Here is a 219,588-nt window from a genome sequence, read left to right as displayed (position 1 = left end):
TCATTCAGTTCATTATAATTTTCAGACTGGAACAATTAGAACAATTAGAAAGGACATTTCTCAAGGTGTCTCCGACTTCGGGAATATGAAATACTCGTCAGCTATAATAAGGGAGATCAAAGAAACTCAGGATAGTATCAAAATATTCTGATAATCTCCAGTATGAGATTCGCTTTGCTACTCGCTATGCATAATATGCCCGGCGACGTCGATATCTCTGTACAAGATGTACCCCGGTCACGGCGAAGGAATGTCGCTAGTTTAGCTAGTTTGAGAAGTGTACAAATGTTAGGTATCTTCGTCTAAGACGGATGAGAATAGAACTATGCTACAATTACACACTAAATGTTTGGGGATTTATGCTTCTGTAATAGAGATTCCTCAGGATTCCGGCGTGTCTGTTGGGAACACGTTGCACCGTCGTCGTGCTGGTGCGCTCTGGAGAACTATGAGAATTTCTCATTTGCCCAATGGAGGCTGCCTCGCAAGCAATCACACACAATTGCAAAGTCCAATGCGCCTCTGACCACTTTAACTCGCAGCAAGCAAATTTCGCGCGAATTCGTTGCTCATTTTTAATTTGCAAACTGAATCGACACTGCGCCCATTTTTTGATTTAGTTACTGTAACGCCTCCGATTTCTCTGGGATTGTGTTATCATCTGACGCATTACGAACGAAACACGACCATATTAAAATGTGAAATGAAAATGGATGAAAACAACGTTCGACGCTCTGATTGTAAGCTAATGTTTATTAACGAACATACTCCGGAGTCAAAGCGATAGTAGGAAGAACGTTCGAGAAAGAATTGTTGCGAGCATCCCAGAGAAATGAATGATATTATACAGTGTTTGAAACAGAAAATGGGAATATAACAGTTGTGAAAAATAACAGAGAGTTTAGAACCAGATTACGTATCAGTCAGACCTAATTATGCTCATTCCGCTGGAGCCTTTTGTGCGAAACCCGCGAGTACAGTTGACCGAAGTTGCGTCGGCGTATGCAGATTTCAGCAATGTCTAAAGTTTTCAAAACAATCTCGGCGACACACGGCAACTATTTTCGCGGCTCGCAGCCCAATTTGCCGCGAACCCAGAGGGGCCATTACCAGCCACTCGAACTAGGAATAGCGATCAAAGTTTAATTGCACCCTTATCGAGCAGTTATACCTGCTAACAAACTGCAACTTGCACGGCACCAATTGCCGTGACGAACTATTTACTTCGTTGCCGCGCAAATGTTCCGGAGTACTAACGATTTACTCTCGCTGTAATGATTGTATATTGCTCCGTTATGTCGCATTTGAAATCGTACATTCTCCGCCGCAACTGGAGCTCGTGACAAAGGGTAAGAAAGATTGTGTTCGCACAACGAATAAAAATGTTTCGATGGGATGCTGATCATTTATTGGTCCTGCACATCGAATTATACAGATCGAATTTACAATTAATCGAATTGATCGAATTACGAATGTACAACATTTGGGACAAATGTATCGAGACAGTTATTATAATTATTCACCATTCTCCCTTTCGAATCTATTTATCCATGATTAAATCTTGAGTAAATTAACAGATTCAATCCGTTTTTGTGGAATACATACGCGCACTTATCAAACAATCAATCGAAATAATGAAATCAAAGGCAGAACGAGGGAGTCATTTGTTTGAATACATTCGCTCGGCACTACATACGTTAGTAGATTGTTCAGCGAACAAAACGAATAGATCGTGTGGCTTTGATATTGTGTAGATTCCATCGAAATTCCGTGTATACCATATAGATGTTGTAAATAGTGTCATTCTTACCATACAGTATAGTTGGAGAGATAAGACATCGTTTGATCTTAATACAACTGTAAAGATTGTGCCGATCACATTTATTTATTTATTTATGCTCGTGGTGATAGATTCGCGAGTCCTGAGCAATAATTTTTCACGTGTAATAGAAATCGTCGTCGATCATTGGTGTAAAAACTAAATCTCGATCGTATATTTATATGCTATATTCATAGTGTACAGCGGAGATAAGTAATAAAACAATCGTGTTTAACCTCCTGAACATTTTCGCGCGATGTTCTCGTCTCGATCGCGGTTCGACGTGTACATATGTATATGTGTGTGTGTGTATGCATATGAATGAACACATCCGAACAAAATTGAAATTAACAGCGTAAAGTTAGAGAACTTCTGAGTACATAGTACTCAAAATATCGTACACAGTGTCACATAAGGAATTTAGTAATCGCACGTTATTTCGTACTTATAGGTTTGTTCGCTTTGGAAACGCCTAGTTCCGGAACAAACGGAAAATGTAAAAATATATATGACAACGTGCATCAAGCTTCTCCTCAAATTGCATGAAGACGACGGGTAAAGCTCTGGTCTCAATTATTTCGTTTCTCATGGACCCCATCGTTTCATTTGACTCGTTTCTGTTGTCTTTGGCGGTATATATCGTTCGCGGGTGGTGGTGGCAGGTCCTCCTCTTCGCTATCGTCACCACCTAAGCGCGTTCTTCTACGTTTTGATCCGATGCTGACTCCGTCATTGCTCTCGTCAACGATCCAGTGCACTGATTTCGCGAGGTCGAACAATTTTGTGTCGCATCCGTTATCCGCTATCGGTAATGGAGCTGGAAATCGAGCGCAACAATCTTTGTCACAATAACTATTGAATTGCTTAATAATCGAACAGAGTTTGGATTAAATAAATATGTAGAGGACACAAGAATTATACCATGGTCTGGTAACTGAATTCTGTTGAAGACATCCATGAGCAAATCCACCGCTACAAATGGTCCCCTGAAACAACCAGGTGGTGGGAGCATGGTACAAAGTTGTGCTGCTGCTGGCGGCAGCGGAAAAGAACCACCTAAACAACCGAAAAATTTAATATTATAGATCACTTGTGAGTATGAGATGGTCACTTTAGTAGGAATACTTGCCGGGAACTGGATGTTCTCCAGGCAATGGGTTCACTTTTGGTTTATAAGGTATCATTTGTGACAAATCAGGTCTAGGTAAAGATGCTATAGCTTCCTCCGGATCTGGAATTCGCGGTAACACACCAGCGGTACTCCTGGTAACGCTGGATACTTCCATGTAGCCTATAGATCTCAACTCCATTGGAGTACAAGGATACAAATCCAAAAACTTGTATCTGTCTACTAATTGTGCAGTTTCCTTGCCTTCAAATTCTTTAATCTACAATTGAAAATAAATTAAAATTGTCAGTAAAAATTCGTGAAATAAAAATTGAATATTTTATTATCAGATAGACTTTTTATACTTTTTCTAAAACCGCACTGCGCCTCTTTTCGACTTTAACAATACTAGCCAAATCTCCAATGTTTGACTCGAATTCCAAGAAGCGATTCCATATGTCACTGAAAGAAAGTTTTATGCTGTTAGTTATAAAATGAAATTATAATTTATTATTTGTAAGTATTGACTACGTACACTGATTTCTCTGGTTCTAAACTACCGGAAGATAAAACCCTCTCAAACAGAACTCTCGTGTTATTATCCTCTGTAATATGAAACAAAAAGTTGTAGAGAAATATACGAAAGAAAAATTTTATTCACAAGCAAGTTCGTGTATCTTACCATTTAAATGCGATAAGTAGTCGATGTAACAAAGTATATAATCAGGATTGTCTGCAAATTTCTTTAAACCCAACTCAAATATCCGAAATGCAATATTTTTGTCTTTAGTGCAGTAATATTCCATTAAAGCGGCAGCAACGTATACATGGTGTTTGCATCTTGGATCTTCTCTGGCTCTTTTAAAAACTGTTCTAGCTGATTTTATACCCTCTGCACGTCTCGCAAATTTCATGTATTGCACATATGCCTGTAAAACATGTATTAATAATATTGTTACATTAAAAGACATGTAAGTGTTGAAATTAAAGAAAAAAAAATTAATACTAACTAGTGTGGGATCGATATCGGGTATGTCGAGGAACTTTTGATATATTTGATGAACTTTTTCGTATTTCACTCTTCCTTCCTCAAAATCTGCGTGTGCGAAATATAACAACATATTCTTTGATAACAGCGTGCTAGTTGCCCTTTCAAACATTGTAGCGGCTTCGTCGCTTAAATTTTTTGCAGCGTTTACATCTCCCTTCTCCGTTAGTATCTTTGAACTTAATTCTAAGAAATGTGCTGCTTGATGCCAGACTGCTGGATGATGACCCAAGCACAGTAAACACTGTTCGATGGCAAACATTACTCTTCTAGCAACCAATGAAGTGTCTTCTGTTCTCAAGGGATTACTGCGCTCCCACGCAATATATTTTTTCCATAATTCAACCTGCGTAGTGTAATGCGAATTGCATACTGATGAAACGTTCCTTCTACAACAAGATTAGAGAAGTATACCTGTTTAACTTCTTCCGGATGCCCAGTTGGAGGCACACTAGGAGCGCTTCGATTTAATCCTCTAGTCACAGCTTCCAATTCCTTGGCGACTCGTCTCGCGTTCATGTAATCTCTGGAACGCTCAATTGCCATTTTCTCTGCAATTATTGGGTTAATATTTTGTTCAAACGCCATATAATCTTTCCATAATTGTTCCATATTTATCATAGGATTCACAACACCGCGTTGATATACCTATAATTTGTAAACGTTAAGAAAAACAGTTGCATTACATTGACATCACATGTTTCTACGGATTAATTACCTTGCGAACTGCGCTAATCTTTTGATTTTCAGCGTACGAGCCAACTGCCTCTACGCTTTTCAAGAACATTACATAGTCGTTCCAAATACTATAAGAATGGATATCCATCCCAATTTTGTCCAATGCAAAATCGTATGCTTGTGCCATTTTCTCCCTATGAATGTATTATTGTTTAATCAATCGTCATAATGAATGATGAAGTCCTTATAAATATAAACACTTACTTATACGTCGCAAGACTGGCTTTTGTTTCTTTGACATAAGAAAGGTAAAGTTTCCACAACTCAATATTTAAGATTTTCATGAGGCACCTTTGGAAAAGCTGTTAGAGAAAAGAAGTATTTTAGAGGCAACATCAGAAGACAACATACCACCAACATGAAGTTCACTTGAATGTGATCACAAGAAACGTATCTACCACCTTACTTACCCAACAGGCAAGTCTTTTATTTTTATTACACATATACATTTAACCATTATTACTAAAATCAATAAGAATCACATCGAAAAGATCAGGAAGCAGAAATTCAATAATTTATTGATGCAAAATTCATAATACAATCACTACAACAATGTTTGTATATAAATGGGAGAAATAATAATGCACCAATGCATCAAGATAGAATTGGTTTATTACATAAACATATAGTTTATCCGGTAATAATTCAGAAAGAAATTTTTCTTCAGACACGAGATTGTAAAAGTAACATAAAACAGACCCCTTAAAATAAAAAAGTCTCTTTATTTTTTGCAATCGGGGTGATAATATAATAAACATTTGACCTATGTGGGATCGAGAAATGAATGATCCCGAAACATGACAAAAAAATTTAGACAATTCGAAGCAACATAAGGTGACATAAATATTTAACTTACTAATCGTGACTTTGTAATATAATAATTACAAAAAAATATTTAAAAACATATATCACCTTATGCTACCTCTGTGTATGTTTCACAATAGTTGAGAATATAATCTTAATATATATCTCAAATATTGTTTAAGGGGAAGGTAAGTTATGTAATTTCTCAAACTCATTTGGGAACTAAAAAGTACACTACCATGACTTTCTCTATATCATTTGTGAAAACACAATTGCAATTGCACTACTTTACTATTTGTGAATATTTGTTTTTGATTATTTTATTTTGTAGCATAACCAATGGAAGTTGTACACTTTAGTTGTACTGTAAATTTTATGCCATAACGAGTAACACGATCCAAGCACAGTGAAAAGTGTGTTTGCAGGAAGGAATATAAGGCTGTTAGATTCAGGAAGCTGCCTTCATAAGTTGAAGTATGCGAACATTATACCATCTCTACCATTTGGTATGTCAAGTTTAATGCATTTGCTACATGCATTTCTAATAATATAGTATTCAACAAAGAAAACAACCTCCCAAATGTATCAACAGATCAATCATTAATCAATGAAATATTTGCTTATGGTGAAATATTGTTTTTATTCACCTCATATAATATGCAAAGTGCTCAGAATCACATTGTATGATAATATTCGATCACAATGGATTAATAAATCTGTTATCTGTAATCCTACCGCACTAAGAAAATCAAATTAAAACTTTTTAAATATACCACTGTTAAGTAAGAAATTTGCCTATTTCATAAGATGGGTGTTACTTGAAATCTATAAATTATTCTTCATTATTCATAAAACATGCATTTAAATATAAGTTTATATTATAGGGAAACCTTCACTCAACAGTCTTGTTTCAATTTTAATACTGAAAATCGTTTGTGTGTAACTTCAACTGAGCAATTTAAATAGTACACATAACTAGAAATTTAACAATATAAAATAAGTTCGTTAAATTTTGAAACTCGGACAATTAATATTAACATACCTTTTCCACCTTCTCAAAGTTGCGCATTTTCATCTGAAACATTCACAAAAAATTATAAAATATAATTTCATCTTGGTAGGTAAACATTGATCTAAATGGATCGTTCGATAGTGATTCTATTATTTTATCATCTGCGTTACATGTACATGATAGTTGTAATGGAAAAAAATGTATAAGCATTACCTCTTGTTCTATATAAATTTTCCAGTAACGACCAGCTGAAGGAAATACTGTAACGAGCTTCTCAAACACTGGCCTTACTTCTGTGATAGGTCTGTTTTGTGCTTCCCGAATGAGGATGCTCCATGCTTCCAGGTCATAAGGCGATTCATCTACTGTCTTTTGAGCACGTTGCAATTTCTCGTTTCCCCAGTCCTACACGAAAAGATCGAACGAAACAATTAATTATGCACAACTCCGAATAAAACGCAAAATACATTGCCACAGGAAATTGAGGTTATGTTACGCCCACTATGAATTATCCACATATTATAGAATACACTTACGAATTCCGTTTTATCGTCGGTCATTTTCTAATACTTTCGACGTCGTTGGTGCTCTGTAATAAGAAAAAAAAACTTCCACGTATAAACGACAAAGACAAGTGAAAATTCTCCAACAGCCAACTCACAACTCACAATTGCCTTTTATCTCGAGAAAACAGCACAATCCAAAACTTCGATTGCGTTCGATCTATCGTTCATATAGATAGGCCAACGAGTTCTAATTTACGACTGCTTACACTACGACTTACGACAAAGAGGAAATGAGAGTGATCACGATATTCACGATCACGTCCGGGATTTCGGAGTCGCCAGTATAGTGTTGCCCCCTACCACAAACGAGATAGGAACAGACCAATCAGTGACTAGATCTACTTTGGACCCAGACCCAAGTATTATTTTATAAACATAATAACTGCATAATAACAAACATGTGTATATCCAAATTTTTGGCCATTTTTCCAATAATATATACCCTAAGAAATAAATTTGGTAAATTTCTCAGGGAAGCATCTTTACAATTTTAAATTATATAGAATCCATCATTTTGACGGATCCCGTAAAACTCTTTCAAAATTGGACCCATGCAGCAGCTTGAGTTTTTCTGAGACGTTAGTTTACTAGCTAATGTGTAAATAATTTGTTTTCCATTGTTATTGGTCCAATTACAAAGGAAAAAATAAAGATCACGAGTTTTAAATTTTTCATCTGTGCCTATGTAATGAAAATTTAAAACATGTATAATGTATTTTGTAAATCTAAGTAAGTTATATACATGTACAAAGTTTCATTGAAATCGGTTGACGCATAAAAAAGCTATGGGCATTGTAAGATGTAAAAATCTTTGAATTTATATAGGATTAATATATTGTAGGATTAAGTTTATGCGTTTACCATGTTGGGAGTCCGAAACTTGGTCGTACTTTAGTAATTGCTCATCGAAGAGGCAATAATACGATTCCCATTTATATGTATACCTGCATACCCTATTTCGCATCTCTCCTTGCGCCGCACAGTGGGGAACAGTGACTTACCTCGCTCCAAAAAGAAATAACTTTCGATAGAAATGAGGTAGAGCGATGAATTTTTTTAAAATTAAAGCTGAAACTTTGCAGAATATGGGAAAAATAGGGAAATTACGGTACGAACGGTTTTTAACCTTGAGAAACTTTCACAATTTCCAGAAAATGTGGTTTCTGCGTTACCACGGCAGAAAAAAAATTTTTTAATTTTTGCTATATATCATTTCCCGTAGATTTTTCCACGCTGATTTCAAATCTGGTCTCAAAATTTGTCTACGACCTCTGGTTTTTTCAAGAAATCGATTTTTGTGACAAGAAATTAATGAAATCATGTTTTCGTTGAAATGATTTTATGACACACTAATTTGAACGTATGTACATCGTATTCTCATATATACAACACAATATAAATAATAATAATAAAGTATTTGAACGTTTTAAGTTACGAAACACATGAAGCACCTCACATCTCGTCATCACTTGACATATCGCTGACATTACTACTGGCACTTTCTGCAGGCTCTGTGTAGCTGTAATGTATAATAATATGAATTAGATATGTATTGTTCATAATTATACTCTTATTTATAGAAGAAGGTGAGTACTTAATCTTTTTAACTTACATATTTTCATCGACGAAGTTTCTAACTTCTGGTGCAACTTGATTTCTTCGATAGAATTGTAATCGATCTTTTATTAAGATCAGTGATATTTTAGGATCGGTTAACTGTACTGCTCGATTAAAAACGTCTAACAATCTGTTTTTTCGATTATTTATGCCATGACTCGTATAAAGCTTATGCCATGACTCGTTCGCATCCTCTGAATAGTACGCTATTGGCAATACAAACTGCTGTGCTATTTCGCAACCATGTTTTAATAATTTATGTAACGTTGGGCTCATTCGAGCCCATGGAAATAGTGTATAGTGGAGACAATACGTCTGCCAACAGAACTGTTCAAGCTCTCTTATTTTTAAAGGCTTCTTACACTTAAACACTGATAATATTGTCGCAATATTTTTTACAAATTGAACATCAATTTCCAGAGCTTCTGCAAATATTGTTGGTTTTTCGAAGCATCTTCTAGCGACATTGCCAGTGTTTGTTGTGCCATGCCCTTGTAACACTTGGTCTACTCGAACACCAAGTTTGGCATATATATTATTCTTTACAATAATTTTTCTTTCTTCAAATTGCTCTGAAATCGATAAAAAAGTTTATTTTCATATCATTTCTATTTTCTGCATCAATATTCTTTTTCTTTGTATTCTATAAAAATGCAAACTTACCTCTGACGCTCCTTTGCATATCCCACGTCTTTAGATTTAGTCTGTAGGAAATATGCAGCAGATGTTCGAAGGCTTTTATTTCATCATGCAAGAGCCCCAAACCAAACTGTAGCGCAGATTCTCTCGGCTCGAAATTATCGCTGAAATCGCTAAACTGATGTGTGGTACGTAAACATATTGGACATCTACTGCTTGTGGTATTTCCTACAATGGTGTTTATGCATTTTCCGTTGAATAATGTTTGCGAAACTTTGTAAAATATTTCCACTTTCTTCCCATTTTCCATTTCAAATTTGTGTTTGTTAAGAAATTTAATTTGCCGATTTAAACGATTATATTCTCGAAGAATATTCGAATCACTTTCTTTTTCTAGAGCAATTCTTAATGGTCGGCAGAAGCGGGTGCTCTGGGGTGTCGGATTAATCCATTTACACGTCTCGGATGGGCTCTTCAATTGTATGATAATCATACTGCTTACAAAAAGTGTCTGATGTGTGTTTGGATTTTCATTTTCTTCATTTTCATAATGTTGATGTGGATTGGCATGGCCAGATGAACTATCAAATCCTATAGTGGTAATTAGCTGTAGATTACTCAAATTCTCTTCATCCCACTGTAATGCCACTGAATTACATAAACGTTCAGCTGTCTTGTTTAACATGTCCTGTAGTGGTACAAGCACTTCTTTTTCCGATTTTTGATAATTTTTTGGCTCGCATTCAATCATAGCTGATTTTATCATTGGATACGATGGATAAACATAGGAGCCTCTCGATCTCGAATCTTTCACCAACCCGTAATATCTACTTTTGCTATAATCGTATTCTAAATAAAAAGCTAATGCTGATTCCTTCGTGTGACATGATGGAAAATCTTCCTCTGTAATACTTCTTTCCGAATTTACAACAGTATTATTCCTGCTCACCCGCGCAGCTGATTGTATTATGGATATGTTATACGTACCATCTGTCAATAGTTCATGAGCCCGCCTTAGTACCGTACTTCTTGAGGCTCCTTCTATCGACACACGCTTTCTACCGGTGCTTCTGTTAATTACGCTTCTCTTAGATGGGCGACCACGACCGCGACCGCGACCGCGACCACGAACACTACCTCGTTTATTATCATTCACAAAAGAATTTTCACTATCCATATTTAATGAACCTTGTAACAAAGACTTGAACACTCACTCAGATGCAGACGTCTTTTGCACCGCGGACTTTTTCTTCCTGCCTATTTATCGTGATTTTCGGAAAGGCGTAACTTTTCCAAAGATACGATCGAGGGCGGAGCATTATTTTGGCGGGGGTGGGAAATCCCGGTAGTTTATGGTGGTCGCTAGCAAGTTGTAAAAAAGGGACTTTTCGGGCCCGCACGTGTAGCGCGATCGAACAGGCCCTAGCGGTACCTGGCGGTACCCAGTTAATACCTTTATGACATGGTTATTAAATTTTTTTACGCCCGTAAAAGTAATTTCTCGAATAATTTGCCATCCTGCAGACACCGGGTAAGTTTTACTACCCTAGACTAGGTTTGGGGCTTTTGCACGACGAAATAAAAGCCTTCGTACATCTGCAATGTCGCTAGCAGATGCTCCGAAAAACCAGCAATATTTGCAGAACCTCTGGAAATTTATTTTCAATTTATAAAAAATATTGCAACAATATTATTAGTGCTTAAATGTACCTTTATTATTTCTTTTTGAAGCGAGGTAAGTCACTTTTCCCCACTGTGCGCCGCGCACGAAGAGGGGTATGAAGGTAAATGCTAATCGTTTTATTGCCCCTTCGCTGGGTGTAATTACTAAGGTACGACCAAGTTTCGGACTCCCATTTATTCGATTGTAAACGCATAAACTAAATGCCTAAATTGTTATTTTAAAGTAGAGTTCTAGACTTCTACGGCAACGATGAAGTCTAAGAGTGGGCGAAGTACCTAAGCGGGGAAAGAGCGCGTGTAGCTCATGAGCTACATATTGGAACATTGGAACCAGGGACGTATATGAAAATACCGGTATATTTGCATATATTTACCTGTAATAATTTCGGTTTTTCCAATATATAGGATACCGATATATGTACATATTTGGTAACACATTATATATTTAAGAATATCCTTATAAACCGCATTTGAAATAATAATAAACAAATGAATACAAAGATTCTATGGTTAATTAGAGACTTTTATTATTAGTATAAATGGTATAAAGTCGAATACAATTAACAAAATCATGTTCCGGATGACGGAGCAGATACATTTCTATTAAACATAATTTCTTTCACATTTTTTTTATTATATTAATTTATAGAAAACTCAAGAGCAACGTCAGTAGTGTAGGTATCAGAAGATATTTCCTTGATAATGAATATGCTTGAATATTATACAGTCGCCACACTCCTATTACATCCGGGTTTTGTACTTAAAAATAAATACTATCACCTACTGAGAAAAATGACCTCTTTACTTCTTTTTTTTTATACATTTGAAAGGCACGATAACGACTAGGTAGAAGTAAATGATACGCCAAAAATATTTCGGTCTTATGAAGAAAGATTCCTCTCGTGCTACTTATTCAACAAAATAATAGTTAACTTTGATAGTAATCGACAAATTAAGGTTTGTACGATGTGCAAGTATATAAATGCAATAAATTGTTTCAATCACTGTGAAACATTTCGTTAAGTTTGATTTAACCATCATATATTACAGAATAGTTGTCTTGTTGCGTTGTACATATCTCTAAATTACAGTAATACCCCAAACTTGTATACAAATATTCTTTTTGTTATGTAATTCCACGATTCCTAACTATTGAGAGCTACGATACAAGTGCACAGTAGGAACTCTTTTTGTTTCTTAATCGTTGTCAAAGCTTTTCAAACCATAAAAGAAAAGTTTCCCAGGGAAAATGATGTTTATGTTATCTCATTCAAAGCGAATTGAACTATATTGTGAAAATATGGAATTGCATTGAGTTGAACATTTTCCTAGTATACTATTGTATTAAAAAGGTTAAATCGATTTATGCATAAAATCATTTTACGATTGTCAAAGTTTTTACAAACATAAAAACATATTTTACTTAGCTACATTATATCATAATTACATTTACTTTATATATTCTCAGCAGGAAAATGTTGTATATTCACACACATTTTGTATCATTTTCCCACTCTCCCCTCGTCTTAGGCTGCGCTCACAGTGGCACCGATATCGGCAGATTCGGCCGACGTCCGACGCATCTGTCTCTTTTTTCGAGCGCGCGAAAAAGAGACAACGTCGGACGTCGACCGAATCGGCCGATATCGGAGCCACTGTGAGCGCAGCCTTAAGCGTGAAATAACTGCAAACCATACAAAATACTAAATACGTACACAGACTATTACCAAATCGTGTACAAGTTTTGAGGTATTATTGCGTAAAGTACTAATGGTGTTGTGAATTTCTCTTTTTCATCTCTTCTTTATTTTCTTAAGCAAAATATATATATCAATCAAGACATTTTTTATATGTATTCCTTATATGTGTGTATGTGTCGACAAAACTGGAGACTCTGTTATTTGAAATCGAATCTCGTAAAATGTCTTCCTGTACCTTTCAAGCATTTTTAAACGTGCTGTTGTTATTCTTAAGATTACTTTTGTGGACTTGTTTTTACATAAGGCGACAGAATTCATCTCCCTGTGGATCGCCCTGGAACAGAAAAAAGAATCACATCTCTGTAGAATAGATTAAATACGTATGACATATCGATTAACCCAGGAAGCGTAACGCAACTACATACAATTATTACGCCATGTTCATTAGTTACAACATTTTTATAGCACGGATTAATGAATGTTAATCGTTCATGTTGGGGACTGATGAAGAAAATTAAATCATGCGTGTTCATTTGTGCATGCATATAAACATGTAAATATATACACACACTATAATGTGTTCACGCATGTACATGATTCTTACACTCTTAACTTTATAGAATAAAATATTATTCAATATGGTTGATAAATATAATTTAGAGTGCCCAAATCTATCTTCAATCTGACTGGTTAGCAATGTACCGTAGAAATACCTCTGATATCACGTTACATATGGTACCAATGATGATGTTTCGATACCGACAGATTTATTTATTAATTTATATACCTAAAAGACAATGTGGTTAACTAATGAAATGTTCACATTTTACGATCACATTATCTTGAAACACTCATGATGTTTTAGTGAAGCGTGAGCATGAAAATAAAATGCTGTGAGGAAGAAAAAAAAACAAAGCCAAATAATTTCTTGTACTTGTAGAGCGAAGTATATTAACCATCATCGCCTATTTTAACGACTGATAAGTTGAAAACAACTTACATAAATCGACCCATCAGTACCGTTCGGTCGCTCAGTTAATATGGGTAGAGATATCTTCTCTATGGAATAAGAAGATGGCGTTGATAACACACACCCCGAATTTATCATATACTTATTTTTCATATATGTACCAATAAAGCTAATAAGAAATAAACCACGGAACTTTCGAAAAGAAATTGTGTACTTCAAATTTGTTACTAATACTCCAAAAATATTAAAATATTTTATAGCCACATTGTCTTCGTTAATTAAGCTTATAACAAAACCGAGGAGGACGCTACAAACTTTTGAGTTAGCTTTCACTCTACACTTTCGCGATCAATTATGAAGTTTATAAAACAAAAACTATTGATTCTAAGGAAATGTAGCATTTTAATATCTCAACTGTGTGATTAAAATACATAAAAATTAAATTATTTATGTACCTCTTGATGGTGAAGTTCCTCAGACGATCTGAAACCTAAATTTTCTCTATGCCGAGACACGGATGTAGACAGTTGCTGCCTTTTGCATTCTGATGTGGCCATTTCCTATGTACAAATTAAGACATTTTTAGCATCTATTATGACATCGATAGTCACATATTAATTGTAACGATTATGACTTACTTCGCCTTCGTTATTGAGAAGTTTAGTTGTCATAGTATCTGCTGTGAACCACTTCTGACTTTTCATAACAATATTTGACGGTGGTTCGTGGGAAGCGCCAATATCTGAAGACCATACCATGACAGTTGCCCCTGCTTCTATTTTGGCAGTACGGTGGAATTTAAACATTGTTTCCAAGGAACCAGCTTTGCGGATAATTTGCCATCCACTGAGACCTATTTCCTAGAGAAGAAAGAAATAATTTATAAAATTAATATTATTGTGTTCATAAGATGGAACCAGTAACCACATTTCCATCTTATTATATTCACAAAAATATTTACAATTTACGAATGAGAGATCATGTTTTTGTTTGAAATGCAAAAGGTAACCATCATTCTGCTTTATGCAGAACAACTATAAATGGCACGTTTTATGTTCATCTTACTTTGTTGCCTTTATTGGTAAGTTTCACGAATCGTCCTTGAGGATCAGCTTCTGTGATTTCTACATCCCCTCTAGCTGATCCACTTATACTGTAATCAGTGCTACTGCGTTCTTCGCTTTCTTCTAACAATGTACGTTTTCGTTTGCCTCCTCTTAGTGGTGTGTGTCTTGAAGGAGTGCTTCTACCACTTGGTGCTGCTGAGCTTGACTGCATAGGATGAATATTCAATCTGTGAAATTAAACGAAATCTATTAATTATGCAAGCCTGGAATTTAAAATATTAATAATTACATATACATTATTGGTATAGTATTTATACATTTATGTTAAATTACCTTGCTTCCTCAGACTCCAAAAGTTTACGATATGCGGCAATTTCCAAATCAAGAGCTACTTTAATATCCATAAGATCTTGATATTCTTGCAGTTGTTGAGCCATCTCATTACGCATACGTGATAATTCTGCCTCCAGGGATGCCAAACCTTCCGCATGGCGTGTCCTCTCATTTTCGCGCAGATTTTCTAGATCTCTGCATAAAATATTATATAACGATTACAAATTGATACAATGAATTAAGATGAAGTTATAATATGTATTATATAAGTATTACCTGATTCGTGCATTAAGAGCATTATTAGTTGCCTCAAGTTCATTAATCTTTTGATTAAGTCCCTCGATCTTCGTTCTTGTCTGTCTCAACTCCTCAACAGCTAAACTGGCAGCTCCACTGTTGCGCTGAGCATGAGCTGCCAAATTTTTTATTTTATTTTCATATAGTAATTCGATTTCTTCTCTATTAACTCGCATCTGTCCTTCATATTGATCTCGCAATTCTTGTAAAGAGTTTTGGAATTTAGCTTCATATTGTTCAGCAAGTCGACCATCTATTTCCGAGATTTCAATCTGAAATATTCCATAAATTAGATGAATCATAAATTAAACAAATTTATAATATTCAAAGGATAAGTGAAATCAATATTTTATATAAGTAATCATTAAAGAGAGGATTTAAGATACAAACCTGTCGTTTTGTTCTTGTTTCTGTCAATTCTTGTTGGTAAATTTGATCTTTAAAACTGATGTCTTCTTTCAAACTCTGAATATTATTTTCCAGAACTATACGTTGTAATGTTTCTTCGCTAAGATGTTTACGGGCATCCTCTAATAGTGTTTTCAATTTTTCTACTTCATCTTCCAATTCTTTCTCTCTTTCAGCTAACTTTTTACGGTCTGCTTGAGAATGAGTATACTGTGATTGCAAATCATTGTAACGAGTTTCGTATAATATTAAATTTCTTTCTGCAACTTGCAGATCTACAAGTTTTTTATCCAGTCTGAAAAAAAATGATTAAAAGTTTACAAGAGTTATTAACTAACTTAAATAAAAGATTTGATATCACAATATAATTTAGTATGTCTTAATAAATTCAAGGTTTGGCCTTTTAACTCAAATTAATTTGGTAAAATATCTAAACAAAAAAAAATGTTATTACACGTGCATGCACATACATTATATATGTATGTCGTATACAATGTGTTCGTTCTTTCAATTTCTAAGTTCTTCATTAATATCAATCATTCATGCATAGCGCAGCAATTTTAAACAACGTGAAATTTAAACCGTACGCAAAAGGAATGAATACTGTAACAAAATTTCGATCATTCACGAGATTCCGGCAGTCACGAAGAAGAGGTAAGCTCGCGTGTTTCTATTTCAGGCAACGACCCACATCGAGAATTTTTTCCGCCGTACTGTCTCGGTTCGACTTAATATTCCGTTACCCTAAACCTTGCAGCCTATCAGTATTATCTGCTTGTATCATTTAAACAAAACAAAACAAAAGATTCACACAATGTTACTGTTATACGAAACATTTACGTAACAATAATGATGCGTGTAAGAAACGGTAAAACAAATGCCCAACATGCAGGTTTACTCAATATTGACATTTACGAGAGAGGAGCAGTTTATTAATTGAACATAAATTTCAAGTACATATGTCGAAACGTTTTCTCAAAAAAAAAAAGAAATGTCGCGTTTGCATTTCATACAAGGACATACGGGGTCTGTCGTCATCGCTATTCCTTTTATGAGAATCGTCTTTTTTTTCACAAGTGCTACAGATGCAAGGTTGGCATCGCACGCTCGCTTCGCGCGATGGTATCTCCAAGATAACTAAATCATTATTCCGAAGTAATTTTGAATCTTATCGTGAGTCCAAAGGAGAACTGAGAAAAAAGAATTAAAAGCGAGAAAAACGAAAATACAAAAACTATGAAATTCTTTAGCTTTTTTTACGGTAGATACAGAAATTTTAACGGAGCGTCGGCTACATGCTAACAAAAAAGTGAATAAGGCAGGGGGTATTCGTTGACAGAACCCCTAGCAGCGTCACCCAAGATGGCCGCCCGCTTTTAACCCGGATTTAGCTGTTATTCGAATAAATATTTATTTTAACAGCTTGTTATGTTATAATTGTCGATACAACAATGCAAAATTTAGATTGAATCGAATATATTGTATTGAACACATACGTCTCGTATGCTAAAAATCGTATGGTCTTATTTTTGTGTCGCGCGCCGCTTCATTGATCATAGGAAATAATATTTCCCGTTTGTTCCAGGATTCTACTCGTATTTTTATCGATTGCTCAACGCTCTCTGAAAGGAGGTCAATGTTTTCAGTCGAGGTTATACACGCAGTTGAAGATGACATCACCGCCGCATAGTATGCGTGACGCAATCGGTTGTGGCAACGTCACATTTCAAGTTAGGCACACCCAAATATTCAAAAAATGAATGGTTACACCCTTGTATGGAAACGTTCCTATCTTATGTACGTTTTCGTTTGAACCAAATAACACGATGCAAGTGCAGTAATTTTTTTATCAACAATACTTTTACCTTGTCAATATGACAGAGAGCTTTCATAAAACTGAACCCACGCTATAAATATAGTACGGTATATATATATACCTGGAAAATTCTTATCATTTCGCATTTACGACTTGAACATACTGTGGGTGCAATATCAATTCCGTTCGTCTCGATAACGCGACGTATGCCGCAATTCTTTGAATGAATGTTACATTGGTACGCTTGTGTGATAATGCATTTTACGAATAGCATATCTTACAAATGTAATCAATTGCTTTATACGTTATGTTTCAAATGTTTTAAAATCTATTGTATTTACATTAAATTTAAAGTAATTGGAGAGATTTCTAGTTAATACTTAATAGTTAATAATAAATAAACTTCCATTTAAAAAATAATTTTTAATGATAAATTTTAGAAAATTTGGGCAACTAAAATAAATACAAAGATACAATTTGTTAACACTCGTTATTTATAAAACCACACTAATGCTGGTACAAGATAAACAATGGCATGCATCTAATGAAATATTCATGCAGACATTTGTGATACTAATGTAACCGTTCTTTATATAGAAACAGGAAATCATAGAAGTATGTATAACATGTAAATATTTTGATGCTGTAACCAACAGAATGTAAGCAAACTTAGCTGCACAAGCACAAAATGCAATTTTAATTAAGATATATCGCGTGCTATGATAATTATTATACTATTTTCATAATATAAACTGTACAATGTATACAAAAAGTCACAGATAGCATTTGAAATACATAGATACAAGATAAGATATCTAGAAATGTGAAAGAATCATTTATCACGTAAAAATGACCTTGTTATCTTTTTTATTGTTGTGTCTTTCTATGAAGCCTAAGCCCATTCTGTTATTACTTTCCTTATCTTATAATCTATTGACATACGTTTCAGAAATCTATAGAAAAATGTACTATAATACAAAGTGTGTACAAAGCATGGATTACTATACACACTGTATCAAATTCGTGACAACTTATCCTATATGAACCGTTCGAACTAAAATATTTAATCAAACACAGAGTCTTGTGTAACAGACTCGAGAAACTGAAATAGTGTATCGACTAATACATTTGTGTTAGATGTTAATTCAACAAAATCACGAAATAAGAGGGAACTTACTTAGTTTTCAGTTCGTTGTTGCTATCCCACAATCGTTTGGTGTCAATCTCAAGTTTCGCTCGTTCTTTTGCGGTGTCATCCAACAATTTCCTTGCTTCGGACAATTCATGCTCATACATCACCTTTATGTTGGATACTTCGCGGGTGATAGTTTCCTTGGTGGTCTCAACCTCCCGCGACAATCTGGAATTTTCCGATTCCAAATGTCGCACTTTGTCGATATAACAAGCCAACCGGTCATTTAGATTCTGTAAATCCTGCTTCTCTTGAAGACGAGAGTAACGCGTTGGGCTCAAAGGACTACCCGGCCTCTGACCGATCGGCGTTGACGTGAATTGTGGCGACTGCACGCCGCTGCCCGAGCTCGTCATCGTGCTCTTCTTTGCTGCTTTCGTTGACATTTTCTCACGATATTCGATCCCCTTTATTGCACTATCACTGATCCTCACACTATCGAGTCATCAACTTGGTGCACGATAACACCGTGTCCGTGAAAGACGCTCAGAGCGATTTAAAAAAAGTACCGAAGCCCAATCTTCTTGCCTCAGTCAACGGAAGAACTGTTTAGCGATGACGCCAACGTTAACGAAGCAACCTCCTTACATCCTTATATCGCGTTAGTAAACGCAAGAGAGCGCTCTGATTGGTCGCGCTTGACTACATACTCGTGCCACCGACCAATTGCTCGTCATTTTCTTCGAACAGCGTACCAATGAGAAATAGTTTGCCTGTTGTAAAGCGCGTCAATCATAAAGATTGCTTTCACCAGAAATTCTACCGCGAAGAAACAACATAGGATCTGCAGTTAAAAATAGAAATTTCATAGGAAGCCATTTTATATATCTGTGTTTTGAAAACGAATGACTAAATAAATAATATGTTCACTTTGTTGTAAACGCAAGGACCGATCTAGGGGGCCGCGAGCAGGTCAATTGCTCAGAGCGGTAAATTTGATAAAATAACGAGAATATAATTGGGCAAGAACACATTTTTCAGCACATAAACATACTAGAAATATGCGTAAATACAAGATTTCCTCTCTGGTAGTAGATATATATAGCAGTTTTCAATTTTCAGTTTTCAAACATTCTTTTATAATATATTACGTGCTGACACGTACATCTTTTGTAATCGAAATTCTACATGTAATACATTTTTTCAATTAAAAACGGTTAAAGTAGGTATAACTTGATTCGCAAGTGTTATGAAACAATCAAATAAGTAAGCATTATATATATCATCTCTGTATATATATATACAGTAATTGCAGTAATGATAGCGTGAATTACGACAATATACAGGTTGTTATCATCTGTTCTACAATATATTTCATCCTTTACATAGTTCACAACTGTCTAAAAGAGTAAATAATGAAAGTATACGATTAAAAAAACTATTACACATAATCAATTGTTTATTTCTACTGCTCACTATTTCAAAATTGTGTAAATATTCGTTGTAAAATGCTAATACTTATGTATTTATACATATCCATGCGGTGTGTACATATGTACATTTAAAGTTCCGAAATGATCACTAGAGGGCAGTAGAATAAATTTTTAAAATGTCTGTGGCAACTGTGGACGTTAGTAAGTTTTTACGAAGTAATATTTAATTTATGTGAGGACGATTTAATACTGTTATCGAGATTAAACATAAGAGATGCCAAAGCATAAAAACATAAATATGTGCGATCTTATAGATTTAAACAGTCCTGACAGAAGGGACTTTATAAGTTGTAGACTTGCGTCGCCTTTGATACCTATTCCTACAGATACGAAAAACGGTAATTGTAATAATTGTGTCAATAATGGAAGTTCTCAAGTGACTGGAAAACGTGAGAGTTTAGAGAACAATCCTTTTGATATGGTTCTACATAAAACTACAGAGTACATCCAGAAAAAGGATGACCCATTCGAGGTAGTTCTGGAGAAGGCACTTAAACCAAAACATAAAAAAAAAACTTCATCTAAGACATGTTCTGTTGATTTTACCGATGACTATCACCTCAAACGAAAGAAGAATTCTCAGAAATTAAAAATGAACAAGACATTGGATGAAGCTTTGATCGACAAAGAACTAAGTCGAATGAATGTACGTGCTCATAAAATATCTAATGAAGGTACAGAGTTTGACATTCAAACAGATGGTTTAAAGTCCATAGATGCTCCTCTCAATTTATCATTATTAAAAAATAAAGTTGTTATACCTACTTTGAAAATTGAAAATGCTGATTTGTCTATTTTAAATCAATCATTAATGGATGATGTATTGTTCGAAGAAGAAATTGATACCTGTAGTGACAATCGGAGTAAAATTTCAACAATTGATTACATTCCATCATCTGTTGCCTTATTAAAACTGCCAGACCGTCAACGATCTTTTTCACAAGGTGACGTGTTACCAAAAAGGCCACAATATTTAAATCAGGCATCGGTAACAGAAAACAAAAGTGGCTTATCATCTCCACTTGATGTTTTAAATGAAGGCTTTCTGAAAAGCAGCAGCACTGGGAGTTCTCAATTTTCAAGTTTAACAAGTATTTCTTCCATAGCTACAATAAATTCTACTTGTTCTGTAATGAATCCATCTTTAATGTTATCAAATGGTACCCTGAATAGAACATTCTTGGAAAGCTGTTCATCTGAAAAATCGGATGATACGAATGGAATAAATTCTATGGTATCAGCTTTAAAGGGTTTAGCAAAACCAGTAGCAAATAATTTAAACAGAACAAGATCTTCTATGTCTGATTTAACAGACCGACTCGATAAACTTAAAGCAAGAACTTCAGAACTCTATGTTCCTGAAAATACTGCAAATAAAAACAATGAAATCAGCTCCAGCTTCTGTAATGATGTTAATGAATGCGTGACTGTGGTGGAGAAAAAAGAGTTATGTGATACAAATAACAGGTTAATAGATGTTGATTCATTCTCACCAGAATCAAATTATAGTATGGACCAATGTAAGAGTTCTATTTCAGACATATCGTCGGATTCGGTATTTCTTGTAAGTTTCCGCCACTGCTCGTCAAAAATGAAATAAATAATATTTACCTAAAATTTGCAGGATGGGAACAAACTCAATCTATCGATACTCCATGAAGCAAAACTTCTTGCTAGAACTTTTGAAGAGATGGCTTTAAAAACGAGTTCAGCATGTAAGTTTATATTATTATAGTTAATAAGAGATGAAAATAATGATACAAAAATCTATAATATTTATTTTATTATTTAGCAAGCACCGATGACTTGATTACCAGCAATCCATTATGGTTATCTGAGTTACTTCCAGCTTTTGATGATGAAGTTGATAATTTAATTGAATTGCCTGCATCTCCTAATATAAAAAATGTAACTTCAAACCATGGGAAAGTTATCCCTTATAAAGATAGTGCTTTACAAGGAAGCGCGAATAAAACGCCAAAAGAAAATATGAAAGATTTAGAGAAGGAACTGATTGATCCAATGCCTACTGAAAATCGCGTCTCAGCGGCGACACTTTTATTGGATCTTAAAAAATTGATTAAGACAGAAAATAATAAGGAGGCAAATCAATTACTGGAGAATTTAGAAAAAGCTTTGTGTGTCAACTGGGAAAGTAATACCGAGTTATTAAATACTTATCTTAATCTAACTAACAATTTAGCGAAAAGCCCACACAAATCAAATAACAATTTAGAAATAAAAAATGTAGTAGAAACTAATATGGAATGTAGTCAAGAAAATAATGTTACCGGCGATTTGTCAGCGAATGTTAAAGAATCAGCTTTTGGTAAAAATTTAAATAGTAACGATTCAGACATTGATAAATCCTCTGCTAATAGTCAAAAATGCTTAAAAGAAATTAGTAGTGAATTAAAGAAGTCAAACGACGAATTATCTATCAGTAACGAAAATAAAGAAGAAGAAAGTAATAATTCTTTAAATGAAAACGTCGTAAAGGAACTTCTTACAAATATAGGAAATTTACTAACTAGGCAACCTCAAGAACATTCTACAATTAATTTTCTTAAAAATTTTGGGAAGGTTCTACATTTGGTTTCTAGTAACGGTAATATAAGTGAAAATATAAAAACTGTTAATAATGATGTAGAAATTGAGAAAATATCGAAACCATCTAAATTAAATTGTGAAAATAAAACGCATTCTTCAGTTTTATCAAAATCTGCCAATAGATTGAGTTTAGATATGGAATCGAAAGTAAGTATTTTATTATAAGGAAACAGTTATAAATATAATTCAATTAAATCGTTTGTTTAATTTCATAGAAACAGCCAGCCATCCAATCTGTAACGAGAAGGAGTATCTCAATATCTCAAACTCCACCAATTAAGACTATACCAAGCCCATTATTGTCAAAAAGGAAAAGTGCAAGTCAATTCAAACAACTTACAAAACGGTTTCCTAGTGATCCTGGTTTTGTTGGTCCAATAAAGAATCAAAAAATTACTACAAATGATTATAAACATAATTCGTTGCGAGGTAATATTAATAAATCAATGTATTAAACGTAACTAAGACATTGTATGGAAATAATCAATTACTGGTGTTTATCTTTAGACAGAGAAACAAAGTCGGTTACGACTACGAATTTTGACAAAGAAAAGCCTACGGTGGTTGAAGCGGTTAAAAATAAGTTAAAAAAGAAAATCGGTGGAGACGTTATAAACAAAAAAGGTCCACTGAAAGCTGTCCTTCCTATAGGAAACATGCAAAAGAGAGGTATATCGATGTGATAATAACCTTTGAAACAATAATGATTTTTTAAAAAGAATGGTGTTAATTTTGTTGAAACATTTTTTTATTTTATAGATTCTATTAATAAAAAAATAAATCCGTCCACTGATACCACAACGCCACCCAAGACTCATAAGATAATTAGTAGTACACCTAATTCCATGGTTAATCAAAGCTCAGTAACAAAACCTACGCGGCCTTTAAAGCCCGTAGCTTCGTCAACACCGGATCCTCAAAATTCAAAAACAAAGAAAATACCATCGCAAACAAATAACGATGTAAATAAGCGGAAATTGAGGTGTGATATTTCGCCCATAACTACACGTGCCAATGCTAATAACAGTAATGGTGTAAGCTATAGTCCAAGAAGGTACGTCTATATATACAGGGTGTTTCGTAACTGGTGGTACAAGCGAAAAGGGGGTGATACTATGTACATGGAAAAATAAGTCGAAAGTATATAATAAAATTTTTTCATGTGAGGCTTTGTTTTCGAGTAAATCGACTTTGAATTTTCGCCGGGTACGCGTGCCATCATGTCTCGTTATAACGGTTCGCATTGTACTGTTTAGCGGTAAAAGTAAGACAGTAAGATGACAGGTAAAATAAACATTTCCGTTACACTAGAAGTGTTTATCAACATGAACTTTAATCGAGACAATGATCTACAGTGAGATCTGTTATAACGAGACGTGATCAAGTGCCCGCGTACACGGCGAAAATTCAAAATCGATTTTCTCGAAAACAAAACCCCACATGTAAAAATTCTATTCTATATTTTCGACTTATTTTTTCATGTGGTATCACCCCCTTTTCGCTTGTACCACCAGTTACGAAACACCCTGTATATAATTTATTTACATTTATATTTTTCCACAAGAGTTGCAATCAGGGTCTTAAACCGATACCTACAATACCGATATCATACCGGTATATTTACATATATTTACCGGTAATAATTTCGGTTTTTCCAATGTACATATAGGATACATTAACTGCTTCACGATCATAAACGAGGTATTCCGCGACTCGCATATCTTATTAATATAATTAATGTTGATAATTGTTAATTGTTAATAATTGTTAATGTTTAAAAATCACTTAATTTGTGGGAGGTACATCTGGAAGGTCTTTGGCTTAATGTTTTATGATGGCCATGGCAGATGTGTACGTTGTCGGTGGATAGTTTACCTGAATTCAGGGTCGCGATTGTTCCTTCGCAAGGAGGGTTTTACGGCGGAACGTATTTATATTGTATATACTTAAGTAATTTAGGTACCGTGCTTCTTGACAAAGCACTCAGGGTTAAGCGCAGTTCCTTTTTATTTGGGGCATCCTTTACATTGGAAAAACCGTAAAAATAACGGTATTTATTTCGGTTTTAGTAGTATTGTATATCGGTTCAGGTAGAATATCGGTTATACCAGAACTGGTATTTTAACGATTTCGGTTTTCATCCATTTCGGTAATATTTCGGTTTCGGTACAGCCAGTGTTGGGCAAATTTTATTTTAAATAATAAATAAACGTGTGATTTTAATTGCAAATAATAATTAAACTTTTTATTTGAATAAAAGTAATTTAAATAATTCCAAAAGTGATCTATTTATTATTCCTTATTTGCAAATAAAAGATTATTTATTATTTGGATTTAGGTAGAAATCAAATAAATAGTTTTTGGTCTTCTCTTATTTCTTGTATTTTGTATATGTATACAATGAACACATGCGCGTTTTTTGTCTGCTATAGCAACCTTTTTAGGTATATCGCCAGTGGTCGGGCCCGTCCGGAGGACCTAGCTGCCTATAAAAAAACACAATTCAATTTATTATTTGTCAATACAAATGATAATTGAAATTGTATTTGTAAATAACAATTAACTTTATTATTTAAGATAATTCATTTAGACTTGCTCAAACAATAGATAATGATTTTTGCTTTTTATTTGAATATCCGAATAACAAATAACTTGTTATTTAAATTTTTATTCTCTTGGCATAACACCGGTATGAAAATTTTAGTTAAAATGATGATTTATTTGTTTAAGGTTTGGCAAGATACCATCGCCAAAAAGGACAACTCCCAAGCGCTGTTCAGTAGATTCTAGCATTCCAAGATCTCAGACGCCGCCAGTCAATAAAAAATTAAATTCGTCATTCGACGTTAATCATTACGAGCGATTGACCGAGTCGCCGCAAGGTTCATTATGTAAAGTGTCAAGCTCGCAAAAGAATTCGCCGGTATCTTTAAAGAGGAATGGCAATAATACGCAACAAAGTCCTCTGAGAGTGAATAATAAAGTCATACATAAAGTGAAACCAGTAAATTTGGTATATACTATGTCTTATTATGAGCAAGCAATTCAGGAATATGCATATATAATTAACGATAATTTATTTCTCAACAGATCTCAAAACTTCGACGCCACAGCGTTGGTAATAATACAACAGAAAAAGAAAATAGCTATATCTAATTTATGAAAAATATTATTTCTTTTTATCAACGATGATTATGTAATTAAACATTTGGCGTGAGTACTTTTTACTTTTATAATTTTTGTACCTATGTATTTTACAATAAAATGTTCGTTTCATCTATAAAGTGACTGTATTACTTTTAGTAGGGTATTGTAAATTGAATTGTATCCCTTCTTTTGCATTATGTTATAGAATAAATATATACATTTTAGTACTACTGAAAAATATAAACCTACGCATTTAAAAAAGGACCATTGTTAAAACAATCGATTCAAAAGAAAAGATATTTAAACGCGCCACGTGCCGCACGTAATTTAAGATTTGCTTACGATCTGTTGCGTCAGATCCGTCTATCTGAAAACAGGCTTGAAAGGGAGCTACTCGGCCGGGAACGAGGACAGCAGCGCTCGAGAATGGCGATACGTCACGGTCGTTTCTGAAAACACAGACGCAGTGGCGTATCACGCGTAAATCATTGACAAACCTTCTTCGCGCTTTTCCTTTTCATTTCGATCAGCAAACGAAATACATTTGATTTCGCAGTTCACAGTACTGTTACATCCTCGTGAAATTCTTGAATTCCATAGTACAACGAATATCATTTAAAGTCCGTAAAAGATATCAAATTTAAAACAGAGGAAATGTACGAAATCTTCCGATAGAAACGGGGAATCAATACTCCGCGCAGAAGAGTTTTTATCTCATATAGTTCAAGCGAACGTTAAAATACTCCGGGAAGAGAATTCTACGGGAAACGTTCTCTAGGAACGGAATGAAATTATTCGAAGGGTAAAACGATTAAGTTCGGTGAAAGCGATGCGCAGAAGCCGGCTCCTTGGAGGGGTGCTAGTAAAGGTATCGCCGTGCCTGGACGGACCCGTCCCCGCAAAAAGTGCGCTCCGCGTGCTCCGTACTCCAGCGGCGGTCCGTCCACACTCGCGTATAGCCGCACCCGGCTTGGCGCTCTCCGGTTTTCACGAAATAATTCGCAGCGGCGGCCGCGAAGAAGGCTGCTCGTTGGTGTAAACGATTCTTTCTGAATCACCGGAGGTGACAGTATCAGTGAGGTGAAGTGCGCTACGATTTGCACGGAGTTCGATCTTTTTGGGCGTTCTGTAGGAAGGAGAGCTGGCGCGGCGCGCACGAGAGGCCGCCTCTAGAAAAAGAGCGCGTCTCGCGCGTTGAGTTACATTGGAATACCCGATGTTGGGGAAAGTGTACCAGCAACGTAACGATATTCGAAAGGGAATCGGATTCGTGCTGCAAGCGATAATGATCGAATAAAGGTGCGTCAAAGTTTTACAAGTCGCGGATCACCGAGAAATTTTGGCCGGTCGAACCGGGAACAAGAAAGAGAGAGAGAGAGGGAGGGAGGGACGTAGTAAGAGAGAGAGGAGGCTGGCGCGCGGCGAGGCCACCTCGGGAAAAGACTGCGTCTTGCGGGTACGGTGGTGTGCTGCGGTGCCTATTGTGCGATACAATCGTTGAAGCTTATCGACATTCGTGGAATCATTGTATATATCTTCGGCACGTACAGCAAAACGATAGATCGACAAAGGATTTATCGAGCAGGTTTGTGCACAGTGTCAACGCGTTACCCGCGGACCTATACGGGGAAACGCAACCGGCGGCGATAATATCCCGCGTGGTACGTATACGCACGCAGTGTACACACGCAACCAAGACACGTAAGTGTGGCATGTACATTCGCAAAGGATTGTGGACTCGTGGAATCGTCGTTTGGTCGCGTGTATCGAAGTGGCCTGTCGCGAAGCGCGCTTAACAGAGAGATCCAACACCGTGGAAAACGTGTCTGTCGAACGCACCGCGAGGGAGAGAGAAAGATAGAGAAGGAGGTGGAGAAAGAGAGAGACAGTGAGAGAGGGGGAGAGAGATCGGTGCAGAAGGAGAGGTATCCGTCGTTCGACGATTGGCGCGTGGCGTAGACATTCGACGGTCACTTGGCACGTATGTAGTGCAATTATTCCCCGGTTTTCCCGTTTCGTCCCCGTGAAGCAGGCATTATTTATGGGTGCATGGATCGGAGCATTTTCACGAGCGAAACAAAAGACGTGCAACGGAACCAGTACGCCACCAGTACGAACACGGTTCCCTTTGTTCGGCACGGCGGCGATACCTCGATAACGATTTGTTCGAATTTTAAATCGTGTCTCACGATTACCGGAAGGAAGTTACGTCGTACGCGGCTAGTAAAGTATACCGACAACGAAAGTGCGTGCAAAGGGTGTGAAATGCGTCGCGCTGCAGTTCGATGTTCGATCCAGCAGCGGCGGACGACCTGACTTTGTCAGATTGCCTCTCGACGTCGTCGCCGCTGCCACTGGCCACTGCCGCCGCCGTCGTCGTTGTCATCGTTCTGCACCTCTCGGCTTCAGTCCAACAATGGATCAGCGCAGCTGCGGTACGCGATTCGAAATCCTCTCCCGGTAGCGGAACAAACGGATAGAAAGTGATCATTCATTTCGCTTGCGATTCGGAACCGCATCGGAATCGTTTTGCATTCGGTGATTAAACGTTAAACGTCGAGCAGACATTTCGCGCGTTCTATATGCGCCATAGATTTCGCACATTATTGACTTGGTCGATCCGTGCAATCGATAATATTGCATCACGTTAACGAGTTTCTCCGGTTGTGTTGCCGCTTCGCCGTCAACTGGCGAATACGCGTTCATTGAATTAAGAACGAAACGAATCGTACGTGCATACAGATATGCATGTATACGTTTTATTATAAGACATCGCTCGAAGTTGTTTATGTACAAGCGCGATTCTGCGCTTGATACGCGGAACGGTCCCCGAGTGTTGTTGTGACTTTTTATTCTCTGCACCATTTCAAATGCAGTCAAACGCTTCTGATACTTGAGTGATCGTACGATAGATTAAAACAAGTACATTTGGTTTCTTAATAAGATAAATGCAAGATAAATCTCAGTTGAAACAAAATTCGAACGAAGCGCAACGAAGTGATACACTCGAAGCGGATACGCGCAGGAAAATATAGAAATTTCGGTCGGTCGTTATGACATCGCGCGCGAATCATACGAACACCATAAAAACGCGTAGGAAGTACTGTGAAAATCATTTCGACGTAACTATCGAACGTTGTACAAACATATACCTGAGAATATCCCATTATATCGCGGAACGATCTATCAGCGTATAACAATGCAGCAACACCGGGTAGAAACGCAAATACTCCACGAGGAGCAGATCCTGGAGGCAATAGATCAGTTGCGTCGCCGTAAAGCGCGACCCGACGCCGACAGAATCTGCAATTATTTATTACGGAAATTCTCGGTGGATGCACGGGATACGATAGCCGATCTTCATAGATTGATCGAAGCGGAGAAGGTGATTCAGGTCGACTACAAAGGCAACACCAGTTACCGAAATGCCTCGAAATGGTCGCGATTGCAACTTTACAAAAATCGACCGGAGGGTTTCGTGAAGGAGAAGTTGAACTCCGGGATGGTGGCAGGCGCCGTGGCCGAGCTCGTTGTAGAAGAGCCGGATTACCTCGATCAAGGTGTACCAGCATATAGGTTGGTCGAGCAACTGCTCGATGGTGTCTCGAATCCTACCTCGAGGCGCATGGTTGAGGATTTCCTTGGGAAAGAAGTAGCTAGCGGAAATTTGACGCGTCTCTCGAACGGCAATTACTCGCTGGTGGCGACGTCTGACATGACAACTACCGCCGAACCAACACATCGAGAATCTTTTACCCTCGAGAATGGGAACGCGCGACGCAAGGAATTACACACGGTTTCATCGACGACGGGCGGTCTGTATGATTTCGACGAGACAGAAAACTTGACGATTACGGACTCTAGGTCGAACACGCCAAGATCGTCGCGTCAAGCTAGCCCAAAGCCTGATCCACAAGTCAGAAAGGAAGAATGCTTTGAAATAATCGTTGGCAGAAACGAAAACACCGAATCGTCAGTGGAACATGATTCTTTGAAAGAACAGGAATCGCAGGAACCCTCGCAAACGTCTGTTGAAGATGGAAAAGAGGAATCGAAAACCACAGATAGTCAGTCACATAACCTCAAACGATCGTCGAAGGCTGAGCGTAAACAGCGCCTACTCGTTCGAACAGATGATCCTATGGAAATAGAGATCAAGTTTGAGGATTATCGGAAAGACATTAAAGAAGACACGAATTCACAGAAGGAGAAAAGAGACGAGACTGGACACCTTAGCGAGGAACGGGAAGACGACGATGCGGGAAGAAGTTCTACTAATCCGTCGCCTACACCATCGAGTGTTAATGTTGGTGGATTTCGCAGTGCTCGCAGAAAGGTATGCCTTATTTAGTTTGATAATGAAAAGTGTAATCGATATCAATTACTGTATTATATAAGTGGATATACGATATTGAAACAACTGAAAATGTGTATTGCAGAGAGCAAAAAAAGTGTTTGATCCTTCCGACAATAATCTTGTGAAGCGGAAACGTGGAAGACAGCCTGGTTCTCAAAATAAGTCTACTTTGTCTCAAGAATCTCAAGAGACTGCTAAACCCACTGTCAAGGACGGACCTTGTAGGCAGTGTAGTCTTTGTGCCAAAGAAAAGCAAGAAAGCTTGGTTGCTTGTCGAGATTGCACGGTCAGAGGTATTTATCTTGTTTAGATATTATTAGAAACTGTTTACATTTATCGCATCGTATTGAATTCAAATTTGCTTTTTATAGCACATCCGAGTTGTATTTATAGTCCCGAAGAAATGCTTCAAAAGGTGGGCAGTAACTGGCAGTGCGAACGCTGTAAAAGTTGTACAATATGTTGTGAAACTTCTGATGCAGTAAGTTAATATTAAGGGTTATAATATTATTATTATTTTTTTAAATATATCTTAATTCGTTTTCTTCCTTCAGGGTCCGCTCGCAACATGCTTTACCTGTGACGAAGCTTATCATTATTATTGTCACACTCCACGGATAATAATACCAAAATCAAATTCAAAATGGCAATGTAACGATTGCGTCCAGAAGCAGTATAAACCAAGTGCAAACCAGAATATTAGTCTGGTTACTAGCAGACCTGATACACCATCAAATCCACCTGTTTTACCTCCAGTTTTAAGTCCTCAAGTTTCACCTGCCAGAGGGTCTTCCGATCAAATGGAGGATGATGGTCCAAGAGATGGAATTGATCCAAACATACCAGATGCTTCAGATTGGACATCCGAACAAGTGTATCAGTATTTTGCAAGACTTTTCCCAAAGGAAGCTGAAGTGTTCAGACAACAGGTAGTTTTCTCATTTATATTTCTTCTTTATTAACTTATATATTTCAAACATTTTTATTAACTGTTATTTTTTATTCATCTGTTTCAGGATATCGATGGTCACTCTCTATTGTTGATGAAACGATCCGATGTTTTAAGTGGGCTAGATCTACTTCTAGGCCCAGCGTTGAAAATATATAGACATGTATTGAAACTGCAAGTGAGAAGAGACGATCCAAAACTTTATTGGCTGTAAATACTTTAAAAACTTAAATAGTTAGGATGACATCTAAAAAGATAGGTTGATAACTTATCGTGTACTGTACAGATAAATTCTTTTTACATTTAAGGATTGCGAATATTTTTTCGATTCGAGATACTTTTTCATATTGTACATATCGCAGTTATCTTGAATTAAAAAAATAATTCTTTATTATAAAAAAAAATAAGATAATTAAAAAGTGAACGATGTTGTTTGTTTTCTGTCCAAATACTTTTGTATTGGACAGTTTGTATAGCTTACCGTTTATATATTAGTCCCCAGTGGCGCACCAAGGGGGGGAGCCAAGTCCCCCACCAAGAAAAAAATGTTCAGCTTCCAAAATTAAAATCACAGAATAGCCCTGGGTACCGATGATAGATATTTTGGCTTAAAAAAAGGTCATCACGCAAAACCTAGGGCTGGGTTCAACTCGCCCCCCCCCCCCCAAGATTACATCCTGGGTGCGCCACTGTTAGTCCCCGTATTATAATAGCAGAATGTATTCTTTTTGTTTATCGATTGTAATCAGTATTTCTCTAAATGGTGCTGATTTTTTTCGCCTGTTACATGTTAACATTCACCTTTTGTTCCACAATGAAAACTTACAAATGGTTCTGTTTAAATAAAACAATTCAAGTACGAGGAAAATAATAAATAAATGTTTGTACACCTTTGTATTATTTTTTTATTTTTTACAATGTATAGCAAGATAACAAATATTTATTAATAGTACAGTAAATTTGTCAATATCCAATATAAGGAACATGATACTTTGGTTTGAAATACGCTTTCTTATATATATACACATTAAACATATTAGTATTTACAATATACGCCATACTAGGTAATACACTAAACTCTGCCTTTAATTAAAAATACTATTGCTATTACTTTCATAATACATATAAGAATTATATTTTGGATATTACTAATCGAATCCTTTTAAACAAATAAAGATACATAACATTCTAATTTTATCAATACTGAATAGAAAGACTAATTTTTTTAACATTTAATATGGTAAAACTGATTCAATTTTAATTCCCGTAATATTATACGGTGTCCCACTGTATCGAGAACGGCAGAATATCTCGGAAAAAAAATTAGCAAAAAAAAATTTTTTTTTAATTAGCACACCTTTGGATTCGTCTCACTACCCGCTATTATTTTCTAAAGAAAAAAATATACTATTCCATTTTAAAAAATCAAGGTGACCTTGAAATGTCCTCCACCAATCCACCCACAACAAAACAATTAGTACCACGTAACTTAGTCCGTCATACCAAATAACTTTTGTAGGAACACTTTTTTGATAACGACACTGTCTTCCGAGATATTCTGCCGTTCTCGATACAGTGGGACACCCTGTATAATATATTCATTAACTCAACTTTAATTACAATAACACATTTGTCAAAAATAATTTAGTTAGGTGTTTTATAACGGTAACTTACGTATTCCCGCAATACTGTATTCATAATACTTACGTTTTATATAAATACAGTATATTCCGAAATTAACTAATACTTAACTCAAAGGATGTAAAAAATATATAATGGTAATATCAAAGTAATTTGAGTTTTAAAGTTTCGATAATTTTTGATAGTTGTGTAAATACTTGATCACACCTTCATTATTTTAAATCACATTAAATTCTGAGGAATTGCACATTTAATAATTCATAAAATACTAGTATGAAGAGATAGACATTACTACTTTTGTTGAAGGTATATATAAGTAATGTCTGCCATTGGTTATATAATTACACATCAATTTACACTTTGGGAGAAAATATTGAGTTTACACATTTCAGTATAATATGATTAAAGTATGTTATGGAAAAGTCTTAAACTGTATCTCAATGTTCACAATATATCTGTTATTTATGCATTATGTGATATACTGTGTCACACTTTAAGATTCCACTGAAGTAAAATAGAGCACAGAATATTCAGAACTATTTTCAACCGCACATTGTACTATGTTGTTCCATATTTGGAATACTTTACTTTTTTTGTGTGTAACATAGAAACAAAATGGAATTTTCAAGACAATAACTCATATATATATATATATTTACAAACAATATTCTAAATCGTATATATTATCAATAATTTATTTGGATAAAAATTAGAATTTTCATTGTACCATAATAATAAATGCAACGAATGAGAAACAGCAAACAACAAAATAACAGTGCTAAGGTAATCTGTTCGATGTATAAAGTCGAATATGCTTCTCAATACTAAAGTCTGTAATCAAAATTAAATTTATAGAACATCTTTTAAACAAGTAGACAAAATGAATAAGCTTTCTGTGGATATGAAAAGATATACATTTAAATATTTTGCTATATGTACATTAAAGTTAGAATACTCTTCTCTACTATGAATAAATTATACTTAGAAAAATAATATGCAGTTATAAATACATAAGCTTTTCATTTTTATTAAATGGTTAACAAAGTACATATTGCAGTCTTGCATCTGTGCATTTTCTTTATCATTCGATGACGGCTTTTGTTACTACTTTCATAGGGAAAAAAAGTTAATAGTAAGAATCGTTATTTGGTTTTATAAAAAACAGTATTAATTTGTATAAAATAATTCCAGTATATATATATATATATATATTTATATATATGTTACCGTAAGTTTCTTCCAGAAAATATTTTGTATTCTATTTTATAATTTATTTTGATTTTTTTTCTTGTATATTTCAAAACTTCAATGAACTTTTTAAGGCTCTTTAAGTACACATTTTCAAAGCTTATCTTTAAACTATAAACAGAGTTATTTTGAAACAGAAAGCACAATTACTCTTTTAATAACTCGTAATATTCGTAAAGCACTACTATACATTAATGTAAACATAGTTTATTCAAAATTGTATTGATATACTTAAATTTAAATAGTTTTGAAAACCATTTAAAAGTTAGTGTGGTAGAACAATTAACTAAATTTTAATTCTGGTACATCAACAATCTCCGAGTATTTAGGAGGAGGTTGTTTATGCAATGGTACTTCTGACAAGTACAGTGTCACAGCAGGAGAAATGTCAGACTTTTCGATAAGCATCTCTTTATAAGAATCTTTGGATTTTTCTGAGTATAAACATAGCCAAAGTGCAAACAAAGCTGCAGCTGCAATAGCAGAAGCTAAAAGCCACTGTGGTAGACCAATATGTTGCGAGACACACTGAAGCCAATCAGATCCAGGAATTGAAGCTGACTGCTCATTTTCACCGGAGTAGTCTGACGGTACACCATAATCTATAGTCTACATTTTTATCAAATTGAAAAATTCAAATGATTTAGTATCGTACGATCTGTATAATGGAAATCTTATAATGTCTAATCAAGACTAGGGCTGTAACTTTCTGGCTGTCTTGCCTTTCTTTTCATTTAGTCCGCGATATCCGATTTCACCGAATAAAAAAACTAATGAAACTTTGTTTGCAAAGTATTATTTTTTAAGTACATTCGTGATATGATCCCAAAATTTATTAATAGAATGCAGTTTTTTAAATTTAATTTAATTACGAAAAGTCCAAACGGAAAGTTCAGTGTCAGTCACCGGTGACTGAAAGTTAATATTTTTATTTATCAAAAATCGTGACATGGTATGAAACTCATAAGTTACAACTTCATACATTTCGAAGACTTTGAAATTTCGAGTACTTGGAAGACTTCGAAGCTTCGGAACTTCGAAACTTTGAAGTTCCCTTCGTTCCTTCGAATCCTTCGAAGCTTCGGAAAAGTTACAGCCCTAGTCAAGACTACAGAAGATAGTAACACACACAACTTTCCATGAAGATACAGTAAGGCTAACAATTCTAACAATGTGTTTATGTACACACAATTTCTAGAGTTTTCAGTGTTTAAATTAGAGTCTAATATTTTGGGCATGTACTGAAGGGACATGTGTAGAGTATAGACTGTTCAATTACTCAATATGAAACTTACCCCAGCATCCAAAGGAACAGTTTTAATATATGTCTGCGGCAATCTAAACCCATTTAAATCCCACCATCCTGGGAAAAGTTCCTTACGTAGACCAGGATCGCTTAGAATGTCATTTTCAGGCATGTCAGGCAACATTAAAAGTGTATTAGAATCTGCACCTTCGTCTACATAGATCGCATCAGTAAAAATTGTTAACAGATCTGAAACGCGCTGCCTGCCCATAAAATCACAGCCAGTAATGCAAGCATATCGACCTTGCGGCAATGAATATGCTTCTGTGCATGCTACAAAAAATAAATAAATATTACTATTGCTCGGACGTATCGAAGTTAACATTTGTCAGAAAAGATTTAAATATTCTTTCTTGTAAAAATGAAATCTGTAATGTAAGTATAACTAGTATATGATATATACACTGCAGATCTTTATGCGTTTAAGGCTTTTGAAAATTTTCAAAAACAGCTAGAATATAAAATTCAATCGAATTTTGTACAATTTTTATTTGTTTTACAATTAGATCTGCAATGGCTGTCCTCATTAAAAATAGAATTTTATATAATTCCACTCTCTTAAAATTTGTCTACAAAAATTGGAAAATGCATAAACATTCGCAGTCATATACGGTATAACTTATATCCACGAATGAGTACAATCTTTCCAGAGTAGTTTGTACGAATAATGAGTTACATATCGTACAATATTACAGCGGATAATCTAATAACTTTTATATAATAGAAATTGAGCTCAAAGCAGTTCTTTAAGAGCTGTAATAAATAATAATATACGTTTACATACAGGCTTCGCAGGCATCTCTGGTACTGTTTAAATTGTTCGGTTCAAATCCATAATGTAAGTCGACCAGATTATAGAATCTACATCCCCGTTGACAACATGATTTAACATATTTACTCTGAAATTGAAATGTCACATTCCGGTTAACAGTTATGCGCAATATATAGAATTTCAGAATAAAACTGATATGCAAAGAAAGAGACGTACATTTGTAAAAGACAGTGGTGCTTTTTCACACAAATTAATGCACGGATCCTCTCGATTTACAGTGTTGGAAAATGTATCGCTTCGTACGACATTTATAATAAACAACAGCAATAATGCAATAGTTTCCTTTCTTTCTTTCATTTCAGAACGTCACTTTCTTCAAAGGTAGTGTTCGATGTCTCGGCCAAAATAATTCGTTACACGGAGAAACTTCACTTGCGAGAGGTTGATAGCTCGCCGAATAATCGAGTAAATATCGATTTAATTATGGTGGGAACGCTTCGCATTGGTCGGATGGTTTGTTGCCTATCGGAACAGACCAATAGCTTTTTTGAATTTCTAACATGTATCGTCTGCCAAATTTTATATTTTTACTGTTTCTGTTACACTAAACATGAAAAAGGCTATACAATAAGCCTTACATTTGATGCGTGGATTCGTTAATATAATTGTTAAACTGTGTTATGAAGAAAAATCTCATTCCTATTACCAACTGTTATCATATCTCTTATATTACTGATGATACGAACTAGATCGATTTGAATAAAAATGATTTGTCAATTTGTATAATGTCTGTCATCTTTCATTAGAGGTTTTCATTCAACTAAAATAAAGCTATACCAGAACTATAAATAACATGATATATATATGTATGAAAATAATATATATGTTTTTTTAAATTGTTTTCAGTATAATTTTCTCATTTTAAAAAGAAATCCGACAGATCTCTAATCAATTTCAATATTATAGTTTAATAATGTAAGGGTTGTACATATACATGTTATTCTTGAAAATATCAAGAGTAAAAAATGTTTATTTCAGCTTCGTTTTCCGATTATTTACAATTAAAATCTCCTTGATCCGCCAATAGTAGCACGCATGTCGGATGAAAAGGATTGCAGACGATTGCAGACAATGACATGCTAGTTCAAAAGATGTACAAAACTAACACATATATATATATAAATATGTACTGTTATTGGTCGACTTGAAGTGTTATTATACTAATATACCTTTTGATTTTCTCTTATATCATTACCACTTAAATTTTTTTTCTCCTGTTATCGACATTATTCGACATTACTTCAAATAAAAATCATATTACACAATATGTCATCAGAGAAATTATTTTTACTATATATATATTTATGTTATGGATGACGCAACTTCTGACAAACCTTTTCAGGAACACGTGTCACCGTACATTATATATACACACACATGTGTAGGTGTTGGCCAGTGTTGGTTGGCCGCAGTTGGCGGACTATCATTCTGGAACGTGAACTGTTGCTAATTGTAATTTTTGTACTGTTAACTAGTTATAGTCAGGTAAGTCTAATTCATTATTTCTGTATTGTATTTTCTATTGTTCAAATATATGTATATTTGATGAATTACAACATGAAGTAAACAAATATAAATAATAATGTATACTCTATATGATACACTTGGAAAAGATAAATTATTCTCCATATTCATCTTCATATTTTTTAAATTCCTGATCACTAGACTGCGGATCTTTATGCAAAATAAAAATTATCTTTATCGATTGCAAGGAATAGAAACCAAACAGTATGTTATTTCTTCGAATTGCATCTATTTACTCAATTTTGCTATAAATGCATAAAGATCCGTAGTCTACTGATCACGTTATACAGATTATCTTTTTTTGATATCAGTCTGATGAAAGAAGATTGATAATTTGATTTTAATTATTAAGAATAAACTCATATCGAATCATTTAAGATATTCACCATAACATTGTAACATTTTTAATAGAATGTCAACGAAAGAGGGTTTTGCAACAACAGCTCTTCATGCTGGACAAGATCCATTGCAATGGAGTCATTGTTCAGTAGTACCTCCTCTTGTAATGTCTACAACCTTTCGTCAGGATGGACCCGCACAACATAGGGTAAGTTTTTTGATATAGAAACGAAATATGTATCATAGTATTGATTTTACAATAATCTGATATAACAATATTAAATAATAATTATTATATAATGTGTTCAAGGGTTACGAATATGGCAGAAGTGGAAACCCTACAAGAAATGTTTTAGAAACTTGTTTAGCTGCTTTAGAGAATGGAAAGCATGGATTTGCATTTGCATCTGGTTTAGGTGCTACAACAGTATTATGTTCATTATTAAAATCAGGAGACCATCTTCTGTCTGGAGATGACATTTATGGTGGAACCAACCGTCTTTTCCGAAGATGTTTAACTACACATGATGTTGAACTATCATTTGTTGATACAACTGATATAAATCAGATTATAGCTGCTATTAAACCAAATACAAAAGTATTTAAAATTTTCAATCTAACATAGTATGTATTCATTGAGATTTTCTTAATATTTATCTATATATTATTTTTTAGATGCTTTGGCTAGAGACACCTACAAATCCTTTGCTTAGAGTTGTTGATATCAAGGCTATATGTGAAATAATGAAAACCAAGTATCCTGAGATTATTGTAGTGGTAGACAATACTTTTCTAACATGCTACTTCCAGGTGAGCAATATTTTCATTCAGTATTGTGATTTCTTTATGTAGACTGTACCATATTTATTCTCATTGTAGAAACCTTTAGAACTGGGTGCAGATATTGTATTATATTCTGTAACAAAATACATTAATGGACATGCAGATGTCGTTATGGGTGCAGCAATAACTAGAAGAGATGATATTGCCGAAAGAGTTAAATTTTTACAAAATGGTAATTTTACGCTATTACTAATATACATTGAACTGTTATTCTTTATTCGAAATTAATCTTTACCGTTGCATTGTTATATTAGCTTTAGGTATTGTGCCATCACCTTTTGATTGTTATATGGTTAATCGCAGCCTAAAAACATTAGAACTCAGAATGCAACAACATATGAAGAATGGATTAGCAGTTGCAAAATTTTTGGAATCGCATCCTTGTGTAGAGAAAGTATTTCACCCATGTATGTATCCACATTACTATTTCTAAAGAAGCTTATCATATTTCCATTGCAAAATATATAACATTGTTGAGCTTGCCCCATATAATTGAATCACTTCATTATATTACATTAATTTTTAGATTTTACATTTAATTTTAGATCTTCCATCGCATCCACAACATGACCTTAGCCTTAAACAAACGACTGGCCACAGTGGAATGGTTTCATTCTATCTTAAAGGAAATTCTAGGAAATTTTTACAATCATTGAAAATATTTACATTAGCAGAATCTCTTGGTGGTTTTGAATCCCTTGCTGAATTGCCGTGAGTTACATATAATTACATTTATATATAAATCACATTTATGTAAAGGTTTCATTTGAAAATTTTTTTGAATTAGATCTGTCATGACGCATGCCTCAATTTCTAAAGAAGAAAGAGCACGGTTGGGTATTACGGATCAATTAATTCGTTTATCTGTTGGCCTTGAAACAGAACGTGACCTGTTAGCTGATCTTGATCAAGCTCTTCAAGCTTGTCAGTAAATTTATCTAAGTAACAAGACTTTTGCGAGAGCAATCGCAGAAGTTCTCACTATGTAAAATCAAATTTTATATTATATTTCGCTTTTTACTACAATAAATTTCAATACTTCAGAGTTACAAAATTTTAACCAAGATCATTCGTTATCTATATGTTAATATTCCTAAAAGATTGTATTGATTATACAGGGTGAGTATGAAATTATAAAATAGGAAATGAGAATAATATAATAGATAGAAATGAAACATGAATCATATAACACAATGTAGTTCCGTTATATGTACGTAGACATTTATTTTCCCAATGCTGTATCCAATGTATTTTCATACGATTTGTGGTATTTATACAAAATTTCATGTACCTGTATATAAAATAGGGAATGAATTGTGAACAATAATTTATTAAAAATGTTTAACTAAATTTTATAAATCCGCTTCATAGCATTGACGTTAAACAAATAATTTAATATTTTAGTATTTATCAATTACATCAATTCAATCTTTTTGTTTTATACTGTATAATGAAAGAGATTTGAACACAGATATGTAAATGTTCATAAATTAAAATGGAAATCCTACATTATGCAATACTTGAATTTTCATCTTTACATAGTATTCGATGTCTAACGTAATTTTTTTACAAACTTGTTAATTTGTACCGTTGTGTGTTCTCAATTAAAGCTTTTAGTATTATAAAATGTAGAATATAGAATGCAAAACATTCAGTTATCTTACTTTCACAACGAATAAAAAACAAAACAATTTTTTTTCTAATTCTTTGTGTGAAATAATGTGCTTATAGAAGGGCTTATTTTAATCGAATATAAATCCTTGTTAACTTTAGATTTGTATTAATAAAAAATTAATTCTTAACTGTGTCGTAATTTTCCTTTGTTTAGTCCATCATATTTTTGTGCTCGACTATATAGTAATACTCCTGCTATTACCAAACATGTTCCCAAAGCCGATAATCCAGTTACCGGATTGTTAAATAATAAAACAGAAACCCAAATCAAAGAAGCTCTTTTTGCTGTATTGGCCACACTACAAAAGACAACATATGTAATTTATTACTTCTACATTTTGATTTCTACTCGCATACTATAAACTTAGCCAACGTACCTGTGTGTTACAGGACTAACATAATCCATTAATGCGTATGCAGTAATACTTTGAAAATGGAAGAACACTCCATTAAGAAGATAGGCTGTGAATAATTTAAAACTTAAGGAATGCTCGAGCGTTGGTAAGTCTAGTAGTAAAATTGACACTGGTACTTGCACCACAATTGATGCTAAACTGGTATAAAATTGTAACTCTGCAGGACTGCAATTTCGAATAGTAAGTCAAGTTTCTATAGAACACTACTATGGTTATAGATGTGAGTAATAAATATGATACTCACGTGTACCTAAAATTGTTGCCACTGATTAACATTTTCGAGTAAACATTTTGCAAACATTCTGTTACATTTGTGGCCATAACAGCAATAAATCCTCTGACATCGAAACTGATTTCATTCACTGAACATAGAGCTAGACCACCCATTACAGGAATTAAAGATAAATTTACATATAACCCTGTATGTTCTCCTGTAAATAATGTTAAAATCATTAATAGCTTATAGTTATGTACTTACATATTATGTACAAGATATTTGTGACAAAACAAGACATTAAAACAGAAAATTTGTAGATCGATTCTTACCTAATAAATATCTGCTAATAAGGACGGTAAAAATTGGCGCACTACTTTTAATAGTTTCCGTGAAACTCACTGCTACATAATTTAGTGATACTAATCCTAGTACTACTGTTGCAAATCTTGTACATCCTACCAAGATCATATGTTTATAAAAACCTGCTGGTTTTGTTAATCTAGACCTTGTTCTATACATTCCACATGGGAAATACATTTGTATAAAACCGCATATTGTTGTCATTAACATTTGACAGGCACCTGGAAAATAAATAAATATGAAATTTTTCCATATTCTGTTAAAGAAACGCACACATCGAATAAAATCATTGAAATGTAACATTGGCAGTAAAGATGAATTCTAGAATTAAAATACCGAGCATATTAAATATTCATTCTTTCATTTATTTACCCAAAATTGTGGGGTTCCCTTCCATGTAAGACAATATATATTTGTTTAAGAATAAAGTACACCCACTGAAGAAGAACCATAATGCAACAAATATCAGAGCTCTGGAATTAAACAAACCGCCTTTGGTTTTATTCGTATGTACAATTATTTCTTCCGATTTTTTATTGTTTTCTTTCAGTTGTATTGTTTGGTTATCATGTATTAATGGTTGCTCGGTATCGTGGGGTGTTAGCGTATAATTTATACGAACGGAATGATTTTCCATTACACCATAGACAAAGGGTGCATTACACCTTACTTTCAAATCAAATATTACTTATTACTACACGTAAATACACGTAAATATGTATATACGTGGACGATGACGAATGCTATCTCGCCGGTGTTATCACATTTTCAGTTCTTCGTCTAATTACTCCGAAGATTCGCTATATTTAGGTTATGTTTTAGGAGGTTTTTAGATTCACGGTAGAAGTTATAGCGTTGGTATGACAAATAGTACGAATGACTTTGTAACAATCTACTGATAATACTGATATACGGTCTTCTACTTGATTAATCATAGTAGTTTCACTGTTATCACATTTTTACAAGCTCGTTTGGAGTCTGGAGTTCGGTTACATTACATGTATACGCATATCACACATGTATTCGCGTGTTTGACAAACTTTCGTAAATGTGTTCACATATATATTTATATATATGTATTTCGTATGTGTCGTATGTATATATGCATATACTGTATCGTTGTGCAAATATTAATCGTTGACGAAAAGAAGAATTAATTATTGGTTTCCAATCGAAATTGAATTTATAAATTCAATACTCATTATTTCCTGATAAAGTAAATTTTAATTAATAATTGAATATCCACCTTAAATTTAAATCCAAATTAAAAATTTAGCAATTCATAATCGAGTATTGAAATTGTAATTATTATTTGATATAATGTGATTGATATAAACGAAATTAATGCATGGTATTCATGGATGATATCCTTCATTCAATTTTTCTCATATATATCTCATAGTTTTATTAATATAAATTGTATACATCAACAATCAACTCTTGTTAATTTGTAAAAAAAAGTATATTTGTAAGTAGGATAATAACGATATTATAACGATATCTACATGTGCAATCAATCATCAATATTACTTTATTGTGCTACAATTCAATGGATGGTGTATTTGCATGTATAGTAGCTTTGTTAATCTCGTTGCGGTAACATTTCTCAGAGAAATCTTTGTGCGATAAAATTGCTACATTTCTTCCACCTATCGCACTCATTTCCATTGCACTAGCTGCCCATTCGATAGCATTCACATGATAAAGTGCATTGTGCAATTTAAATTTTGCGTCGTGGACATATGTCGAGTATTCAGGATAAGCCTTCCATGAAATTTCCTTTGTTTCATCAATCTGAAAAGAAAATGATTAAAATATATCTATATTCATTATTTACTTTTGTGTCCGATTTTTATAAGTATCGTACATTTGAAAACATTTCATTCAGTACTCCTGATTTTAAAGGTGCATTACTAAAGATTTTCCAAACTTTACTATCCTTTATTGGACCCTCTACAGAATTTAATCTTCCCACAGAATTAACTATCGTCTTATTAGGCTCACAACTAAGAATAGTATCTATTTCTTCTGCTGAACCAAAATAATATGGTTTCAAGTCAGCTTTAACAAAGGTAGCTATAGTTCTATGATATTTTTCTGCACCGTGAAAATTGTTATTTGGAAATCCTTCGAAAGTAATGGGATATTGTTGATCACTGGTAAGTGGAGTTGCAACAATTACAATGTCGTATATAGATTTCATTATAATTGTACTATCTGCAATCAAAATTATTATGTAGTAAGTGACGATTAAGATGTTATGAAATAATTAATGATATACTATACCTTTGTTATGATAATGCACTTCGTATGATTGCCTACCATTTTCTTGGGGGGCATTGATGATTTTTACAACATAAGAAGGTATAATGTTTATATTCTTATTTCTATATATTAAATGTTCAGGCACCTAATTAAGAAAAGGAATATACCAACTACATATTAATTATTCTTAAAAGTACAAATAATAATGAAATAGTAAGCACTAAATGGATCATAAACAAAGCTGCCTTTATGATTCCATTTGGTCTCTATATTGTTACTTAAAAGTATAACATCTCAATTAATAAGAAAAACCTTTTTGTTGCCTCCTTTTATGGACCACAAATTGAAACCAGCTCCAGCTATAGATACAGAACCAACAAAACTATGAACACTGGTATCTTGCCCATAATTTACGACTAGTGTTGACTTGACAAGCTCATCTATCATTTGTTCTGAATAACCCAGATTTAAAAGATGATGTTTTATCGATGTTTGTAATAATTTTGGAAACCCATTATTCATGGCTGATAACAAACCGGTAACATTTTCAAATGATTCTCCAGAATTCTGCACATCGTATATCTTTGCAAAATCATTTAATATAGACTGCACAAATCTGTTAGAAAGAAAATCAAAACTATTATTGTAACATTGATTAGTACACCTTTGAAAATGTTTTCAGTAACATATACCATACCTGTTAAGACTAAATGGCTGAATACCATATCTATAAAGCAGTTTAGCGAAAGATATTACTTCCCAATTGCTTTCTTCGAAGACAAATTCATTACCATTCCAAATGCCAACTTTATTATCATCAGTTGAGATTCTATGTTCTAAACCTAAAGAGATAATTCGATTATAAAGACAAGGAAAAATGTTATATAAAATTATATGTAATATAATGTACCAAGCAATTTAACAAATTCTTGCATGTATTTATTTTGAGGATGTATGATTGCACCACCAGCTTCGAACTCATTCTCATCAATTTGTACTGTAGCTAAACGTCCACCAATTGTCTTTGCTTCATACAAATCAATGCTAAGATTACTTTCAAATAGTTCTGTAAGGAAATGGGAACTCGATGCTCCTCCTATACCTCCGCCAATAATTGCTAAAACAGAGTTAGTAGATATAATATCACATATAGAATATTTTACAATGATTGAATTATATTATCGAAATTGCTTTATTTTAATTGAAAGGTAAGGATTTTTGCTTACCTATATTAGGTTTACAATTTTCGAAAGAAAGTACACTTTCCAACAGTAATATAAATGAAAAAATAATTCGAAGTTCCATATTTCTCAATTATCTTATATGAATGGTTTTTCGGAAACTGCTTAACATGTTCCCCACAGTCCTGATAAATCTACTGTTTCTTCTTATCTTTTATTATTCAGCATGTGTCTGCTATGAGATTATTATTTTAAGTATACGATTAAAATAATATCCTAATACATTCGTATTTTAATTTGTACAATGATGGAAAATACTTATTGTAACCAGAGAGGAAATCTGATTACAATAAGTTACAACTAAATTTCCTCTCTGTTATAACTCTATATATTATATATGAGTTAATATAATTTAAATGAGAATATATTCTCATTATATTTCTTTATATTCTCAAAAATATATTTTTATGCGTAAGAGAAGTCATTTATGTATTGCAGAATATATGCAGAGCTATATTTTATTTCTGTAAATTATTTTAGTAAATGTATTTAGGCATCTACACATGTTAAAAAACACACGAATTAAAATACAAATATGTTATTAAACTGGTTAAAACATAAAGTGGCCCCTACACAATCAATAATATTGTCAATATTCGCGTCAATATCGAAGCACGCATCAATATGCTTCAATATTCTCACCAATACTCATTCTGGCAAAAATATTCGTGGTGCATGGTTGGGGCTGTTTCAGTGCTGTTTTCAACACCATTCAACAGAAGTTTGTTCTGTGCGAACAAAAAAGATCAAAGAAAAAGAGAAATAGACGCTGGTTCAAAGAGTGCATGGTATCGTGTAATTCAAAGAATAATATTAACTTAAAATCTATCGACCTAGGAAGGAAGCCATCGTCGCATATTCGCAGCCTCCCAAGTTTCCCGGTACGGAATTTGCGAAATTTGGTGTCCGTCGACGTAACGGTCATTTCGGAGCACCTTGGACACCACATACGGACCTTTATATTATACCACTTTATACTGAGACATCAGTTTCGTGCATTACACTGGCATATACCGGTGCACCGGGCTGCACCGGGCCTATTGTCAAAATTTCGAACCATGATTTGTAATTCTAGGAATATCTTTCGGTACAAAATTGTCAGGGCTACCTCAGTCTAATAACGCTGTCATAGAAAATTTGTTTTGTTTCACCCAATTGTAGATTCACGGAGCGGAGAAATTCGCCGTCGTCCTCACGTTGCGCCGTCACGTACTCACAAGCAACTGATATTGAAGGAAATATTGACAATAAACCTCCTATAGACGTTCAAACGGTTCAGAAAAGTGGACAGAAAATATAATTTTCTATCAATATCCGTCAATGTTGATAGGACGCTTCAATACGCTCCTAAATAGACGATCAATATTTATATCAATATATGGTCCGCCGTTAATATTGACAATATTATTGATCGTGTAGGGGCCATAGTTTGACGGAAATATCTACACCAGTGCCAAAGAGTAGGGATACAACTTGTAACTTGTATCCCTAATCCCTATCAACCACTGATACATATATCAGTGCTATCAACTATTTATATATATTTTTATTCTGTTTTTATATAGAAGAGGTCGAGGGACTATCAATGGTTATCGACAGTTCTCATCAGTTCTCATACTATCGAAAACTATCGACGATTTACTTTTATATCGATAGTTACCGGTAGCGAAATTTGAGGGTTATGGTATTCGTACAGTTGTAATCCTTTTGCTGTCGTTTTACTCCACAAATATTGTCTGTAAAATCCTGTGAAACTAATAAAAAATCAAACTTGGAAAATGTTTTTCATCCTGGACTAACCAACAATATCAAAATTCATTATATAAATAGATATATTTCATTTGTCTCAATTGAGACAAAACCGTGGACAAAACTGGACAAAACTTAGGAAGGAACTCTTGAAACCGTGCCTTCTCTTTCCCATTGGTTGCATGGTTGCACCGTAGAAATGCGCCTGAATTCTGAATCAGCCTGAATGCGCCCTAATATCGGCCATGCCAAGCCGGTCAAGCACGTGTAAGAATCAAAGCAAAGAGGATTCCTCTAATCCTCTTTGAGAGAATCAAAGAATCTAAGAATCGCTTATTAGTTATTGTTTAATTATTACCACGTGTCAATTACTGTATTGCTGATTCTGTGTGGTTCACAGTAAAAACGAAATATGGATGAACCGCCTTTGAGGAAGGTTTGAAAATATTTTTATGTTATACAACAAATTTAATTTAAACAAAACGTGATTCAGTTCACCAATGTAGCTCTATTTGATTATTTAGGTGAAATGGATTAACAAACAGCGGGTATTAGTTTTCGCTACTAGAGGAATCAGTTACAGACATCGTCATCTTATGGATGATTTGAAAACTCTCATGCCTCATCACAGACCTGAATCAAAAATGGAACGCACTAAAAATTTACAAGTTGTAAATGAAATATGTGAAATGAAAAATTGTAATAAAACAATATTATTCGAAGGCAGAAGAAAAAGGGATCTCTATATGTGGTTTTCTAATATCTCTGATGGACCAAGCGCTAAATTTCTTGTAGAGAATAGTATGTATAATATTCTTAAGAACATACTGTAAAATTTCATAAACTGCAAAATTATATAAGCTTTATTAAAAATAATATATTTTTATTACAGTCTATACAATGGGAGAGTTAAAAATGACTGGAAATTGTTTAAAGGGTTCTCGTCCCTTGTTATCATTTGATGAAAATTTTGCCAGTAAACCACATTATAATCTTTTAAAAGAATTATTTATTCAAATATTTGGTGTGCCAAACCATCACCCTAAGAGTCAACCATTTTATGACCATGTTTATACATTTACTGTGCTAGACAATAGAATATGGTTTAGAAATTTTCAAATTTTAACTGAAGACGGTGGTTTAGCTGAAATTGGTCCAAGATTCGTACTAAATCCAATCAAAATATATAATGGAAGCTTTGGAGGAGAAGCACTTTGGGAAAATCCTACTTACATTTCACCAACAAAGGTATATGCTGCAGCAATTATTTCTATACCAATATTATAAGTATATTTACTGTAATAAATTCATTACCATTTCTATTTTACAGTTTCGCCAATCTATAAATAAAAAAGCTGCTGGAAAATATATGAACAAGGTGGAACAGAAGTTGGTTCAAGAAATTAGTAAGCCAAAAGAATCGTATTCTCTGAACCCAATTGATGAGATATTTAAAGGCGATCCATTAGTAAAAGCCAAAGAGCTAGAAGAACAGGAAGCAAAAGCAATGGAAACCACTGTACCTACAAAAATTAATAAAACCAGAAAAATTAAACTCAAGAAAAAAGTTACGAAACAAATTGGAGATAAAGTAAAGAAAACCAGTTTGAAGAGCAAAACAAGTTTCAAGAAGAAAACGAGGTTCAAGAAGAAAACAAAAAATTAATGAAATAATTATACAGTAGAGCTACGAGTTACGTACTAATTGGTTCTAGAGTGGGCGATATAAGTTGGGGGAACATAGGATAGACACCTATGTATGTGTGTGTATACATGTATACATGTATTTATTAGATTATGAAATACATTTCATTTCAAATGTATAAAAATGATACAAGAGATCATATTTAACTGGGAAACAATGTAAACTGGGAGGACGTAACTCGGGGCCCCAATGTATTTATAATATTTTGTATTATGCTGATGAATATTGATAAAGTTTTTATTAAGTACGTCATAAACAGTATATTTTTATTTTTTTACCATTATTACAATATGTAAATTAGATTAAGAAAAGCACATTGTGTTATGAGCAATTTAAAAATTGCGTACAATATTTATAGATTATAAACGGCAGCTCAAGTCATACAAATTTAGAATAACATTCTTCGTTATACAATCTTTATATTGTGATACAGTATACTTTTTACAAAAAATATAATAATGTTCCATTCCTTTTCTTATATCTACATATAGGAAAAGTTTCACAGTAACAATATCTGATTTATATACATATATCATTTTGGTCTTAAGAAAACAATAATACATTTAAACAAAAACGTTCAAATCACCTATGTCCTATATTATGTTATAGTTATCTATAAATCGTGAATATCAATCATTTCAAACATTTATTAATTATCCTGGCATGCATTTGTACTTGATTTGAAAAGCACACTTGATGAAACAATATATTTTATACAATGTACTGCACGAATCTACATGTATTATGAATTATATAATACCATGACACAATGATGGAGTATATCGTCGGAAGATTTACAAACAATGAAACAATGTTTGATGATTTTAGAACTAAAATTTTAAGCACCTTTTCCAAATTTTTAGTATATTTTAAGACGTAAACAAATAACGCATAACTATACTTTACACATGCAACAGAAAACTGCATTGTAATATAAACTATATATAAAATTCTGTTACTATTGTAGCATTACATATTACGAATAAAAATACTGATAAAAATTCTAAATGGAAAAATGTCTTTTTCTTGGTCAATAGACTAAAGTACTTACTTTCTTAATATTGTATTACAAAAATATATGTAAAATATACATTTAAAGACAAGAAAAAATATATGATTAAAATTTGTTCTTTGTACATAGATTTTATATTGTGACGGCAACGAGTAGGGTTTTCATAAGACCTATTAGCTTCTTAAGCAATAGTTAAATATACAAATAAGCAATATCATAACCGCATTTTCACTAATGTATAGATTAGGAATGTTGTGTAATAATTAATTATAGAAAAGTAATAACTAATTATAGAAAAGAGTGGATATAAAATATTCTGACGAATTAATATCTTTCTGATGGAAAATCCTTCTAAAAAAATATTAAATCATGCAGTCGTATTACAATTCAATAAAGTAGTAGTGTCATAACACCTACACTTTTGTAGATACTTAAAAAATGAATCTTAATGGATTACGAATGTACATATGATAAAATGACATGTAAAATTTGTGCTTTCCAATAGCTAAAATGTTTTGTAACGATAGCTGGCAGTATAATTTTCGGATACAATCGCTAAAAGTGCATTATATATATAATTATGAAAAAGCAGCTAAGCGTATGCTTATTATGGCTTTATGTATAATTTAAAATTGCATAAAAATGATTATAATCGTAAAATGTAGAAATATTATTAAAAAGCTGTTATAAAATATTTTCAAAAATGTGTGAAAGCGTCGGAGGAATATGCTGAGTGTTTAATGTCGATACTTATGTATTCATTGGTGTTAATTCTTGAGATTGTTGTCCGTTTGCATTATTATTAGAACCAAATTGTGCTAGCGCTGATTGACGCCATTTTCCATTATCACCATTCAAATTTTTGTCTTCGCAAATGCAGAGAAACAGCGTATCTATCACCGTCTATCGGAAGATATAAAATTGTAAATATCGAGTACGCATAATAAATTTGTACGAAGTATTCATGCACCATACCTCATAAAGAGAAATAATGCTGTGAGCAATGAAGAATGAAAAAACGCAAATAACAAAGATGGGTGCAGCATAAAAATGCAATCTGGGATCTTGTTTCATAAATATTAATCCAATACTTCCAGTTGCAGCTGTGACAAAACATTTGCCCAGGAATAGGATAAAATCGCCTACTCCATTTATTACCGCTATTTGCAATGCATTACTAACGAGCGCTGTAAATGCCTAAAACAAAAAAAAAACAAACGAGTGAAATATACGACATTTTCAATTAATAATATATGCAATAATTTACACGAATAAAATATGTGGATGAAATTATAACATACAATTTTAGCAGCATTACAAAAGTGTGTCCCCTCTATAGCAACAACGGTATACGCATTATGGTTCATGTATCGAATAAACTTCTCTAGACAATAGAAGCAGCAAATGCAACACTTTAAACCGCACTGAGCGCATGGAGAAGTTTCTTTGCTTGCCTTAAATCTATAAGAAAATTTAAATTATAAATTGCACTACAAGAGCATAATTTTTCAAAAAACAGGTTTTACAATAAATATACTTAGTGTGCAGGTATGTCAAAATTAAACGAGGTAATTTGAAAAGTGTTATTAGGAATGAGCCACAAGCTACAGAGCCTAAATGGTAATAAATTAAATTTCCCATAGCAGAGCATACTGGAAATGTACTAGCATCTTTCCCTCTAAAATAACAAATACAGATCATACATATACGTACAATTATATCTTGCAATGTACACGACTTAAATATTATTACCTAAAATACCAATGAGCAACAGCTCCTGATATTACCATGTCTTGACAAGAAATAATGAATTCAGAGGTCCATATTAATCCTATGATATACACCCACCACATATACTTCACCCAAGTCGGATCAACGTACTCGACCAGAGTAAAAGCTGAAATATTTTTGAAATAGTAATGATTCTGATATTTAAGGGATTTAATAATATATTACTTTTAAAGGAACCCAATGAGAAGTCAATTTTCTTTTCTTCGATAACGGCGCTCTTCTCTCCAACTGAACTCAAATTTAAGGGATCAAATATGTGGTTTTTATACATTTGGACAGATTTTGTTCCAGGATAATCTGTAATTATTGCGTATGTTAGGCATATCATCTTAAAATTTTTTCGAACGATTAAACGACTTACTTGCAGTTGCGAGACAAAGGATTACAGTTACCCAAAATGCGAAAAATAATATTAGAGCACTAAATGTAAGCAGAGGTTGGAAAAATAAACCTGGCAGTTCTGCCAAGCATTTTGCGCTTTCTCTGAATAATGCTGTCATGAATCCAATACGTTTGCGTAATATACTCAATAGAAGTAACAGAATGACCTGAAATACAGAAACATAATTATATTTCAGTAAATAATGAAAGTAAACTTATTGTATTGTACTTTTTTTAGCTGATTAAAAATTACACACCGTTATTATTGTTGCAACAATAGAGAAAACTAGGAATGCTCTTTCATTTCTAACCGATTCCTCGAGCAGTTGATTTTGATCAGTTTTATCTAAAGTTCTTTTAATTTCTATATATGTCCACCATAATAAAACTGTACCGGCTGTAATAATTCAATAAGCGGATTATAAACAAAGCAATGTTTAATAACACTTTAAAATTTAACATAAAATAAAGTGTTTACAATAAAATCATAATTCCACATTATTAATGCAACATCCAGTTTTCTAATCAACTCCATGAATCACATTCTATACAGGGACAAATGTTTTTATTTTGTACTTCACTAACTTGTTAATTGCAAACTTTATTATTTCAAATGAAATAGTTTCTTGAAAAATTACGGGACAGACAATATAATTTCTCCTTTCAATTTTTCCTGAATAAGTAGTAAAATTTTTTATACAACATGTAAACTAAACATAAACCATCTATCTGCTTATTATATATTTTACTCATGTAACTTACCTATGGTTGCAATACTGACAAGAACAATTACAATCCATGTTACAATAGATGCCAATAAATGGAAGATGGCAATCATGAAAAGAGACAAAACTGAAACAGATTTGTATATAATATTTGACTGTGTTATATATGGTATGAAACCGAATTTTAAGTTATGAGATGGTCATAGAACATACCAAAAGCCAAGAACGATAAAGCTAGAATCTCTCTCCATGTTTTATACAAATCTCCCAATATCTGTTCTATAATATCCCACGAATTAATTAGACCATACAAATTCGCAACTATAGTTTCTCCTGCTTCCTTAATTACTTTTGGAATACAACGATTAAGAACAGGTATACTGTTATATACTGGAAGTCCAGGGCAAGACCCTGTTTTATTCTCTTTGTTTCCATTACTACAGGCACTAAAATCGTTTCCTGGTTTATCGTGACAAAGTTGTGATCCTGTTTCCTCATAAAATTTACATATATCATTCATCGTTGTCATTTGTCTATCCGGACACTTTTTCACACAAATCTTTAAAGACTGCGAGACATTGGATATGTCTAAAAAGAACAGGTATCTAAAATAATAATATTAGTAGATAGCATTAAGTTTATATACAATTAATAATTCAGCATGTACAATATGAGAATTGAATGCTAATACAAACGGTTTGTCGCTAGTATCTTGTCCAGAAAGCTCCATGCTACCGAACTTTGGATTATTTTTCATACCGCAAGTGTTTCCGAAACTGTCGTACCCATTTATGAGTCTCAAAGGACTGCCATATACAAGAGCGAATGCTGCTATTAATATCTATGTAAACAGAACAACAAATTATTAAAAACATTGAAATTTTATTCAACAGATCCAACTGTTTAGGTAGAATAATGAATATAGTGAAAACTTAAACAACACGCTTCTAATGATATGTATTTGAAGAAAGAAAACTTATCTAAACGGATTCTTGAAAATCTTTAACACTACCACCACCGGTCACATGATTAAATAAATAATTAAGTAAATGATTAAATAAATACATTCAATAACAGAGATATTATAATATGAACCGCACAAAGTTCAAATAAATTTAATCTTGTTATTTTTATAAGGCATCATGTATCGGCTACTCTAGAGTTCGCTAGGTTTAGTGTTAACGATCAGACTTGTTGAGATCATCAAATTAATGTACTAAAATTTACATACCATAAAAAACCAAAATGCTATAAAGCAACAAAGCCAGAAAATATCCGTGCATTCTCGTACACGTGTTGGATCAGGTCGTTGTTCCTCATCGTCGTCACCTGAACAACAAGACATTTTTTCCAAACTTTGACCAAAATCAGAATAAGTCACTTGAGTAAAACAACTAATGAAATCCTTCGATTTCGGAGTTACTCCCTCCGTCGAATCGCTATGAAGTTGTCTACAATTATATGCACGTACATACGGTACTGTACACAACATAAGAAATGATGTGTGCAAATCCTTTTTTATTTCTATTTACCGTTTTTACTTTCATATCTTCAAGCTATGTAGATTTTTACATGAGATTTGTTAAGAGTAGTATCGATCGTATAATTTTTCCATATTTATTATAGAAACTAGTATTCGAGAAGCATTGTTCGGGTATATAGTTTCATGTATACACCCCTGCGATTCGTACGGCGTAGAGTCGTTTCCAAGGTAACAACAATATACGTCACATGGATTACTACAATGAAGGTTGTAGCAACAGATTATTTCTTCATTCATCTATGTGAAATGTCGAAGTTTACTGTAAAATATTCGACAGTATAGTAGTCAAACATTTTTCCCTTTAATTACCATTTAAATGTGAGTAATCCGACTTCTCTGCGTCATTTGTTTGAATAAATCCTTTTAATGCAAGTATAATTTCAAATTTCGAATTGCACTACTTAGAATTAGAAATATAACCTATAATTGTTAAGTGAGGTTTTGAGTATATTAAAACCGAACAATCGTTTCACCAATATTACACACGTATGTAAGATATTCAGTTAATAAGTTTGGTATTGTTGTACACACTATGTTTACGATTTTCAATATTTTTTATTTTTCTAGCAACAAGCATTACTCATTCTTTGCACATTTTGTAATTATCGTTTGTATCTATAGTTTCTTGAGTTTTGAGCCTAGAAATAGAATATAAACAATTCGTACCAGATGTATTACTTATTCTTTGCATATTTTGTAATTATCTTTTGTATCTATAGTTCCTTGAGTTTCGAGCCTATAAGAAATAGAATAAACAATTCGTGCCAGATGTTTGGCATTGTTTTTTAATTTTATAATTAATGGCAACTTGTTTTAGTCATGGAGGAAGATGGTGGTAAAAGAATGAGAGGCAGGACTCGTGGTAGAGCACGTGGTCGAGCACGAGGTCGTGCCAGAGGTAGATCTAAAAAACAAGTAAAGGTGAGTTTTTTCATTACTCATGAAAATTAGAAGGCTGTCGTCACTTAACAGCACATGAACAACACCAGACCGATGTCACCATGTTTAATATATGTAGTTCAAATGTTAATGCATCCACCTGTCAGTAATAGCGCAGGAAAAATGTTCTGCATTTATTATGGGAAGCAGAAATAAAATAACAATTGATTTCACCCCTTAATAACTTCGTTACATTAAAAACAACATTACAGTATTCATAAATTTTTCAAATCTTTTACCGTTCTATATTTCACCCAACCAATTTCTTCATAAACGCATAAAGATCCATAGTCTAATAATGGCGTTGGTCTGGTGTTGTTCATATATGGATTTATTAAGCGAGAGACAGCTTTTATGCTACTCTATAATTCAATACATATATAGGGTGAGGCATTTACATATATGATTAACATGAAATTGTGCCACTCTTGAAATCAAGCAAGTTTGGTCTGACACATTTTTTTCTACCACCAGTAGCAGCCGATTTATTCAGATGACCTGTTTTAAATGAATCACCCTGTATATATATATAATGCATAGAGATAATTACATAACTATGTATAGAGACAACTATTACTTTAATTACCTGAATCAGGTTATTGAAAGCGATGAGGAAGATACTACCCAACAAGTTGAAGAGACTCCAGCAGAAGCAGCTGGTACAGAATTGGAAGAACATGAAGCTCCTCCAGTGCAACAACCTCCCTTGGAGCAACAGTTCGATTTGGAGGCTGATATATCTCAACTGGAGGCTCCAACTTTCACAACTATTAACAGAGGACCCCCTGAGCCAATGCTCCGTTTAAGATGGGACCATAGAGTTAATCTCATTGGAGAGAAAGTTTTAAATCCTATGATACACTGTTGCGACAAGTGTTTGAAACCAATCCTCATTTATGGACGCATGGTGAGCAATGCTTTTGTATTAACAACTTTATCTACCCAAAGCTTATTAATAGGCATTTCAATAACTGTACTAAAAAGAAGCTTAAAACTCCTCTTTTACATAATAATCCCAAATGAAATAATTAGATCCCGCTACTGAGAGTGACTTGTTGGTTCACGATTGAAATTGCTGTTCCTATTATAGAAATATCCATTAAAACAATCCTTAGCTGTGGGCCCATAGATTTAAAAAGATTATGAAATAATTTTCAGTTAAGTAAAGTCTTTCAATAACGTAAACAAAACTGTTTATTGTGTGTACATCTTATTTAACGTTAAAAAATCCTGAAAATTAATGTTTCAGATACCTTGTAAACACGTGTTCTGCTTGTCTTGTGCTAAAAGGGAAGACAAAGTTTGTCCACGTTGTATGGAAAAAGTTTCCAGAGTGGAACAAACTGGTTTGGGCACTGTATTCATGTGCACGCATGGAGGAACTAGATATGGAAACGCAGGATGCAGAAGAACATATCTTAGTCAAAGAGATCTACAGGTAATTTCAAAGAACTTATTTCAAGTTTTATAAAGTAATTGAATTTTAAGATTGTATTGATGATATGGTTTGTACAGGCTCATATAAATCATCGTCATATCTCAGCTCCGCCGCAACAAGTTCAAGGGATGCAGGTCGATCCTCCTCAATATGTGCATACTAAGTCAGAAATAGAGTTAACAAAAGTTGCATCGGTTTCTATGCAGAATACTCGTATAAAGTCAGTGCAATCACATATGGTTCAGCCAATAATGGGAAACGATCCTAGAGTAAATTCTATGGTCAGTCAGACACCAGTGGAGCATCGGCAACAGCATAGGCCACAATCATTAATATCGATGCAGAATTATTCTCAAAGTTCTGCGCCGCCACCACCGAATAATGCTCCGTTGAGAACAAATTTAATAACTGTACCTATTCAAGATACATCCATAACGTCACACGACATACATTCGCAACAAAGTCATCATTATTATCCTCCTCCGCCACAAGTGAATTATGGAGGATATAACGTGCCACCTCCAGTTTCACAGACGCAACAGTACTATTCACAGCCACAGCATCCTGCTCAAGTATCTTATGTTCCACCACCTTCATCACAGCAACAACAATATGTATCGTCAACGCCAACTTCGATAAGGCCATCTCCAACAGGATATATACAAGATCCGTCATACGGACCACCACCGCCTCAGCAGCAAGCACCACCTCCTCAAAGTCAATGGTCACAGCATCAGCAACAGTTTTATAGGTAAAAGAAATGCCTATAGACAGACTCGTATTTTATATACGTTGTGATAAATCTGTCGTGGATAATATACAGCAATTACAAGTGGTAGGAAGTACCATTTCTGTATAGATGCTATTTACTGTTAGGAAAAATTAACTATAAAATATTTTATACTTTTCAAGAATTATATACGCAGCATTAAATGGCTAAACTTATACATAATACTATAGCAATAAAGTTGTTTTAATTCTACGAATAGATTTATTTACTATATCCCGTTCTAGGTGTATTTTTTTTTTAGATTTTTTGAGAAAGGATTTGCAAGAAAAAGAAAGAGTTTACTTCATATGAAAATGTTTTATACTTATTATTTATGTACAATTAACAGATTATAAGTTATAAGTTTATAAATTAAACTATTAATAGAATATCAATAGTTCAAATACCGTTTTTCTACTATATACTGCATATGTGGTGTTAATATTTATAACTTTGTTCCACATGCGGTATAGGAAAATATGAGGTAAATATTTTTCTCAGTAGAATTTAATATTGTACAGACAGTAACGATTTCAACGTATGTACAAAGTTCATTATACATAACATGTACATATTAAATGTGTAATTATTACATTACTTGCTTAAAATGTACTTGGTGAAATCAACAAATATTCATTTATCCACACACGTGATTTTGGCCTTTCGCTTTTTCTCTCAGCCCTAGTCATACTTATAATAATAAATATTAATTGACTAAAAACCTTATAACGAAAGTACTTAAAAATTTGTATATAAGTTTTATTTTAAGTGGAAGGCCAAAATATTGCGCAACATACATTCTCAAAAGATATTTTCGTGTCATACATAAAAATAGTTTTTTTTTTAATCTTACTCCATATGCCTATAATCACTGTATCTCTATTATAGTGTCTTGTTCCCTTCACATTTTACATCACTCCTCATTTGTATTTACAAACCCGTTAATATATCAAATAGTATCCACATTGCTATACATTTATACCAACTACTTTCCATTCACCTTTATATATAGTTTTTAAACAATTATGTGGAAACCGAAGCATTGAAGTTTATTAACTGTTTTCTCAAAATATTAATAAATGGCAAAGATTTTCTAATATGCATTTATGATACAACAGTCGACTGTTGTAAGTAAAATGAATATTACTCGCGATGATGTTATAAAAATGAATGTCATAATAAGTAAATGAATTGTACTTAAAATACTTGTAATTAAAAAGCAACTGTTCAATGACTATTTTTGTGCTACGTTTAAAAATTCGAAGGAATGGATTAATCAAACTTCAAACCTAATAATATGTGTGTACGTATACATAAGTAATATATATTCAAAGACTGAATAAAGATGATTTTAAATCATTTTGCCAGAAATACACTTCAATTTGTTTTGAGGCACATACTTAGGCATAAATATAAATAGAATCATTTTTAAAAGAAGAGGAAAAGAAATTAATTGTATAAAATAAAATTCGCATAACTTCAGAAAAAATCGATGACAGTAGAAAAGTAATTGTGAATATGCATATATTTTAAAATGACTTGTATCTTCTCATTTTGTTAAAATAAGAACGATTATGCAATATGATTTTGAAATATGATGCATGTATTTTCGACTTATAATCATTCAATTTTAACGTGTTTTTGTATATGTGTCGTGTAGTAACGTTTTCACGGTGTATTGAATATTGAATGGCAAAACCGGTGGTATAAAACATTTTCTTAAATAACAAATCAAGAAAGAAATAATCTTTCTTTAAATTCATATCTGTTTCTAATGAACATATTGCGTAGTACTGTACTGGAAGTCAATTATTGTTATTAGTCATGCTTTCTTTTTATCTTCCAATTGTCAACGAACAGTATTAGAGTTGCAATAAAGCTGCGATTGTACAGCAATTTATTAGAAGCATTTAAATCATTTAACACGCACGGATCATACCGAATTACATAAATAGAGTTTACAGTTCTTAGCAACAAAGAACACGATTTTATTGGAAAATAGAATCACAAGATAGAAAGATTGATTTTGTTATATTTATCAGTTTGTAAGAATCTTCTAAAGATTACACTGTTGTAACCATTATTGATATGGCGCTATAATCAATTTGTTCAAGAAAATATTTAAACAAAATTTGGCGTATTGCTTAAACAAACATGATGAAAAACCAGTATGTAGAAAAAATATGTCAAATATATTCCTATGTTAACGGAAATATACAATGAACTTTTATAGATGTAACAAATGCATCGAAATGATTTTTTATAATTACTAAACAAATATGTAATTGCATTATTGAAGCTTCTGTTTTGATAACACCAAAGAACAAATCAACTCGATGTTTATATTTTTAAGGACTGATTCTCAAGGATGGATACATGAACTAATAGAAATCTATGAATACCAAGGCACCACTTGAGTGTTATATTTTGTTCCTTGGCTTTATCAAGAGACAAGCATCGTTCGATTGCTTTATTGGTATAACTTGAAAATTCCAATGTGCAATCGAATTTCGTGCAATATAAAAAATGTTATTATAAATACTTCCTTATGTCCAACGTTTGTCTCATTGAATAGAGCCATATTCTCAATAAGGTTCAGAGAATGTTTCTTTAGACGTTTCTTATCATATTTATGCATACACAATTATTGAAATCAGTCTATTTGATGTAATCACGTGTTAGTAGAAGTGTGATTATGTATGTTTACACTAACTTGCGGAATGAGAGGGGATGCGAGTGGTTTAGGTGTACTAGATTCGGGAATTGGAATTGAAACTGCGGGAGGAACTGGAGAGTGTTTCTTAGCTCGATCTTGTTGCCATGGCTTTGTATGATCCTTACTTAACCTTTCACTTAAGGCTTTCAATGCTATTTGCCTGAAATGATCAACAGAACGGAGATTGTAAAAACAATGTAAGCAAAGAAAATTCCATAATTTAGCTGCTTGCTATAAAGTTATTGTAGGTATAAAAAACACATAACAAACCTTCTCCTATCGCCGTCATGTGGATCAATACCTGGAAGATTTATAACCAACCCAGGAGGTGCATTGGACATATCGAATCTTCTAACTACTTTTCTACATAATCCAATGCGTACAAAGAATCCATGTATTGTATTACTTACAAGTGCTATCGGTGGTTGTAAAACATTAGGGAAAAAGCTGTAAGTAAGTTGATTGGTATAGAAGTAGTTCAAAATTCAATCTTATCTGTACCATATAAACATATAATTTACCTTGCGAATGCAAAATTATCTGCCATATCGCCACGTGTACCATTATTATGTTTTTGATAAAATCTAAGGTATATCCATGATACTAATAACCCACTGAGAAACATAGTTGGATTAGTGCTTTCTAATAATCCAAAGAGCCACAATAACACTCCCAAAATCCATACCATCAACGGTATGTTTCTGTTCGTAATTTTTCCTATTGGTGTTTTAACTAAAATATGGTCTGGCATTATTTGTTTTACAGCTACCGCAACACCTAGAATAAAATGTAAATAACAATGCTATATGCGTTACTGAATAATTATAGTAATCTAAGCGTAACGAAGCATACATAGGTCTACGAATAGCGTATATGTCAATAGGATGGAAAGAGTATGTATATCCAATGATAACAGAGAACTTTCAACAAAGATTGTCACTTATGTAGGCCATACCTGCGATATATCCAGTTAATCCATGAATGTGTATGCCGAACAGTAACTCTGGATCGCTGGTACACATATACAAAAATAAATAAAATAAGGCTGACAGCACAGCAACGCCAATATTAACTATCGCGAAGAAAGTCATCATTTCCATCGCGCCCCATAGCGGTTCGATTAATTTGCCGCAGAGTCCCACAGTGACAATGTCCACGCATACTTCCCAAAAATGTATCTCAAGGAAACAAAATGTAAACGTCGTCCAGATCCAAAAGGCTGGAGTCAGCAAGTAACCTGGTGTCACACTCAGAATACGTATTGCTTCCGACGAGAAAGAAAGACAATAGGAAAACAAGACTACGATGCATATGAATTTGACACTGGTACTGGTATTTCCTAAAAGGGCAGCGAATTGTTGCCTCAGATAGGGAATATTTCTACCCAGGCCCTTTATCGCTGCCATTTCTACCGAGCAGCCCCCTTAACCTCTTTGGAGAACCACTTGCGTTGCGACTTGACGTTTGCTACAGGTTTATCAGGTCCGCGTTTACGCTTTCCACTTTCCACCATAGGTTCGCCAATATGGTGTGAATTACAACCATTCGCGATTCAAAAGTGTACATAGAAATCGCGCTTATTTTCAAACGTGTCAAGCGTGAATACACAAGTCTAACTATCCGAAATACTTCGAAAAAGGTATTTGTCATCGTTATTCCGCAATCACGTTATCGTGATTACTATATAGGCTGCGGATTTTATGCATTTATGATAAAAATGAGTATATAGGTGTAATCTAAAACATTAGACGAATTGAATGCTATTGTTATATTATTTTCAATCTATTAAACATTTTAAGAAAGAAATTACATTTTTATTTCAGTTCAGTTTGTTAATTGCTATTCAGGTAGAATGTTTTTATTTTGCATAAAGATCCGCAGTCTAGAGATACATACTTTAATTAATAAAATTAAATCTATTCGTTATTTCAAACTAATCAGCAGTTATCGCGTACTCGTGCAAATATTCGGAGTTACCTTCTCGCATCTGTTGGTAACCGTGTTTTGTTTTTCGTCGATCAGTTATTAATTTTTGACATTTTTTAATTGTTTGGCGAACTCCTACAAATCGGAAACGGCATTAATTGATATCTTCCTTGAAGTGAAATTATCGAGACGGTTACGTATTGAATTATTTTTGGTTGTGCGAAATTTTGCATTCGGCATAATTATGCGTTGATCACGAATTTCCGGGACGCGTTTAAGGCGGCAAATATAGCGAACCTCAATTACAAACAACCATTGATCATCATAAGCATCGTGCTTATTAATTCGAATTAAAATCTCAGCGGTATGCATTGTTGAATACTGTAAGAAGAAGTCTTTTAGATTGATAAATGCCTGGAGTTTGTCCGCGCTGTAATCGCGAGGTTTACTTCGCGGAAGAAAAACTAGCCCTTGGAAAAGTTTGGCACACGTTCTGTTTCTCTTGCCGTTAGTATTGTCCTTTTCAAACATTTATACAACTGATTAATATTTTGTAAACGTTCTCCCTTATTTATTCATATTTACGGATGATAAAATGTTGAAACTCTCTAGGTAACTGTCGAAAGCTGCTCAACAGCTGTAACGTTGTGACGCATCTTGGTGAATTATTTTGCAAGAATTGTTACGGTCGTCAATCTCATTCCGCCAATGATCATAAAACTCTATCGGAAATTCGTTTGTCCGCAAACTCGACTCAAAATTTATTGAGGTGTTCCTGTGGAGGTGAAAGTTCCCTCGGTAACACGTTGCGAAGTAGAAAACGACATTACCAATCAGACGCGTGCAGACTCCGTGGCGGCGGCAGCGAAGTTGGTGAGACATATGTTTCCTTCGATGAAGAGAAAAAGCATTTCTTGGAAAACGAATGCACCAATCTGAGTATTACCAATTCGATGTCAACGCTTTGCGATCCTCCACCTAGTCCTACTGCTGTAACTACATGGTACAATCGGCAGCATTCAAAATTTCGCAGGTTCATTTATTATTCTTACATTTCTATACTTTACGAAACTGCTGTCACTGAATCTTTGTACGACTTCGTCCCTTGTTCCACACTGCGCGATATCTCTATCCTTCGTCGTAATTCTGGAGTAGCAATTTGTATTTTGACTCCAAACGTACTCTAGTTAAGTTTCGAATCGAATCACTCTAAATAGCACTTACCCCATGCTCATTATTGAAATTCATCTGTGCTAATTCATTCAAGCAGCACGTCTCTGGAGTCCGAGAAGAATAACATAACGAAAGATTGTCGATTCGAAGCTCAGCAAGATATAGATCTATCTGAGCTAAATCCGCTGCTTAGTAATAATGAAATCGACATTGCGGAGGCTCAGCTAAGGTATGTAACGCTTTTTGAATCGTTTCGCCTTTAATGTCCGGTAGTCTCTAATCGAATCACGTTCGCGAAAACATCGGAATGTAAGCGCAGAAATGATTTTGGATGTGTTCATATTCAATGCTTCATAAGCAGGTCATATTCTTTACTCTTTTAAAACATTTGTATCGGGGATGCACAGACTTGTTAAGACCAAGGAGCACATAGAATCACCGTGACATAATAATACTTAATAATACTAATGACTAGAAAATGTTTTGCATTGATTGTGGGAGAAGCAGGAATAACATAAAAATTGATTTCATCCCTTAACGATTTTGTTACATTAAAAGCAACATTACAACGTTCTTGAATTTTTAAAATCTGTAACTATTTTATATTTCACCCAAGCAATTTCTACTAATGACTATCATAATTTATATAATTTTAAAAACTTTTAAAAAAAATTTTTAAAACGCGACGTGTTAACCCTTTGGGGACGAACTCTCCTTTAAAATTTTAAATGGCAAAAGCGTAGCATACATATGTGCATACATTCTCCGTTCAGTTTTTCTAGCAAATTATTTTAAATGTTTCAAATAACTTGGTCCTCAAAGGGTTGAAGTTGGGGTTGCCAGCAAATCAACGGAGGGCCGCGGTCTGTGCATCCCTGGTTCGTATCATACTTTTGCATTAGAACTTCCAGTATGGCCGACAGTTCAACAACATAAAGTTTTCTAAGCGTAGATATTTCCAGCACAGACAAAACTCGAGTGCCATCTGCCAGCTGGAATAATAAAATTAACAAATCCGCCCCCGCTCGCGAATTTAGCGCCAATAACAGCATTATTCCGTCAAGACGAAAATTTGCGTATCCGCCGGTACCGCCGCCTCGCATTCCGCTGGCTTCCCGACGACGAGTCTCGTTCTGCGACGTCGTCTTCGGGGATACACGCGGAAATAGCCAGAATTGCATGACGAACATGCAGGATGTTCGCCATGAGTTCCGTTGCAATAATGATAGTAACGAAGAGTATCGTAGCTCTTACGACATTTGGCGAGCGGACGATCCGGCCGGTAAAAACGACGGCGGGTACGAAAATGTTAATGTAAGTCAAACCGAAACCGAGGGGACTGGCAGAATGCATTTTGAAAAAAGCGCCTCGGAGTGTTGCAACGACGCCGAGGAGACGTTAAACAAATGCAATGACATCGAGAAGAATTCTGGACCGAATTGTACAATGAACGAAAAGGACGACGAGTCCTCGAGAGAAGACTCGATGACCTACCAAAATTGTCCTAGTTCGTCGAACGGGCTCGATGATAGCGATCGTATGAGAGGAGGTTGCGGGGGATCATGCACACCGTGTGGACCTCGACCTAAAGTCTCATGTGGCGTAGTCAAAGTCATAGAGACTGCTTGCCACTGTGGGAAAAGTAACGATTTCACGGCTAATTCCACCCCTGACAGAAAATATTCAAAATATTTTATCTATTTCTAATAGTTTAATGAATAGATGTTTGAAAGAAAAGCACATATCGGTGTTAAATGAATTTGATGAATAATTATTGCATTGAATACGTTTTGCCAGGGATGTGGATCAGAGCTATAAATTATATCCTCACTCCCCTATTAAAATAAGGCATGATTGTTATTCTTTAGGAGAACCGGAACCATGTCGTACCGTCACTTCCTGTTCGAGTTGTTCATCGCCGTGTAACGAACGACGGAGTTGCTGTCCACCAGCGAACGAACGACCGATCTGCAAGAAAACGATCATGAGATGTCGTCCAGTGTGTACGGAGACTCAGGGTTGCGGGGGTGGTGGATGTTGCGGAAGCGGATGTCGTGGTGGTTGTGGAAAACCCGGCCAGACCTGTATGCCGGCGAGACCTTGCACGACTCCTTGCCGACCATGTTCACCGTGTTCTCCACCACGACCTTGTCCCCCGCAATCATCTTGTTCTTGTAGAAAATGCTCACCTTGTTGCTCCAGTATTGGCGGTGCTGCGAATTGCTGCGGCCGGTAAGAGACTGATGGCATTTTCATCAATTGCTGGAAATAGGAATCAAGTAGAAATCCACAGTTTATTTATGAGACACCCGGGTAGCCTCGTATTTGTAAGATGCGAGACGCTAAATGCTAGCTGAATGGCTAGAGGAAGATTACCTGGTTAATCGAGTGTCTCGTGCGTTATTGTTACTGATAAGGCTTTTTGTTTATGCAGATCGAAAAGTCCCGCATGTCGAGTAAGTCGAAGAAGATGCAGTACCGACAGAGGAGAGTGTAATGAGGGCGGATGCTGCCGACCGAAAGTCATTTGCGAGTGTTTGGGGGGAGGACTTGATTGCCAGCGCTGTGGGCGAAAAGTGTACCAAGCTGAGATGCAGGTAATGTGAAGTAATTAAACAATCATTATACAGCGTTCTACTAATTAACGTTCATGTATATCGCAGCATTTAGCGATTTAGAATGTCGCTTGCAAGGCACATTTACAGAATATTTGTATCTTGATGTTTATTCAAGATGGTGTCTGGCATACCCTACCACAATATATGCTTCAGCTGCTATTGCTGTAGAAAGCCGTTGGAGCCATTAACTTATCAGGAAAATTGCGGAGAAATTTACTGTAAACGTTAGTTTGCATATCCCTGCTTTCGTTACTCTTTCAACTTAGAACATTCTTGTTTACGGCATATCGATGATTATCATTAAGTAAGGCGATACTGCGAATTCGTCTGTCAATTCTATTTCCGTTTCTTTTGGATATTTAGAGTGTTATGTCCGAAATTTTGGACCACAAGGATACGGGTATGGCGTGGGACCAGGAACGTTGCAAACTCCAATGTGAAGCAATTGAGGTCATCGTTAATTAATGAACAAAACGAAAAAATCATTGAAATATTTTGCAGTTACTTGTGATCTTTTTTCATTGAAAGTTTTCGTTTCCATTTATAAGTGACATTTTTGCTGAACAGTTTATACACACGTTTTTTCGTGATTTCGTATAGTAAAGAATACTTTTCTAAATGGTATACCTTCAATGTATGATCTACAGTATAGTGTACAATAGTATCGTACTCTAAAGCACAATTCATTAACGCATAATGAATTTCTCACCGAAGAATATGGAAAAAGTTCTTCTCTTTTGCTACCGTGGTTTCATATCAATAATTTGAAGTGAATAGGAACAAGTATTAATAACTTGAGAGCAATTGGCCCGTTTATGAATCGCCGTAATTTTATTAAAACCGCAGCGCATTTACTAGAAGTTAAAATTTTCAATTAAGTCTGTTCCATCCATTTAATTTAAAAGTTTCATTTTCTTACTGTCATCATAGTTCCCTAAAATCCACTCACTAGAAACACTCGCGCCCTTTCTTTCCGCTCTACTTTCCCGTTACAATTTCTTACTCGAAAGGCGTGCAGATTGTGAACTCGGCGAAATAAGAAGCAGAAAAAGACTATTAAAAATAAGAAGAAATTATGAAATTTCTTGCGCAAAGAAAGTCCACGCACGATTCCAAAAAGCAGAAAATGAAGAAGCTTACGACCTCGAGAGTTTGTAGTTTGTACTAAGTAAGTGAATGTGATATGGCGGATAGTACTTCCGGTGGAGCGAGTTCAAACAATAACGGTGAAATGGGAGGCTGGGATATAATAAAATCGCGAAAAAATTCAAGACGGAGAGAAAATCGTTTCTGAAAGGAAATAAAAACAATAAATGACGGTGGGTCGAATCAGAGGATTAATTTATTGGAGAAGTACGTTTAAAAAGTAACGAGGATCCGATTGGACCCAGCCAGTTGTCCTCTCCTGGGGTTAAATCAAGACTCCTGTATTTTCTCATCGTCTTAGTTGGTCAGTAGAAAAATCTGGATCACGCAAATCGACAGAACATTAGCGCTCGTTCAATACCCGAAGGGAGATGTATATGTCGAGGATTCGCGAAGGGATATTCGCAGGGAATAAAGACACACGCGGTTACGATCGTGCTTCGCGAAATGGTGGGTGGAGGATGAAATAAGACGAGCGGGTTGTTTTATTGGTAAAAATGAAGATGGGGAGAATGGAAGAACAGTCCGGGATCCCGTGAAATACAGAAAACGGAAGGAGAAGGAGACCGTGGGGGGCGAGAGGGCGGGGTGGTAAAAGATGGAGGAAGAAAGAGTGAGTGGTTGGTTTATTGAGTCTTTCCTCTTAGTGGATTGCGGAACGCGGAACGTACACGGCGCACCGGCGGGTAGAGGGACGTTTATATAGCTTTCAAGCGCAGAAGCTTAATCTAATTTCAAATATAAATCTGTTTTCTCCCCTTTTCTCTCTTTCTCCCGTCCGTTCTCTTTCCGCCTTCGTTTTCCACCCTCGACCCCCATCCATATAGCGGCGTGCTCGCCGGCTTACATTATCCGCCCGGCTACGAATAATCTCTCCTTCGGTCTGCCTATTAACGTTACGAGACACGCCGATTTCCTTCAGTTTTACGAATCGTCGTCGCCAAATGCATTGCATGCTCCGCTTCGGAAATGGGCAAGCGCGAACACTGTGCTTCAAAATTGTATGTACCCCGCCGTAAGTACTTATTGCCTGGCGACACTTCCGTTTAATCTGTTGTTCTTTATGCAAAATAAGAATTGTCTGTATCAATTAAAAGAAAGAAATTTTTCTCTTACTATAATTTGTAATAATATTACATTCATCTGATGTTTCTTCTATTTTGTGTTTCGCCTACTCAGTTTGCTATAAAATCCGCAGTCTACGGATATTATGTTGGCGTAAGAATAATTGCGGTTTTTGTTCTGGAATTTTAAAGGAATTGATAAATGAAACGGTGTAGGGTAGTGTTTATTGGACGGAAATCCTAACGGGGTACAGAAAGTACTTCGAGTCCGGGATCAGGACGCAAAATGGCGGCGGCGGCGGCGGCGTATCAGACGGAAATACGTTCGAAAAGGTAGGGCGACATTGGGAATTGAAAAATAGTGCCTTGGGCCGCTGTCGTTCACAGTGATGGCTCCGTGACAGCCAATGTAACGCACGAATTAACGAAATAATTGATTTTCATACCGTTCGGAGTAAGCGGCGCGCACAAAAGACCGAGCGAACCGATCGCCGAACCGAGGAGATATTTTCTCGATTTCCTGACCGCAGGTGCATCCACGTTACTGCACCGTGTATCAAAAAATCCCGGCGCTCGCCTTGGGCGAATTTCGCATTACGTCACGAAATCGCCAATCTTTCTATTTGCTTCATTCATACCTGGAGCCCGGCTTGTGACAGAGTATACTTCGATTTTTACTTTTATTAACCATTTCGAAATACATATGTCTATGGAGAAACTTTCAAAATTTCTCGTCGAACTTCAAGAAATTTGCTCGTCTACAATATTTTTGATATCCAACGAATTTTCTTGAAATATTTGACATCCATCTTTAAAAATAATAATTTGAATCAACGAGAAATTCTTTCTGTTCGTTCAAGCTTAGAGTTTTGTACTTCGTGCAAGAATTGATGATTATTTAGACGCGTCCAACGGATTATGGGAGTACTATGGGAGTATCATGAAGGCGATGAATGAGGGTAGTAGTGTCCCATGACGGTTACGTTACGTGAAATTTTCGTACGTTAAAATTAATATCTCCCATTTGTCAATTGCCGATACGTTTTCGTCGTACAATGAAAACTGACTAAAAAGGGGGCCGTACACAAATGTTAGACCCCAAAACGTTCCCTAAACATTGTCACAACACGGCTAGGTAACAGGGGCGTTCATCGAGATCATATTAAAGGAGATTCTACTTGTAGCATGTTATAAATTGGTTAGTGTTGTGCAGCGAGCAGGCAGGTAGTTTTGATCAATGGAAACACAAGTTCGACGTTTATTAACAACAGCGTGGTATAAAAGCGTGTCTCGAGTTGCCTGTGAATTATTTATGTGCCTTTAGAATAAGTTGTAAAACATTAAATTTATCGGTGTTCCTTTATCGCGAATAAACTCAAATTCGTTGGTGTAAATTGACATTTGTCGTTTAAAATATGCTTTGATGCAAGAACAACAAAAGCGGTTGAAATCAAATTAAGAAAGACAACAACACGAACAACATTTACAGTGAAAATCGGATATGCTGTCTAATTTACATGCAATTAATTTATTGTAATGTGAAATTGAAAAAAAATAGTCTGGCGGAAAATTGTAAGTGTCCAGGATGGTACGGCGACTTTTGAAGTTACATCGGGAAGTAGTTTACAGAAAACTTTTGTTCAATCCAAAATGATAAGGGACAAAGGGTTCGTCATGCTTATAGTTCTATTTAAAAAAATATTATCTGAAAGGCGTCAGAGAATAAAGCAGTCTGTTGACGCGAAAGATGAATAATTGCGTGCAGACCTTGTAGGGTAACAGTGATTTTATCCAGCGTGTCTAATTGGTGGACATGTGGACGCGACCGTGGAGAATCCCCCGCACGCGTTTCAAATGGAGCCCAGTTTATTCAGTATTCCAACTTAGAAAGGGTTCGGGCCCGTGCTCCCATCAAACTATTTAAAGTCTCGGTATTAATCGGCCATAAACCTTTTGACCGTCCGCTGAAACGTCCATTACGTCTCGCAATAGCTCCACGTAAATATCCCCAGTCACGACTTTTCTGTAAAACGCTAAGATATTGCTATCGAAAATTATTGAATGCGTTTCTCCTCACTCCGCCACATATTGTAAGCATTGTGAATAAGTAAATTCAATCTTGCAATTTTGATAAAGCGACGCATCAGTACCTTTCGTGTTGAACAATTTTCGGACGTTCTACGTTGTACAGTACGTATATTTCATCAGGGGCTCCTCGAAATGCTTGAAAAATCGCGAAAAATACTCACCTGGCTATATTTCTACACAGGTAGACGCAAACATCGAAGTGTTTGCAGAGCGAAAGACGGGGAAAAAAGGAAAGGGGTGACTACCCCTTTCGGTGATCCGCGGATGGTAACTGGGCGTAACCCCCGAAATCATCTTACAAGTGTGCGCGCACGAATCGCACGAAGGGTCGGTAGGATAAAACGTGGCTGATTTATTTATCGAATCATAAATTACCAGGGTTACAATACGGCGCGCAGCATGCAAAAGCGGTGTGTGCGCGCGCGCGCGGGCGCTCGTCGATTCTCCTTTCTCTCCTCCACGGTGCCGGCGAATCGAAAACGCGGCGAAGGACCGAGGGCGTACACGTAACGCGTGTTTGCGTTGCGTGCTCGACCGGAAACACGATTTATACGATGCAAATTAAATGTGTACGGTACACACGGGGCCAACAACGTTCTCCACAAGCGAAAACCCCCGTTCGGGAATCCATCGTTATTATGAACGTTTTCATTACCGATTCGTCGTTCGTTCCGACCGTTTCTTAGCCGAGGTGAAAAGTAGGGGAGATCGGGGCAAGCTCATACATTTTTCCAATTTTCGTTCGAATGAATCACGTAGGAAACAGTATGCTGAAATGAAACAAGAGAACAAAACGTAATCACCTGGTTAATCGGTTTGGTCTGCGAACGATTTAATTATCTTTAGAGTTGCAATAGAACCTCGTTTGTCCCGAACCTGTCGGGATACAAGGCCGTTCGGATAATAGAGGTTCACGAAGGTCGTGTGAAATGAAAGATCTTTGTTCATACAACTAATAGTACGCTGCGCTGTAGTTCGTATAATAGAGGCACGATTAAGAGTTCGTATAATTAAGAGTTTCCAGTTTCTACTGTATCACCGATCGAAAATATGTAACAGGTTTTGAATAAAATACCATTTAGAGAAACAGGAAAAATAAGTTGCAATTCACCGTCTTTTACGGCTTTACCCGCTGAAAACAGTTTCGTTTTCGTCGACGACGGTAACGATCCGCTCTTACGTGTCATGATTGTCCACCGCCGGCCGGTCATGAATATTCACACGAATATTCAATACATTTGTTTATCGATGCGCGTTTCGGTGCACCGTGATGTATGGAAATAGTAACAAAACAAATTCATTTCGAAATCGTATCGTGAACGGCAGGGTTTCGAAAAACGAGCTGAACCCGGCTGAAAATGAGAATGATCGACGAGCAACGGTGGATCCGAGTTTTCTAACGTGGTAACCGTAATTAATTGATCGCGGGGGAGTATCGAGCGTATCCTGCACTGACAGGCAATTGTGGCGAAGTAGCGATCAAAGGCGAGCGTCTCGCAGCCCGTTCTCTCACATGTGAACGTTTAATCTTCATTTAAGGGAAATCCGGTTTACGCTCTGTTCAGAAATTAGTCGACAAAGAAGCGCACGCTTGCGTAATTATACACGGTAATTAATAATTAATATCGCGGCGTGAGCAAAGCCCTCGAAATAAATCGTCTATACGTACTCCTTGTTGCATTAAACCGTCTATCGAGTTACTCTTATTATGTTCAGATGGACGGGAAAATAAAATACATTCAAAGAAACCAATTTTACAAACAAAATTTGGAGTTATTCACGAAGAAGACGGACCAATCAGAACGTAGCTATAGCGCTACGTCAAAGCGCTACGATCAATGCCAACGACGTCCATATGAAATTGAGTGCATATAATAATTTATTAACTAAGATTGTAATTATCTCCCGTTGTTTTTGTAAGAAATCGCGAAATGAGGTATTCGAAGGTTGGAAAAGTAATTGTTAATCGTTTTGATATGCTCGGATGTAATCGTTCAGCAACGACGGGGGAACAATACACTCTTCTATGGACCCGGAGCACATTTTATCGCGTGCAGCGAAACTCTCCCACGGATTTAACGCGCCAGAGGCCCCATAAGACGATTCGATTTTGATACCTGGGTGTACGCCGCGATCGATTCTGCAAAGGAGAAATAAATAGGCGAGTAAAAACGTGGTCGAAAATTTACGAGCGGCCCCGGCATGTTATGGGATCGGGTGCGGAATCGGGACCGATTTCCCTCGGCGTTTTTATTATTTTCTGATAGGATGTTTACGAGGAAGGATGAATGAGAACGTAGTTTATGAGACAAGTATAGCTTTTAGATTAGGTATAGGTGACGCTTTTGCAAAATGTATACATTCGCTGTTTATGGCCGAACAGATCATTCGCGCCCATTAACTGCCTGTCTGCGGCGGCCAATCGGCTTTTAACCGAACCATTATGAGCGCTATGGCGGCGGCGAATTAAATCTTTCATCTATGCACTTGTTGTTACGATTGTCACCGTTCTGCTCTACTGTATTATAGATCGTGACGCGTTTAATATATTCACAGAGAATTATCAACAATTCACGCTCGCGTGGGTGAAACTTTCGCGAACGCTTTTATACAGTAAATAACTTCAATATTCGGACACCGTGAAATTTTTGCTGTTTACTTTTGGGGACGAAGAAACATACACGGTAAATAAAATTTTATTTACATAATTTACAATATCTGTTGAATAATACATTTCAAATGAAATAATATCTGATGTTAACGTTCCCGTTCATGTTCAGTAGACATTTTTTCGAAATCACCCTGTAGACCGGTTGTATCATATCCTAATCTCTCGGAATAACTCGAAAAAACACGGAACAACTCGCAACCAGTAGCCCATACGTTGTACTATGAAAAAGAGGGGTGGCAGGGGGTGGCGGTTTGCGGGGGTTGGGCGGAGTGTTCGGTCGGGGTTGGTCGCGTGGAATGGAAAGAGAGACGAAGAAAGAGAAACAAAATAAAATCAGAACGGTGTCATATGCGCCTGCTTGCATGATAAATGTAGCGATTTAAAATCGAAATTTCTCTTTTCGTGTGCACGAGCCCCGACGTTTGACTAATGGTCCCGCATTAACTATTGGAGCATTATAGGAACCGGGCAACGTTGAAATTTTGAAAAATACATTCGCCCCGACATGAGATTAATATTTTGTAGCTTTATCTGCTCGGTTGAGCCACGGGAACTCCACGGGCCCGTGTCGGCGCCGTTAATGATAATGACCGCGGGCATCCATCCAACGGTTTTTCTCGGTTACCGAGTACCTGAAATTTCCACGGAGACGGAGAGGAAAACAACCTAATTATCACCCGGGACGGCTAAAAAATACAACAAGCGATTTAAACCGTGCGCGGGAGCCGCGATGATTGCACCTCGCGGGAGATCGGGTTAGGGAAAGAGTTTTAATCGAATCGATTCGCAATGAAGAAAATTCGTCAAATAATACTGTTTTAATTTTCGCTTCACTGATCGAGCAATCATCGCACACGATTCGAACACAATCGTGTATCCAAACCTCTTACCCTCTTGTTTTTTATAATTTATCTTCATTTTTTGGATAATTCTAAATTAATTTATATTTGTCGAAATTTATTGTTGTGGTGACGTCAAAGTTATGGAGCACCATTCGTATTTAGTATTCTGAATACACTATTCCGGTTATTATACGGCAAGGGGTTACGCGCGAGGCGTTGTATGACATACATTAAGTAAAAATTTCCTACCGACACGTTCGCGGAAGCCAACCCCTTTTTGGGTGGTGAAATTCAACTCGACAAAAGTAGAAAGAAGAGTACCGAAGAGAGACCACCCGTACGAAACGAGTCCCGGTTGACACCTAGGTCACCTAGCCACCCTATCTATTGTGGATGGATAGGGGTGGGTTTGCCCAATGGACTGTGCTTTACCGAGCGTAAAATATCCCCATTCTTTAACCCATAATACTTGCCGTGCTCGCCGAGCACCACTCCTTTATCCCATACAAAGTACAACGGCACCATGAAACGCGGGCTACGGTGGTTCGAAGGTGAAAACGAAGGATCCCTCGTGCTCGAGAAAATTCGGTCTAATGAGGGGGTTAATACCTCACGCCCAACAGTGGAGAGGTCGTTAGAAAGTACATTGTACTTCATTCTTATCAATTTTAACACGCTCACTGTCTAGAGCTCTTTAGCTTCAGTATCTACTCTTCCTATCCTAAATTGTTATTTCTACTGGAATCGTGGTAGAGAAATATTTATTTTGACATTTTGTAGATTCTGAAAACTTTTGCTTCCAAGAATTCGTCTTTATCTGCCATCGTCGACACTTCTGAACACTTAAAAGGTTCTAGAACTCTTTCGATCCGCGAGTTAAACAGCTGTAATTGGAGAGCGACTTACAGACGAGCCATCGAGCGATTATTAACTTCTGGGTTAGCAATAAAGTGACCAGTTTGCGAGGAATCGAACGGTGAAAAGACGAGGGGCGCGCCGTACGCTTGGATCAACGGGAGGGAAGATACTGAATTTCTTCTTCGACGAATATTAAAATGAAAGTGAAACAGAAGTTCCGCTGATGGTAGGCGGTGAGGATTGCTCGAGCGACAGGTTGGGTCGATGGTTGGCTTTATGGAAAGAAGAAGGACAGAGGCACAGAGGGCAGATGGAGGCAGCGAAGTGCGGACTGAGTCCCCGTGACAGAATGATAATAATCCCTTCGCCGTTTTCTTTCATTTCCCTTTATTATCATATTATTAAAAAAATCCGGCGTGAAATGTTATTAAAATCGTTTAAACGTCGCGTGCCACGGGCGCCGGCATTGTCCTTTAATTTAATAATATTAAGCGCGAACTTTTCAGGGGGGATGAAACGTGGGATGGGACGGGGGGATGAAACGTGGTCACCCTCTCGCCCTGCACACAGAGATCTTTCATAATGCGCCGAGACCGCATGTACGATTATTCCCTTTATTTTATTGTTACCGACCGTCACGTCATATATCTTCCGTGATTTTCGGGCCGATCTAGATCGGAGCGGTACAACAAACGATAAATTCAGCGATTACGGCACTTGGAAATAAATGCACAAGCGGCTCGGACGGATACAAGTTTAGAAAGAAGGAGACGCAGAACATTCACGAAATCGTCCTTCGTAAAATAAACGTTCACCTAATCTCTGCGTATCCGGGCAAGGGAGAGCTCTACAAACGTTTAATTTCTCTGTTATCTACTTCGTTGCTACTTGTGGCTGCATCCAAAGAGATTCGTTTCGGATAAGATGAATCGGTAATCGCGATACTAACATGCGAGCGACTGACGGTCGAACAAAAAAAAATCAACAAATCGGAGGTTCTCGATAATGAATAAAACAAGTTCCATTTTTCCGCCACAGAAGGAATTGTTTGTCGGGCTATTGTGTACCAACACTGTTCTATTTATTTTGGCAAACCCGCGCAAAGTTTGCGCCATGAATTTCTGAACGATCTGCGAAGATAAAAATTGACACGGGAACGTGATCGCCTGTGAATGGCGGTCGTCTGGGCAAAGAGGCGTGGAAGGTTCACCGTTCGCCCTTAAAAGGTAATATGAATTTAATGGCGTAGCCTCTCTGTGTATGCAAAACAAGTCTGCGGACGGCTGCGTGCAGATTTCGACGGCAGATCCTCCGAAAGGTGGGATCTATTTGTCATTAGATGAATGCGCAACCGGGCCCGGGATCGTTGCGCCTCGATGCACATCCGTCGCATTGAAATCGGGCCGGCGTTAATGACGTTGATTCGTTCTACTTCGACGTCGCCGGGACTAACCGAGCATTCTTCGAGAATCTCGCCTGCAAGACCGTTCGATCGATTGTTTCGCAAACGACTTTGTCGCCTCGCGCACCTGGTTCGTTGACATTTAACGCCGTAGAGCCCTCATCGTTGCACTAGCACGGCACTGAAAGTGCATGTTTGCTTCAAGAAATAAAGAATTGCACTTTTATAACGATATAGATAATACAAAGTATAAAAATCTATTATATAGTATTTTGAATATTGCGTATTGCCATCTAGAATGTGAACTAGGAACAATTTCACGCGAATATCAAAATCTTTGAATTTTCTGCTTCGATAGAATTTTTAGTTGACAAATACGAACCAGGAGAAACGGGAGAGCGCGTATTAGAAAAGGGTGGCAAGGGTAGTTCGGCTAAATGGCTGAAGCAAGGACCGATGTTTCGGGTAGAGTGGACTGACGCAACGAGACGAAAGTGGATGACAGATCGTCTCTCTGTTCCGCGAATAGGCATGCGATGATGGATTATAGTGAAGCGACCTACGCCGTTGATTCGTGCCTATAGACACATCGCACCTTTTGCTGACATTCCTGCGATTGTCCTCCGGACAGGATCGTCGGTTTCCCGTGCCTCTGCCTCCAAACGCTTCGCAAATGATTGCCCAATTTTATGGGAAGGTTTTTCCCCTATCGCATCACCCAGAAAACTTCCAATTTCACTGATAAGCAGAAAACTTTCTCCTTGCTCGCACTGCATTTCTACCCTTGCGGCAATAACACAGCAAAGTCTCACGGAAATGCTCACTTTGATTTTCCATATTCGATGCGATGACGAAAAGGAATGCTTGAAAGGTTAGAAATGTGGAATGTCAGCCATCAAGATGATTTTGCGACTTGGAATAAGGTTAAGTAATAACAAATGGAAGCAATGCCATCTTCACGCGAAAAACGAGATCGCTATCCGAACAATCCGATAGTAGAAGGGGTTAATTCCACCCCTGTTTTATAGAGACGGCCCACTGCGCGGTGGTTTCAATCGAGCGTAAACAATAAACTCGTTCGATTATGTGGGTGTGCGTGATTAGTCGAGGAGGAGAATTATGCATTGATTTCACCCGGTGCACCCTGTCCGTAGCCACTTGAGCGGGTAGCTTCTGAGACGGAAGTGGACGTACGACATGACGGTGGAGACGGGTAGCCAGTCGATGATCGGGAAGAAATAATAAACGATTGTGAAATCGACAAGTCACGTCCCGTCGCGCGATCACGATCACTTTCACAGCGTGATCCTCCCGATCTCTCTCCACGGGTGAATCGAAGGGCCCGTCGTGTGTAAGGGGTGCGGTGCGTGCCTTCGATAAAGGGACGTTATTTTATGCCTCTCTATCCATTCCACTCTGTCCGTTCCTCTCTCCCTGAAACCCAACAATTAGTCGGCTGCTTATGTCCGTGATTAATGGACATCTACGAGTGCAGCAGGCGTGTTCCAATAGCGGCCCCGATGAAGAAGAGAGGGAGAGAGACGGAGGAATCGAGAGAGTTAGTTGCGAGTGGTGATAATATTCCATTAGACGCTATTATATTCATCGGCGGGTCGATGCGCGAGCGTTTTTTGCAAGAAGGGTACAGATTTCCCTGCGTCGATTTTATCCCTTCGACTCTATTTTCTGTTATTCCCTTTATCCTCTTAAGAAACCAATTATACGATCCTACGGACGATCATTAACCTCCGCGAGTAGGTAATCCTCTGGGTAACTTGTTTAACGCCATTTTTCTCTTACGATTTTGTAAAACTGTAATAGATTCTTTAACGTTCGCAATTCTTTTCTTTCTTCACTTCTTTTATCTTTGAAGAAATTATGAACGACTAACAAGGGAAGGACCCCAAGAGTCCGACTTCGATTTTGGTAATTTTTTGTGAGACGATGGTATATGGATCCCTAATGATGTCTGCAAAATATTAGGTGTAGTTACTCAATAGTTTTGAAGATATAAACACTTGAACTGTCATGCAGCTCAAGTTTTCGAAGTTCCATTAGCCTATGAAACTTGAATTATTTATATCTTTAAAACTATTGAGTAACTACAACCCATATTTTGCATACATAATTAGGGATCCATATACCATCATCTCACAAAAAATTATCAAAATCGAAGTCGGACACTTGGGGTCCTTCCCTTGTAAGAAGCTCTAATCAAGATAAATCGCAGTGTGAGGTTTAACGAGGGTTGGATAAGAGTTGGGTGATCGGTGATATCTAGACTGCGCAAATTGAGCAGATGAGATTGAAAATTGTTGGAAAATTTTCATAATTGAACATGTCAATATATGATTTCTCCTCTATTAAAATCATTGAGGGAAGAAACGACATCGAATTTGGTTTTTATTTCTTGCAATCGATGCAGGCAATTTTTATTTTCCATAAAGATCCGCAGTCTAGTGATTTCAAAGCTGTATGGGGTACATTCTGGTTCACGGGTTGGGTCTGTGAGATCCACGACGAAAATTCTGTGTTTGATTTCTTGAAATTACTGAATATTATAGCAGTGTTCTGCGATAAAGCGACGACCTGATTACAACCAGAAGAATAAATATTTATCAATGAAAATGCAGGTGAAAGATTTTCTATCCAGTCACACTGCGATGAGTTCCATTCACCCGTGCACTGGGGGGTTACAACGAAACGTTTCGTGCAAATAGCGGTCCGATTATATGCACGCAATAAGGTCAATAAAGAATTTACATTCGGGCGCGAGACTCACTTTCTTTTTGTAATTTGCTGTATAAGTTCGGGGACAAGTTAGAATCGCCGGAAAGGCAAATACGTCTGCATGCATATGCACGAGACGACTAAACTAACCGACCAACCACCAGAGTCAGAGCCAGAGTCAGAGTCAGCCAGCCATCCGGACGTCACAGTCACAAAGAGCACGTCACGGGCTGACACTATTGCTATTCTAAGCAAACACGTTGTAAGCAACAGTCTTTTACCAGTGCCCGAGCATTTACACAACAGACACGCATGTAAAGATAATATTTTGAATGTATAATGAACGGTGCATCGCGATCCGCCGGAAAAACTTCGCAAAAAATAAATCGCACGGACCGAGAACGACCCGCAAGAAAGTCGGGTTCGCTGATACCCCACGAGTACATTCCCCTGTTTCTTGCTACGTTGCATGGAAACATCGATATATCTTTTTCGGCACAGCTTTTATTTCATTTTTTTCCGTTATTAACAAACTGCGGGCGAAAAAGGCTGGGCTAAATTTCAAAGTATTTAAAAAATTACAAGGTCTCGCGATTATTGTTACTACTTTAGTAAAAATTATTAAAATAAAAAGTTTTTAGTATAACACGTATTTAAGACGGATTAAAAAGTATAAAATAAATTTTAAAATAAAAATACTGTAAATATACGAAATGAAATATATGAAAATAATGTAAGATTTAAAACGAAAAACGTGGGACGCATGCAATAGATAATTGATGCATTAATAGTTCTACACTCTTTACTATTATCTTGCGCCTCACGTTTTTCGTGTTAAAGCTTGCAAGTATTTTCATAGTTGTTCAAAATTCATAATCACAAATTTTCAGGAGTATCTGTACGGGGTTAGGAATCTGTATGAAGCTTGGAAAAATTATTTTATACCTTTTAGTCCGTTGTAAAAACGTGGTATATTAAAAATTTCTTTTTACTTAAATAATTATTTTCTGCTTTTTAGTAGTTAATATTGCATTGTCATCCAGTTCTGAGCTACGTTTAAAGTTTCGAGTCTCTAGCTCATCGGGAAGTTAGTTTAAAATCAATTACAAAAGTACCGAACAGACAGACAAGAAAGCGAGTTAATAAAAACGTGGTAAAATAGCTGCCAAACGAGCAAAATCGAGCAACGTATCAAATTTTTGTTACGCCCATATTTCAGTTCTCGGAAAATATTTTCCGAATTTGAATATACTTGGATATACTAGAAATAGAAATTTGAGAAACGCGAAGTAATAACAACAAGCAATTCGCGAGTCCGGAGTGCCAAGTGAAATCGGTAGGCGCTAATAACACTAGAAAACTTGTACCATTTTGCTCGTGACATTTTTGACGACCGGCGGGTCCGAACGCGCCCCGTATAAATGTGAAATCATGCATGTGTTTCCGTGTTCCGTGGTGGAGCAGCGATTAATCCTATAACAGTGGAAATGACGCATAAAATCAGCAAGAGGCGAAAGATATTGTGAAATAAATTAGATATAATAACGGGTAATTCGTAGTAACGCGTTACACCGTTGTAACTCCGCGCGGCGGATTTATGGAAGACATTTATTCCCTGACACCTTTACCTTCTTCTTAATAGGAGAGGAACTTTTTCAAAATGAAACTCCGTCAACTGTTTATGATTTGCCTGGAGAATATTGCTCTTGTAAATCGTGCACTAGCTTCAGAAAATAAATTTTTAATATTCCGATTCTACAGGGTGTAGTATTTTATTTATCTTGTATTCATCTCTTCAACAAATAAATTCTGTTGCATTATTTCCGACTTGGTCAAATTATTAAGAAAAGAATGTGTTTTATTTTCGAACCGGCTTTTGGAGAAGTATTATTGTTTCTGTTATTTTTCCGAAGGTTTTCGATGTTTTTCCAAGAAGAGGCCGGCTCCTCCGCTGGAAACACGTAGGTAGAGAAAAGGTAAATCACCGGTGGACCGACAACTCTATGACAGCTACTTAAACCTTGCGGTTTCCCATAGGACTATTTGGCCAGATTAGCCCCGGTAAGTGTGTTCTAATCCTGTTAAAATGTTTGCCAACAGGGAGGCTGGGAGCACATTCGAATCGTGCCTCCTCTTCTGCTGATCTACACGAACACGTTTATATTTGCACAGCTTGGTCAAACATTGGAGTGTGCCTTTTAGTAACCCCGACGCCTCCGGCAGGAAAAAAGAGGGCGCAACGTTATGGGGATTATATTTAACGTGCATTGAACGGGATTTATTGTGATCGGACAGTTCTCTGATCGCTAGAATCTTTGAACGAATCTGTACTTGACGTTGCCTCTATTATTTCAACGCACTTACAAAGAAAATGTTTATTTCGCATAAAGATCCGCAGTCTGGTGATCACCACATTGTTGTTTAAACTCCTATGAGAATTCTTCGTCTTTCTTCAATTTCATAGAGTGGACTGCATTTCCTAAAATATTACAACTATGAAAAATGCTAATGAAACATACGTTAGGCCTACAAGCTGGTGCTGTTTTGCTGAATAGGTCACTGAAGTAACAGTGCATGCACATAATAATGAGATCGGTAATCAAACAGGGGGTCTCTATTCAAAAGCTTGTGTCCACGGATCAATCGTGTCGATTCTCCCGTTTCCCGTGAACGTGTGGCCCAAGTGTCCATCGTCTCGTTAATTTATCCATCATAAAGCGAGGAATTACGTGGCGAACGTAACAACGAGGCGATGTGTCATAATAAAATTCTCGGCTTCGTGTCAGCGAGAAAGGCCAATGGCATTATGCCGATTCTATTATGCCGCATTATTGTCGGTCACCCCGAAGAAGATGACTGATGACACGGGCCATTCGTACAATGCCGAATGGACGTTGGCAGCCGTGCGATCTTCTGGCTCGAAAATCATCTAACTGCATCGAAAAAAACACAACACACACACACAAGCACAGGAAAAAAAGATCGTTTCGATCGGTTGTGAAAGAAGAATAAAAAAAAGTGGGCGGTATAATTTTCGATCGTTTCCAAAAACGTGAAAAAAACTGGTAGGGTACCTTAGAGTCGTAGGGGTGCGAACAGTGGAAGATCGATTTTTTTTCCATTGACTTTTCCCGACGCTTTTTTCGGGTAAATGGGGTAAAATCTGTGCTCACACCCAGCCAAGCTTATTGTTGGTGACCTGACGCGACCGCCATTATTAGCTCGCCTATCCGTGAACGTCCGGCATCCCACAAATGCGCCAGACTAACCGACTTCTGTTACAAATGCTGCTGTATTGAGAACTGCTCGATGTACAATCGACTGGAATCTACAGAGTATGTGTAATTAATAGGCTGCGGATTTTATGCATTTATGACAAAAATGGACACGTACAATTTAAAGTAGTGGACGGATGGATGGAGGACGAGTGGAGGATGGTAATTTCAGCTGAATACGACAATTAAGAGAAGAAAGAAATTTCTATTTGGCTCCTGTGTTTTGCAAACATTTTTTCTTTTGCATAAAGATCCGCAGTCTAGTAATTAATGTGTGCTATCTAAATGGATAGTTTATTAGGTGAATTTTTGATGGTTGTTGGATCTTCTCAGACCCGATGGACGGATGGACGTGTTCCTTTTTCGTTTTTCGCTCCTCTTAATAATTCACGAAAGAAGAAGACTCGAAGTGTATAAATTTCACTAACAACTGGGACCTACGTTAAACACACCCTAGACGGCTCAGGTTGTAGAACACTATTACCTGGCAAATAAAAATTACTCGGCGACCTTTTCGTGGTGTTGAGCCGCCTGATTGTCCCCGCAGACCGTTGTAACGCGCATTGTCGTACAGCGGGTATGAAAGAAGAAGACTCGAAATTTTCCGTCATAGGTGTGCAGAGCATCGGGGGCGCGTTAATACTCTGCCGTTGTTGGAGGAGGCGCTCGCACGAAAGCCAAGAGAGAAAGGGAAGGTGGTGGCGTCTGCTCGGGCTCGAAGAGGCGAAGAGACGAAGAGGCGAAGAGAGGCGACGAGAAGAGGGTCGTTGGTGGCGTGGTCGAGAGGGTGAGCACCGAAAGAGGACGAGAGTGAGAGAGGGGTGTGTCTCAACGCCTGGCCGCGACATCACCAATTAGTCACCGACGCTTAAAAACAACGGGGCCGCTCCACCTACCTTGCGAGAGACCGTGCGAGGCTGCATCCGGGAGGAACCGCATTTTATACCGGCCAAATGGAGTTGACTTACTTGCATAGACCGCTCCGATGCACCCCTATCGCGCGTTGCCCCCAACCACCTAACCGACTGTAGTACACGGCCGCAGATATCACTTAATTGGATCACATTATCGAGAGATTCCATCCGAACCTGTTAACCCCGGCAAGTCGAGCTCGCTCGACGGTTTTATTCGACTGTATCTTCGTCGAATTTTTTCTCCGTCGGATTTTACACTAGGATCAGCTCTCTGACTCGTTTCGGATCGATTATTTTGTGAGAAATGATTAACCCATCGACAGCATTTAATTGCGTGCATAACAAAAGGTTTTTTTCTTCTAGTTCTCGGAGGAACACGTACACGTACCTGCCTGTGCTACACATTAGTGTTTTCCACTTTGCAAAATATACATATAACGACAAATATGGTTAGCCTGTATGAAAATCTAGACGGTAGGGAAAAATTCTAGCAACTGTTCAAGCTCGTTTACCGTCTGGACATGAATATGCCTCCAGTATCCAGGTCCGAGCTGTAGATAAGGGTGAAGAAGTGAAGTGAATACAACAAGGGGGTGCCGTAGTCAGGGGTCTTGTGTGTAGCATAGCAGCTGCTATTGACACCTCGATACCCTGACTCAAATGGAACCAACCAACTCGCGTTGCACGGGGCATAGCTTTGCTGTATAAGGTCCAAGACTGCTTCTCTGTGTCCGTAGCCTTTCTGTAGAATGTGCTTGTAGCGTTGCCGTTTGTGTGCACACGCGCACGTCACGGCGGCGCGGCGCGATGCAATTGAACAAACTCTTAAGACGATCATCTCACTCCCGCCGAAAAAAGAAATTTCATACGTCTCGTCGATTTCGTTTCGATCTAGATGAGTTCGTTCCAATTTATATATGGTGAAATTCTTCGTGTTTCACGCAACGGGTCACTTCTGACACGGTTCCTAGGCGAATTTGCAACGCTTCGCAAAAACTTACGTTATTTTCACAGTAAATAGTGCTGTCCGACGTTAGGTGACTTCTCGTTGTAAGAAATTCTACTCGATTCTTTTCCCCACATAAATATTGATATACCCACATAGAAATTTAAATCACTGTTCGTATTCAGGGCCGCAGATCCTGGTGACTGGGTCAGAAGTGTAAAACTCGAGCCTACTTTGGACGCAATACCTGACATACCCTCCTGGTGCATTTAAATTGATTAATTCCACTTCTGAGACATTCAACGAGCGACTATTAACCCCTTGTCGCACATGCCGGTGACGTAAACGGGCGCGCTCGATTGGAAAGCACTGTGTCAAATCGCACAAGCTAATTTCAATCTAGAGGGACGCTCAGTTTGTCTAAAAATTCAATGTGTAACTCGCCAATTCATCAAATTCACAACTTACATATTTTCATCCTGAATATTCCAAATAAAACTGGAGCTCCACGAAAAGAAGGCGTTACAATTTGATCAATCTGTTGGATAGACTGGGCATGTGTTTGAATACGAAAACGCGGATGGAAAAAATGTAAACACGCCGAGCACTCGACCTAGATGTCGATTGTCGCCGGGTCCTCGCGTAGTTTTGACAAATTCACAAGGGTGTCAGCGTAGCACGGGACGACAATGTCCCGACGCAGATGTGCAACGCCTATTAACAAGCAATTACACCGTTCCCGTTACATTAATTATCCGCAATGAAAGGGCCGTCGTTTGTCCGGAAGAATAGACAGCTCTTTGTCCGCGATTCGCTCGATTGAACGATTAAGGTCCCGGTGTTCTTCGCGCCAGTCGCAATAAACAGTCCGCGCTTCCGTTTCACCCCCCTCCCGCCGTTCGGTTCGCATAATTCGGTAATTAAAAGCGAACGAGGACGAATCCGAGGCTGGGCCCGCATCGGATCTCGCGAATTAGCATAACCAGCTTTTCGCGCGCGCCGGGTAACGCTCACGAAACAGAGGCAAGATACCTAATGTCGCGGAAACTTTTTATTGCCGATGTAAAGAACCGGATGATGCTCGTAATGTCGCTTCACTCGGAGACAAGCTGCCGTGCTTTGTACTCACCGGTTCCCAAGATTCCCATAACTCTCGTGCCGTTTGTACTCGCGATTATTCCGGGAAAATTTGTCAGACTCGCCCTAGACTTGCTGGGAAATTAGCTTCTGCGTGTTCAAACGGTTTTTAAACGATTAAGAACGTTCTATTAGCAACATTATAAGTAGACGGATTTTACGCTCTCACAGAATTTAAAGAAAGAGATAAATCATCTCTCTAGCTGGATCTATTTCTTCTTGAATTAATTGGTAAGTTTCTATTGTTTCCATGCGTTTGCTCAATTTTACAACTAACAAATGAATCGCTAATATGGTAAGGGGGAATAAAAGATTGGAACTCAAAATAAAGTTGCAATTGATCGTGAGGGCCACGAATTAATTTGCACGGCTAATATCATCAACGGGAGTCCTGATGGCCATTGTAACTATTGATCTGCCTCAGTCATGCGCCGGTACTTATCGATGACAGTGATTTGGTCGATAGTATGGTGTACGATCGGTGAAAGGGGCCCACTTACATCAATCCAGAATGTAATCGTTGGCAGATTAAACGCAGACAGCGGTTCTTACTTGCATACATCTCGTCGGGCCATACACTTGGTGGCACGCGACCAATCCATAGAAATCCTTTATAGACCTGGCGTGCGGGTGACGTTTCTGGACGAGTGTTTCTGACTGCCATGCGACATACATACGCGAAGATAGATAGCAACTATAATACTGTACGTTTGACCTTCCCATGAAACATCTCGTCCGTTGGGGTCCTTCAAGATACTCCAAGGGGCAGTCCCGATCGGACCATTATCAGCGGATGTTACTTGTAATCCGTTGCAGATGATTCTTCCGATCGTACGGTTCGAAATGGCCGGCAGTTCAGGAACTGGAACGTCCCGGGACGAACGAGGATAGAAAATGACCAGTTTCTGGATCTCGTGCGAAACGAACACTTCCATAAGATGTTATTTCGATGGCTTTTTGATTGCACCTGTTCGATGTTTCATAACGTCCAGACAGCTAAGTATTTCAACAGTTACCATCTTTATTACGTCATTCTATTAAGAGTTTATTCAATTAAATATTGAAAGAGTCTGTTCTATTAAACTTTAGTAATTTAAAAGGACATTTTCTGACCATTTTAACGTTCACACTGTTAAATACGTGACCGAACATTGAAGACAAACCGATAATGATCGAACGAAGAACGAAAATACTTTAAAATGAAATATTCATTCGTAACTGTTTGCTAAAACGAACACGGCAACCGGTTGGACCCGTGGCGCGGCCCGTGAACAGGGCCATTTAACCTCGGGTATTTTCAGCGGAACGATACTCTTGCGATTCAAATGAGGGGATTAAGATGATACAGAAAAAAAAGAGCCGGATAGATTGACAGGACGAGAGCGGGGCAGAGTCACGGGTAAATGGAAAACTAATAGAACGTCCCGACAATGGGTTTGGCTTGATTTTCAAGCCGCAATCAGCCGCGGTTCCACGTTTTCCTGGTGGCGTTTGTTGTTCGGTCGCTCGTCAGCCGCAGGCTGCATCGATGTGTATGTCCCTCTTTCTACGTTTCCCGTGCTCGTACCTGCACAAGCCGGCTCTACGATTGTGTACGTCCGTGTCTCTCTGTGTGGGAATGCGTTGCGGGGATGGTTCGCGGTGCCGGAGACTGCATTTTTCCACTGGCACCTGCAGTTTAAATAAACGAACCGCCCACGCTCTTTCTCTCTTTCACTTCGACCGGCCGAATGAAAAACGAAGGAACGAAACAACACGGCTCTACGGCAGCCAATCGGCGAAACGCCGGAAAACAGGTGAATCGGACGTTAGGTATATCCGCAATTCTACAATGCAATGCCTCGCGCTTGCGTATCGTCCGCCCTTTTTTTATTTTCTCCCCGCTCGTCTCTTTTTTTTTTCTCGGTTTCGTTCGGTATCGTTTTGCCCACCTGCGTAACGTTACGCCCGGCCGGTCTCGTCTCTGCTTGTTTAACCAATGTTCCGTGGTCCTATTAAATGCCGGTTAAATGCGATTCGCCGATGGATCTCTCCCTCCGCGAGACGATGTTCCTCTTGTTCCGCCGCGTATCTGCGCGAATTGTCGGCCCTCGAACTGACAAACGGCAAAACTTTATTGTAACTCCAGCTCCGGATCGATCACCCTCCGGATGCTAACGCGGTTATTATCTTCGCCTCGAAACTCGCAATTGGCTAATGAACCTTTCACAAGCGATTAAGAGATTTCTCAACCCCTGCCTTGCAACATCGAATCGGGTGAATGATGAAGATTTAACACTGAACTTCCACTCAACAAATCTCGTTTTTATTCGTTATGATTACCGGGACACCGTTTGTAACTTTTTCTCCCGCTGGGAAATCATGAACACGGAAGTAATCGTTGCGAGCCTGGTTACCAAACACGTCGTAGACTTTGTTCTTTAATCCCTTGACAACGGTAAACGCTTAGTAGAAAGGCAACTATTTAATTAAATTCAACATAAAATTTTACCTGAGCTTATTACAGCGCTGGACTAGTGTAAGGAAATATTTGAATAAATTAATTTAGCTTTTCGCTGACGCCTGGTTCGTCTGAGGTACACACAAATTTCACCGTCCAATTTCTAAATGACTTTTCGCGTTGTTCATACGCGTTCGTATTACGGGGTGTACAGAACGATTATTGCGGAGTTCATAATAGTATTTATCGCACGAGAAAGGCAAAGATTTGACACGACGGAGATCCCTATCAGTCAGGATTCGGCAGTATGGATGGTAATACTATATTAGCAGCTATGAATGAGGAAAAATATGAAATAGAACGAATACAAAATAAAAGTCTGCAGATTTAAAGATGTTTGCTAGATAGAAACTCGGAACAAGGCCTGCGAAACGACGCTTTAGACCAGAAGAGCCCCTTAATTGCCAGATCCATCACGAAATGGATCGCAATCGAATCTGTTTCCGATCTGTTCGAGGAATATCTTCAGCCATCTCCCGGAGGGGTCCGTTATCCCTCTCCCATCGGATAAAGAGCAAATACCACGTCTGAAATATATATCAGCGTGTATCGGCACCGCATTACGTTATGCTTAGACGTGCGCAACAATACAGTCATATAGGTCGGATATAAGCTTCGAGGCTCTTTCATCTTATCGTGGTATCAACGTCAAACGCACCAGACGCTCGACTCGACTCGACTCGAGTCACCTCGGCTCGGCTCGGCTCGCTCTCTGACTGGTTTCCACCCATTCTCATTCTCCGTACGTATCCGGGCCGAGCCAGGAGCCAGTACCTACCTAAACCTAAACCGTGGTCTGACTGCTTGTAACATATCGCCTTTCACGGTACACGCACGCATACCAACCCCTTTCGACCGGGATCGAATCTGCTGCCGAGAGTGCATGCCTATACATTTTTCTCGGGATTTCATCTTTCGCCGTTTCTACTTGCATTAGCTCACTGCATAAACCTTCTTTCACAATACGATAATGTCTCGATATACAGGCTGGTTTAAAACGGAATAACTTTTTTATAATTGTACCAAACGACCTGATGGCTTGTAAGCACTTGGAAGGTTTACTACATGATGTGCAAAAGAATTTCCAGAAATTATAATTTACAAGGTTACATGCAGAAATAAAAAAGGCATTTTTTAAAAGTTTTTGATTTGGGCCCTTAATGAAAATTAAAATATATGTTTTGTAGATCTATGTTAGTTGTACATATGCTGAAAATTTCATCGAAATCGGTTAACGCAGAAAAAAATGGCACGCATAGAAAGATGTACGATTCTGTGGATTTTAATCAGAAACTGATCAAAAGTTGTGAGGAACTGCGATTTTCACCAGTTTTAACCGCTTGTAGCTCGTGTGTATCTAAATAGATTTCGATGAAATTTTCAGTATGTGTATAACTAACATAGATCTGCAAAACACATATTTTAAATAACGGCAATATTCAAAGTGGACGTAGTTATTGCCCCACCCTGTATGTGAAAGAACTGAACATGATATTTGTGAAAAATTGCCATCACTAGACTGCGGATCTTCATGCATTTATGGCTTCTGAAAATCTCCAAAAAAGGGTGGAATATAAAATTCGACAGAATTTAGTAAAAGTTTGATTTTTGTGAGATCTGCAAAGGCTACTAGTCTGAAAATAAGATTGTATTTTATTCCACTCTTTTAAAATTCATCTACAAAAATTGATAATTGCATAAACATCCGCAGCCTAGCCATTACTAACCCGGGCTGTGTCCCACAATATCGATCCAATGACAAAACTTTCTTGATTTTCATTAATCTTCTGAAGTGAAAACTTCTTTCAGTCTGATCCGTCACGCTCCGAGATGAAACGTTATTCGGGTAAACTCGGGGAAGCCGAACAGACAAGTGTGCAATCTCCATAGATGTTTTCTCTTCGTTCGTGCGGTTTTATGCGCACCGTATTGGTCTATTTTTCGTTGCCATGAATGCATAATATCCAATCTAATGATGCTGGTCAGTAGGTTAAGCGAAAGACGTTGGGGGTTGACGCGTTCCATTCTCTCCGGTTCATCCGATAGTATTTTCGTTTGCGTGCGATAGACTTCAAAGCAAGCAGATCCGCTTCCTCGATCACCCTCTCGCCCCATTCGCGTGTGCTTACAATAAGAAATCGAGCCCCACGCATTATAGGATCGTGGTACCTCCCGCAGGGTACACGTTCAAAACAGAAGCGGCAGAAGTGAAGAGGCCACGTGCGAGCCAGACGCCCGCTAAGAGCTCAGGAACTGTTGAACCGCGTGATTCGCGAATCTTTGCGTTCAACGAATTAATGCATTATGCAAATCCAATTTATTTTCATTCCGGGCCACAATATACACACTACTCATACGGTATGTACAGGGTGATCACATGTACGCGATTGATCTTTGCCGATACATTCAATAGTTATGAATTAGTAAAAGATCTTTTACAGATAAACTATGAGAGAAATTCTGTTCATTCCGCTAAATTCTATTTCCAGACAACTCTTTGTGTAAATATACATAATTTCTACGATCAAAGAGTTCACTAAATTAAGTAGAAAATTAATTCTTCGTACGTTTCTATCAAATTTTAATGCACAAACTTTTCAGTGTATGTCCGAGTTATAAAATCAAATTTCAATTTAGTCAGCTTCTTTGCTATTTCCTGCTTGAAAAGTTTTAATCTTAACGCGGTAATAACCGTAAATTAACAATTTCAAAATGACTGCATACATACGTAAATTCTCTACTACGATTTACAGAGGCTATTTTGTGGAATGATAAGAATTTAGCTCGTACATAGTTCTCGCGTGTACACTCTTCTTCCTGTTGGAGTTAATTAAAATTGTTCGCGATGAAAATACATTAGTCGCACAGCCGCCCTAATAATTTCAGCACCCGCTGTATTTGATTCCACAGTTATTCTCGTGGCTACAGATAATACGCACAAGAGTCGGTGAATAGAATCCGAATCTGACAAATGAAACATACCCCTTTTAAAGTCCCACTTGAACAAAAAAGAACATCGAACGATAGCGTTCCGAGACACGCGGTGCACGGGAATCTCGCCGCAGACAAGGGCTTAATCGAAATTTTCCAAATTCCGAATAATTCCATCGATAGAGGATCAATCGTATCGCTCGTCGATGAAACAACAACCAACGAATACGGCAAACAAATTGCTGGTCTGTATCGTTGGCGATGTTAGCATCGTTCTTATGATCGCGGTGTATCGTGGTCCGAGGTCGTCGGTGAAAACTGCGAGCTGGCCGACAACCGGAGGGCTGATCGACGAGAAACGTCAAAGTGTCTATGCGCATGGGGTGTACGCGATAATATCGTTAACCCTCGACTCGGCAGGCTTGTTTCCACAAACCTGATAATCCGTGATCAGCTCCGACGGTGTACCGGTGTACGGTGTATACCCTGAGCCACACGGGGACGCACACGAACGCGCGCGCGGCCGCGGGTATCTATATCTATAATACGCCGACGTATTGGGGACTGAGATTCGGCGGACCCCCTCGACTCGACTTGCGATTATTCAATTCATCGGCCTGTCAAAAGCACCAGTGCACGCTCTGTTCCCCGATCGTTCTCTTTCTCTGTCTCGCTCTGCCTTTCGTCTCCACTTTTCACCCCCTCCGGTCTGCCCCCTTTTCTCTCTCTCTCTCTCATTCTCTCTCATTCTCTCTCCAGACCACCCTTGTTCCATCTCGTTCTAGACGACCGGTGCACACCCTCACTTTTCGTCTCTCTTTCGCGAGAGAGCTCGCCCCTCTCGACGCACCCTTTCCTTTCTCCTTCTTTCCATTTTGCTCTCCCTGCCGCCCACACTCCAACCCCTCCGCACCACCGTACGGTCTCTCTGTTTCACGCTCGCCTCTCTATCCGCCGCCCTCAGTAGCTCCACACCGCCACGGTGGAACGATTAGGAGCAATACGTTGCGATAACTGCCCCTAATATCCCGGCACCGCTGCCATACGCAATACAAATTAGGGAAGCGTACCGTGAAAGCACACCGGATATTTGATTCTACGATTTTCTTCATCCCCACGGCCTCCCTCACCTATCGCCCTCACTCCACCCCCGACGAACTCGCGCGAAGGACTCCGCGACTCGAACCGATTTTCTACTTTCTGAATATAATAGCTCCTGCGGCGCGCGTGCACCGCTGAATTTATTGACGATGGATTCGCGGCGAGGAAAATTGTTTGTCGTCCGGGAAACGATATATCCTCCTGCCGGGGAAGGTTTGCGCGGAGACCGTCCGCCTAGTTCTCGGACGGATTTTAAGAGTGGATGGCGCGTGAAAGGGGTCGCGTTGAAATCGCAGGTTTCTTCGATACTGTTCGATAGAAATTTATACCCCCTGGGTTTAATCGTTAGTAAAGTTCGGTTGGTTGTTAGTTATTAATAGACTGCGGATCTTTATGCATTTATGCAAAAAAATGTTGTATTGTTGCTTTTAATATGAAAAAGTCGTTAAGGGATGAAATCATTTTTTATTGTTATTCTTGCTGCCCACAGTTAATGCAGAACATTTTTACAGTCTACATAGTTATTAATTAACATGTTGACTGCCACGCAAAGTTCGATCTAGTAAATGGATCACAAAGTGTTCATTTCTATTTGTATTTCTAAAGCTGAACTTTTTTTATTGTAAAATATAAATGTTTATATGCATGTACATAAAAGTATAGACCTAAAATGCTGTAATTAAATGCGACCTTTATACATACATCTTATATTGGGTTGGGGAACAAGTTCGTAGCGTTTTATGTTTGGCAAAATGTTGTACATCAATCGAAAGAACTCTTTCTGCTATACAAAACTGTGATAATCGTTGTTTTGAATAATTTTCTTTTCTATTATTTTTCAGGCTTAGAAATGGAATATCCAGGAGGCAAAGATCAACATTTTCGACACCTGCTTTTCTTCGCTTTTCATCGAGGTCAACAAGAATTAGCGGAAAAATGAACTGCGATCATAAGAATATTCTCAACCATCCTCATTCGATGGGATTTGTCGAAAAATTGGGAGCTCGAGTGCCTCACGAGCTTACCGAAAACACCAAAGAAAATCGCCTTTAAATTGCTTCTCAACATGTGTCGAAAATGTTGATTTTTGCCTTCTGAATATTCCATTTCTTTAAATTATTCAAAACAACGATTGTCACAGTTTCGTAGAGCAGAAAGAGCTCCTTCGATTGATGTACAACACTTTGCCAAAGAACAAAGAAATCGTTGTAGAATAAAAGAAAACATAAAACGCTACGAACTTATTCCCCAACCCAATACATAAAAAAAGAACCTCGGGCTATATGTAGAAGATGAATAGGCGTTCGGTAGATAAACTGTTCGGAAATACCGTCACATTTCTGAATCTAATCGGAATGCGTTGCGATGGACGCGCAAAGAGGAGCAGCGATCGCGTAAGGAGAAAAAAGCCCGCGTGGTTCCATGTGCCCCGCGGTTTGTTCGCACTCGCCGATATTATTTTCTCTCTAATGGACGTGTCAACGACAATCGTGGACACGCGGTGCGTTTTTGTCGCTCCGGGGGAAGGGGCTCGGGCCAATGTCATTTAAAGTCGCGGGGTCGAAGCGGAACGTGTGCGGAACGTGTCCGGCGGGAGGGGGCGGAGAGGAAGGAAGAAGAGAGAAAGACACAGAGGGAAACTCGAATTTGACCGCCGTGAAAACACCGCGGCAAGCCCCTCGCAGCGCATTAGCTGTCATCGCCTTCATCCGACGCTTTCATCGCCCGCCATGAAACAAATGATCAAAGCGTCAACGCGGATGCTGTGAATGGACCACAGAATCCCCGTTCGTGTCCTGCTCGATAAAGGCCTGCGGACCGCATCATCCTAGCACTTGGCCCCCCCGTCCTGTATCCATCGCGGTCGGTTCTCGCTTACCCGATATTGCGTGTAATTGGCAGAAAAACCGCATTTTAAATCTCACTCCCACCCTCAGGACTCGTCCACAACCCTCCTCCCTCTAACGAGAGACTAACCGGCGGACGCGACTCATAGTTACTCCCCGGTTCTTCCTGTGTTTAATTAATTCCTCCCCCCCGCTTCGCTGTTCCGCGAACGCAAAATATTAAGCGAACGAGTGAGCCGCAGAGGTTAATTAAACTGCGGTGTATAATGCGATATCGCTCGTCTGTAGTTTTATTAATTTACTCGGGAACGAGCGCTGCTTATTTTCAAACGAGACCGACGAACGCTTCAAGACGGCATCGCCGGAATATGGAATACGATCGTTTCAAGTCAAACAGCAATTTTACGGTATTAACCCCACTATAACAGCGAATCAGACTCGCGATGAAATTCCATATTCTAGATATCAATTTTCTTTTTCTCTTGCGTAATAACGTTATCGACAAAGAAATTCGAAGCAATGTAACCGTAAAATAAAACAAGCGACGTTAATGCGAAAGCTACCAATACAAATTGAACGATTTTATACGTCTTATCACGCAATTATTTAAATTATGAATCTGTCTCTGGTTTTGTGTTTCCGAAAGAAACTTTTGGGACAACGTAATATTTCGCTGAAAAATGGTCTAGCCTGGTTCTCGCACCAAGGTCTCCACTTACTCCACCCCCGTAAATTCTACGTGGCGTCTCATCGAGGGACCGACCCACCGCCATGGTGTCCCACCTTCATCAGAAACATGTTTCGATCAAGGGGAAGCTGGGCTTCCGGGAACGGCGGTGTAAAAGTCGAATCACGAACTGACCGGGTTTCGCGAGGCCTGTGCCTGTCCCGCAGAAAGGGGGGCGCATCATCGATTAAACTCTCTCGACTCGTTTACGAGCTGTTCCCCTTTGTAACGGCGTAAGTAACGGGGTAACGCGGCTCTCGAGCGGTGACAGCATAATTAATTTCGCGCGCGGAAAGTTGCATAATGAAACACGTAAAGCGGGAACGCATATAATCCTTCGCGTGTGTCAAACGATGCCGAAATGGCAAGAACAGCGCCGGTTGTTCGTACCCGGTTGCGCGCCCGGCTCGTGTGTACACACACGGGCGGGGGTAAGTGTGAATCCGCTTGTGTCGCGTCGCATCGTGTCGTGGAAACGCGCCCCGAAGAGGAACGGAGCCGGAAAACGACGAAGGAACGCGGGGATAGAAAGGACGGAAGAGGTCGAAAGACAGGGAGCGAGAGAGAAACGGGAAACATTACGCTGAAGCCAGAGGCGGAGACAGATTTTAGCTGGGCAACGCGTGTGACGTGCTATTAATTAACACGAACCCTTCTGCTCTGTCTCTCTCCCGTTCTCTTTCTCTCCTTTTGTGTACTATCCTCTCTCTCTCTCTCCCCCTTCTCGCTCTCTCGTTTCTCTCTTTGCCATCTCCTTCCGACACTCGATCGCTCTTCAGGGTACATCACTGCACAAAAGTATCCGGATCGTTTTCTACCCCACACCGTTTAACCTTCTGTGGTCCTAATTAATTTATTGATATCATTGATTAGAAGTTTATTTTCGTTAGAAGAAGGTAGGAGGATGAAAGGAATAGTTGTTATAATAAGTTTTATCTTTTCAGTTTTGTTTTCATTATCTTTTTGTTGGATTTAGCGTAGAAATGAAATCTAGAATCTATTTTAATAGTAAAAAGTATTAACATTTCTGTGCTATTACTGTATGATTGTACGATGTGTCCGAATACTTAGAGCATTTGTGTGCGCGTGTAGCCGAGAGTTCAAGTGTCACACGGGACACACACATCCCGCAGCAAGCGGAAACTGGAAAGGTTCCTGGCGGGCGAAACAATTTGCAACGGCGGCGCCTTGATACACCCCCGTTAGAATGGACAGCCTGTAATTTCACCGTTCATTTTCCTCGGACGAGTACAAACTGCCGGCGGGGCGACTTCGCCTGCTAGATTAATACGAAATCGGGACCGCTCGATGCCTGTTTCTAATGCGCAATTTATGATGCGCCGCGATTAATTATGAAAGTTTCCGGGCACCGACACGCGGATCTACCGTTCTATTTGACTTTGATTTTAGCTAACTCGAGACGGTTTATTAGCTGGGGATCAAACTTTGCGATTGCGGTCACGATATTTTTCGAATTTGTTTGACACGTCAAGTGCCGAATATCGACCCTCAAAATTCGAATTGAATGAAAATTATTTAATCAATGCCAGCGAAACTAGAAACTGCTGCTTTGATTCGCTTGTAATTGCAAAAGTTGTTTGGATCGTGAAGCGTGAAAAGGGATGTTAGATAGAAATTCAGAAAAACAGCGGCCCATTTTCCATTTGCAATGTTTCGAAATGTGCAATCATCACCGGAGAATAGTTTCGCGAACGATTTTAAGGGCGGGCACGGAAGCGGTGCGTTGTAAATAATTCAAAAATTTAATCCGTCCTGGATCGTTTCATAAAAGAGTCGGCAAGGCGCACGTTCGGAGGGTGTGGGGGTTGAAAACACGACGGGACTGGGAAAACCATTCGCAGTGGTGCCGATTCGCAGCCTGAACTATGCTCGCGAACGCGCGAAGCTTTTTTAAAGGCAGCTCGAGCGGCTTTTTGACTGGCGGACCTCGCTTTGCAAGGTTCCGCACAGCTCCGCAACGTTTCGCAAGGTCCCGCACAAGCTCCGCGAGGCGCGTCGTTGCGAAATCGCCAGGGAACGTGTCTATGAGCGTCGTCGAGCGTCGCGGCACCGTTTCGAAGGCCGGGCACGAGCGGGCTGGAAATTGTTTTCTCACCCTTTGCCGCGTCGATCTTTTCAGAACAGCTCGGCGAACGGCGGAACGACCCGCTTTCCTTTTTTTTCACCTCCGTTACATTCGCTTCTGAACGACATACGTGACCGCCGAATACGACACTCCTTTCCCGCGGACTTGTAACGTATGTAGCCGACGTGCGAGTCGCCGCGCGGCACAACACCTGCGACTTTTTAAATAAATCTGCATTATTGCTCGCCGCGAGCCCCGCACGCTGCAATGGACTTTGCGGAATGGTACTTTGCTGAATAAAACGCTTTCCGAAAGCCATGGACGCGTTGTTTGATCTCGATGTGGTCGGCTATGTATGGGGCGGAGCACGTTTATGGAGAACGCTTCGCCTTGTCGATACGTCTTATTCGTTCCTTATCACTAGACTGCGGATCTTTATGCAAAATAAGAAATGTTTGCATTGATTGCAGGACACAGGAGCCAAATAAAAATTGTATTCTTCTTTTAATTATGCTGTCAAGCTGAAACTAATACGTTGATGTCCTTAAATATTTTAAAAATGTCCACTACTTTAAATTACGAATACCCATTTTTGTCACAAGTGCATAAAATCCGCAGTCTACTCATCACGATTGAATAAATTTTTTACTGATTCTTGATCGTCTGGAAACACTGTGAACAATTTTATTTCACACATTTGCAAAGACTACTAGCTAACCATTGGCAGAAAATAATGATTGAAGTTTCCTAAAAATGGTCAAAAATCTGAAATCAGAAATCACGAACACATACATATGTACATACAAGGATAGATGATTATTTCAGTGCGCTGCTGTGTGGTCAAATCGAAGGTGGAAATTCCGTCTTCGGGAAGGAACCGTGCAGCTGTTAACCACATAAAACATAGGGAATTTCAATCGTTATTTATCTTCTCGATGATTGGGTTCTATCCTCTGGGTTACGTGCCAAGATGATCGCAGCGAGCACGGCTCTGGAGGAACGCAGAGAGCGAAAGAAGTTGTGAATTCTTCTTGAGGATGTGTATACGAGGGTATGTACATCGATATAGCGGGGAACTTCTCATTTCACCGAGATATCGGATTTTTCCCCTCGCATCCCTCCACACCTCGCCTGCTCGCTCTCTCTCCGCCGCTTTTCTTCTTTATTATCCTTCTACACCGACTTCCTCTCCTACCGTTCTTTATCCCAAACAAAGCAATCTCGAGCCCGTAGCGACAGCCCCTACGTGCGACTGCTAGGTGACAATTTATATACCCACCCACCTCTATAACAACTTACTCACTCGATACGTCTTTCTCGCGCGAGGCTGCGCTCGGTTTCACAGTTCTCTACGCCTTCGATCGTTTGTTACCGAAAAAATAAATACATCGACGCGAGTCCGCCGGTCCCGGATGTATGAGGACAATTAAAACCCGCCCCCTAATGATCCGAACTAATGGGATAAATTTGCACTCGTGAATAAATATTCACGGGGTGCCCGCGTTTCGGCTGAATAATTTAAGGAAATGGAAACTCGCGGGGGAAGAACGTTAGGAATAGTTTTATTGCATTTTGTCGACTGTATTGCAGAAACCACCGTGTTACTCCATTTCATTTGTGGTTGAAAAAGTTCTGTGACTTTTAATTTTGACTCGGATATTCTTGTGGTGTGATCACTAGTGAAAATAGTTTTATCTGTACGTGTTTATTGCTGTTTCTTTAACATCTTGATCGGTTTTAGCGAATACAATAACCAGGCATTAGTGCGGATCGGCCGTAACGTTTCCATCATCGTTAGAAATCAGTTCAATTTCGCTCCAGTTACGGCGCAGCAATAACGAGTTATTAGAACGACGTATAGAAGTCGATACGTGTACTTAATGCTGCGTTATTGAGGGGTGGACGCGTCTAATAAAGCCGATTTCACGCGCGATTCCTCATATCGAATGTGTACAACAATAAACGCGACACAGGCGTATGATTGTCCGTCCGATGTGTTGAACGTCGTCGATGGGAGAGATACACACGTACGAGTGGGGGTAGACTTCTATAGGATGAAAGACGTAAGTCCGTGGCGTCATATGCTTATAACTGCCCCCTATCAGAATAATATTATTACTTAGCCACCCCACGATTATCCTAGCTAGACGAGGAGAGCCCCGCACGTTCGCTTCCCTCTTATTTCGACTTTCCTCCCTTTCACGATATTTGGCGAGATTGTTGCGCTCCGTGAAAAACGTGTCGAATCGACAGCTATTTTTATTTTCGTTTCCAGGACTTTCATCTTCCCCGGTCCCGTCCCTTCGCGAAACAGATTGTCCCTGTTACGTGAATATTGAACTCCGTGCGAGTCGCCGGGATTATCGCTGCTACTTTACATGTCTGCGGGAACAATTTGATCCCGGTTTCCCGGCGGCTCATCGGTTGTAGAACTTACCGCTTAAATATCAATTTGTAAGAGCCGGCCCCCTTATTAGCATTATTCCGGCGACGGAGCGCAAAGAAGTTCCCGGCACGACTCTAGGAAAGTTCAAAGATGCAAATTAGGGTAATATCGCGAAAGGGGGAGTAGTGGGAGGCTCGTAGCTTCCATCCCGTTGACACTGGCCCCTCCCCCTAACCAGTATATTAATTGCAAAGGTTAATTGAGGCTCGTTGGTTATGGATTCCGCAAATTCGCCGGAAGAAAGAAATATTTAACGATCGCGTTCTTCTTATTGGATCGCCGTGTGGCGAGAAACTTGAACGTTATTAAACCGGCTGAGAAATATTCTGTCGATGCTGATCGGAGCTTGAGCGCTCGTGCAAAGCAAAAATCGCAGATAATTTCGAGACAAGTTAGGGCTGATAAACAAAGCACGAGTGTATCATCTTCGTCAATTATCCGAGAAATGTAACTTTGTCACGTGCTTCGTTCACCTCTATCAACTCGATTAATTGAACATGTCTAAATTTTTGTATTTTAACGGGATATATTCACCGTGCATGAATTGAGTCTATAAAGATCTACACGTGCAGAATAATCGATTGCTAATCTCATAAACGGCCAAGCATCGTCGCACGAGCGAGAGAAACGATCCGGGGGGTCAATTAATTACCGGGTACGGAGGCTGGAAAAACAGTTTGCGCTCGAAAACCTTATTATTCGGCCATTCTGAAACTTTGATATCCCATTCCGAGGCGGTTAGATGAATGAATAATTATCCGCCTCCGGTACAAAACGAATCTTTCCCTCCTTCGGAATAAGGGGTTGGCGGGTGGAGCGGCCGAATCTGGCTTCAATTTATATAAGTCGGGGCAGAGGTTCGCTCCTCTCTCGCGCACCCCTGAGCGAAACTCTTATAATAATTCCGGGATTCCCCACTCTTGAAAAGCCGCGGATGTTCATTTCATTATTTTTTTTCCTTCTCCGTTCGCGTTGGTTCCTCTTCTTCGAGCGTTCCGCCGCGCGCCGGGCCGACTGGCAACCCCCGTGCGGCGGCCACCACCATCGCTGAGAGGGTGATAAGTCGTGACGTCGACGAGGTAGAGGTGATTCCGAAGGGTAGGCGTGGCCGTGGCATACCATCCTCCGCGAGGGGGTGCGGAGGGGTGGAATCGAGAGGAAAGGGTGGCTCGTGGTACGCTCCCGTTGGCTGTGGCCCACCCTCCACCACCACGTGGAGCCGGGCAACGCCGCTGGTGGACGCCGCTATAGAGGTAGAGGCTGGAAAACCGTGTAAGAAAAAGCCGGGGAACCACCGTCGATGCTACCACTACTACTACTACCACCACCACCACCACCCCCAGATCCCCACCCCCGCAACCCTGTTTTCACGACCCTTCGCCGCTAGTAGACGATTCTACTTAAGCCCCCGAATAGGTTCTCGACTACTTCATCCCCCCTCCACGCTCGCCGCTGCCGTTCTCCTTCGCTTTTTCTTCTTTCTTCCTCGACTATTGTTATTTTCCCCGTGTTTCGATGACCTGTTAGGAAACGCGGCGAGAGTCGACGGCCCGATTATTATCACGTCGAACACTCCCTGTGATTTTCTCCCCGCTCCCTTTATCCCTCCGGAGGATTCGATGTCTTCGACGTGATCGTTCAAGATCCGTGCGCGTTGTCCGGTCAGGAAATGCGAGAACATAGGTTCCGACGGACAAGTGGAGACCGCGAACGACGCTCGTTAATTTAATTAACCCTCGCGACATTTCCGGAGAGGACGACAACGGCCGATTTCAGGCTGACGGATACGGCGCGTGGCTGCGCGCGACGATATGGGGGACAGAAACCACTTTTCGAGGTCCGAGGCGTTCGTGACTACTTGTCACGAGTAAGGTAATGAAAAATAGCTAAGAATACACATTTCCTCTTCCAATAATTTTCATAAGTCGAGAATATTGTAACAACATTTATAAATTCTTCACAGTTTTATTTTTCAGTCATTCGTTTTACTATGAATGCATAAAATTATCATCGACTTATTTAAATGATTAAAGGGACAGTACCTTGTAAATAACACGGGAAATTTTTATTTCGTACAAAAATCTGCAGTCCACTGATAACTGATTGTACAAAGCAAGAGGAACGATGGTGTGAATGGATGAATGGACGAGGTCCGCCGCGCCTTAACCAGCACATAATTAAATCAACCGGGCATTATTCTAATTTCCCGGGCGCATCGGACCGAACTCTTCGACGTTGAATCGCTTAAAAAGGTGGTTCCGCTAATTACATTATCGCCGTCGGCGCATTGCCGGTTCCATAAAATCGATAGAACCACGATAGCCGTCTAGAAGATTGCCGGTGGACGATCGCCAAGTCGAGACCCCCCCCCCCCTTCCGATTATTATTAATATTATTATTATTATAACGGCGAGGATCGTTCTCGGGTTGCGTAATCGGTCGGATCATTAAAAGCGGCGGTTCCGTGGCGGTGTGTAGCAAAGTGGCCGGGCGGAGGAGCGTTGGCGGTGTAATTATACCAGCAAGAAAATCGCATTGCGCGAAACGATCTCGTACAACACGTACACGCACACAGCGCCACGGAGGGTGGTGCGGCTCGGCGGGGCCGATAGAGGCGTCTCTCGTTATACGAGACCGCACACCGACGAAAACAATACACGCACGCCGCGCGTGGATGGTAGTGAGAGATAATAATGTTGATAAGGGTGTAGAGAGAACCGCTCGGCGATCCCCTACTCGCGACAAGAGAACGAATAAAAGAGCGCAAAGGACGTAGCAAGAATATACAGGCCGGCCGCGGCGTGGGTGAGGGGTAGCAAACGGTGGGAGAGTATGACGAGGAGGAGATGGTGGAGAAAGGGGAGGAGAAGGCGAATAAGAAGAAGAAGAAAGACAGAGGGTGGAAGGAGTGAGAGATCGATGTGGACGAAAGAAAGAGGGACGGAGAGGGTGAAAACGCATCGCGCGGACGATGGGGGGTGAGTGGGCGTGGCCCCGGACTACCCTCGAAGCGAGCGATTGGACGGTCCGTTGGTCGGCTCCGTCAAATAAAATCCAATCGTTAGGAGCAAAGGAATGCGAATCTCCTAGCTTTTTTCATCCGCCGAGTCGACTCGCCTTGCCTCTCCCCTCTTCTAGGCTCGAGCTTTTCCACCCTACTCTCTCCTTCTTCGGATCCGTGCCTACCCGCCTCCCGTTCACCTTTAAACGGGGGTGCGCGCAGCGCCGTTTGATGGGAGTATGATTTTATTACGGCATTACCGAGCGAGCCAAACCCCGAATTGCTCGGCTTATAGTCTGTATTATCTCACCTAAGAGGGTAACGGAGGGGAGAGGGGATAGAGGGCAGACGCCGCCACCGTTCCAAGGGGAGGAACTCCGCTAGGGGTAGGGGGACGGGTACAGAGTAACACACTCCTTCCTCCCCCTCCTCCCGCCGACCAACCTCTCCTACCCCCTCCTTCGTCACCCCCTTTCTATGTACACACATAAGCCCTGTTGCCTATACGTTGAAGGGGGCTGTTTCGTGAATCCCTGCTCCGGGAGGGGGCAAGTGAGCTAGGTATATGCCTTTGTCGGCTTTCATTCGAGGGTTGCACGCTCTCACGTTGCGCTGCCGCCGACGAGCACCCCTTCTCGGTTTCTCTCTCTCTCTCTCTCTCTCTCTCTCTCTCTCTCTCTCTCTTTTTCACCCTCTCTCTCTCTCTCTCTCTTGCTCCTGTTCGGCCCGCGTTCTCCCTCTCTCGCCCTCTCTTTCTGTCTCTCCGCACGCTCGCGTGCACGCCAGTTGACATTCCGCTGCCGAAATCGCACGTTCCTTCCCGGCGTGCCGTTTCGTTGACAGTTTCCGCCAGTAGTTCCTTGCGCGGTTGCGTGAAATGTCCCGCGTGCTCGGTCGCCCCGCGAGTTTGTTTCAGTGACCGAACCGCACGACTCCATCTCGCTCTGTGTGAAACGATCGATCCTCCGCTCACCGTTTTCATAGTTATCGTGTCCGGTGGCGAGTACCAACGAGCACACGTGTGCGAATGGAGCCCGGGGACCGTTGTGATCATTGTTCCGACATCGTCCGTCCTGTGACCAGTCGTGTTTTACCGATACCGAGGCGCGCGTAGTTCGTAGACGTCCGCAACTACCCAGGCGGAGAACCGTTGAAATTGTGTCACGCGTTTGGTCGAACGGTAACACGTGCCCGAGGAAGAGAGATCAGCCGGTTCAGTGCGCACGATCTTCTAAACGCTGTCGGCAAATGGAATCGGTGACCGAGAGTTCCTGACTTGTGGATGTTGCACACTCTCCTCGAGACTTCTGACTTGGTACGCTGAGTGACGAGGAGGGATCACTGTGCTCGCCGGGAGATCGAGAGGAGAAAGATCATAGAGCGGGGGGAGGGGTAAAACAAGGGGCCGTGATATGTTCCCTTCGTCAGCGGCGATGCTGAAGAATCTGCAACAGAGTGCAATGACCTCGCCCTTCTTGATGGAGAACCTGCTCCAGAGCAAGGCGTCGCCCGGCGCTGATCTAACCAGCCTGACCTTGAACTGGGCGGCCAGTTTGATGGCGAGACAGCGCGAAAGAGAGTGCGAGGCTAACCTGAGGATTTCCCGGGAGAAGATGTCGCCGAACGGGGGCCAGGATCAGCAGCTGGATCAGAGATCGTCGGCCGGCGCACGTGGCGTCGATCGACAAAACCCGATGATCGATTGTCGGGATCATCAGAGGGCCAGTGGCAGGATCGATCGTCAGAACGATCGGATGCAGATCCTGCGCGACAAGGATGGGATGGAACGGGGACAGATCGCGTACGTGGACGTGGAGAACGAGAGGATCGACGGCCACGTGTTCGTCGATCGTCTGTGCGCGATGGAGAGGCTCTGCAACGAGAGGATCGAGAATAGATCAAACTCCGGCATGGACTCGTGCAACTCGAACAACGACGAGGATCCCGCCGGCAACGAGATCGAGGCCGGTCTCCACGGGGACAGAGAGAAGGAGGACGGCGTTCTTGGCGGCGAACACGTCACGATATTACAGCCGGACAGACGGTACGACCTTGGATGCAGAAACGTCATGCACACGTCCGACGAGATGACGATCCAAGGGGAGAGAGAGGTGGCGGTCGAGCGTGTCGTCGACAGGATAGGCGAGAGAACGACCGCCTCCTGCTCCTGCGGCGACGAGCAGTGCTTAGGACCCGCATGCAGGACCATCCAGGAGAAGGAGAAGCCGCAGCTCAAGTTCAGCGTCAACGCTATCCTCGGCGGCAATCATGACAGGCGACCGCATTCTGGTAATTGTTCAGTTCACTTCGCAGCCACGTGTGCTCGACTTCCTAACGAGCTACCCGGAAGGGTCTCTCGCGGAAAAGCATTCCGATCGAGTTCGACTACCGGTTGGTCAACCGAGTCGCTTCACAGTGGGTCGTCTCGATAAAACAGAGGGAACTAATCCCCAAATTTTCATGTCACGAGACTGGTCGAAATCAGGTCTTTTTCTTTCTAACGTAACAACTGTTTGTTTCATTTAATCGCCGGAAACGAAGATCTTGATATTCCGGGTCAAAATTGACCCAGGCCCGCCGTCGGGAGCATCAGTTTTCCTTTGTTGTTGCGAATTAAATGTCTGGACTCATCTCACCACTTTTCATTGTCTCTCCCCTGTTCTTCTATTTTATAGCGAACATCTCGTCATGAACACTTTCTGTTAGGGGTAGTAAAATCTGATTCGTGGTAAAGACGATACAGTCACGTCAGAGATTGAAGATCATACATGAAAAATTGCTTGACTCGTCTTTTAAAGAATGATCGAGATAAATCTTTATCATGTCATATTAAAATTGTGTTTTGTTGTATCGTTTATACGAGGACACATTCAAACATTTTCTAAATTAAAAATATCATTATTATCCGTATTCTATCAGATAATTATTTATATTAATTCATACATATTGTTATTATTCATACATTATATATATTATATTAAAACCGTGGTATTAAACCAGAGAAAAAGTAAGTTTTCATTTCGAGAACAAGTGAAACGACTTCGTTCATTGAAGAAGTACAGATTCATCGTGGAAGCTTCATTCATGATGTATGTACGTCTAAAGTGAAGATGTGAAAATTCGCCTTCACAATAGGCCGGAATTTCGAATTGACGACCGCGTCAGAAGAATGTTAGTCATGCGACAGCATTTAGAGTGTTGAAACAAAGCTCACCACAAATCAGTGTCGCTAGCAGACTTCTGTCGTCGGTCCCTAAATCTCATCCGCACACCCTCAAGACGAGTCGCAGCGTGCGTGCGGGGTGGAGCAGGACGTCAGCTGGTCCGCCACTTACCTTCACCCCAATATTAAGCCCTTACGATTGGTGCCTATAATATTAGACAAGCGGCAGGATCCAATGATGTATTACCGTGCCTCTTATCGCGTTTCCTTATTCACTGTAATTCCGCCGGGCGACGAACACGAAATTGGGCGAACCATTTACCGAACGTTTCGCTTTATAGCTACGACCGAATTACAGGCCCATTCGAGACACGTTGTCCAATTGTCTGCTACAGCGAGTACATAGGTTTCTTCGCGAAATTTCCATGATTAATATTATCCCAGGAAAGCTGGAGAATTTGATATTGCAAGAAAACGAGTGGAATCGTTTGCATATGTTCCCGTACAATCGGAACATAATTGAATGTCTTCTCTGAGGTCTTGGCTGTCACTCGTTTTCAATTGAAATTTGTTGTTTTGCATAACAGATCTGCAATGTTCTATCGACTTTTGTGTTCACATTGAAATCGTATTAACGAGCTCTTCTTCGGTTTCTTCGTTGTTTTTTCAAAATAGTTCGACTGGATCGTTAAATCACTGTCTGTGACAAGCAGGATTTACGATCGCAGAAAATTGAGTCTTTAATTACGGTTTACAAGGGAGAGTTTGCGTTCCGAGGTGAAAGAAATTACATTAAAATTGTTATAATAGACAATGACAATGTAAATGACTAGACTGCGAGAACCTTTACGCATTTATAGGAAAATTGAGTAGATGAAATTCAAAATTGTTGGAAAATTAAAAAAATTGAAGATGTCAATTCTCCTCCATTAAAATCAGTAAATAAAGAAATAACATCCAATTTGATTTCTATTTCTTGCGATCGATGCTATAAGTGACTATTTGTATCGAATAATAATCAATAGACTGCGGATCTTTATGCAGAATAAAAAATGTTGATATTGATTGCAGGAGGAGCCAAATAAAAATTGTATTCTTCTTTTAATTATCCTATTAAGCTGAAACTAATACATTGATGTTCTCATATATTTTTAACATATTCACTGCTTTCAATTGTACGTACCCGTTTTTGTCATAAATGTATAAAATCCGCAGTCTAATAATCAGATAGGTTGATATCAACAAAATAAGGTACACTTCAATTGATTAACAGTTTCACCCGGATTACTCAGATTACTCAACTTTCAACCTAGAAGCGTATCTTGAAGCTTGTCCTCACACGTCTCGCGATTTTGAATAGCAAAAAATTCTCGATCTATCGTTTCCACAGCATCCCCCTTTGGCTCACGTTCCCAAACAGTCCCCCATGCACCGAATCTCACTCCTTCCACCAATTTCCGAAAGAAAAAGCTGCGGTATCGCGACCACTTCAATGTACATCAACCGTGCGATCTCTTGGACTTGCATCCCCATCGTTCTTTTTTTTTCACCACCCCACTTTCTGCACCGCTAACGAGTGATTGACACGAGTCGATAAAGTTCATGCACGTACGATAAATACATGAACGTAACGCAGACCACGCGAGAGAAAGAGAGACAATTCCGTGACGCGGCGGGGCGGAGAGGGAGAGGGATGAACAGAAAAAGAGAGACGAAGACGGATAGAGAGAGAGAGAGAGAGAGAGAGAGACTGAAAAGAGAGGAGCGCGAGATGGTCCGTCAGAGGATGAAGGTAGATAGGTGGAGAGGCAAATGTTGCATTTAACATTGGCGGATTGCATGCACGCATCGGTAGAAGAAGAACGTTGTCAAGTACCGAGAGTGAGAGAAAGAGAGAAAGAGGGGGGGGTGGCAGGAGGTGGTTTTGAGGGTGGGATAGCGATGGTAGCGAGTAGTCGGGGAAATTTGGTGCGCTCGAAATACGGGGGGTGGGGTTTCATGCATTTGTCGGATAGCGGATGCATTGACCGTGCCACGTGCATGTGTTACATCCCTCCCCCCCTGTCCCCCTCCCTATCACACACCCCCCGCCTCTTGTGTGAATCCATCGCCGCCGATAGACCCTCCAGCGTCCATGAGCTGTCCTCCCCTTCCGCCCTCGCTGCCCCCCCTCCCCCGCAACACCCCGTGGAAAAACCCATCCCATCGTACTATCGTTCGCTCCGGTCGGTTTGTACGTCATGTCGAAATGTTGTGAAATAATTGCGCGAAAAAGTGATTGGCAACAAACTCGAAATTCATCGACGGACACGAACGAATGCGTGGGCAGCGCCGGGAGCGGCGGCGAACAGGGGGACGGTGAGCGAAGCCTGTAGTGGATGGGCGTTTGACGGGAGAGCGACGTTAAATTTCGAATAGCATTTTCGCCAATCGTTGTGCGATTTACCAGGCTCTCGCACTCTTTCCGTGCCCCTCTCTTTCGCTCTCTCCCGCGCTCTCTTTCCTGCGTTCTCTGTCGACGATCGGTTGCGATCGTTCCTCTTCAATGCCACGCTCTCGCGTTCGTCCGCCTCGTTGTTCCCCGTTGTTTGTCGCTATTATTGATATTTTTCGATAGCGAGCGCGACGCCACGCGTAACCCGTGTACGCGGACCGTCGAAACCCGTGTTCCCGCGTGATATCGTTCCCTGTTTTATTTGCTTCTTGCGTTTCTTCCAACGGGAGATGATAACTGAATTTACTCTGCTTTCTATTCCAATCTCTGTCCATCTGTTGGATTGTCGAAAATGTGTTTTTCTTGTCGGGTAAGATTGAAGTTCAGTAGACGAAACTGGTAGTTGAACATTTTTACCACTTGAGCTATCCCGGAAATGATTGAAAACTGAAATGTGGAAAAATAGGAGAGCTAGGTCGATATTTTGTTCAAAATAAAGAGGTTTTATTTATTGCGGCTGCGCAGAAAACAATACAAGGGGTTCAAAATCACCGATTAAAAATGTCCCTGAAAATTGTTGGTTTTCAAAAGTGTTGTAAGACTTCTCCCGGCAAAAGATCCTGTCGACGGTAAAAGTAACAGGATCCAACCATCCTCGAGTCTCCGCGTTATCCTCGAGGAACGAGCGCGAATTACCATAAGCGAAAACGAACCGGCATACCCAATTTGCTCGCCAGTGAAGCTCGAAAGCCGTCGAAACATCTCATCTCCGCCGACGATCGGAGTAGCGTGCTAGGTGAACGCGTCGTTTCCTGCCGCGCATAAATCGTTCGACTCCCCATTCACGGGGAAACCTGCATCGGTGTCTACTTAATAATGCATCAAATACTCTAATCCCAAAGAATAACCACCGATATGTTGTATCGCGACCGCGTTGGATCACAGGCTGGGGGATCAGGGAGGGTCTTTAAGCCCGGGCATTAAAAACGGGAAAGGAAAAAAAAAACCGCGCAGACCGCTACAACTGTAACAACACGCGGCCTGTTCCGGATACTTTCGACGAGCCAGGGGTTTAATCTTCGGTGCAAGAGAGAGGGAGAGAGAGAGAGAGAGAGAGAGAGAGACACCGCGGAAAAGGGAGTCGAAGGAGGTGGAGCAGCTTAAAAAACGATTCCCATTCAGTGTTTCCGTTGGGGGTTAAGCCGTTATTAGTTGGCCCAGGGCTTGCGATGCTTGCCGGGTCGCTCCTCTTATTGGCTGGCTACGAAAACAACGATAAAAGGCGATGAGTATTTTATGGGGTACGCCGACACAATAGGACCTCGTGTATGGGCCATTGTTCGAGCATTGTCTGGCCGAACGCAAGGCAATCCTCTCTCTGTTCTTCTCTCTCCCTCTCTCTCTTTATCTTTCTCCTCTTCCACGTTCCAGTCTGGCTTCTTGGTCCTTGTAAACCCGGAGACCCTCCATTATTTTAGTATTTTCCAAACACGTCACTTTCTGCCCCGGCCGAATGGGCGTGGCGGCTCGAGAAGGGATCAAGAAAAACTATGTTAAAAATTATCCGAGTGTGTCAACCCCTCTTTGGCGCTGTCGATGCGTGTAAACGATTGCCTGGTTAGTTTCGTAGCCCTGTGGGCCTATTAACTTGAGTTTATCACTTGAGAGGCTGAGTGATTTGGGAATGGGAGCTGGGGTGAAGCAGATAAGGGATCATCGAGTCTTGTGGGTTCACGATCGAGGTCCCGTCCTAGGGGAGACAGTTAAATAAATTTTATGCGTGTCTTCGACGTCGTTGATACTGTAATAGTCAGACTGTAGATCTTTATGCAAAACAGGAAATGTGCAAGTAAATTATAGGCAACAGAACTTGCTGAATTCTTCGAAAAATCATATCGCCAAAGTTGCGCTGCGATTCCAATGAGATAATAAAAACAATTTAACTTCCAATTGCCTCTAGCATGGAGGCGCAGTAGATAAAAACGGGCACACAGCTCTATTAAATGAAACCCCAAACCATTGTAAAAGAGGATGCGCTATTCATCGCCGGGACCTGTACAATGATTCGATGTGATCGTGTCACGCGTGGTAGACGGATTCCAAACCACGGAAGATTAAATATAACCAAGGTGTTCTCACGCACCGAATATCCGAGTATTTACTCTGGAGGTGTTGAAGCGTGCGTCAACAAGAGGTCGGGCTCCGCCCGGAGCTGTTGAGGAGGGTTCAGTCGGGGGTGTCAGCTCGAATTATGCATCGCAAGGAATACAACGATCTGAGCGTTCTGTCGTGCGAAAATCCGGAACCTTTGGCACCTCACGGCAAGCCGGTCCCTATGAAACGCGACCGGTTTACAACAAATTAAGCATTCTGCAAAATCGTTTCTCGATACACCTTCGAATAAGCTGTACCTTACGATTTAAGAGCTGCCGCCCTTTCTAAAAAATCAGAAAATTGTTACCAGTGAGCGTACACTGCCTTTTCAGCAGTTAAAATTATTTTGACACGAAATTATAAAGTGGAGAAGAGATGTTGTAATTATCTTGTGGTTTGTTGACGAGCTTCTGTTAATGGATTAAATGCGTTGATCTGTTACAGAGAATTTTCAAAGTCTTCCACCAGAGGCGATACCAGCGTTCCTCCAAAATTTGCACAATTCAGCGAGTTACAATATAGCGAAACCCATCGCGAGACCAGCGGCTTATCATCCGTACCACAGGCCGAATCATCAACCACCTCAGCGTCATTTACCACCGAACGCGCAGCACACGCTCCAACAGTTGTTCTATAGGGGACCTTATCTAACCGGTAAGTACTAAATAATCCTCAATCACAGAACTAAACCCACAAACCGTGCACGCACAGTCAACTCTATTAAAACGTCAATTTCTGTCGCCATTCGACGAAACAAATATTTCTTCGCGCGACACCACGCTCGACGAAATAATTCATGTACAAAGCAGTCGAAATCCGTTCGTTAATGTGACTGCTTTATTCGTTAAAAGGTAATGTAACGAACATCCAATAGAAATCGCATAGTCACTGATCCGTGCGATTTGGTCGCGAGCAGGCGTCAAAGCGCGAATATAAAACAGATGAGGGTGGAGTAGGCGTGAAGAGAACGGGTAATTTTCGTTGAAAATGTTCGTCATTATTATTTCGGGTTCGGGACCAGAGGGAAAAGTTAATAAACAAGCCGGACGTTAGGCGGAAACACGGTCTCGATGAACATTTAAAACCGAAACTTCCGCACATGGCGCCAAACCGTATGAACGCGGGCACGTGCACGGAGGGCACCGGTTTATCGAATATCTTGTTATAGGTAGGCTCGTACGGGACATGGAGTGCATATGAAGTGCAGTGAAAGCACTACCATATTATGTACATGCACCGCCACAAGCAAAATGCACGCATGCAACAAGTGCGTGCAAATATCATCGGCGCAGATAATACCGTCATGCTCAGCTTGGCAATATTGTGCAGATACGATCTAGAGATTCAATTGCCCGTTCGTTATTAGATGACTTTGATTCAATTACCGGCCGTGTAGCCTCGGCTCTTTGATATACGACCAATAAATTTCGCATTCGTTTTTTCGCCGAGCCCGGACCGTTGCATAGCGTCGCGTCGATTCGACGAGCATCCCGTGCTTTCTTTATAGTTTAATTTTTCTGTAACACGGTCACTGCAACTTGTAACGTGCCGTTAGACTCGTTTCTAGGATTGCAAGGGTGCGGGATGTGCCTTCTGATTTCTTGATAATGCAAAGATGGGATTTTCAGTAGTCAAAAACGCTAGATAAAACATCAATCTAGGCCACGATCGTCCTCGGAAGTCCTATTTTTACGTTTACGAGGCGTATTTTGCAGTACCTATGAAAATAGCTACATGCGCAGTTGTATGCTCCCGAATAATGCAAATTACGATGCCGAATAATGCAAATTACGCCTCGTAAACGAAAAAATAGGACTTTTGAGGGCGATAGCGCCCTAGATCGATCTTTTATCTAGCGTTTTTGACTACTGAAAAACTCCATTTTTGTATTATCGAGAAATGAGAACGCGAATCTCGCACCCTTGCAATCCTGGCAAAAGGAGTCTACTCCTTTAATGAGTTAGACACGTTTCTAGGATTGCAAGGATGCGGGATGCGCCTTCTGATTTCTTGATGTGTTTCAGTAGTCAAAAACGCTACATAAAACATCAATGTAGGTCGCAATCGCCCTCGAAAGTCTATTTTTACGTTTACGAGGTGTAATTTGCATTATTCGGCAGCGTGTAGCTATGAAAATAGCTACATGCGCAGTTGTATGCTTCCGAATAATGCAAATTACGCCTCGTAAAGGAAAAAATTGGACTTTTGAGGGCGATAGCGCCCTAGATCGATCTTTTATCTAGCGTTTTTGACTACTGACAAACTCAATTTTTGTATTATCGAGAAATGAGAACGCGTATCTCTTACCCTTGCGATCCTGGAAAAAGGAGTTTACTCCCTTAAGGTTTTAGACTCGTTTCTAGGATTGCAATTCTTGCATGTTTGAAGATGCAAAGAGGGGGTTTTTCAGTAGTCAAAGACGCTACATAAAAGATCAATCCAGGCCGCAATCGCCCTTGAAAGTCTATTTTTACGTTTACGATGCGTAATTTGCATTATTGGGAAGCATAAAGCTGCGCATGCACTGTCCAGAGAAAGAGTGTAAACTAGCGGGACGGGAACGGGGTTAAAGTAACGCAAAGGCATTCTGAATGGTCGGGCTTCTTTCTCCGTTCCCGTCCCACTAGTTTACACTCTTTCTTTGGACAGTAGCTATTTCCATACAGCTACGACAGCTACATGCTTCCGAATAGTGCAAAATATGCCTCATGAACGTAAAAGTAGGACTGTTGAGGGCGATTGCGGCCTAGATTGATCTTTTATCTAGCGCTTTTGACTACTGAAAAACCCCATCTTTACATTATCGAGAAATAAGAACGCGCATCCCACACCCTTGCAATTCTGGAAACGAGAGTACACCCCCTTAAACCAAGTTTCAAGGATTCTTTAACACCAGGTTTACGGGACCCGTCAAAATGACGGGTTCTAATATTTTTAATTTGCGATTATTAAGTGGAACCTCGGTGTACGTCTGCTTCGGAGTATGTCCAATTCGGAATACGTCCTGTTTGGGGACGTAACAAATTTTGCTCGGTATACGACTTCTGTTCGGTATACGACATCAATTTTTTGTGTGAATTTTGCGTCGTTTTTAAATAATCATCTCGGAGGAAGAATTAAATTAATAATCAATTATATTCGGAGTTGATGTATTATGAACTGACTGAATGTAATGGAATTACTGACGAGCAGACTGCGGATCTTTATGCATTTATGAAGATATTGGTTGGGCGAAATATAAAACAGTAAAAGATTTAAGCAATTCAAGAATGTCGTAATGTTGCTTTTAATGTAACAACGTCTTCAAAGGATGAAATCAATTTTTATGTTATTCCTGCTTTCCACAATCAATGCAAAAAACATTTTTATTTTGCATAAAGATCCGCAGAGAGAGAGAGAGAGAGAGATGAAAGAAAATGATCAGTCGATTGAGTGTTTCTTTTCGTATTTTAGCATTAAGCAGAGTTCAAATTGAAAAATCTATAACAAAATCTCATTTTTTACTTCTGTGTTTAAACAGTGCTTAAATTATTTTACAAACCCATTAATGTAGGCATAATATCAATAGGAGATTTTTTTTTACATGAGAACGGATTAATCATTTTTACATTACTTCTTATGGGAAAGGTTGGTTTGGTATAAGTCCAAACATCAGGAACGGATTAAGGTCGTACACCGTGGTTCCACTGTATTTACTGAAAAATGGCCAAAAATTTGGGTAAACGCATACTTGTTATATTCATAAAATAATGCGAACTAGTTATTTCTACAGCTTCGTAAACCTAGTGTTAATGTGCAAGATTTTCTGCTTAACGTCTACGTTCTAAAAGAAGTTGTGTGATGGTCAGTTGCTGGTTCCGGGACCGGAGGCCATCATCCAGGTGCTCCAGGCGGAGGAACAACGTTCCCAGGTGCGATCCAAGGTGGTCTAGGTGATTTTGCGGGCACAGGCTTGGTGTTTCCATGGGCGACGAACGCACGAGGCAAACCTCGCAGAGGGATGATGCGAAGGGCAGTCTTCTCTGACCTTCAGAGGCGCGGACTTGAGAAGAGGTTTCAGATACAGAAGTACATCAGCAAGCCGGACCGTAAGAAACTCGCTGAGAAACTCGGCCTCAAGGATTCGCAGGTAAGCAATTCTCTTTCTCCCTGTCAGAAAAGTGGTGTCTTCTTCCTGGCGTTTTCTCATACGTTGTTGCAATTATACGTTCGTCGGATTCTCACTTCCAACTTGCACCATCTCTTATTCAGAAATCTTTCTATAATACGTAGAATATTTTCTGAGCAGTAATTTTCTTCTAATAAAATCTGTAGAATCAGAGGTGAATTTTTCTAACACGTTAATAATTTTTTATTGGTCACAAAATCGTCATTCCGTTGCTCAGTTTCTGGCGAATTAATTAAACGAACAGCCACTGCGTTGGGAACGATGTTTATTTATCGCTAGTAATTTCTTGCACGCGATGTCGTATTTAAAGCTTGCTATACGGACAATAACAATGTTTATGTCAATGTCGACCATGTTGACATAAACAAGTAATTGGAAGAAGTGTGTCTACTAAAACCGGTGTTGCTACATAATCATGGGGTGTAGAATATGTCCATCAATTCCGTAACATTAATTTAGGATCGCCCACTATAATGGTTATACAAGATAATGGTATCGAATATGTCACATTCAGGTAATCTTTCGCGTATTATAATGCGCGCAGGCGTGCCACGGTCAAGCGGTTGCCCGATAACCGTGTGAAGGGTTAGCGTAATGCTCGATACCTCGTTAAACGATCTTAACAGCGCATTAATTTCTAATTTAGCCGTGTTGCATGCTTCTTTGCCGTCGGAGTTCGGTTTAGTAATTATCAGCAAATTACACCGCTAATTATTATTCATAGTTGGACGCTGTAAAGTCGCGCGAGTTTGCCATTCCCCAATTCGAAAACATTCGACCGGGCAATGATCGAACACGCTTGTACACGTTTCTTTTTTTTCCCTGAACAAATTCGTTCGATTTACTTTCTGTTTAATTAACGCCGTGAATTATGCCGTTTAATTCATGCTAATAGCCCCGCATAATCGGGGAATTAATTCGTGCGAGACGGGAGAGAAGGTAGCCGCAGAATATATGGTGCTTAATGACCTTATTAGGGCACTAATTGTCGCTTTAACGAAGTATGAAACCCTCTGCTCCCAACGGAGAGCATTTAATTAACCGACGGAGCTCTGCTGCTCTCTCATGATTCTATTCAACGGATTGATAGAGACTAATGCTCGGGACTCGAATGAACCGACAGCAACTGGATACAGCAGCGACTGAATTAGTGCTACGGTTGCAGATGGAAAAATCACGGAAGACCGATCTGCTGGTTTTATCATTTATTCAAATAGCTCGAGTCGAGAAATTAATCGAACGTTGACAAGACTTGATCTCTTTGCTGTCCGTACAATTTTCTTCGTCGACGAGCCATTTACTTTCTTTTTTTGCAACAAACTGACAATTCATGCAAATTGCAAGTACCTTTCTTCTCGACAAGAATAAACTTCTTTTTATTCTTGTTCTATCCTTTTTATTTTTGTTCTTGATAAGAGAATTGATCTTTTTGAGAACTGAGACTTCCCGACTGAGATTTTTAAAGGACAATGAAGAAAATAAACATTTTTTGAAAAGAATTAGTAACAACTGATAGTATTTCTATTTTTAGTAAATTAACAATACCGTGTAAATTCGGTGTACCATTGTTACTAGGTGTTTCACTTTTCAACAATCTTTAGATTGTTTAGTTTAGATTGCTCGTTAGCGCCTACATATAATGTATTTTTCGCGACAATTGGCAAAAGCGTTTCTCGCGCGGTGTTCGACGGTAATCGGCAAACTATGCTCATGAAATCAAATGAAACTAACTTACAGTGCCATTTTCTGGGCATCGTTTAGTTTCATTAGCGTCGCCGCAGTGGAGCCGGTCTGCTAGCGACGGCGTCGGGACGTCCGTGTATACACGCGCGGCCGTGTGAGTACACGTGTGCAGCTAATGAACTGGCATCGTCCGATTAACCCCAAACCGGGGGTATTATATGCTCCTAACTCCATGTACACCTACGCCACGGCTCTTTCTCCTATGTACATACGTCGACGCTAAACGACGATATCTCTCGTGACCGTGCCTGTTCAGCCTTTTCGCTTGCCAAACGATGGGAGATCGCCGAAGCAATCGTCTAATTATACTAAAACAACCGTAGAAAGAGCAAACTCGCCATTATATCGATGTAACTTGAATTTTTAGACAACTAACAAATAATCCCGAAAATGTGAACGAGTCCTGTCAATCCAACTCAATTGTTTTATGCGTGGATACTGAAAATGACAGTACAAAGAACAAATTCAACATTATCGATGTAGCTTGGATTGTTAGACAACTAACGAACAAACCCGGCATTTTTATGAAGAAAATGTGGACGAGTCCTGTCAATTTAATTCAATTATTGTGTGCGTAGATACTTAAAATGACAGTAGAAAGAACAAATTCAACATTATCGATGTAGCTTGGATTGTTAGACAACTAACGAACAAAACCGGGATTTTTATGAAGAAAATATGAACGAGTCCTGTTAATTCTATTCAATTATTTTATGATTGGATACTTAAAATGACAGTAAAAGGAACAAACTCACCATTAGAGATATAACCTGAATTTTTAGACAACTAACAAATAAACCCAGAATTTTTATAAAGAAAATGTGAACGAGTCCTGTCAATTCAGCTCAATTATTTTATGTGTAGATACTTCTGGCGGTAGACTCGTTTCCAGGATTGCAAGGGTGCGGGATTCGCGTTCTCATTTTCTGATACTACAAAAATGGGGGTTTTCAGTAGCCAGAAACGCTAAATAAAAGATCGATCTAGGGCGCTATCGCCCTCAAAAGTGCTATTTTTTCGTTTACGAGGCGTAATTTGCGTTATTCCGAAGCATACAACTACGCATTAGCTATTTTCATAGCTACATGCTTCCGAATAATGCAAATTACACGTCGTAAACAAAAAAATAGGACTTTTGAGGGCGATGGCGCTCTAGTTCGATCTTTTATCTAGCGTTTCTGAGTACTGAAAACCCCCATTTTTGTATTATCGAGAAATGAGGACGCGAATCCCGCACCCTTGCAATTCCGGAAAAATGAGTCTACTCCCTTAAAATGACAGTAGAAAGAGCAAACTACTGACAAACAAACCCGGGATTTTTATGAAGAAAAATCCTGTCGATTCAACTAGATTATATCAGTATGCTTTTATCAAAAACGATAATCTTGTGTAAAATCGTCTTTCAATGGCTGCGCAGCAAGCGAAGTAAAACGTCTCGGTGACTCGTACTAGTACGCACAGTGATTACAAGTAAAACAGTGTTGAAACGACGAAGTAAGGGATCAATGGCGAGAACATCCTCCTAGAATTAACCAAGACCGCGCTCATTGCCCAAGAGTTACTGTTAAAACGCTTGTAGAAAACCGGCGTTATAAACGCGTTACGGTCTCGTCGGCTGAATCGTAACAACTTCGGGAATGACTTTTTAATTACTTCAGTTACCGTCGATAATGACTTCGAAAAGCGCGAACTCGTTCCGATGGAAACTTGGAGCGATTGCGAGGTACGGATTACTGTAATGATCTTACCCGGCATTTGCAATAGTGGTACCATCGTCGTTGTTGCGTGCGAGTCTTCTTGGGCTGCCGGACAAATTATACCTCGACATTTTCCTCCCGCAATTTGCAATAAAAACAAAATAGAGACAAAGTGAATATCTGACACACAAACGAAAAGTTAAGTTAAACTTCGAATGTGAAATCGTGTTGATTTAAAGAATACATTTATCGGAGCCATTTTAACACATTACTGACCGGTGATTATTGCATAACTTTGAAAAATCTATGGTACATGGTTAAACCCTTTTTAATGGAACCTTCGATAGCAACAGTAATTTTCATTCTGAACTAACAAGTCACCCTCAACAACGTCATCTAATAGTTTCATGTAAGATTGCAATGTAAAAGAAAATTTCTATGCTTTCTTTTGGTACAGAACAATTATCAAAAATCCTATTAACTCCTTGCTCTACACTATCACGTCAGACTCGTGATGAAGATTTTGAACAGACTCTAATAAATATGTATGTTATTAATTTCTTTAAACCGAGATGAAATTCTATCTTGGTTTTGTTAATGTATACAGGGTGTTCAAAAATTCCTTCAACAGCCGGAAATGGGAGGTTCCTGAGATCATTTGGAGCAATATTTTCCTTTGCAAAATTGTTATCCGCGGCTTTGTTTAGGAGTTATTAATGAAAAACACGGACCAATCAGAGCGCGACTTAGACGCGAGTTGGCACAGTAGTCATGGCGCGCCAACTGTCTATTGGCCGACTGTGCCAACTCGCGTCTAGGTCGCGCTCTGATTGGTCCGTGTTTTTCGTTAATAACTCCTAAACAAAGCCGCGGATAACATTTTTGCAAAGGAAAATATTGCTTCAAATGATCTCGGGAACCTCCCATTTCCGGCTGTTGAAGGAATTTTGGGACACCCTGTAGTTATTGGAGAACATGTAAGCATACAATAGATATAAATTTTCTCCTGTTTTACGAAACTACGAACTGCAAAGAAATTCTAATCACTGAAACAAGACGATCACTGAAAGACAAGGTGTTAATAGGCTTCCGGTAGGTAAAGTGTTAATGGCTCCTCTAATTGATAACGAATGGGGTGTAGAGAACACGTCATTGGCCAATTATGAGGATGGAGAATCGCCACGTCAGCTGAAAAAATAAGATGGAACCGGTGTCCTTGGAGGGACTCCTTCGCGTCTCCCTGTATTCGTGGCGACACGATGATACATTTTGCATAGAGACGAGCATATGGTCATATGCAGATGAGGCGCAAATAAGGGTAAGAGATAACCATTGGTTAGCGAAAGGGTCGAATAGAGGGAGATCGGCCGGGAAACGACGGAAGAGGGAGCGACGGCGATGGTAGGAAAGGGTATGGAAGGATATATTCTCATGTATAATTCACACCTCGAGCGCCATGGCTTCGCCGCCATTGGCGGAGGCCCACTTCGGCCGTGGTTTTACGAGAAAATCTAAGGACCAGGAGCGTACGTTGAGAGGAAACCCTGCACACACAGAGAACAAGGTTAGACGCGTGTGCCCAGTACCGGCACACCAACCGGTACTTCCGAGTTCGCGAGTAAATTGACGATCCCAGCGAATCCGCCATCCGCATACAAAAGATTCTCCCTCTTTCACCGCTACTTCTTCGACATTCCTCTCCCTCCCTCCCTCCCTCCGTTTCTCTCTCTCTCTCTCTCTCTTCTCTTCTCTTTACGCTTCCCTCGCGGAACAATCGGTACTATATACCGCCATGAGAGTTCAAGGAGCTCTTCTTCTTTTACGAGTCGAGCCTCGAGCGTATCAAGCCCGATTTCACAGGCTGACGTAATAAAACGGTTATGGACGAAGGGTGTGTCATCAGTCAGCAGGATTTTCGGTGATTCTATTTAGTCCGACGATATCCCTTGTCCATCCGACTTCGTCGGTCAGCAGGATCCCGATTAGCAATCCTGGTTTTACTCGACTCGCTTCGGTTTTCATTTGGATTTTGTTCGCTGGACGGGTCGTTTATGCTTGTATGCAGTTACAGGTGGACCTTGAAGAAGAAGTTATTTTTATATTAATATTAGTCTGCGGATATTATGCATTTGTGGGAAGAATAACTGGCTGCGATTTGAAACAGTGAAGAGGTTAAAAGAATTTGCAATTATCAAGCACAATTTTTATTTTGAATAAAAATCCACGTCCTGTGGCGTATAGAAGTGCCGTATAATTTGGTAAAAACTGATAAATGAGTTAGATGATTAGATCACGGCATGCAAACGCAAATACTTGGAGAAACACTCGTTCCGAATTCAATATCTGTGTAAAAACGCGGTGCCACGGCGAGTCAACGTTCTCGTGTCGTTAAAGCAACCGGAAAGAACAAAGACGCGGACATGCTCGGGGAAGGGTGAGTTCACTCACCATCACTAATTACTTTAGTCATCCCCCTTTAACCCTCGACGTCCCTCTTAAACCCACCCTCGTCATAAACTGTAGTGAAAGCTCGAACCTGAGTGAAACGGCACCTTGCCTTCTCTTCAGCTCTCACCCCTCCCACACCTAACCCCCCTCTACCCTCTGCTACTTCTCAAAGTACAGACTACCCCCTGGAATAGCTTTATTATTATCATCCACCCGTACACCACAAGTCTTTAATTAAATCTTGGCAAACATTCATAAAACCGGTATGATTATAAATATGATAAAGAAGAGCATGGAAGCGATCTAAAAATTTCTCCACGGAGCTTGTTTCGACGTTTTCGAACTACCCGAACTTTGCACATTCAGCTTCGTTCACTTTTACGACCACACAGTTCTGAATTTTTATGAAAACTTGTATTTTTATAGATAGATTTTGGATGAAACTTATTCATGAAATTATTTCTACAATTGAAAATAATAAATAGATTACAAGATTTCAAGAATGTTGATACACTATTTTTCACAGATTACAATTACTAATCAGGAAAATAAATGTTTACATAGATCCTGTAGCTCGCAATTGACACATACAAATTTTATTACAAAAAACTTCTTAAAAACCACGCTTATATTAAAATGCACTAAAAAGGAGAAAATCATTTTTTCCCTGGTTCTCCATAATATAAATATAAAATCATGATATTAGTGACTATAAAAGTAAAAGCGTGGTTCGCTAAACTATTCTATATTGACATAATCTTCATAGGCGCCCCACGCTCTTATTGTGTTTTTATAGTCACTAACGCGTCATGATTTTATTTAACTTCATATTAAATGTTTCTATCTATTCCGACACTATTTTTATAACGGAAGAAATTTTGAACTAATTGCTTAAAATTTTGGGGAAAGATATTATTAATCATATTTAACTGGATTCGGTATATTATGGAGAACCAGAAAAAAAATTATTCTCTCCTTTTTAGTGCATTTATTAAAATTTATATTAATAGCTTATATTAATAAGCGTGGTTTTTAAACAGTTTTTTTTATATATTTTATTTTGCACTTTTATCGTCATCAGAAGCAAGTGTTATACAAAATTTCAACAAGATTGGACTATGGGAAGAGGTTTAAAATTCGATTACAAGATTTGACGCATAAAACAACAACACGGCAAGTTAATATAAGCGTGGTAATATAAAACGAAAACCACGTATGAAAGAGAAATAGAGTTTTCTTATTTAAACGTTAGAAAACCATCATTTTACTCTACGAAACTATTTCCAAGTTTGGTTGTTGTTATTAAGAGAACGGTTCGAGGAAGTAACGATATTATACAGAGATAAATTGAGCGAGATTAGGTAATTTTGGCATCTGGCGGCAGCAGTTCGGTATTATTAAGAGAAACAGAAAATAGGAACTCCGGAGAGAGGAGAAAGCCATCATCAGACAATAATCGGTTTTATGGGTGTTTGTGTGGTGAACCGTGATATTAGATAGCAGCCAAGTGCGCGAACCACGCTCCTCAAATCGCACAACACTCAACGTACCCTCCAACAACTTGGAAATTGTTCTTCTTTTTCCTCTCTCGGTTCTACGTGAGAACGGACCAAAAAAGAACCAATTGCTAGGTCACGGGTATATTACGGAAGGTGACACAGTTAGAGTGTCTGGCTGCGCCGGAAATTTCAGTTAATCCATACAAGAACGCTCCCTAATACCAAGCTTCTCTCGCTAATTACGCCTTCCATTTAAATCATCATTTACTATAACATTTTGTTCTTGATTTCCTTTGACGAACAATAAAATCTATGCATAAAGTATGCGATGGCATTAAGTAGAAGTGGTAGCTAATGGTCAGACATATCTACATTTTATTTTGTATCTGATGTTATATATTATAGTATATTTTTTATTCGGTTACAGATATTTCTGCAAAATAAAAATTTTCTGTTGAGCGAGCTATCAGAGAACGCTTCATACTTTTCTTATTTTTATTATAAAAAACATTCTCGGCAGCAAAAGAAATTTTCCATCATCACAGTTTTTACAAAATGATCAATAGGAATTTGCATAACGTCACTTGTTTTAACACAAAACAATTGCAGTTCTAGTTCATCGAAATCGAAGGTGCATGCTACTGCATGCAGCGATAAAATGTTCTAATTCGTTTTACACGAAGGAAGTAGTTCTGATTAGAAGATTGTCGATTTGGAGATCGCAGTGGTTCTGTGGTTAACCCTTCGACTCGTTCGAATGTTAACACTAAACCTGCCAACACCGGTTCTAGGTTTTTTATTGTACAATTAGAAAAATAATAAAACTGATTTCATAAGAAACGATTGTATAGATATCTTTAGTAGAGCACAGTAATTTTTATATATTATATATAAATTTATAGACTGCGGATCTTTATGCGAAATAAAAAATGTTTGCATTGATTGCAAGACACAGGAGCCAAATAAAAATTTAATTCTTCTTTCAATTATCTCATTAAGGAAAACTAATACACAGGAGGCCTTAAAGCTTTTTAATACCTCCACTGTTTTAAATTGTACGTATCCATTTTTGTCATAAATGCATAAAATCCGCAGTCTATTTATAAGGGAACATGTATCAGCTACTTTTAAGGCTCGGTAGGTTTAGTGTTAAAATTGATTTATCCCGGGCGGTAAAAGTCGATGGCAGAAAGAATTTCGAAGACCGTGCCGAAGTGTCTCGATACTTGTTACCCTCTTTTCCCGTCAGAACTGTCGGTAACGCTCGTGGGCAGGACACATCAACGCGTCGACCTTAAATTAGCCGGAATTAAGAGCAACGGAGAGCACTTTTGTGCTGAAGACGTTTCCCTGCCGACGGGCGGACGTTCGGACGAACGGTCTGACGGAAGCGAAGGAAAAAGTAAAGAAGTACCCGAGGGCTTGTTATCTTTTTAATAATCAAAACCGACGCCGCCCGCCCCACGGGTTTACTTCTTACAGCTTGGCAGTGCTGTCAGGATCACGCCGCCGGCATTAATTCGCGATGTAAAGAGCGATCTCGCTTTCAGACGCGACAAATACCTTACTACTGGAACCGCAACCAACAAATATTTACACTCCGTCATTGGAGTGTAACGACGAAATTTGTGTCAAAATCAAAGAACTTTCGATAGAAACGAGATAGAGCGACGAAATTTTTTTCAAATGAAAGCTGAAACTTTGCGGAATATGGGATAATTATGGAGATTGTGGTACGAACGTTTTTTAACCTTGAAAGAATTCGTTAAACTTGCGCAATTTCAAGAAAATGGTGGTTTTTCCAATACCACGCGCGGAAAAATTTTTTTTTTAACATGCGACACATCATTTCCCGTAGATTTTTTCACGCTGATTTCAAATCTGGTTTCAAAATTTATCTACGACCTCAGGATTTTGCAAGAAATCGATTTTTGTGAACACAACTTATGAAATCGTTTTTTCGTTGAAATGATTTGGTAACCCACTAGTTTGAAGGAATATTGTATTCTCATATATAAAACACATTAAAAATAATCATAATGAAGTATTTGAACGTGTACTTAAAATCAGCATGAAAAAATCTATGGGAAATGATGTGTCGCACGTTAAAAAAAAAACTTTTCCGCGCGTGATATTGGAAAAACCACAATTTTCTTGAAATTGTGCAAGTTCAACGAATTCTTTCAAGGTTAAAAAACGTTCGTACCACGATCTCCATAATTATCCCATATTCAACAAAGTTTCAGCTTTCATTTCAAAAAAATTTCATCGCTCTACCTCATTTCTATCGAAAGTTCTTTGATTTTGATACAGATTTCGTGGGTTTGGCCCATAGTGCGGCGTAAGGAGAATCAAAAAGTATGATTAAACATAATTAATCTTGAGCTACTCGCACTTCACAGGTTTTACATCACTCCAATATAAATCAATTTTTATTCAATGAAATAACTACTTCAATGCAAAATAAATATTTGCTAGTGTAGTTGGCACCTTTGTTTACGCTTGAAACACTAAATTCGAAGTTTTGAGATTGAAAATACTATGTGCGAGTAACTAAAAGATGAACGTACCTCGTATGTACGTTTACGTACCTCGGTGACAACGAGCGAAAATGTTTATCCGCATACTAGGCCATACGCATAAAATATGTGTTTAATTATGTTTAATCATACATTCTGGTTGCATTATGCCGTCTATGTACAACAGAATATTCAGAATTCAAATTTAGGGCTCAATGCGCAACCTAAAAGCATAATCGCACAACTTCGAGATTTTGATGCAGTCATTAGGGCGTCGAACCACAATTTACGCGCTAAAAAACTATCCCTGATCAGAAGTATTCAATTTGGCACAATTAAACTGCGGGCTTTCGTGCAAAATAAAAATGTATTTATTATTTCAATAATTTTGAAACGTCGAAAATAGTATAACAATATTCTTGAATTTTTCTAACATCGCAAGAACATTGTTTCTTCGTCGTATTTTGATTACGAATTAATGTGAATATTGTAAATACAAGTAATTAAAGCTGTAGAACATTGTGAGTACAGCATTGTGTACTGAATTAATTAACAAGCAGATTTAAAACGTGCTTAAGGTACCGCCTGAAAATGAAGACTGACAGGACTTTTGTCCTCCAAAGAACGGCGACCCACGTGGTGAGCCGACCATTTTTTGCGTCTCCGGGATCACGGGCGATATTATTCTACAATAAAGGAAAATTGGCGAATATACCGTGCTAATTTAAAATATTCCAAGGGGAATAGCTCCCGTCAAGATCACCGCGAATGCGAAATTAAAACTCGGCGATCCCCTCGCGCGATTCTTTTCATTCGTTTGCCATCGAAAGGAGACCGAGGCGTACGCTCCTCCGCGATCAGGACGCGTTAAAGATTTAACGAATTATAAAGGTCGCGCGAAGAATTGTTCGGTGCGACTGACAGGCTATTTAGTCTTCGTTGAGAAAAAAGGGGGCCTCCTTCTTTTCGAGAGATTACGATTAGTACATCCTGGATCCTCAGTCGGGGATTTGATTAAAACGATAGCCTCTTGTCGATGCTGCTCGAGGAAGATGGCCGCGCTAGTCGTCCATACCTCCATTTTACTTCGGCTCGGGCGAGAGTAAAATTAAGTGAGAATAAGATGTCAAATGGAAAATCTAAAATGGATCATTCGACCCTTCGTGGTAGGTTTAGTGTTAAAATTGCAAGGACGACAATCAACTTGCAATTCCTTACCCTGAAAATATTAATGTTATATTTAACACTAAACCTACCGACCACCAAAAGTGACTAACGTGTATGGTATTATAAAAATAACAAGATTAAATTTATTTATATTCTGTGCGATTTTTACTGGAGTCAAAAAATGTATTCAATCAATTCCCATGAAAAAAGCCCTTTAACAATCTCAATAATTGTCAAATAGAAAATCTAAAATGGATCATTCGACCCTTCATGGTAGGTTTAGTGTTAAAATTGCAAATTATTGAGATTGTTAAAGGGCTTTTTTCATGGGAATTGATTAAATCCTTTTTTTGACTTCAGTATACAATTATAGTAAAAATCGCACAAAATATAATTAAATTTAATCTTGTTATTTTATAATACCATACACATTGTAGTCACTTTTGATGGTTGGTAGGTTTAGTGTTAAATATTATACATATAACATTAATATTTTCAGGGCAAGGAATTGCAAGTTGATTGTCGTTGCTGGAAATACAAGTTATGTTAGAAGCAAGCTGTAAGGCGATAAGTGGACCGAAATTCTGAAGCAAACAACCGAGATCGTGCAACATTTTCAACTCTGATCGGGGTAGAAGATTGACTGCTGGGCAAATACTGAGATGGTCTTTCAGTGAGCGAACACCCAGGCCGATTGTTCCAGCAAAATGTTATCCAAAGTAAACTCGAGCGAGGAACAGCCCCTAATGGCTACAAATTGATTCGACCGACGGAATCCGGGAAACTCTATATTCTCCTCTGAAACACAAGCCTAATGGTCGATCTATCTGCCGTGTCAGTGTCAGTTTCGTGGGAAAGAACGGGCTGTTGTGCTCGTCTTTTACGCGAAGATCGAATCGTGTGTTCAGATCCTCTTTTTTCGACAGCCCAGCATCTTTGAACCTATCAATTATGAGTCCACTCTCGTTTACAAATCGATTCATCTGAAATACGGTGGTAACACAAGTTCTCGTAGGGTTTTTTTATTAATCCTTTTTATTGAATATTTTGAATTCACCCATTCTTCAAGTTTTTGAGCGAATCCCATTGTTTGAAGGTGGCGAGAGATTGTCATAGCAGTATTGCCCACCTTTTTGGCCAGCTCCATGCACGTTTGACGGCCGTCCTCCTTCAAAAGTGTCTTAAGACGGTCCTCGTCGCACTTGGGAGGTCGACCGGAGCGTGGTGTGTCTTCCAGGCAAGAAATTGCCATTTTTGAAATTGGCAAACAACACCCTCTCCATACACGGCGCACAGTGGGACCTTTCGTCCAAATCGGAGACAAAATCAAAGAACTTTCGATAGAAATGAGGTAGAGCGATGAAATTTTTTTTATATTAAAGCTGAAACTTTGCAGAATATGGGAAAAATAGGGAGATTATGGTAAGAACGTTTTTTAACGTTGACGAAATTCGTCAAACTTGCATAATTACAAGAAAATTGTGGTTTTTCCAATACCACGCGCGGAAAAAATGTTTCTTGAACATGCTGTACTTCATTTCCCGTAGATTTTGTCACGCTGATTTCAAATCTGGTCTCAAAATTTGTCTACGACCTCAGGATATTGCAAAAGCGATTTCTTGAAATTCTACATGTTTAACGAGTTTTCTCAAGGTTAAAAAACGTTCGTACCATAATCTCCCTATTTTCCCCATATTCTGCAAAGTTTCAGCTTTAATTTTTAAAAAATTTCATCGCTCTGCCTCATTTCTATCGAAAGTTCTTTGATTTTGACACAGATTTCGTCGGTTTCCGCCTCGTCGCAGACGGTTCGTCGCGTCGGCGCACAGTGGAAAATTTGGACCAGACTCGATTCAAAATCAAAGAACTTTCGTTAGAAATTTGACGTTTCGTCAATGTTATCTTTATTTCTGACATTATTCGAATAAAACAGACTCAAAGAACTGGTCCAAAAATGTCTTCTCATATTTCTCTTCTCCTGTTGCAATGGCTGCTAAAAAATCTAGCCTTACTCGAACAGTGCAAAGGTTCGGAAGATAAAAATACCGGCGAACAATAACGATAACTCGGATGAGATTAAAATAAGACGAGAAGCGGCGCTGTTTATTGGGTGACCCGGCAATTTCTTTCCCTCTGGCGGAACGCGGCGTTGATCTTTTCTCTCCCCAGAATGGATGGCTCTAGAATGGATCAAAGTTGAACAAGTCTCCCGGAAGTTGGTCATAACGTTGCCTCCCCCCCCCCCTAAACTCGCCGCGGCGTACAGTCTGCGCTGGATATTAAAAACAAAGGCTGCCTCTTACAGGGCATAACATGAATATAACGTCGCGCAATATCTTACGGCTTAAGCTGTTCGGCTTAGCCCGTGGACCTTCATGCATTATGGATTTTACTTTGAGAAACCGCTGCACCACCCCCCACCGACGCCTCGACGAACTAAGAAACCATGAATATACAATACCGCGGTATGCATATAGATTCATGCTTTTGTGAATCAACTTTAATCACTTTCGGCAAATGTGCTGTCCGCGATCGACCGATAAATACCGGATCGGACGATCGCGATCCACGTTTTTCCTAATCGACGTCCATTGCCAGCTCCGATCTCGTATCACTGGAATCTGTCGTACAAACCTGGTTTGAATTAAATTTAAAAAACGTTTTAAAGTGTCTAAACAGAGAAAATGGACGAATCCTCAGCCCGAAGAATGTATAATACAGGAGCTGATTTATCCCCCAGTGTAAACTTGATAGGACGATAAACAATGTCGGAAAAACAATATTTGAATCTTTGAACTTCCTCATTAAACGAGAAAAGATGAGATAAAGTTTAACTAATATTGTTCGTGCTATTCGCAAATAATGAAGCAACGTGTTGAACGTTTTTCAAGAACACAATGGTCGGACGAGGATTAATTTTATAGTACATAGTAGTATTTATTCATTTCGGTCTCGCGGCCAAGAAATTGGACTTGGTTTACAATCTTTCTTTATGTCGCTCGGCCCTCCATCCATCCATTCAACCACCCTTTCATCCATATCCCATTCCTTATTTATCTATAACCGATGCCGGATTAATTTTACATTTTATAGCCTTTTCTCTTTGCAGTCTGACTTCCTCTAAAAGTAACAAATGTGAAAAAGATTGAAGGGTCGGGCAATATTTAAACGGCGCCAGCTCGTGGTCCCGGAACGATTCTGAAGATATCAGAACGATCGGTGGATTCAGGTTGTCACGTATCCTTTAAATCGGCCTTCAGACATCTTCACATATCACGAGCGAATGCGTCCGTATTGCTGGTACGACATTTCGTCTGGAAATATCGCTTCCCATTCGTGCCAGGTCGTAGCCACTCACAGCTGTAGCCCGTTATACCATTGGCACGTAGACGGACTCGAAATCCGCGACTCGCAACCCCCAACTAAAACGCTCGGCAACCGTCGCTGATACCGGGATACCTTCTCTTTTCATACCCTCCATTCGCGAGACCGTGAACCCGTATCGATAAAATCTGATAGGCCTATAACGGATAAATAGCGCCCCTTCATCCCCTTATTTTACGTGACCGCGATGCCTTTCCTGCGAATTCTTTATTCACTGATAACGAGCTTTTGATTTTACTCTTTACTGTAACACTTCTGCAGTAGTCTAATCACGAAGATTTTGAACAGAATGTTCTAAAGATACAGATAAAATCTGATAGGCCTATCACGGATAAATAGCGCCCCTTCATCCCCTTATTTTACGTGACCTCGATACTTTTCTTTCGAATTCTTTGTACACAAATAACGAGCTTTTGATTTTACTCCTTACTGTAACACTTCCGCAGCAGTCTAATGATGAAGATTTTGAACAGAATGTACTAAAGATAAAGATAAAATCTAATAGGCCTATCACGGATAAATGGCGTCCCTTCATCCCCTTCTTTTACGTGACCGCGATACTTTTCTTTCGAATTCTTTGTTCACAAATACCGAGCTTTTGATTTTACTTCTTACCATCAGATGATTGCATAAGTTCGTGCCCGATTTGAAAATAAAATTCAATGGTTAAATCGTAAAGAATACAGCTTCATTATTCAATTACATAGTCACCATTCTTTTCTAATTGTAGAGATAATTTTATTGTAGATATAATTTCTTTTTACATTCCGCCGTGCAGTACAGTTTACAATCATCTAATATAACACTTCTGCAGCAGTCTAATGATGAGGATTTTGAACAGAATGCGCTAAATCTGAATGGTATTCGGTTCTTTTAAATTGAAATGAAATTGCGGTCTTCTATCATCGACATTCAAGCAGTTAGAACGTTGAAGTACCTGTAGCATGGTTAAAACGTCCCGGCCCCAAATAGCATAAATCGATTCGAAGCAGAAAGTGTCTTGACGTCGTATCCGGCGGGGGGCGGTAATTACGTCAGACGCGTCAACAAGACTGGCACACGGCCGACCGCCGCTAAAAAGAGCTAATTAAGCGCAGCATAGATTCAAGGACCAGCGGATTAACACTATCATTTATCAACGACCGGGCTCAATTAAAACATCACCGATAGAACGCAGCCCCGCCGATAAATCTGTACAGCCGATTTCCACCTCCGTGCGGCGGACCCCACTCTCCCCTCCCCCCTCCATTAAGAGCCGGTTTCCTTTCCATACATCAGGCAACCCTTCGCCCGCAGGATCGCGCTTCGTGTGCCGTACTTTTTCACGTTTTCCACTCGCTCCGCCGTTGACCGTGTCCGACCCTCCTTCTCACCCCCGAAAAAAATCCCTCTCGCACCCTCTTCGTGCCCTCTTCGTTCCACTCCCTCTCGCTCGCCCCTTTTTCTCCGCCTCCGCTGCGCCCTTCGATCTCATCCCTCCTCTCCCCGTCCCACCCTCTCCTCCTGAGGGATGAAAAGGAAGAGAGAGAGAGAGAAAAAGAGCAAAGGTAGACAAAGCTCCACCAGAAGGAGAAAGAGAGAGAACAGCGGAATATCGCTCTGAAAAAGAACACGAAAACCTTCGATTACCTCCCGGAAGGGGATAAAATCGGAGAGAAAGAGAAAAATGCCGACTGTGAAAAAGAGCACGGAAACTTTCGATGCCCTCCCTCCCCCCGGAAAGGGATGAAATCGGAGAGAAAGAGAAACACACAGTGCGCGGAAAGGAAGAAGAGGGCACGTTACGTAGAAAGAAAAGAAAATGCTGTAGAAACTATCTCCCCTCCCGAAGGATGCAAAATCTAGAGGGACGGAGAACGCTGCAGCTGGTCCCCGGGTGGAGAAAGAGAGAGAGAGAGAGAAAGAACGGACCGGTGCACCAAAAAATATAAAGAAAAAGAAACTAGAAGGGGAAAGATCCGAAGAGTAACGAGGAGAGGGATGGGGGTGGAGAGTGTAGGGGTGGATAAAGAGAAATAATAACGAGGAGCGCAGTGTGGAAAGAGATGGAGGGCGAGAGGATACGGAAGAAGGGTGGAGAAAGAGGGGTTGGAAAAGCTGGGGGGGCGGGAGGAGGACGAGGAAGAGAATCAGCGAGGCTGAGGGGTAGTTCTGAGGCCGACGTCATAATCGATCGTCTTTTATTAAACTGCGCCAGATGGCGCCAGCGCCGCGCGAGGTATCGTGCCCCCCGTGAGAGGGTGCGAGAGGGAGAGGGAGATAAAGAGGGTGCCAGAAGGGTGTGGAGGGTGTTGAGGGTGTTCCAGAGAGAGAAAGAGAGAGAGAGAGAGTCGGGGGTGGGCATAGGCGGAAGTAAGGGCGGTCGCGTGGGCCGCCGGGAAGGGAGTTAAACGGAGGAGAACTTTGGAGCAGCCAGCGCGAGAGAGGGTTGAAGAGGGTTGGAGGGTGGCTACCGAAGGAGAGACCGGGCGGAGGGTGGCTGCAGCCAATCGTTTACCGATTACCCACTCTATATAACGCGTTTCGGATGTCGTCGTAATGCCCTGGATTCTACAGAGAGACCGGCGATCCTTAGAACGAGCGTTCATCCATGCCACTCTCTCACTCTATCCATCTATCGGTCTTTCTTTCCCCTTCTTTTTCTTGCTCTCTCGCCCCGCTTAAACGTTTCGTTTCTTTTTAATACGATCGCCCCGAAGCCAGGGGAGGAATTATTCGCCTTATGGATTCGCCTTCGGTATTTCTTACTTTCCGCTCTTTCCTCCTTTCTCTCGTTCCTTCTTCGAGCCGAGGGGATGATTTAGAAGCGAGGAAGGATCGCGAGGGCGAGATTTTATGGCGACACGATTGATATTGCGCTTTTCGAGGCGAACGGCTGTTGTGCTATCGACAGGTTTAATTGTGACGCGGATCATTAAGGATTTAGGGGGCGGGAAAAAACGCGAGAGAGTGTGGCCAATAAGTTAACGATCTCGAGGAGAACGGAGGGGGGCGAGCTAAGTGGTGGGAGTCGAATGAAACGGATTGGTGGTATTAATGGACGAGCAAATTAGCCGTTTATTAGAGTATTTATTATGTTTCCCTCGTGTTTGCTGGTCTTGCAATTCATGCACGTTTTTGTCGATAAATATCTTGATCGGAGACTATCCAATTTTTATCGACGATTTATTCGCAGAACAGTTTTCATTCTGTTCTAAAGGAACACGCGCGCATTGCGACTTCACTGCAGATTTTTTGCAGTTGAAAGTACACACATATAGGACTAAATTAATAAACTTAATAAATAGATTGTGGGTTTTATGCATTTATGCAAAAATTGGGTAGATACAATTTAAGATAGTCGGAAGATTCGAAGAACTTAAGGACAATATGTTACGTTCAATTTATTAAAATTATTAAAGAAAGAACTTTCCAGTTGGTTTCTATGTCCTACAATCGATGCAAATAATTTTTATTACCACGTTTTTATTAGCTCGCTTTCTTGTTTGTTTGTTTGTTTGTCTGTTCGGTGGCAAATTTTGCAATTGATTTTAAACTAACTTCCTGATGAGCTAGAGACTTGAAATCGGTTACATGGCTCAGAACTGGATGACAATGCATTATTAAAAAAAAAAAATTTTAAAAGTCTATCCGTTTCGGAGAAATAACAATTATTTTACATAAAGATCCGCAGTCTATTACTAAAGATCTGTAGCCCAGTTTATAGTTGAATTCATTTTCGAACGAAGCTCCCCGAGTACCTGGATGTGCAACGACGATCGTAACTCATAAAAATGATCGAGAGCCGAAAGCATAACGCGACGGAGGAACGAATAAGACCCGTGAACAACGAACAATTCAACTCCCCCGAAAAGTATCGCGTCTTTCGCGCTGGAACCGAGCCGCTTTGTTACTTTTGTTATATAGTTTCCCGGTCCTGTCTGCCGCTGACGGGACAATCAATCACCGTCGCCACTCACAAAACGTAAAACGAAAAGGAGAAGAAGAAAGATGTGGCGGGACGGGGAGGATGCTGGGGTAGGGGTGGATCGGAAGTACGAATCCCTTGATTTTCCTGGAATGCATCATTTCGTAATTTCCGGAACGAAATTCGTATTTGAAATTTCAAATCTGTATCCCGACGATCCTCCCTTATATTAGGTCGTTCGGAAAGTAATCTCGTTTTTCGTGTAGAAATGTCATTGCTTCCATTTGTTATTACTAGACTGCGGATATTTATGCAAAGTCAAAATTATTTGCATCGATTGCAAGAAATAGAAACTAAATCGAACGTTGTTTCTTCCCTTGATGATTTTAATAGAGGGGAAATCTTATAATGACATCCTCACTTTTTAAAATTTTCCAACAATTTTGAATTTCATCTACTCGACTTTGCTATAAATGCATAAACATCCGCAGTCTAGTTATTACTATACAGCGGATCTTCGTGCAAAATAAAAATTTTCCACACGAACTGCAATAACCCGGAGTGACATAAAAATTTATTTTCTGTCTTAATATGTTGAATAGGTTGAAAATAGCATAATTTAAAATTAATGTTTTAAATTACACCTACTCATTTTTGCTATAAATGATTATTTAACCTTATTTTAAATCGCAAAGTCATAGTGTATCGTGACAGCTAACATTTCGGACGTCATTTTCTATCTTGCAGTGCTTTCTAACCTTTCAAGCATTTTTTTGCCATCGCATCAAATATGCAAAATCAAAGTACGCATTTCCATCACCTTCTGCTTGTTTCTTACCGCAAGGGTAAAAATGCAGTGAAAAATTTAAATAAATCAGAAGTACGACGTTAGTATATCAATATCCCCGGAAAATCTGGAAACCGTTTCAGCGGTTCCGAACAAAGGAATCCCTCCCAAGCGCCCCTTCGCCTCTTAATCGAGCATTAAACACAGATTACGCAGGAAAAATGTTCCGTCCCTTTCCCCCATTCGATGAATCAGTGATTTCAATTCGCCCACGTTTCCCTCGGGTCATTCGTCGAAGTCGTTTAGATTTATTGGTCTTTAAATAATTTGCCTGTGTCGCAGTTTCATCCCCCAAACTATCCTGTCTCGCTTCTTTCGAGAAGAATATGAGAAGTTGCAAGCGGAGATAAATATTGAAACGTAATTCAAGAACTCTGTTTAAGAACCAATTGTGAGAGAACCATAATAATTTCTGTGTTTAATCTACAAGAAGAATATAAATTATCGCGAACAAAAGATTCGCTACTTGTTTCGTAGCTGTGAGCGAGCGTGCACATTATCGAAGAAATGGCGTGAAAATTCGAAATTCCTCGTTGTCAAACTAGAAAATTTCATTAAGCCGCTGTATGAGGTATTTTTTTGATTTTCCTGTCGCAGTTTCATCCCCAAACTATCCTGTCACCGTATCTCGCTTCTTACAAGAAAAATATGAAAAGTTGCAAGCGGAGATAAATATTGAAACGTAATTCAAGAACTCTGTTTAAGAACCAATTGTGAAAGAGCCATAATAATTTCTGTGTTTAATCTACAAGAAGAACGTAAATTAGCGCGAACAACAGATTCGCAACTTGTTTCGCGCAGCCTGTGAAAATTCGAAATTCCTCGTTGTCGAAGTAGAAAATTTTTCATTAAGCTCTTGCATGAGGTATTTTTTCGCGAAAATTGAAATGAGTGTTTTTCAATTTCGCCGCGCGCCGTAGCTTTCAGCGGCAGCTTTCGGCGTTTCTTCTCTCATTCTCCGGTGAATGCACGCGGCGGCGACGAAGGGCGGCAAGAAAGGGTGCGTAATTTTCGTATATTAAAGACCATGTATTACCGAACCGCTGAACGGGCCAACGTCAAACGCACATGAACTCTCTCCTGAAAATGTTCTCCTTCCACCAGCAACGGCGCGGCGCGGCGTTCCCCGTCCACCGTTTTCCGCCGGCTCGCCTCCGCTTCGCGCCACCCTAATCCTCCACCCTGTTCGCCACTTTATTATACCAGCGTAGCCTTAAGCGACGTCGAACCGTTTCACCCCGCCGCGGATTGATTTACCTAAACTGTTTTCCGGATTTTGCATTGGTCGTCGGCGACGCGACGTGTGGACGCCCGTGTTCTCGTGCACTCGACACGTTTCGCCGGACCACGAAGCAACCCTCCACCCCGCCGGATAATGATAACAGTAATTATTATTAAATTAACAACAACGTGATTCAATTATACATTTTGCAAATTTAATTGCTAATCATGATATCTATTAGCACCAAACCTACCGAGCTCCGAAAGTGACTGGGTTGCTTTATATCAGAATAACAAAACTCAATAATTAAATCTCAAGGTAAAATGAAAGTCGTGCATGTCAAGAGACAGAATCATTTCCGAAGAATCTTTTAATCCGTGAAATAGATTGTTGTACTATTTCGATTTTTATAAAATGATCGCGAGACCCCTTGCACTCCTTTATGCAAAATAAGAATTGCAAGTACCACTCTTCAGTGGTTGTGTTAAATCATAAGAAATTTGTGGACATTCTTAAATGTTTTTAATCTTGCCTCTACTCTCCTATTCTATGCTACGAATGCATAACATCTATGCTACACATCCTTAACATCATAACAACGATCACCGGTGAAACTTGAAACCAGAGACCATAACTGTTATAACCAAACAGAAAAAAAAGTCATAGAATAACAAGTACTTCATCGACTAAAATTGTATTGTAATTGTAACCGAAAATTTTTTCTCTTGTTGGTAAATGTTATCGTTGAGAGAAATTCATTAATTATCAATGAGAGAAATTTATTTCGATCCCTCATAACAGTTGTCGATGAGAGAAATTTATTTCGATCGCTCATAACAGTTATCGATGAGAAAAATGTATTTCGATCGCTCATAACAATTGTTGATGAGAGAAATTTATTTCGATCGCTCATAACAGTTATTGATGAAGGAAATTTGTAATATTTACTATTGAATAGTACAGCTTTCAAATGGCAGACAATCAATTATTTCATACATTTCTTCATACAATCAAAATTTAATGTGACGAACAAAAACAGATTTTGTTATTCCTATAGTCTGTTGATTCGTCTTGTTGCACAGAACCTTCCCAATGAATTTCACAGGCTTGCTCCATCCGAAAAAGAGTAGACAACTCAATAATTAAATAAGCAACCAAAATGAATTTCGAATCAATAATTATTATGAACAAGTGAAAAGAAATTCGATCGTCGATAACTGTTATGAGCGACCGAAATGAACTTCTTCCATCGATAACTGCTTTGAGCAATCGAAACAGTTTTTCTTCATCGATAACAGTTATCGAGTAGGATCCAATTTTTTGGACACTAATAACTGTTACATATTTGTAACCAAAAAGTATAAAAATCGATATTTTCTAATAATTTTGATCCTCGGAATTTTTTCTTTATATTTCGTGTATATTGTCTTAAATTTCAGTAATAATCAACTTTTTATTAATGACTTTTATCGTAGACAATTTTAGAACAACTGTTATTTTCGGTCCGAGCTTGAAACAAATACATAATGGTTAGTTAGTAGTATATTAAAGCGTAATAACAATTTAGAATCGTGTAGTTCGCATTTTCGGAGATTAATACGCCTTTCGTCTATTAATAAGTAAAAAAATTCATTCCGAGCCGTGTTTCCGATCGATTTTAAATTCGGGAGCGATTGATCGTACGCCGACAAGCTCGTTACGAGTGCAAAAATCCATTATTAATGGAAACTTCGGTCGTGTATGAGATCGGAAACAAAAAAAAAATGAACAAAAACAACAACAACAACCGGAAAGCGCATTGACGTATGAAATTCGTTCGCGTGACAGATGCGCGCGGACCCGCCGTGAACCAACGTCAACAGGAAACGGTCCATAAAATGCCCCATAGGATATTAAAAAATAATAAACGTTTTTATTAATTTCCTACCGGCACGCTCGCCCGAGCCGAGTAATATTAATAATGACGCGGTTGTCAAGCGCAGACACGCTTGTTGAACGCGTTTCGAAAATTTGTTGATATTCTGTAAAGTATCTCGCTCGATAATGTGCACGATTATAAATCGGACTTTCTGTTTTTGTTTCTCTGGCCCCGATATAAATGTACTGAACAGCACGTACGCTCTGTTCGAGTACATATTTCTATATCTGACAGGAATGTAATTGCGCGTACGAATTATTCAAACGTATTATAAGTACGAGTTATGCAAATGGAAGTGTTTGACGACCAATTTATAGAAACTGCACTCCAATCGGAAGTTGTTTATTTCATCAAAGCTTTTGTTTCGGTGCACATCAAATGGAAAACTCGTTAAACTTTATCGAATCCCCCACTACACCGCCAGTATTAACATAAATAAAACTCTTTTTAATAGTGAAGACTAGAATGATTTTATCTGAGGGATTATTTTTTATTATTAAACGCCCGAAACACGCATTGTTATAACTGAATTGAAATTGAATAGATGAAATTCAGTTGTTGAAAAATTGAAAAATTGAAAATATCAATATATGATTTCTTCTCTATTAAAATCATTAAGGGAAGAAATGACATTCGATTTAGTTTCTACTTAATTATTACTTTAGTTTCTAAATTATCCACAGTGTAATTAAAACTGTTCCTTGTGCTAGAAGAATCTCAGGAATTTATAAAGTCCATTACTCTGTTTATGCATACTTAATGCAAACAACAAAGAATTATTGGAAAGTGACTCCCACTATTTCGAGTTTTATTCGAAGGTGCTTAAGACGCTGCAAACATGCCTTTTTTATGTATTCACGCGGTGAAATGATCCCCTCCGGTTTTGATTTTCGAGCGTCCTCGGTTGGAGTGTTCAACCCCCTAAGCGAGCAACGTCTTCGGCTCAATATTACCCCTAATCCTCTTCCCCGGAAAAAAATACAAGCTTCAAGGGAATTCTTGATTTCTATAAAATATGTATGAATGTTCAAGCATTTATTTAGACAATCTTTCCATTTATAGTATATTTATATAAATTGTGTAGCTTATAACATGTCATAAAAGTGGTATTAAAGCTTTATTTTATTGTATTGCGATTTATCCGAAGGAACAGTCCATTCAGACATAATTAGGCTGCGGATCTTCATTGCAAAATAAACAATTTTCGCGTCGATTCCAAGACACAGAAGCTAAATAAAAATATCTTTCCTCTTTTAATTATTTCATTAAGCTGAAACTAATACGATGATGTTTCTAAATTTTTTTAATATGTCCGCTGCTTTAAATTCTATGCACCATTTTTTGTTATATAAAATCCGCAGTCTAGACATAATATAATAATTTTACGCGATAATTTGGCACTTTCAATCGAAGAATTGGCGATGATAAATACAATAACAGAAGCCATGCAATCGCATCCCTGTGACGAAGAACGATCGGTCACAATATTGAGAATCCGAGCCGAGTTTACCCTACTGCCAAAGAGCATATTAACGCGTCAGATCGTTAGGGTTCCGCGTCGTGTCAAGCGCACACGCCCGCCAAATGAAAATACGAAAACAATTTCGGCGAATTAATCGCCAGCAGATCCGTGTAATTTTCTCGCCTATGATATATTCGTTTAATTTATCATCTATAATTTGCTCCGCGAATCCAATTTGTGAACTTCGTTTCAACAAATCTCCAGTTGTTAAACTCTCGAAGAAAAATATTAAGGCGATAGACTCGTTTCCAGATTTGCTCATTTCTCGATAATACAAAGATGGGATTTTTCAGTAGTCAAAAACGCTAGATGAAAGATCGATCTAGGGCGCTATCGACCTCGAAAATTCTATAATTACGTTTATGAGGCGCAATTTGCATAATTCGGCAGCATGCAGCTATGAAAATAGCTGCAGTTACTCGATTTAATATTCGGAAGCTCTAGAAAAGACGATAACATTTTTTTCAAAAATAGCAATTGATCGGAATTGTAGAAAAAATACTAAAAGTTGCATTTTACAACTTTTTTATGTCTCACAGATCTACAAAACGTATTTTCCAATTTTAAATATAGACCCACATAAAAAAGTTGTAAAATGCAACTTTTAGTATTTTTTCCACAATTCCGATCAATTGCAATTTTTGAAAAAATTTCTTTCCACATCCTGTAGTAAACTAGTTGCTCTAGCTTCCCAAAAAAGTTCAAATCGTATAGTACAATATTAAAAAAGTTATCATCTTTTTTAGACCGTCTGAATATTAATTCGAGTCACTGTACATGCGCAGCTGTATGCTTCCAAATAATTCAAATTACGCCTCGTAAACGAAAAAATAGAACTTTTGAGGGCAATAGCGTCCTAGATCGATCTTTTATCTAGTGTCTTTGACTACAGAAAACCCCAATTTTTGCATTATCGAGAAATGAGAACGCGTATCCCGCAGCAAAACGAGTCTACTCCCTTAATAAAGAAGAGTAAACGATGCTATGTATTAGCTATGCATCATAAAATGAAATTTTCCTCGATACAAATCTGTTGTGAAGAACACAAGAAAATGCCCGGTTTCGTTAAAATTCTGGTCGTGTGTTTCAGGTGAAAATTTGGTTCCAAAATCGGCGAATGAAGTGGAGAAATAGCAAGGAGCGAGAATTGCTAGCAACCGGTGGTTCGCGGGAGCAAACGCTGCCAAACAAGAACAACCCTAACCCAGATTTGAGCGACGCCGACGGAGACAGGCCTAGAATGGATTTGAGCGACGTCAGTCCTCTGACGAGTCCTCAGCAACCGGAAGAACAAACGGAGAACGAGGAAGACGAGGAGATCAACGTCACGTGATAAGATACCGCGTAACATCCGACCGGGAACGTGTTCATCGTTCGACGAACGAGGATCAAGAGGTTCGAGATTGAGGGATTCAGAAACGGTGATCGAGGTGCACCGGAGGAAACCAATGTAACGAAGCTTCACCTCTCTAGACCCTAACCGGAAGATCCTATTGTGTCTACTCGATGGAAGAATCGCGACAGATTCGAGATTCGTCTGCGCACTAGCCAGGCAAATTTTGAGTTGGTACACAGGAAGCTGCCGTTCTAAACTGTAACGTTTCAAGCAAACCAAATGTTCTTCGTCGGTTTTAACACTGTCGTCGATTTTTATATGCAACAATGTGGAAAAAGTTAGCAAACTTCCTTTGACACACATGTGCCAATTATTGTAATTTATATTTATATAATTTATACATTATTTTCTCCTTCAACACAAGCAAATAGCACTACTGTTATTTTGTAGTTTATTCGTGTGGCTATATCTGTGGTTGTTAGAAAAACGTCGCATGCTTTGCCATAGGATATCGGTTCAATTGCATTATGTTTTTAAGCCTTTCGAATTTATTTTCATGACTTTCTTCTGATCAAGACGTAAATCCTATCCTATAAATCTCAATTAATGCATAAACTGAAATTTTTTGGCAACCACAGATACATATATCGTCATGAGACAGCGGATCTTTATGCAAAATAATAACTTCCTGCTCGAATTGTAACAAACTGGAGTGAAATGGCAATTTATTTTCATTCTTAATATGTTTAATAGATTAAAAATAATATGACAGTCTTATTAAATCTTTCTAATGTTTCTACTGTTTTAAATTATACCTACTCGTTTTTGTTATAAACGCATAAAGTCGGCTGTCTAATCATCATCTTCGTCTATTTTAGTAAAATAATCACCATTAATTTTCATATCTAGTTTGCTTGGAAGATTCCCAAAAACTTTTTTTATACATTAACACTATTGTTTTTGTTGTACTTCTTTCAAAGTAGTCGTACATCATCAACGTTTCGAACAATTCTGAAAAACCTACAAGAAGAGAAGTGAAAAGCTCATATCCTCTTATACTTTTGTGGTTTTTTGTTAAGTTTTTAGAACATGTGTTTCAATAATTTAATAAATAACATCTTTAATATGAACAAAGGGGTTTGGTTTGCATTGTTGCGATCGACAGTTTCATATGCACCAACGCGATAGAATAACGCGAGATTAAGTTAATCGTAATTGTGAATTCGAAGTTGCTGAAGAATATTAGGCATTCATTTCGAACCTGATAAATAGGAGAAGTGAAATGGTTGCCTACGTGCATCCTGGGATTGTTTATTTGTTTCTTTCCTCACGATGATTGGACTGTGAATTTTGTGCATTTATAGAGATATGCTATAAGAATTCTTATACAGCACTCAAGTAAAAATAAGATTAATTGAACAAGAATGTATGTATTTGTCTAATTTCAAACGTTGAAATTTATTCTTGAAAATGTTAAGTGTAAATGTCTGCTTTTCTCGTCATCCGTATTGCGAATATTTATGCAAATGACAATATTTGCTGTCCGTTTTGTGCAAATCATAAATTAATTCGAAGTTTGTGGATTCTCTACGATTGTAATTATATTTAAGAGTGCAGGACGAGATTACATAAAATCTGTCTAATTCGGTGTTAACATTGTGTTTTTATGAATATGTTTCTAAAGATTTGAAGGTGCATAAACATTCATAACCTTCTAATAAGTATAAAATGCCAGAAAATCTTTAATTTAGTACACAAGCGAAACGATTTATACGAAATTGAATTTCTATGGGGTCTCAGAGATATCCTAGGTCCCAGGGTATTGTTTCTGTGAGTGCATAAAACCAACAGCCCAATCATTCCGTTACAAACAAGGTATTTCCGGCAACATGGATCATTTCTGACAGGCAAATTCTATATATTATAATAACGAAAAGAATTCTCGTAGCAGCGCAGGTTATCTTCTTATTTTAATATGTAGAATGAATGATCCAAGAATGCCCGAGATTTTAAGGAACACTTTGTACATATTTGTTTGATCGTACTGCATTCGATTCCTGTATATACGAAGGTGGATCTCATAGGAACATAAATTAAAATACGCAAAAAGAAAAATGATAAAAAAAAAAGAATATGAAAAGACCTTGGCACGCGTTCGTCAATATACGGCGCGAGAAAGCTTCATTGCGTGAAAAGTAATCGCTTTGGACAATGGGAAACCGTAGCTTTTATTTTATTGACTTCGATGGCGGTCATTGTGATTTTTCTACGTTACCATCGACAATATAATAAATATAGAAGGTAATCCGTACGGACGAGAGAAAAGTTTGCTCGTATATTTATAAGTAATTTGAATGCGAATTCAATTTCGTTTGGAACAGATTCAAGATTTCTATGTATGTATATGTACTTGTACATGTACAATCGTGAGCGCACCACGTTCGGATCACGGAGCCAATGTTTACACGTCTACCATGAATACTTTCACCCAATGGAATTTCAAACTAAATTGGAAAAAATGTATTATATTGTAATTAGAAGTGGATGTAAGTTCGCGACTTTTTTCTGTAAGGTATCATATAGGTTGTACTAGACCTAACATTACAATTCCTAAGATATGTACCTAAGATCTAGTTGTAACGCCATTCGGCATCGGGAAAGCAAATGTAATTATTCATTGTGATGCACTATAATCTGTGTAATATATTGCAATAAAACTGTCTATGCCAATTATTCCATATTTCTTCCTCGTGTATAAATATATATCATATAACTCAAAACACACACACACACATTACAATATGATCTCGAAATCTCCTACAATCCTGAATACCAGAGTTGGGCATTAATCGATTAAAATTTTAATCATGATTGATTGATGTATACGATTAAAAAAAGAAATTGTCGAAAAATCGACGATTGATTCAATCGATTGATGAAGTTAATCGTCAATCGTTGATTAAATGAAGAAATCGTCGAAAAATTGGCGATTGATTCAATCGATTGATTTAATCGTCTCAATCGTTGATTAGAAAAAGGAATCATCGAAAAATCGGATGATTTAATCAATTGTTGAAGTTAATCGCCTCACGGTCTATCCATAAATTGTAATAAGGAGGGAGAGGGGGGATCTATTATTCGATTGACGATTAATAATCGTTAATCGCAATTAACGATTGAAGTAGAAAGTCGTTTTAATCGCTGATTAAATTTTTGCCCAACTCTGCTGAATACATATATGTTTGTCATAAATAGACAGGGGATTTTATGCATTTTTTTTATAACAAAAATGAGTAGGTGTAACTTAAAACAGTAAAAACATTGGAAGAATTTGAAAATACCGTTATATTGCTTTCAACCTATTAACCATATTTCTATTTGACGGCAGTTTGTTGCAATTCAGGTAGAAAATTCTTATTTAGCGTAACGATCCGCTGTCTAGTAATAAACTTCCATTTTCCAGATTTTATTTGCATTTTGAAATCGATTAGAAATAACTACTTCAAACCCAATCATTTTTTCCCTAAGTACCGAACGGATTTATCGATTTTTCTACATTATTATTCTAAAGTTTTATAAGCTTCAATGCAACATCCGAAAACATGAAAAATGTCTACGGGAAAGCATTGAGAATTTATTCCTACCGATATAATAAATCAAAGCATTTGCCCCTTGTGCGAGATTATCACCACTTCACAAAATAAGAAATAATGCTAATGTACTATTAAGATACTGTTCTTTAGGTTTTGCCGGAGTTTAAATTAACATCTAGAAACATTCTAAGGGACTAGTATTCCCGTAAGAATTTTTAATTTTAAACTGGTCTTACTGTAGAATGGGGATAAGGTAATAGATTATCATAGTATTATAATAAGCAAAAAACAATAAAATGTCAAAGTCTTTGTATTTCTGATCCGCATTAGTCGCACGAAAATAATCATTTTCCGCACGCACGTTCCAGGCAAGATATTACAAGTTTACATCTCAAGGGCACTTAACACATAAACAACATTCAGAAATTAGAGTAAATGATATGTTTGTTGGCTGATTCGTTTTCCTATTCGTGTGCTATCAATTACAAATATTGTATGTACGTATAAACAGAAGGTAAACATCACCTTCTCACTTTCATTAGTTTAAAGCTGAAACTTTCGATAAGGATATCAGTAGTCCCTTGATTCGTACGTTCCTGTGTGTCGTTCTCGGTCATAAACGCCCTATGTGTGATCGATCATGCAGCTTGTAAGGTCCAATCGGAGTCGTTGGTAAAATTTTGCAGTGGGCATGCTAAAATTCATATACGCGAAACACGTATACACGGAAGGCTGTCTAGAATGCAGTCAGGCGGAATTCAAATACATATTTTGAGCATAACCGACGATCGCCTTGGAGATCACTGTCATCCGTTTTGCTTCTCGTGAACACCGTTTTCTTGCGGCTTCAGTGGTTTTATCACGTCCACGTCGTTCAATTGCTCTATGTCTAATTGCTGCTTTTTCTCCTTTTTCGAAGGTTTTCTACAACAACAGATTCATCGTGAAATTCGTGACAACAATTGGGATAACAATATGAAAAACGTAATCATTTCTTTCAAAAACGTACTTTCCAAACAATTCGCCATCCTGTATAGACTCTGGAAGTTTCTTGTTCAGGGTCTCCGGAAGGAGCAATGACATAACGCCACCGGTTAGTACGCACGACCCAAAAATAACGAATGGAAGCGGCATCCAAATATTAGACTGTAAACAGAGCAGTGGATATTCGAATCATTTGTACATGTTCATAATAACATTGTGCAACAAATTTTAAAAGTTTTACGTTACTAATTCGCATCGATTCCCTGAAAATCGTTTTTTCTTCGTCATTCTTAGTTTTTGAGAGATTGATCAAGTTCGTATTTATCGTACAAAATCTAGAAACATCATCTATTGGTTGTTGGAATGTAAAATATGCTGTAGACAGTGTATAACTAGTGCAGTCGACCGTGTCCTACAAATACCTTTATCATTGAAATATGAAAGCATAGAATTATTTACCAGGTGAATGACATATGGAGCAATTACACCACCGATTCGAGCGAAAGTTGAACAGGCTCCGAGACCGTGGTTCCGAATGACTGTAGGAAATTGTTCGGCAGTAAAAATATAAATAGCACCGTAGGACGACGTGATGGTGAGTTTCCCGATCATGGCGAGGCACACAACGAGCCACTGGGTATCTAAAGAAACAAGCATTCTCACAAATAGGATTCGCACAACAAAAGTCGAGAGAAATGTAACAAATTTTTTTGTCTTCAACTAACCAGCAGGTACAAACAAGATACCGAGTAGCGCCACTCCGGATATTAACATGCAGCCGCACAAGATAATCTTCCTGCCCCAACGGTTCAGGGTAAAAATTAGAAACGTGTACGCAGGTATTTCCACTAACCCAGAAATGAGGAAATTAATATAGACGTTGCCACTGAGGTTGGTTACATGCCAGGAGAGCCCGTAGTAGGTACCGCTATTTACAAGCCTGGAAAGCGATTCCAGATAATAACAAATTAACAGTTGATGATGACCAGGACATTTTGGAAGATTCATTGAAATTGATGGCCTATTCTTATTGGACGTGTAGCATACTACATATACAAACATATACATATACAAATTATACAAATACATATAGTATGCATGACTGACTAACATAGAATGAGTATGATTATTCCTTTCACTGCTCAACTACACACGATTGTACATTTTCTCTTTCCATTCTCCAATACATGAAAAATGCGACATAAAAAAACAGCGGAAGAATATACAGAGCGAAGCATTTCAAACAGGCCACCTGAATAACTCGGAAACTTCCTTAGTTTCGAGGGTGGCATATTCTCATGTTAACCCTTTGCACTCGGACCTATCTTAACTGAGAAATTAAACATTTCTTTCGACCTAGAATAATTCCATTCTGTATTAATTCTTTTCTTTGTATGAACATGAAATTGATATAATACCTCACACAGTACTTAAGTGTTTAGTAATTGATTAGATGCTAACATATTTAGTAATGTAAGCAATATTTTGAATAATGGTACAGCAATTTTTAGTGGCGCCTCAGAGTCGCCACTCGAGTGCAAAGGGTTAATAGTTTTTTTTTAGGTCGACGCGTACAGGACATACGAAGGTCAACTCCGTTTGTTTTTTAGTGGAATTTAATATTTTCCATGTAGTATCTAATGCATTTAAAAAAACGGAGTTGGCCTTCACACGTCCTCTACGAGTCCGTCTGCAAAAAACTATTAACACGAGATTTGCCACCCTCGAAACCAAGCAAGTTGCATTCGACATATATTTTTTATCATAGCAACCGAGCTATTCAGGTGGCCTGTTTTAAATGCCTCAGCCTGTATAGTAAAGACAGCATCCTTTGCTGATCTTGGGAGATGAACTTCATTGATCACAAGTGTAAATGGTTTCGGGAAAGTGCAAAAGGGACTTTACCAATTGAAGAACAGTAAAACGCTTTTCCGCCTCAAATTTGGATATCGGAACAGATCGAACAGCGACGGTTTCTTATAATCTGGTGCGCTGTCTTCGCAGCTGTTAAGAAGTGTGTCCAGCGCCTCGCTTGGCATCTCCACTCCGTTTTCTAAAGAGGCACGCTGGAGAATATCCTTTGCTTCCTGTACACGACCTGTGGTTAACAGCCAACGCGCAGATTCAGGGATGAACCTAAAACAAGATCGTTATAATCAGCAAACAGTTGGCTAAGAGAATATGGTAATAGAAAGATAATGTTTTTCTTACCACCAATAAAGAAGGAACACGATACTTGGCACGGTGATGGCAATTTGCAACATTCTCCAGTCCCTTATGACGTACGCGAATCCATCAAGGAGTATGTATCCAGTTGTGAAGAACAATTGACAACCAACTCCAGCTACCAAACGCTTCCTTGGGCCCACCATTTCCAAGGCTAAAATTAACATTGTCTGTCTATTATAGCGTCCTCGTAATAGTGAAACGATATTTAAAAAAGCTATAGAATCTTCTGTTACGTCAATCCATTTCACGAGTAGCGTCGTTTCCGGAATGAATTTCACGGTGGAAAGAATTAGTGTCTACAGTTGCATGTTATCTTGAAACTCTATGTTTGAGAAACGACTGTTTGTTTAATTAATTAACATTCGCACAGCCATTGGTGGATCTTTTTAGACCCAGACGTGTTTATATACTGATATTTATTTTGTAATATAGTATATTACAGCACTATTTTTAAAAAGTCTACGTCAAAAACATTCATAAAACATCGAGTTTTTCATAAATCCTCACCACAATTTATACATTCTACATTTGTTGTTTTCCTTGAATGCACTTTGCGTATAAACAGTGTACAGTTGTCACATTTTTGAAAATCATTAGTGTCTTTTCAAGAATGGGGGAATGGACAATGTTATCGGATGATGAATGGGAAATCTTCATAGGGATACAAACAGTTGCGTTATTGTTAAAAATCATAGCAAAACGTAGACAGCGAGACTGTGATTTCTGGATCTAGAAAGACTCGCCGACGGTCGTGCTAGTGTTCGAGTACAAGGAGAAACGACACGCTGCATGAAAAGACTGATTGCGTAGAACTATTTACCAATGACATAGGCGACTAGAAAGACCCCACTGGTGGTCGAGCCGACTATTAACCTGAAGATAACGTAGGATATAAACTCGGGTGCAACTGCGACTAGTATACCGCCGACCAGCTGTATGACTAAAGACAGGAAGAAAATTGGTCTACGCCCATAATTATCGGACAAACCACCGAAAATCATCGAGCCAAGCATGACTCCTACCATGAACAAAGAATCCCCCGTAGCACTCAACCATGCCCTGTCGCAAACTAAGTTCCACTGAAAAGAAGCAACACAAACAAACGGTTACATTAAAGCACAATCTCCTCGTCATTTTTTCCTCATACCCAGTAAGCGAAATGCTCGATTTTGGACAGAGCCGGCATCTGCTGGCAGGGTGTGCCGACACAACCTGACGGCAGAATGCTGGCAGCTCGGTCCGGAATTCTGCCTTCGTTTAAGAGGGCAGCACGGTCGCCTATATAACGGCATTCGCCACATTAGTGCGACCGTGCTGCCCTCTTAAACGAAGGCAGAATTCCGGAACGAGCTTCCAGCACTCTGCCGTCAGCTTCTGGGCAGACCCTGCCAGCAGAATGCCATACATCTGCGCCACAATAAGTATCGGCAGGGTACGCTGTCCAAAATCGAGCAGATTCCGAGCATTCTCTGCTTCGAGCGCGTTCTGACAGCATAATGCTCGCCATCTGCTGGCATCGTACGATTGCAGGCTGTGCTCGATATCTGCTCGAGGCCAGGCCTGGCTGACTGGGTAGTTATGGCATAGCTACACTAGTGCTTCGTAAAAAGCTGAAGGGGTATCAAACAGTATCTCGGTGCATTTGCTATTTAGTTATAGTCATAATCAACAAGGGTCAAGGAAAGCAAATTAATGTTCTCAACTCACTTGCTTATCATGTGTATCTCTAGCGTGGAGGTAACAACGAACAAGTTTCGACTATTGAGCCATACATTTCTCTTAATATGTACACAGTTGTGGCACAGTGTAATGAATCAGGACTTGATTAACAGATTAGTAATGAGTTGGATACATAGAAAAACTGAAATTAGTGTATACCTCAGAAGTGGTGGTACTTTTGTACATGCTTGTGTTGTAGACATATCCCTCGCATTTCTGCAGACCCTGAGTGTTCAGACCATACGGGGAGAAGGGTTTTTGGATTGGGCCATCGCCGGTATCGACGTACCTGTCGATCGTAGTTTCATTAAAAATACTATGAACGTCGAGTCTATAACACTGTGACCAATCCTTGAACTCGGTGTCCCATGGATAGCTTTCGTTTATCACATTTTGGGGTAACAAGTATGTGGCGTTGTCGGCGCTCTCATCCGGCAGCAAGCATCTAAAAGAAAATAGTTCCTTCTTTAATATACCACACTATGCAATGCGTATTTTTAACTCCTTACATTCGGCTTTAAATTTTCAGCTATTGTGATAATTACAAATTTTTTTTACGTAAATAGTCATTTCCGTAAATAATAAAAAAACAAACACTTCCGAGTCGCTAATAGACGATCCGAGTAAAATTTCTGAGTGCAAAGAGTTAAATATAAATTCTTTTCATTTCACTTCATCATGTATGCTTAGATAATGAAATTTACGAGCAAGTAAATATTACAGCTTCGAAAGGATTTTGAGATCAAAGACGAAGATAAAAACTGTTATGCTATTAATAAACCGTATTGATAAAACATCGAAATTATTTTACATCAGAGAGTTCGCAAGATCATATCCTAATTAGTCAGTAAATTCTATTTATAAATTCGCGTCGGGATTATGTATTCGGAATAAGAACTCTCTCAAACTCGGACCTTGGGAAGCGGAAACAAAAAATTTGCAGACCTGTAAAAATGTTAATACAGGTAATTAACGTGCTTCGCCGTGCAAAATATTTTCAGTTCGGCCCACACGGTGAATCATTCGGTAGAGGTGTGTTCTATTACCAGCACACGCTTCGACATCTTCAAAAAAGATCCGTCTATTGTTTTCACTCATTCATTGAATTGCTTCCTCTCTTTTTTATCGTTTTTTATTGTTAAAACCGGCATGTTTCTAATGTAAATATATAAAACCGTATTTTGTTTATTGGTACTATAATTATAAAACCGCGTGACCATAATTTTCGAAAATTCCATTCGTTTAACCCTTTGTCTGCGAACTAGTCTCTCAAAATTGAAAACAGACGAATGTTACTTTTATGAGACGAGTTGTTACTTTTCTTGAGGAGGGACCTTGCTAAATCAACGAATGAGCTTGCAAACCGGTTGAAGAGAGGCAAAGTTACTTAAAGATTAAACCAATGGGGCAAGATGACAAATTTGTTTAAATAAAAAATCCGCAGAACGTTCTAATAAATGATCGAGAAAGATAAACGTGATCGTGGCAGCTACCTGCTGTCCATCTTCGCGCTGAGGAAGACGCCGGCCATCTTGTGGAACGCGCAGGATATCGCCGGAAGACAGAGCAGAAGATAAATTCTGCGTTGGTACTGGCCAAACTCGCCCATTCGCAGGATAACGTCATCGTACGCCATTTTTCCTTGATACCTCGAATCCTTCTCCGTTTACGTCTTCTGGTCCCCGTGGTCCGCTCGCTCGGGGATACGCAGATCAAGTGATTTCTTTCTTTCGACGAATCCGTCTCGATGGTGATAATTGTTTCGTGCCGCGAATAGGTCCTCGGACCTATCCTATCCTCGAACGATTGCAACCCTATCAGCGTCGAATCTGAGGAACCCCCTTCGTTCCTCTCGTCAATAAAAATATTCTCTCTATCTAGATCTCTATCTATTCCGATTCACCGAGTTACTCTCACGGCGAGTTGTACTTTTTAAAAAAATCAGATCCTTCGGTTTATGTCATGTTTGGCGAAATGAGAATAGTTTCAGTCTCGGGACTGCTCTTCGAAATGCAGCTTTTCTCAGTTCAACTCATTCAACACTCGGGTGCTCCTGGATCCAACTACCTTGGGAGAATCGCAATAGGCTTCGTCAAACAATTCCTTGGAGCTGATCGAGGGTTTAGATCTTGGGTTGTGTAGACTCGGATTCTGGTGTTGACGGATTTCTCGCGATCAGCCTGAAATTTAGAAAACTGGATTTAATCGAATGTCTCTCGGGTCGATCGAGTACTGCATTATCTCTCTAGTTGTCGCTTGAATTTGATTTTGAAAGCGATATGTCCAAGAGAATTCCTTTTAACACTAAAATTCCGGGATTGCAAAGGGTTAAAGGTAGCAAAACAGTGTTTTACGAACTTCACATTCGCGTGTATATCGTTTACCTTGAGCGCGAGTTTTATGACGCGACTTGGTCTTTAAATTTCATTTAACTGTGACTGCGTTTTTCCATGAGAAATCGACGAATCTTATTTACAGGACAGTGTTAATTTCTCCAAGGATAACGACGGATGTGTGTAAATTTCAGCTCGATGGTCAGACATTGTTCTTTTTTATTATTCTCCTACTTTTAGTGTAGTTTTTGAACTGTATAAAGTATAACAAAGCAGGAACTAATCTCTTGAATCATTTATTTCCTTTAGTAGAGTTTTAACAGTGAATAATAATTGCGTCGAGGAAATTCTGTCGTTAAAAGCATTATTTTCACGGTGAAAAACGACGATTATAAAAATCACTAACAGAACGTTTCCTCCAGACGCGTAGCAAGAAGTTCTCCTTTTCCGTGTCGAAGATCACCGGTACGGAATACATACATTTCATTGAATGGGGATATGCAACGCGTGTGTTACGCACCGCGACAAGTATTGCGACATTGCGCGTGTGTTATCGAATCATTAATAATGTAAATGAACTTGGCGCACACACGATCACTTTTACCCGTTCCGAAGAAACCGAATGGCGTCGTATATGGATGAGGTTCCGAGCGGAACGTTCTCCATTCGTGTTTCAGCAAACGGGACAAGAAAAAGTGAACGAGAAGTGTATTTTGTGGTCTTACGTTGGAACGATTAATATCTGCGATTTTTGAACCGGTGCCAACAAGAATCAAATTTAAAAAATACATTTGATGGTAATCAGCAAAATGAAACAGTTGTTGTATATTACAGTGGGTGAATAATTGTCGTCCAGTGCCGATCGAGTTAGTTGTATACCTCGATTGATTAAAATTGTATAACGACGGCTTATTTTTATGAGAAATTGACGCTCGTAGTACATACGTTGCAGGCTGTCCGCTGCCACAGTGTTTAGAAAGTTATAAATCTTTAAGTATGCCTGGCAACTCGACGTCTCACCGCTTTCTTAAAGAATAGAGATATTGTTCTTGGAAGTCTCTCTCTCTCTTCTGTCCAGCATTTTCAACCGTTACAGGAAATCAACAAATTTTACTCGAAGCTACTTTATTGAATTATGTTTGAAAAATAAATAATAATTGCGAACAGTTGTTGCTGAACGAATGAATACATTCCCTCCGCAAAACGATACCAATTCCAAAAGCGATTCGGAAATTTGTGTTTGAACTTTTAATTAATAAATAACAAAGATAGCGACGAAATTCATTTCCAGGACAGTGTACCAACGCAGTGCAGCTGTTACACAATTTCGTCTGTATTTCCTGAAGAAAGTACTCGCGGTTTTACAAGTTGAGAAACGGCTGGCAACGATCTATCGATCCTCTGATTCCGTTAGTCCGAACGATGTCAACGCTCGCAAAAGTTCTTAGTTAGCTACAGCCTTGAAGATCACTTTCGATTTCAACGTTTCACGTCTCGGAAATTTGGCCTTCATCAGCTTACCTCAATATTAATCCCGCTCAATATGTCCGGTGATTCAGAATATTCATAATTACACATGAAGCCTTACAATACTTCGCGCTATCTTTGTGCTACTAATATTATTTACCAGTGATGGAACGGAATAAGTTTCTTCCGACAGCGATGGTCTTCTGCGAGCGAGCGTATCGTGTAAGCGTTACCAAAATTAATTAACCAACTTTCCTCTAAACGATTCAAGGCCGCCGTAGTCTTGTGTCAATAACCCGCGTGTCATGTGTGCCCACGAACATTTTACGAAATTCGTTTCTCCACCGCAGACATTCATACATAATAATCCAGTGCCGTCGGAATTCCTACAGTTTATCTACTAGATCTCGAGCACAGCCGTACCAGCAAATACACAACAAGAGACGCATAAATTCTAGTACAAATAATTGAAAAAATTCTTAGGAAGAGTAAAGAACAATTCTGTTGTAGAAGAACATTATATACATTATGTATAATATATAATATTTTTCTGTTCAAGAGGTGATGCAGAAAAAAGGTCTCCTTTCATTTCAGAGTATCAAAATCTCTAAGAATCGCTTGCTCGAAACGCAAAAAAGTTAAAGACGAACAGCGTAACGAGTATATTTCTTATTTCTCTCACGATACACTGTTTCGTTTGTGCTTAAAGAATTATGGGACACCGTGTACAAGCATAATAACGCAGCTATTCTCTGAAGGGTCCACCCTGTATGATGTAAGTACAAATGATGTTTGCCGCGTCCCTCGTAAGCCGGCTACATACGATCGGTACGAATTATCTGGTGGGTGTATTTAATTGGCTCAGAGTGGTGTAGCGGAGTAGGGGAAGATCCGTAATCCGACGAGCTTATGTCGGATAGCGCTGTTGTAAATACTCGTAAATGCCACGTGGTATTGCCCGGTAGGTGCGTGTAACGCAATAAATAAATCGCGATCCAATGCGGCCACAAGTGGCTCGGCGATCGTGTAAACTTCATATAACAGTCAACATGCCCTCGAGAGTCGTGCATTGTAAATCTCCCGGGTTGTTCAGCAAGACAATTTACGGGAACACGATTCGAGCACATATGAATAGCTCGGTAATGCAACAGAAACAACCGAACCTCCTTAAAGATAATCGATTTATACATAATGAATGCTCGATTATTCTTGCCGATTACAGCCGCGCGACTTACGACTCTACCGGCAAGACTCAACGGAGAATGTGTTACACGATGCTTTAATGATCTTTGCCTCTTACATGCGGCCGGCATGTGGCCCTCCACGGGAGAATCATTAGTGAACGACGCTTTTTTACTTCGGGTTTCGAACCATTCAGTTACTCTTTATTCTTGTATTTCTGTTCTTGCGCTTTGATTTACTTTCGAGTGGCATGTTACTTGAATTCTTGGGTTTATTAACTTTACCATTGTCGCTTCACAGTTTAATTCGATCAACTGTTTCATTCGTGATCTCGTATTTTAACACATTAGTCGTGTATGACCAATTTTTTGACAAGCTCCAAATTCAATTTTTACTCCAATCTATTGAGCAAACCAAGTCTGAGTACAGTGTCTACGTAGGGTACAAGCAATCAAATTCCCTTTATTTTCACTGTCCTGTAATCTCTTCATAAATATGAAAATTTGTTTACATAAGACTAATCATAACTTAATAAAATTTTTCTAACGAAAACGTTGTTGTATCGTGAAAAGGCACGTGTATGAATGAACGTGCACTTAGCAACGTGTTACAACTTTGTTGCAATTTCATTAGCACGACCGAATCGTGTTTTAATGGTGTTCTAATGGCTAAGTGACTGAGAAAGCTTTTCAGCAAGGGGTGCAGTGGATTATAATATGGGGAATGATAAATACAAAAACCCTAAAACTTCAGTTAAAAATGGTAAATGGATTCTACTCGACTCATAATTAAATCGCTTAAACTTCAAACTTCAATATGAATATTAGAAAAGAAAAGTCCTAATCGTTGTACACGCAAAGAAAATCGTACGGCAAGAAAGTCTAATTCTCTTACAAGGGAAGGACCCCAAGTGTCCGGCTTCGATTTTGATAATTTTTTGTGAGATGATAGTATATGGATCCCTAATGATGTATACAAAATATTAGGTGTAGTTGCTCAATATTTTTAAAGATATAAACAATTAAAGTTTCATACCTGTGAATCACGCAACCTGCTTACGCGGCTTCGAAAACTTAATTGTTTATATCTTTAAAACTATTGAGTAACTACACCTAATATTTTTCATACATAATTAGGGATCCATATACTATCATCTCACAAAAAATTATCAAAATCGAAGTCGGATACTTGGTCGAACACTCCTTCCCTTGTTAGACCCTAAATAATCGAACAAAAATCTGCGAAAACGTTTCAAAAAATGGGTACATATTCGTCGACCAAAAAGGGAAACTGGCGTCGAAAACCAGCAACCAACATTCTATGTGAAAATACCCATGGGTCCGCGCGATTCTCACCCTCGGTCGTCCGAAAGCAGTCTGATGGATGGCTCAACAAGGTCTCAAGGTCACGGGTAACTTCACGAGGCCGAAGGGCCGGAAGGCACGGAGTCACTGGACTCGTGAACGTCACGTGCTGCCACTCCGATTGATAAACAAATGGCCAAAAGTTGTGGTTCGGAGGGTAGAACGACTGTGCACTGGAATCAGGATACTCCTATGAACGAAAGAGTCTCTCCCTAGAAGAACGGCGAGTTGCCTGGGCGATTGTCACACTTGTCAATGGTTCTCTCACTGCTGGCGGCTGAACACGAGACGAGGCAACCCGCACGAAAGACCGACCACGACTGCCGGCGACCGTTCTGCTCTGTGCCCGGCGTTCTACAGTTCTACACGCCACCAGAAAGTATAGTGACCAGCTATGTGTATGGCGACACGCCGCCGATGGCAGTGGCGCCGCATCCACCACCATCATCAAGCCGAACCCCTGTCGCCGCGGCTATTCCTTCACCACCCCTCGCTTGCCCCTTGTTTCCTCACCCCTCCATGCTAACAGGCGTCTCCTGCCATAGCCATTTGTCCTGGAGCCGTGGGCTTTTAGGTAAATCCCAGGCCATTACTTCCAGGATTTTTCAAATTTTTGCTCAACGTGATTTCTTGCTCGTTCAAGGTTCACAATGGGAGGGAACTATCGGGCAATTAACACGCTGATCGTCCAACCACAGAAAATCCGTCAATACAAATGTACCTAATTTCTTTAAGTCTTCTGTATCTTTCAGTTGTAATAAAAAGTAATTTATTGGAATAATGAATTGGTGGTAAATCCTCTTCAAGTTTTACATACACATAGAGTAGAGATCCCTTTATCTTGTGAATTAGAATGATGCAGGTTTTTAACTAGGATTGAAACTTTTTCAAGCAATATTAAAGAATCGTACCATCGCTTAGAAAAAGATTCGTGCAAATTGTTGAATTTTACAGCGTCCACTCGGTCTTTCTAGAGCTAAATGTTCACGGTACGACTCGTGTCGTTGGCCCCTGGTTTTCCGTCACGGTCATCAGCATCGGCGTGGCTCCCACCATCGTTCTCCTACCCTCGGCTAACCACGGTCGTCCTAAACGGGTGCCTCGAATACCGGCGACTCGGTCGTGGCCAAAGATTCTACCTTTGCCCCGTTCCTCCTCGTCTCCCTCGCCTTACCGCGTTTCTTCCCTTCGGTGTCCGGCAAACCTGTTGCTCCCTGACGAATCGACCGATTCTGCCGGCGGCGCTAGATTCGCCTGGCCGTGGTCCAACAAACGGGGTGAATCGGTCACCCGTTTCACCAGCAACTCGCCAACCACCTTTTCTCATCTTTTCTTCCTCTATTTGCTCACCCTTCCACAATTGTTAATCGGATTTCCCTTGACCCTCGAGGATCGCATGCTTTCGACGATTTCGTCGCACCCATTGCTACAGTCGCGGACAAAATTAAGTGGACACCCTCTAAAGACTAATAACTAGACTGCGGATTTTATGCATTTATATCAAAAAATTGGTGTATAGAATTTAAAGCAGTGGACATGTTTAAAAAATGTAAAAACATCATCGTATTGGTTTCAGTTTAATAAAATAATTAAAACATGAAGGATATTATGATTTAGCTATTATGTCTTGAAATCGACATGAAAATTATTTATTTTGCATAAAGATCCGCAGTCTACTAATAACTTAATATTTTCTTAAGTCCTCGTTATCCAATGATCAACAGTTTCTTGACTTGCACCATTTTCGCATTAAACGGCTAAATTATTACTTAACACTTCAAGATCGACAGTTAAGAATTTCTCAATCAAAAGCGACAGCAATTTCATTTATAATTCAACAAATTTTTAGAATTAATATACTGTAACTTTCTCTGAAATTATTTTTTGAAAGAAAATTGAGCTTCTTTTATATACAGCTCAGTCATTAAGCAGCTGGCTTTTTCGTAGAAACTGCGTAATTTGTTAAGGTCATCAGATTCCTGAAAATCAGGCACGAACTTTTACAATCATCCAATATTTGCACGAATTCATTTGTGCACCTGATAATAGAAATTGTCTTCAGGAAGAGAACGTATTGGCCCAATTCTTTGTTCGCGCAATAAGAATATGACGCTGAATCCAACGATAAAAAACGACTATTTAAGAATATAAATGTAAATATGAATAAACAAATTGTTAACCCTCATTTCTGATATCGTTCGTATCATTCAGTAATCATATCCACAATTAACTGTACAAAGTACTAATATCTATATTGATCCACGTGTATCAAACCCATTCAACTCGAAAACAACCATTGTACTCCCAAGATTAATTATTAATTCAAAACCCAGTTACATTTCCGTATTTCGTGGTTGACGTTAAATTCCTTGATTGGTTTCTTGCCATTCAAAAAGTGTAAAGTCTGATGGCCTGAAAGCACTGATAACGACATCAAACAAGATTTAGATTGGTTTGCTTTGAACGTTCGTGCAAATTTGCGGAATAAATGCTTTCATAACAGGCAGCTGCTTCCTACTGCTTACATGTTATATTTTCTTCCGTATTTTTATTGTACCACCGCGAGAAAAATGTAGGCGAAACGTTGAGACGTCGTTGGAATAGTTGTCCAATTGGATAATTATGAATCCGGAATGATAGAAACGGGATGGACAGAGACGCCACTGATCCTTGCAAAAAAGGAACGGGTTCGTAAAAACATTTTATCCGCCTTTTAAAGCGGATTTAGAAACGAGTCAACGGACGACGACGCTTCGGAACGTTCAATGGCAAAAACGTCGTCGGTTCAATTAAAATTGACCCAGCCCGGCCGTCAGACGGTTAATAGTCTCTTCATTCACCGATGGGGATAGCCGCACGGACAGGCTTCATGAACACGCCACTAAATATAGTATCGCCGCGCCGTTTCTGCGGAAAAAGTCCTTAGGAATCTCATCGGAGAGCAATGCGCCAGGCGCCAGCAATAATCCCGTCTCGAAAGGATCGCGAAGAAAATTACAGGAGCGATTAATTGTACACGCTGATAGGGCCCCGTTTCAACGGATTATCCTAACGGGTCTAATAATAACGGCGTCTAACGATAACGATCGGCCGACGGACATGGAAACGACGACGCCGAAAGGGCAGGAAAACTCGAATCGCTTTCAGGATCATCGGAAGCACAGCTTATCTTAATATACTGTCTTTAGACGACCGTGCAATTTATTCGAATTTATTGATTTTCCCCAGATATGCGCGAAACCATTCCGTCTTAAGTCTTGGTTACCTTAAGCTTAATGATACCTCTTAACGCGTTTATCTCGCGGTATTTCTTTTATCTTCGATGTTTACTAATTCGTTTATATTTTTGCTTCTGCCTCTTGCACCGGAGCGTTCGATTCAATCGGTCTCCGGCATTCTCTTCAAGTTCGTTTTGACCGTTACGGTTGTCATATTCGGTGACGGAATTAGTAGTGCAGATTTAAAAGTGAATTTTTACGCTAATATATTTATTGTACCAAGGATTAAGATCTGGAAAATACTCAGCGTTATACATTTTAACGTTACGATTTTTATCTCGCTAAATAAAAATAAAGAACCTAGTAATAATAACAACGCATGCGCTACTACATCGCGGAGAGGATATTTTAAATCTCACTGACGTCGTTAATATTATCTTTTCTCGAAGGATTAACGCGCACACACAATCTACGCAACAATGACAGGATAAATAATGATCGGTTGCAGCCGCGGCATGCCGAGCTGCATCCTCCTGTCGCGTGCTCAAACTGGGTCTTAAGGTTGTTTCGGAAGGTTTAGGACCTCCGGAGAATGCGGCCCGAGGGCCTGGTGCCCTTCTGCATTTCTTCGAGAACGATCTACGGGGCTTTACGAATATTTATAGGGGCTCTTATGGCGAAGCACGATCAGGATCATCGGTGGTTCGCGGTTGCTTTTCTGCGGATCGCGAACGCGGGCGCGCGAGTGAAAGCTGGAAGAACTAGGTTTCATTCGAGCCTACGGCAATTAATCTTATTGTCTGAATAATTGTCTACGATCCTGGCGTCGTTAGAAGGGTGTCCCATGATTAATTGGACCTCACTCGCGATGGCGAGTTAAAAGAAAGCGAAGAAGCGACCGCGCAACAGCGAGAACAGTGACAAGTGGATTGCGCATATTAATGTTACGGGTACTAATTTATGGGAAACGAAATTAAGCATAATTTTGACTTCCAAATTGGGGCTCCATCTTGTTTCAAATAACGTTGGCATAACGCTAAACTTTATCGAAGCATTTAATTTACTGAATATTCACTTGTTTCGAGTACGTAAGCAACTTTTTTTTGCGTAAGTATGGAGAGCAAATATCGAAGTTCTATTTGCTGCAAAACGTAGTTTTGTTCGTTTGTTCAAAATCTAACAACTCCGAAACGGCTGAACGTAGAAAGCTGGGGTTTGAGCCGTTAGACGCAGCGTTTCTTCGGGGAGATTTTAGGACAATCCGCATTCGAAAAAGTCCATTCGAACAAAAGTTGTGACGTCATTAGTGACCAGAGACGAATTTTTCGCCCTCTTTTGGCCACGTTTCTGCTTATAACTTTTGACTGCTAACACCTATATTCAATTTTAGGTACTCATTGGATTCAGCTCGCCGAGTTCTTTCAAATGACTACTGATTCGATTCTGCAGGTTGCATAGTTTAGAAGTTATAACACAAAAAGTGTGCGTTTTTTTTAAACTTTTTGGTTTACCGACTTTTTAAACAGCTGTAGCTTTTCAACGGTAGATTTTAGGAAAAATCTGTGATCACATTGGCGATTGGAAATTTAATTCTCTACAACTTTCATATTTGACACTTTTTTCTCCGACGCGATCTAAGGGGACATGCAAAAAACTATATAAACTCGAAAATGTTGATAGTTTTGCTTTAAGGTATTTTCGGCCGTAACTTTTGAACCGTTTGTCGGAAATAAGTTTTGAGCAAACAGGCTTACTTAGCGTGCGAAAGTCTGTAAAATGAGTCCAACAGTTTTACAGAAGTTAGAAGCAGAAATATGATCAAAACGGTAAAATATGATAAAAATGGTATATAATAAAATCGCGTGTCACAGCAACGCGTGGCCGGGTACAGCTAGTAATATATAAAAACTTTTGGATGATTTAGAATTTGTGTTTTGAAAAAGAGAGGGGAGAGCTGTGTTCCCTTGGAGTTAGATCCATGGAATCGACTGTACGAAGCAGTTCGATCTTGAAAGGACACACGATCCCGCGGAAAAGAAATAAATCGATCGCGAAAGTGGAAGAGACTGTAAATTATTCATGCGTGGAAAAACAAGGAGGACGAGGAGATCTTGTAAATTACAATTCTCGACTCATCCACGATACTCTGCTCCCCTTTCTATCCTCCCATCGTCCCTCCTCCATGTGTTTGAAGGACGAGTACAAAGGAGGTCGAAGAGATGTAATTTCCAACAGGTTCGTTCGAGGAAAAACATTAACGGGCACGAATGAAACGCGCTCGATACCATGCCCCACCGTATTAAGCACTATAATACTTTTCCCCCGGGACGAACCAGACAGACGTCTGATATTCGAAAGAAACGGATAATTCTATGTATATTAAGCGACTATGATCGGATGCACGATAGATGGCCCAATTCTTAGAGAATTATGCGAAGACCTTGAAATATTTTCATACCGACCGTCATCTTTGATGATCTTGGTGTCGACGCTTTGTCCACCGGCAATTACTTTATAGTTCTTCAAAAGTCAAAGATAAATAACTGCGGATTTTCGAAAACACAGCTTCCTGTGGGAAATTATCGGATAAATCGGCGTACCCCTACAATATGATACAAGTATAAATACAATTCAGTAGCGATAGATGTCCATCTCACTCTTGTAACCCACATATTAGCGATTGGAGTGGTGTAGACAGTTATTACGACCATCGACGTACCCCGGTTCTCTTCTTTCGAAAAAACAAGCTACACAATTTTAAATTCCTGGCTAACTGCTGCTGGATTGCTGGAATTTTGCAATCTCTTCATACTCTTTTCTTGTACTTCCTTCAGCTTCTTTATCCTCTTTCACATCCCCGTTCTTCTACTCTCCGCCGAACCGTTCAACCTTCCACAACGACCAGAACTCCTTGTCTCGTGATGATCAGTTTAAGCCGACAATTGTTTATATTAGAGCTGATAAAGCAACCCGTGTCTCGCGAAATGCAGTCTTCGTGCAGCTTTGCGTCACGAGGAAACCGCGTAATTTACGTTCCGCATTTCAAACTACTAGTTCTTAACGCATTCCTTGCAAAACGTAAACACTGTTCATTCATGCTTTGCTTGTTTATCTATTATACACTGTTTACAATGTTACAGTTTTATATGAACGGTTAAATTTAGATTATCTTTTCTACAATGGCTGACAGGAGATCTCGACACCTAGTTGGGCGATCAACTTTAAATTTTGAGAGAGTATTCAGAAAATTGCTTGAACCAAAAACCTTAACAAATATTGCTATATTTTAATTTCTTTTGGCTCGTGCCATAACTACATCCACACTGATAGAGAAATGCTACTCCATTTTTCTATTCGAGATCAATAGAACGGCCGGAATATTTTCGACTTTCCAGAAATGTCCGCAAACATAATTGTTGTGGCCTACAAACTGACGCACTCGACTAGAAGCACCCGTTAAACTTTTATTTGCCTTATAGCACAACCTTTGCCAACATTATTCTCGTACGTAGCGACACGTGCGTTCTCGTAATCCTAATAGAGTTGTATTGTTAATACTGATTAGATTTCGACCGATTTCTCCATTCAGGGTCAATCTCGTTAGTTTCAAACGAAGGGTTAATGGACAAAACAGTGGCTTTAACGACGAAGATTCTTCGCGTACCACTCTCCCCCCCGTGTCCCCCCGTTGGGCAATTATCACCTATTCCATCCCTCTTCTTTTACGGATCATCGCTACACCCATGGTATACGGTTCTCCCATTATAAGCATCCCGAGTGGTAGCGAAGTCGGACCAACGGGTATCCGTGAAAGAAATAATCAGCTTTACGCTTATCTATAAATAGCGCGCTCGCGCGCACACGTTCACATGAGTTCACATTCGCGGCGAGCCGTGAAAGGGAGACGCCGACATGTGCATACAGGTGCATTTCCCAGCGAGCGCAAATTGATTCGAAAATCATGATGCCCGCGGACTGCCGACCGGTTCCGCGCATTCATTGCCCCGCAAATCGTAACTTTATCGTTGGTACCGCGATCCTTGCGATACTTCGCGTTTCTTTTTCTCGTCTCTCGTTTCTCGTTGCTCTCTGTTTCGTTCTCTTTCCTCCGAGGAGCCCGTATAATAAAAGTGCGTACGAGTTTCGTTTGCTTGGTCGAAACATCCTCGCGACGAAGGATTCATCATACCCAGGGTCTACTGTCGGAGAGTTGCTCTTTTACTTCTAAGTTAAATGAAATACTTCTTTCACAACTTTCATACAAAGTAATCAAGTTCTCGGTGAAGGCTTACACGAGCATTAGTGCACATAATGAATTGCGAGGAGACTCTTTTACTTCTAAGTTAAATGAAATACTTTTTTCACAACTTTCATACAAAGTAAGCAAGTTCTCGGTGAAGGCTTACACGAGCATTAGTGCACATAATGAATTGCGAGGAGACTCTTTTACTTCTAAGTTAAATGAAATACTTTTTTCACAACTTTCATACAAAGTAAGCAAGTTCTCGGTGAAGGCTTACACGAGCATTAGTGCACGTAATGAATTGTGAGGAAAGGGAATAATAATATATAAACAAAAGAACTGTGTGTACATCAATATGTTCTGAAACGTGAACATATTTGAGTTTTTCACTTGAAAACGTTGTCTTCGTTGGAAAAGAGGAAATAGTATAGTAGTTTGTTCTCGCACGCGTTTAATTAGAACCGCAACTATTCCTCGTCTATAAACGTCCACGAGTCTCCGAACAAATTCTTGAAACGCCTTGCCCGAGCGTCGAATCGCGGCAAGCGTGATACAAAAATAATCCGCGGACATGCAATCGCGTTCTAAAGCAATTTCGCACTGACGAACCGACACTACTTGTTGCAACTTAATTGACCGCGGCGCAGCGTCACCAGACGATCAACTCGTGCCAAAGATCACGCGAATCGAAGGCGAAAGACTAGGATAGATGGGAGTTTGAGTAAAAGAAAAAATGAGGAACGAGTTGAAACTCCAAACTGTCCTAACTTCGAGGTCCAACAATTTATACAGTGAATAGAATAAAACTTCCTCCTCGTGTACAACGATATAAAACACAATAATAATATATAGCCGTCTGCTGGATAATAGTTGTAACTGATTTCATCTAATCGTAATTGTCCACGTGGACATAATTGATTCTTAAATGGTACAGGATAATTAAGCTATACGTTAAAAGCAATTGCCATTTTCCGATGATCAATCAACGTCAAGTATACATCGTCGTATCATTACAAAATCTCTCGATGATTTTCCCGCGCAATTCCGATCGGACGGTAAACGATTGGCGGGCACAGCATCGCCGACAACATCGTAGAAAACGGTAACGAATGTTAAACCAATAAGACGCCAATTGGTGGTTTAACCGATTACCAGTCAAGCTGATTGAGATTCAATAGCCTGACGAACGGCGTATCGGGATCTTAATTGACGCTAATCGAACACGCATTGATGTACTCCTCTATTTATCATTTGCACTGAATGTCAAGCAGAAGGGTAGCAGGGAAGTTCGTGCGGCTGTAATTGGCTGAGAAAACTCTAGGGTTGTGGCTAGAGCGGGACAAACCGTGCTGGGGTAACGATGTCAAGTAATATTTTATAGTAAGATCTTAATTCGAGGTGAACTGGTTCCGGATTCAGTAAATTTAGATTAATACATTTTGATATATCAATTTAAGTTCTCGGCCATTAAATAGACCTACCATTTATGTGCCACAGTTTCATTCACTTACTATTTTAGTTGCTTATGATCCCTTTTTTGTAGTTTCTCTAATTTTTTACTTTTTATATCATTTTCTTTGTCTCCCTTATAGCTTTGAACTAATGAAAGTGAGAACTTCGACTTGTCTTCTTCAATTTCCCTACTGTGTATCCCCTTACAGACTTCCACTGTATCTTCTTTCACTTACCGACTTTACTTCCTACGGTTTTACTATAATATATTATCTTGTTTTATGCTTCGTTTCCTTTGATACTATCATTGTATTTGTTTTGCTTCGTCCCTTCTCCTCTAATCCTCTCGATTCATTGTCTTCAATAGCTAAATGCTGATACCCTTGGAAAAGTGCTCTCTTTTATATGTAATTATAAAATTTGAAAGTATTACGATATCGATAAAAGATACAAACGACTAAACGCGTTGTTCAAGCAGATAATCCAAACTACACTTTGTCTAATAATTGTTACCGCCTGACATGAATATTTTTTGCGAGAAGAAATTTCGATGAGACTGCAAAGCAGCTACCTACCCTCCGAAAAAGTTATTTAATTTGGTAGATTTTGAAAAATCATCAAAATCAAGGGTGGGTAGCTGTTTAGTTCAAAAAATGTCTACAACCATATTTCTCTGCGCGATGCAAGAATTAAAAAAAATTTTTTTTCAAATTATCTGCATTTATCGTTCTCTTCAACGGCCATCCTCGGGCTCCGCGACTGCCCTTCCGATTGGTCGCAGACGCGGAGCTTTTTTTTCTTCCATAAAAATTCCAACGCTCACCCCTCCCCCAACCCCCTTGCTCTGTCGTGCGTACAAAGTCATGACTTGCATGGGCGCCGATAGAATTTTATCCTGGATGGGGGAGAAGAATTTTTTTAAACGTTTCAACAATGTATGTCGAACTACTTAATGGACAAGAACGGAAAAGATGTTTTATTTTAAAACGCAGTCGAAAATGTTCAGTCCCAACGATTCCAGAGGACTCTCAAGCTCAATGAGACAGCACCCCTACGAAAATAAGAAGCGAGACTCACCGACTTTTAATTAAACTACAAACCACATAATAACGTCAATAACCAAAAGTATGTAGAGTAATTGTGTTCCAGTAGTCAGCCATCTTAAGCGCGCCGTTATTATTAATACGTTATTTTATACACTTTTTGCATGAGGACATGAAGTTGTACATTGGAAGTGAGGAACAGGCTGACCATTGTGTTCATTCAAATGAATAGGAGTTTCTTAGTAGGTATCTTTAACCTAATTTACATAAACAATTAATAATATACAAACGTGCTCCGGCAATCGTCGATATGATCCCAACGTCCACACCGTCTCTGGCATTCCTCCATCCTCAACGTCTCAATTAAGAACTTTCTAATCGCAAGCAGGGGTGAGCCAGCATCCCCTACCCAATTTAGCTACTTCAGCGTCTCTGTGCCGCCACCAACAACTATTCGGAGGCGAGAAGATGTCATTACCGGAGCTGAAGAGGTGGTCGACGGTGCGAAAAAAAGTGGCATGATCATAACCTATTCGATTCCTCGGGCGGGTGGTTTTTTTCGTCTGGGCGAGCCCCCGCGAAAACTGGCACCATGGGATCATGCGTGACCATACGAAACCGGGGAGAAAAAAAAAGGAAGAAACGCGAAATTAGAAGGATCGTCCCGGCGATAAAAAAATCCTAATGAAAACGTGACCGCGTCGGCGCCCATGGACGGCTACCCCCTTTTAGCTACTCCCATCGCCGTTGGAGGCCGAGAGCGTGGCTCGAGAGCGAACTCGAAGGCTATTTATAGTAGGGAGCGGCTTCTAGTTCCCACCGCGTGAAAAATCGCGACTGGTTTCCTGCGAGCCAGAGAGTGGGAAAGAAAGAACGCACCAAAGAAAAGAAGGAAAGCGGGCAAAGCGACGGCTGACTCTTCGAGGGAGCACGGGGAGGGGAGCAGGGCTAAATGAAAGGAAGGGAAGAATAGAGCCCGGCGGAGGCGGAGGAGGAGGAGACGAGAAGAGAAAGTGGAAGGAAGAAGGAGAATCAAGAGATGAGAGGACTCGGGAGTCTATACTCGTCTTGATTCGCCAGTGTTAGGGTGCGTCCAGCCTGAGTGATATTACCAGCCGAAGTGGATGAGGCTAAGATGTCCACACGCGGACAAGTGGTCCGAGAGAGGCCCTCAAATGAAGACTCAACTTTAATACACAAATGTACCGTTGGTACTCCGAAGCTGAAGAGTCGGTGACAGTGGGGGCTAGGGAGAGGTGTACACTTTTCTATTAGTAGAAAATGCGGGTGAGTCAACGAAGACAGAATAGAGGTACCGAGAATAGAGGTCCTGACCTAGGCCATCGGGCGCTAAAATTTTCATTGCGAAAGAGCTCGCACCTTGGAGGTTGGACATTAATCACATTGTGGAGAACTAAGACTGCTCGGGTCACATAAAGCTATAGTTGTGAGCAAATAGATCTTTCTAGACTTGGAAAGAGGTCATCCTTCGGATAAGTTAACATGGGAGGATTGACGAAAATGAAATGGAGTATAGAAGTTGTTAATTGAATCCCACTAGAGCCATTGTTGAGAGTCGACAAGATTTGATTGAGACCCAAAGCTGGGCCCGTTTTCTTGCAGGATAATATATTAAGTTTCATTAAGTTTAGACTGTATTAATGTATTATTATAAACAATCTAGTAGAAATCAGTCCTTTTGTCTCTGTGCTGTTCAGCTTGCAGATCCTCGGCAACCTACGATCTCCATACAGAAATTCTAGTTGAGTTCTACAATGCAAATGTGAGGACGTAGCTTTAAATTCTCCGAGTGAATGTATATTGGACAAGTGTGTATCGGACTTTAGTTTCGCCCCTAGGTAGCAGACGAGAATGGAGACGTAGCTTTAGGTTTCACGAGCGAGTCTGCATGCAGCGTTAACCATTCGGCTCGTTAAAGCATTCGCCCCGAAAGGCCTGAAAGCCCTGAAAGGCCGCTGTCCTTGCAAGGGCGCTCCCGTGAACTACACCCGCGAAGGAGACAAGAAAGCTGCAGAAGGCGTTCACACCCCCCTCTGCGGAATTTCAGGACAGAACTACAGGCACTCGGTTTGCTGACGGGACCAACGACCAACCAGCTTCACCGAGGCATTCGGATTAAGCGTTCGGACGCGTCGCACTCATTTCGGATCGCTGATCGGTGTTTTTGCAACGGAGAAGCGTAACTAAAGGAAGATTCGTACTCCCTTTATCGTCGCACAGATATACAGCTCTAGATTCTTTGTCGCACTCTCTCCGTCTGCTATTTTTATGTTAACTACGCATTCGTAATCTATCTTCGATATGCCCAATAGTCAGTCTTTCTAAAAACAAATTGCTTACGAACTATTATATAATTTACTATATATTTTCAGTTATCACAATGATCAACCACACCAAGAAATTAGCATATTGTCTAACCAGACTAATTACAATTCCTTAATAGTAGAACCATTATCTCGTGATGCAAAACGGAACATAACTCAATGCAATAGATCATGGACATTCCTGCATTTATAAATGTTTGCAATTCAATCATGTTGAACTTGATCCTGTCGTAAGAAGAAAGATGGCGAAAAATTCAATCGATCTGTTGGAAATTCTGTGAAATCGCCGAATTGAAATTGTTATCGCATTTTTTGCCGCGCAATTCTTTTTATTATTATTATTCTATTAATTCCACGTTGCTTTACGTCGACATTATAAAAGATAATGTACTTCCGAGAAAGGAAGTATTTCCTTTTTCTTAGAATACAGATTGCCTCGCATAATTACACGTTTCTGTCATTAATCGCCCGTTTTTCATTACAGTGTTGACGTTCTAAATGCCTGAATTATTATTACCCGGCGCCTGTTTATCCCACCTTGCGGAACGAGGTGGTGCGTATGAACAAGAATAGAAGTAATTTGAATAGAAATATGCTTTCATTGCGCAATGTTCTTGGAAATACTATTCTACACCGGTATTTTATTATCTACTGTCTTATCTACAACAACAATTCGCATGCAGGATAGTCAAATATGAACGTATTGATATCATCTGTTAACTTATTAATACTATGAAAAAAAGTATTTTATGCTAAATCTAGTTTGTTAATCGTTGCTCTATGTTGTACAAAAAATGAAGAACAACCGCCAATAATGTTAGTTAAAATAGTTTTTCTTCAGTCATATTACATACGCCACAGCACTGATGATTCATAGCATCGAAACTATTAAAACAACTTGAATTTTACGAAATTTATCTATGCTATTATCGTGCATCCTCTTTCCCTTCAATTTTAGCTATCGCGCATTATCGAACACTTGGTTATCGAATATTTTAAAGGACGCGTTCGTAACAGGAAGTGCGCGATGCTATCTCGCAAATGTTAAAACACTTAATAACACGGGATAATAAATCGTGTTTTTGCCGTTCGGTAAATTATACCTCGACTAAAGTTATCCAACTACGTCTGTGATAAATGATTATCTACATAATCATGATTTCTGTTTATAGTCGGATGTTTTCGTAACGTATTTACACCCCCGCGTAAAATATTCTCCCGCCTGTGTTTCTGGCACGCATGCGCACCGGCAGCTTCACGGAGCAGACATTCGCGCAGCATTCACGTGCCAGTGACCCAGATTATTTTCAGAAAATTATCAATGATATAATTACCCGACCCCCACGACACAACTGTCAAACGTTTCTTCCTGTCAGTGTTGATCTGCGGTCATAACACACCGGTCGGTTGATGTTCAACACCAACACAAACGAAAAACGTTTCGACGGTCAGCCACTTGACACGGTGTCTACTACGCGCCGGCCGGCAGCACAGTTAATCGATAATGCATGTCGAACGAGAAAGGCGATGGTAGCACGACAGGTGAAATCATTGTCCACCCTTTATCGGGATTGATACGGTTGTCACCTCTTTTATACTTGCCTGTCTCTGTCATGGGATCGCAGATCTGCCTGGCAATCAAGTCGGCAGTATTTACGCAGACACACGATGCACGACAAAACGTCAAAAACACGAACCAGAGCGGTCGGAGACCCTGCAATACTGAGCATTTTCCGAAGCCATCGGAAGATGGCGATCCTGGCAACTCACAAATTTTATCTGGTTTCCATCGATGCAATATTTATTTAGGTGCGACCTGGTGCGACGCTATGTGCAATATATGTTAAAATAATAGATATATTTTTGTACAATTGTTTTCACGGGTATTGTTATTATCCTTGTACTTCGTACTCTTTGTGTGATTACTCCTTGTGGATTATATTGTTCGAAACTTTCTTAAATAGGCCGACTAAATTCCATCGTTTGGAGCCACCAAATTCTAATCTACATATATGTATGTGTATGTACAATATGTAATATGTATACAAATCCTGAAAAGCGGGATACATGTTCTCAAAATATAAAGAGAATAATTCCGACTATAAAATAAAACAGCACTTCGGATAAGAGTTGCTGGACCGAATTCACTCCCCGGATTAATTTCGATATGTATTCGTATTATTTGAGTTCGTTCATTGATTGTTGGAATAGTCCGAAGCAGAAGTTCAAGTATGTATATATATTATTTACAGTAATTCTATAGGAAATTTGGTCATAGTACGTTAATTTATAATGATAGGTATTATGGCACATTGGCAGTTGAACTGACCGCGTTTTGAAACGAGAGGAGAGGGGATAAAGGAAACATGTAAATATATGTATTCCGGAACGTTTGAATTTTTATCTTCGACTGTGGAACGCCCTTTGCACTGCTTGTGTACACTACTCTACATTGTGGATTACAGTGAACGCGGCACATGAAAAGTTTGCTTTGACAAATCTAATTTTTAACGCTTGAACCTTGAACCTTTATATTAAACGTTATTTGAATTGAATGAAATTCATCCTCTCCTCTTATTCGTATCATAGATCACTTAATAGATGTGAACGATATATATATTTCATCTATTGTACTTTAATGTTATATATTGTACATATAGGGTGGCCTGTATGACTTGTACCTCGACCTTTAAAAGTGATGCAATTATATATTGCAATGCACAGACTGATATTAATTATCGAACTTTTTGGTAAACTTATCGTATTTATATATATGTATATGCATATTCATATAATATATTTAATTCTGAATCACACTTTGGAAAACGTTATGTTTTTATATTTATCTCGCAATTTTATTTATTTTTTCAGAAATATTTGAAAAGCACAGAATCCAAGACAAGTAAAAAAAATTGAAATGTTTAATAAACACCAACATTAATCGCGATAGAGGAGCTGCGATGCTCACTCTGTATATTTGCACTTGACCTCTTGTCTACTTGTTTCATGCTCACGCAGATGATTATTGATTCGTGCAGATAATGTCGTTTGATAGCATTGCGAGAAATGCATGATTACGTCTACTTTAGAACGTTCATTGTTTCGAGTAAACGAATGTAATAAAAATCATTGCTCCCAGCAGAAAGTGCATATTTTTTAATGGTGTGCTAAACAAATAAAATAATGCACGTTGTTCTTTACATCCAAGATTTCATTTAGATTTCATAAGTTACAATAATATATTCGCCATAAAATGTCTACCACTCAGCATTAAATTTAAAAATTATCATGTATCATATGTCTGATTGTCTTTTATTGAATTCTATGTTCTTAACTGAGAAAATACACATGTCCGGATATTCCGGATACGTACGCACGAACACACTTCACATGGATTATTATACATTCACATTATACATTGATGTGTTTGCAATACTTTCTCCCTTTGACCTCACGTATGTTCTGCTCAAGACACAGAATTAACGTAAAAACGTGGTTATTTCAAATCCAATTGCATTCGTGGAACACGTGCTCTGCCCCTTTCTTTCGGATAGGTTAGTCGGTTAGTGCGTTAGTGTCGGTTTGTGGTTATAATTCCGGCTGTAAGAGTTGAACGTGTAACGCTACCGGCTCTACTTGAAACGATTGGCATTGACTAGTGACAAACGCGTAATCGCCTCGCATTAACAGTGCATTGCAGTGCATGTTCTGAATGGAACTGGTGACGGGTTGTGCGACAACATTGTGATAGGATCGTCAAACGTGTCTGAACGTGTCGTATAACTCGAAAGGCGGTTGTACCCTTTAACATCTTCGGATCCAAACAATAACTTATTTTACGTTGAATATGGATGTCAACACAAATAAATTTTTCTCTTTTTCATTGAATTTTCGAAATAATTTGTAGATTACTAACAATTCACGTGTATGCAAACACGATAGAAGGTGTAATTTCGAACAATTAATTAAAACCATTCCTCATCTTCGCTATCCTTGTATCGAAACTATCAAAGAACCATGACGATAAATAATCGCTTGACAACGATAACGCAACCGCAACCTAGTTAACATAATTATCAACAGATAACAATGTTGTAGTAACACCAAGATGAAGTTTAAAATTATCCCAAGAAGATATAAGTAAAAGGGGTTTTAGAAACCGTTATTTCAAACTATCTTATCTACAATTCAGTAAATTTCATCCTAACGTATAACGTCAAAAGCAATGAATTTAATATTGATAAAGACCTATTCATATATGTTATTGTCCTAATTTTCTATTTATTATTTATTTATTTAGAGTTCATTTTAACGTGGTCGCATGAACGGCGTGGTCATTGGCGACCATTATTTTACCAGTAATGTGAACATTTTAAAAATAATTATAATAAGTTCGGTGAAAAGAATTTGTATAAAATCATACCCATCAGGAACTCGATTGGCCCATTTGCACCACGCCATCGATTATGAATAATCATGTTGCGATCGATTATCATTCACACCGAGGCGTGTCCCTCGAAGCAGCATGTCACTTTGTAGCACGTTCCCTAAATTTTTTTCATCGCATCGTTGAACACTTTAACTGTAATTTCCCACGTTCACTTCGAGAAACGCTTGTAAATACACGTTCGAATGCTTGAGGTGCGGTATTGGAACGATACGAATTCGATAAACTAAACACCATACATCATCGATCGTGGAACACACGCTGGATCATACACCTCTCACACACTTCCACTGAATGTTTACAAACTATAAACCCTCGATTTTCTTGAGCACTTCAAAAAATACCGAAACCAGATAACCTCTTTCACTCCACGAAACAATCGTTTTCATTCTTTTCGACAGCGGGTTTTCAATGTTTTCATACGTCTAGACCGTGTTACGTGTTCTCGTTCGGACGTTCGCACGCATTTAACTGACAATGAAATGGTGCTTTGTAATTTCCAGGTCGTATGCACCTATGTATAGCGAGCACGAAACAGATACCACCAAGGACGTATGAGGCACAGGTCATTTGTAATTTTGTATAATTTACACTACACATCACTAGTATCATTAATATACCAATAAGCCGGGTATCAAGATTACGCGGGAGAACGAACATTAGTTAGGTGTCACTATGTCGTTCAAGTACCGCGCCGATTATACTACTGAAATATTTCACGCTTTTCCAGAGATTCAGGTATTGAATGGATGGATTATTATGACACCAGAAATTGAAAAAAATTAAGTAATTTTTTTCGGATAACTTCTCTTTACTATTTAACATTTAGAGGTCCGACATTTTTCCATCGAAAAGTTGAATTTTCTTTATGAAAAATTTATATGTACATATATATTATGTATTATAGTAGCTGAAAGGTTAATCCACACTATTTTAGTAATTTCATTTATACTTATACAAGAACCTATCTGAACTCGCGTGTTCATATTTCATATCAATCAAAAGAACTATACCTTCAAAAGTAACTGTACTTCCGGTCGTTGAAGTTATATTTTACAGCTGCTCTACGATTTATGTAGAAATATTGTATATTACATATTTACATATTATTCGGTCTGTCGTGATTATTGTTTCTTTCGTGTTTTTTGTTACATTCTTGAAAACATTTGAAAGTATCGAGTTATTATCATTAGTACATATAGACTATAGACTGATAGACAAAGTATGAAGCACGTATGAAGCATTGATCGGTGAGTGTATAACCTCGTAATAAATATTATCAAACAGACAGCCGCTTTTTACGCTTCGATTTTACGTGATCTATTCGGGTCAGACATGATACCATAGGACAGCATCCAAGTATTCAAGTAGCCGGGTGCCTAACCCGAACTCGGGTCTGAATCAATAAAAGTACTTATTGTTACACAAAAGCGATACGTTCGTAAAGTCGCACGTGGCATCTCAAATTGAACCTTTCCATAACCGGTTTTGTAGTTCGCTGATATCGATTAATTGACAGACAAAATTCCGCGTTTTAAGATGAATTTATACTATTTGCACAGACACGGAACGGTTCCGTTTCAATATAACAATACTGTAACAATACAAAATTTTGTCATTTAGTTTCCGACACGTGCCTATGCTGATACGTTCTGATAGTAAGTATAAACATCTATTTATGTTCAAATTCTCTGATTGGTGCTGAACGGAACGGTTCCGTATTTGTGCAGACAGTATTGTATAAATCGGCCTTTAGTAGATAACATTTTTACTATTCACAATTCGAACGAATTTGTTTTTTTAAATAGAAATAATAAACTTCGGTTTCGTTTTTAAATAGAGATGATTTATTATATGAAAATGATTTATGCACGCATGCTGTATTACGTTGTGTGTATATCTATACTAATTTTCAATGACAGTACATGTTCTATATTTATTCAAAATTAATATGCGACATGTTCGATATCTTTATTTTGCAATATTTATAGTACAGTATTAGGCACATGCAGTGTGCAAAATGATTTGAAATAGTTTATGAAACAGCTGGGTGGAAAGTAAAGTTACGAATTACTTGCAGCATTATTAATTATTTAATGATTTTCTTCTTTACGTTCAATGTTCAACTAAGATTGTTTTTCAATGATTAGTTTTGTTATTATCGCGTAAGATAAAGAGAAGAAAATTTGAACGAAGGGGTTGCGGAAGGGGCGATCTCTGCCGAAGATCAACGAAACGGTTTCGGCCGAGCTATCGATTCCAACCGAAGACTTCCGGAAATAGCCGAGGTCGCGAAAGTGACGTATGTACGTCAGTCAATGTGGGCCGACCCGCGTATCGTCGGTAGAGTTCTGAAATTCTACGAATTCGTTGTATCGGGCGGAGGATCGCTAACGTCGCGATTCGTAATCATGAATTTTGTTCAGTAAAGTTATAGAAGGGTTCGCGAGCGGGGGAAGCGGCTTACTGTCGTATGTTCGTATACATTGGTGTGAGAAAAATTGCTGCTCTTATACGTGTGCGTTAGGGCCCCGATCAATCTTCAAGTTCATGACCCCGCTCTTATTTGGTTAATTGGATTTATTCGTGATTGAATCCACGCTGAATTGATAGCGTTTCGACAATTCTTCTCTCGTGAGGTATATCTCGAGTCATTCCTGGCAGGATCGATCACCGTGACCTAACCTTGAAATCGCCACATATCCCGACCGAGTTTCCGGAGATAATGCTTCCGTGAAAGTTACTGTTTTTCTTTCCTTGCAGATTCAGTTCGGTGGTCACCTACGGGTGAATAGAGATGGCCACCCCACAAACACCAGGTAAATCTCGTCTTTTTTCTCGATTCATAGCTGACAATCATCTTTTGGTTGATCTGTCATGTTGACAGCAATTGTCTGTAGGGAAACAACAAATACTGTCATTAATCTTCCATTTGGCACGTATTGTTTATGAAACAGTGAATTGTGTTCTAAAGATGTATGGTTTCATTCAGAAGAAGCTTTTTCACGAGAAGTATCATGGGAAAAATCAAAGAATAATCATTTTTTCTAGGTATGGATCCCTGGGTGGTTCAACCCAGGGAACGTGCAAGATACAGAGAACAGTTTGAGTCTTTGAAACCAATAAACGGTGTTGTCACTGGAGGACAGGCAAAAGAGTTCTTGTTAAAGTCTCAACTTCCACCTGTGGTCCTTGGGCAAATATGGTATAGTTTTTTTTTCATCAGAATGCTTTGACATTTGCTGCCAAGTGATCTGGAAGATAATTGTGATTTTCTTAGCTTTATATCCGTGATGACGATAATATGAGATTATATTTTTATGCTGTAATCATTATACTTAAAAAATGTAGTATTTGCAATTAATATTAACTAGTGTCGCTTCTATGTTGAATATAGATCTTAAGAGACTACTTTTGACAGTGCTTTCTGCAAAATTATCTCTTTTGCTAATTTAATGTAATTATTGTGATATATTAAAGCATCGTTGCTGTCTCATAATGTGGTACTCGGAAGGAATGTGAAAGGAATTCGCGAAGAAACTATCTGATTGGTCAGGTGCACACAGTCGAGTCACTATTACTGAATCACTATTACTACTACTTCAGATATATGGCCCTGTTCAGGCCACGTTATGAGACAGCGACAGTATGCATCTCGTGGAAAGCTTTGAAGCAGAATTAAATTCCAGACAACCCGACACAATTATCTAATGTGGACATTTTTATGCAGGGCTCTATCAGACACAGATTCAGATGGTAAACTGGATATAAATGAGTTTAGTATTGCGTGTAAATTAATTACTTTAAAACTGCGTGGCTTTGAGATCCCTGATGCATTGCCACCGATTTTGGTGCAGAGTTTAAAGGCGCTTTCTATTAGTGAGTACATATAATAAAAGTCAACTAGAATTGATTTAAAGGATCGTTCGTATACTTCGGTATTTACATTTGTATCTAGGTGATACTAGTGCGACAAACTTAACAAATGGAGCTGCCAGTATACCCCCGCACAATAATGTTGCTTCTTTAGTGAATTTAACTGGACCCCCACCAGTAACAGTACAACCTTTAATTAGTGGGATGTCCATGACTGGATCGGTTCCACGTCCTCTAATAGGCCCTCCGCCATCGAACGGACCATTACCTGGACACCCGATTAGACCTGCTTCGCCCATGACTTTACCAGGTAATGTACTTTGTATATGTATTTGTGTTTCAATCATCAAAAAGTACTTAAAAATAAGTGTACATTGTGAAAGTATGGATAGATTTTCATTTAGACTGTTACACTAATGATGAGCATTCTATTTCATAACAGATACAATATCGTGCCTTAAGCTGACTTTACAGTTGCTATACATTGCACAAGAACTAAATATTTCACTTTCGAGAATCAGATTGATCTATTTTCTTAATGTTACTGATATCTACTTAAATTCATGCGAATACTTAGTATGGTTTTCTCAAATGAGAAACATCTTAACTAATGAGCAGCATTATTTAGCATTATTTTACTTATGCATCATACTACACAGCATCACGACAAAGTAGACCGAATGTGGCTGCTACTACACATGCCACAACTCACACAGCGTCAAAGCCACCCGCTCGACCCGCACCACCCTCTGTGGGTATGTTATAAAAATTGGATGTTTGCATACGAATGATTACGTCTGGGTCGTCTTCTCTTCGATTTTTTCTTTGAGGCTTCTCAAGATGTTACAATTCTTTGTCTTTTTTTTTTCTTATTGATGTGACATAATCGTAACAGTATGAAATAATATGTTATTGTGGTATATGCTTTATAACTCTGAATGCAGAATCTCAGTTTTGCATGGAAAATGAATTATCATGTTTTAACTACTTCTAGTATGTCATACTTAATGACATAATGTATAATAAAGCTTCAAATTAACAATAATGTTAAGAACTTTTAATTGTTTACAAGTTTGACCAATGGATACATATATATTGTAATATGAATGTAGGATTACATTTACTATTACAGCATTACTTCGTGTTATGCATTACATTTATAATTGCCACATTTATATGTAGGAACACAAACACATATCATTAAACGTATATTATCATTTCTTCTGTCTGTGTATTTGTCTAAGGAATATTATTCGATGGCATATATTATACATGGATTTGTTGTCGGTATAGACATTCTGCTTTTGTATATATGTGTTCTAATTTTAAAATATGTAATTTTATATTATGAGTGTCACAATGGCTTTGTTTACTGATCATGCATATTATATACATTCTACTCTGCTGATTTGTTTATGTGCTACTTACACCTTTACAACATCGATACAATGATATAATATTTGTGCTGCATAAAAAAAAGGAATCGTGCCTTCTTCAAGTACTACCACTACTACTACCACTTCCACTACTACCCCTAGTGGTGGTCCTCCTCAAAGACCTGCACCACCCACAAATATTGGTATGTCTCAAGGCATAAAAGAAGTTTGAAGAAAATACATATTGTTTTTTAAAAGTGGAGTAGATAACGCATGTAAACTTAGACATTAGCCCCCCCCTCCCCCCCTATTTCTAGATCTATTGTATATTCAGGCAGGAAAATGATTCCTTTTTGTATCATACATCATGACATCATACACTTTCTGTTAAAAATAATCCCTGTGGATTATATACATATGTATGTACATAATGCGATTATTAGACCACGGATTGTATGCGTTTTTAACAAAAATTAATAGGTTCGATACAAAACTGAATAGACATTCGAAGAATTTAATGATACTATTACATTATTTTCGACTTTTTGAGATGATTAAAAGAGGAAATAGATTTCCTTCGGTTTTTCGGTTTCTCATAATTGACGTGGACAATTTTTATTTTGTATAAAGATCCGCAGTCTAGTGATTATGCTTCCAATTTCGTGTTTATTGCAAGGCATTGTAAGAATTTTAGTTGCCAATTCGTTACATTTCCTTTGTAAATTATTATTTTATTTGCTAATCTCCTATAGTTTCTTTACAGTTTTGAAGTTAGAATAGAATAATATTAAGTCGATAGGTAGCTGACACTGTATATTTTCAGGGGCGAACTTTATACCTGCTACTACTGGACCTCCGCCAAAGCCTGCACCACCTTCATTCCCCAATAGTCCAGTGACTAGTTCTGCCATAGGTAATGCAAATTTATTGTGAGCATTTAAATCAGTTCTAATTTTCTTTACATTTTTCTTTTATTTACTACTTGAGCAGATCTGAAGGAAGACAGTACATTGAGTTTCTCAACGATATTTTATTCTTTTGTTTGCAGATTTACTTGATTTTGATTTACCAGGTATTTTCTTGATACAGTAACACATTGTGTGTTGTAGAAAGTACAACTTTTGTTAATAACGAAGCTTATGTTATTGTCTATAATACTTGTAAAGTTTCTCAAGTTTCTATTTTCTAATATAAAACTTCAATACTTATAATACTTGGTAGTTTATTCCAGTGTAGGACTCATAGTAACACCATTTTTTATAAGAAATCCTACTAAATTGGTAATTTATTCGCGGATAGAGCATTAACTATATGATTCTTTATCCATTTGTGTAGACAAGCATAGTATTATTTTTAAAGTCACTAATTTCGAACTTATACAATTCAGTAAGGCTAACTGTTTTATTGTAAGCATCAGTCATTAATATTAAATACATCAATTATTTTAAACAGGTATGCCTCCAATAGCGCCAATCGCTCCTATAAACACAAATCCACCACCGATGGCCGCTTTTGGTATGGGTCAAACAATGCCAATGCAACCGCTGTGCACTGGCATGACTGCTCCAATTGGTGGCCCCGCTGTTGTAGCATCTGTTGCACCAATGTCTACTGGTATACGAACTTTAAGATATTTTCATTAAACGTTTATTAATCCTTTGCTTTACTTACAATAGTGATGATAACTAACGATATTTGACTGATGTGCCAATAGTTATATACTTTTTTAGGAGCTGGTGTAGTGTCAACCCCTCCAGTTGTAGGCTTACCCCTAGCGTCATCCACTGCGGCAAGCGGAGCATTAGTGAACGGTGTAATTACTCAGACTCCAGTATCCACAAGCACACCATTAAGTACAACAGCACGCCCGCCAAGCATAGATAGAGTGGGTTCGATTGATTCACAACATAGTCAGCATAGTCAGCACAGTCAGCATAGTCAGCATTCAGTGGGTTCTCCACAATCTATTGAATGGGCTGTACCGCATCAAACGAAATTAAAATATACTCAATTATTCAATACCTGGGATAGAACACGAACTGGCTTCTTGTCTGGTCCGCAAGCTAGAAATATTATGGTGCAGTCACAATTACCACAACAAAAACTTGCAGAGATATGGTATAGTGACATAATCGTATACATTCAATAGAGACTATTAATGTGATGATTCATAATATTTCTATAGAATGCGATTGCTTTATTAGGGCGCTCTCGGATATGGATCATGACGGCCGTTTGAGCTGCGACGAATTCGTCTTAGCAATGCATTTATGTGATATTGCTAAAGTTGGTGAAAAGATACCTGCCGCACTTCCAATAGAACTAATACCACCTGCATTCAGACGTCAGCGGCAGAGCAGTTTAACACTTTCGCAGGGTGGACCGGAAAGCATTGATCCATTAGCTGGTATGCCACAGGTAAAATTCCTTTTATAATTCATTACATTATCTACCGGTCGTTTATTAATAGGCATTTCAATAATTGTGCTGTACCAAAAGAGGAAGTTCAAAAATTTTCTACTGGAGATGATTTGTTGGTTTACGATTGCAATTCTTATTGCTGTTGAAAGATCTATTAAAGATTCCTTAGCCATGGATTAAAAATTATTAAATATTCGCCGGTAGATATTGTGTTAAAACTTGTCTTTGGCGTCCTACATTCATTGATTGTTTGTTTCGCGTTTACTCGTATCAAGACGTCTTTTGAAGACAAGCGCAAAGAAAACTTTGAAAAGGGACAAGCCGAATTGGAACGTAGACGCAAAGCACTGTTAGAAATTCAGCGAAAGGAACAGGAAGAACGCGAAAGAAAAGAAAGAGAAGAAGCAGATAAACAAGAAAAAATTAGGTAAGTGAATTCTACTTTGGCTTTCCGTTCCTTATATTAATGTAAAACAAAAATGTAACAGGTTAGAACAAGAAAGACGTAGACAAGCAGAAATAGAGAAGCAAATGCAGAGGCAAAAAGAAATTGAACAGGAGAAAGAGGAACAACGAAAAAGAGCACAAGAACAAAGAGAAGCAGCGCGAAAGTAAGTCGAACTTTTTTTTGGAGATCAGAGCACTCAAAGTGTTAATGGATTCTAATAAGTTTATTTCGTTTTATAGAGAAATGGAGAGACAAAGGCAGTTAGAATGGGAGAATCAGAAGTCACAAGAATTACAGGCGCAGAGGCAAAAGGAACAGGATGTATTGCTTAAGTTAAAAGCAAAGAATCAAACGTTAACTATTGAACTTGGAACACTCGTGAGTATTGAGTAGGTTATCGATGAAATAGACTGTGTTCATATAATGTACGTTGCGTAATTTATAATCTCATTTCTATAGAATGACAAAGTGAAGGAATTATCACAAAAAATTTGTGATACTAGAGTGGGCGTCTCTGGTGTTAAAACGACTATTGACGGTATGCGATCAACCCGTGATGCACAGTTACAAGAGATGGCTGCTTTAAAGAACAAACTTCGCGAACACAACCAAAGATTACTAGCTTTGAGTCAAGAGAAGGCTCGTATTGAAGCAAAGAACAAATTGAATGCAAGCATGGAATCCGCAGGGCAGGAAGCCATCAAAATGGCATTAGACAACAATAAACAGATCGCTCTTAAACAAATGAAGGATAAAATTGCTGATCTGCAGCAAGAGGTATACATAAATATACATATAGTAGTAAACCTACATTTAAAATACAATAATTTTCAAACATGATATTTATGTTGATAGATCGATGCCAAAATGGCTGATATAGAAAATAACAATGGTCAACTTCAAGATATTCAGACACAGATACAAAATTTAGCAACCGATTGCAAGAATCTCCATCTTTCGTTCGAAGAGAAGAAATTAAAGGTCTTAGAACTCAGAGCTAGTGGTGGGACTGTTGCTGGAAACGATTATACATCTGCTTGGGGTGATAATACTTGGAATGACACTGCTGAGCCAGCTAATGATAATGCTTGGCCTGTCAGCGACGATACTACAACTACCACAGTGGAGGAAGCTACTCCAGGAGTCATGAAATATAGAGCTTTGTACGAGTTCGTAGCCAGAAATCAAGATGAGATATCATTTCAACCTGGCGATATTATTTTGGTAATTGTTATAAAAGCAGATGGATATGCTGAAGTAAAAACTAAACTGTTCATTTATATGTAAATTAGGTACCACCAGTTCAAAATGCCGAATCAGGGTGGATAGCCGGTGAAATTCGGGGTCACATCGGATGGTTCCCTGAATCCTATGTCGAACGAGTGGATGCTGTAACAGGAAATGACAATGCTTTTGTACAACAGGACAGTGTGGAAAAGAGAACTTTAGAGTTAGTGAAATACAAAATACTAAAGGTGTGGGAGAACCCAAAATTGTCGGGTCGAGAATTTTAGTCGAAAATTCTGAGATTCCCGAGCATGTTCGCGTTATCGAATATATCGGGATTCTAGACAATTTTGGGAATTATTCCCGCGAATATTCAGGATTCCTGAGCATACTCGAGTTCTCGAGAATCCTGAACTTTTCAAGAACCGACCATTCCTGACATTTTTGGGTTGGCACGCCTCTACAAAATACATACATGATTAAAACAAGATAAATTATTACCCATTTTTATTTCTATTAATTGCAGAGGAATAGCTGAAGTTCCTGAGAATGTATCCGATGCTGGTTCATTAGGAGGAGAAGCTCCCGTTGTTGAACCTATTATTCCTACCCTTGGATTGGGCGTAGCTTGTGATATCCAAGCAACAACTCTCTTTCAGTATCGACCTACAACTGAGCAACATCTTGCTTTCGAGAAAGGAGATCTTATCAAAGTCATTGAACAGCAGGTAATCATACTTTGTATACTATCTATAAAGGTAGTATTACAGATGACATGTATGGTACAACTAACATTTCGGGAGCATTTGTATCGTATGTATTAATGATGTAATAATATATACACATTTCATAAGTACTAACAAGGAATGATCCCAAATCTGAAATTCAAAAAATTACGACAATTCGGAGATATATTACATTACGTATTACATATCCCCAGAAGTCTCAATTTTTTAAATTTCCGGGTTCGAGATGATTCCAGGTAAGTTAAAAATGATAGTCTTTCTTGTCAATTAAGGTACTGAATTGTACAAACTATTATGTGCATAATTAGGGTGATTGGTGCTACGGCACATCTAGTGATGGAGTCAATGGTTGGTTCCCCAAGTCGTATGCCAAAGAAATTACTGCTAATCAAACTGCAGTGGTTGATGGTCTCAATGAATACTACATGGCTCTATATCCCTATACCTCCGCCGAACCTGGAGACCTAACATTCAATCAAGGAGAAGTTATATTGGTGACTAAGAAGGAGGGTGACTGGTGGACAGGCAGTATAGGAGATAGAACTGGAATTTTCCCTGCCAATTATGTAGAAAATTGTGAGGCTCCAGATCAGGTGCGATAATTTTTTATTTAACTATTTTAACAGATGGAATTTTACTATATTTGAAATTGTGATTTTATTATATAGATTACTAGAGGTGTGCGAGAACAGGAAAATGTCGGGGCCGGACGGGTTCTCAAGAATCTCGGGATTCTTGAATGTATCGGGATTCTCGACAATTTTCGGATTCTCGCACAACTCTAATAATCATAACATGTAGTGAGTTTTATAATTTAACATCGTGTGTTAACATTAATCAGGATGTCTCTGCTATTACTAACGCGACTGAAGCGATTACGATTACTCCCATTGCTGCGACCGCTGCGACGACTGAGCCGATCGCAGAAGTAACCACGACTAGTCATGCAGCACTGGTTTGTAGCGTTTATTTTACTATCTCCGTTCCGTATACACCCACTTCAAGAAGTATATTTGCTACCTTGTACTGTACAATGTCATTTAATGTCTTAATTCGACTTTGCGCGTGTACGTAAACTCATTAGATCGCAAAACATGCAGTAAGCTAGATACGCTATATCCATGTTTAGAAAGAGGAAAAGACTGCTGAGCAGCTCGAAGATGAAAGAGCAGCCGCAGAAGATAGAGCAGAATTACCAGACTTTGCCGCAATGGCAGCACAACAGGTAATCAGTAGGGCAATAGTTTGTGTATGTATATTCCGAAAGTGTGCAGTATTTGTTATTCAATTAATCTAAATCGCTTCCCATTTTCTCCTCATTGCTGGCATTCCCGCTACTGCAGTATGTTAAGGTACTTTATCTTCTAAGACACACAGCCTTGTAAAGAGCCTCCCTTACTTTTAATATGTATAGAATACAATTATGCGTGGCTTAATGATGGGAATACATTCCGAGACGTCCGCCAATCCCTAATATTCTCGGGAATCCCAAAATTTTCGAGAATTCATAAGCCATAAATGCATGAATATTCGCAGTCTAATTATCAATATCGTTAAATTCTATATTTTGTCCAACTGGAAGAGCTTCGGCCTAATAACAATAATAGTAATGACGACTGGACCACCGTCGTTAACCGAGTCGTCCTTAAGCGACGCATTTGACTGTATAGAAAATAGTAAAAGACACATAAAGCAGAATGTTTTAAAATGTACATTTTTCTCACTGCAGCGAGGACGGAAACCTGAAATTGTACAAGTTATCGCACCGTATCAAGCTACTAGTGCCGAGCAATTAGATTTACAGAAAGGAGCATTGATAATGATACGTAAAAAAACAGATAGCGGATGGTGGGAAGGCGAGTTACAGGTTCGACAATGCACTATCGATTTAATTCCTCAAGTAAAACGTAAATTCTTAATAGTCAGTGTACTCAATGTCATATTTTTATAGGCACGTGGAAAGAAAAGACAGATTGGTTGGTTCCCAGCATCTTACGTTAAACCTTTGACAAGTAGTAGCAACCGAAGTACACCAGTCTCCCATGGTTATCAAGACTCCCCTACAGATCCAAGTGTTGGTAAGTAATCTCCAAATATTAGATTGTTGTCGATCAGAGTAAGCACCACTGTAATGAATTTGCCTTCTAAAATCGGATATTTCATATGCAACAACCTAATAAACTACATGTGTTCGTATTCGTTTAATGATAGGCAATAGACGTTAAAGTTTTTCTTTCTTTTTTAGAACGTGTTATGGCAATATACCCATACCAGGCGCAAAATGGAGACGAGTTAAGCTTTGGGAAAGGTGATGTTATAATCGTAACTGCAAAAGACGAGCAAGAGTGGTGGAAAGGCGAATTGAATGGAGTGTCTGGTGTATTCCCCAGTAATTATGTGTCTCCAATGTGTAAGTATATTTTCTTGTTTCATAGTACGTTTAAAATTCAGAATTCGACAAAGAATTTGTTTCTGAACAAGTATGCTTATGTTTTTGTCTATCATAAATGGTTATCAAATCATGTTTTCATCGACTGTATGTAGCAAAGTAGCACACTATGAAAGTTGTATGAAACTACGAAACATAATTATTGTAGCATAGCTTTCATCTGTGGTATACGGATAGACGGACGACCGTCAGGTTTCGTTTTTCATCAATATCTGATAATATTGATGCAAATTGACAAATTTTGTGTATCTAATGTTAATTGTATAATTTATCAGTTTTTTTTACGACGGTCGTTTTATAGGACTAAGACAAATAATAATTTTCTAGTACATATACATATAAAGAAATGATTCTAGTATTAGTAATATGTACCTGTATATTTTTTACATTGCTCATATTGTTTCCATACTCGTCTTAATGTGATCGTAAACATATTACTCGCATTTATGGTATTCGTTACCGAATAGTTGCTTTCTTATTTAAGGAATTTATAGGTTACAGGCATAATTTTAGGAGTATCATTACCAAACACATCGAACTGTTAAGTTTTCGGTTCCTCTAGCGCTAAATGTAAACATAGACTACTAGTACTACTACTACTACCTATGGTTTAGAAGAACTATATCTTAATTGGTGACAGTTGTACAAACACAATGCGTTCTTTAAAGTTTATTAGTCACAACAGGTGTTGTGTGTGCTTCCTGCTCTGATATGGCTGCATTGAAATTAGCACTTTTGGCTTGGAAAAATGGTACATGTTTAATGTACAGTAATTATTATTTCATTTCTGGTCTATTTATATAATCGGTAGTTTGAGGTATAAATTATTATAGAGCAGAATACTTTCTCTATCGTAAAGCCTGCCTGTCTGCCTGCATGCCTGCCTGTCCGTCCGTCTGTCCGTTTGAGGTAGCTGTTTCGTTCTATCATAAAGCATTCAATAAATTCATTACACATACTCAATAGAAAAATATATTTATTTTGCATTATGTTACACATTTCTACTAAAAGACATATGTAGTATTGGTATTCTCAATATTTATGTTTGCATCAACAATTTGTGCATTAAAGTTTTAGCATTGATAATTCTGATAAAAATCAATATGCAGATTCAGCAAGTAAAATTAGTAATAAATGGTTTTTCGAAATGACTTTTTGTTGTATTATTTATTTACAATTGCGCTCGCTAAATATTTGAAAAGTAGTCTATTATATTGTTGGCATTAGAAAATGAGATAGCTACTTCAAGCAATTCAAACTTTCATTTGATACGATTTCTTGAATCAATGAATCCTTTTTACTAATTGTTATCTTTCGCCTCTGCTTAACATGCAGCATAAAGGATAGCAGAGCAGCACCGCAACATTGCAGGCTAGAATAAAAACATCAGAAGTGCAATAAGAATGATAGCAGACTCTACGCTCAGCACAACGTGTTGCAACCGACAAGTCTCGTCGCCGGAGACAGTGAGCATAGAAATGAGAGAAAAAAAAAGAGAGAAAGACTCAGGGCTGGTTCTTCATTTCTATATTACTTTGAATTACATGCAAGCCTTTTCCCTCTGGTACGGGGTCCTACTCGTTCCTTTGTTTTCATTGTCATTCAAATTGTTACCATGCGTCTCATCGACCATTACACTTGAAGCTATTGAACCTCTATGTACGGTTTCAATGCGGATATTATTGTGCAGTATTTATAAACGTATGCGTATACAAGAGCGCTAAATATTTAAAGTGGAAATGAAAAAAAAGTTATATCGTAAATATCATTACGACCACCTGACATGTGCACCAAATTCTACCTCAACCCTCTACTTTGATCCAAAAACTCCAAAGTCGAGGCAAATATGATTTCTTTGTCTACTTAGAATAATATCTAGTATCACCAATGCTTTAATGAGATGTAAATTCGTTTGAAACATTCTATATTTTTAGAACTGAAGTTAACTGCAGCTTTCATTCGTACTAGCACTTTTAGCCCGAAACTTCGTTTCACTTTTAACTTCTAATAAGTAAACAATATGCTTTCTCTTGTTTAAATAAAAATTTAACCAATGAATCAGTTATTATATTTGACGATAGATCCGTAGTAAAATGGAAGTACTTTTTACTAGAAGCAATGACAATAAATATCGAACTATCTATCCTGTAAAACATTCACACTAGTCTATAGGTTCGAGCGGCTTTGTGTGTAAATAAAAACGTACAAAAAAAACATCTGTGTAATAAAAATAAATTGTTTGTAAAAGTTCACTGGTGTCGGGCTTAAAGTGTTAGGCCAGTTAGAAAGATAGTTATGCTGGTTGTTAATAATTATTCCAGCTTTTGGTAACCAGTGCCCTTTGTAGGAAATGTTAACATTAAAAAATCTTTAATACTGCCCTGTCTTTTCTTTTTTTTACATAAGCAGCATAGCATATCATTTGGTGCGCAACACAGATGGTTTGCACAGTTATTCTACTGCGCCAAGGCCTAGTGCAAAGGTTTCATAGCAATTTAAAATATGAGCATATGAACATCATTTTTCTGCTTGCCTTCAATGTAAAGGGAGAAGGAGTTGTTGAATCACTAGCTAAATATTCTGGTTGGAATTTCATTTCACCATGCGGACAGATGAAGAATATGTTATACCATATAAACGATGCTCATTTAGTCTCGAAATATTGATCTACTATGAAGTTTATATATAGTTTTCTGTTTAAATTCAAAATTTTATTGTAATCATAGCCGTTAAAAAAAAGGAGATAACAATCTGCTCTAGAATTAGCTAAGAGAATGATTGTTCTCTTTTCAATTCAACGTGTTTAACCAAATCTGTTGTTCCTATTTATTTATTCTACATATACATAGTTATTATTTTTTTTCTCTTTAATTTGTCTAAGTAATACACAATGAAAGATGATGTGCTCCTTCTTCGCAGCCTTCTATTATAGAGCCTAAATCATCATTAAAATATCAGTAATAACAATCATAAAGATATAGTTAGAGTTATTATCGCCACTGGTGGGAATGATTTGTTAAGTAATGTTACATTATCGTAAACCAGTTTTTCCATCAATTTATTCCTGGATATGATAGTTTATAATTACGTAAATGTAAGGTACCTTACCATGTTATGTTTAATGGCAGATCTTCTTTTACCTTTTATTATTTACGTTTATGGACATAATGTAATGAATCTCGATGTTGGGATACTTAAATGACGTGTTATTGTTTTATAGAATTATCATCGACCTAATTTATTGTTTCTGTTAAAATCAGTGAGTCTTGAACGGATAAAACTGTAAATTAGTTTAATACTCTATTGTTTTATAATTTTAAATCTTTCATCGAAACCTACCGCTGTATTTAGTAGAACAAATAAATTAGTGAGCGTTCTTATGTGTTCATTTAGGGTTCATTCCATTCACTGTATCAGGGACTTGATGGAATAACTAGTTTCAAATAACTGCAAGAACCAAGCGCACAGTAGACCAGCATATTTATACACTGGTTGATCCTTTTACACGTTCTATATGAGTCTTTGCAAGAAAGGTGTATAAATATGTCTGGTCGTATGAAAAACATTGTGTGCTTAATATTAAATATTCTAGATGCGCCTGTAATCTTGTAATCTTTATCTAAACATGTTGATAATTGTGTAAAGCAAGTTATGCAACTGGTTACACTTAGACGAGATATACTTGTGTAGTGCTAATCCTTAAGATTGTTACTATTTGCAAAAATATCCATATTGTTTGTTTGTTGTAATGTCGAATCTCATTATGAATCTCAATTGTGTGTGGTGTACTCGTGAGTGAAGGAACACTGTACGGGTGTGAACAAGTTCAGATCGTTGTGTATTTATTATCAGATTTCTGTTCACATTTCGTGTGAATATACTCTGGATCTTTACACGTATGCATATACACGCCGTTCTTATACATATGTACACATATCCATACATATACAAACGTGTTCGCAAAACTGCTGATTGAAATAAAGTATCTGTCCGTTGTAAAGTATCGTTGTGTACGACGACTCTCTATTATTTGGCAATACCTAAATACTAACTTAAATTTTAACAATATTACTCGAAATCAAAATATTTCAATTCTTTTTTTTACGTTACGTTCAGTTCAGGGAATTTGTATTGTTTTAAAACGACGATGTGCCAAGTAATTTGTGTATTACTTTCTTTTCCTTGTGTGAAAGATAAGAAAAAATGTATAAAGGACGAGCAGTGCAATAAACAATTTTTGCATACATTTTATGTGTAGCAAATGAAGTGGCAACTGACCTATCGTTCGGATTGGATGCAATGGAAAGAAAACGTCAAGAATACATCAAAGAACTCATTACAACGGAACAAGCATATATAGAAGATATGAGACTTGTTCACGAGGTATTTAAAAATTATTTTATGCCTTACGATAATATCTATATTCGAATAACGAAGATAAAGAATAAAATCTGTTCGTAGGTATTTGAGAAGCCGCTTATCGAAAGCTTAGTTTTAACTATAGACGAAGTGGACAAAATATTTGTTAACTGGAGAGACATCATAGCCTGCAATGACAATTTTTTAAGGTAGTATTTCTCTTAATAGAAACCATTAAGATGACTTTAGTAATCGTACTTATATTCACTTCTTTTTTTCAGAACTTTGAGAATACGACGAGACAACAGCGACGGAGGAGTCGTAAGAATGATCGGCGATATTTTATGTGAAAACGTAAGCAGTTTTTGTTTGTATGCTACAGTTTCATACTTCAACTAACCATTCATTGTGTATTCCAGATACCCAGAATGTCAGCTTATATTAGATTCTGCAGTTGTCAAATATCTGCGGCTGTATACCTTCAACGGTTAACTGAAACTGTACCAGAATTTGTTGAGGTGGCGCACACTTGTCAACAAGATCCACGAACAAAGGGAATGCCTCTGAGTTCATTTTTAATCAAGCCTATGCAGAGGATAACAAAGTATCCTTTAATTATTGGCAAAGTAAACTATCTTTTCGTTTCATTAACATTTATATCACAAATCGATTACACGTGCTAAATATTTTAAAAAGCTATTTTACAAAGCGAAGTAAGACCAAAATCAAGAGTGACGATATTACACGGTACGTCACTGAAACTGTCGCTAACTTATAAATAAAAAGTCGAAACCTCAATATCGTTATTCTTACTTCTCGTCTTCTTTTACTTTGTTCACTCACCTTTTAGAATATTTACCACGTGTGGGTGAGCATCCTGTATATTTAACATAATCATTTTAGATTTTAGAACATACTCCGGATGATCATCCTGATAAACAGTATCTTCAGGAAGCATTAGCTAAGGCAGAAGAATTTTGTACTCAGGTGAACGAGGGAGTTAGAGAGAAAGAGAACAGTGATAGATTAGAATGGTTACAAACACATGTGGCTTGCGACGGACTTGAGGAGCAACTTATTTTTAATTCTATAACTAATTCCTTAGGTCCGCGAAAACTTCTTCACTTTGGCATACTTCATAAGGTAATTATAAAATGGAAAATACATATTCCTAAATCAACAAAATTGATTTAACAAATACGTATGTATGTATATATGTATGTGTCAGGCGAAAAGTGGAAAGGAACTTGTTGGATTCCTTACAAACGACTTTTTGTTGTTTGCCCAACCAACGCTTCCGAAGAAATCTTTTCCCAGTGGACAGCAATTTTCGTTTGAAAGAAATGAACATCAGAAGTTCAAAATGTATAGAAAGGTATTCAATACCACCGTGAATAATATATTAATGATATGAATATGCTAACTAAATTGTTTTTATTTTACAGCCAATATTTTTAAATGAATTGTCGTTCTTAGGAGATTCGGATACAAATGGAAGCGTTAATAGTTTAAGCTGGGGTGAAGGTACAGAAAACTCAACGAAAATACTCAGGTTGAGAGACCAAAAGAAACCAATACTATTACTAGCCCCGTCGCCAGGTGAATGTTCTTTATGGACCAGAAGAATCACAGAGGCAAGAAAAACATTCTTAGAAAATGAGAAGACTCGTTTACAAAGACAGAAATCGAGTAAGTTTCATTATGTTTTATTTACATGTATTATTGTTTGTGGAAGTTATGTGCCCTTATATAATTATGTAAAGTGCAAAAAATGGATATTCTGTTATTTATCGATATTTAATTATAATAATAATGTGTACTATGTGTGAATGAACAGAGTTGGCACAGTTTGGAGCGTGTGGCAGAATACTCGTTACAGTTCTTCAAGGTTTCAATTTGAAGACAACGCCTGGTAAGCAAACGAGTGTGCTTAAGGTGTTCCTTCTTTTCTGCGTATGCACCTCTTGCCTGCTTATAGCTGTTTGGTCTCTTTAATTAGTTTCTTTATAAGCATGTAACAAACGGAAGCAGAGTGGCCCCCCCAGGAGAAACAACGTCATTAAACATTTCTATAATCATGTCATCACTATCTAACCGCATGATTTACTTTTTACTAACAAATATCTCGCATGATTATAGTTCGCAGGAGGCCACCTCAGGGTAAACTTTCGTTAGTAGTTGTAGAAGCTGAAGATATTATAATACCAAAGAAAGGTAAAATATTCTGCTTGCATGTCGTTTGCAATTTAGCAATTGAGGTGACGCTTAAGTAACTTGTTTTCCTATTTCTGCAACATTTAAAGCTAACAGTAATGTACTGTAATTTGTAGTGAAATCATAGATAGTATCAGTTTAGCAATATGAAATTAATGAATGTAACAACTAGACTGCAGATTTGATGTAGTTATAACGAAAATGAGAAGATCAAAGCCAAAGCAACGAAGACATTTAAAGGATTTAAAAATACTGTTGGATTATTTTCAGCTCGTTAAAATAATTCCGAAAGTATTTAAATCTCTTTGTAGGTTCCGTATTTTTACAATTGATACAGAAATTTTTATTTTGCATAAAAATCTGCAGTCTAGTAATAACACTAGTATGATATTCTGGCTTTGAACGTAACAATAATATAGCTATGCTTGTTGTACATGATAGAACACAATTTCTTACATCAATATCATTTATATAGTAAATTTAAAGTCAAGTTAATGAAATAATGTTCTCAGGAAAATGCAGTACATTCTGCAAAGTCAGTATGGGTTCACAAGAAGAGAGAACGGGTGTTGTATCAGGAACAGATTGTCCTTTATGGGATGCGTCGATGCAATTCCAAGTGAAGGACGTGCTTGAAGATACTCTATGTATTACTGTATTTGATAAAGGCTACTATAGCCCTGATGGTAAAGTTAATTTCATACAGGGTGACAAGAAATAACGGAGTTAAACATTTCTTATTATGTATAATTCTGTCAAATCGACGAATTTTGAACTCCGTTATTTCTTGTCACTCTGTAATTATTGTATACACTTCAGGAAGTGTACGCGGCCAAAAATAAAAATCAACTAACATATCGATTAATATTCTTCGCAGAATTTTTGGGTCGAGCAGAGATAAGAGTTGCAGACATAATGAGAGACAGCAGGGATTCGTGTGGACCGATCCAAAAACGCATTCGCTTACACGAAGTTGAGAAAGGCATCGTAGTATTGAAGCTGGATCTACGATTATTTGGCAATCGGAAAAAGGGTATTGCGTTCAGAGGTATGATCCCAAGTTAATTTGAAAAATGTGTTCATATATGATAAGCGTATTTTGCTTTAAGGCTAGTTAAATAGTTATGCTAGATAGAGGTAATTGATAATGACAAATAGAGGACCATTTTGATAAAAGAGTATTTATTATGTATATTATAAGACTTGATCAATAAGGGTTACCTGATATGATCTTTATTATACGGAACTCGTATTCGATGCAATTATTGGAATTAATTTATTAAACAAATATTTTTGTTATTTTTCATACTTTTTATACACTATAGGAAAGCCAAGAATGAATTGTTTACGTTCAGTCTTCCTTAGAAGTAGCTATTGAAATTCTTGTCAAACTACAGTATTATATAAGAAATTTCTATACAAACGTAGTATTTGTTATTTTACAAATAGATATATTGTTATTGTAACAATGATAGCATATCATGAGAAGCATTTATTTTTTGTATTAATGTTATTCAAGAAAATGTGGAACATTTAGAAGGGCATTAACATGGATTGAATGGACACAAAGTAGACATGTTAAGAATGATTTATTGCATGAATACTTATTATATAAGTGCAATCCTCAACAAGTTTGCAATAAAATAAATAATTTAATTTACATCATTCGCACTGACCTGACCGTGCGAAAATGCGTATAAATACGAATTGACATGTACAAAAAATGACAACGTGTACTTGGATGATGTTTTATAAATTATTATGTAACCTATATTAAAGCAGATAAATTAATATAAATATGACGATTTCTCTTGGTACGATGATTATGTTCAGCGTTTTCGATTATGTTAACGATGATTACATGCAAAGTGGTGCAAGTATTATCATAAAAAAATGTTTCACACTGATTGAATTGAACTTAAGTTTATCGCTTTATGTCATATAAAATTGTATACATAGTTTCAATGACCCATTTTAGTAACTAGTACTCAGTCTAAGGGAACGAAACTTGCACCCCGTTACATTTAATCGTCCTGTCCCAATTGAATCAGTTCGATTTATCAATCGCTTGATATTCAGACTTGTATAATTAACTTTGATCCCCCGCGAAGACAACAAACCTTCCCAATCACCAACGCGCAAAGTTTCGAGATATTTGATTTCTCTATCTTTTTTTTTTGCTTTTAAACGTTCCAATTAGCATTATCCTTTTATACATTACACCTATTAACGTAAACCCTTGTACTCCAAAAATTGTTTATGAAGTGTATTAAAACTTTATTTTCTGAGTCAGAGGCTGATAATGCCAAATGGGACGCTGCGATAACAAAATACTCGAAACTAAGGTATTCATACTCATTTAAGTAGCATATTTTCTAGTCATTAAACCTATTCCTTCATCAAACAACTGGGCCAGCGGACTCCTGGACCGGAGCCTCTGAATCCACTTCGCTGGACTCCCTCCGTTCTAGCCTGTCTACATCTTCTGCGGGAAACTCGTAAATTGGTTTGAACCCACCGAACAACTGGGGTTTGAAGTTCTCAGGATCGAACTCATTCTTCTCTGTCTGTGTCTCTTCCGCATTCGAAGTGTCTTCGGATAAGTCATGAACATCATCCGATTTTCTATTTAGAGTGGGTTCTACGACAACGCTCCAGCCATTCTTAGAAGGTGCTTCGGCGCTGACACTGGCGACGAACGGCGCCATGAAATTTTGTGGAGAAGGCGCCGAACTGGAGGAACTTGATGGCTGTTGCGAAGGCAACAAAACAGGCTTCTGTTCGTTACTATCAGTCTTCGGGTTGTCTTCGTCTCGTACGTCGACGTCAAGACGGTGAGAGGCATGTGCTGTTGGTGTATAGACATAAGCGATTGGCGTAGAAGATGGCGAAGATGGCAGCCTATGAAGAGTCGCCGAGATGACATCGTTTTTCCTTGCCGGGAAAGGAACGAAGTCTTGTAAATAGGGTATTACATTTGCGCTAGAGTCTTTGTCATCTTTCTCTTCACTGTTCTCTTTCACAGGTTCTTCCTTCTGACGCTGATCACTAGGAACCAATATAGGGGTTTCCATCATCCCACTTGCAAGAACAGAAGGATCAGGTCGTTCTAAGGGATAAGGGAAATCAAGGACCACGGGTCGTCCACTGAATAAACTATGAATTGGAGGACTCTGTTCTTCGTCCATTTCTTGATCTTCGTTGTCCTTGAGAAGTGTTTCTGGTGGGAGTGGTCTGTGGGGACCACGCGTCCCTACAACAACACTTTCATCTTTTTCTCTGGAGTCGTCAGGGTGTATGTTAACCGCAGTATTCACAGGATACACTACGTAAACTGGAGGTTCAGCCATTGTTTTTCTGCTATCAAACTTCCTTCTGTCTGCCTCTTGATCGGTCACAATCTCGTCTGATTCATCATGCGCAGTTGGTGCATTAGGGGGTAGACTCGACTCCGCGTTGTCCTCCTCGAAATTTCCATGTTGTTGAATCATTTGAAGGGTGGCGACGTGCGGCGGGTCAGCCGTTCTACGTTTTGGGAACAGAGGAGGTCTGGGTGGCACCTGGGGAGGTTCTTCCGAGTAACGATCTGACCTCTCCTCCTCTTCCAACCGCAATTTTTGGCTGGACATTCTCTGAAGCGATTTGACTTCCTCCTCCCCTCTGGAGGTAGCTGGTACCGTCGGGAGACGAAATCTCTTGACCGCGGATTCCGGATCTCTAGGCGGAACGACGCTCTCAGATTTTGTGGAAGATGCACTCGCGACTCTAAGTGCATGAATCGGTGGTGGTGGAGGATTCAGTCTCTGAAGATAAGACGGTGGTGGAGGCAAGGGTCTCCGTGTAGGAGGATGAACCTGCACGGGTTGCCTTACCCTTGGAGGATAAGCTTGTCCTGCTGGAATAGTACCAATCGATTCTGAACCACGGTGTCCATGAGATGTTTTCGCATTGGGTCTGAACTGTGGAAGAATATTTGGCAAGTTGGAGTCAGGATAAGGTCGTCTCCTTATTCCCAGGTCTGAAGGAGGAGGCATCGGTGGCTGCTTTCCACGTGGTGGCAGTGGTAGCCTTTGCGGTCTTGGATGATCAGGTCTCACTGTACCCCCGTGATGGTAGTGATAGTAAAACTGCGATGGAGGTCTCGGCCTTTCCGCGGGAGGTGTCAAATTCTCGGAAAGCTGTGGCAAATGTTCATCGTCGGATGCAGGTAAATCTACTCTGACAGGTTTGTTCGTCGTAGAAGATGGTGTAATCTCGTGTACAGTTCCGTCAGCCTCGTTTATCACAACGATGTGCTCCTCTACAGGTTGTTTGGGTTCGTCTTTAGGAAATACTACATAGTTGACATCTTTGTCGTCTTTCTTATCATCTGCTTGTTCTAGGAGTACCGTGCCTTTCACGAGTGTACCTTGAGTTCTAGATGGTTCTATCTCATTGTTGGTTTTTTGGGCAGCGGAAGGAATTGGTTGTCTCCACGTTTGAGCGGAATAAATAGGATTATTATCCATTATGGAAACTGATGGCAGTCCAATCGTTTCCTGGTGTAACTGTGGATCGTAATTACCTTTGTCGATCGATGAACCATACGGGGGTCTGAAAGAGGAGTCTACTCCCCATGAACCACCGTAGAGATTCTCTCCAATCGCCGACGAGTAGTAGCCACCTTCCACGTTCTGTCTGTTACCAAGAACAAAGGACACTGTGTCTTGATCAGGTGGTATAACAATGTTACTAGTACTCTCTGGAGTACCCAAGATTCCACCTAAGCCATTCGGCCTCTGATTAACGATCGGATTTGGCCTGTAACCATGGTTGATAATAACATTGTCTACGCCTTGTCTTCGATGGTCATTTTCAAAAGTTATTGGGAGCCTAGGATCATTGTCCAAAGGCATCGAAGTCACTGGACGCTGTGGTCTCGGTTGGAATGCCAATGGATTACTTTGGTATGTACTTTCTTGAGGTATTGGCGAAGAAGCTGTGAAAACAAAAGGTGGTGTTGTCGACGGCGCGATAGTTGTGCTTGGTGTAGTAACTGCGGTAGTTTCTGGTGTTCTAGGTGTTGTCGATATGTTGTGAACAGTGGGAATCGTAGTAGGTAAGGTGCTAGTCCTCACGATTTCATTAGTCGGTTGATTCACCGAGCTGTAGTCCTTCATATCTTCTTCGCTGAAATCATCATAACCATATATGTATTCATCGTGATGCATTTCATTGTCGCCCATCGTGATAGGTTTCATTTGCGGATCCCTATTCTGAACGATATTATTTTGTCCTTGCTGATTCTTATTGTACATAGAAGATTGTAGCTTTTCTATTGGCAGAATGTCTTCGTAATCATCCGAGTGATCCACGTATCGCTTCGGAGTAGTAATCGGGGGTTTCCACGTAGTTATCGCGGGTGCCTTTGTGGATGTGGAAACAGTGGTGCGTGGAGAAGGAGTTGTAGTAGTAGTGGTAGTGGTACTAGTAGTAGTTGTTGTAGTTGTCGTAGGTCTAGGAGTTGTAGTGGTTGTTGTGGTGGAAGTGGTAGTAGTACTGGTAGGTGTAGTAGACAATGTGGTCCTAGGAGCCACGGTAGTTGTTGATGCAGTCGTTCTTGGCACGTACGGCTTCCTAGTTGGATAATAGAGGACAGTCTCTCCATGATAAGGTTTATGATTGTAGGTACTGTAGCTGTTCGAGCCACTTTGAACCTTGGTGTTCGCGTAGGAACTGGATATCAGCGGATATTTATCTTTGCCGTACACGTCGGATGGATAGTGAACAGGAAGATTAAGGAAATCATGAAAAGTTGGCCGATAGGGATTGATTTCGTTAGGACTGACATCCACTGTCTCCTTGCTTTCGATATTTTTCTTCAAATAAGTGGTAGGCTCCTTCGAGAAATCTTTGTTGATCTGTGCATCGTCGTTCGCGTAATCTTGGTAACGAGTGGTATAATTCAAAGCCTTCACAGGCGGTGCTTTCTCAAAATCAATCTTCCCGGTGATCGGATCTTTCTCTAGCGAGAACGGTTTGCCGCCGTTGAAGGCGAAAGGGTACGGGAAGTGATAACGCAAAGGATCTTCTTCGTTCGTCGTCGACAGGGCAACGGTGCTCTCTTCTGTGTTGAGATCCAGGTCAAGGTCATCCAGTTGCGACGTTCTTGCCAAAGGCGGAGAAGATTCGATCTCTTCTAGTAGGGACTTAGGTGGATTATTGTCCATGTGACCACCCATCAAGTATTCTGAGGACGTGCCTGCCACGCAGGCTATGGCGAGCATCAGTATGCATGAATTGAGCTGCATCCTTCTCTCCATATCTGAAAGAGTATCGCACAAATAATCAAACACATCATTTATAATATATATATATAAATATTTGTGTGCATAAAGTAATGCATTTATTTGTACCAAGACGTTTAAATGAAAGGAGAAAAGATTGGTAGAACTATGCACTTCTGAATTGAAGAAACTTGAACAGAATAGTTGCGACTTGAAAAGATGATGTTCTATTTAATATTTGGTGCAGCTATTCTACTATAGTAAATCGTTTTTTCGTTTTATTTTCCGAAAACTTACTCTTGGAATGAAAAATAAGCATATAATGGATTTGGTTAAACTAATGTTTATTTCCATGTGAAATCTAGTAGTTGCCTAGAGGATTGTATAACTTTTAATCGGTACCTAACAAATTTCATACTGTGCGCAGCTTTATGCTAAGTATTCACGTGCCGCGTGTTTCTGGGCTACGAGTTTATCAAGCGGTGAAGTAAAAGGGGCCGGAAAAGAATACCGTCCTCCCTTGCGTCCTACATTTAATATCTCTGGACATGGTTACGAACGTGCATGCGGAATACGTGCACGATTCATGGTACGCCCACCGGATTTGTCTTGTACTGTAAACGCGTCAGCAGTCTTTGTATGAAATCATTCCAAGTTATCGTCAATCGAACAATATGTACAACTGAAAAAACTTAAGTATTCTTCTTCCTTGATAAGGACCATTTCATGAACCGTCTTATCTAATAGGCAATTTCAAACACTCTAAAAACAATGGAATTAGTAATGAATTTCATTGGTCATTTTGAAATAATATCTAAATTGATTTCGTGTCTGTGCAGCATGTTCTTCTCAACACGAACTCTTAATACTTCACTTTGCAAATCTCGAATTGTTTTCTAGCACCTCTTAAACACTCCGAGTTGCGAACGATCCAATTAGCGGTACGGGAATCCAGCTCGTTGATCGCGTGTAAAACTGAAATCGTCAGTTGCCCGCAATTACCGTTCATTGTCCGCGGTGTAATTGCGGGGTCTTTAAGACGTTCAGCTTCTGCTCGTAATTAACGGGCTCTCCTGAGCGTGGCGAGCCATCTCCACAATGGAATGATAAACAGGGACAAGCTGCTACATCTTTCATCGAGCGGAATCGAGTTCCAACGCGTAACGGGTCCCTGCCGTTCTCTCTTTCTTCTTCTTCTTCATCAGTGCCCTCCTCGGAGCGTTTGTGCTCTCTCACGCGGCATTCCAGCAACCTTTTGTCGAGGTTCCGCCGCAATCTCGATTGCTGTATTTGGCATTAGCATTTCGTTACTCGCACTTTCGAGGGAGCTTTCGTTGTCACGGCGGAGACAAGACCGCGACACGTACGAGAGGAAATTCCGCTTTGTCACGGACGAGAGTTTCACCGGGACATTTCCACGATGAACAATCCGTGTTGATGCCGGTACTTAGCTCGTTCTCTGCATGACTCGAAATCGAAACACAATGAAGAAGAAAAAGGATTGTCATGTTCGTGTTTCGGTCACGCTCGAATCTCGCCCATTATTTTAGTTGGCCCCGATACTAGCTACTCTTGACCTTAAACTTACATCGAAAAAGATGCATCGATCACTGTCGAATCGATCATCACGATGATCGGCCGATGCTTGCGGTAAAATGGTCCCAATTTGCAGTAAAATTCGAAAAATAGGTCGGAAAAGTTCGAAACATTTTAGAATTCTGCGACGATGAATGCTCAAGAAAAGTTGAAAGCTTTCTTAGGAACGTAATACGCACATGACTTAACCGCACATACTTCCAGAGTTATAGGTAACTGTACAAGTTGTTATCTTATCCCAGTTTCCTACTATTTCTGCTACTTTTATTTCCAGCATCCTCTACCATCTTGCTAATTCGAACACGACTGGTTTCTCGGATCGAGTATAGTATACAGTATAATATAGACAGATTAACGAATTAAATAGTAAATCAATTTAATAAATGCGATAATTCGCGAAGTCTCTTGGATCCATATTGGAGCATAAAATGGAAGGTTTCAATACAAATAGTTCAGGCTTGACGGACACCATTGGAAATCTTGATTGTTAACATAAAAGTTAATAATCTCGGGCATAGATGATTGATAGAAAAAACGTGAAGCATAGGATACTCATTGATTTATAGATTATTGTGAATTGTAAGAGAGAATTGCGAAATAACGTTGACAAACAGAATCAAACACGTGTTCGCGTGGGTGGACAGGAAGAAGGAACTGGTACACGTCCATCGACCCGAACGCACAACTCTCTCGAGGTCCATGAAATCGTCCAAGGTCTCTCGCTGCCCATGACCATAATATTCACGACTAGGATGTTCGTGACCGTGACCGGCTCGGTGACTGGCACACGAAACAGAAACGTTTCTGTTTCATGTGCAATGCTCGCCGATGACCCACTTTTGCCTCTCGGTTTCGGGGTTTCATCCTCAAGAGCTGTTTCGGGTACAGGGTCATGAATCATCCGCTTTTCCGTGATCACCGCCGCAGAAAGAATTCTCTCGACCTCCTTCTCCGAAACGATATTCAAATTTTATAATTTATTTACTGCCGAGCCGGGGACGTTCCATTTAATGATGCGACACAATTTGCCCGCAAATATGCATTTCATACAGTATACGGTTTCGCGTGGAATGTGATAAAATATAACTTTAAAAGTCGAACTACTATATATATTAATAAATAACGTATCTTCGGACGAAATTTCACAGATGTGTACACTATAATTTTAGACAGAGTTTGCCATTTTTGACGTTGAATGCCGCGCGAATTTTTTTTTGTGCTTCACAATTTTTAGTTCACAATATTTAGTTCGTAAAAGCAATCAGCATTATTATGGACAATATTGTTAGTTATACGGATAATGATTTGATAAAAATGAATTAATAAAAAGGAAGAGACGAGGTAATTGTACCATTCTTTTCTGTTTCGACCTAGAAGCAGGAAGAGAACAATCGGTATTCGTACCAGGAACAAAATGTATAATACTGTTGAGTTATTGATCGATTAACGAGAACTTTTTCAGCATCAGCCTTTGCTTTCTTTTCTTAATTAAGGGACGCTTGTTGACCGATGCAAATCGGAGCGAGCAACCGGTTCCAGATTCAATTTTTAACGCGTTCGAACGTGGTGCTTATCGCGCGTGTTTTTGCACTGCTGCAAGGAACGGTTTGAGACTTTTAATGCAACGCAAACTCGGCCTAATTATAACGGTACAGCGATTGCAGAATATTCTAATTGTACGCTGCCCCCGGGAGAAGATTGTATCCTGATCGACATTACTCATGAGGAACGATATTTGAGTAGTTTGAAAGCAGCCCCCCAAACTCGTTATTAGACTACCGATCTTTATGCAAAATAAAAATGATCTACATCAATTGCATGTCACATAGGAACTTCTCCCGTAATAATCGTATACATTTAAAATAACGTATTTATATTAATCCATTAAATAAATAATTAATTAAAGAATGTATGAACTCATTTTTGTCATAAATGCATAAAATCCGCAGTCCACTCATTATCGTCATCGTCAGTCGGGAGTATGCACCAAAAGATTGAACAGTCCAATAGACTTTATGCAAAATAAAAATGTTCTGTATTAATTGTGGGAGGCAGAAGTAAAACAAAAATTGATTTTATCCCCTAATGACTTTGTTACATTAGAAAAAATTAATATTACAACGTTCTGAAATTCGAATCTTTGACTGTTTTATATTTCACCCAACCGATTCTTTTATAAATGCATAAAGATCCGCAGTCCAGTTATCAATCTCATTAAAATAAATTGAAGTTCGTACGTTGCTATCAAAAAATTTAGGTCGATGCGGTGCTTGGAACAAAGTCAAATTCACAGCCTGTTAAATAAGGCAAGAAGAGAAGGCATTCAAGAGAGTTCATTCTAATTTTTCGCGACTTGTTGTTGCCTGCTACCTTATTGCCTGAATGATGAAGAACAAATTACCTTGACCGATCGATGGGATCGAGATCATAAACGATTCTCCAGTCGTCGAGGAAACGACGTGGTCTCGGCGGAATTCTGATCACTCACAGCCCCATGCGAACTGTCCGCACCCTCGGCTCTTATTTCTCGCGAGGGAAGATAATCGGACCGCGGCCACCACGAAGAGGATTCAGCGTGTGACGTGTCCACGGTGCCCCGTAGCCCTGATAGAAGGTCACACGTCGACTGAGGTGCCTCGGCGACCAGGTGGTAGCAGGAAGACAACGAGGTGACGGCGAGAGGGCGAAGAGGTGGAAGGCCCGCGAACGAAATGGTACAAGAGCAAGAGGAAATTCCGACGAAAGAAAAACATGTTTCAGGAAGATTCTCCTATCAGCCGACGTCACTCGCCACGGAATGAAAGTACGCCGTTGAATTTTAATAGGATCAATTTCGTGAAATGAACGGAGCATTGGAAAAACTTTCGATACCTTTTTGCATAAGTAGCATTACACGCTTAGCTGATAGCAGAAAGAACATCTTGGGAACATTGAGTCCTCAATGGGTCATACGATTAACTTACGTAATCGAATTCTGCTAACATAGATCAATTTCCAATATTATAATATCAAGAACAGTTTTAGAGTATTCCTTACATTTATATTGAATGGAAACGAAGTCACTTAATATTGTCCTGTTGCTTCTAATATTACGTTAAGTAGAACTTCGCAACTGTAAAATTCTGTGTCAGTCATCCGATATAGCAGCCAAAAAAAGAAAATGATCCTTCGCTCTAAATAGTCCCCATGAAAACAAAAAGACTAAAATCATCTCCCGTTTTCTGTAGCCGCTTTCAAGAATCTCAGTGAAAAAGTCACCTTTCTCGATACAGTTTGGTGGTCAAGGATATCTTTACGAAAGATCAAGATTATTTGCATCAGGACTCCGATCTCATCCCGTTAAACATGGAAAAGGAACAGGGACAAACTTTCTAAGGTTTCGCGGAGTATCGATTGGAGAAAGATTCTTCGGCGTGCCGCGGCTGTCGATAGAATGAGGAAGGAATAGACGAGACGAGATGCTCCGCCGTTTCTCGGCTACCAATGACGGAGGTGAGAAAGAGAAGGAGTGGTATCTGACTAATGGACGGCACCGAGTCGACAGAACGGTACGTGGAACAGTTAGACGACGACCCACATTGCGGGGAGTCGCTCAGGGCCGGCCAACGTGCCAGTTTCCTCGACCTTACCCTCCGTTAACCACGATAGACGGTCTACGATTAGTCTAAAATTGTTTAATCATCGGTTCCAAATCCATCCCCCCCTCTCTTTCCTTTGTAACCGATCTCCTCGAGCCTCCCACGCATTATGTGAATACAATTATTGTTTCTCTGTTTTGCTTTCTCTTCGCGGTCCCATTACTATTCCCACGGAGACCCTACTTCCTTGCAGCCGTGTGTACTCCATTTAATCTTCTATTCCTTTCCCGTTTCTGTTCTGTCGTAAATTGATTTGTCATAATTCGGAAGGAAATTTGCGTTCGAATATATGGTTTGAAATATAAATCACTCAAGACATGTAAGAAGCAATTTTTGGCAATCAGATTTGTATTTCGATCTCTGTTGATCATTTTGTCCGCATATAAAATAAATGTATGTAATATTTAACACTTGTACATAAACGTATTGGATTGAGTCATACACGAGTTGTACGAGTTTTTGTTTTCATATAGATTAGAATTATGTTCAAGACAATACACTAATAAATATATATATTTATTTATTTAAAAATAGATATACTTTAATTTTTAAACCTACTTGTTTCACGATATCAAAAAGTGTTATAGTACTTAAGCATATTTTATTTATACAAACATATTGAAAATTCTACTCGTCTTAAAACTATTTCTTTTTGCCTTTCTTTATAACAGCTGCTGGCGGCGGCAATGGAACTTTCAAAGTGATAATTTTTTTATCTTCCTTGGTTGGCAAAGAGCCAATAATTCTAGCGAGATCTGTTATTTTCTTTAAACCCATCCTATGACTAAATATTGTCGCAAACAATTCTATATCTAATATGAAATTACAAATTGTTAATGCTAGAATCATGCAGTGTATCACACCCTTGTCTTTGACACTGGCTGGTCTCAATCTGTAAATAATTTTATTATTTAAATTGATTATATAGGCATCAATTTTTTGTCTAATACGTTTACTTTTTATGTACATACCTTCCAGTAGCACTCTGTACGCTATACATATCTATTACATGCGAGTTCACCTCTTGAGAGACTTTACAAACTTCGATACCTCGTTTTTTAGCATCTTTCATTGGCATATTTAACCATGTTGCAACTGCTTGAATGTAAAGCAGTAGAGCGGCCTTTTTGACATTATCCGGGTCTGTCCGCAGGAACTTCACTGTCCTATTAAAGAACTTTGTCCTCCTAAATGTAACATGATAATACATTTATGTGAAATCAAATACCTGCTGTTAATATTTGAAATCTATACATATTAATTTACAAAACTAAACATACCCTTCTAAACTATCGGAATCTTCATGTAGGACTTCTGCCGCTTGGTCATATAAAGTTTCTAACTTACCCTGCGGTATGATATCGTATATATTATAAACATCTTTCACATTATTAGCTTGTCTATTGCATTCTGGCAAAGCATTATTTATAATGTAATCATTGTCTGGTAACTGCATTGACAAATCAGTTCTATCGATTTCGACATCTACAAACAAAATAAATGTACAGGTAAAAAATGTTCTGTTAAATTAATAAACACGATACTAGAATAGGGTCTTACTGATTACTGTCTGCTCTAATTGCTCTTTAACAGACTCAACATTCACTTTCATTTTCTCTAACTGTTCTGTTCTTCGTTTCACCTTCTTCGACCCAAACTGTTTATTCAATATAGAGATCTTTTGCTCATTTGAGACATCGCTATCCGATACCACTGGTTTTTCCAGTATCGGAGACACTTGCCATCTTTCAGCTTGGACCAATCGAACTCTACCTGTCTTTTTATTGTGAAGAACAAGCATAGTGCGCATCAAGTCTTGGCTTGTGTCGGGTTGATAACCTCTGTAAACAATCTGTCCATTTGACAGAGCCAATGTCCTTTTCTTTTTTTCCTGATCATAGAATAATCCGCACGACATTTTTTTAGCCTCATCATCCTTGAGTTCTCCATTTTGGAAATTAACTGGAAAAAAAGAATTATTGATGAAATTTTGTCGAAGTTAACCTATGGATTACGTCTGATATCGACAAATTCATGAAGTTATCCCTCCAAATTCAGTTAGTATAACAGTAGAATAAGTGTGCACAAACAATTGAAAAATATAAGGAAGATGCATACAAGTTGTTTGAAAATTATGTTCCTTTATATCATAAAAAAGGGTACCAAACATGAGTTGTCTTAAATGTAAATTGCCTTTTGTAAGATTATGTGCACGATACCAATAATCGGTTGAACCTTGTCCGAATCTACAATTACGTCTTCAATAATCGCATCGATTGGCCTTTTCATTTTCGGTGAAAACTCTTTGTACTCTTTTATCTTATGAAATGCAACGGAACCACATTTTAAAACACCATTCCAAACATTCAAGTATTCGAGCCGGAAGTTGGCGTGTTCTCAATCGTCGTGACGGAAGTGCGCTTTGATTTCTAATAAAACAGTTTTCAATGATATAATCACTTATTTCAAAGCATAGGTGTGTTTCATTATTATTCTAAAATTATTAATGATTAGTAGACTGCGGATGTTTATGCATTTTTCAATTTTTGTAGACAAATTTTAAGAAAGTGGAATGACCATAGGAATCACATAAAATCCTATTTCAGTCTTTGTAAATCTAAGACAAATAAAAATTGTACAAAATTCTGTTAAATTTTATATTCTAGCCTTTTTTGAAAATTTTCATAAGCCATAAATGCATAAAGATCCGCAGTTTAAGACACAGGAGCCAAATGAAAATTTCTATATATTTCCCGTTTAATTATCTAATTAACACACTCATGTCTTTAAATCTTTTTAATATTGTACAATATGAATAAACTTCGTGAGAAGTAATCGTTTTTCCAAATCGTAGAATCAAATGTTTCCCCAGGTCAGACTCTGCCCAGGTCTGCCCAAGTACAAGGGACCCACTGCTTTAAATTTTACGTATCGATTTTTATCATAAACGCATAAAATAGAAACATAACAAAATTTCCTTTTCTTTCATGATAAGATAATTTGAAGTGATTTTATCTCGACGCTCGGTGCAGGGTTAGGTGCAGGGTCACTTGTTACTGTTACGTTCCTGACATCTGTGACATGAACTTTCGAGAAGTGCGGCATACGCGAATAATTTTCCTGTCAAAGTTTTTAGCGATTTGAGCTTTTGATAATCACAAGGGGAACGGTGCAATGGCGAATGAAGAAAGTTCTACCCAAAAAGACAATAATGCAGTAAGTGTTACCGTTGAAGAATATCGCAATGTCAAACAATTATTTTGTAAAGTTCTATTATCGGATGAGAATTCTTCTTTATTTTTACAGACGTTAGTTCCCAAAATAAGGTACGATTGGTATCAAACGGAGACACATGTCATAGTTACGATTCTTGCGAAGAATACACAAAATGTTAAAATTGTTTATGGTCAGAACACGGTAAATATGTTGCTCCATAATATAAACACATGATTTTGTTTTATGTAATGTTTATTGTACTAGCTCACTGATTGTCTAAATCGACATTTATAATTTCTTGTTCGTTTTTAGCTAAGTGTATCAGCTTTACTGCCATCAGGAAATGAGTATAGTTTGGAGTTAGATTTAGCTCATCCTGTAGTATCGGAGCAGTGTTTGCACAAAGTAGACCCATCAAAAATAGAAATCAAGTTGAAGAAACAATCTGGGATTAGGTGGAACTCTTTAAAAGGAAATCCAGTTGCAGAGGCTGAGGTTCAGCCCATACCTCAAGGTAAACCAGCTTGCATTTACCATGATCTATTTCAAAGTTGTTCGAGTTCAGATGTGTATGTCACATTCAAATACAAAAAGTATTGAAAAAATAGTAGTTAGCAGCATCTATTGATTTTGCTAAAGCAGAACTGATTTATGAAACAACCTGATCTATATTTTACCTTATACGAATTAAGAGAAAGAAAATACATATATCCTATGCGCTCACCATGAAGAGAATGTATTATCGCTAGACTGCGGACTTTTATGCAAAACAAAAATTGTCAGCATAAATTACAAGACATAGGAACCAAATAGATTTATTAAACTGTAAGAAATGTGTCGACACTCTAAAATTCTTGTAATCTCTTTAATGTTTGAGATCATATCAACTTATTTTTGGCATAAATGCATAAAACTCACAGTCTAGTTGTCGCTTATACTTTAAATACCGAGTACTGAAAACAAAATGATTTTTTAGAAATTCTACAAGCTGGTAGCCAACCACCAAAGTATCCCAGTTCGTGTACGAAAGCTCCAGATTGGAATAAATTAGAGAAAGAGATTGAGAAACAAGAGGCAGAAGAGAAACCAGAAGGTGATGCAGCTGTAAACGCTTTATTCCAGCAGATATATAGTAGAGGCTCCGATGAAGTTAGACGAGCAATGAATAAATCTTACGTGAGTATTTGCCTGAGATTATCTACAATATGTAATTCCATATAAAATATTAATATTGTACTTTTTTCTGGAAACAGCAAGAGTCTGGTGGTACAGTACTGAGCACCAATTGGTCGAATGTAGGAAAAGGAACAGTTGAAAGAAAACTTCCAGATGGAATGGAATGGAAACCTTGGAATTCATAATACAGTCAACACAACGGATACTTAAATTGCTTATTATTTAACAAAATTATTTCATAAATAATGAAAATACTCGATATAACTCATAATATTGTCTACTCTTCAAATGTTCTGTTGTATATCATAAAGTTAACTAATCAGTTACACGATTATTCCTAGCTAAGAATTATATTGTATTCGTTTAGTTTACTGAATGCAATGGCATATTTTTCTGACAAAATGTAATCTTGGTTTCTTGTACAAAGCACAAAAAATTAAAATATAATAAATGCAACTAAATTACAATGTAATTGTTCGCGTTATGTACATCTATGTGATTCAATGTTTTAAAAGAAATTCTAACTAATAAAACAGCTAGCCCATTGTGATTCGACAGAATACATAAATTACAAGACCACAAATGGCCAAATTATATGCAGTTTGTTTCAATCTATCCTTCGAATTTTCCGGAATAATTTGTGTTACACTTTGTTCATTGACATTGCTCTCTATTGTGCTAATCACCTTATTCAATTTTGCACTTATGTTATCTTCAATAGAATGAAGTACATTTTGCAAATTTTTCTCATTCTGTTCTACTCCAGTAAATACAGCAGATCGAATATTTGCATTTCTCATATTATTATAGATCGTTGAACCAATTAATGATACAATTGCTACTGCAGCAGATGCAAGGATAGACAAGTACTTGTAGTTCTGAGCATGCATTGTTTGGTTGTCATGATATTCTTTGATAGCTGTTGTTAATAGCGTAAAGTGTTCCTTTTCTTCTTTCTCTAATAAATTCAGTTCCGATATAATCCTTGCTTGATCTTGAAGACTTTTATTTTCTATTATAGTTAATTGTACATATTTCGGGTCGTCCCTTCTAGTCTGTATAAGTTCTGAGTACACTTCGTTCAATTTATTATTTATTATTGTTGCCTGCCTACTAAGATTTCTCCGTTCATCTTGGCATTTAAATAATATATCTTGAGCTATGATTACTTGATGTTTAGCCATTTCTACTTTATCCAAACCAGTTAATTGTTGATACCATTGCCACCATTTCACAACTTTCTTTGGTAATGCACTAGGTTCCAGTTTGGCTATATTTACATTTTTAAGTATTGCTATGTCCTTATCTACTTGCTGAAATCAATGAAAAAGGTTTTATAATATTACAATATTACTATGTAAAGTATTTTACAAATGCTCCATAAGTATATAAAAAAAATATAAATAATGCTTGTTTAAATTTTCTAATTGAATAAAGAATTACAATACCTTTGCAATAATATCATACTTTGTAATAACAGTATTTTGTATGTTGTTCAACTTTTCTTGTGCTTTCTCTGTGGCATTATTAACTGTTGTTCTCGCGTTATTAAACAAATGATGTTTATTTATTTTACCAGATAAAGTTTTCAGTAGCAATTGAACTTTGTCTGCCATTATATACAAATATTAACTAAATAAAAATTATTTTACTCAAATTTAGTTAAATTCCATAGTACAATATTGTATAAGCACTGAGTACATACGTTCATACATGCTAAGTTCAGATTATTATCGCAAAATTAATACATTTCTCAAAAAGTAAGTCGGCTCTAAAAGCCGAAATCAGCCGAAATAAAGTCACGTTCTCAACGATTACATGTCCTGTCGTCTGTCGGTTCTGTAGGTTTGGTTAGAATGGATCAGGTGACTTCGATTGTTGCCATCTGTAACCTGTAACCTTAAAACTCATTACAATTCATAGTTTATAGTTCATAGTACATAGTTCAAGTTGGATCCTTAAAAAATAAACATATTACTTTCTCTCTGACATTACTATTTTCATTCAATATATAACAGCTCGATATCAGTTTCATCTAAATAATATATTAGAATCCAATGTTTACATGAGCTTATTACACCACTGCTGGGCAAGGTTGGGGCCCCTCAAACGCTTCTTTCCCCCACCAACCTTTTTTCCGTGTAGCACGCATCTTTGTCGCATTCGTTGGTGTTTCATGTGTCTTCGTTGCTCCACCGAACGTTCTTTCGTATCTACAATTTGCGACAGGAGAAGTGCGTCCTTTCTCCATGGTAACGGCGCTTACTGGAGGACCTGGAGGGGGACAGAGAGCGCTACGGACAGGACTGTTTTACCTTTGTTTGAATTGAGGAAAATTTGGTCAACTTATACAATGAAAAGATCTCTACGTGTGAAATCTGGAACGAAAACAATAATCGAGAGTGACTCCGAAGAAGAAGCGAAATATGTTTCTAGTGACGATGAATATGTTCCTGACAAGACAAAGGCTGCAGCAAATCGAAAGAAAGAAACTGCAGAACCTGCAAGTACAGCTGTTAATAGAAAGAGAAAGGCTACTCCTGCACAGCCTAAAAAGACAGAGCCAAGAAGTAAAATAGTAAAAACATTAGCTGCTTGCGATTCAGATGTTGAAGAATCTGATGAAAAAGATTCTGAAGAAAATAATGAAGTGCCAAGTGTTGACAAAACAGATGCTAAAGATGCTGCGAAAAGTAGATTGTTGTCGAAGTTTGACTCTGTAGAATGTAGAGATTGGACAGATGTAGATTATGTAAGCGAAGTAAATAACGTTGACAAACAAATAGCAAGAAATGTAGTAACTCTTCTGAAGGAGGACAATACAATACCTTTTATTGCGAGATATAGGAGAAACATGACTGGTGGTATGGAAGCAGATAAACTAAGGGCGATGAAGGAGAGTTTTGATCTAGCTTCAACGATCAAACATAAAGCAGCCACCATTCTAAAGGCTATCGATAAATCAGGACAGTGGACACCAAATATACATGCTGCCGTTATGTCTTCTAAATCTTTAGACGACTTAGAATATATACATTCCCTCTTCAAAACTGCGTCGACCAAATCTTTAGCAGAAAGGGCGAAGAAAGTAGGATTAGAATCCATAAGCAATGCTGTGTTACAGGGCCAACCAATACCTGATTTGTCATCGCTTGTTGAGCCTAACAAAGAAGGTTTGAAAACACTGGCCCAAGTTAAAGACGGTATTATGCATATAATAGGAGACGTAATTAACAAGGATAAAGTAATATTTGATAAGGTGAAAGAAATCCAAAGCCAAAGTATCATAAAAATACGAACTGCTGAATGTAAAACCAGTAAGTCCGATGCCAAAGAGAAAAATGCGAACAGGAAATACGAGACGTACTATGACTTTAATACCAATACAAGAGTGATTAAACCTCATCAAATCTTAGCCATTTACAGAGGAGAAGCACAAAAGATTCTTACAGTGAAATTTATATTGCCTGACTTTTTTCAAAATGCATTTACATCATGGTGTTGTAAGCAATACGAAGAAGCTATGCAAGCCTCAAAATATCACAGGGACATAATGCACGATAGTATTACTTATGCTTTCACAAAATTGATAAAACCGTTAGTTGTCCGTCGAGTTAGGAACGAGCTGAAGAAACAAGCGGAAACAGCATCCATCGAAGTATTCGCAGTTAATGTGAAGCAGTTGCTTCTCACTTCGCCTGTTCGAGGACAAATCGTGCTGGGCATAGATCCTGGATTTTCCCATGGCTGTAAGCTTGCAGTAATTTCTGAACATGGGAATGTTCTTGATACGGGTGTAATTTATCCGCATAGGAAAGGGGAGAAGTCTATGGAAGAGTCAGCTAGTATTTTGATAAAATTGATAAACAAACATAGATGTACACTTTTAGCATTGGGTAATGCTACAGCTTGTCGAGAAACAGAGCTGCTTTTGCACGACCTGATCAAGTCTAAAGCAGTGAATATTTCGTATGCAATTGTTGATGAATCAGGAGCATCAATTTATAGTTGTAGCGCAGAGGCAAAATCCGAGTTTCCAGATCTCGACACCAATATAGTCTCTGCTGTTTCTATAGCAAGACGTTTACAAGATCCGCTTGCTGAGTTGGTCAAGGTAGAGCCTAAACATTTGGGTGTGGGAATGTATCAGCATGATTTACCAGAGAAACAATTATCAGCGACATTAAACGAAGTGAGTATGAACTTCTGCGAACCTGCAGAACAGCTATCTACCCTCCTCCTTTAATGATTTTTGTAGGTAGCTTTTCTGGAGGTTCATCTAAACTTCTACCAAATCTGTGCTAGTAAAGCACATTGAACGTTGTATTGTATTGTACATTGAACCAAAATAATGAAAATGGCACAAATGATTTCAGGTAGTTTCAGAGGCTGTGAGTTTTGTAGGAGTGGATGTGAATACTGCCTCCCAATGCCTTTTAAAGAGGGTTGCTGGTTTGAATGTATCCAGGGCGAACAGTATCATACAATGGAGAAGCGAATTTGGCCCATTCAAAAACAGAAAACAAGTGTTGGAGGTGAAAGGTATTGGTAATAAGACTTTTGAACAGTGTGCTGGATTTATTAGAATCCTGCCGGAAACATCGACGACTGATGCTTCAGTACAAAGTAAAGGCATTAAAAAGTACAATCCAAATTTGTTGGACCAAACTTGGATCCATCCCGAGTCATATGAAATAGCTGAGCGATTTATAAAGTATTGCAAGTGTAACTTAGAGGATCTTGGTAGCAACTCATTCATCGAAAGTGTAACATCGTGCGCTAAGTTGGGTTGCGCTGCTTTGGCAGAGAAGTTCGACACAGACGAGACGACGATGGAAATAATCGTTAAAGGGTTATCTATGAAGAAAGACGAAGATATAAGATTAAAGAGTAATTGCCCACTGTTTAAGAATAGCATGCTTAGTATCAACGATATAAGCAGTGGAACAATGTTGACTGGAGCAGTGAGAAATGTTACCCATTTCGGGGCATTTGTAGATGTAGGTGTTGGTAGAGATGGTCTCATACCATCGAAATGGATGAAAAATTGCGTGCTTACTATAGGCCAACGCGTGGAAGTGAAAGTCCTCACGGTGGATGTTGATCGTAGCAGAATCAGTTTGGAACTAATTTGCACATTATAATGTGTACCTGAGTATGTTTTTGTGTAGTTCACAATACGTGTATGTATAGCTCTGTATATGTACGTCGCAAACTTTTACACAATACATTTATTTTTACATACATAAGCTGTTGACTTTCATAATTTAAAGCTTAACATAAAGTAATTTTGTTGGATAGATTATCTGGCGTACATCTGTAATTTACTGCTTCTCCACCCCCCGTTCCCCCTAGTAGGAGAGTAAAGATCCTTCGTGAACTCTATGAATAAACATAAGTGCAGGACGTATTACACGTTGGACCAACATTTGCATATTTCACGCGCCACTCGGCGCGGAGTTAACGACTAACAATAAATTGTCCCTCGTCATTGGCGCGCACTGACCTGGAATTAATCATTTCGCCGAATTATAAACGCGTGTTTGTCGCATCCGTCAAATCATCTGGAAATCAGTTTCGGTTCGCCGCATCCGATAATTATTGATAATTATACTTCTCTGTGAAATTAATTAAAAGAAAGAACAGGAGAACAAGCTACATCGAATCGTTGAATAATTTAACATTTTGAACGCGTACAGAAAAGGTTACTCGACCGAATATAAGTTCGCTTTCAGTAGAATCATTAAAATTTGCGACGCGCTCCACAGCTCCCGCCTCCTCTGAATAGATGACGCCAATTATACTCGTATGATTACCAGTCCGATTTCAAGTGCATATACACATATTGCAACCGCTATTCTCGCTTATGTATTGCGGCTGTGAACCGTGCCGTTTAGGAGACGGTCCGCTGGTCGAAATAGATGGTGAAAATACGAGCGTACATTTTATCATCATTATAAAACGTCAACGTGAATGATGTAAATTTTTATCATTATCAATTGCGAAAATATGCAATTTATTAATTCCCCTAATATACTTGTTAAAGATAGACGACAAAGATAAATCATTTTATCGGTCAGGTAGTTAGGTCTGCAATATCAATTATAGCGAGATTACGTTACTTCCATCAGAAGAAGTGTTGCGTTCAAATGAATTTCTAGTTCTGGAAGGCGAGTATTTATTGAACGTCGTAGATCAAGTAGTAAATTTCGCATACGGTTGCAGCAGCGTAAATAGGACAGTTATTCGAGAAGATGTGGAATCCATTCGGTAAGGTGGAAACTTCTAAAGACGAATTCTGATCACGTTTCGCAGTGTTTCTCCCCGGGGATGGAATTCGAGGTTGTTCGAGGGTCAGGCGTTACTCTGCATCGGATGCTGCAGCAAAAACTAACTCTCGAATCAATTCAAATTACGATATCTTCAGACACTGTTTATGAAATTTTCGATTTCTCCGAGTTTGTTAGAATGTTTCATGTAAATACAAAGGGATTAATTTCATGCAAAATGTTAGGAAAGCCCCAATAGAAACATAATTCATGCGAATAAGGTTCTAAAATTTGATTTCAGTTCGCGCGCGCGTTTTACAACTCTTTTCTTTCTGGGACCACCCGCAGTCCTTCTGCGGCTGGTCAGACAATGGTTCGCCCGCGGGATCGGTTGCAATATACCCGGAGCCGGGTATATCCGGCGCGTCGAAGCCTGGAAACATTTATACTGAATGCGGTAAAAGTTCTACACGCGGCCTTGGATCCCTATACGGCGAGTCAGAGTCGGAGATGATCGGGTAGATAAGGTTGATGAATCGGCTTTACCCAGTTGCGTGAAACAAAAGCGTTGGATACCCAGCCGTGTACCTTTTCCAGCGGAGTCAAGGAGAGGCTAGGGGAACGGGCTCTCCGAGAGAAGGTACGTGGAAATTCTCCTGGGTGCGATGATGGAACGCGTGTATGCATTGTTAACACATTGTTGACGGTATACTGTGAAGTGTATCTTACTAATCTATGGATTAGATCAGGTCTGTTGAATTGGTGCCCCGCGAGAGATCTCCCCTTCTTTGTACATATCGCACCCCGGCAAGAATAGCGACATAAGTAAAAATCCACTATTCTCACAATAACGATTTTAAGAAAATTATAAAATTTCCATCGAAATAGTACTGACATCTTTAATCTTTCAGAAAAATATTTTTTGAAGTGAATTCAATTGGGCTGTGTAAAATGATATTATGAATGCCTCTATCAACTCTAAAGTGACACTGTTCTTGTCGCTACAAATATGAACAGACTCAAAAAGAAAACTGACATAACTACCCTATAGCAGTTTAATTAGGAATTAGAGATATGGCGTTTTTCTAGCACGTAGAGGCCAATTAAACGCATCGATCACAGTTCCAACATTAAAATCGTTATTTTATGAGTTGTGTCACTGTCCTTGCCAGGGTGCTATATGTATTAGAATCTTCACTGAGAAGACTTCACTGCATTTATATAAAGAAACGTGCTACTTAGGCTAGAGATGGAGCACGCCCGCGATCATCACATTCTAGTAAACATGAAGGGGCCCGTTCAACGTACAAGCAAAAATGGAGAAATGTCTCGCGAATTCAGCAGGCCTGATCTAATCCACAGATTAATCGCCGATTACAAAGTGCGTCTCTTTTCCAGAAGACTCGATGTTAACATGCAGCTGGTATCACCGAGCCCAGAGTCGCGCGCGCCGCCTTTAAATGTTTAACAAATTCAATCTTCCCCTGCCTGCCGCGGTCCCAGGGTCTCCTTGGCAGAACGCCACCGCGCGTATTACTTTCCCGCCGAACCCGGCCCGCTTGTTGCGGTAATGCATCTATAATTTCTCGCCGCCTATATTTAGCACCCGTTTTAGCACGTGTTTGCGAAGCGCCCCCGCCTTCTCGCGACAGGCCTGCGGATGCTCCATTTGGAATTTAGTGGCTGTTATAGTCGGCATCGAGCCGGTGACGATTACGGCGGATAATCAATGGGGGTTGCCGCTTCGGCCTTCGTGCAATCTATTAGCTGCGTGTTAAAGTTTAACGCTCGTGCAATCTATTAGCTGCGTGTAAAAGTTCTAGACTTTCTCGCAATTTTCTTTTATTCAGGCGCGACGTACAAGATATGCTACCACTAGATAATGAAGTTGGCTATAGTAATTCCTCTTTGTCGATCGTAGCTTACAAAATAAACTTTTCATAGAAAGTTTCGTGAAAAGTTTATTTCGTTGGCTATAGTCTTGTTAATGTAAAAACACAGAAAAGTCTGCTGTCCAATTATAACCATTATCAGTACAGATCATTATTAGGCTGCGGATCTTTGAGCAGAATAAAAATTGTCTGACATGATCGCAAGGAACAGCAATCTGCAATTGAGTCATTATGTATGGACGATTGAAAAAATAGACTAAAATTTTTGTATACTCCAAATAATTGGACCAAAGTCGTAGCGTTACAAGACAGAGGGTTGAAATCTCATTCGTCTCAGACAGCAATAAATACATAGCTTGTTCGGTGTCTCGTGTTTCGGCAGCGAAGAATTGCGAGAGCTTGTCTCCGTGTATCGCGCATGAAACACTGGAAGCTCGTCGCTTTTTAATTTGTCGATAGAGAAGCCGTGGAAGAAAAGTGCGGAGATTTTTCTCGTTGTAGAGCCGGAGCGTGCGGTGCGCCGCGAACAATGGTAACAAAGCTGAAAATGTTCTGCGGACAGGAGCACGGGTACGGAACGCGCCTGGCGGGCTTGTATACGTGCATCCGTACGGGACACGTATGAGATCACGTGGTTGAGCTTTGAGGACGCAGCATGCTCGCCCCGGCTTTATTTCGTTATTGTATTCCCGTAGCTCCGGATCATTTCCCGAAAAACAGAGGATTTCGTTCCGGGCTACGCTGAAAGTTTTAGCAAGCAATCTGCCGGGCTGTATGCTTTCCTATCGGGAAACTCGAAAGCCGGCTCCATTCCGGCGGTCCGTCCGTTGTCTCTCGAATCTCGGATAAATTTTGCACGAGACGTGTGTAGTCCGTGGCTCAAGTAGGACGCGTTCGTCCGACTTTAAGCACGTTGCTCCTTTTGCTCCGTTTGTTCCTGTCCCCGACGCGGTCCTCTGCCTCGCCGGTTCTTACTCCGCTCCTTTTCGGCCACCGAAACGCTTAGAAATAACGATACACACCGATATTCTCGACTTTAGTGCACCGTTTTATTTTCTATTAAAGGGGCAGACTCTCGTTTTCAGGATTGCAAGGGCGCGGGATGCCCTTTCTCATTTCTCGATAATGCAAAGATGGGGTTTTTCAGTAGTCAAACGCGCTAGATAAAAGATCGATCTAGGCCACTCGATCGATCGCCCTCAAAAGTCCTATTTTTATGTTTACGGAACGTAATTTGCATTATTTTCATAAAGCTGCGACAGCTACATGCTGTCGAATAATGCAAATTACGCCTCATAAACGTAAAAATAGGACTTTTGAGGGCGATGACGGCCTAAATTGATTTTTTATCTAACGCTTTTGACTACTGAAAAACCTCATCTTTGCATTATCGGGAAATGAGAAGGCGCATTCCGCACCTTTGCAATCCTAGAAACGAGTCTTCCCCCTCTCACCTCAGTATCCAACTACCTCGGCCAGCACTTTCGATTTGCCTTTACAACTTTAGCACGTTCTTCTTCGCGTAAAATTGTGCTAAAACTATGAAATCCAACCACCATAGTGTTATTGAATGTTGCAGAACATATTTACATATTTACATATGGGTACTCTTACATTGGATAATTATATTGTATACATGGGTAATCATATTGTAATTATTAGACGGTGGATTTTATGCATTTACGACAAAAATGTAAGAACATCAAAAGAATTTTAAAATACCGTTTTCAACTCTATAACATTATTGAAAAGGAATTTTCTACGTATCTCCTGTAGCTTGCAATTAATATAGTTTTATTATACAGACTACATCTAATTGTAAGAACCGTTTAAAAGAATTTCTTCAATGTTATTGCGATTTCAATTAATTTTGCACGAGAGTACATGGCTTAAGATTGACAATTATCGAAGTTCACCTTTCCATTTGCTGGACAGCGACCGATTTTCTGGTAGTTTTCTCGCGCATCCGGAAACGGGTTGATGAAGCGCAAGCATTATTTTTCGTCCGACAATCTCCGAGCACGTTTCAGGAATAAGTGTCGCGTGTTATTCGCGAGTCGTGTTTTATTTGTTATTTCAGATTTACCGATGTAAGCGCTCGACCTAGGAGCAGGAGTATATATCTTCGTTCGTTTTTTCTTTACTTGTAGCGCGCCGCACCGGCGAACGTTGCTACGCAGATATTTCATCGTTAAGGGCAGCGAGAGGCCTGATCCGATGAAACACCTTCACCTTTGATTTAGGGAACTTGTTCAAACAACTGAGCCAGTTTTTGATCGAACGACGGAGAAAAGTTTCCTCCGGTGAAATACTGGCGGAGTTCCGTCGCAGAGTTACTCGCGGCTGGATCTTGCTAGGAATTTAGTTACGGTTCTGAAACACGACGGTTTTTCCCGTGAAGAACGATATACATATTTCACTATTGAACGATTCTGTCCGTAATTGTAAGAAGCAGGATTACGCGTTGCGTAAAAATAAAAACAAGTTGTCCATATTGGTAACCCCGCTCGAACCCGTGGGATTCAATAGCGATGATGTCGGGGATTCGGAATTTATTTCATACTGATCAAGAGCTCTATCGACAGATCCTAATCTTTCGATACACAGGGGATATGTGGCGTTAAGCGTAAGGATTCTGGATTCCGTAGAAATCGGTATTAAAAATGTCTGAGCGAAACTCTCAAGCCAGCTAGGAGCTCTAAGACTCCGATACCTTTACTCTAACGTCTTAGAGATCCCGAAGATTCGTGATACCCTGAAATCTCTTTAAATCACTGGAGACATCCGAAGCTGTAAAGTCCACAGAAACCTTTCGGGCCTTAAAACTCATGGGATTTTCCTTCGGTGCTTTTGGTGTGCTCGTGGATACACTAAAATAAATCCTTGGTATCCTCGAAATACCATTTGTTTTCCCCGATTATTCTAATGTCTTTAGTGTTCACAGTTGCGTCAACATTTTATCAGTCCTACCCGATTTTTTCGTTACAGAAACAACAGATCGTGGGTACCATGGATATTGTAGTAGCTGCTGTTTAAAACAACTGTCAACTTATTCAAATTAGAAAGAAATACATCTATATCTGATTTCTGTCACTTGCGATTTATAAAAAAGGTTTTTATTTTGTATAATGATCCGCAGTCCACTCATCATAACTAGACAGCGGATTTTTTAAGCATTTATAAGAAAAATGAATAGGTGCAATTTAAAACAGCAAACATATTAGAAAAATCGAAGAATACTGTTATATTATTTTCAACCCGCTAAACATATTAAGAAAGAAAATAAATTTCTATTTCACTCCAGTTTGTTGCGATTCAGGTAGAACATTTTTGTTTTGCATTAAGATGCGCTGTCTCATCATAACGAGTTCATTTATGGGGTACAATTCTTGTCCAATTGAGCTCGTTCCACATTTCGGATTTTGCAAAATCAACTACGAAATTTAGAATTTCTCGCTGTAATTGAATTTATTATATTGCTTGTATGAATAAGAAAATTTTTCTACGATGTTCGCTCCGTTTTAAAACTCTCGGCGTATATCTTAGGGAGATGGAAGCGCTTTGACAAGAACGGTGTTCAGCAATAAAAAAAGAAACAGATGAATCCCGAAGTATTCGGGATTGAAATGAATCAGCCGGCGAAGATATCCGTTCGCTGGGAACGTCGAAATAAAGTCCGCCTATGGTATCCGGAGTTCCTCGGGCGCAATTGATTCCCTTCAGCGAATCGGATAAATCAGACGACGGTGGGCGGAATCGGGAATAACATAGTTCGCGGCCATGAAGACGTATTCGATGGGACACACAATGCCGGGCCCCAAATGTATTTTCGATAGAAAATAGAATGGTCGGTTGCGTGTTGAGGTGAAACGATCTAGAAAACTAGGAGCTAGGACGCGATAAGAACGAAATCGTTCGTACGTGACCGTGGTCTCCTCCTCGCATCGACCGGCCCGAATTGTCAAGGTAAATTATTATAATCTTCGCGAGCACTTCCAGCGCGGGGGCTGATGTAAATAATGTAATATGCGCGGCGAGCGAAAAGGTGCACAAAAAAAACACAATTCTCTACTTACCCTTGCCTCGACGAAAAGAAATAAATTGCTACTACCACGAGTTTGCACACTTGTTCATCGAATACGCTACTAATTCACGAGATACAATGATATGCACGTATAATGCACTACCATTGCACATTTTTAATTAAAAAGCTTGTCGCGTTATTTTACGAACACAATTTCATCGAAAATTGTTTAACAATCGATTGGTACAGCTGTAAGTTTAATGAATTCAGTGTTAAATAGCGTGAACAAACACACATTTTCGTTACAAGTTCAAACAAAAAGTTGTAAAAAGCAACTTTCACTATTTTATTGTAAAATTTCGATGTTTAGTTCATTCCTAAAAAAGTAGTTCTGATTTGAAGTGTGCGCCATCAATTATGAAGCTAACCTTAGCATGGTTAAATGTGAAATGTTCGAATTAAATTGTAAGGCAAGGTTGTTCATTATGTTACCAGAAAAGAAGAGCTTATTGTGCCACGGTTTCTTGTAATTTTGATTGCACCGTACCTTGAAGATATACGAGGTGGCAATACATAAAAATTCGGCTGCTCCCCAAGGAAATAACTCAGGATAGTTTACGCGGCCCACCCTCTATATATCGGTTTGCGAGCCGAAAATATCGAGTATCGATTCCTCGGTACGGCGCGGCCGAACCTTGGCATTGAATTCTCCACCTCCGGGTCGTTCTTTTGCTTTCGGTATCTTCCCTTTATTTTCCGGCACGCTTTTCATGCGTTCCGCTTTTTCTTCCCTTTTCATACGCGGCATTGTTAGAGTAGACGGTCTGAAACTACTTTTCACCCGAGGCTGCACCTACTGCGGCCCCCAACCCGTGCCGTCTCACCCCCGGCGACCCTTTCGCGCGCAATATCTGCCTGCATTTTGTCGTTATGGCATTGTGGGCCCTGCTGCGACACACAGAACAGTCTGTTGTTCCCTCCCAGCTCGAAGGCTCGCGGTTCTCTTCTTAATACCAGCCGATCATACGTTCACCCCGAGCGGAGATTTTATCATCAACAGACACCCGCGACAAAACACACTAGTTTATTTCACTGGAACTCAATAGCGATGTACACAGATGTCTGAGTTTTTAGTGGCAGCCGACGTGGTTCCACAACAAATACGAGGATGAAAAACGTGATGAAAAACCGGACTCTGTCAGTTCCCTCGTGAAGGCGTAAGATAAAATTTGATGACTCTTCTCGCTGGGCTGCGGGTATTTATGCAAAATAAGAATTTTGTGCATCAATTGCAAGAAACAGGATCCAAGTATTATATTTTTTCATTTATTTAAGAGAAACCTTAAGTGTCTAGCGCTAGGAAAAGTCCCCCTATCCTTTTCGGCAAATCTGAGACCGTAAGTACCACAATAATCTGGCACAGTTCTGATAAATGATTTGAAACGCGGTTCGGAGACCGACACTCGTCGTAAGATCAACTTTTATTACCGTGAGGGGTGCGGGCGGAATCGTGTCTCGCGCCATAATCGTTCATCATCGTCGAACAATACGGATCTGCGAGTGATCTGTAAATAACAAGGCGAAAGTTAAGCGAGGGTACAAATTGCTTCCACCGGTTGGCTTTAACCTGGCCTCGCACAAAGCGGTCTCTCCTACTGAAGAAGCTTTTTCCGGCCCCGTGCTTTCTTTACCGCCACGGCCGCGCCATTTCGGCCGCTTAAGTCCTTCCGATGCCGGGGGCTTGCGCAACGGCCTCGTAACAACATATATAATATTTATATCGCCACGAGAATACAGCCCCCGACCAAGGCATCTATAAACATGGGAACGGTTTCATTAAATGGCCCCCCCGTGCTCGGCCCTTCCCTGCACCACTCGCGTGCGTACACGCCTTAATGAAAAAAACGGCAAACGTAAGTCCCTTAGTTTCTTTTTTCGGGGTGGAAAGCTCGGCATCCCTTATACCGACCGTAAAATTATAATAAAATAGAAGCTCGTTTATTCGAACACGTCGGGGTACAAGGCCAAGTCGGATAACAGATGCTAGCTAACTGTTCCCACTTCCGGATCTGAAAAGACTGAATTAAAAGAAAAAAATAATTACATTCAATTTAACATTCAATTTAACCTACCGGAAGCCTATTAATAGGATTTTCAATAATTGTGCTGTACCAAAGGAAAGCATAGAAATTTTCTTTTACATTGCAATCTTAGATGAAACTATTAATGTTT

General features: G+C 38.7%; 20 protein-coding genes and 1 long non-coding RNA gene across 68 annotated transcripts; 10 read left to right on the top strand and 11 right to left on the bottom strand.

Moving 5' to 3' along the window:
• Window positions 1-1,187: 1,187 nt before the first annotated feature.
• Su(f) (cleavage stimulation factor subunit su(f)) lies at window positions 1,188-7,386 on the bottom strand. 3 transcript variants are annotated; one of them, XM_076422217.1, is made up of 14 exons: window positions 7,198-7,386; window positions 7,066-7,118; window positions 6,743-6,934; window positions 6,560-6,592; window positions 4,918-5,015; window positions 4,694-4,847; window positions 4,390-4,623; window positions 3,938-4,321; window positions 3,610-3,865; window positions 3,463-3,532; window positions 3,293-3,389; window positions 2,949-3,207; window positions 2,741-2,875; window positions 1,188-2,657 (listed from the first exon to the last, which is right to left on the bottom strand). In XM_076422217.1, the coding sequence occupies exons 2-14, from the start codon at window positions 7,087-7,089 to the stop codon at window positions 2,422-2,424; spliced, it is 2,172 nt and encodes a 723-aa protein (XP_076278332.1). In that variant the 5' UTR covers window positions 7,090-7,118; window positions 7,198-7,386; the 3' UTR covers window positions 1,188-2,421. The 3 variants fall into 3 exon arrangements, with proteins under 3 accessions (XP_076278332.1, XP_076278333.1, XP_076278334.1); XM_076422218.1 differs by having other exon boundaries at window positions 1,196-2,636; XM_076422219.1 differs by having other exon boundaries at window positions 1,223-2,636; window positions 3,610-3,856.
• LOC143208141 (uncharacterized) lies at window positions 7,192-11,687 on the top strand. 4 transcript variants are annotated; one of them, XR_013008850.1, is made up of 3 exons: window positions 7,195-8,203; window positions 8,318-11,183; window positions 11,262-11,687. It is a non-coding gene; the product is annotated as an uncharacterized LOC143208141 (long non-coding RNA). The 4 variants fall into 4 exon arrangements; XR_013008848.1 differs by having other exon boundaries at window positions 7,415-7,824; window positions 7,937-8,203; window positions 8,318-11,687; XR_013008849.1 differs by having other exon boundaries at window positions 7,438-8,203; window positions 8,318-8,455; window positions 8,527-11,687.
• On the bottom strand, window positions 8,413-19,396 carry LOC143208127 (lamin-C). 3 transcript variants are annotated; one of them, XM_076422226.1, is made up of 11 exons: window positions 18,803-19,396; window positions 15,792-16,104; window positions 15,381-15,673; window positions 15,105-15,299; window positions 14,770-14,998; window positions 14,343-14,564; window positions 14,160-14,264; window positions 13,735-13,793; window positions 9,376-13,068; window positions 8,708-9,284; window positions 8,413-8,614 (listed from the first exon to the last, which is right to left on the bottom strand). In XM_076422226.1, the coding sequence occupies exons 1-8, from the start codon at window positions 19,201-19,203 to the stop codon at window positions 13,770-13,772; spliced, it is 1,782 nt and encodes a 593-aa protein (XP_076278341.1). In that variant the 5' UTR covers window positions 19,204-19,396; the 3' UTR covers window positions 8,413-8,614; window positions 8,708-9,284; window positions 9,376-13,068; window positions 13,735-13,769. The 3 variants fall into 3 exon arrangements, with proteins under 3 accessions (XP_076278341.1, XP_076278340.1, XP_076278339.1); XM_076422225.1 differs by lacking the exon at window positions 13,735-13,793 and having other exon boundaries at window positions 9,376-10,999; window positions 11,062-13,068; XM_076422224.1 differs by lacking the exon at window positions 13,735-13,793.
• A 734-nt stretch (window positions 19,397-20,130) lies between these two features.
• Window positions 20,131-26,164, top strand: LOC143208122 (uncharacterized). The gene is made up of 8 exons (XM_076422215.1): window positions 20,131-21,814; window positions 21,875-21,965; window positions 22,043-23,007; window positions 23,076-23,289; window positions 23,368-23,529; window positions 23,620-23,914; window positions 25,591-25,873; window positions 25,951-26,164. The coding sequence occupies exons 1-8, from the start codon at window positions 20,465-20,467 to the stop codon at window positions 26,014-26,016; spliced, it is 3,426 nt and encodes a 1,141-aa protein (XP_076278330.1). The 5' UTR covers window positions 20,131-20,464; the 3' UTR covers window positions 26,017-26,164.
• Window positions 26,165-26,858: 694 nt separating this feature from the next.
• Lint-o (L(3)mbt interactor in ovarian somatic cells) lies at window positions 26,859-31,737 on the top strand. The gene is made up of 5 exons (XM_076422223.1): window positions 26,859-30,343; window positions 30,447-30,657; window positions 30,736-30,845; window positions 30,919-31,293; window positions 31,381-31,737. Exons 1-5 carry the CDS (start codon window positions 29,207-29,209, stop codon window positions 31,525-31,527), a joined length of 1,980 nt encoding a protein of 659 aa, XP_076278338.1. The 5' UTR covers window positions 26,859-29,206; the 3' UTR covers window positions 31,528-31,737.
• Window positions 31,738-32,194: 457 nt separating this feature from the next.
• LOC143208139 (transmembrane protein 59-like) lies at window positions 32,195-36,834 on the bottom strand. Its single transcript, XM_076422272.1, has 4 exons — window positions 36,497-36,834; window positions 36,293-36,407; window positions 35,498-35,781; window positions 32,195-34,811 (listed from the first exon to the last, which is right to left on the bottom strand). Exons 1-4 carry the CDS (start codon window positions 36,635-36,637, stop codon window positions 34,485-34,487), a joined length of 867 nt encoding a protein of 288 aa, XP_076278387.1. The 5' UTR covers window positions 36,638-36,834; the 3' UTR covers window positions 32,195-34,484.
• Window positions 36,835-37,664: 830 nt separating this feature from the next.
• Window positions 37,665-41,569, top strand: Cth (Cystathionine gamma-lyase). The gene is made up of 8 exons (XM_076422258.1): window positions 37,665-37,825; window positions 38,276-38,411; window positions 38,514-38,801; window positions 38,879-39,013; window positions 39,083-39,218; window positions 39,301-39,453; window positions 39,592-39,757; window positions 39,834-41,569. Exons 2-8 carry the CDS (start codon window positions 38,277-38,279, stop codon window positions 39,976-39,978), a joined length of 1,158 nt encoding a protein of 385 aa, XP_076278373.1. The 5' UTR covers window positions 37,665-37,825; window position 38,276; the 3' UTR covers window positions 39,979-41,569.
• On the bottom strand, window positions 38,777-42,751 carry LOC143208132 (solute carrier family 35 member E2A). 3 transcript variants are annotated; one of them, XM_076422256.1, is made up of 6 exons: window positions 42,086-42,751; window positions 41,683-41,934; window positions 41,381-41,567; window positions 41,098-41,301; window positions 40,850-41,019; window positions 38,777-39,119 (listed from the first exon to the last, which is right to left on the bottom strand). In XM_076422256.1, exons 1-6 carry the CDS (start codon window positions 42,348-42,350, stop codon window positions 39,031-39,033), a joined length of 1,167 nt encoding a protein of 388 aa, XP_076278371.1. In that variant the 5' UTR covers window positions 42,351-42,751; the 3' UTR covers window positions 38,777-39,030. The 3 variants fall into 3 exon arrangements, with proteins under 3 accessions (XP_076278371.1, XP_076278370.1, XP_076278372.1); XM_076422255.1 differs by lacking the exon at window positions 38,777-39,119 and adding an exon at window positions 40,024-40,341 and having other exon boundaries at window positions 40,853-41,019; XM_076422257.1 differs by lacking the exon at window positions 38,777-39,119 and adding an exon at window positions 40,196-40,337 and having other exon boundaries at window positions 42,086-42,750.
• A 462-nt stretch (window positions 42,752-43,213) lies between these two features.
• Window positions 43,214-47,016, bottom strand: LOC143208130 (prenylcysteine oxidase 1). 16 transcript variants are annotated; one of them, XM_076422240.1, is made up of 9 exons: window positions 46,328-46,465; window positions 46,053-46,154; window positions 45,205-45,947; window positions 44,889-45,095; window positions 44,676-44,820; window positions 44,291-44,594; window positions 44,000-44,123; window positions 43,581-43,930; window positions 43,214-43,507 (listed from the first exon to the last, which is right to left on the bottom strand). In XM_076422240.1, exons 3-9 carry the CDS (start codon window positions 45,281-45,283, stop codon window positions 43,253-43,255), a joined length of 1,464 nt encoding a protein of 487 aa, XP_076278355.1. In that variant the 5' UTR covers window positions 45,284-45,947; window positions 46,053-46,154; window positions 46,328-46,465; the 3' UTR covers window positions 43,214-43,252. The 16 variants fall into 16 exon arrangements, with proteins under 16 accessions (XP_076278355.1, XP_076278362.1, XP_076278354.1 ...); XM_076422247.1 differs by having other exon boundaries at window positions 45,205-45,391; XM_076422239.1 differs by having other exon boundaries at window positions 45,205-45,394; window positions 45,793-45,915; window positions 46,053-46,443.
• Window positions 47,017-47,058: 42 nt separating this feature from the next.
• On the top strand, window positions 47,059-49,683 carry LOC143208136 (ribosome biogenesis protein BRX1 homolog). The gene is made up of 4 exons (XM_076422264.1): window positions 47,059-47,404; window positions 47,493-47,769; window positions 47,861-48,216; window positions 48,299-49,683. The coding sequence occupies exons 1-4, from the start codon at window positions 47,381-47,383 to the stop codon at window positions 48,632-48,634; spliced, it is 993 nt and encodes a 330-aa protein (XP_076278379.1). The 5' UTR covers window positions 47,059-47,380; the 3' UTR covers window positions 48,635-49,683.
• A 666-nt stretch (window positions 49,684-50,349) lies between these two features.
• Ctl1 (choline transporter-like protein 1) lies at window positions 50,350-54,044 on the bottom strand. 2 transcript variants are annotated; one of them, XM_076422220.1, is made up of 12 exons: window positions 53,814-54,043; window positions 53,278-53,423; window positions 52,796-53,187; window positions 52,620-52,709; window positions 52,115-52,254; window positions 51,838-52,024; window positions 51,642-51,773; window positions 51,438-51,582; window positions 51,223-51,363; window positions 50,987-51,146; window positions 50,661-50,882; window positions 50,350-50,588 (listed from the first exon to the last, which is right to left on the bottom strand). In XM_076422220.1, exons 1-12 carry the CDS (start codon window positions 53,925-53,927, stop codon window positions 50,436-50,438), a joined length of 2,022 nt encoding a protein of 673 aa, XP_076278335.1. In that variant the 5' UTR covers window positions 53,928-54,043; the 3' UTR covers window positions 50,350-50,435. The 2 variants fall into 2 exon arrangements, with proteins under 2 accessions (XP_076278335.1, XP_076278336.1); XM_076422221.1 differs by lacking the exon at window positions 51,223-51,363 and having other exon boundaries at window positions 53,814-54,044.
• A 245-nt stretch (window positions 54,045-54,289) lies between these two features.
• Window positions 54,290-59,215, top strand: Hakai (E3 ubiquitin-protein ligase Hakai). Of its 3 annotated transcripts, none has more exons than XM_076422251.1 (5): window positions 54,290-54,443; window positions 54,943-55,046; window positions 55,660-55,971; window positions 56,314-56,502; window positions 56,580-59,215. In XM_076422251.1, exons 2-5 carry the CDS (start codon window positions 54,945-54,947, stop codon window positions 57,255-57,257), a joined length of 1,281 nt encoding a protein of 426 aa, XP_076278366.1. In that variant the 5' UTR covers window positions 54,290-54,443; window positions 54,943-54,944; the 3' UTR covers window positions 57,258-59,215. The 3 variants fall into 3 exon arrangements, with proteins under 3 accessions (XP_076278366.1, XP_076278369.1, XP_076278368.1); XM_076422254.1 differs by having other exon boundaries at window positions 54,341-54,493; XM_076422253.1 differs by lacking the exon at window positions 54,290-54,443 and adding an exon at window positions 54,499-54,611.
• On the bottom strand, window positions 58,957-61,556 carry LOC143208135 (transmembrane protein 115). The gene is made up of 4 exons (XM_076422263.1): window positions 60,943-61,556; window positions 60,509-60,764; window positions 60,258-60,434; window positions 58,957-60,147 (listed from the first exon to the last, which is right to left on the bottom strand). The coding sequence occupies exons 1-4, from the start codon at window positions 61,391-61,393 to the stop codon at window positions 59,943-59,945; spliced, it is 1,089 nt and encodes a 362-aa protein (XP_076278378.1). The 5' UTR covers window positions 61,394-61,556; the 3' UTR covers window positions 58,957-59,942.
• A 353-nt stretch (window positions 61,557-61,909) lies between these two features.
• On the top strand, window positions 61,910-141,275 carry LOC143208128 (uncharacterized). Of its 2 annotated transcripts, XM_076422227.1 has the most exons (8): window positions 61,910-62,420; window positions 62,526-62,946; window positions 63,184-63,315; window positions 64,334-64,728; window positions 64,955-65,318; window positions 65,521-65,683; window positions 65,820-65,928; window positions 66,068-70,455. In XM_076422227.1, the coding sequence occupies exons 1-8, from the start codon at window positions 62,324-62,326 to the stop codon at window positions 66,142-66,144; spliced, it is 1,758 nt and encodes a 585-aa protein (XP_076278342.1). In that variant the 5' UTR covers window positions 61,910-62,323; the 3' UTR covers window positions 66,145-70,455. The 2 variants fall into 2 exon arrangements, with proteins under 2 accessions (XP_076278342.1, XP_076278343.1); XM_076422228.1 differs by lacking the exons at window positions 61,910-62,420; window positions 62,526-62,946; window positions 63,184-63,315; ... (3 more) ...; window positions 65,820-65,928; window positions 66,068-70,455 and adding exons at window positions 102,092-103,705; window positions 109,612-109,821; window positions 113,016-113,296; window positions 138,299-141,275.
• Window positions 141,276-142,429: 1,154 nt separating this feature from the next.
• Window positions 142,430-170,647, bottom strand: Orct (Organic cation transporter). 4 transcript variants are annotated; one of them, XM_076422232.1, is made up of 10 exons: window positions 170,140-170,647; window positions 148,563-149,249; window positions 147,229-147,514; window positions 146,171-146,429; window positions 145,333-145,501; window positions 145,027-145,257; window positions 143,847-144,061; window positions 143,581-143,762; window positions 143,147-143,283; window positions 142,430-143,061 (listed from the first exon to the last, which is right to left on the bottom strand). In XM_076422232.1, the coding sequence occupies exons 2-10, from the start codon at window positions 148,703-148,705 to the stop codon at window positions 142,944-142,946; spliced, it is 1,740 nt and encodes a 579-aa protein (XP_076278347.1). In that variant the 5' UTR covers window positions 148,706-149,249; window positions 170,140-170,647; the 3' UTR covers window positions 142,430-142,943. The 4 variants fall into 4 exon arrangements, with proteins under 4 accessions (XP_076278347.1, XP_076278345.1, XP_076278348.1 ...); XM_076422230.1 differs by lacking the exon at window positions 170,140-170,647 and adding an exon at window positions 167,319-167,471; XM_076422233.1 differs by lacking the exon at window positions 170,140-170,647 and adding an exon at window positions 167,051-167,268.
• A 747-nt stretch (window positions 170,648-171,394) lies between these two features.
• Window positions 171,395-190,829, top strand: Dap160 (dynamin associated protein 160). 9 transcript variants are annotated; one of them, XM_076422207.1, is made up of 34 exons: window positions 171,395-171,413; window positions 172,927-172,982; window positions 173,215-173,368; window positions 173,894-174,042; window positions 174,122-174,349; window positions 174,699-174,794; window positions 175,520-175,618; window positions 176,239-176,328; window positions 176,868-177,029; window positions 177,146-177,533; window positions 177,620-177,833; window positions 178,112-178,263; window positions 178,325-178,447; window positions 178,524-178,662; window positions 178,744-179,061; window positions 179,140-179,508; window positions 179,577-179,734; window positions 180,038-180,239; window positions 180,566-180,850; window positions 181,099-181,212; window positions 181,387-181,482; window positions 181,987-182,124; window positions 182,209-182,335; window positions 182,503-182,667; window positions 186,965-187,089; window positions 187,168-187,274; window positions 187,347-187,419; window positions 187,485-187,691; window positions 187,969-188,208; window positions 188,294-188,440; window positions 188,511-188,754; window positions 188,903-188,977; window positions 189,792-189,965; window positions 190,157-190,829. In XM_076422207.1, the coding sequence occupies exons 2-34, from the start codon at window positions 172,961-172,963 to the stop codon at window positions 190,342-190,344; spliced, it is 5,568 nt and encodes a 1,855-aa protein (XP_076278322.1). In that variant the 5' UTR covers window positions 171,395-171,413; window positions 172,927-172,960; the 3' UTR covers window positions 190,345-190,829. The 9 variants fall into 9 exon arrangements, with proteins under 9 accessions (XP_076278322.1, XP_076278321.1, XP_076278319.1 ...); XM_076422206.1 differs by lacking the exon at window positions 171,395-171,413 and adding an exon at window positions 172,443-172,654; XM_076422204.1 differs by lacking the exon at window positions 171,395-171,413 and adding an exon at window positions 172,443-172,802.
• A 20-nt stretch (window positions 190,830-190,849) lies between these two features.
• LOC143208121 (uncharacterized) lies at window positions 190,850-199,796 on the bottom strand. Its single transcript, XM_076422214.1, has 2 exons — window positions 199,543-199,796; window positions 190,850-195,583 (listed from the first exon to the last, which is right to left on the bottom strand). Exons 1-2 carry the CDS (start codon window positions 199,568-199,570, stop codon window positions 191,679-191,681), a joined length of 3,933 nt encoding a protein of 1,310 aa, XP_076278329.1. The 5' UTR covers window positions 199,571-199,796; the 3' UTR covers window positions 190,850-191,678.
• Window positions 199,797-200,228: 432 nt separating this feature from the next.
• Window positions 200,229-203,206, bottom strand: LOC143208134 (uncharacterized). 3 transcript variants are annotated; one of them, XM_076422260.1, is made up of 5 exons: window positions 202,898-203,016; window positions 202,340-202,741; window positions 202,060-202,264; window positions 201,751-201,966; window positions 200,229-201,671 (listed from the first exon to the last, which is right to left on the bottom strand). In XM_076422260.1, exons 1-5 carry the CDS (start codon window positions 202,947-202,949, stop codon window positions 201,422-201,424), a joined length of 1,125 nt encoding a protein of 374 aa, XP_076278375.1. In that variant the 5' UTR covers window positions 202,950-203,016; the 3' UTR covers window positions 200,229-201,421. The 3 variants fall into 3 exon arrangements, with proteins under 3 accessions (XP_076278375.1, XP_076278376.1, XP_076278374.1); XM_076422261.1 differs by having other exon boundaries at window positions 201,123-201,671; window positions 202,973-203,121; XM_076422259.1 differs by having other exon boundaries at window positions 201,124-201,671; window positions 202,999-203,206.
• A 465-nt stretch (window positions 203,207-203,671) lies between these two features.
• Window positions 203,672-205,643, top strand: Sgt1 (suppressor of G2 allele of skp1). The gene is made up of 5 exons (XM_076422273.1): window positions 203,672-203,995; window positions 204,086-204,196; window positions 204,308-204,509; window positions 204,972-205,171; window positions 205,249-205,643. Exons 1-5 carry the CDS (start codon window positions 203,954-203,956, stop codon window positions 205,354-205,356), a joined length of 663 nt encoding a protein of 220 aa, XP_076278388.1. The 5' UTR covers window positions 203,672-203,953; the 3' UTR covers window positions 205,357-205,643.
• Window positions 205,482-207,418, bottom strand: LOC143208137 (uncharacterized). Of its 7 annotated transcripts, none has more exons than XM_076422267.1 (4): window positions 207,150-207,418; window positions 206,877-207,077; window positions 206,620-206,780; window positions 205,482-206,484 (listed from the first exon to the last, which is right to left on the bottom strand). In XM_076422267.1, the coding sequence occupies exons 2-4, from the start codon at window positions 206,884-206,886 to the stop codon at window positions 205,708-205,710; spliced, it is 948 nt and encodes a 315-aa protein (XP_076278382.1). In that variant the 5' UTR covers window positions 206,887-207,077; window positions 207,150-207,418; the 3' UTR covers window positions 205,482-205,707. The 7 variants fall into 7 exon arrangements, with proteins under 7 accessions (XP_076278382.1, XP_076278380.1, XP_076278381.1 ...); XM_076422265.1 differs by having other exon boundaries at window positions 206,877-207,070; XM_076422266.1 differs by having other exon boundaries at window positions 206,877-207,063.
• Window positions 207,016-211,180, top strand: LOC143208123 (S1 RNA-binding domain-containing protein 1). The gene is made up of 2 exons (XM_076422216.1): window positions 207,016-209,363; window positions 209,548-211,180. The coding sequence occupies exons 1-2, from the start codon at window positions 207,237-207,239 to the stop codon at window positions 210,313-210,315; spliced, it is 2,895 nt and encodes a 964-aa protein (XP_076278331.1). The 5' UTR covers window positions 207,016-207,236; the 3' UTR covers window positions 210,316-211,180.
• Window positions 211,181-219,588: the final 8,408 nt, after the last annotated feature.

This window comes from Lasioglossum baleicum, chromosome 4, assembly GCF_051020765.1.
Source record: "Lasioglossum baleicum chromosome 4, iyLasBale1, whole genome shotgun sequence".
Taxonomy (NCBI): domain Eukaryota; kingdom Metazoa; phylum Arthropoda; class Insecta; order Hymenoptera; family Halictidae; genus Lasioglossum; species Lasioglossum baleicum.
The sequence above is the reverse complement of the archived record's forward strand: the minus strand, read 5'-3'. Positions and strand labels throughout refer to the sequence as shown.

Bases quoted from the DNA above. Each gene is read 5' to 3' on its own strand.
- LOC143208123 (XM_076422216.1), top strand. From the start codon at position 207,237: ATGAGCTTATTACACCACTGCTGGGCAAGGTTGGGGCCCCTCAAACGC. The intron at 209,364-209,547 runs GTGAGTATGAAC...AAATGATTTCAG, and splicing joins TATCAGCGACATTAAACGAA to GTAGTTTCAGAGGCTGTGAG.
- LOC143208139 (XM_076422272.1), bottom strand. From the start codon at position 36,637: ATGAAAGAAAGAAAGGAAACTATTGCATTATTGCTGTTGTTTATTATA. The intron at 35,782-36,292 runs GTATGTAAACGT...TATTTTTTGTAG, and splicing joins CAGAGATGCCTGCGAAGCCT to CATGCACAGAAGCATATTCA. The intron at 34,812-35,497 runs GTAAGTTTCATA...ATAAAAATGTAG, and splicing joins CTGTTCCTTTGGATGCTGGG to ACTATAGATTATGGTGTACC.
- LOC143208137 (XM_076422267.1), bottom strand. The intron at 206,485-206,619 runs GTATTGTAATTC...CATTGATTTCAG, and splicing joins AGTATGATATTATTGCAAAG to CAAGTAGATAAGGACATAGC.
- Lint-o (XM_076422223.1), top strand. From the start codon at position 29,207: ATGCAGCAACACCGGGTAGAAACGCAAATACTCCACGAGGAGCAGATC. The intron at 30,658-30,735 runs GTATTTATCTTG...TGCTTTTTATAG, and splicing joins TCGAGATTGCACGGTCAGAG to CACATCCGAGTTGTATTTAT. The intron at 31,294-31,380 runs GTAGTTTTCTCA...CATCTGTTTCAG, and splicing joins CTGAAGTGTTCAGACAACAG to GATATCGATGGTCACTCTCT.
- LOC143208135 (XM_076422263.1), bottom strand. From the start codon at position 61,393: ATGGCAGCGATAAAGGGCCTGGGTAGAAATATTCCCTATCTGAGGCAA. The intron at 60,765-60,942 runs GTATGGCCTACA...ATTTTATTCTAG, and splicing joins ATTAACTGGATATATCGCAG to GTGTTGCGGTAGCTGTAAAA. The intron at 60,148-60,257 runs GTTTGTTATGTG...TGATCATTTCAG, and splicing joins CATGACGGCGATAGGAGAAG to GCAAATAGCATTGAAAGCCT.
- LOC143208134 (XM_076422259.1), bottom strand. From the start codon at position 203,068: ATGAAAAGGCCAATCGATGCGATTATTGAAGACGTAATTGTAGATTCG. The intron at 202,265-202,339 runs GTAAGACCCTAT...TTTTGTTTGTAG, and splicing joins ATTAGAGCAGACAGTAATCA to ATGTCGAAATCGATAGAACT. The intron at 201,967-202,059 runs GTATGTTTAGTT...TGTTACATTTAG, and splicing joins GATTCCGATAGTTTAGAAGG to GAGGACAAAGTTCTTTAATA.
- LOC143208127 (XM_076422224.1), bottom strand. From the start codon at position 19,203: ATGTCAACGAAAGCAGCAAAGAAGAGCACGATGACGAGCTCGGGCAGC. The intron at 15,674-15,791 runs GTTTGTATCTTA...GGAATATTTCAG, and splicing joins AAACAAGAACAAAACGACAG to ATTGAAATCTCGGAAATAGA. The intron at 14,265-14,342 runs GTAAGTCATAAT...ATTTGTACATAG, and splicing joins TTCTCAATAACGAAGGCGAA to GAAATGGCCACATCAGAATG.
- LOC143208121 (XM_076422214.1), bottom strand. From the start codon at position 199,570: ATGATCTCGATCCCATCGATCGGTCAAG. The intron at 195,584-199,542 runs GTAATTTGTTCT...ATACTCTTTCAG, and splicing joins GATCCCATCGATCGGTCAAG to ATATGGAGAGAAGGATGCAG.
- Orct (XM_076422232.1), bottom strand. From the start codon at position 148,705: ATGGCGTACGATGACGTTATCCTGCGAATGGGCGAGTTTGGCCAGTAC. The intron at 143,284-143,580 runs GTAAATAATTCT...CTCTGTTTACAG, and splicing joins CTCCATATGTCATTCACCTG to TCTAATATTTGGATGCCGCT. The intron at 143,062-143,146 runs GTACGTTTTTGA...CTGTTGTTGTAG, and splicing joins GATGGCGAATTGTTTGGAAA to AAAACCTTCGAAAAAGGAGA.
- LOC143208132 (XM_076422255.1), bottom strand. From the start codon at position 42,350: ATGGAAAATCATTCCGTTCGTATAAATTATACGCTAACACCCCACGAT. The intron at 41,302-41,380 runs GTGAGTATCATA...TCGAAATTGCAG, and splicing joins GGCAACAATTTTAGGTACAC to TCCTGCAGAGTTACAATTTT. The intron at 40,342-40,852 runs ACAGTTAAGAAT...CCTATTTTATAT, and splicing joins AAACAAAGGAAAATTACGAC to ACAGGTACATGAAATTTTGT.
- Dap160 (XM_076422207.1), top strand. From the start codon at position 172,961: ATGGCCACCCCACAAACACCAG. The intron at 180,851-181,098 runs GTGCGATAATTT...AACATTAATCAG, and splicing joins ATTGTGAGGCTCCAGATCAG to GATGTCTCTGCTATTACTAA. The intron at 181,483-181,986 runs GTAATCAGTAGG...TTCTCACTGCAG, and splicing joins CCGCAATGGCAGCACAACAG to CGAGGACGGAAACCTGAAAT.
- LOC143208136 (XM_076422264.1), top strand. From the start codon at position 47,381: ATGGATGAACCGCCTTTGAGGAAG. The intron at 47,405-47,492 runs GTTTGAAAATAT...TTGATTATTTAG, and splicing joins ATGAACCGCCTTTGAGGAAG to GTGAAATGGATTAACAAACA. The intron at 48,217-48,298 runs GTATATGCTGCA...TCTATTTTACAG, and splicing joins CTTACATTTCACCAACAAAG to TTTCGCCAATCTATAAATAA.
- Sgt1 (XM_076422273.1), top strand. From the start codon at position 203,954: ATGGCGAATGAAGAAAGTTCTACCCAAAAAGACAATAATGCA. The intron at 203,996-204,085 runs GTAAGTGTTACC...TTATTTTTACAG, and splicing joins CCCAAAAAGACAATAATGCA to ACGTTAGTTCCCAAAATAAG. The intron at 204,510-204,971 runs GTAAACCAGCTT...ATGATTTTTTAG, and splicing joins GGTTCAGCCCATACCTCAAG to AAATTCTACAAGCTGGTAGC.
- LOC143208128 (XM_076422227.1), top strand. From the start codon at position 62,324: ATGCCTGGAGTTTGTCCGCGCTGTAATCGCGAGGTTTACTTCGCGGAA. The intron at 62,947-63,183 runs GTTCATTTATTA...TCATTCAAGCAG, and splicing joins CAGCATTCAAAATTTCGCAG to CACGTCTCTGGAGTCCGAGA. The intron at 65,319-65,520 runs GTAAGAGACTGA...TTGTTTATGCAG, and splicing joins GCTGCGAATTGCTGCGGCCG to ATCGAAAAGTCCCGCATGTC.
- Hakai (XM_076422251.1), top strand. From the start codon at position 54,945: ATGGAGGAAGATGGTGGTAAAAGAATGAGAGGCAGGACTCGTGGTAGA. The intron at 55,972-56,313 runs GTGAGCAATGCT...TTAATGTTTCAG, and splicing joins TCCTCATTTATGGACGCATG to ATACCTTGTAAACACGTGTT. The intron at 56,503-56,579 runs GTAATTTCAAAG...TGGTTTGTACAG, and splicing joins TTAGTCAAAGAGATCTACAG to GCTCATATAAATCATCGTCA.
- Cth (XM_076422258.1), top strand. From the start codon at position 38,277: ATGTCAACGAAAGAGGGTTTTGCAACAACAGCTCTTCATGCTGGACAA. The intron at 38,412-38,513 runs GTAAGTTTTTTG...AATGTGTTCAAG, and splicing joins ATGGACCCGCACAACATAGG to GGTTACGAATATGGCAGAAG. The intron at 39,758-39,833 runs GTGAGTTACATA...TTTTTGAATTAG, and splicing joins GAATCCCTTGCTGAATTGCC to ATCTGTCATGACGCATGCCT.
- LOC143208122 (XM_076422215.1), top strand. From the start codon at position 20,465: ATGCCAAAGCATAAAAACATAAATATGTGCGATCTTATAGATTTAAAC. The intron at 23,530-23,619 runs GTATATCGATGT...TTTATTTTATAG, and splicing joins AGGAAACATGCAAAAGAGAG to ATTCTATTAATAAAAAAATA. The intron at 25,874-25,950 runs GTATATACTATG...ATTTCTCAACAG, and splicing joins AAGTGAAACCAGTAAATTTG to ATCTCAAAACTTCGACGCCA.
- LOC143208130 (XM_076422244.1), bottom strand. From the start codon at position 45,283: ATGGAACTTCGAATTATTTTTTCATTTATATTACTGTTGGAAAGTGTA. The intron at 45,096-45,204 runs GTAAGCAAAAAT...ACTCTGTTTTAG, and splicing joins AAATTGTAAACCTAATATAG to CAATTATTGGCGGAGGTATA. The intron at 44,821-44,888 runs GTACATTATATT...TTATCTCTTTAG, and splicing joins AGAATTTGTTAAATTGCTTG to GTTTAGAACATAGAATCTCA.
- Ctl1 (XM_076422220.1), bottom strand. From the start codon at position 53,927: ATGTCTTGTTGTTCAGGTGACGACGATGAGGAACAACGACCTGATCCA. The intron at 53,424-53,813 runs GTATGTAAATTT...CTGTTTACATAG, and splicing joins TAGCATTTTGGTTTTTTATG to ATATTAATAGCAGCATTCGC. The intron at 53,188-53,277 runs GTTTGTATTAGC...TTATTATTTTAG, and splicing joins CAAGATACTAGCGACAAACC to ATACCTGTTCTTTTTAGACA.